Source organism: Pseudophryne corroboree, chromosome 4 (genome assembly GCF_028390025.1).
Source record: "Pseudophryne corroboree isolate aPseCor3 chromosome 4, aPseCor3.hap2, whole genome shotgun sequence".
Taxonomy (NCBI): Eukaryota; Metazoa; Chordata; class Amphibia; order Anura; family Myobatrachidae; genus Pseudophryne; species Pseudophryne corroboree.
In genome coordinates, this window is record NC_086447.1 from 279,503,663 (window position 1) to 279,792,020 (window position 288,358).

At 46.4% G+C, this 288,358-nt stretch overlaps 1 protein-coding gene and 2 pseudogenes across 5 annotated transcripts; 2 read left to right on the forward strand and 1 right to left on the reverse strand.

Annotated features, from left to right (window-relative positions):
- Nucleotides 1-2,451: 2,451 nt before the first annotated feature.
- On the reverse strand, nt 2,452-2,570 carry LOC134912077 (5S ribosomal RNA; annotated as a pseudogene).
- Nucleotides 2,571-11,762: 9,192 nt separating this feature from the next.
- On the forward strand, nt 11,763-11,881 carry LOC134912078 (5S ribosomal RNA; annotated as a pseudogene).
- Nucleotides 11,882-33,769: 21,888 nt separating this feature from the next.
- On the forward strand, nt 33,770-237,834 carry NMD3 (NMD3 ribosome export adaptor). 5 transcript variants are annotated; one of them, XM_063916173.1, is made up of 16 exons: nt 33,770-33,929; nt 39,488-39,548; nt 57,279-57,413; nt 64,091-64,187; nt 72,417-72,497; nt 72,982-73,110; nt 89,165-89,255; nt 90,923-91,001; nt 169,139-169,235; nt 192,175-192,292; nt 194,441-194,586; nt 218,005-218,117; nt 220,841-220,913; nt 229,485-229,591; nt 235,288-235,358; nt 237,518-237,834. In XM_063916173.1, exons 1-16 carry the CDS (start codon nt 33,899-33,901, stop codon nt 237,649-237,651), a joined length of 1,563 nt encoding a protein of 520 aa, XP_063772243.1. In that variant the 5' UTR covers nt 33,770-33,898; the 3' UTR covers nt 237,652-237,834. The 5 variants fall into 5 exon arrangements, with proteins under 5 accessions (XP_063772243.1, XP_063772245.1, XP_063772244.1 ...); XM_063916175.1 differs by lacking the exon at nt 33,770-33,929 and adding an exon at nt 34,042-34,239; XM_063916174.1 differs by lacking the exon at nt 33,770-33,929 and adding an exon at nt 34,042-34,234.
- Nucleotides 237,835-288,358: the final 50,524 nt, after the last annotated feature.

The following is a 288,358-nucleotide window of genomic DNA, read 5'->3' on the forward strand; positions in this document are numbered from 1 at the left end:
TGTGACCAGTGGCAGTGACCAGTGCCACCAGTTTAATGAATCCGTTCTCTGCCTGAAAAAAAACGATACACAGTGTGACACAGTCACACATACCATATCTGTGCTCAGCCCAGTGTGCTGCATCATATACTGTATATCATTATCTGACTGCTGAGTGCTCACTGCTCACACAGCTTAATTGTGGGGGAGACTGGGGAGCAGTTATAGCAGGAGTACATATTTTAAGTACAGTGCACACTTTTGCTGCCAGTGTGACTGACCAGTGACCACTGACCACCAGTATTGTGATTGTCTGCTGACCACCAGTATATTGTGATTGTCTGCCTGAAAAAGTTAAACACTCGTCGTGTGGTGTTTTTATAAACGCATTCTGCAGACAGTGTCCAGCAGGTCCGTCATTACATAATATATACCTGTCCGGCTGCAGTACTAGTGTGATATATATATATATATTTTAATTTTATCTCATTATCATCCAGTCTATATTAGCAGCAGACACAGTACGGTAGTCCACGGCTGTAGCTACCTCTGTGTCGGCAGTCGCTCGTCCATCCATAATTGTATACCACCTACCCGTGGTTAATTTTTTTTTCTATCTTCTTGATACTAGTAGCTTACTTTAGGAGTCTGCAGTGCTGAGTCTGACAGACAGTGTCCAGCAGGTCCGTCATTACATAATATATACCTGTCCGGCTGCAGTACTAGTGTGATATATATATATATATATATATTTTAATTTTATCTCATTATCATCCAGTCTATATTAGCAGCAGACACAGTACGGTAGTCCACGGCTGTAGCTACCTCTGTGTCGGCAGTCGCTCGTCCATCCATAATTGTATACCACCTACCCGTGGTTTATTTTTTTTTTTCTATCTTCTTGATACTAGTAGCTTACTTTAGGAGTCTGCAGTGCTGACAGACAGTGTCCAGCAGGTCCGTCATTACATAATATATACCTGTCCGGCTGCAGTACTAGTGTGATATATATATATATATAGGTACGGAAGGATGAGGTACTTACAAGCGACCAAAGGTGTCGAAATAATAATGTAACAGCCAGGTGTTCAATAAATACATAAAAAAATTAAATTTATTCTCAGAATACAATGCACTGAAAAAAGGGGGGGGGGGGTGTTAAAATAGGGTATATAATTATTGTAAAAATATAAACAATTTTTTAAAAAAATGCAACCTAATCAATAAAATCTGGTATAAAAGCAGCAGAGTTGAGGCTAAAAAATTATAACACATATACCAAAAGTCAATGAAAGGTCCATAAAAGCAAGAGCAATATGTATAAAAGTGAGTACAAAAAATGCAGGATGAGCATAAAAAAGGAATAAAAATAAAAAAAAAAAATAAAAATAGGTAAAAAATTGAGAGAGAGGTAGCTTAACTTCAATAGTGGAGGTATGTTCAGAGTGGTACCAAACGCGTTTCGTCCCTCATGGACTTCATCAAGGGGTAGTGAGAGGCTAGAGACAGAGCATATTTATACCTCCTGGCTATGGGAGGTGTTAGCAACATCACTTCCTGTTTGTTAATTGGTGAGTTGCTGTGGAGGTATTAAAGTACGTAAATAAGCACCTAGACATGTAATGAATGGAGTAAGGGGGCCAAATAATATATTCAATAGTGAAAACGATATTGCATGTAGTCATAATAGCGTTTATAACATAAAAGACAACAAAGTCCGTCGACTTCCGGTCCGGGCTGGGTGGAACGTCATCTCCGCCCCACTTCCGCCCCACTTCCGGTTTGGATTGTGTCCGTTGTGCGCATGCGCCGGCTCGGCACCGTGCGATGCGGATACCTGGTGTGCTTACACCGCTGTAGACGGCGGCCATCTTTTTGGTTATTCAAGCTTGGTTGTAGTGCTGCTGCGGGTATGATCTTCAGTATATTGTCCCTTTGATGGGCGGCGGCCATTTTTTTGGTTGTCAGAGAGCGGAATGAAGAACTGCTGTCAGTGAGATTAATCTGCTGCAGTTTGCATAGTTCAATATTCGTCAATTATGTTTGGATGTGAGTGCACCTTTGAGGTGGTTTTGCATATGTGATGCATCTCCCCGGGGGGTACATAGAAACGAAAAGAATATATAGATTAAAGGCATGTAAATAAATAAATAAATAAAAAAGGCGTCTGAATAGCTGAAAATGGCATTTAAAAGGGATCATAATCAGAATAGATGGGCTATGAATTACCTATAAAATATATATATACATGAATGTATACTGTAATTTAAAATTTAGAATTAACAATAGGGACGATAGGGGAGCGAGTAGAAAATATGCAGAAGGCGAGTGGAAATTGCGCAGTAGGCGGAAGCAATGCAGATAATACATGGGTCGACATTATGGAGGAAGTGCCCATGGTGATGTGAGCAGAGCATCATCCATGAGCTTGAGAGATATCCCAAAGACGAAAAAATCCCCTCAGCGCCTCCGGATTTACAACACCCGGTCTCCCAAGGGGGTCTCCCATCCTTGTACTGACCGGGCCCAACCTTGCTTAGCTTCCAAGATCGGACGGTGTTGGGCGTCCCCAAGGAGGTATGGTTGTAATGTATAGGGCTGGGTAGGAGACGGGGTCTCATATAAGCCACGGATACCATGATGAACTCACTGATGACAAGGAGAGTGGGCGAAAAGGGAGTTTATACATTAATAGTGCAAGAGAGTAAAGTTTACATATTGGTGCCAAGTTGGCTTATTGGCACTAATGCATCGTGCTTGGGATGCTACCTGGAAATAACCAGGTATGAAGTCTTGTAAAAGAGGCCTAGAAAATAGTGAACAAGTGCAATATATGTCTCAAAAGAAGGGGGTTTCTTAAGGGGGGAGGCAGGAGTGAGAAGCATAGAAAGCGGAAGGTTTATATCACAGGAACGGGGCTATTTCGTACCCTTCGTTGAAGCCGTCCGGTTGGAGCGTGTTCAGTTCGTATATCCAGAACATCTCTCTTCTTGAAAGGAGGTTCGAAAGGTCTCCGCCTCTATCTCCCAGTGCGACCAGTTCAATTCCTTTGTACGTTAATGCCTCAGGATCCGAGTTGTGGCAAAGATTGAAATGTTTGGATACTGCATGGGTGAGGACTTTGTTCTTGATATTCCTGACATGTTCCTGGATACGTATTTTAAGGGGTCTCTTAGTTTTCCCAATGTACTTTAATTTGCAGGAACATTCCAGAAGGTAGATCACCGATGGAGTGTTACAGTTGATGAATTGTTTGATCCGATATTCCTTTTTAGTTTTGTCATTGTGGAATGATTTCCTATTTGGATGGAGGTATCTGCAAACGTTACACCTACCACATTTAAAACTTCCCACACATTTAGGCATCATGCTTACGACTTCTGGGTTCCTCAGCATGCTTGGGGCTATAAGATCTTTCAAACTCCTAGATTTTCGAAAGACCATTTTAGGCTCTTTAGTGAGGTAGTCTTTAAGAACAGGGTCCATAAGCAAAATGTTCCAGTGCTTTTTAAGGACATTCTTAATTAGTTTCTCATGTCTGCTATACGTCGTAATAAACTTGACTGTGTCCTCCTTGATGTCCTTTGTTTTATACTTTAGAAGTTCCCTTCTTTCTAAACCTTTAGTCTTGGTTGTGGCTTCTTCTAGGAGTCGGGACGGGTATCCCTTTTCCTTGAATCTTCCTTTGTACACTTCAAGTTGTTGATCTCTGTCCTCTTCCTTCTTGCAATTCCTCGCTATTCTGTTAAATTGGGAAAAGGGGGTATTGTCCTTCCATTGTTGACGGTGATTGCTTCTATAGTGGACGTAACTATTCATGTCCACCTTCTTAATGAAATTACTTGTGATGATTTCCTCTCCTGAATGTGTTAGAACGAGATCTAGGAACTCGATCCGTTCTGTGTCTTCATTGGCCGTGAATTTAAGATTCATGCTGTTGTCCGAAATGTAGGTTAAAAATGCTTTAAAACTCAGCTGATCTCCCTCCCAAATTAATAAAATATCATCTATATAGCGTTTGTAAAAGATGATATTCTGTTGGTATGGGTGGTTAGTGTAAATATAGTCATTTTCCCATTTACCCATGAACAGATTCGCAAAACTAGGCGCGAAAATAGTGCCCATAGCTGTTCCACAAGTTTGAAGATAAAATCCGTCTAAAAATGTAAAATAATTATGTTTGAGTATAAAATTCATGAGCTCGCATAAAAATAGTCTATGATCTTCTGTAATTTGAGGGTCCAGAATTAGGAAGTTGTTACATGCCTCAATGCCTTTTTCATGTTCTATGCAAGTATATAAAGATTGCACATCGATTGTGGCCCACCTGTAAGTATCTTTCCATTGTAATGGTTCCAAAAGGTTCAGAACCGATGTAGTATCTTTAAGGAAGGCCGGCAGTTCCATCACGTATTTCCTCAGGAATATGTCAACGTATTCTGACAGATGTGAAGTCAGAGAATCAATGCCTGCCACAATTGGCCTACCAGGGGGGTTGTCCAAGGATTTGTGTACCTTTGGGAGAAAGTAGAAAATGGGGGTGGTGGGGTTAGAGTTTAGGAGATACTGGAATTCATCTTTCATCAGTATCTCCTTTCTGAAAGCCTTTAGAAGCATGAGTCTCAGTTCTTCCACGAAAGGTTCCTTAGGGTCGCTCGACAGTGGGGTGTAGGATGTCCGATCTCCTAGCAGTCTGAGTGCTTCTGCGACATAGGCTTCTCTGTCCATAATAACTAACCCCCCCCCTTTATCAGCCGGTTTTATAACAATATTTTTATTTTCTTGTAGATGTTTGATAGCTTCCGTCTCTCTGTTTGAGAGATTTTTTTCCTTAATAGATGAGATGTCAGCATCAAGTAGATCCTTCTTGACTAGCTCATAGAAGAGGCCCACATTATGACCCTTAGATTCCAAAGGGTAAAATTTAGATGTGGGTTTCAAACCTGATTTAGATTGTTCATAATTCTGTATCACTGCATCCTCTTTCTTTATAAAGTGACGTTTCAGTGTAATTTTTCTTATGAATTTATTCAAGTCGATGAAAACATCGAACTTATTCATGCCCTTTGTGGGTGCAAAGGAAAGACCTTTGTTAAGAAGTGTGGTTTCATGGTTCGTCAAGGTGTGGTTTGAAAGATTGAAGATACCTTTGGGTACAGGGGGTTCTACACGAGGTTTCGTCTCTTGTATAGTCTTCTCCCTCCTGCCCCCGCGACATCCTCTTCGTCTTCGAATCTTCTTTTGCGAGGTGTGATGTTTTTCATTCTTGCAGGTGTCTTTGTTGTATCTCGGGGGTGGTGGTGGTTTGTACCTGGTGATAAAAAAGACTCCTGTGTAGTGGAGTCAAGTCTCTGTAATGCTGCAAAGCGATTTGTTGTTTTGAAGTTATGTGATTCCTGGCTCTCTTTGGTAGTCGGTCTGGGACCTCTGAATTTGCTAGGGACAGTTTTCCAATACTCCCTCCTCCCTTTGGGAGCTGCCTGTCCTCCTTCAGAGAAGCGACTCCAATTCTTGACCTGGTTATTTTCATAGTCATGTCTGTCTCTAGCGAATTTCTTTTCCTTGTTTCTGATAACCTCATCTTCTATACGTTCCAGTTTTTTATTCAGTACCTTCTCATTTATCCTAAAATCCTCTTTATCCTTGTGTACTTCCATTTTTATCTCAGCCTCTTTTATTTCTAATTCTAGGTCTGAGATAATGCGTTTTTTCTCCGTAACAAGTAATTTCATGAGATTAATTGAACAATTATGCAGGGTTTTATCCCATTCTTGCATAAATTCCTGGTTCTCTTTTCCAAAAGTGGGCTGTTTCATTATCCTTAAGCCCCTCGGGACCCTATTGACACTAACATAATGTTCTAAACCCCTGATGTCCCACCATGCTTTTACTTCCTTGGTTAACAGTCTTTCAATATTCCAAAACATGTCATCCAAGTCGGTATTGGTTGGTTCAGTCTCGGGGATGGTAGTCTCATTGAAAATCTTTTGGCACACATTACTCCTTTTATTAGTGCGTTCGTTAATTCCAAACATACTGTGTTCGATACTGGTTCCCTCCAGGCAGCTGGAAGCAATAATACCAAGAGAAATAGATGTGTACAAAGGAAGCTAATAGCGCCACAGAAGTAGTATCTAAGTTTGTAAACAACAGTATTAGGAAGAGAGTATTCTGAGTTGATAGTCTAGAGATATATATATATGTGTTACCTGGAGGACACTCCCTATAGGCTATTAGGGCGTCAGCTTATGGACCTCAAAAAACATATAGGCACTGGTACATATGCCTAGAGGGTTAGAAATAGGTACGGAAGGATGAGGTACTTACAAGCGACCAAAGGTGTCGAAATAATAATGTAACAGCCAGGTGTTCAATAAATACATAAAAAAATTAAATTTATTCTCAGAATACAATGCACTGAAAAAAGGGGGAGGTGTTAAAATAGGGTATATAATTATTGTAAAAATATAAACAATTTTTTTTAAAAATGCAACCTAATCAATAAAATCTGGTATAAAAGCAGCAGAGTTGAGGCTAAAAAATTATAACACATATACCAAAAGTCAATGAAAGGTCCATAAAAGCAAGAGCAATATGTATAAAAGTGAGTACAAAAAATGCAGGATGAGCATAAAAAAGGAATAAAAAAAAAAAAAAAAAAAAAAATAGGTAAAAAATTGAGAGAGAGGTAGCTTAACTTCAATAGTGGAGGTATGTTCAGAGTGGTACCCAACGCGTTTCGTCCCTCATGGACTTCATCAAGGGGTAGTGAGAGGCTAGAGACAGAGCATATTTATACCTCCTGGCTATGGGAGGTGTTAGCAACATCACTTCCTGTTTGTTAATTGGCGAGTTGCTGTGGAGGTATTAAAGTACGTAAATAAGCACCTAGACATGTAATGAATGGAGTAAGGGGGCCAAATAATATATTCAATAGTGAAAACGATATTGCATGTAGTCATAATAGCGTTTATAACATAAAAGACAACAAAGTCCGTCGACTTCCGGTCCGGGCTGGGTGGAACGTCATCTCCGCCCCACTTCCGCCCCACTTCCGGTTTGGATTGTGTCCGTTGTGCGCATGCGCCGGCTCGGCACCGTGCGATGCGGATACCTGGTGTGCTTACACCGCTGTAGACGGCGGCCATCTTTTTGGTTATTCAAGCTTGGTTGTAGTGCTGCTGCCCGCAGCAGCACCACAACCAAGCTTGAATAACCAAAAAGATGGCCGCCGTCTACAGCGGTGTAAGCACACCAGGTATCCGCATCGCACGGTGCCGAGCCGGCGCATGCGCACAACGGACACAATCCAAACCGGAAGTGGGGCGGAAGTGGGGCGGAGATGACGTTCCACCCAGCCCGGACCGGAAGTCGACGGACTTTGTTGTCTTTTATGTTATAAACGCTATTATGACTACATGCAATATCGTTTTCACTATTGAATATATTATTTGGCCCCCTTACTCCATTCATTACATGTCTAGGTGCTTATTTACGTACTTTAATACCTCCACAGCAACTCACCAATTAACAAACAGGAAGTGATGTTGCTAACACCTCCCATAGCCAGGAGGTATAAATATGCTCTGTCTCTAGCCTCTCACTACCCCTTGATGAAGTCCATGAGGGACGAAACGCGTTGGGTACCACTCTGAACATACCTCCACTATTGAAGTTAAGCTACCTCTCTCTCAATTTTTTACCTATTTTTTTTTTTTTTTTTTTTTTTTATTCCTTTTTTATGCTCATCCTGCATTTTTTGTACTCACTTTTATACATATTGCTCTTGCTTTTATGGACCTTTCATTGACTTTTGGTATATGTGTTATAATTTTTTAGCCTCAACTCTGCTGCTTTTATACCAGATTTTATTGATTAGGTTGCATTTTTAAAAAAAATTGTTTATATTTTTACAATAATTATATACCCTATTTTAACACCCCCCCCTTTTTTCAGTGCATTGTATTCTGAGAATAAATTTAATTTTTTTATGTATTTATTGAACACCTGGCTGTTACATTATTATTTCGACACCTTTGGTCGCTTGTAAGTACCTCATCCTTCCGTACCTATTTCTAACCCTCTAGGCATATGTACCAGTGCCTATATGTTTTTTGAGGTCCATAAGCTGACGCCCTAATAGCCTATAGGGAGTGTCCTCCAGGTAACACATATATATATATCTCTAGACTATCAACTCAGAATACTCTCTTCCTAATACTGTTGTTTACAAACTTAGATACTACTTCTGTGGCGCTATTAGCTTCCTTTGTACACATCTATTTCTCTTGGTATTATTGCTTCCAGCTGCCTGGAGGGAACCAGTATCGAACACAGTATGTTTGGAATTAACGAACGCACTAATAAAAGGAGTAATGTGTGCCAAAAGATTTTCAATGAGACTACCATCCCCGAGACTGAACCAACCAATACCGACTTGGATGACATGTTTTGGAATATTGAAAGACTGTTAACCAAGGAAGTAAAAGCATGGTGGGACATCAGGGGTTTAGAACATTATGTTAGTGTCAATAGGGTCCCGAGGGGCTTAAGGATAATGAAACAGCCCACTTTTGGAAAAGAGAACCAGGAATTTATGCAAGAATGGGATAAAACCCTGCATAATTGTTCAATTAATCTCATGAAATTACTTGTTACGGAGAAAAAACGCATTATCTCAGACCTAGAATTAGAAATAAAAGAGGCTGAGATAAAAATGGAAGTACACAAGGATAAAGAGGATTTTAGGATAAATGAGAAGGTACTGAATAAAAAACTGGAACGTATAGAAGATGAGGTTATCAGAAACAAGGAAAAGAAATTCGCTAGAGACAGACATGACTATGAAAATAACCAGGTCAAGAATTGGAGTCGCTTCTCTGAAGGAGGACAGGCAGCTCCCAAAGGGAGGAGGGAGTATTGGAAAACTGTCCCTAGCAAATTCAGAGGTCCCAGACCGACTACCAAAGAGAGCCAGGAATCACATAACTTCAAAACAACAAATCGCTTTGCAGCATTACAGAGACTTGACTCCACTACACAGGAGTCTTTTTTATCACCAGGTACAAACCACCACCACCCCCGAGATACAACAAAGACACCTGCAAGAATGAAAAACATCACACCTCGCAAAAGAAGATTCGAAGACGAAGAGGATGTCGCGGGGGCAGGAGGGAGAAGACTATACAAGAGACGAAACCTCGTGTAGAACCCCCTGTACCCAAAGGTATCTTCAATCTTTCAAACCACACCTTGACGAACCATGAAACCACACTTCTTAACAAAGGTCTTTCCTTTGCACCCACAAAGGGCATGAATAAGTTCGATGTTTTCATCGACTTGAATAAATTCATAAGAAAAATTACACTGAAACGTCACTTTATAAAGAAAGAGGATGCAGTGATACAGAATTATGAACAATCTAAATCAGGTTTGAAACCCACATCTAAATTTTACCCTTTGGAATCTAAGGGTCATAATGTGGGCCTCTTCTATGAGCTAGTCAAGAAGGATCTACTTGATGCTGACATCTCATCTATTAAGGAAAAAAATCTCTCAAACAGAGAGACGGAAGCTATCAAACATCTACAAGAAAATAAAAATATTGTTATAAAACCGGCTGATAAAGGGGGGGGGGTTAGTTATTATGGACAGAGAAGCCTATGTCGCAGAAGCACTCAGACTGCTAGGAGATCGGACATCCTACACCCCACTGTCGAGCGACCCTAAGGAACCTTTCGTGGAAGAACTGAGACTCATGCTTCTAAAGGCTTTCAGAAAGGAGATACTGATGAAAGATGAATTCCAGTATCTCCTAAACTCTAACCCCACCACCCCCATTTTCTACTTTCTCCCAAAGGTACACAAATCCTTGGACAACCCCCCTGGTAGGCCAATTGTGGCAGGCATTGATTCTCTGACTTCACATCTGTCAGAATACGTTGACATATTCCTGAGGAAATACGTGATGGAACTGCCGGCCTTCCTTAAAGATACTACATCGGTTCTGAACCTTTTGGAACCATTACAATGGAAAGATACTTACAGGTGGGCCACAATCGATGTGCAATCTTTATATACTTGCATAGAACATGAAAAAGGCATTGAGGCATGTAACAACTTCCTAATTCTGGACCCTCAAATTACAGAAGATCATAGACTATTTTTATGCGAGCTCATGAATTTTATACTCAAACATAATTATTTTACATTTTTAGACGGATTTTATCTTCAAACTTGTGGAACAGCTATGGGCACTATTTTCGCGCCTAGTTTTGCGAATCTGTTCATGGGTAAATGGGAAAATGACTATATTTACACTAACCACCCATACCAACAGAATATCATCTTTTACAAACGCTATATAGATGATATTTTATTAATTTGGGAGGGAGATCAGCTGAGTTTTAAAGCATTTTTAACCTACATTTCGGACAACAGCATGAATCTTAAATTCACGGCCAATGAAGACACAGAACGGATCGAGTTCCTAGATCTCGTTCTAACACATTCAGGAGAGGAAATCATCACAAGTAATTTCATTAAGAAGGTGGACATGAATAGTTACGTCCACTATAGAAGCAATCACCGTCAACAATGGAAGGACAATACCCCCTTTTCCCAATTTAACAGAATAGCGAGGAATTGCAAGAAGGAAGAGGACAGAGATCAACAACTTGAAGTGTACAAAGGAAGATTCAAGGAAAAGGGATACCCGTCCCGACTCCTAGAAGAAGCCACAACCAAGACTAAAGGTTTAGAAAGAAGGGAACTTCTAAAGTATAAAACAAAGGACATCAAGGAGGACACAGTCAAGTTTATTACGACGTATAGCAGACATGAGAAACTAATTAAGAATGTCCTTAAAAAGCACTGGAACATTTTGCTTATGGACCCTGTTCTTAAAGACTACCTCACTAAAGAGCCTAAAATGGTCTTTCGAAAATCTAGGAGTTTGAAAGATCTTATAGCCCCAAGCATGCTGAGGAACCCAGAAGTCGTAAGCATGATGCCTAAATGTGTGGGAAGTTTTAAATGTGGTAGGTGTAACGTTTGCAGATACCTCCATCCAAATAGGAAATCATTCCACAATGACAAAACTAAAAAGGAATATCGGATCAAACAATTCATCAACTGTAACACTCCATCGGTGATCTACCTTCTGGAATGTTCCTGCAAATTAAAGTACATTGGGAAAACTAAGAGACCCCTTAAAATACGTATCCAGGAACATGTCAGGAATATCAAGAACAAAGTCCTCACCCATGCAGTATCCAAACATTTCAATCTTTGCCACAACTCGGATCCTGAGGCATTAACGTACAAAGGAATTGAACTGGTCGCACTGGGAGATAGAGGCGGAGACCTTTCGAACCTCCTTTCAAGAAGAGAGATGTTCTGGATATACGAACTGAACACGCTCCAACCGGACGGCTTCAACGAAGGGTACGAAATAGCCCCGTTCCTGTGATATAAACCTTCCGCTTTCTATGCTTCTCACTCCTGCCTCCCCCCTTAAGAAACCCCCTTCTTTTGAGACATATATTGCACTTGTTCACTATTTTCTAGGCCTCTTTTACAAGACTTCATACCTGGTTATTTCCAGGTAGCATCCCAAGCACGATGCATTAGTGCCAATAAGCCAACTTGGCACCAATATGTAAACTTTACTCTCTTGCACTATTAATGTATAAACTCCCTTTTCGCCCACTCTCCTTGTCATCAGTGAGTTCATCATGGTATCCGTGGCTTATATGAGACCCCGTCTCCTACCCAGCCCTATACATTACAACCATACCTCCTTGGGGACGCCCAACACCGTCCGATCTTGGAAGCTAAGCAAGGTTGGGCCCGGTCAGTACAAGGATGGGAGACCCCCTTGGGAGACCGGGTGTTGTAAATCCGGAGGCGCTGAGGGGATTTTTTCGTCTTTGGGATATCTCTCAAGCTCATGGATGATGCTCTGCTCACATCACCATGGGCACTTCCTCCATAATGTCGACCCATGTATTATCTGCATTGCTTCCGCCTACTGCGCAATTTCCACTCGCCTTCTGCATATTTTCTACTCGCTCCCCTATCGTCCCTATTGTTAATTCTAAATTTTAAATTACAGTATACATTCATGTATATATATATTTTATAGGTAATTCATAGCCCATCTATTCTGATTATGATCCCTTTTAAATGCCATTTTCAGCTATTCAGACGCCTTTTTTATTTATTTATTTATTTACATGCCTTTAATCTATATATTCTTTTCGTTTCTATGTACCCCCCGGGGAGATGCATCACATATGCAAAACCACCTCAAAGGTGCACTCACATCCAAACATAATTGACGAATATTGAACTATGCAAACTGCAGCAGATTAATCTCACTGACAGCAGTTCTTCATTCCGCTCTCTGACAACCAAAAAAATGGCCGCCGCCCATCAAAGGGACAATATACTGAAGATCATACCCGCAGCAGCACTACAACCAAGCTTGAATAACCAAAAAGATGGCCGCCGTCTACAGCGGTGTAAGCACACCAGGTATCCGCATCGCACGGTGCCGAGCCGGCGCATGCGCACAACGGACACAATCCAAACCGGAAGTGGGGCGGAAGTGGGGCGGAGATGACGTTCCACCCAGCCCGGACCGGAAGTCGACGGACTTTGTTGTCTTTTATGTTATAAACGCTATTATGACTACATGCAATATCGTTTTCACTATTGAATATATTATTTGGCCCCCTTACTCCATTCATTACATGTCTAGGTGCTTATTTACGTACTTTAATACCTCCACAGCAACTCACCAATTAACAAACAGGAAGTGATGTTGCTAACACCTCCCATAGCCAGGAGGTATAAATATGCTCTGTCTCTAGCCTCTCACTACCCCTTGATGAAGTCCATGAGGGACGAAACGCGTTGGGTACCACTCTGAACATACCTCCACTATTGAAATTAAGCTACCTCTCTCTCAATTTTTTACCTATTTTTTTTTTTTTTTTTTATTCCTTTTTTATGCTCATCCTGCATTTTTTGTACTCACTTTTATACATATTGCTCTTGCTTTTATGGACCTTTCATTGACTTTTGGTATATGTGTTATAATTTTTTAGCCTCAACTCTGCTGCTTTTATACCAGATTTTATTGATTAGGTTGCATTTTTTAAAAAAATTGTTTATATTTTTACAATAATTATATACGCTATTTTAACACCCCCCCTTTTTTTCAGTGCATTGTATTCTGAGAATAAATTTAATTTTTTTATGTATTTATTGAACACCTGGCTGTTACATTATTATTTCGACACCTTTGGTCGCTTGTAAGTACCTCATCCTTCCGTACCTATTTCTAACCCTCTAGGCATATGTACCAGTGCCTATATGTTTTTTGAGGTCCATAAGCTGACGCCCTAATAGCCTATAGGGAGTGTCCTCCAGGTAACATATATATATATATCTCTAGACTATCAACTCAGAATACTCTCTTCCTAATACTGTTGTTTACAAACTTAGATACTACTTCTGTGGCGCTATTAGCTTCCTTTGTACACATATATATATATATATATATATATATATATATATTTTAATTTTATCTCATTATCATCCAGTCTATATTAACAGCAGACACAGTACGGTAGTCCACGGCTGTAGCTACCTCTGTGTCGGCAGTCGCTCGTCCATCCATAATTGTATACCACCTACCCGTGGTTATTTTTTTTTTCTATCTTCTTGATACTAGTAGCTTACTTTAGGAGTCTGCAGTGCTGACAGACAGTGTCCAGCAGGTCCGTCATTACATAATATATACCTGTCCGGCTGCAGTACTAGTGTGATATATATATATATATTTTAATTTTATCTCATTATCATCCAGTCTATATTAGCAGCAGACACAGTACGGTAGTCCACGGCTGTAGCTACCTCTGTGTCGGCAGTCGCTCGTCCATCCATAATTGTATACCACCTACCCGTGGTTTATTTTTTTTTCTATCTTCTTGATACTAGTAGCTTACTTTAGGAGTCTGCAGTGCTGACAGACAGTGTCCAGCAGGTCCGTCATTACATAATATATACCTGTCCGGCTGCAGTACTAGTGTGATATATATATATATATTTTAATTTTATCTCATTATCATCCAGTCTATATTAGCAGCAGACACAGTACGGTAGTCCACGGCTGTAGCTACCTCTGTGTCGGCAGTCGCTCGTCCATCCATAATTGTATACCACCTATCCGTGGTTTATTTTTTTTTTTCTATCTTCTTGATACTAGTAGCTTACTTTAGGAGTCTGCAGTGCTGAGTCTGACAGACAGTGTCCAGCAGGTCCGTCATTACATAATATATACCTGTCCGGCTGCAGTACTAGTGTGATATATATATATATATATATAGAAATAGCAGAAATGGCGGCACTCCACAGACTTCAAGTAGATTAAAACAGCTTTTACTTTATTGCGTCCTACGCCGTTTCGGGTAACAACCCGTCTTCAGGGACAATCATATACAAATGACAGACATTTACAAACGATATATACCCCCCAAAAGACAATCAATCCATCATTTCACATCACCTGTCCACCAGTGCCGCTGACGCCCAACCCTCGTCTCCACACTATAGACGCAGGATAAAGACGTCAGGCTTAGGAGCCGAGGACAGGTGAATCAATTAAGGAGATGCTTCAATCAAGGAAAACATGAAAAACATACATATGTGTCAAACAAAAAACCTCCTACCATGTATAAAAATAAAAAATAAAAGACATATATACCTGGATTATTACAGATACCTGTATAACATTATATATCAACAATCATATTAATGAGCAGCACGGAAAAGCCCCAAAGCAATATCAAATATCTAAAAACATTCATGTAAGTTATAAGAAACACATGGTAGGAGGTTTTTTGTTTGACACATATGTATGTTTTTCATGTTTTCCTTGATTGAAGCATCTCCTTAATTGATTCACCTGTCCTCGGCTCCTAAGCCTGACGTCTTTATCCTGCGTCTATAGTGTGGAGACGAGGGTTGGGCGTCAGCGGCACTGGTGGACAGGTGATGTGAAATGATGGATTGATTGTCTTTTGGGGGGTATATATCGTTTGTAAATGTCTGTCATTTGTATATGATTGTCCCTGAAGACGGGTTGTTACCCGAAACGGCGTAGGACGCAATAAAGTAAAAGCTGTTTTAATCTACTTGAAGTCTGTGGAGTGCCGCCATTTCTGCTATTTCTACATTGGGTCTGCTCAAGGCTTATGGAAGGCACCGCAGCCCGCAATTGGAATTCCCCACAGTGAGTGCCGGGTTCTTTGGTATGCCTATATATATATATATATATATATTTTAATTTTATCTCATTATCATCCAGTCTATATTAGCAGCAGACACAGTACGGTAGTCCACGGCTGTAGCTACCTCTGTGTCGGCAGTCGCTCGTCCATCCATAATTGTATACCACCTACCCGTGGTTAATTTTTTTTTTCTATCTTCTTGATACTAGTAGCTTACTTTAGGAGTCTGCAGTGCTGACAGACAGTGTCCAGCAGGTCCGTCATTACATAATATATACCTGTCCGGCTGCAGTACTAGTGTGATATATATATATATTTTAATTTTATCTCATTATCATCCAGTCTATATTAGCAGCAGACACAGTACGGTAGTCCACGGCTGTAGCTACCTCTGTGTCGGCAGTCGCTCGTCCATCCATAATTGTATACCACCTACCCGTGGTTTATTTTTTTTTTCTATCTTCTTGATACTAGTAGCTTACTTTAGGAGTCTGCAGTGCTGACAGACAGTGTCCAGCAGGTCCGTCATTACATAATATATACCTGTCCGGCTGCAGTACTAGTGTGATATATATATATATATATTTTAATTTTATCTCATTATCATCCAGTCTATATTAGCAGCAGACACAGTACGGTAGTCCACGGCTGTAGCTACCTCTGTGTCGGCAGTCGCTCGTCCATCCATAAGTATACTAGTATCCATCCATCTCCATTGTTTACCTGAGGTGCCTTTTAGTTGTGCCTATTAAAATATGGAGAACAAAAATGTTGAGGTTCCAAAATTAGGGAAAGATCAACTTCCACCTCGTGCTGAAGCTGCTGCCACTAGTCATGGCCGAGACGATGAAATGCCAGCAACGTCGTCTGCCAAGGCCGATGCCCAATGTCATAGTACAGAGCATGTAAAATCCAAAACACCAAATATCAGTAAAAAAAAGGACTCAAAAATCTAAAATAAAATTGTCGTCGGAGAAGCGTAAACTTGCCAATATGCCATTTACCACACGGAGTGGCAAGGAACGGCTGAGGCCCTGGCCTATGCTCATGGCTAGTGGTTCAGCTTCACATGAGGATGGAAGCACTCAGCCTCTCGCTAGAAAAATGAAAAGACTCAAGCTGGCAAAAGCACCGCAAAGAACTGTGCGTTCTTCGAAATCACAAATCCACAAGGAGAGTCCAATTGTGTCGGTTGCGATGCCTGACCTTCCCAACACTGGACGTGAAGAGCATGCGCCTTCCACCATTTGCACGCCCCCTGCAAGTGCTGGAAGGAGCACCCGCAGTCCAGTTCCTGATAGTCAGATTGAAGATGTCAGTGTTGAAGTACACCAGGATGAGGAGGATATGGGTGTTGCTGGCGCTGGGGAGGAAATTGACAAGGAGGATTCTGATGGTGAGGTGGTTTGTTTAAGTCAGGCACCCGGGGAGACACCTGTTGTCCGTGGGAGGAATATGGCCGTTGACATGCCTGGTGAAAATACCAAAAAAATCAGCTCTTCGGTGTGGAAGTATTTCAACAGAAATGCGGACAACATTTGTCAAGCCGTGTGTTGCCTTTGTCAAGCTGTAATAAGTAGGGGTAAGGACGTTAACCACCTCGGAACATCCTCCCTTATACGTCACCTGCAGCGCATTCATAATAAGTCAGTGACAAGTTCAAAAACTTTGGGCGACAGCGGAAGCAGTCCACTGACCAGTAAATCCCTTCCTCTTGTAACCAAGCTCACGCAAACCACCCCACCAACTCCCTCAGTGTCAATTTCCTCCTTCCCCAGGAATGCCAATAGTCCTGCAGGCCATGTCACTGGCAATTCTGACGAGTCCTCTCCTGCCTGGGATTCCTCCGATGCATCATTGCGTGTAACGCCTACTGCTGCTGGCGCTGCTGTTGTTGCTGCTGGGAGTCGATCGTCATCCCAGAGGGGAAGTCGTAAGCCCACTTTTACTACTTCCACCAAGCAATTGACTGTCCAACAGTCCTTTGCGAGGAAGATGAAATATCACAGCAGTCATCCTGTTGCAAAGCGGATAACTGAGGCCTTGACAACTATGTTGGTGTTAGACGTGCGTCCGGTATCCGCCGTTAGTTCACAGGGAACTAGACAATTTCTTGAGGTAGTGTGCCCCCGTTACCAAATACCATCTAGGTTCCACTTCTCTAGGCAGGCGATACCGAGAATGTACACGGACGTCAGAAAAAGACTCACCAGTGTCCTAAAAAATGCAGTTGTACCCAATGTCCACTTAACCACGGACATGTGGACAAGTGGAGCAGGGCAGGGTCAGGACTATATGACTGTGACAGCCCACTGGGTAGATGTATGGACTCCCGCCGCAAGAACAGCAGCGGCGGCACCAGTAGCAGCATCTCGCAAACGCCAACTCTTTCCTAGGCAGGCTACGCTTTGTATCACCGGTTTCCAGAATACGCACACAGCTGAAAACCTCTTACGGCAACTGAGGAAGATCATCGCGGAATGGCTTACCCCAATTGGACTCTCCTGTGGATTTGTGGCATCGGACAACGCCAGCAATATTGTGTGTGCATTAAATATGGGCAAATTCCAGCACGTCCCATGTTTTGCACATACCTTGAATTTGGTGGTGCAGAATTTTTTTAAAAACGACAGGGGCGTGCAAGAGATGCTGTCGGTGGCCAGAAGAATTGCGGGACACTTTCGGCGTACAGGCACCACGTACAGAAGACTGGAGCAACACCAAAAACGCCTGAACCTGCCCTGCCATCATCTGAAGCAAGAAGTGGTAACGAGGTGGAATTCAACCCTATATATGCTTCAGAGGTTGGAGGAGCAGCAAAAGGCCATTCAAGCCTATACAATTCAGCACGATATAGGAGGTGGAATGCACCTGTCTCAAGCGCAGTGGAGAATGATTTCAACGTTGTGCGAGGTTCTGCTGCCCTTTGAACTTGCCACACGTGAAGTCAGTTCAGACACTGCCAGCCTGAGTCAGGTCATTCCCCTCATCAGGCTTTTGCAGAAGAAGCTGGAGACACTGAAGGAGGAGCTAACACGGAGCGATTCCGCTAGGCATGTGGGACTTGTGGATGGAGCCCTTAATTCGCTTAACAAGGATTCACGGGTGGTCAATCTGTTGAAATCAGATCACTACATTTTGGCCACCGTGCTCGATCCTAGATTTAAAACCTACCTTGGATCTCTCTTTCCGGCAGACACAAGTCTGCTGGGGTTCAAAGACCTGCTGGTGAGAAAATTGTCAAGTCAAGCGGAACGCGACCTGTCAACATCTCCTCCTTCACATTCTCCCGCAACTGGGGGTGCGAGGAAAAGGCTCAGAATTCCGAGCCCACCCGCTGGCGGTGATGCAGGGCAGTCTGGAGCGACTGCTGATGCTGACATCTGGTCCGGACTGAAGGACCTGACAACGAATACGGGCATGTCGTCTACTGTCACTGCATATGATTCTCTCCCCATTGAAAGAATGGTGGAGGATTATATGAGTGACCGCATCCAAGTAGGCACGTCAGACAGTCCGTACTTATACTGGCAGGAAAAAGAGGCAATTTGGAGGCCCTTGCACAAACTGGCTTTATTCTACCTAAGTTGCCCTCCCACAAGTGTGTACTCCGAAAGAGTGTTTAGTGCCGCCGCTCACCTTGTCAGCAATCGGCGTACGAGGTTACTTCCAGAAAATGTGGAGAAGATGATGTTCATTAAAATGAATTATAATCAATTCCTCCATGGAGACATTGACCAGCAGCAATTGCCTCCACAAAGTACACAGGGAGCTGTGATGGTGGATTCCAGTGGGGACGAATTGATAATCTGTGAGGAGGGGGATGTACACGGTGATATATCGGAGGATGATGATGAGGTGGACATCTTGCCTCTGTAGAGCCAGTTTGTGCAAGGAGAGATTAATTGCTTCTTTTTTGGTGGGGGTCCAAACCAACCCGTCATTTCAGTCACAGTCGTGTGGCAGACCCTGTCACTGAAATGATGGGTTGGTTAAAGTGTGCATGTCCTGTTTATACAACATAAGGGTGGGTGGGAGGGCCCAAGGACAATTCCATCTTGCACCTCTTTTTTCTTTAATTTTTCTTTGCGTCATGTGCTGTTTGGGGAGTGTTTTTTGGAAGGGCCATCCTGCGTGACACTGCAGTGCCACTCCTAGATGGGCCAGGTGTTTGTGTCGGCCACTAGGGTCGCTTATTTTACTCACACAGCTACCTCATTGCGCCTCTTTTTTTCTTTGCGTAATGTGCTGTTTGGGGAGTGTTTTTTGAAGGGCCATCCTGCGTGACACTGCAGTGCCACTCCTAGATGGGCCAGGTGTTTGTGTCGGCCACTAGGGTCGCTTAGCTTACTCACACAGCTACCTCATTGCGCCTCTTTTTTTCTTTGTGTCATGTGCTGTTTGGGGAGTGTTTTTTGGAAGGGCCATCCTGCGTGACACTGCAGTGCCACTCCTAGATGGGCCAGGTGTTTGTGTCGACCACTAGGGTCGCTTAGCTTACTCACACAGCTACCTCATTGCGCCTCTTTTTTTCTTTGCGTCATGTGCTGTTTGGGGAGTGTTTTTTGGAAGGGCCATCCTGCGTGACACTGCAGTGCCACTCCTAGATGGGCCAGGTGTTTGTGTCGGCCACTAGGGTCGCTTAGCTTACTCACACAGCTACCTCATTGCGCCTCTTTTTTTCTTTGCGTCATGTGCTGTTTGGGGAGTGTTTTTTGGAAGGGCCATCCTGCGTGACACTGCAGTGCCACTCCTAGATGGGCCAGGTGTTTGTGTCGGCCACTAGGGTCGCTTAGCTTACTCACACAGCTACCTCATTGCGCCTCTTTTTTTCTTTGCGTCATGTGCTGTTTGGGGAGTGTTTTTTGGAAGAGCCATCCTGCGTGACACTGCAGTGCCACTCCTAGATGGGCCAGGTGTTTGTGTCGGCCACTAGGGTCGCTTAGCTTACTCACACAGCTACCTCATTGCGCCTCTTTTTTTCTTTGCGTCATGTGCTGTTTGGGGAGTGTTTTTTGGAAGGGCCATCCTGCGTGACACTGCAGTGCCACTCCTAGATGGGCCAGGTGTTTGTGTCGGCCACTAGGGTCGCTTAGCTTAGTCATCCAGCGACCTCGGTGCAAATTTTAGGACTAAAAATAATATTGTGAGGTGTGAGGTATTCAGAATAGACTGAAAATGAGTGGAAATTATGGTTTTTGAGGTTAATAATACTTTGGGATCAAAATTACCCCCAAATTCTATGATTTAAGCTGTTTTTTTAGTGTTTTTTGAAAAAAACACCCGAATCCAAAACACACCCGAATCCGACAAAAAAAATTCGGTGAGGTTTTGCCAAAACGCGGTCGAACCCAAAACACGGCCGCGGAACCGAACCCAAAACCAAAACACAAAACCCGAAAAATTTCAAGTGCACATCTCTAGTATATATATGTATGGTACATTTGCATTGAGCTGTAGCTCGAGCACAGATGTGGTAGTATTTGTGGGGGCATCCTAGTGAAATTAGGTATATATTTCCCTCAGACCCTCGGGGTCACAAAAATGTTATTCTGCCCAGTTACTACTCCCTGTTGTTGACACGAATACTATGTTTTATGTCGGCCATAATGTTTCCTGATTAGATCCACAACATTGGCATTCAGTACATGCTCATACACATTCAGAACACATTAATGTCACTAGGGACCCTGCTGTTCCTGACAGATTATATATATATATATATATATATATATATATATATATGAGATGTATATATAGATATATGTGTATATATGTGTAATTAAATGTGTATATTTGTATTACAATTTATTAGGAATGCTGAAGTAGTTATTCCTTCTCATGTGCTGGTCGCTCTATTGATAAAGCTCTAGGTCAGTCGTGACGAGATGGTCTTAAATCTTCTCGAGGAGTACGGGTGTTTATTCTTTTCCCGCCGTGGATAGAATAAAGTGAAAGTCAACCCCTGGTCTGCACGGGGCCCTGTCACAAAGGATCGTATACAGGAAGCTAAGTAATATTTTAATTATATGCATTGATTATATTTGCATTACATGTGCATGGGGGAGTGCTTGTATTCAGAAATGGTCGGTTACCTTGTTATCCGATATAATTACCCTGGGGAGAGATGGGATATTCCTTGGGTCTTATCTAGAACATTGCAGCTTGCTGCCGTGCGACTACAGGAGGTATGCACTAACTCTGAGAAATACTGGTGTATTATCCCTATGAAGGAATAATCTGGTTTGGGGATGATTTGGTTAAGTTGATCTCGGCAGATACCACTGGTAAGTATACCTTCTTGTGCTATGTTCCATCACAACGGTTGGTGACGCATTTTTTGTGGGATGCAGTCATTTTGACCGGTTGGATACCATTTTTATTCCCCTTCTTTGTAGGTAGAGGGAGGTGAAAAGGTAAGAGATCTGCAGCCTTTTTAACTTCGCGGAACCAGATATCGTCCTCTGTTTCTACCACATCCACAGCAGGTCGCTGGGTCTATCTTGCTGGAGCCCACACCGGTGGGAACTCGTCTACTACTCTTCAGTCAGTCCTGGAATGGACTTGACACAGTGAGTTAAGAATAGAGTCCAAAGGGGGACATGCTCGAGTTTTCCAGATGATTCCCCTCACTGATTTTTCAAATAGATCTTACCGATTCTCCTCTGGACGGGGAGGTAGAATGCGACGCCATACAAGAGTTGGTTCAGGATCAGGACATGGTCCGGCTGTCCCTGTCAGAAAAAAAAAAGCAAAAAAGCTGTTATTCAAGCTTTTTTTGTGCTTCTGAGCCCGGACAGCTCGGTCAGAACAATCCCAAAAAGATTTCTACTTAAGAAGTTGTACTGCAAGATAGAATCTCTCAGGGCAGGGATCTCCATTCTGTAAAAGAAGAAAGAGGGTTTAAATGCGGTTTCATCCGCATTAAGCTTACCTGGTTTTGCTATTCAGGATTGTCATTGTCATTTCACCGGAGTGATGGCAGTATGATGGTTTTCCTTCAATAGTAAGAGCCATTATTATTCTGTACTGGGACGCTCTCCTGACTACGGCGAGGTCTAGAAACAAGTGGTACAAATCGTTGTTTCTCTCTGATAGTTCTTCAACACACAGAATCACTGTTGATCCCAACGACGCAGATGTCGGAGTTGGGAATAAGATTAGATACTGCACTGTTGAGAGTTTGTTTTTTCCTGTGGAAAGAGATTTGAGGATCCAGAGTCGGATCAGATTTGCAACTGTGTAAACCCATCAATACGTTCCGTTGATGAAGAAGATGGTTGCGGCCTAGGAGGCCATTCGGTGAGAAGGTAAAATGCCAGAGTGGTTTTTGCGGGACCAGTTGGACAGGTGGTCCGGGTAACACCTGCACATACACCGGAAAATAATCCTATTTTCCAGGACCAGGATATCTCCCCTGTGGTGGCTGCACAGTTCTCACCTCCTAGAGGGACGAAGGTTCGGGATCCAGGATTAGATCCTGGTGTCCATGGATACAAGTCTCCGAGGTGGGGGAGCAGTCTTTCCAGGGGAAAAGGTCAAGCCGGGAAGCTTGTCTGCAATAAGCATTCTTGAATTAAGAGCTATTTACAACGGAACATCTTCTTCGCGATCTGCCCGTCTTAATTCTGTCGGACGACTTAACAGCAGTGGCGTAAGTAAGCCGCTAGGGCGGAACGAGGAGTAAAGCGGCAATGGCAGAAGCCACAAAAGTTTTCCGCTGGGCGGAAAGGCATGTAAATGCTCTATTAGCGGGCTTCGTTCCGGTTGTAGACAACGGAGAAATAGACTTCCTCAGCAGACACGATCTCCATGCGGGAGAGTGGGGTCTTCATCAAGAAGTTTTCACAGAAGGGACAAGTCTTTGGGGAACTTCCTCAATTAGACATGATGGCGTCTCGCCTCAACAAGAAACTTCAGGGTTATTGTTCCGGGTCAAGGGACACTCAAACAATCACAGTGGACGCCCTCGTGACACCGTGGGTGTTTTCAGCCGGTCTAAGTGTTCCCTCCACTCTCACTCTTTCCGAAGGTGATAAACATAAGAAGAACAAAGGTTCAGGTGATCCTCATTGTTCCGGTCTAGCCAAGGAGGGCTTGGTATCCAGATCTTCAAGACTTACTCAAAGAAGATCCCGGGCCTCTTCCTCTATGAGAGGACCTGTTACAGTAAGGACTGGGCGTGTATCAAGACTTACCGCGGCTGCGTTTGACGGCATGGCGGTTGAACGCCATATCCTAGCTCGAAAGGGTGTTTCCGGTGAAGTAATTCCCACAGTGCTTCAGACTAGGGAAGGAGTAATGGCGAAGCTTTACCACCGAATTTGGAGGAAGTATGTGTCTTGGTGTGAATCCAAGTAGGCTCCTACGGAAGAATTTCAGCTGGGTCGTTTTCTCCATCTTTTGCAAGTAGGCCTAAAGTTAGGCTCCATTAAAGTGCAGTTTTTGGCCTTATCAATTTTCTTTTAAAAAGAATTGGCCACCTTTCCAGAAGTTCAGATTTTCGTGAAAGGAGTGCTGCACATCCAATCTCCCTTTGTGCCCCCAGTGGCACCATGGGACCTTAACGTGGTGTTGCAGTTTCTTATGTCACACTGGTTGGGACCTTTGCGAAAGGTTGACTTAAAATTTCTCACTTGGAAAGTGGTCATGCTATTGGCCTTGGCGTCCGCAAAGCGGGTGTTGGAATTAGCGACTTTGTCTCACAAGAGCCCTATTTGATCTTCAATGTGGATAGGGCGGAATTGAGAACTCTGCAACAATTTCTGCCGAAAGTGGTTTCTCCGTTTCATGTGAACCAACCTATTGTGGTGCCTGTGGCTACTAAAGCTTTGGCTGATTCGAAGTCTCTCGATGTAGTCAGAGTTTTTAATATTTATGTCGCCAGAACGTCTAAGATTGGGGAAACAGAGGCTCTGTTTATCCTGTATGCTCCCAACAAAATTGGGACTCTTGCTTCTAAGCAGACTATTGCACGTTGGATCTGTGATACGATTCGGCAGGCTCATTCTACGGCTGGATTGCCGTTACCGAAGTCGGTGAAGGCCCATTCTACCAGGAAGGTGGGCTCTTCTTGGGCGAATGCCCGTGGTGTCTCGGCGGTTCAACTTTGCCGAGCAGCTAATTGGTCGGGTTCAAACACTTTTGCTAAGTTCTACAAGTTTGATACCCTGGCTGATGAGGACCTCATGTTTGCTCAATCGGTGCTACAGAGTCGTCCGCACTCTCCCGCCCGGTCTGGAGCTTTGGTATAAACCCCATGGTCCTTTTGGTGTCCCCAGCATCCTCTAGGACGTATGAGAAAAATAAGATTTTAAACCTACCGGAAAATCTTTTTCTACTAGTCCGTAGAGGATGTTGGGGACTCCGTAAGGACCATGGGGTATAGACGGGCTCCGCAGGAGACATGGGCACTCTAAAGACTTTAGAATGGGTGTGCACTGGCTCCTCCCTCTATGCCCCTCCTCCAGACCTTAGTTAGAGAAACTGTGCCCAGAGGAGACGGACAGTACGAGGAAAGGATTTTTGTTAATCTAAGGGCAAGATTCATACCAGCCCACACCATCCACACCGTATAACCTGGAATATACGCAACCAGTTAACAGCATGAACAAAACAGCATCAGCCAAAGACTGATCTTAACTGTAACATAACCCTTATGTAAGCAACAACTATATACAAGTCTTGCAGAAATATGTCCGCACTGGGACGGGCGCCCAGCATCCTCTACGGACTAGGAGAAAAAGATTTACCGGTAGGTTTAAAATCTTATTTTCTCTTACGTCCTAGAGGATGCTGGGGACTCTGTAAGGACCATGGGGATTATACCAAAGCTCCAAACCGGGCGGGAGAGTGCGGATGACTCTGCAACACCGATTGAGCAAACATGAGGTCCTCATCAGCCAGGGTATCAAACTTATAGAATTTTGCAAAGGTGTTTGAACCCGACCAAGTAACCGCTCGGCAAAGCTGAAAAGCCGAGACGCCTCGGGCAGCCGCCCAAGAAGAGCTCACCTTCCTAGTGGAATGGGCCTTTACCGAATTTGGTAACGACAATCCAGCCGTAGAATGAGCCTGCTGAATTGTATTACAGATCCAGCGAGCAATAGTCTGCTTAGAAGCAGGAGCGCTAACCTTGTTGGCTGCATACAGGACAAACAGTTCCTCTGTTTTCCTAACCCGAGCCGTCCTGGCTACGTAAATTTTTAAGGCCCTGACTACATCAAGGGACTTGGAATCCTCCAAGTCTTCCGTAGCCACCGGCACCACCATAGGTTGGGTCATATGAAACGATGAAACCACCTTAGGCAAAAATTGAGGACGAGTCCTCAACTCTGCTCTATCCACATGGAAAATCAGATAGGGGCTTTTGTGAGACAAAGCCACCAATTCGGACACCCGCCTTGCAGATGCCAAGGCCAACAACATGACCACCTTCCAAGTGATACATTTTATTTCAACTGTTTGAAGAGGCTCAAACCAGTGAGATTTTAGGAACTGTAACACCACGTTAAGGTCCCATGGTGCCACAAAAGGAGGCTGGATGTGCAGCACTCCCTTTACAAAAGTCTGGACTTCTGGGAGAGAAGCCAATTCCTTCTGAAAGAATATAGATAGGGCCGAAATCTGTACCTTAATGGAGCCTAACTTCAGGCCCATATCCACTCCTGTCTGTAGAAAGTGGAGAAAACGTCCCAAGTGGAAATCTTCCGTAGGAGCATTCTTGGCTTCACACCAAGATACATACTTCCTCCAGATACGGTGATAATGTTTCGCCGTCACCTCCTTCCTAGCCTTTATCAGAGTAGGGATGACTTCCTCCGGAATACCTTTCCCAGCTAGGATTCGGTGTTCAACCGCCATGACGTCAAACGTAACCGCGGTAAGTCTTGGAACACGCAGGGCCCCTGCTGCAACAGGTCCTCCCTGAGAGGAAGAGGCCATGGATCTTCTATGAGCATCTCCTGAAGATCTGAATACCAGGCCCTTTCGAGGCCAATCTGGAACAATGAGTATTGTCTGCACTCTTTTTCGTCTTATGATTCTCAATATTTTTGAGATGAGAGGAAGAGGAGGGAACACATAGACCGACTGAAAACACCCATGGTGTCACCAGGGCGTCTACCGCTACTGCCTGAGGGTCCCTTGACCTGGCACAATACCTCCAAAGCTTCTTGTTGAGGCGTGACGCCATCATGTCTATTTGAGGAAGTCTCCAAAGACATCTCTGCAAAAACTTCTTGATGAAGTCCCCACTCTCCTGGATTGAGATCGTGTCTGCTGAGGAAGTCTGCTTCCCAGTTGTCCACTCCTGGAATAAAGACTGCTGACAGAGCGCTTACGTGATTTTCCGCCCAGCAAAGAATCCTGGTGGCTTCCGCCATTGCCACTCTGCTCCTTGTCCCGCCTTGGCGGTTTACATGAGCAACGGCTGTGACGTTGTCTGATTGAATCAGAACCGGTAGGTCGCGAAGAAGATTCGCCGCTTGTTGTAGGCCGTTGTTTATGGCCCTAAATTCTAGAATGTTAATGTGTAGACAAGCCTCCCGGCTTGACCATAGTCCCTGAAAATTTCTTCCTTGTGTGACTGCTCCCCATCCTCGGAGGCTCGCGTCCGTGGTCACCAGAACCCAGTCTTGAATGCCGAACCTGCGACCCTCTAGAAGGTGAGCACTCTGCAGCCACCACAGGAGAGACACCCTGGCCCTGGGGGACAGGCTTATTTTCTGATGAATTTGAAGATGGGATCCGGACCACCTGTCCAGAAGGCCCCACTGAAATGTCCTCGCAAGAAACCTGCCGAAGGGGATGGCCTCGTAGGTCGCCACCATTTTTCCCAGTACTCGAGTGCATTGATGAACTGACACTCTTTTAGGCTTTAACAGGTCTTTGATCATGTTCTGGAGTTCCTGGGCTCTTTACTACCGGGAGAAAAACCCCTGTTTTTCCGTATCCAGAATCATGCCCAAAAAAATACAACCGAGTTGTCGGAACCCACTGCGACTTTGGCAGATTTAGAATCCAGCTGTGCTGTTGTAGTACTCTCAGGGAGAGAGACACTGTTTTTAATAACTGCTCCCCTGAACTCGCTTTTATCAGGAGATCGTCCAAGTATGCGATACTTGTGACCACTTGTTTGCGCAGGAGAACCATTATTTCCGCCATTACCTAGGTGAAATTCTCGGGCCCATAGAAAGCCCAAACGGCAACGTCTGAAACTGGTAATGACAATCCTGTACAGCGAACCTTAGGTACGCCCGATGAGGAGGATATATGGGGACATGAAGGTATGCATCCTTTATGTCTAGTGACACCCTAAAATCCCCCCCTTTCCAGGCTGGATATCCTTGCCTTGAGAGATTCCATCTTGAATCTGAACCTCTTTAAATGTAGGTTTAGGAATTTTAGATTCAGAATCGGTCTGACCGAGCCATCCGGCTCTGGGACCACAAATAGGGCTGACTAAAACCCTTTTCCCTGTTGCTCTAGGGGAACCATGATAAACACTTGCTGTTGACCCAGCTTTAGTATGGCAGCCAAAATTATTTTCCTCTCCGGGGAAGTAGCTGGCAAGGCCGATTTGAAAATCGGTGTGGAAGCATCTCTTTGATGGATGTGGTAGAGGCCGGGGAGGACACTTTTCCTGTGAACTAGCCGTAGCCGCTGTTCTTTTCCATCTACCTCTACCTCAGGCGAGGAAATAAAGCCACGCCCCTTTCTGAACTTATACAACCGCAAGGACTGCATCTGTTATTAGGGTGTTTCCTATTGCTGCGGGGGAACATAAGGCAAAAAAGACGACTTACCCGCAGTAGCTGTGAAAACCAGGTCCGCGAGGCCCTCCCCAAATAAAACTTCACCCTTGCAAGGTAAAGCTCCCATATGACTCTCCGAGTCAGCATCACCTGTCCATTGACGGGTCCGCAGGGACCTACTAGCAGAACCTGCTATGGCCTTAGCCCTTGAACCCAAACACCCAATATCTCTCGCAGCCTCTCACATATATAGTGCTGCGTCCTTGATGTGACCTAAGGCCAACACCATACTATATTTTTCTAGGGTGTCAATGTTAGATGACAAGTTATCAGCCCAAGCTGTAATTGCGCTACCTACCCATGCCGACGCTACTGCAGGTCTAAATAGGGCTCTGGCAGTAGCATAAAATTTATTTTAAGGTAGATTCCTGCCTACTATCCGCAGGATCCTATAGGGCCGCCGAATCAAGGGACGGTAATGCTACCTTCTTGGACCAGAGCGTTAAGGCCTTGTCCAGCGTGGGCGAGGATTCCCACCGTAACCTGTCCCTTGAGGGTAAAGGATACACCATAATAATACTCTTGGGAACTTGCAGTCTAATGTCAGGAGTCTCCCAAGCTTTTTGAAATAAAACGGTGAGCTCATGAGATGAGTTAGGTTATTTTTCTTTAAATATGCAGACCCTCGTGTCAGGGACAGAGGAGTCCTGTGAGATATGCAAAACAACGTTTATTACAATAAACCTATATTGAATACTGTCGCGACTCATGGGTGCAACATTGCATCATCCTAGTCGACAGTGGAGTCGGAATCCGTGTCGGTATCAGTGTCTGCTAACTGGGTAAAGGGACATTTATGGGACCCTGAAGGGTCCTGGGACACAGTAAAAGCCATGGGTTAATTCCCTGCTTGTCTTTGGACTCTGCTTTGTCCAATCTTTAATAAAGCCACATTATTATTCAAAACATTCCACATGTCCACCCAATCATGTGTCGGCTGTGCCGACGGAAACACCACCACCATCTGCTCTGCTACCTCCCAAGACGAGCCTTCTGCTTCAGACACGTCGACACACACGTACTGACACCCCCCACACACACTGGGATAAATAAATATGGGGATTGACCCACAATAAGACAGAGAGAGAGAATGCCAGCACACACCCAGCGCCACAATATACTGAAACCAAGGTCCCAGCCTAAATAGCGCTTTATATATAAATATATGTACAAACTGCACCAAATAAATGTGCCCCCCCTCGTTTTTGTCCCCTGTTATTGTTCAGCAGGGGAGAGTCTGGGAGCACTTCTCTGCAGCATGCTGTGGAGAAAAATGGCGCTGGTTAGTGCTGGAGTATCAAGCCCCGCCCCCTCGACGGCGGGCTTCGGTCCCGCTCAATTTCTTTATACTGGCGGGGTTTTTATATTATATTTCCTCAGCAGTATCTAATATCTGTGCCAGTGCTGTTTTTGAGGTAAAAATTGCTGCCCAGGGCGCAGGTGCACCCGTACAGTGCCTTCTGTGTGTGTGTGTGTGTGTGTTGGGAGCAATGGTGCAGTACCTCAGTGAAGATCTGAAGTCTTCTGCCGCCTTTGAAGTCTTCTTTCTTCTCATACTCACCCGGCTTCTATCTTCTGGCTCTGTGAGGGGGACGGCGGCGTGGCTCCGGGACGAACGACGAGGATGAGACCTGTGTTCCGACCCTCTGGAGCTAATGGTGTCCAGTAGCCTAAGAAGCAGAGCCTATCATTTAAGTAGGTCTGCTTCTCTCCCCTCAGTCCCACGATGCAGGGAGTCGGTTGCCAGCAGTGCTCCCTGAAAATAAATAACCTAACAAAAAGTATTTTTCAGAGAAACTCAGGAGAGCTCCCCTGCAATGCACCCAGTCTCCTCTGTGCACAGGATCTAACTGAGGTCTGGAGGAGGGGCATAGAGGGAGGAGCCAGTGCACACCCATTCTAAAGTCTTAGTCCGTAGAGGATGCTGGGCGCCCGTCCCAGTGCGTACTGTATCTGCAGCTATTGGTGGTTACACTCAGGTGGTGTTTCTTTTCAGTCAAGGCTGTTGCTGAAGTTGTTCATACCATGGCATGTGGTATGCTATTATTGGTCATGTTTACACACAGGTTGTGTTCCATTTTCGGTCAGCATATTGCTGTATATTTTTCATGCCATCGGCTGGTGTTCTTTTGAATGCCACGTTCTGCGGCATGTTCAAGGTGTGAGCTGGTATGACACTCACCGTGTTTAAACAATAAATTCTTTCCTCGAAACGTCCGTCTCCCTGGGCACAGTTCTCTAACTGGAGTCTGGAGGAGGGGCATAGAGGGAGGAGCCAGTTCACACACATTCAAAGTCTTATAGTGTGCCCATGTCTCCTGCGGATCCCGTCTATACCCCATGGTCCTTTTGGTGTCCCCAGCATCCTCTACGGACTAAGAGAAAAGGATTTACAGGTAGGTATTAAAATCCTATTTTATATGGCGCCACAAGGGTTCCGCAGCGCCCATTTACAGAGTACATAAACAAATAATCAAACAGGAAAATAGCAACTTACAGTTGAAGTCAATATAGGACAAGTACAGGGTAAATAAACATAGCTACATCAGAGATGACACTGGAATAAGTATCAGGTGGCAGGAGACTGCTGGATTTGGTGTAGTTTTAGATTATTAAAGTAATAAAAAGGATAAGCACATGAGGGAAGAGGGCCCTACTCATGAGAGCTTACATTCTAAAGGGGAGGGGTAGACAGACAGGGGTGACACAGACGGGGTACATAGAGAGCGTGGAACAGAGGGTTAGGATGAGATTTGGCTGGGTTTGGTGAAGAAGTGGGTCTTGAGAGGCCGTTTGAAGTTTTGTAGAGGTGGAGAGTCTGAGGGGGAGAGGTAGGGAATTCCAGAGAAGTGGTGCAGCACGTGAAAAATCTTGGAGGTAGGAGTGGGAGGAAGTAATCCGTAGGCAGGAGAGTTGGCGTGCATTAGCAGAGCGAAGAGGACGGGTGGGAGTGTAAAGGGAGATAAGGTCAGAGATGTAGATGGGAGAGGAGTGGGTGAGGGCTTTGTAAGCGAGTGTGAGAAGCTTGAAATGGATTCTGAAAGGGAAGGGAAACCAGTGAAGGTCTTGTAAGAGAGGAGAGGTGGACGTAGTGCGTTTGGTGAGGAAAATGAGCCGGGCAGCAGCATTGAGGACAGATTGGAGTGGAGAGAGGTATTTGTCAGGAATGCCAGTTAGGAGGAGATTACAGTAGTCCAGTCTTGAGATGACCAGTGAGTGGATAAAAGTCTTAGTAGCATCCTGGGTCAGAAAGGGTCTGATCCTGGAAATATTTTTTGGATGAAAATGGCAGGTTTGTGAGAGGTGCTAAATGTGAATAGCGATCCATGCTGAATTAGGCACATAGGCCCTCATTCCGAGTTGTTCGCTCATTGCCGATTTTCGCTATATTGCGATTAGTCGCTTACTGCGCATGTGCAAGGTTCGCAGAGCACATGCGGTTAGTTATTTTACACAAAAGTTAGGTATTTTACTCACGGCATAACGAGGATTTTTCATTGTTCTGGTGATCGTACTGTGATTGACAGGAAGTGGGTGTTTCTGGGCGGAAACTGGCCATTTTCTGGGAGTGTGCGAAAAAACGCTGGCGTTTCTGGGAAAAACGCTGGAGTGTCTGAAGAAACGGGGGAGTGTCTGGGCGAACGCTGGGTGTGTTTGTGACGTCAAACCAGGAACGAAACTGACTGAACTGATCGCAATGGCTGAGTAAGTCTCGAGCTACTCAGAAACTGCTAAGAAATTTCTATTCGCAATTCTGCTAATCTTTCGTTTGCAATTCTGCTATGCTATGATACACTCCCAGAGGGCGGTGGCTTAGCGTGTGCAATGCTGCTAAAAGCAGCTAGCGAGCGAACAACTCGGAATGAGGGCCATAGTTTTCATTAACTACTACCACAAACCTTAATGTGTGCTTCTCAGATGGTAATACCACCCAAAGTTCAAAATAAAGTCCTAGCTAAACTACACAAAGGGGATCTGGTTACTGTTAAGATGAAGAATTTGCAATGAGCAATGTGTGGTGGCCTGGGAATCGATATAGAAACGGAAACTTTTACTATGGGGTGTTTAAGATGTCAGAAATTGCATTTGTGGGACTGGCTATAAAGTACCAGTCAATCAGCTCCTAACTGCCATGTTACAGGCTGTGGGGCTCATTTAACTCATTTGATAAAACTCGTGAACGATAAAACTTGTTGCATATGATACATTGTGCTCCAGCCAATCAGCTCCTAACTGTCATGTGTTCAGCTCCTGTCCCTTCTCCCACTCCAATATAGAACCAACCCCCTGACACTACACGGTTGATTCTATATCGGAGTGGGAGAAGGGACCTTCTGACGTACCTAGGGGAGGAGACACGTCTCCAGGGGGAGGAGCTATGGCCGAACAGGGTACCCGAAAAGTACGCTCGCCACCTAGTAGAGCAGGGGTGGGCAATTATTTCAGCTGGAGGGCCGCTTAACACTTCCAGCGAATATTCGAGGGCCACACACAAAATACTCAGAGTCCCCTTTTTACACATTACGGCAGACAGCGTCCCCTTTTTACACATTACGGCAGACAGCGTCCCCCCTTTTTACACATTACGGCAGACAGTGTGCCCTTTTTTACACATTACGGCAGACAGCGTCCCCTTTTTACACATTACGGCAGACAGCGTCCCCCTTTTTTACACATTACGGCAGACAGTGTCCCCTTTTTACACATTACGGCAGACAGCGTCCCCCTTTTTATACATTACAGCAGACAGTCCCTACCCCCCCTTTCCTCCCCTCCCCTAAACCCATATTGCAGTTTTTAACTCCCCTCCCTCCCCACCCTTAAACCTATATGGCAGCTTAAGAACTGATCCAGGGGTTGGCTGGACAGGGGGTTTACCTGTTTGTCACAGTGGCAGACGATCCCCGCTGTCCGATGATCCGCGCTGCTGCCGGCCGGAGTCACCACTGATGTGGCCTCTCCTGCTCCGGCTCGCTGCCCGCTGCTTCTCCTCACTGGCCACCGCTCAATCTCCTCCTCACAGGCCGCCGCTCCTGCTCACTGCAGTGCCCGCTCCCCGCGCCGCTCAGCTAACAGAGGAAATCCCGGTCAGCTGACCCTGTGACGTGACCGGGATTTCCTCAGCGGCGCTGCATCTGAGAGCAGTGCAATGACAAGCGGCCCGTCGGGCCGCTTGTCATTGCACTCTGGTGGGGCACAGCGGGCCAGGCAGGATCGGTCCGCGGGCCGCATCTGGCCAGCGGGCCGCCTGTTGCCCACCCCTATAGTAGAGGAACTATCCCGCTGGCATAGCTCCTCCCCCTTGTGTCGTGACTCCTCCCCCTGAGGAAAAAAGGTCCCTTAGCCCACTTGGATCTAGCTTCAACCATCACTACACGGTTGGTTCTATATCGGAGGGGCTGAAGGGACCTTGTGACGTATCTAGGGGAGGAGCTACGTCACCAGGGGGAGGAGCTACGGGCGAACATGGTACCCGAAAAGTACCCTCGCGGGCTCGCTTCGCTCGCCACGCTTCGGGCACGGTGGCTCGCTCCGCTCCGCTTCGCTCACCACCTAATTACTAAAGGTAATAGTTGGTGGCGTGGACAGTAGAGGAACTATCCCGCTGGCGTAGCTCCTCCCCCTTGTGTCGTAACTCCTCCCCCAAATGGAAAAGGTCCCTTAGCCCACTTGATTCTAGCAGCTACCATCACTACACTCCTGGTCCCACCTCGATAGATGCTAGAAGCAAGTGTGCTCACTGTGCTGCAGCTGAAGGACCACCTCTCCAGGATCACTTTAAGCCCTGACTGCACGCATGCATGAATGAAGGAACAGAGTCGTTGTATATTCAGTGGTAAACCTAGCGCAGAGAAGAATATTCCCACACAAAAGTCCAGCTGCTGTACCTACTCTCTGCGCGCTGTCTATAGCGCCGCCGTAGCGTTCTCGGTACTAGCTAGGGACAGGCAGTGATCAGGGCACCCGTACGTGTCTGAGGTCCTTCTGTGACGTGACGTTATGCGGAAGCTGCTCCTGCCACATGGTGCTGCTGTTGCTGACGGGAGGGTGCCAGTGCTGTGAGCGAGCCGCTGTGCCGGGGCGAGAGAGGCGGAGGCGCAGGGCTGAGTGCCCCTTATCCCCTGTGTGTCTCATTTGCTGGTAATGTAGTATCTGACGATGCTGATACCCCGAAGAGGGTGTAGGCCTACAGACACGGGGCCGCTGGGGCTAACGCACAGGGCAGGCTGTGTTCTCAGCCAGGGGACAGGAGTCCTATACGGTAGTACAAGCCTGTAGCTTGCCTGCAGATGGCGGAGGGGACTACAAGTCCCAGCATGTCACGGTTGCCATGAATGGAGTTTGTCCTATGTCTCAGCTTCAACACTATAGTATTGGTGCTGTTTCCCCCAGGCTATGCCTTGTAACTCATGGACCCCATAAGCTGGCCACACATCTAATAAGCCCTACACCAGTGTTTCCCAACCTCGGTCCTCAAGGCACACTAACAGTCCTGGTTTTAGTGATATCCAGGTTTGAACATAGGTGACTTAATTAGTAGCTCAGTTATTTTGATTTAACCATCTGTGCTGAAGCCTGGATATCCCTAAAACCTGCACTGTTGGTGTGCCTTGAGGATCGCGGTTGGGAATGCCTGTCCTACACACTAGCTGATTGGCTGCCGAGGTGGCTGACGGACAACACGGCGTGGGGGTGACGAGGGCTTCATTCTCTCCGTCACCCGGCCCCATAGCAATATTGTCCATATTGGCTTGCAGGCATAAATGAGCCGGAACCAATGATGAACGAGCGCGGGGCTGGGCATCGTTCATAGTTGGTGCCTACACACTGAAAGATATGAACAATATTTTGTTCATTAATGAACAAGATAATTCATATCTTTCAGTGTAATCGGCCAGTGTGTAGGACCCTTAAAGATTATCTAATACCCCTTTTCCACTAGCTCCAAAAACTCTGGTTTCTGCGCGGGGACACGCATTTACCTATGTTCTTTGGTAGAGGAAATTGCTCCCTCTGAAAAAACCCAGGTCAAGTGACCTGGCAATCCTACCCAGGTAGCTACCTGGGTTGGACACGGAAATGACCCGGGTAAGGGTGTAGTGCAGTGGTTCCCAAACTCTTTTGAATCATGGTGCCCTAGAGTATCAGAATTTTTTCACGGCACCCCTGGCCCAAAAGTTTCTTATTGAGAATTTTAGAAAACAATAACTAATTTATGTTTGTGTCATCCTTAGTTTCTTTACTGTGGTGCGGGACAATATTTGCTTCTGTTTGTCCTCATATTTTATGATTGGCAGCCACAAGCACTGGTTTTGTCTATTACTTTGACCAGAAATAGTTTGAATTGGTCCTGGACCACCAACCCAGGGCACCCCAGTGCTGCTGTCAGTCCTGCTATGCAGACAGCAGCGCTGGCCGGGACAGTGTGTGCCGAAGGTTGGGGGCAGCCCAGCAGCTTCCAGAGTGCTGGGCTTGCCCCCAGCGTGACAGTGGGCAGTATCACATTGGGGGCGTGTCCTAACGGGACCGAGGCCATGCCCCGAGGGTCTCGATCTGCTGGTTTTCCCGGCACTCAGAGATGACGTCATCTCTAATCAGTCTGATCAGTTACAAGTTACAGTTACAAGACACTGTTAATGTATCCATCCTCAACTTATATAACTTCACTTCAGCTTTCCATTTCTTCAGCTGTGATCTAAATCTTCAATCAATACTAACCTGGGCTGCACAGATGTTACCCATTCTTGAATATTTAGAGGAACATTTCTCGCCATATCCTAGTTTTGTCTGCAATTAAAAGAAAAAAAAATAGGTGCAGATTCAGTTCTGAGTAATGTAATAGCGTTTTGGGTATACGTTGCTGGCGGTTGGGATCCCGATGGCCAGCATACAGACGCCGGGATCCCGGACGCCAAAATGCTGGCAGGGGGGGCGAGCACAACGAAGCCCCTTGCGGGTTTGTGGTTTGCTGCGCTCGCTAATTGTTCTATTCCCACTCTATGGGTGTTGTGGACACCCACGAGTGGAAATGGGTGGTCTTCAGTATGCCGGCTGTCGGGATCCCGGCGCACAGTATACCGGCGCCGGGATCCCGACAGCCGGCATACCGACACTTATTCTCCCTCGTGGGGGTCCACGACCCCCCCGGAGGGAGAATAAAACCGCGCCACCGTGCCCGCAAGGGTCTCATTTGCGCTCGCCACACTGTCGGTATGCCAGCGGTCGGGCTCCCGGCGCTGGTATGCTGGTCGCCGGGAGCCCGACCGCTGGCAAACAGTACTACACCCGTGGAAATATCCCCTTTTAGCTGGGATTCCGGCTGGCAGCATTGTGGGTGTTCGGGATCCCGGCAATGGTATGCTGACCGCCGGGATCCAGGTCGCCAGCAACGTAACCGCATCCGGTAACGGCAGCACATAGCAATTGCAACATCGTTCCTTTTGCCTCACAGTGCCATCCGTTCAAAGTGACATAATTTTTTGTTGATTTGTATCAATTCTTTCTACCAAACATTAGATTGTTTATACACTAATAGGAATGTGAGCTGTACCAGTGACGCGCACACACGTAACGCCCCCCTGTACCAGTGACACATACACACGTAACGCCCCCCTGTACCAGTGACGCATACACCTGTAACGCCCCCTGTACCAGTGAGGCTTACACCTGTAACGCCCCCCTGTACCAGTGAGGCTTACACCTGTAACGCCCCCCTGTACCAGTGAGGCTTACACCTGTAACGCCCCCCTGTACCAGTGAGGCTTACACCTGTAACGCCCCCCTGTACCAGTGAGGCTTACACCTGTAACGCCCCCCTGTACCAGTGAGGCTTACACCTGTAACGCCCCCCTGTACCAGTGAGGCTTACACCTGTAACGCCCCCCTGTACCAGTGAGGCTTACACCTGTAACGCCCCCCTGTACCAGTGAGGCTTACACCTGTAACGCCCCCCTGTACCAGTGAGGCTTACACCTGTAACGCCCCCCTGTACCAGTGAGGCTTACACCTGTAACGCCCCCCTGTACCAGTGAGGCTTACACCTGTAACGCCCCCCTGTACCAGTGAGGCTTACACCTGTAACGCCCCCCTGTACCAGTGAGGCTTACACCTGTAACGCCCCCCTGTACCAGTGAGGCTTACACCTGTAACGCCCCCCTGTACCAGTGAGGCTTACACCTGTAACGCCCCCCTGTACCAGTGAGGCTTACACCTGTAACGCCCCCCTGTACCAGTGAGGCTTACACCTGTAACGCCCCCCTGTACCAGTGAGGCTTACACCTGTAACGCCCCCCTGTACCAGTGAGGCTTACACCTGTAACGCCCCCCTGTACCAGTGAGGCTTACACCTGTAACGCCCCCCTGTACCAGTGAGGCTTACACCTGTAACGCCCCCCTGTACCAGTGAGGCTTACACCTGTAACGCCCCCCTGTACCAGTGAGGCTTACACCTGTAACGCCCCCCTGTACCAGTGAGGCTTACACCTGTAACGCCCCCCTGTACCAGTGAGGCTTACACCTGTAACGCCCCCCTGTACCAGTGAGGCTTACACCTGTAACGCCCCCCTGTACCAGTGAGGCTTACACCTGTAACGCCCCCCTGTACCAGTGAGGCTTACACCTGTAACGCCCCCCTGTACCAGTGAGGCTTACACCTGTAACGCCCCCCTGTACCAGTGAGGCTTACACCTGTTACGCCCCCCTGTACCAGTGACGCTTACACCTGTAACGCCCCCCTGTACCAGTGACGCTTACACCTGTAACGCCTCCCCCTGTACCAGTGACGCTTACACACGTAACGCCCCCCTGTTCCAGTGACGCTTACACACGTAACGCCCCCCTGTACCAGTGACGCTTACACACGTAACGCCCCTGTACCAGTGATGCTTACACACGTAATGCCCTCTGTACCAATGACGTAATGCCCCCTGTAGCAGTGACGCTTACACACGCAGCGCCCCCTGTAGCAGTGACGCTTACACACGCAGCGCCCCCTGTACCAGTGATGCTTACACGCGTAACGCCCCCCTGTACCAGTGACGCTTACAGACCTAACGCCCCCCCCTTTACCAGTGACGCTTACAGGCGTAACGCCCACTTTACCAGTGACGCTTACAGGCGTAACGCCCCCGGTTCCAGTGACACTTACACACGTAACGACTCCCTGTACCAATGACGTAATGCCCCCTGTACCAGTGACACACATGTAACGCTCTCTGTAGCAGTGATGCTTACACACGTAACACCTCCCTGTACCAGTGACGCTTACACAGGTAATGCCCCCTGTACCAGTGACGCTTACACAGGTAATGCCCCCTGTACCAGTGACGCTTACACAGGTAATGCCCCCTGTACCAGTGACGCTTACACAGGTAATGCCCCCTGTACCAGTGACGCTTACACACGTAACGCCCCCCTGTACCAGTGACGCTTACACACGTAACGCCCCCCTGTACTAGTGACGCTTACCCACGTAATGCCCCCTGTACCAGTGACGCTTACCCACGTAATGCCCCCTGTAGCAGTGACGCTTACACACGTAACGCTCTCTGTACCAGTGACGTTTACACACGTAATGCCCCCTGTACCAGTGACGCCTTCACACGTAACACCCCCCTGTACCATTGACGCTTACACACATGCTTACACATTATACTGCACAATAACACACACACACACACACACACACACACACACACACACACACACACACACACACACACACACTGTACATACATTACACACATACCACAGTCACACATTCACATACATACACACATACTTTCACTCACTCTCTTTCCATCCACTTACCTAAGGAGGTCTGGCAGGCAGAGCTGGAGCAGATCATCCTCCTGTTCAGCCTGGTCCCCTGTAGCTACGCCCCCAGTCCCGTGTAGCTCCACCCCCTTTAGGTCCGCACACTGCACTGACACAGGAGAGGGGAGAGGAGGCTTCAGGCTGCCGGCGCCGCTGCCTGTCACACAGTGACAGGCGCAACAGCAGCCGGCAGCAGAGGGACATCGGCTCAGTACAGGGATGCAGCGCAGGGAGAGTGCCTCTCCATCCTGTCGCCTCCCTGCACTGTATCCCTTTGGTGAGCGGCTTGCACCGGCTCTGGTGAGACGTTACTGTTATTGCCAAAGTGATTGTATGAACACTTGGCCATTGCATAATTCTCGTCGATGTGTGCAGTTGTGCAGAGCAGATGCTTATTGTTTGGCCTTTAATCATCCCTAGGTGATAGAAATAATTTGTAAAGTAAGAAATTTTTTATGAATATGTTACTTGCCCTCATTTTTTGAAGTTACAATAAAATATATAGTTAAACTCTTAGTCTTGTGTACCTGCTCTGCATTTATATGTAAATCCTCTTTTTTTTTCTTTTTTTTTTCTCAGATTCAGATTTTAACAGGATGGAGTACATGAAGGGGCCAGCGACAAGCAGCCAAGGAAACATGTAAGAAGAGCTCTAGAGGAGACAATGGGCGATACTAAATTGTTATATTGCGTCCGACCTCCCGTATAAAGATACGGGAGATTGCAGGGCGATGTTCAATTGATCTTTTTTTCACGGCTGTCGTGACCATAGAGGTCGGGTTTAGCCGCGTAAATGGGCTAAACCCGACCAAACTAATTGGCTCAATGCGAAAAGTCCCGTTTGGGCTCCCAAACGGATCACTTTTCACACATTTCAGCTCGCCACCCCCAGGGAGGAGCGAGCTAAAATGCTGGCACCTGCAGCCATCTTGCCCCGAACAGAACAACAATTGAATTGCTCTGTTGGGCGCCATCTATTGGCTGCTGACATGAACACAATTGAATACGACCCAATGTGTCTTAAAAGAGGAGTTTGTTTTTATTGGACTTTTATTTTTGGATTAGTCTGTTAGTTTCTGTCTAGCATAATAGATGTTAATTCATTTTTGTTGTAAAATTGTTCTCTTTGTGTGAGTGGTTGTGTAGTGTGAATGCTTAGAAGCCCCCACACATCACCTGCCTACGTTAGTGGTTCTGAATTCCACAATGTGAATAGATTTACAGGTAATATTGGGTTTACTTTGCTAAAGAATGCATTTAGTAGATTAGAAGATTGTCCGACAGAGTGATATGCAAAAAGGACCCGATGGATGAAAATATTACAAAAAAACAAACTTAGGGCCTAATTTAGAGGTAGGATTGATCAGTGTTACGTTTTCTGTAGCAGCGGATCTGAGAAGGTATGTAAATGATGCAGCTGTTCTCTTTTGAAATAAGACACCCACCTGTACCTTCTCAGGTCCACTGCATGTATCCGAAAAAGCAGCATCAGGTCACCATTGGCATACACTGGCTGGATCATTGGACATTAGTAACCCTAAGGTTAGCAGGGGTTTAGAAAGGAAAAGACTCTAACTCATGGGTCTTCAACCTGTGGCCATCCAGCTGCTGCGGAACTGCACAGCCCAGCATGCCCTGCCTCAGTTTTAAGATGCCTTAATAACAAAACTGTGGCAGGGCATGCTGGGATGTGTAGTTCCACAACAGCTGGATGGCCACAGGTTGAAGACCCGTTCTCTAATTGCAGGGTATTCATAGCAGGTTTGACATAAAGCGTAACTTTTATTATGTAAAGTATATTTCAAAATGACTCGCACTGACACAAAACAAAAGTAAAAAATGATAAAGGGCCTAATTCAGTTGGGATAGTAAATTCTGCTAATTAGCAGAATTTGCTATCCTTTGGAGCGCTTGCTGGGGGCCGCCCAGCATGCTGACCGGCGCCTCCCCCAATTCATCAAGCAGAAATTGTGATCACAACGCAATTTCTGGTTGATAGCAGAAATAGAGGAAGCCTCCTGCCGGCGCAGCTTGGCTGTGCCCGCAGGAGACCTGCCGCTATCGTCCCGATGTCACACAGCCACCACGATTACGCCCCCACTTGGGCCACACCGACCCACCATTCGTCTGGCTCTGCCTCCGCAACACTCCGTCACCTCCCTGGAAATGGAGCGTTATCCTCCCCCCCGCACCGTGACCGCCTCTGCCTGATTGAGAGGTAGAGGCGATCGCATTTTCTGCACCCCCCCCCCCCCCCCCCGCAGAAAATTCGGGCACAGGATGGGCGCTGTGCATGCATCTTTTTCTCAAAAAATCCAGATGGATCGCACACTGCAATCCAACCTGAATTAGGCCCAAAGTGTAGGGTTGAGGATAAGAGTCCCTTCTTCCTATGGACGATGAAATATTAGCACAATATTACAAATAATGGCCGTAAAATACATACATCTAAAATGCACACGGTTTAAATTGAGGTAGTGTCACCGTTCGGCTGGAATTACTGTCCCATTCAGTGTTAATCACGGTTGAGGTATTGCGGTTTGTTCAATGTTGTAAAGTATAAAATAATTAGGATAAAGAAGCCTGTTTTCTAGATTCCGCTTCTCATTATTTGCTATAAAGCATTGGAGGGTGAGTGAGAGACTTGTACTCACAGTTTACCCTATGGAACAACAGGCAATATCAGCATGTCTCATCAGCTGTACTGGTCTTCTCCTGACAGTCATACCAGAAGGCATTGGACAACCTGGTGGAGAATTACTGTGCCAATGTATATTTCTGATAGGAAAAATAGATAAAGTAGGTTGTGGGGTGCATTTGTGCTACAATGGGACTAATTCCGAACCCGATCGCACGCTGCACTTCCTCGCAGCGGTGCGATCGGGTCTGGAATTCGCATGCGCGGTGTTGCCCGGCGACAGCCGTCGCCAGGCAACAATGCTGACTACGAAGACAGCGGTCGCAACGGCGACTGCAAGAAGATTGACTGCAGGCAGGCGTTCCGGGGCGGCAACTCACCGTTTGGAGCTGTTTTCGGGGAGTGGTAAGAAAAACGCAGGCGTGTCCAGGCGAACAGAGGGCGGATGTCTGACGTCAAAGCCAAGCCCATCATCGCTGGACACGTCGCACAGGGTAAGTATGTCCAGCCCTGGTCTTATTTTGTGTGAAACTTTTTTAGCATAGCAGGGCTGCACAAGTGATCGCAGCCCTGCTATGCTAAAATACACTCCCCCATAGGCGGAGATTAGTTGATCGCACCAGCAGTAAAAAGTTGCTTGGTGCTATCAACTCGGAATGAGGGCCTATATCCATTTATGTAATGGATGGATTTACTTAATTGACCAGTCACTTGTTACTGTACATAATTTCTCTAACGTCCTAAGTGGATGCTGGGGACTCCGTAAGGACCATGGGGAATAGCGGCTCCGCAGGAGACTGGGCACAAAAGTAAAGCTTTAGAACTACCTGGTGTGCACTGGCTCCTCCCCCTATGACCCTCCTCCAAGCCTCAGTTAGATTTTTGTGCCCGAACGAGAAGGGTGCACACTAGGTGGCTCTCCTGAGCTGCTTAGTGAAAAGTTTAGTTTTAGGTTTTTTATTTTCAGTGAGACCTGCTGGCAACAGGCTCACTGCATCGAGGGACTAAGGGGAGAAGAAGCGAACTCACCTGCGTGCAGAGTGGATTGGGCTTCTTAGGCTACTGGACATTAGCTCCAGAGGGACGATCACAGGCCCAGCCATGGATGGGTCCCAGAGCCGCGCCGCCGGCCCCCTTACAGAGCCAGAAGACAGAAGAGGTCCGGAAAATCGGCGGCAGAAGACGTCCTGTCTTCAACAAGGTAGCGCACAGCACTGCAGCTGTGCGCCATTGCTCTCAGCACACTTCACACTCCGGTCACTGAGGGTGCAGGGCGCTGGGGGGGGGGCGCCCTGAGACGCAATAAAAACACCTTGGATGGCAAAAAATGCATCACATATAGCTCCTGGGCTATATGGATGAATTTAACCCCTGCCAGAATACATAGAAAAACGGGAGTAAGGCCGCCGATAAGGGGGCGGAGCCTATCTCCTCAGCACACTGGCGCCATTTTCCCTCACAGCTCCGTTGGAGGGAAGCTCCCTGTCTCTCCCCTGCAGTCACTACACTACAGAAAGGGTTAAAAAAGAGAGGGGGGGCACTAATTACGCGCAGTATTAAAGATACAGTAGCTATAAGGGGAAAAACACTTATATAAGGTTATCCCTGTATATATATATATAGCGCTCTGGTGTGTGCTGGCAAACTCTCCCTCTGTCTCCCCAAAGGGCTAGTGGGGTCCTGTCCTCTATCAGAGCATTCCCTGTGTGTGTGCTGTAGGTCGGTACGTTTGTGTCGACATGTATGAGGAGAAAAATGATGTGGAGACGGAGCAGATTGCCTGTAATAGTGATGTCACCCCCTAGGGGGTCGACACCTGAGTGGATTAACTGTTGGAAGGAATTACGTAACAGTGTCAGCTCTGTATAAAAGACAGTGGTTGACATGAGACAGCCGGCTACTCAGCTTGTGCCTGTCCAGACGTCTCATAGGCCGTCGGGCTCTAAAGCGCCCGTTACCTCAGATGGCAGATATAGACGCCGACACGGATACTGACTCCAGTGTCGACGGTGAAGAGACAAATGTGACTTCCAGTAGGGCCACACGTTACATGATTGAGGCAATGAAAAATGTTTTACACATTTCTGATAATACGAGTACCACCAAAAAGGGGTATTATGTTCGGTGAGGAAAAACTACCTGTAGTTTTCCTGAATCTGAGAAATTAAATGAGGTGTGTGATGATGCGTGGTTTTCCCCCGATAACAACTGATAATTTCTAAAATGTTATTGGCATTATATCCTTTCCCGCCAGAGGTTAGGGTGCGTTGGGAAACACCCCCTAGGGTGGATAAAGCGCTCACACGCTTGTAAGAACAAGGGCTCTACCCTCTCCTGAGATGGCCGCCCTTAAGGATCCTGCTGATAGAAAGCAGGAGGGCATCCTAAAAGGTATTTACACACATACTGGTGTTATACTGCGACCAGCAATCGCCTCAGCCTGGATGTGCAGTGCTGGGTTGGCGTGGTCGGATTCCCTGACTGAAAATATTGATACCCTAGATAGGGACAGTATATTATTGCCTATAGAGCATTTAAAAGAGGCATTTCTATATATGCGTGATGCACAGCGGAATATTTGCCGACTGGCATCAAGTCTAAGTGCGTTGTCCATTTCTACCAGTAGAGGGTTATGGACACGACAGTGGTCAGGTGATGCGGATTCCAAACGGCATTTGGAAGTATTGCCTTATTAAGGGGAGGAGTTATTTGGGGTCGGTCTTTCAGACCTGGTGGCCACGGCAACAGCTGGGAAATCCACGTTTGTACCCCAGGTCGCCTCTCAACATGAGAAGACGCCGTATTATCAGGCGCAGTCTTTTCGTGGGCAAGCGGGCAAAAGGTTCCTCATTTCTGCCCCGTGACAGAGGGAGAGGAAAAAGGCTGCAGAAATCAGCCAGTTCCCAGGAACAGAAACCCTCTCCCGCCTCTGCCAAGCCCTCAGTATGACGCTGGGGCTTTACAAGCAGAATCAGGCACGGTGGGGGCCCGTCTCAATGAATTTCAGCGCGCAGTGGGCTCACTCGCAAGTAGACCCCTGGATCCTTCAGGTGATATCTCAGGGGTACAAATTGGAATTCGAGTTTCCTAAAGTCGGCTTTACCGATGTCTCCTTCTGACAGGGAGACAGTTTTGGAAGCCATTCACAAGCTGTATTCCCAGCAGGTGAAAATCAAGGTACCCCTCCTGCAACAGGGAACGGGGTATTATTCCACACTGTTGTGGTACCGAAGCCGGACGGCTCGGTGAGACCGATTCTAAATCTAAAATCTTTGAACACTTACATACAGAGGTTCAAATTCAAGATTGAGTCACTCAGAGCAGTGATTGCGAACCTGGAAGAAGAGGACTACATGATGTCTCGGGACATCAAGGATGCTTACCTTCATGTCCCAATTTACCCTTCTCACCAAGGGTACCTCAGGTTTATGGTACAGAACTGTCACTATCAGTTTCAGACGCTGCCGTATGGATGGTCCACGGCACCCCGGGTCTTTACCAAGGTAATGGCCGAAATGATGATACTCCTTCGAAGGAAGGGAATTTTAGTTATCCCTTAATTGGACGATTCCCTGATAAGGGTAAGATCCAGGGAACAGTTGGAGGTCGGTGTAGCACTATCTCAGGTAGTGTTGCGGCAGCACGATTGGATTCTCAATATTCCAAAATCGCAGCTGATTCCGACGACTCGTCTTCTGTTCTTAGGGATGATCCTGGACACAGTTCAGAAAAAGGTGTTTCTCCCGGAGGAGAAAGTCAGGGAGTTATCCGAGCTAGTCGGGAACCTCCTATAACCGAGCCAAGTCTCAGTACATCAATGAGATGGTTCTGGGAAAAATGGTGGCTTCCTATGAAGCAATCCCATGCGGCAGATTCCACGCAAGAACTTTCCAGTGGGACCTGCTGGACAAATGATCTGGGTCGCATCTTTAGATGCATCAGCGGATAACCCTGTCACCAAGCACAAGGGTGTCTCTCCTGTGGTGGTTGCAGAGTGCTCATCTTCTAGAGGGCCGCACATTCAGGACTGGGTCCTGGTGACCATGGATGCCAGCCTGCGAGGCTGGGGAGCAGTCACACAGGGAAGGAATTTCCAGAGCTTATGGTCAAGCCTGGAGACATCACTTCACATAAATATCCTGAACTAAGGGCCATTTACAATGCTCTAAGCTCAGCAAGACCTCTGCTTCAAGGTCACCCGGAGTTGATCCATTCGGACAACATCACGGCAGTCACCCACGTAAACAGACAGGGTGACACAAGAAGCAGAAGGGCAATGGCAGAAGCTGCAAGGATTCTTCGCTGGGCGGAAAATCATGTGATAGCACTGTCAGCAGTATTCATTCCGGGAGTGGACAACTGGGAAGCAGACTTCCTCAGCAGACACGACCTCCACCCGGGAGAGTGGGGACTTCACCCAGAAGTCTTCCACATGTTTATAAAACTCGACAAGTATAGCGCCAGGTCAAGGGACCCTCAGGCAATAGCTGTAGACGCTCTGGTAACACAGTGGGTGTACCAGTCAGTGTATGTGTTCCCTCCTCTGCCTCTCATAACCAAGGTACTGAGAATTATAAGATGGAGAGGAGTAAGCACTATATTCGTGGCTCCGGATTGGCCAAGAAGGACTTGGTAACCGGAACTTCAAGAGATGCTCACGGAGGATCCGTGGCCTCTACCTCTAAGAAGGGACCTGCTCCAGCAAGGACCCTGTCTGTTCCAAGACTTACCGCGGCTGCGTTTAACGGCAGGGCGGTTGAACGCCGGATCCTGAAGGAAAAAGGCATTCCGGATGAAGTCATCCCTATCCTGATCAAAGCCAGGAAAGATATAACCGCAAAACATTATCACCGCATTTGGCGAAAATATGTTGCGTGGTGCGAGGCCAGTAAGGCCCCGACGGAGGAATTTTCAACTAGGTCGATTCCTACATTTCCTGCAAACAGGAGTGTCTATGGGCCTGAAATGGGGGTCCATTAAGGTTCAAATTTCGGCCCTGTCAATTTTCTTCCAAAAAGAACTAGCTTCAGTCCCTGAAGTTCAGACGTTTGTGAAAGGGGTACTGTATATACAGCCTCCTTTTGTGCCTCCAGTGGCACCTTGGGATCTAAATGTAGTTTTTGGGTTCCAAAAGTCACATTGGTTTGAACCACTTAAATATGTGGAGTTAAAATATCTCACATGGAAAGTGGTCATGCTGTTGGTCCTGGCCTGGGCCAAGTGCGTGTCAGAATTGGCGGCTTTATCCTGTAAAAGCCCTCATCTGATTTTCCATTCGGACAGGGCGGAATTGAGGACTTGTCCTCAGTTTCTCCCTAAGGTGGTTTTCAGCGTTTCACCTGAATCAACCTATTGTGGTGCCTGCGGCTACTAGGGACTTGGAGGACTCCAAGTTGCTAGACGTTGTCAGAGCCCTGGAAATATAGGTTTCCAGGATGGCTGGAGTCAGAAAATCTGACTCGTTGTTTATTCTGTATGCACCCAACAAGCTGGGTGCTCCTGCTTCTAAGCAGACTATTGCTCGTTGGATTTGTAGTACAATTCAGCTTGCACATTCTGTGGCAGGCCTGCCACAGCCAAAATCTGTAAAAGCCCATTCCACAAGGAAGGTGGGCTCATCTTGGGCGGCTGCCCGAGGGGTCTCGGCTTTACAACTTTGCCGAGCAGCTACTTGGTCAGGAGCAAATACGTTTGTAAAATTCTACAAATTTGATACCCTGGCTGAGGAGGACCTGGAGTTCTCTCATTTGGTGCTGCAGAGTCATCCGCACTCTCCCGCCCGTTTGGTAGCTTTGGTATAATCCCCATGGTCCTTACGGAGTCCCCAGCATCCACTTAGGACGTTAGAGAAATTAAGAATTTACTTACCGATAATTCTATTTCTCGTAGTCCGTAGTGGATGCTGGGCGCCCATCCCAAGTGCGGATTGTCTGCAATACTGGTACATAGTTATTGTTACCAAAAAATCGGGTTATTGCTGTAGTGAGCCATCTTTTCTAGAGGCTCCTCTGTTATCATGCTGTTAACTGGGTTTAGATCACAAGTTATATGGTGTGATTGGTGTGGCTGGTATGAGTCTTACCCGGGATTCAAAATCCTTCCTTATTGTGTACGCTCGTCCGGGCACAGTATCCTAACTGAGGCTTGGAGGAGGGTCATAGGGGGAGGAGCCAGTGCACACCAGGTAGTTCTAAAGCTTTACTTTTGTGCCCAGTCTCCTGCGGAGCCGCTATTCCCCATGGTCCTTACGGAGTCCCCAGCATCCACTACGGACTACGAGAAATAGAATTATCGGTAAGTAAATTCTTATTTTTTTGAGAATTCGAAACAGTTGGTATTAAATAAAGCAACAATTTGCAGAACATGTATCAAATATACAGTGCACATTCAGTGCATGTGCTGACTTGGTTGCCAATCAGTTTTCTCACAGCTGCAACCATGTATGTTATGTTGTACCAAGGGAAGCAAATGATAATTCAAACAGGTGATAACATACGCTTTACTATATATCTTGGCAGGAGATTAATATACTGATAGCAGAAACTTGTAGTTAATTCTCACCTCAGGTGGCAGAGAGACCTATTTAAATGTAGCAAAGTTTGTTCAAAAAAATATGCATCCGATTTTGTCAAATCGCGGGTGCGTGCATACCCGCGAAAAGTCCGTTTTCATGGCAAAAAAAAAGTTGAAAATGGCAATTATGGTATATTGCAGCGATCTGCAAATAGTCTGTCAAACCAAAGAACAAATATAGATCATGGTTGTATAATGAATTAGAAAATGGGAAAAAAGTGAAAATTAGTGGTTCCTTTATACAGCAACCGCATACGGTATGTAACTTAGCGCCTATTTCAGACCTGATCGCAGCAGCAAAATTTTTCACTAATGGGCAAAACCATGTGCACTGCAGGGGAGGCAGATATAACACGTGCAGAGAGAGTTAGATTTGGGTGGGGTGTGTTCAAACTGAAAACTAAATTGCATTGTGAAAATAAAGCAGCCAGTATCTACCCTGCACAGAAACAAAATAACCCACCCAAATCTAAAGGTGTGTACACACGGTGAGACTTCGGCTATGCCCGATTCTCACTGTGTGATATAGACTGTGGTCGGTATAGCAAGCCTAGATGACTGTATTTGCGATACTAACTATGGGAGTAATTCTAAGTTGATCGCGGCAGGAATTTTGTTAGCAGTTGGGCAAAACCATGTGTACTGCAGGGGAGGCAGATATGACATGTGCAGAGAGAGTTAGATTTGGGTGGGGTGTGTACAATCTGCAATCTAATTTGCAGTGTAAAAATAAAGCAGGCAGTATTTACCCTGCACAGAAATAAAATAACCCACCCAAATCTAACTCTCTCTGCACATGTTATATCTGCCTCCCCTGCAGTGCACATGGTTTTGACCAACTGCTAACAAAATTCCTGCTGCGATCATCTTGGAATTACCCCCTATGTGCGATTTTGGCTAAGTGTCAATTTTGACTATACTTTCATACTAGATAGTCAAAATTGACTTGCCTGCACAGTCTCGCGGGACCGCTCATCGGGATCGCAAAGTGACTTTCACCTTGCGATCTCCACTAACTTTCCTTGCGATTTTGACTATATAGTCAAAATCGCAAGCAAAAAAATGTCACCGTGTGTACACACCTTCACTCTCTCTGCACATGTTATATCTGCTCCACCTGCAGAAACATGGTTTTGCCCATTAGAGAGAGATTCTGCTGCTGCGATCAGGTCTGAATTAGGCCCTTAGACAGCAAATGGGGCAGAAAGCATAAAGTTCCCGTGGTTTACTCAGTTCTGTTATAATAAGTCACAGTTTGTTGCTTTTAATGAAATCCTGGTAAAATAGATAAATTCTTATGTAAATAATGGACTGTTATACCCTAATGTGTGGATTAGTTTATAGAGCCATACAAACCTTTGTACAGGGTGTCCCATTCTGCGCAAAAACGGGTAGCCAGTGAGTTCCATACGTAAGTTTCGCCTTGGGCGCGGGGATTTCACTAGGGAACCCTAAGGTTACTCAGATTGTCCATCGTACAAAGGTGCTGATGTCAGGGAATCTTCATTGGAGGTGCATTCTTTTTCTTCACCACGCCCCTAAAACTAAACACCTCAGTTTTGAGCAACGGTCCCCTTCTCCCCAAAACACCTGTGGCTTGTCAATTTATCTGCACATTGCAACCGGGTGCCGGTTCATACGCAGTTCCAGAATCCATCAGCCATTTACAAGCCAATTGGGACTGCATCCAGGGCTGAATCAGGCACTTAATCCAATAAGTACAGTTCTCTAAAGTGCATTTTTTATTTCTCTGATGTCCTAGTGGATGCTGGGGACTCCGTAAGGACCATGGGGAATAGACGGGCTCCGCAGGAGACTGGGCACTCTAAAGAAAGATTTAGGACTATCTGGTGTGCACTGGCTCCTCCCCCTATGACCCTCCTCCAAGCCTCAGTTAGATTTCTGTGCCCGGCTGAGCTGGATGCACACTAGGGGCTCTCCTGAGCTCCTAGGAAGAAAGTGTTTGTTAGGTTTTTTATTTTCAGTGAGACCTGCTGGCAACAGGCTCACTGCATCGAGGGACTAAGGGGAGAAGAAGCGAACCTACCTAAGTGGTGGTAGCATGGGCTTCTTAGGCTACTGGACACCATTAGCTCCAGAGGGATCGAACACAGGACCCGACCTCGTCGTCCGTTCCCGGAGCCGCGCCGCCGTCCCCCTTACAGAGCCAGAAGCAAGAAGGTGGTCCGGAAAATCGGCGGCTGAAGACTTCTGTCTTCTCCAAGGTAGCGCACAGCACTGCAGCTGTGCGCCATTGCTCCTCATGCACACCACACACTTCGGTCACTGATGGGTGCAGGGCGCTGGGGGGGGACGCCCTGAGCAGCAATACTGACACCTTGGCTGGCAAACTGGCACCATATATAGCCCCAGAGGCTATATAGGTGCTTATTAACCCCTGCCAGAATCCATAAAAATGCGGGAGAAAGCCCGCGAAAAAGGGGCGGAGCTATCTCCTTCAGCACACTGGCGCCATTTTTCCCTCACAGCTCCGTTGGAGGGAAGCTCCCAGGCTCTCCCCTGCAGTCAATACTACAGAAAGGGTTAAAAAGAGAGGGGGGGGGCACAATTTAGGCATAGTATACAATATATATAGGCAGCTATAAGGGAAAACACTCTTATATGTGATATCCCTGTGATATATAGCGCCCTGGTGTGTGCTGGCATACTCTCCCTCTGTCTCCCCAAAGGGCTTTGTGGGGTCCTGTCCTCTGTCAGAGCATTCCCTGTGTGTGTGCTGTGTGTCGGTATGGCTGTGTCGACATGTATGAGGAGGATAATGATGTGGAGGCGGAGCGAATGCCTGTAAATGTGATGTCACCCCCTGCGGGATCGACACCGGTGTGGTTGGACTTATGGAAGGATTACGTGAAAGTGTCAACTCCTTACACAAAAGGTCGACGACACAGAACAGCCGGCTACTCAGCTTGTGCCTGTTCCAGCGTCTCAAATGTCATGGGGGGCTCTAAAAACGCCCGCTACCTCAGATGGCAGAAACAGATGTCGACACGGATACCGACTCCAGTGTCGACGACGATGAGACTAGTGTACCCTCCAAATAGGTCCACCCGTTACATGATTGAGGCAAGGAAAAATGTATTACACATTTATGATAATACCCCAGGTACCACATAAAAGGGTATTATGTTTGGTGAGAGAAAACTACCAGTAGTTTTTCCTGCATCTGAGAAATTAAATGAGGTGTGTGAGGAAGCGTGGTCTTCCCCCGGTAAGAAATTGATAATTTCTAAACGGTAATTGGCAGCGTACCCTTTCCCGCCAGAGGATAGGTCACGTTGGGAAACACCCCATAGGGTAGATACAGCGCTTACACGCTTATCAGAAAAGGTGGCACTACCGTCTCCGGATACGGCTGCCCTGAAGGAACCTGCTGATAAAAAGCAGGGGGTTACCCTGAAAGATATAGTCACACACTCGGGCATTATATTGCGACCAGCCATTGTTTCGGCATGGATGTGCAGTGCTCCCGCTGCGTGGTCAGATTCCCTGTCGGAAAATTACTATGGATAGGGACAATATTTTGCTGACAATAGAGCATATAAAAGACGTGGTCTTATACATGCGTGATGCACAGAGGGATATTTGCCGGCTGGCATCAAAAATAAGCGCTAGGTCCATTGCTGCCAGACGGGGGTTATGGACTCGGCAATGGTCAGGCGATGCCGACTCGAATCGGCACATGGAAGTTTTGCCCTATAAGGGGGTAAAACTGTTTGGGGATGGTCTTTCAGACCTCGTTTCCACAGCTACTGCTGGGAAATCGACTTTTTTGCCACAGGCTACCCCACAACAAAAGAAAGCACCGTATCATCAAGTACAGTCCTTTCGGCCCCAGAAAAGCAAGAGGGCTAGAGGCTCATCCTTTCTGCCGAGAGGCAAAGGTAGAGGAAAAAGCTGCAGCACACGGCTATTTCCCAAGAGCAGAAGTCCTCCCTGCGTCCGGTAAGTCCACAGCATGACGCTGGGGCTGCTCAGGCGGACCCGGGTACGGTGGGGGCCCGTCTCAGAAATTTCAGCGCCCAGTGTGCTCTCTCACATGGATCCCTGGGTCCTTCAAGTAGTATCTCAGGGGTACAGGCTGGAGTTCGAGACGTTCTTCCCCCCGCCGTTTCCTAAAATCTGCCTTACCGGCACCTCCCTCTGCCAGGGAGGCGGTGTTGGTGGCTATTCAACACTATAATCACAACAAGTGATTGTCAAGGTGCCCCTCCTTCAGCAAGGAAGGGGTTACTATTCCACAATGGTTGTGGTACCGAAACAGAACGGTTCGGTGAGACCCATCTTAAAATTAAAATACTTGAACTTTTATATCAGAAGATTCAAGTTCAAGATGGAATCGCTCAGGGCGGTTATTACGAGCCTGGACGAGGGGGATTACAGGGTCTCCCTGGATATCAAGGATGCGTACCTGCATGTCCCCATTTACCCTCCTCACCAGGTGTACCTCAGATGTGTGGTACAGGACTGTCACTATCAGTTCCAGACGCTGCCGTTGGAGTTGTCCACGGCACCGAAGGTCTTTACCAAGGTAATGGCCGAAATGATGATACTCCTTCGCAAGAAGGAAGTTTTTATTATCCCGTACTTGGACGATCTCCTGATAAAGGCGAGGTCCAAAGAACAGTTGGTAGTGGGGGTAGCACTCTCTCGGGAAGTGCTACAACAGCACGACTGGATTATCAATATTCCAAAGTCACAGCTGGTCCCGACGACACGTCTTCTGTTCCTGGGAATGATTCTGGACACAGACCAGAAAAGAGTGTTTCTTCCAGTGGAAGCACACGAGTCCTGAAAAAAATGGTAGCTTCGTACGAAGCATAATTCCATTCGGAAGGTTCCACGTAAGGACGTTCCAGTGGGACCTGTGGGACAAATGGTCCGGATCCCATCTACAGATACAACAGCGGATAACCCTGTCGGCAAGAAACAGGTTGTCGCTGCTGTGGTGGCTGCAGAGGGCTCATCTACTAGAGGGCCGCAGATTCGGAATACAGGACTGGGTCCTGGTGACCACGGAGGCCAGCCTTCGGGGCTGGGGTGCAGTCACACAGGGAAGAAATTTCCAAGGAGATTTCGCTTCACATAAATATTCTGGAGCTAAGGGCCAATTACAATGCCCTATGCCAAGCAAGGCCCCTGCTTCAGAACCAGCCGGTACTGATCCAATCAGACAATATCACGGCGGTCGCCCATGTAAACAGACAGGGCGGCACAAGAAGCAGGATGGCGATGGCAGAAGCCACAAGAATTCTCCGATGGGCGACCTACACCCGGGAGAATGGGGACTTCTTCCAGAAGTTTTCCAAATGCGGGTAAACCGTTGGGAATGACCACGGGTGGACATGATGGCGTCCCGCCTCAACAAAAAGTTGAAAAGATATTGCGCCAGGTCAAGGGACCCTCAGGCGATCGCTGTGGACGCTCTAGTGACACCGTGGGTGTACCAGTCGGTTTATGTGTTTCCTCCTCTACCTCTCATACCCAAGGTACTGAGAATAATAAGAATGCGAGGAGTGAAAACCATACTCGTGGTTCCGGATTGGCCAAGAAGAGCTTGGTACCCGGAACTTCCAGAGATGCTGGCAGAGGACCCTTGGCCTCTGCCGCTCAGACAAGACCTGCTGCAGCAGGGACCCTGTCTGTTCCAAGACTTACCGCGGCTGCGTTTGACGGCATGGCTGTTGAACACCGGATCCTAAAGGAAAAGGGTATTCCGGAGGAAGTCATCCCTACCCTGATCAAAGCCAGGAAGGATGTCACCGCAAGACATTATTACCGCATTTGGCGGAAATATGTTGCTTGGTGTGAGGCCATGAAGGCCCCGAAGGAGGAATTTCAACTGGGTCGATTCCTACACTTCCTGCAAGCAGGGGTGACGTTGGGCCTCAAATTGGGGTCCATCAAGGTCCAGATTTCGGCTCTGTCGATTTTCTTCCAGAAAGAACTGGCTTCACTGCCTGAAGTTCAGACTTTTGTCAAAGGAGTTCTGCATATTCAGCCTCCTTTTGTGCCCCCAGTGGCACCTTGGGATCTCAATGTGGTTTTGGCATTCCTGAAATCACATTGGTTCGAACCACTTAAGACTGTGGAATTAAAATATCTCACGTGGAAAGTGGTCGTACCGTTGGCCCTGGCTTCGGCCAGGCGGGTTTCAGAATTGGCGGCTTTGTCTTGAAAAAGCCCTTATCTGATTTTCCAGATGGATAGGGCAGAATTGAGGACTCGTCCTCAGTTTCTCCCGAAGGTGGTCTCAGCTTTTCACTTGAACCAACCTATTGTGGTGCCTGCGGCTACTAGGGACTTGGAGGATTCCAAGTTGCTGGACGTAGTCAGGGCCCTGAAAATGTATGTTTCCAGGACGGCTGGAGTCAGAAAAACTGACTCGCTGTTTATCCTGTATGCACCCAACAAGCTGGGTGCTCCTGCTTCTAAGCAGTCTATTGCGCGCTGGATTTGTAGCACTATTCAGCTTGCGCATTCTGCGGTAGGATTACCGCAGCCTAAATCAATAAAAGCCCATTCCACAAGGAAGGTGGGCTCATCTTGGGCGGCTGCCCGAGGGGTCTCGGCTTTACAACTTTGCCGAGCAAATACTTGGTCAGGGGCAAACACGTTTGCTAAATTCTACAAATTTGATTTCCTGGCTGAGGAGGACCTGGAGTTCTCTCATTCGGTGCTGCAGAGTCATCCGCACTCTCCCGCCCGTTTGGGAGCTTTGGTATAATCCCCATGGTCCTTACGGAGTCCCCAGCATCCACTAGGACGTCAGAGAAAATAAGATTTTACTCACCGGTAAATCTATTTCTCGTAGTCCGTAGTGGATGCTGGGCGCCCATCCCAAGTGCGGATTGTCTGCAATACTTGTACATAGTTATTGTTACAAAAATCGGGTTTTGTTGTGAGCCATCTCTTCAGAGGCTCCAATTGTTATCATACTGTTAACCGGGGTTCCTATCACGTGTTATATGGTGTGATTGGTGTGGCTGGTATGAGTCTTACCCGGGATTCAAAATCCTTCCTTATTGTGTCAGCTCTTCCGGGCACAGTTCCTAACCGAGGCTTGGAGGAGGGTCATAGGGGGAGGAGCCAGTGCACACCAGATAGTCCTAAATCTTTCTTTAGAGTGCCCAGTCTCCTGCGGAGCCCGTCTATTCCCCATGGTCCTTACGGAGTCCCCAGCATCCACAACGGACTACGAGAAATAGATTTACCGGTGAGTAAAATCTTATTTTCTTTGTAACCCTAAAAAATCTGTGTCTCAGTTATTTCAAGAAATGCTATATTGGACCTGACTTATGCTGGGTCACCTCAGTCTCCACTTCCTGGTCTGCCACATCCTGTCCTCCCCTCTGTCTACCCCTGCCCCCCTTAACCCACGACTCCAGTTCTTCCCCTTCCAGGTGTCTGTTTCTCCTCTCCTAGGTCTCTCCCATCTCCTTTGCAGTGGGAGATGTTGGGGTGCGCACCCAGACTTCCACTGCACGCGCATTGAATAAATGGGACAGAACTTGCACTGTTATTGTAGAGAAGGAAGACTCTCTTTTTTTGTTTTTGTGGGGGGGCGGCGGCACTCCTACTTTTTAAACAGAATACAATTTATATATGCTCTTATGTAGTTCATTTAAAACTGAATTTAAACATAAAAATTAAAAGGAAGAAGGGACACCAAACAGGGAAATTTGCATGTAGTACACATATATTGGAAGACAGCTGTCAATAAAAAATAGTTTATTTGACATTTGTCTTTCAGTATGTATGCGAGTTAATGTGTACAAATAGTACTACTTGCATTTATACTGTTTGTTTGGGGTGTCCTTTTCCTTTTTTTGAAATATTAAAAGTTATGTTTTAATTTAATGACATCATATATAATTTGTATTCAGTTTAAAAAGTAAGAGTGCCCCCCAAACAAGAGTCATCTTTCTCTCCATGTCCATATTGTCTGTCTCTGACTCTGTAGCACCACCAACCCTTGGAAAATATTTGATTATTCTTGTAACCCTTTGGTAGTTGGTTTTTGTACACATTGTGCCTACTCCTACCCTTGTATTCCCAACATTATTTATTCGTACCCATGGGAACAGTGTAGGGATCTAATGCGGACACTCAATCCATGTGTTTATTCGTAAGATTATGGTAACACCCACAAAGCTAATGAGTGCGTTTGATACCTCTGCTTGGCAACATGTGAGACGCCAGCACTACAACTAATTAATCCCATTGTGTGTACTTCAGATATATCACACACCCCAAAAACATTCATTTTGTTATTAATATAGTGTTATTTCCTTAAATCTAAGTAGAATTCCCTTACTTAATTCCTTATTTTAAAAATATATTTTTGTAAACTATTATAATGTTTAACCCCCCCCCCCCCCCCCCAAAAAAAGTACCTAGTTTGCTTGCTCTTTGTATGCGTGTATGTTGGTATATATTCATGATGTGTATACTGCTTGGTTTTAAAATGGCTGATCACAGATCTTCAGATCTATAATCTTTGCTACGTAGGGGAGTATTCACTTCCGGTGGAAGTTCTGACAGTGCAGAAAGACGGCACTTTCCGCCGATAATCTGAACTCTTCAATTGAAGTGCCGTTCTTCCGCCCTGTTGGAAACTTTGCTCATCCATGTGTTTTCGACCCCGCCCCTGTCAAAAACGGGCTGTTTTCGACCAAACATTTTCGCCCGTAAGAGAGGTTGAAAATTAATGGTCGGAGTGGGAGGGGGAACGGGCGGAAATGGCCCGCTACTGAATACTGAAGTGTGCCGGATCCTCTCTGTCGGAGAGGATCCGACTGTGATTGAATATCCCCCATAGTCTTTATTAAAAAGGTCGTAAATCCTCTGGTGCTACTTATAACAATTATTGGCAGTGGGTTTGAAAACAAAAATAAAAGATGTACTGTATATACAATTTTATTATAAAATCTCTGTGAATATGTGTCTTGTTTTTTTTCTATAATAACCCCTTTTTTTATTCATTTGATTTTTTGTAGCTTTTGCGTTGTAATGATGAAAAATGAAGAATGCTTTTATTTCTGTTTATTTAGCAAATTTAAAAATAAGATTATGTAGGTTTCTTAATATGGCCTGAATATGTGTTTGGCTAATTACTTTCTTTTGCTCCTGTATTCTTAGCCTTTGCTGTCAGTGTGGAATCCCAATCCCCCCAAACCCTGCAAACATGTGTGTGGCATGTCTACGAACACAGGTTGACATCAGCGAAGGGATTCCAAAGCAGGTGTCTGTGCATTTCTGCAAACAGTGTGAACGGTAGGTCTCAAGCTACATAACTGTTTTACATTTTGTTTTCACCTTGTTTTATCTTTGTATGAAACTATTATGTGTTGTTGGAATTATGATAGCTAGTAAATGAAAACGTATTTATATAAGCAAATTATTGTGTGTGTCTGGTAACCTTCACAAACGTGGTCTAAATAGCATCTTCTTATACGTTACAGGTTATAGTTTTTGGGTGTAAATCGGCAGACCTAGAGACTCCCACAGTTTGCGATGTGCAGTTTCTTTTTGAAACTAGTGTGGGAGAGACAGCAATGTTTTCTGTGTATTGCCTCCCCCCAAAATGCTGTCTTTGTAGTCCAGACACGGTTTTTGTTTATTGACATTGCAAGAAAGTGAACTAAAGGCAATTCTGTATAATTTTTATTTTATTTAATAAAGACAACTGACGCAGTGCTTTTTGCTGCTTTTCTCCATCTGCGTGAATTGACAGTATCCGGACTATAGATCTACACTAAAAAGGTCTACAGTCAATAAGTCTACCACTAATGGTAGACATGCATTAGGTTTACAGGGTCAAAAGGGCAACATGTAAAAAGAAGACAGGTCAAAAGGTCGACATGGCAGTGGTCAACACACATAAGGTATACACACGTTTGTTTTTTGTGTTTTTTTCTCTTTATTTTTGAAAACTTTTTCTCACTTTACCATCTACGTGGACTACAATTGGAAATAGTAACCTGCCCGAAGCATGGTGAGCGGACGTGGTACACTAGTGGGGTTTGTTTGTGGCATAAAAGTGACAAAACACCCCAAAAATGTGTCTACCTTTTTTTGTGTGTCGACCATTTACATGTCGACCTTTTGATCCCGTCGACTTTTTGACCCTGTCAACCTTTCCTACTGTCCACCTATTCTATGTTAACATTTTGACCCTGTCAGCCTAATGCATGTTTACCATTAGTGGTAGACCTATTGACTGTAGATCTATTTAGTTATGATCTAATAATCCACACCCGAATTAACTGTTTACACTTTGTAGGAATAATATGGTAGCCCATCAAGGCATACTGATTTGAATATTAGAAAACTTACCATATTTGACACAAGAAAGGGGGATTGGGGGAGGGGTTTTCTAGGCATTAGAACCCCTCTGCCTTGGGAAAGCTTAATAATTTTTGTACGGTTAGGTGCAGTTGTCTGGCAGTCACGTGGTCACCACAAAATAATAATTAAGGGCGCACATTAGGCCTAATTCTGATGTGGTGATGAGCGCAGCTGCTGCTTACTTGGAAGCAGCAGCACTGATGCACTAATATGGTAATCCAGCAGGAGGTGTCTAAGTAGTGTAAGTGTATAAGTAGACTCCTCCTGCTTGCATTAGTGATTGATCCTTGCTGTGTCATAGGACTCTACATCTGATCACCTGCGACACTATCGGCCGACTGCATGACCCATGGAGATGACTGCCTCGGTTCCTACGAAGAGGCCAGGAAATGATCCTGACCTCAGCATTGTCCCAAAATGGCGACGACACGCCTCCATTTTTGGGAAACAGTGGCCACCACTGCCCCCACTGACAGTCTGCTGCTGATCTGCTACCGACGTCGCATGACCCGTACTACACATGCGCAACATACAGAACATCTGTACTTTGCGACATGTGAAGCCTCTGCGTCAGGACCTGAATCCAACCCATTGTATGAAATGGAGACTCCTCTCTTTGAAATGAGGCTATCCATGAGTATGTACAGACATGGTCGTCTTTCTTCTCTTCCCTGAAAAAGAATCCTTATTTTTCTCTGAAATAACTTGTAAGTGACACTTAGGAATTAGCTTCCATCATTGTTTATTTCAGATTTTTAGAAACAGACTTTACATTCGATTTTTGAGTCAACCGAATATTTGAAATCATAAAGAAATATAAATAACATGGACAATAATGATAGAACCCTTAACCTAATATTTTGTTGTGCAACCTTTAGAGCAGAGGTGCCCAAACTCTGCCACTGCAGTCCAGGTTTTAAGGCTATCCATGTTTCAGCACAGATGATTAAATCAAATTGACTGAGGTAATAATTAAGTCACCTGTGCTCAAGCATGGATCACCTGGTCTGTAATGGTGAAGTTTAGGAACCTCTGCTTTAGTTGCAGTAATGAAACGATTTCTGTAGCTCTCAATGAGACTTCTACACTTGTAAGCAGGTATTATGGCCCACTCGTCCTGAGCAAACAGCTCTAGCTGTCTAATATTTGATGAGTGGTCTCAGATCTTTCCGTAGATCATACTTGCCTACCTGACCCTCTCCATAAGGGACAAAATGCTCTGTTCCTGGACTTTTTTGATAATGTATGATTGCCATCACCTGTGGTGAGCTAGTTAATTGATGATAAAGGTGTTTCACCACGTATGATTGCCATCACCTGTGGTGAAATACCTTTCTTATCAATTAACTAGCTCACCACAGGTGATGGCAATCATACATTACCAGGAAAGTCCAGGAACAGAGCATTTTCTCCCTCATGGTGAGGGTCAGGTAGGCAAGTATTGCCGTAGATGTCTGATAGGATTCATATCTGGAGTCCTAGAAGACCACTTCAGAATAGTCCTTTGTTTCGCTTCAGAATGCCTTAATAGTCTTGAGATTTCATTGAGCCCAGCACAGATTCAATGCACCTATAACCCTAATACATAACCAAGCCTCCACCATGTTTCACAGTAGGTATTATTTATTATTATTTTATTAACAGTTTCTTATATAGCGCAGCAAATTCCGTTGCGCTTTACAATTTGAAATAACAATAACAAACTGGGTGATAACAGTCATAGAGGTAGGAAGGCCCTGCTCGCAAGCTTACAATCTATAGGGAAATAGGCATATGTACACAAGGAAAGGTGCTATCTATTGCATAGAATGAGAAGACATGTGAGGATGTGTGTGGACTGTACAGAGTGGATGTAATTTGATAGGAAGGTTTATGAAAGTTATGTGGGCGGTTCAGGAATTTGATACGCTTGCCTAAAGAGGTGAGTTTTGAGGGAACGCTTGAAGGTTTGGAGACTAGAGGAGAGTCTTCTTGTGCGTGGTAGGGCATTCCACAGAGTGGGTGCAGCCCGATGAAAGTCCTGCAGTCGTGAGTACCACTTTTACACTCGCAGGAAAGTTCATTCCCGGGAATGTGTCCCGGTATATTTGCCGGGACACATTCCCGGGAATGACCCTTTCACATTAGCGGGCTGACCCGGCATATTGCCGGGTCAGTGACGTCACCGCCGAGTCTCCCAGAGGCGGTGCTTGGAGATAATCTTCTCCAAGCACCGCCTCCTCCTATGAAGAGAACGGGTGCCGGGTCGCCTTGACCCGGTATACCCGTTTACACTGGCAGCTTCCCGGGACGGTCCCGGGTTCAACCCTGCTTTTGACCTGGGATGAAATCCCGGGATGCTCGTCCCGGGAAATTGTCCCTGTACCCATTTACACTGAGAAGAATCCCGGGATGATGCGCGTTCACGTGCAATATCCCGGGATTTTTCTGCGAGTGTAAAAGGGGTATAATGAGTGTGGATGAGAGACGCAGGTCTTGTGAAGAGCGAAGAGGTCGGGTTGGGAGATATTTTGTGATAAGCGAAGTGATGTACGTTGGTGTAGTTTGGTTAATGGCCTTGTGTGTGAGTAAAAGTATTTTATATTGAATGCGGTAGAGTACAGGTAACCAATGGAGGGACTGACAGAGTGGATCTGCAGACGATGAACGTCTAGCGAGGAAGATAAGCCTCGCCGCTGCATTCAGAATGGATTGTAGTGGTGAGAGTCTCGTTTTGGGAAGACCAGTTAGGAGACTATTGCAATAATCAATGCGGGAGATAATGAGAGCGTGGATTAGAGTTTTAGCAGTCTTGTGTAAGGTATGGTCGTATTTTGGATATGTTTTTTAGATGCATGTAACATGATCTTGAGACAGATTGAATGTGGGGAACAAAGGACAGATCAGAGTCAAGGATGACACCTAGGCAGCGAGCTTGTGGGGTAGGGTAGATAGTCGAGTTTTCAACAGTGATAGAGATATCAGGTTGGTACCTACTATTGGCCGGTGGAAATATAATTAACTCTGTCTTTGAAATATTAAGTTTGAGGTGGCGAGATGTCATCCAGGATGAGATGGCAGAAAGGCGTTCAGTGACACGGTCCAGTACAGATAGGGACAAGTCAGGGGAGGATAGGTAGATTTGAGTATCATCTGCGTACAGATGATACTGAAAACCAAAAGAGCTGATTAGTTTACCAAGAGATGAGGTATAGATAGAGAAAAGCAGAGGACCCAAGACTGAGCCTTGCGGTACTCCAACTGAAAGAGGTAGCGAAGAGGAGGTAGATTCAGAGAAGCGAACACTGAAGGAGCGATTAGATAGGTACGATAGGAACCAAGAAAGGTCTGTGTCTTTAAGACCTAGGGATTGTAGTGTCTGTATGAGAAGAGAGTGGTCTACAGTGTCAAATGCAGCAGATAGGTCTAGAAGAATAAGTAGTGAGTAGTGGCCTTTAGACTTCGTAGTGACCAAATCATTAACCACTTTAGTCAGTGCCGTCTCTGTGGAATGTTGGGAACGGAAGCCTGACTGAAGTGGGTCCAACAAAGTGTATGAGTTAAGAAAGTGTGTGAGTCGAGTGTAGGCAAGTCTCTCAAGTAGCTTAGAGAGACAAGGGAGCTGAGAGATAGGGCGGTAGTTTGAGAGAGCATTAGGGTCAGAATTTTGTTTTTTTTAAAATGGGAGTAATCACTGCATGCTTGAAGAGTGAAGGAAAAATACCAGTAGAGAGAGAGAGATTACAGATGTTAGTTAAGGTAGGGATGAGCACCAGAGACAGAGCTTTACTTATTTGTGAGGGTAAAGGATCAAGAGGAGAGGTAGTAGAGAAGCAGGATGAGGAGAGTGATGATACTTCATCTTCATTTGTGGGATCAAATGAAGAAAGAGTGCCAGAGGGTTCAGGTAAAGAACGGAGCAGGTCACTGGCTGCCGAAGAGCATACCATTTCATCTCGGATCTTAGCAATCTTCTCCTTGAAGTAGGAAGCAAGATCCTGTGCCTTGATAGTGGCTGGTGGGGTAGGTGCGGGAGGATTCAGAAGTGATTTAAATGTATTAAAGAGTTGTTTGGGGTTAGAGGCTTGAGCAGAGATAAGAGTTTGGAAATATGTTTGTTTGGCAGTGTCCAGGGCATTTTTATAAGAATGGTAGACTGTCTTATATGTGAGGAAGTCACTTGAAATACGAGATTTACGCCACTGACGTTCAAGTTTTCGTGTGAGTTTTTGTAGTTGTCTTGTTAATTTGGAGTGCCATGGTTGACATCTAGGCCTACGTGGAGTGTGATGGGTAGCTGGAGCCACTTCATCAAGGGCTAGTTCTAGAGTCTCATTATGGAGCTCTTTTCTTTGTGAGCTTGCCAAATATATCCAGTTTTGATTTATCTGTGCAAAGGACATTCTCCCAGAAGCATTATGACTTGTCAATATGCATGTAAGGAAAATTCCGGACTGGCTTTTTTTATGTTTTTTTCTCAAAAGTAGAGTCCTCCTGGGACACCACTTCCATGGTGACCATTGTTTCTCAAAAAGCATCAGAAGGTGTGATCAGACATTGACATACCTTGACTTGGATTTCAGCTTATGTCTGTTTGGAAGTTTTTCATTTTTTCTGCCATCATCACCATCCTTTTGTGTAATCTGTGGTTGATTTACTCTTCCGGCTGCATCCAGGGAGATTGGTTTACAGTGCCATGGATTTTACACTTCTTTAATCATTTTAAATGGAGTCACATCAACAACAAGCTACCTAGAGATGGTGTTATATCCTTTACCTGTAACATGTTTGTCTAATTTTCTTTCTGATCTCCTCATACTTCTCTTCTTTTGTGCGTTCTCTGCTTTCCATGTCCAGTGTGAATAAATACTTTTGGAACATGCATAGCTTTATTGGACCATTCACTCTTACTTTTACCACTATTGGTCCTAACATAGGGGTAAATTTACTAAAGCTTCCAAAACAGAGAATTGGTGATATAGCCCATAGCAACCAATCAGATGCTGTCTATCATTTTCTAAAAGGCAAAAGAGAAATGATAGACAGAATCTGATTGGTTGCTGTGGGCAACATCACCAGTTTTCTGTTTTAGAAGCGTTAGTAAATTTACCACATAGAGAGACAGATATTGGGAACATTGGTGTTCAATACAGATTCAGCTAGCTAGCCTGTGACCAAGAGTTTTTTTTTCATTGTTACCCCCAAAGGGATTCTGGATTCCCCTTACAACTAACATTAGCAGCAATATTAGCTCTGCTTAGAGGAGTGGCATGAGCCTTACCTGCTACCTAGACTCCAGTCCTGCAGTAGTTCATCTATACGGACATTATTCTATGCTGAGGCATCATTTCACCCCTGTTTTTTGGCACATTTGGAGTCCTTACATTCCAACTTCTATATGGTGTTGCCCACATAGAACACAGTGCGAAGGGCATCTTCAAAGTTGAGACTTCTCTCATTAGAATGAGGGTAAGACCAATTCATTTTGGAAGGGCTGGGGTTGAATGTGTGTGAAAACCTGAGCCCTCCATCCTATTGTCTGCTTCAACCACAATGACAGAGAGAAAACTTTGAGTGTTGCACATTATAAAGGGCCAGACTAAGTAATAGATTCTTTGTTTCAGCTATCTACAGCCACCAGGGACATGGATCCAGTGTGCCTTGGAGTCCCGAGAGCTTCTCACTTTGTGCTTGAAAAAACTGAAGGCTTCTCTGAGCAAGGTGTGACTGGCGTGTATCACTTGGATACTGTGTATCATTCACTTACTAACACAGCTGACAGGTTAACGAATAGTAATCAACAACAACCAATTTGCAATCTATAGCAAGTTATACAAATTTAAAACTATTTGTTTTCTATCTGTTTATTCACAAATGTGGCTATGTCAGTAGATAACACTTAAATATATATGTTTCTCTTACATCCTAGAGGATGCTGGGGACTCCGTAAGGACCATGGGGTATAGACGGGCTCCGCAGGAGACATGGGCACTATAAAGAACTTTAGAATGGGTGTGCACTGGCTCCTTCCTCTATGTCCCTCCTCCAGACCTCAGTTAGATCCTGTGCCCAAAGGAGAATGGGTGCACTGCAGGGGAGCTCTACTGAGTTTCTCTGGAAAAAGAAGAATTTTGTTAGGTTTTTTATTTTCAGGGAGCACTGCTGGCTCCCTGCATCGTGGGACTGACGAGAGAGAAGCAGACCTACTTAAGTGATAGGCCCTGCTTCTTAGGCTACTGGACACCATTAGCTCCAGAGGGAGTCGGAACTTAGGTCTTCCCCCGCCGTTCGTCCCAGAGCCGCGCCGCCGTCCTCACAGAGCCGGAAGATTGAAGCCGGGTGAGTATAAGAAGAAAAGAAGACGTCTAAGGCGGCAGAAGACTTCTGATCTTCACTGAGGTAAGCGCGCCATTGCGCCCACACATTACACACACTACCAGGCACTGATGGGTGCAGGGCGCGGGGGGGGGGGGCACCCTGGGCAGCAATATAAACCTTTAAGTCTGGCAATATGGATATAGGCTGCGGAGGCAGTAAGTGCATAAATCCCCCGCCAGTTTTATAAAATTGAGCGGGACCGAAGCCCGCTGCTGGAGGGGGCGGAGCTTGGTCCCTCAGCACTGTCCAGCGCCATTTTCTCCACAGAGCACTGCAGAGAAGCTGGCTCCCCGGACTCTCCCCTGCTGAACACTGTGACACAGGGCTGAAAAGAGGGGGGGCACTTGTGAGGTGCAGTGAGTGTATTACACGATTTATTATATATAAAAGCGCTATTATCTGGGAATTCTGTTTCCAGTGTCAGTTGGCGCTGGGTGTGTGCTGGCATACTCGCTCTCTTTCTCTCCTAAGGGCCTTAGTCTCCTTATAGATATATCCCTGTGTGTGTTGGGGTGTCTGTACGCGTGTGTCGGCATATCTGAAGCGGAAGGCTCATCTAAGGAGGAGGTGGAGCAGATGATTGTGGTGTCTCCGTCGGCAACGCCGACTCATGATTGGGTGGACATGTGGAATGTTTTAAATGCAAATGTGAACTTATTACATAAGAGAATGGACAAAGCAGAGTCCAGGGAAAAGGCAGGGAGTCAATCCATGGATTGGACTGTGTCTCAGGGTCCTTCCGGGTCTCAAAAGCGTCCCCTATCCCAAATAGCAGACACTGATACCGACACGGATTCTGACTCCAGTGTTGACTACGATGATGCGAGGTTACACCCAAGGGTGGCCAAAAGTATTCATTATATGATTATGGCAATAAAGGACGTTTTGCATATCACAGAGGACCCCTCTGTCCCTGACACGAGGGTGCGCATGTATAAGGAAAAGAAACCTGAGGTAACCTTTACCCCGTCTCATGAGCTACATGAGTTATTTGAAAAAGCTTGGGAAACTCCAGACAAAAAACTGCAGATTCCTAAGAGGATTCTTATGGCGTATCCTTTCCCAGCACAGGACAGGGTACGCTGGGAATCCTCACCCAGGGTGGACAAGGCTTTAACGCGCCTGTCCAAGAAGGTGGCGCTACCGTCTCCAGACACGGCAGCCCTCAAGGATCCTGCTGATCGCAGACAGGAAACTACCTTAAAATCTATTTATACGCATACGGGTGCTTTACTCAGACCAGCTATAGCATCAGCATGGGTATGTAGCGCAGTTGCAGCTTGGACAGATACCTTGTCAGCTGACCTTGATACCCTAGACAGGGATACCATTTATTGACCTTAGGGCACATTAAAGACGCAGTCTTATATATGAGAGACGCTCAAAGAGACGTTGGGCTGCTAGGTTCGAGAGCCAACGTCATGGCGATTTCTGCTAGGCGAGCCCTGTGGACCCGCCAATGGACGGGTGATGCCGATTCAAAGAAGCATATGGAGGTTTTACCATACAAAAGTGAAGTTTTATTTGGGGAAGGTCTCGCGGACCTGGTTGCCACAGCTACCGCGGGTAAATCTACTTTTTTGCCTTTTGTTCCCCCACAGCAAAAGAAAACTCCACAATATCAGATGCAGTCCTTTCGGTCGCATAAGTCCAGAAGAGGTCGGGGCTCAGCCTTCCTCGCCAGAGGTAAGGGTAGAGGGAAGAGAACACCTGCTTTGGCTAGTTCCCAGGAGCAGAAGTCCTCCCCGGCTTGTACTAAATCCACCGCATGACGCTGGGGCTCCACTGAGGGAGTCCGCATCGGTGGGGGCACGTCTTCGACTCTTCAGCCAGGTCTAGGTTCTGTCAGACGTGGATCCTTGGGCGATGGATATTGTATCCCAAGGATACAAACTGGAATTCGAAGAGGTGCCCCCTCGCCGATTTTTCAAGTTGGCCTTGCCAGCTTTTTCCCCAGAGAGGGAAGTAGTGTTAGCTGCAATTCAAAAGTGGTGTTAACAGCAAGTGATTGTCAAGGTTCCCCTAGTCCAACAAGGGAAAGGGTACTATTCGACCCTGTTCGTGGTCCCGAAGCCGGATGGCTCGGTCAGACCCATTTTAAATCTAAAATCCCTAAACCTGTACTTGAAAAAGTTCAAATTCAAAATGGAATTGCTCAGGGCTGTGATCTCCAGTCTGGAAGGGGGGGGATTTTATGGTGTCACTCGACATAAAGGATGCATACCTTCATGTCCCCATATATCCTCCTCATCAGGCGTACCTGAGATTCGCTGTACAGGACTGTTATTACCAGTTTCAGACGTTGCCGTTTGGGCTTTCCACGGCCCCGAGGATTTTCACCAAGGTAATGGCGGAAATGATGGTGCTCCTGCGCAGGCAGGGAGTCACAATTATCCCGTACTTGGACGATCTCCTGATAAAAGCAAGATCGAGAGATCAATTGCAGATGAGCGTGTCGCTCTCCCTGAGAGTGCTACAACAACACGGTTGGATTCTCAATCTGCCAAAGTCACAATTTATTCCAACGACTCGACTATCATTCCTAGGCATGATTCTGGACACGGAACAGAAGAGGGTTATTCTCCCGATGGAAAAAGCCCAGGACCTCCAGAACATGGTCAGAGACTTGCTAAAACCAAAAAGAGTGTCTGTTCATCAATGCACTCGAGTTCTGGGGAAAATGGTGGCAGCCTACGAGGCCATCCCCTTTGGCAGGTTTCATGCAAGGACGTTTCAGTGGGACCTCCTGGACAAGTGGTACGGGTCCCATCTACTAATACATCAGAAGATAAGCCTGTCCCCCAGGGCCAGGGTGTCTCTCCTGTGGTGGCTGCAAAGTGCTCACCTTCTAGAGGGTCGCAGGTTCGGCATTCAAGACTGGGTTCTGGTGACCACGGACGCGAGCCTCCAAGGATGGGGAGCAGTCACACAAGGAAGAAATTTTCAAGGGCTATGGTCAAGCCAGGAGGCTTGTCTACACATCAACGTACTGGAATTGAGGGCCATATACAACGGCCTACGACAAGCGGAGAATCTTCTTCGCGACCTACCGATTCTGATTCAACAGGACAACGTCACAGCCGTGGCTCATGTAAACCGCCAAGGCGGGGCAAGGAGCAGAGTGGCAATGGCGGAAGCCACCAGGATTCTTTGCTGGGCGGAAAATCACGTAAGCGCTCTGTCAGCGGTCTTCATTCCGGGAGTGGACAACTGGGAAGCAGACTTCCTCAGCAGACACGATCTCCATCCAGGAGAGTGGGGACTTCATCAAGAAGTTTTTACAGAGATAACAAGTCTTTGGGGAATTCCTCACATAGACATGATGGCGTCACGCCTCAACAAGAAGCTTCGGAGGTATTGTGCTAGGTCAAGGGACCCTCAGGCAGTAGCGGTGGACACCCTGGTGACACCTTGGGTGTTTCAGTCGGTCTATGTGTTCCCCCCTCTTCCTCTCATCTCAAAAATATTGAGAATCATAAGACAAAAAAGAGTGAAAACAATACTCATTGTTCCAGATTGGCCTCGAAGGGCCTGGTATTCATATCTTCAGGAGATGCTCACAGAAGATCCATGGCCTCTCCCTCTCATGGAGGACCTGTCACAACAGGGGCCCTGCGTGTTCCAAGACTTACCGCGGTTACGTTTGACGGCATGGCGGTTGAACACCGTATCCTAGCTGGGAAAGGTATTCCGGAGGAAGTCATCCCTACTCTGATAAAGGCTAGGAAGGAGGTGACGGCTAAACATTATCACCGTATCTGGAGGAAGTATGTTTCTTGGTGTGAAGCCAAGAATGCTTCTACGGAAGATTTCCATCTGAGCCGTTTTCTCCACTTTCTACAGACAGGAGTGGATATGGGCCTGAAATTAGGCTCTGTTAAGGTACATATTTCGTCCCTGTCTATTTTCTTTCAGAAGGAATTGGCTTCTCTCCCAGAAGTCCAGACTTTTGTAAAGGGAGTTCTGCACATCCAGCCTCCTTTTGTGCCCCCAGTGGCTCCTTGGGACCTTAACGTGGTGTTACGGTTCCTGAAGTCTCACTGGTTTGAACCTCTTCAAACGGTTGAATTGAAATTTCTCACTTGGAAGGTGGTCATGTTGTTGGCCTTGGCATCTGCAAGGCGGGTGTCCGAATTGGCGGCCTTGTCTCACAAGAGCCCCTATTTGACTTTCCATGTGGATAGAGCAGAGTTGAGGACTCGTCCTCAATTTTTGCCTAAGGTGGTTTCTTCATTTCATATGCACCAACCTATTGTGGTGCCTGTGGCTACGGGTGACTTGGAGGATTCCAAGTCCCTGGATGTAGTCAGGGCCTTAAAAATCTATGTAGCCAGGACGGCTTGGATTAGGAAAACAGAAGCACTGTTTGTCCTGTACGCAGCCAACAAAGTTGGCCCTGCTGCTTCGAAGCAGACTATTGCTCGCTGGATCTGTAACAAGATTCAGCAGGCTCATTCTACGGCAGGATTGCCGTTACCAAATTCGGTAAAGGCCCATTCCACTAGGAAGGTGGCCTCTTCTTGGGCGGCTGCCCGAGGCGTCTCGGCTTTACAGCTTTGCCGAGCAGCTACCTGGTCAGGTTCAAACACTTTTGCAAAGTTCTATAAGTTTGATACCCTGGCTGATGAGGACCTTGCGTTTGCTCAATCGGTGCTGCAGAGTCGTCCGCGCACTCCCGCCTGGTCTGGAGCTTTGGTATAAACCCCATGGTCCTTACGGAGTCCCCAGCATCCTCTAGGACGTAAGAGAAAATAAGATTTTAAACCTACCAGTAAATCTTTTTCTCCTAGTTTGTAGAGGATGCTGGGCGCCCGTCCCAGTGCCGACAAAATCTGCAAGGCTTGTATATAGTTGTTGCTCACATAAGGGTTATGTTACAGTTGAGATCAGTCTTTAGCTGATACTGTTTTGTTCATACTGTTAACTGGTTGCATATAGTCCAGGTTATACGGTGTGGATGGTGTGGGCTGGAATGAATCTTGCCCTTAGATTAACAAAATCCTTTCTTCGTATTGTCCATGTCCTCTGGGCACAGTTTCTCTAACTGAGGTCTGGAGGAGGGACATAGAGGCTGATCACGGGGAGGGCACATTTTTAAGTTAGGTGGGCAAAATGATGTACATACTGTAATGCTTGTTGTACCCACTTCCACACGCTAAAGCATGGACAGTGCGCGCCGAAGGCGCGCAGCAAAAATTTAGGGGAGTTACTTCGTGGGGAATGTGCGTAGCCACATTATAGTGGCAATTCACATTACACCACACAGTAGTGCAGCTAATACACATTGCACCAGGTAGAACCTCCTATAAGAGCACGTTAGACACATTGCGCCAGGTAGAGCACTGAGGCACACTGCCCAGCCACAGACGCCTAGCGGGAACACTACATGATATGCCCCCCAGCAGTGCCAGCTACACATGACATGCCCCCCAGCAGTGCCAGCTACACGTGACATGCCCCCCAGCAGTGCCAGCTACATTAATGGCCACACAGTTCCAGATGGATAAATGCCCCCACAGCGCAGATATGCCCCCACAGTGCCAGATACATTAATGCCCCCACAGTGCAAGATATGCCCCCACAGTGCAAGATATGCCCCCACAGTGCAAGATATGCCCCCACAGTGCAAGATATGCCCCCACAGTGCAAGATATGCCCCCACAGTGCAAGAAATGCCCCCACAGTGCAAGAAATGCCCCCACAGTGCCAGATACATTAATGCCCTCACAGTGCAAGATATGCCCCCACAGTGCAAGAAATGCCCCCACAGTGCCAGATACATAAATGCCCCCACGGTGCCAGATACATAAATGCCCCCACGGTGCCAGATACATAAATGCCCCCACGGTGCCAGATACATAAATGCCCCCACGGTGCCAGATACCTAAATGCCCCCACGGTGCCAGATACCTAAATGCCCCCACGGTGCCGGATACCTAAATGCCCCCACGGTGCCGGATACCTAAATGCCCCCACGGTGCCGGATACCTAAATGCCCCCACGGTGCCTGATACCTAAATGCCCCCACGGAGCCAGATAAATGCCCCCACGGAGCCAGATAAATGCCCCCACGGAGCCAGATAAATGCCCCCACGGAGCCAGATAAATGCCCCCACGGAGCCAGATAAATGCCCCCACGGAGCCAGATAAATGCCCCCACGGAGCCAGATAAATGCCCCCACGGAGCCAGATAAATGCCCCCACGGAGCCAGATAAATGCCCCCACGGAGCCAGATAAATGCCCCCACGGAGCCAGATAAATGCCCCCACGGAGCCAGATATGCCCCCACGGAGCCAGATATGCCCCCACGGAGCCAGATATGCCCCCACGGAGCCAGATATGCCATGCCCCCACAGTGCCAGATATGCCCCCACGGTGCCAGATATGCCCCCCACGGAGCCAGAAATGCCCCCCACGGAGCCAGAAATGCCCCCCACTGAGCCAGAAATGCCCCCCACTGAGCCGGCGTCTGACGTTAGACACCGGCGCCGCGCAGCGCGCATAGCGCGCACACAGCGCGACGGGCAAATGCTGCACACACAGGGCCGGCTCCAGCATCGAATATGGCGGCGCCAGCGCGCGGCGCCCATTAAGGGTGGCGCCCTGCGCGGCCGCTCTATTCGAACATGCCTAGAGCCGGCCCTGCTCCATGGTCCTTACGGAATCCCCAGCATCCTCTACGGACTAGGAGAAAAAGATTTACCGGTAGGTTTAAAATCTTATTTTTTCTCAATTTTATGTTAGAAGACAATATTGCTCTTGGCAACATGATAAACCTCAACTCACCACAAATAGATTAAAGTGTGTTGTGCCTTAAACATCTCATATCCTCAGTTGTGTCTAAGAAAGGGGATTTATTGTAAATTAAACAAGATTTAGGCATCTATTTACTAAGCCTTGGAGAGAGAGAAAGTGGATGGAGATAAAGTACCAGCCATTTGGCTCCTAACTGCCATGTTACAGGCTTGCCCAAATGTTATTGCCCAAATGTATAAGCCTTAACAGGAGATAAATCTGAGACTCGTAAGGAGACATAAATGACCAGCTGACCAGCTCCTAACTGTCATTTTTCAAACACAGCCTGTGACATGAGTTAGGAGCTGATTGTCTGGTCATTTATCACTCCATATGCATCTCAGATTTATCTCCTGTTAAGGCTTAATACATTTGGGCAACAGCCTGTAACATGGCAGTTAGGAGCCAATTGGCTGGTACTTTATCTCTGTCCACTTGATCTCCATCCAAGGCTTAGTAAATAGATGCCTAAGGGGTCTATTTACTAAGCTTTGGATGGAGATAAAGTACATTTACTTTACCTAATTTATACAGTAGGTCCAAGGTTAATTTACCTGGCAGTGAGTTGGTGTGTGGTAGTTTTCAGATCCCTAAACGTTTGTAATATGGGATTGGGAATGAGCGAGTGACAGTTTGAAAACGTGATAGAAAATATGATATGTAGTAAATTGGGTATTATAGCTTTCCTTTCCCATAAACTTATTTGAGTAAAATGTGTTTTTATAGATGCATCTTGAAAAAAATAAACCTAATTATATAGGTGGTGTTTCCACCAGGTGCGTCTCATTGATGCTGGCTTTATTTGGACTGAACCTCATTCGAAGAGGCTGAAATTGAAAATGACAATACAGAAGGAGGTAAGCGACCTCTAGTACTACAGGTATAAGGCTAACCTCGGTAGTGATAGTTCCTCCTGCTTGGAAGTGACAGCAGCCTGACTCGTACCCCTTTCAGACTAACATAAATATCCCGGGTTATTGCACATAAACACGCATCAACCTGGGAGTTTGCTTAGTCTGAAAGGCTCCTGAAGGAATATCCCAGGTTGAGCGTCCCAGCAATTCATCCCAGGATGCATGCAGTGTGAACGGTAAGCCGGGTCAAAGCGCTGCCTCCTGTAGCGTCAAAGGTGACGTCACCAATATGCTGGATGAGGCTGCAAGTCTGAAAGGGGTCTCAAGCCAGGTCGCACCCGTGTACAAATTCCCAGGTGCGACCTGGATCAGCTAATCTGAAGGGGTATGTGCTTTCATTGTAGGGTATCTAATTACAGAACAGCATGTCTGTAGGAATGTAATAAGGACCATGGACAGAACCGTAACATCATTCACTCTCCAATAGGTGATAAATGGAGCAATCCTGCAGCAGGTCTTTGTTGTTGACTTTGTTGTCCAGGCGCAAATGTGTGATGATTGCCATAGAGTGGAAGCTAAAGATTTTTGGAAGGCTGTGGTCCAGGTCCGTCAAAAGGTAAGGACTGCTGTGCTTATAAATTATGTACTTAACTAAAAGAAAAAAGTTACTTGAGGACTGGAGTTGAGAACTTCTGAGATAGACGCTTACTATTCTCTTCTGATAACGTGTGCATTTGCTGGGGCATGCGGGGTGTAGAGCAATATGGCGACCATTACAATGTTGGCATGGGAATGTCAATATGGTTGTATTGTTAGCCTTGAACATGTCGACATTCAGCATTTCTCCACTCCCGCAATGTCGACAATGTTTTTCTTTTCTTTTTTTAGAACCACTCTTAAAGATATGCGGTGCTAATTGTTTAACCAAGTAAGCGATGTGCTACAATAAAATAGTCTGTGAAATCCTTTAAATTCTTTTTTATTAATCAGCTCTTGATACTGACTGTACAGTTTATTTTTATGGCCAAGCAACATAACTTTCTTACATTCAAAGTATATCACTGTAAATATATCTGAGAATAAATGTTATACATACACATGGAGTTCCTCCGCAGTGAGCGCTATCTATGGCTGTAGATCTACTCTGTAGATAAGTACATAACAAATTCTGTTTTATTCAGACACACACATACACACACACACATATATATATATATAGAATTTATGTACTTATCTACAGATGGCGCTCACTGTGGAGGGTTTTTTTCAAACTCCCTGTAGGTATGTATATATGACAATGTGACTATCCACCCTACCCCACAAGCTCGCTGCCTAGGTGTCATCCTTGACTCTGAACTGTCCTTTGTTCCACACATTCAATCTGTCTTTAAATTGTTACATGCTTCTAAAAAACATATCCAAAATACATCCTTATCTTACACAAGACACTGCAAAAACTCTAATCCATGCTCTCATCATCTCCAGCATTGATTATTGTAATAGTCTCCTTACTGGTCTTCCCAAACATAGGCTCTCACCACTACAATCCATTTTAATGCAGCTGCGAGGCTAATCTTAATCGGTAGACGTTCATAATTTGCTGATCCGCTCTGTCAGTCCTTCCATTGGTTACCGGTATTCTACAGTGTTAAATATAAAATACTTTTACTTACATACAAGGCTATTAACCAAACTGCGCCATCATACATCTCCTCACTCATCTCAAAATTCTCCCTACCAGACCTCTAAGCCCTGCACAAGATATCCGTCTCTCATCCACACGTATTATTTGTTCCCACTCAAAATTACAGGACTTTATTCGGGCTTCCCCCACTCTGTGGAATGCCCTCCCATGCGCAATAAGACTCACCTCTAGTCTCCAAACCTTTAAACGTTCCCTGAAAACTCACCTCTTCAGACAAGCCTATCAAATTCCAGACCCACCCACATAACCTTCAATGCTTCCCTATCCGGTTACATCCTCTCTGTACAGTACACATAACATCATATATTTTGTCTTTCAGCATTGCTGAGTGATCATATCATACAACCCATTAAGAACCTAGCAATCTGGTGGACCATTATGCAATAGGTAGCATCTATCCTTGTGTATCAATGCCTATTTCCCTATAGATTGTAAGCTTGCGAGCAGGGCCTTCCTACCTCTATGTCTGCCTGTCTTTACCCAGTTTCTCCTACGTCCTAGAGGATGCTGGGGACTCCAAAAGGACAATGGGGTATAGACGGGATCCTCAGGAGACATGGGCACACTATAAGACTTTGAATGGGTGTGAACTGGCTCCTCCCTCTATGCCCCTCCTCCAGACCTCAGTTAGACTTTGTGCCCAGGAGTGACTGGACACACACTAGGGGTGCTCTACTGAGTTTCTCTAGAAAGACTTGTTAGGTTTTTTATTTTCAGAGAGACCTGCTGGCTACAGGCTCCCTGCATCGTGGGACTGAGGGGAGAGAAGTCAGACCTACTTCTTCTTAGTTCAAGGGCTCTGCTTCTTAGGCTACTGGACACCATTAGCTCCAGAGAGTTCGATCACTTGGTTCGCCTAGCTGCTTGTTCCCGGAGCCGCGCCGTCACCCCCCTCACAGAAGCCAGAAGAAAGAAGCCGGGTGAGTATTAGAAGTTCAGAAGACTTCAGTGACGGCCAAAGACTTCAGTAACGGAGGTAACACGCAGCGGTCGCGCTGCGCTCCATGCTCCCACACACCAACGGCACTCACAAGGGTGCAGGGCGCTGGGGGGGGGGAGCGCCCTGGGCAGCAAGTTACTGGGGTCAGAAAAACGTTGGTATGAGATGCTTTTTCGGTGCCGGGCACCATGGCCGAACCCCCGCCAGTATACAGGGGCCGCGCTGCACGCCATTGCTCCCACGCGCCGCCGCTTTGCAAGGGTGCAGGGTGCAGGGAGGGGGCGCCCTGGGCAGCAATATAAACCTCTTGTGTGAAAAGAGGGGACATGTATACAGTGTGTGGACACTGTATACGGCCCCCGCCAGCATAACAAGTAAAAAATGCATAAAAAAGGTTATTTTAATGGAGGGGTTGAAGCGCGCTGAGAAGGGACAGGGCTTAGCCCTCACAACATTCCACGCCATTTTCTCCATGTCCCTGCCAAATCAGGTTTAACTGCAAACAGGGGGGGCACAGTGGTTTAGTGCTATATAGAAGGAAATATAGGACTAATTTTGATAATGGGCATGTAATCTTTATTGTTGTGCATATATATCTGGGTGTTCCCTGTCAGTTATACCCACTATAGCTTTTCAGTATGTCGACATGCGTGAGTGCTCTGTCACAAACAGCTGTGGGGTTCGCTGTCGGCATCGCCGACGCCTGTTGATACGTGATTAGGTAACTGTAGTATCAGCAAGTCGGTAGTTGTATGCTTGGTAAAAGTAATCACTGTATGGGAGTCACAGTAGTATGTGGGTGGTCCTGTCGGCACCATCTGTTCTTACTGGGTGTAAATTAACATGCTGTTAACTGCCTTATACCTGTTTATATATGTGTGTATAGGTATGGTACGGTTCCATGGGCCTGTAGCTCGAGCACAGACATGGTAGTATAGGTGGGGGAGTTTTATTAAAATTATTTATGTATATTTCCCTCGGATCCCTCGGGGTCGAAAATATGTTTTTGCCTGGTTACTACTCCCTGCCGTCGATGAATACTAGGTGTTCTGTCGACCATAAGGTTTCCTGTTTGATCCACAACTGGGGCTTTCTGTACATGGTCATACACATTCAGAACACATTAATGTCACTGCGGACCCTAGGGTTCCGGACAATCCACTTATATGTATGTTATATGTGTGTATATGTGTGTGTGTGTATGTATGTGTATATATATATATATATATATATATATATATATATATATATATATATATATATATATATATATATATATATATATATATATAATGTATATTGGGGATATGTGTGTAATTGTGTATTACATTATGTATATGCGTTTTATGATTAAAAAGATGAATGCTGAAGTAATAGTATTCTTTCTCATGTGCTGGTCGCTCTGTTGATAAAGCTGTAGGTCGACCGTGAAGAGCAGATCCTCACAAGGAGTCCGAATGTTGTTCTTTTCCCGCCGCGGATAGAATACTGTGAAAGTCAACTCCTGGTCGACACGGGGCCCTGTCTCAAAGGATCGTATACAGAAAGCTAAGTGATATTTTATTTCTATGCTTTGGGTTTGCATGCACATGAGGGAGTATTTATATTCGGAGAGTCATCCGATAGAATTACCCTAAAGAGAAGGGAGTTTACTTAGGTCTGTTCTTCTTCTCTATAACTTTGCGGCAGGCCGCTGTACGTATACAGGACGTGTGGCCGGGGGAATGCTGAGGCTGACTCCGAGAGATACTGGAATTTTTCCCTGGGACCGTGAACCGCTGTTTGGGTATGCCTCAGTTTCAGTCAATCTCGGCAGATACTGCTGGTAGATCTAACTTCGTGAATTAGTTTCCCTCACAACGGTTGGTGACGTATTCTTTGGTGGGATGCGGTCATTTTAACCGATTCGATACCGTTCTTTTTTCCTTTTCTGGGCAGACAGTGGAAGGTGAAAAGGTAAGAGTTTTGCGGCCTTGTTAGGTTCGCAGATGTGGATGTCGTGTCTGTTTTTACCACATCCACCACATGTCGCTGAGTCTATCTGGCTGGACCCCACTCCGGTGGGGACTCGTCTACTACTTTTCAGTTAGTCCGGGAATAGACTGGGACCTGTGAGTTAATTATAGAATCCAAAGGGGGACATTCTGGAGTTAGATGTTTTCCCTCACTGATTTTCTCATAGACCTTGCCGTTCCCCTCTGGAAGGGGAAGTAGTACGCGACGCCATACCGGAGGTGCGTCAGGTTCAGGACATTGTCCTGTTGTCCCTGTTAAAAAAACAAAAAAAGAGAACTAAAAAGTTTAAATGCGTGTTCTCCGCAATCAGATTATCTGGGTTGCCATTTCACCGGAGTGATGACCGTACGATGTTTTTATTTCAATAGTAAGAGACATTGTTATTCGGTACTGAGACGCTCTCCTGATTAAGGCGAGGTCAAGAAACAAGAGGTGCAAATCGTTGTTTCTCTATGACTGTTCTTCAACACAGGAAATGGCTGTTGTTCCCAACGACGCAGATGTCGGATGTGGGTGTCAGAATAGATACTGAACATTGAGGTTGTGTGGTTTCCTGTGGAAGGAGGTCTGAGGATCCAGGGTCGGATCAGTTTGCAGTGCTAATCCATTTATATGTTCCGTTATTGTAGCAGATGGGTGCGGCCTAAGAGGCTTTTTCGGTAAGCAGGTCAAAAGCCAGAGTGGTTGTCAAGGGACCAGTTGGAAATGTGGTCCGGGTTTCACCTGCACATGCACCGGAATATAATCTAATGACCGGGACATCGTTCCTATGGTGTCTGCTCGGTTCTCACCTTCTAGAGAGACGAAGATTCGGGATCCAGGATTAGATCCTGGTGTCCCTGCATGCGGATCTCCAAGGCTGGGGAGAAGTCCTGGCAAGGGTCGTGTTTCCAAAGGAAAAGGTCAAGCTGGGAAGCTTGTCTGCAATGAGCTTTCTTGAATTTAGAGCTAATTTTGACTAACATATTCTTCGTGATCTGACCGTGTTGGTTCTGTCGGACGACTTGGTGGCGTCGGTAAGCCGCTAGGGCGGAACAAGGAGCACAGCGGCAATGGCGGAAGATCCAAAGTTTGCCGCTAGGTGGAAAGACTGGAAAACTATATATTAGCCGTCTTCGTTCCGAAGGAAAACGACGGAGAAATAGATCTCCTCTGAAGACATGATCGCCATCAGGGAGAAATACAGTCGTCATCGTGAAGTTTTCACAGAAGTGACAACTCTTTGAGGAGTGACTCAATTGGACAGGCTGGTGTCTCGCCTCAACGGGCAGTCTCAGGGATATTGTTCCAGGTCAAGGGACACTCAAGCTACAGCAGTGGACGTCCTCGTGACACCTTGGGTGTTTTCAGTCGGTCTATGTGTCCCCTCCGCTCTCACTTTTTCTGAAGGTGATAAACGTAAGAAGAACAAAGCTTCGGACGATTCTCTTTGTTCCGTATAACCAAGGAGGGCTTGGTATCCAGTTTTTCATGATTTACTCATGGAAGATCACGGGCCTTTTCCTCTGCGTGAGGAACGGTTACAGCAAGACCCGGGAGGGTAACAAGTCTTATCGCGGCTGCGTTTGACGGCGTGGCGGTTGAATGCCATCTCCTGGCCAAAAGGGTATTTCCAGTGAAATCATTTCCACACTTATTCAGGATAGGGAAGAAGTAACGGCAAAGCCTTACCACCGTAGTTGGCGTAAATATGTGTCTTGGTGTAAATCCAAGAAGGCTCCTACGGAAGATTTTCAGCTGGGTCGTTCTTCTCCATTCTTTGCAAGCAAGTGTGGATGCAGACCTACACTTAGGCTCCATTTCAGTGCAGTTTTGGCCTTACAAAATTTTCTTTAAAAAAAAAAAAAAGATTTGGCCACCTTTCAGGAAGTTCAGATTTTCGTGAAAGGAGTACTGCACATCTGACCTCCATTGGTGCCCCCTTTGGCACTGTAGGACCTTGACGTGGTGTTGCGTTTTCTTGTATCACACTGATTGGAACCTTTATGAAAGGTCGTGTTAAAAAAATTCTCTCGAAGTATGGTCATGCTATTCGCTTTGGCATCTGCAAGGCGGGTGTCGGAAGTAGTGGCTTTGTCTCACGAGAGCCCCTGTTGGTTCTTCCATGTGGATAGAGCGGTTTTGAGAACTCTGATAATAGTTCTGCCAAAAAAGTGGTTTCTGTGTTTTCGCAGGTACCAGTCTATGTTGGTACCTGTGGTTTTTAAGCATTGGCTGATTCAAAGTTTCTCGATGTGGTCGGGGTTTTGAATTTTTATGTCGCCAATTTGGCTCGGATTGGGGAAACAGAGGCTTTGTTTGTCCGGTATCCTCCCAACATGATTGGGGCGCCTGCGTCTATGCAGTCTGTTACACGCTGGTTCTGTGATACGATTCCGCGTGCTCGTTCTACGGCTGGATTGCCGTTACCGACGTTGGTGGAGACCCATTTTACTAGGAAGATGGGCTATTCTTGGGCGGTTGCTCGAGGAGTCTCGGCGGTTCAACTTTGCCGAGCGGATACTTGGTCGGGTTCAAACACTTTTTGTTATGCTCTACAAGTTTAATACCCTGCCTGATGGGGACCTCATGTTTGCTCAATCGGTGCTGCAGAGTTGTCCGCACTCTCCCGCCCTGTCTGGAGCTTTGGTATAAACCCCATGGTCCTTTTGGAGTCCCCAGCATCCTCTAGGACGTAGGAGAAAATAGGATTTTAATACCTACCGGTAAATCCTTTTCTCTTAGTCCGTAGAGGATGCTGGGCGCCCGTCCCAGTGCGTACTGTATCTGCAGTTATTGGTTATGGTTACACTTTTGTGGTGGTTCTTTTCAGTCAGGCTGTTGCTGACGTGATTCATGCCTTGGCATGTGGTATTCTATGATTGGTTGTGTTACATATTCTCTCAGCATGTGGCTGTGTATTTTGGCTGGTGTTCTTTTGAATGCCACGTTCTGCGGTATGTTCGTGGTGTGAGCTGGTATGACACTCACCGTGTTTACACATTAAATTCTTTCCTCGAAATGTCCGTCTCCCTGGGCACAGTTTCTAACTGAGGTCTGGAGGAGGGGCAAAGAGGGAGGAGCCAGTTCACACCCATTCAAAGTCTTATAGTGTGCCCATGTCTCCTGCGGATCCCGTCTATACCCCATGGTCCTTTTGGAGTCCCCAGCATCCTCTATGGACTAAGAGAAAAGGATTTACCACTAGGTATTAAAATCCTATTTCTCTGACGTCCTAAGTGGATGCTGGGACTCCGTAAGGACCATGGGGATTAGCGGCTCCGCAGGAGACTGGGCACAACTAAAGAAAGCTTTAGGACTACCTGGTGTGCACTGGCTCCTCCCACTAAGACCCTCCTCCAGACCTCAGTTAGATTCTTGTTCCCGGCTGAGCTGGATGCACACTAGGGGCTCTCCTGAGCTCCTAGAAAGAAAGTATATTTAGGTTTTTTATTTTACAGTGAGATCTGCTGGCAACAGACTCACTGCAGCGAGGGACTAAGGGGAGAAGAAGCGAACCTACCTAACAGGTGGTAGTTTGGGCTTCTTAGGCTACTGGACACCATTAGCTCCAGAGGGATCGACCGCAGGACCCGACCTTTGTGTTCGTTCCCGGAGCCGCGCCGCCGTCCCCCATACAGAGCCAGAAGCATGAAGAGTCCGGAAAATCGGCGGCAGAAGACTTCGGTCTTCACCAAGGTAGCGCACAGCACTGCAGCTGTGCGCCATTGCTCCTCATGTACACCTCACACTCCGGTCACTGATGGGTGCAGGGCGCTGGGGGGGGGGGGGGCGCCCTGAGGGCAATATAAGACACCTTGGCTGGCAAATCATCACAATATATAGTCCCAGGGCTATATATGTGATAAATTACCCCTGCCAGAATCCATAAAAAAGCGGGAGAAAAGTCAGCCGAAAAAGGGGCGAGGCTTCTCCCTCAGCACACTGGCGCCATTTTTTCTTCACAGTGCAGCTGGAAGACAGCTCCCCAGGCTCTCCCCTGTAGTTTTCAGGCTCAAAGGGTTAAAAAGAGAGGGGGGGCATTAAATTTAGGCGCAATATATGTATACAAGCAGCTATTTGGGGAAAAATCACTCAGTTATAGTGTTAATCCCTGCATTATATAGCGCTCTGGTGTGTGCTGGCATACTCTCTCTCTGTCTCCTCAAAGGACTTTGTGGGGTCCTGTCCTCAGAGCATTCCCTGTGTGTGTGCGGTGTGTCGGTATGGCTGTGTCGACATGTTGGATGAGGAAGGTTACGTGGAGGCGGAGCAGAGGCCGATAAATGGGATGTCGCCCCCTGTGGGGCCGACACCAGAGTGGAAGGTATTAACCGACAATGTCAACTCCTTACATAAAAGGCTGGATGACGTAACAGCTATGGGACAGCCGGCTTCTCAGCCCGCGCCTGCCCAGGCGTCTCAAAGGCCATCAGGGGCTCAAAAAACGCCCGTTACCTCAGATGGCAGACACAGATGTCGACACGGAGTCTGACTCCAGTGTCGACGAGGTTGAGACATATACACAATCCACTAGGAACATCCGTTACATGATCTCGGCAATGAAAAATGTGTTACGCATTTCTGACATGAACCCAAGTACCACATAAAAGGGGTTTTATTTTTGGGGAGAAAAAGCAGCCAGTGTTTTGTTCCCCCATCAGATGAATGAATGAAGTGTGTAAAGAAGCGTGGGTTCCCCCGATAAGAAACTGGTAATTTCTAAAAAGTTACTGATGGCGTACCCTTTCCCGCCAGAGGATAGGTCACGTTGGGAGTTATCCCTTAGGGTGGATAAGGCGCTCACACGTTTGTAAAAAAAAAAAAAAGGTGGCACTGCCGTCTTAGGATACGGCCACCTTGAAGGAGCCTGCTGATAAAAATCAGGAGGCTATCCTGAAGTCTGTATATACACACTCAGGTTATATACTGAGACCTGCAATTGCCTCAGCATAAATAGTGCTGCTGCAGCGTGGTCTGATACCCTGTCAGATAATGTTAATACTCTAAGACAGGAATAATATTTTGCTAACATAGAGCATATTAAAGACGTCGTCTTATATATAAAGGATGCACAGAGGGATATTTGCCGGCTGGCATCCAGAATTAATGCAATGTCCATTCTGCCAGGAGGGTATTAGAAACCCGGCAGTGGACAGGTGATGCTGCCTGTAAAAGGCACATGGAGATTCTGCCTTATAAGGGTGAGGAATTGTTTGAGGATGGTCTCTGGGACCTCGTATCCACAGCAACAGCTGGGAAGAAATTTTTTTACCTCGGGTTTCCTCACAAAAGCCTAAGAAAGCACCGTATTTTCAGGTACAGTCCTTTCGGCTTCAGAAAAGCAAGCGGGTCAAAGGCGCTTCCTTTCTGCACAGAGACAAGGGAAGAAGGAAAAAGCTGCACCAGCAGCCAGTTCCCAGGATCAAAAATCTTCCCCCGCTTCCTCTGAGTCCACCGCATGACGCTAGGGCTCCACAGGTGGAGACAGGTGCGGTAGGGGCGCGTCTCGGGAACTTCAGGGACCAGTGGGCTTGCCCACAGGTGGATCCCTAGGTTCTGCAAATAGTATCACGGGGATACAGGCTGGAGTTCGAGGCGAGTCCCCCTCGCCGTTACCTCACATCAGCCTTGCCTGCTGCCCTCGGAGAAAGGTAGTACTGGCGGCAATTCACAAGCTGTACTTCCAGCAGGTGAAATCAAGGTACCCCTCCTTCAACAAGGCCGGGGTTACTATTCCAAAATGTTGTGGTACCGAAACCAGACGGTTCGGTGAGACCCATTCTAAAATTGAAAGCCTTGAACACTTATATACGAAGGTTCAAGTTCAAAATGGAATCGCTCAGGGCGATTATTGCAAGCCTGGAGAATTTCATGGTATCACTGGACATCAAGGATGCTTACCTGCATGTCCCTATTTACCCTCTTCACCAGGAGTACCTCAAAATTGTGGTACAGGATTGTCATTACCAATTCCAGACGTTGCCGTTGGTCTGTCCCCGGCACCGAGGTATTTACCAAGGTAATGGCCGAAATAATTATCCCGTACTTGGACGATCTCCTTATAAAGGCGAGGTCCAGGGAGCAGTTGTTCGTCGGAGTAGCACTATCTCGGGGAGTGCTACAACAGCACGGCTGGATTCTGAATATTACAAAGTCGCAGCTGGTTCCTACGACGCGTCTACTGTTCCTGGGTATGGTTCTGGACACAGAACAGGATAAAAAGGGTTTCTCCCAGAGGAGAAGTCCAAGGAGTTGTCGTCTCTAGACAGAGACCTCCTAATACGTATACAGGTGTCGGCGCATCAATGCACGCGAGCCCTGGGAAAGATGGTAGCTTCTTACGAAGAAATTCCATTCGCCAGGTCCCATGCAAGGATTTTCCAGTGGGATCTGTTGGACAAGTGGTCCGGGTCGCATCTTCAGATGCATCGGCGGATAACCCTGTCTCCAAGGGCCAGGGTGTCGCTGTTGTGGTGGCTGCAGAGTGCTCATCTTCTAGGGGGCCGCAGATTCGGCATACAGGACTGGGTCCTGGTGACCACGGATGCCAGCCTTCGAGGCTGGGGGGCAGTCACACAGGGAAGAAACTTCCAAGGCTATGGAAAAGTCAGGAGACTTCCCTACACATAAATATTCTGGAACTAAAGGCCATTTACAATGCCCTAAGTCAGGCTAGACCCCTGCTTCAACACCGGCCGGTGCTGATCCAGTCAGACAACATCACGGCGGTCGCTCATGTAAACCGACAGGGCGGCACAAGAAGCAGGATGGCGATGGCAGAAGCCACAAGGATTCTCCGATGGGCGGAAAATCATGTGTTAGCACTGTCAGCAGTGTTCATTCCCGGAGTGGACAACTGAGAAGCAGACTTTCTCAGAAGACACGACCTCCACCCGGGAGAGTGGGGACTTCATCCAGAAGTCTTCCAAATGATTGTACACCATTGGGAAAGGCCACAGGTGGACATGATGGCGTCCCGCCTCAACTAAAAGTTACAAAGATATTGCGCCAGGTCAAGGACCCTCAGGCGATAGCTGGGGACGCTCTGGTAACACCGTGGGTGTACCAGTCGGTGTATGTGTTCCCTTCTCTGCCTCTCTTACCCAGGTTAATGAGAATAATAAGAAGGAGAGGAGTAAGAGCTGTACTCATTGTTCCGGGTTGGCCAAGAAGAGCTTGATAACCAGAACTCCAAGAAATGATCTCAGAGGATCCATTGCCTCTGCCGCTCAGACAGGACCTGCTGCAGCAGGGGGCCTGTCTGTTCCAAGACGTACCGCGGCTGTGTTTGACGGCATGGCGGTTGAACGCCGGATCCTGAAGGAAAAGGGAATTCCAGAGGAAGTTATCCCTAAGCTATTTAAAGCTAGGAAAGAAGTAAACGCAAACCATTATCACCGCATATGGCGGAAATATGTTGCGTACTGTGAGGCCAGGAAGGCCCCAAAGGAGAAATTTCAGCTAGGTCGATTTCTGCACTTCCTACAGTCAGAGGTGACTATGGGCCTAAAATTGGGTTCCATTAAGGTCCAGATTTCGGCTCTATCGATTTTCTTCCAAAATTGAACTGGCTTCACTGCCTGAAGTTCAGACTTTTGTTAAGGGAGTGCTGCATAGTCAGCCCCCGTTTGTGCCTCCAGTGGCACCGTGGGATCTCAACGTGGTGTTGGATTTCCTGAAGTCGCATTGGATTAAGCCACTTAAATCCGTGGAGCTATAATACCTCACGTGGAAAGTGGTCATTCTGTGGGCCTTGGCGTCGGCCAGGCGTGTATCAGAATTGGCTGCTTTGTCATACAAAAGCCCTTATCTGTATTTTATATGGATAAGGCGGAATTGAGGACTCGTTCCCAATTCCTTCCTAAGGTGGTATCAGTTTTTCATGTGAACCAACCTATTGTGGTGCCTGCGGCTACTTGGGACTTGGAGAATTCCAAGTTACTGGACGTAGTCAGGGCCCTGAAAAGTATATGTTTTCAGGACAGCTGGAGTCAGGAAAACTGACTCGCTATTTCTCCTGTATGCACCCAACAAGCTGGGTGCTCCTGCTTCTAAGCAGACGATTGCTCGCTGGATCTGTAGCACGATTCAACTTGCACATTCTGCGGCTGGACTGCCGCACCCTAAATTTGTAAAAGCCCATTCCACGAGGAAAGTGGGCTCTTCTTGGGCGGCTGCCCGAGGGGTCTCGGCTTTACAACTTTGCCGAGCTGTTACTTGGTCGGGTTAAAACATTTTTGTAAGAGTCTACAAGTTTGATACCCTGGCTGAGGAGGACCTAGAGTTGCTCATTCGGTGCTGCAGAGTCATCCGCACTCTCCTGCCCGTTTGGGAGCTTTGGTATAATCCCCATGGTCCTTACGGAATCCCAGCATCCACTTAGGACGTCAGAGAAAATAAGATTTTACTCACCGGTAAATCTATTTCTCGTAGTCCGTAGTGGATGCTGAGCGCCCATCCCAAGTGCGGATTGTCTGCAATACTTGTTTATAGTTATTGCCTAACTAAAGGGTTATTGTTGAGCCATCTGTTGAGAGGCTCAGTTATATTTCATACTGTTAACTGGGTATAGTATCACGAGTTATACGGTGTGATTGGTGTGGCTGGTATGAGTCTTACCTGGGATTCAAAATCCTTCCTTATTGTGTCAGCTCTTGCGGGCACAGTATCCTAACTGAGGTCTGGAGGAGGGTATTAGTGGGAGGAGCCAGTGCACACCAGGTAGTCCTAAAGCTTTCTTTAGTTGTGCCCAGTCTCCTGCGGAGCCGCTAATCCCCATGGTCCTTACGGAGTCCCAGCATCCACTACGGACTACGAGAAATAGATTTACCGGTGAGTAAAATCTTATTTTTTGTTCTATAACTGTTGTTCTAATTGTAAAGCGCAATGGAATATGCTGCGCTATATAAGAAACTTTTGTTAATAATAATGTGTGTGTATATAGATATATATATAGATATATATATATATATATATATATATATATATATATATATAATGTGTGTGTGTGTATATATACACACACACACACACACACACACACACACACACACACACACACACACACACACACACACACACACTCTTATTTTACTACACACACACAAGGGGGTTGAAAAGTCCCTCTGCAGTGGCTTTGTGCTAAGCAAGTCTCCCTGCAGAGAATGTGTGCTAACTAATTTTGTTTGAAGAAAAAAAAAAAGCTGCGGCTGATGCATCATAGCAGCTCATGTACAGATTCAAAGGGGTATATTCAATTAGGGTCTGATCCATTCCGACTTGCATTTGTCGGAATGGATCCGACAACCCCTATTCAATCCCATCTTAATTCAACTTTAAAATAAGTCGAATTGAGATGAGACCTGTGAGCGGAGGAGAGGGGGGAAGCCAGCAGGGACAGCCGCGGGCAGACGGAGGAGAGCAGCGCTGCAGAAGGATTTCTCACAGCCACCAGACCTCACGGCATTGTCCACCCGGCTCCAGCAAGCGTGACCTCACTTGCTGGAGCCGGGTGGACACTGCAGTGAGCGGAGCAGCTGTGAGACATCCTGCTGCAGTGCTGTGCTGTAGCGCTGCTCTCCCCCGTCTCCCCGCAGCTCCCCCCCCCTCTCCTCCTCTAAGGTCCCTCATCTCAGTCCGACATTTTTTTATGTCGGACTGAGATGGTCGGAAACAGGGCCAAATCCTGTCTAATTTGGCCCTGTTTCCCTCAAAAGTACGTGAATCGGCAGCTATACCGCCAATTCACGTACTGTTCGACAAGTCGAACTCCCCAACTTGTCGAATAAAAATAGCGGGGACTGAATAGGTTGAATCACAATTCGATCTTAAAAAGTCGAAAACCGACGTCTTTTCGACAGACGGCAGCTTTCGACCCTAATTGAATATATCCCAAAGACTCTATCATACAGAGATACAAGTGATATAAATAAATTATTCAGAACAGTTAACTGGTGCATCCTATCCACATCGCATTGCACTTTCATTAAAAACAAAAAAAGAATGCAGAAAAGAAGCCTGACGCTAGCAGAGTCTCGCAGGACCTGGCGTGCTAAGAGGTGCTGTTTGGTGTGACTACAGCAAAAATTTCTGAGGACACATCTGTATGTTGTGTGTGTGTGTGTGTGTGTGTGTGTGTGTGTGTGTGTATATATATATATATATAAACGGTCGAGTCACAGTATTATGACTACTTCCTACATTTGACGTCTGCAGCGTGTAGCCCATGAAGTACGTCGCATGTCGAGCGCTGACTTGGTGGGTAGCTAAGGTGTGTGATAGGCCGTCTGCACACATATCACTGTCATGGGTAAAAAGGGGCGATTTATCAGCTTTCAGGCCAAGGGTGGCAGTATTTCTGAAACAGCGCAGTTAGTCAATGGTTTGCTTGCTGCTGTGGTAAAGGTCTATCAGGACTGGAAAAATGGCACCATTGCGAATAACTGACGTGGAAACTGCGGAGCACTGCTGCCATTGATGTGGGTGCTGCAAACTGCGGTTACTCTGGCTATTAACTGGTGGTCATAATAATGTGACTCGACAGTGTTTGTGTGTACTATATGTATATATAAAATATACTGTACAAACTATCCAAATTTCTGTGGCGGTTTTCCCCTATTCTTTTGTAAAATGCAATTTTACTTTGTATGATGTATTGGGTTCTGCAGAGACATAAGCTATTTCTGGCTGTGCTGCAATATGATCCACCTCATATCTGCTGTTAAACAAGTGGCTGAAATTTCTGACTAATGGAGTGCTAGTTTTTATGTTCTGACGCATCATATAAATTCCAAATACACTTCTATTATTTATGTTCTTTATTAAAGGAAATCTGGCTGCAAGGTGCATTTTTATAAATAGTATGTAATAATCCCAACAGCTTTTCACATTTGTGACTTAAGGGGCCTATGTTTTAGTAATCATGGCAGTGCCGCAAATATTAAGTCCTTTTTGTGACAGACTTTTTAGAAAAAGAAATTGTAAAAAATGTCCGCTCTAAATTGTAACTTGCAGGGATAACCGTTATGATAACCGCAGTCCCTGTGAGTTACATCCCCAGGCATTTCTGAGGAATATGACAAAGATTGCAATTGCACATTGTCTAATTCCAGAGCCGGACAGAGGCTGCACGAGAGGGATATTAAGAGCCCTCATCTACGAGAATGCCTTTGTAGGCGTGAAGCAGTTTACGCCATCTCAGGATGGATGGTATAAACCAGCGGGTCCAAATGGCAATCTGCAGTGCTAGTTAACCTTATGCAGACTCTTTCTGTTGATCGCTGACAGCTCAGGCTGTTAGTACATAGTGAGAATACATAAAATGATGCAGAAAATAGGCTTGATAAATAGGCCCCAAGTCTGGAACATAGGGATAATTGTATAATTTGTCGTTATGGTGGAGAAGCGGTATCCGCGCATGTTATGTGTGCTGTACCATTTCTCCCCCATGTATTACCGTGCCAGCTGTGGCGGGTGCCTGCTACGGACTGCTCAGGGGATCTCTTGTGAATAGCAAGATTCCGCACATGCGCAGAGGATCCGGCCAGGCAGGGGGAGAGAGTGCATCAGCACTAAGCTGTTGCGCTGTGTGCTCAGACAGGGATCGCCGGAGGGGGAGTTTTCACTCCCTCGCTACATCAGAAGATGTTAGCACATCTTGTCGATGTCCCTTCCTGCTTCGCCTCGGTAATGAGGCAAAGCAGGAAGTATCGTGCCGCTATGATACAATTACCCCATTGTGTTATATTTGGAGAATGAGAACATTCAGAATTTCTGCCTATAAGAACTCTTTGATTTGACTGCTCATTTCCACAAAATTCCAACTTGTTGTTTTTAGGATGCTCAGTATAGATTAATATATTACTCCAGCACGCTATTCCTATTTGGACACGCATTGTAGCTTATATATCTTGGCAGAGTTAATTTAGAAGGGTTTTTGGGGATTTGTGGATTGATGGTTCTGGCACAGTGTGCAGTTCTTGTTTAACTCCTGTGTTTAAACTATTTTCACTTTGTGTTCCTGGACAGGTTCTTCATAAGAAGACATTCTACTACTTAGAACAAATTATTTTAAAACACAGACTTCATCAGAATACCCTCCGTGTCAAAGAAATCAATGGTATGCAACATGTACACATCCAATAATGTATGCACATCATATAAAGGACAACTATGCTCCTAAGGGAACAGTGTAGGCATGTGTGAAGTAAGATTTATAATACTGTATATGCGAGCACACGAATGATCCAAGTTGTGGTTGGTTTGTTAAACAAATCATTGTCACCTTGTTGCAGGCAGAAGGGGGAGAGCAGCGATCAGACCATTGTTGGGGATGTACCTGTTGCGAAGCAACCACAGCAGCTTTAAATAACTATAGGGCGGCATTCTTTGGCCAGTGTCTATTCAGCGCTGTAGCATTGTGGTTGTCATAGCAATATGCTAGGTTGCCTATAAGAATAGATAATACAGAAGTGGCTACAGGGGTTGTAGACATCCACCACCACGATTGCTATAACTGCACTGTTGTTAACCCCAACCCTTAATAGAACGGGATCCGGTCTCTAGGTCGACCTCTATTGGTCGACAGGGTCTCTAGTTCTAGGTCGACATGAGTTTTTCCCAATTGATTTTCTTTTTTTGAACTTTTTCATACTTAACGATCCTCGCGGACTACGAGTGGGAATAGTAACCTGCTCTTGCCCGAAGCAAGGCGAGCGAAGCGAGCCATGTGAGGGGACACGGTGCACTAATTTGGGTTCCCGGTCACTCTACGGAGAAAACGACACCCAAAAAAATTAAAAACTCATGTCGACCTAGAGACCCTGTCGACCAATAGTGGTCGACCTAGACACTACCACACCCAATAGAACTTGATGTCCATCATTTAAATACAAATATGAAAAATGCTATGACATGTAACTTGGCTACGATGGATAGGTGGTCCCTTACAGTTGCAGGGTGCCATGGGGTAATGGTCCAGCGCTAAATCAAATTGTTTATAGTCAGTGTTATAGGCAGAACAACTGCTGGTGGCTATCAATCATAAAATATGTGGCCAAACAGAAGCACAGCCCCTATCCACCACCACCACCACCACATAACTGAGGATGACTGGTTGGCACAATGTACTTAGTTGAATCATTTGTGCTGAATTCCTGAATTAAAACCTTAGTCCTAGGGGTGCAATGAAATAAAGAATTCTGATACTGTAGGGTTTTGTGATTTAAGAAAATTTGGGAACCACTGGTGCAAGCATTTATTGATGTGCAAAATCAAAAGACTTCATTGAATACTCCAAAAGTATGTCAATGGAAAACATGAGATGTATAGTAGACACTCCCTGAATGTGGCATTTTAATTTTCATTTAGCAGACAAATAAGAATACGTTACATGACAAGATTAGTTATCATGTGCAGCATCCAAAAATTGACATCTAAAATAAAGTTTGCTAAAGAAATCTAATAATTTTGTACTCTTATATTGGGAAGAGGAAAACGTACGTAAAAGGTTAATAGTCATACAATATATAATCTGTGAATCCATTCTAGTGCAATATTTTCCAACGTACAATAAGTAGAGTGCAAGATGGAAGTCCTCAGTTAGGCCTTGTGGGGCCAGGATATTAAGTCTACAAATCAAACACACTTCCCTGCTTTATAGAAATTCATCCATTTATGTCTAGACCATTGCGATAACATTCACCGTTAATATGATCTGTTATGTTTTTGGTATATTTGTATAAAGGCGATGGAGTTGAAGATCATTTACAAACTCTTGCTTTATAGATGGTCTGGACTTTTATTATGCATCCAAGCAGCATGCACACAAGATGGTTGAGTTTCTCCAGTGTACAGTGCCCTGCAGGTACATTTTGTGTAATAATACCTTTTACTACTATGAATCAGCATTGTAGCAGCATATATACGTTTGACCAGTGAATGTTAGGATTTTGTTTCCAGATTAATATGCCTTAAGGAAAGGTGGTGGTTTTATTACATTAGGGTGACCATATTATCCCTTTTACCTGGGACGCTCATGGATTACACAGGTTCTGCGGCTGGCTGACTTCAAGCCTACATTTCAGCTGGTTTGAATCAGCCACAGAACCTGTGTGATCCATGAGCATCCCAGGTAAAAGGGATAATATGGTCACCCTAATGTAATCAATAAATCTAATTAAAATGTCAGTTTGCGTGCATGTGTATGTGTGTTGTGGAGAGAGTAATTGCCAGTGGTATGATAAAAAGCAGGCAAAGAACAATCGCATGGAAAGCTATTAACACAAGCATAGATAAAAATAAGGTAACATCCAAGTTTAATTTGTGGAGTGAGAGAAGGGGTCTGGTTTCTCATTAAGACTAAACCGTAACATTGAATCAGTAAAGCCATGGGGTCCAGAATAACTGGTCCTGTTTCCAGCAGTCACATACTCATGCATTGAGAACCGCTTGACCATTGGAAAAGCAGGAGTAAGACAGGATGGAAGTCTACCATCTCATATATAAATATTTCTCTTTCATCCACTAGGGGACACTGGAGCATTCTTATACATTAGGGGTGTGAAGCTTGCAACCGGAGGTGTGGCACAATCTTAAATTAGCATTGTCTGCACAGCCAGCTCCTCCCCCTTCACATCCCTCCTCCCTCAGTTTGAAAAATTGTGCCTAGGAGGTAACAGGCACTGAAGGGAGCTCCTGCTCCGTGAATAATTTTTTATTTTATTTTCTCTAACGTCCTAAGTGGATGCTGGGGACTCCGTAAGGACCATGGGGAATAGCAGCTCCGCAGGAGACTGGGCACAAAAGTAAAGCTTTAGATCTACCTGGTGTGCACTGGCTCCTCCCCCTATGACCCTCCTCCAAGCCTCAGTTAGATTTTTGTGCCCGAACGAGAAGGGTGCACACTAGGTGGCTCTCCTGAGCTGCTTAGTGAAAAGTTTAGTTTTAGGTTTTTTATTTTCAGTGAGACCTGCTGGCAACAGGCTCACTGCATCGAGGGACTAAGGGGAGAAGAAGCGAACTCGCCTGCGTGCAGAGTGGATTGGGCTTCTTAGGCTACTGGACATTAGCTCCAGAGGGACGATCACAGGCCCAGCCATGGATGGGTCCCAGAGCCGCGCCGCCGGCCCCCTTACAGAGCCAGAAGACAGAAGAGGTCCGGAAAATCGGCGGCAGAAGACGTCCTGTCTTCAACAAGGTAGCGCACAGCACTGCAGCTGTGCGCCATTGCTCTCAGCACACTTCACACTCCGGTCACTGAGGGTGCAGGGCGCTGGGGGGGGGCGCCCTGAGACGCAATAAAAACACCTTGGATGGCAAAAAATGCATCACATATAGCTCCTGGGCTATATGGATGAATTTAACCCCTGCCAGAATACATAGAAAAACGGGAGATAAGGCTGCCGATAAGGGGGCGGAGCCTATCTCAGCACACTGGCGCCATTTTCCCTCACAGCTCCGTTGGAGGGAAGCTCCCTGGCTCTCCCCTGCAGTCACTACACTACAGAAAGGGTTAAAAAAGAGAAGGGGGGCACTAATTATGCGCAGTATTAAAGATACAGCAGCTATAAGGGGAAAAACACTTATATAAGGTTATCCCTGTATATATATAGCGCTCTGGTGTGTGCTGGCAAACTCTCCCTCTGTCTCCCCAAAGGGCTAGTGGGGTCCTGTCCTCTATCAGAGCATTCCCTGTGTGTGTGCTGTATGTCGGTACGTTTGTGTCGACATGTATGAGGAGAAAAATTATGTGGAGACGGAGCAGATTGCCTGTAATAGTGATGTCACCCCCTAGGGGGTCGACACCTGAGTGGATGAACTGTTGGAAGGAATTACGTAACAGTGTCAGCTCTGTATAAAAGACAGTGGTTGACATGAGACAGCCGGCTACTCAGCTTGTGCCTGTCCAGACGTCTCATAGGCCGTCAGGGGCTCTAAAGCGCCCGTTACCTCAGATGGCAGATATAGACGCCGACACGGATACTGACTCCAGTGTCGACGGTGAAGAGACAAATGTGACTTCCAGTAGGGCCACACGTTACATGATTGAGGCAATGAAAAATGTTTTACACATTTCTGATAATACGAGTACCACCAAAAAGGGGTATTATGTTCGGTGAGGAAAAACTACCTGTAGTTTTCCTGAATCTGAGAAATTAAATGAGGTGTGTGATGATGCGTGGTTTTCCCCCGATAACAACTGATAATTTCTAAAATGTTATTGGCATTATATCCTTTCCCGCCAGAGGTTAGGGTGCGTTGGGAAACACCCCCTAGGGTGGATAAAGCGCTCACACGCTTGTAAGAACAAGGGCTCTACCCTCTCCTGAGATGGCCGCCCTTAAGGATCCTGCTGATAGAAAGCAGGAGGGCATCCTAAAAGGTATTTACACACATACTGGTGTTATACTGCGACCAGCAATCGCCTCAGCCTGGATGTGCAGTGCTGGGTTGGCGTGGTCGGATTCCCTGACTGAAAATATTGATACCCTAGATAGGGACAGTATATTATTGCCTATAGAGCATTTAAAAGATGCATTTCTATATATGCGTGATGCACAGCGGAATATTTGCCGACTGGCATCAAGTCTAAGTGCGTTGTCCATTTCTACCAGTAGAGGGTTATGGACACGACAGTGGTCAGGTGATGCGGATTCCAAACGGCATTTGGAAGTATTGCCTTATTAAGGGGAGGAGTTATTTGGGGTCGGTCTTTCAGACCTGGTGGCCACGGCAACAGCTGGGAAATCCACGTTTGTACCCCAGGTCGCCTCTCAACATGAGAAGACGCCGTATTATCAGGCGCAGTCTTTTCGTGGGCAAGCGGGCAAAAGGTTCCTCATTTCTGCCCCGTGACAGAGGGAGAGGAAAAAGACTGCAGAAATCAGCCAGTTCCCAGGAACAGAAACCCTCTCCCGCCTCTGCCAAGCCCTCAGTATGACGCTGGGGCTTTACAAGCAGAATCAGGCACGGTGGGGGCCCGTCTCAATGAATTTCAGCGCGCAGTGGGCTCACTCGCAAGTAGACCCCTGGATCCTTCAGGTGATATCTCAGGGGTACAAATTGGAATTCGAGACGTCTCCCCCTCGCCGTTTCCTAAAGTCGGCTTTACCGATGTCTCCTTCTGACAGGGAGACAGTTTTGGAAGCCATTCACAAGCTGTATTCCCAGCAGGTGATAATCAAGGTACCCCTCCTGCAACAGGGAACGGGGTATTATTCCACACTGTTGTGGTACCGAAGCCGGACGGCTCGGTGAGACCGATTCTAAATCTAAAATCTTAGAACACTTACATACAGAGGTTCAAATTCAAGATTGAGTCACTCAGAGCAGTGATTGCGAACCTGGAAGAAGAGGACTACATGATGTCTCGGTACATCAAGGATGCTTACCTTCATGTCCCAATTTACCCTTCTCACCAAGGGTACCTCAGGTTTATGGTACAGAACTGTCACTATCCGTTTCAGACGCTGCCGTATGGATGGTCCACGGCACCCCGGGTCTTTACCAAGGTAATGGCCGAAATGATGATACTCCTTCGAAGGAAGGGAATTTTAGTTATCCCTTACTTGGACGATTCCCTGATAAGGGTAAGATCCAGGGAACAGTTGGAGGTCGGTGTAGCACTATCTCAGGTAGTGTTGTGGCAGCACGATTGGATTCTCAATATTCCAAAATCGCAGCTGATTCCGACGACTCGTCTTCTGTTCTTAGGGATGATCCTGAACACAGTTCAGAAAAAGGTGTTTCTCCCGGAGGAGAAAGTCAGGGAGTTATCCGAGCTAGTCGGGAACCTCCTATAACCGAGCCAAGTCTCAGTACATCAATGAGATGGTTCTGGAAAAAATGGTGGCTTCCTATGAAGCAATCCCATGCGGCAGATTCCACGCAAGAACTTTCCAGTGGGACCTGCTGGACAAATGGTCTGGGTCGCATCTTCAGATGCATCAGCGGATAACCCTGTCACCAAGCACAAGGGTGTCTCTCCTGTGGTGGTTGCAGAGTGCTCATCTTCTAGAGGGCCGCACATTCAGGACTGGGTCCTGGTGACCACGGATGCCAGCCTGCGAGGCTGGGGAGCAGTCACACAGGGAAGGAATTTCCAGAGCTTATGGTCAAGCCTGGAGACATCACTTCACATAAATATCCGGAAGCTAAGGGCCATTTACAATGCTCTAAGCTCAGCAAGACCTCTGCTTCAAGGTCACCCGGAGTTGATCCATTCGGACAACATCACGGCAGTCACCCACGTAAACAGACAGGGTGACGCAAGAAGCAGAAGGGCAATGGCAGAAGCTGCAAGGATTCTTCGCTGGGCGGAAAATCATGTGATAGCACTGTCAGCAGTATTCATTCCGGGAGTGGACAACTGGGAAGCAGACTTCCTCAGCAGACACGACCTCCACCCGGGAGAGTGGGGACTTCACCCAGAAGTCTTCCACATGTTTATAAAACTCGACAAGTATTGTGCCAGGTCAAGGGACCCTCAGGCAATAGCTGTAGACGCTCTGGTAACACAGTGGGTGTACCAGTCAGTGTATGTGTTCCCTCCTCTGCCTCTCATAACCAAGGTACTGAGAATTATAAGATGGAGAGGAGTAAGCACTATATTCGTGGCTCCGGATTGGCCAAGAAGGACTTGGTAACCGGAACTTCAAGAGATGCTCACGGAGGATCTGTGGCCTCTACCTCTAAGAAGGGACCTGCTCCAGCAAGGACCCTGTCTGTTCCAAGACTTACCGCGGCTGCGTTTAACGGCAGGGCGGTTGAACGCCGGATCCTGAAGGAAAAAGGCATTCCGGATGAAGTCATCCCTATCCTGATCAAAGCCAGGAAAGATATAACCGCAAAACATTATCACCGCATTTGGCGAAAATATGTTGCGTGGTGCGAGGCCAGTAAGGCCCCGACGGAGGAATTTTCAACTAGGTCGATTCCTACATTTCCTGCAAACAGGAGTGTCTATGGGCCTGAAATGGGGGTCCATTAAGGTTCAAATTTCGGCCCTGTCAATTTTCTTCCAAAAAGAACTAGCTTCAGTCCCTGAAGTTCAGACGTTTGTGAAAGGGGTACTGTATATACAGCCTCCTTTTGTGCCTCCAGTGGCACCTTGGGATCTAAATGTAGTTTTTGGGTTCCAAAAGTCACATTGGTTTGAACCACTTAAATATGTGGAGTTAAAATATCTCACATGGAAAGTGGTCATGCTGTTGGCCCTGGCCTGGGCCAGGTGCGTGTCAGAATTGGCGGCTTTATCCTGTAAAAGCCCTCATCTGATTTTCCATTCGGACAGGGCGGAATTGAGGACTTGTCCTCAGTTTCTCCCTAAGGTGGTTTTCAGCGTTTCACCTGAATCAACCTATTGTGGTGCCTGCGGCTACTAGGGACTTGGAGGACTCCAAGTTGCTAGACGTTGTCAGAGCCCTGGAAATATAGGTTTCCAGGACGGCTGGAGTCAGAAAATCTGACTCGTTGTTTATTCTGTATGCACCCAACAAGCTGGGTGCTCCTGCTTCTAAGCAGACTATTGCTTGTTGGATTTGTAGTACAATTCAGCTTGCACATTCTGTGGCAGGCCTGCCACAGCCAAAATCTGTAAAAGCCCATTCCACAAGGAAGGTGGGCTCATCTTGGGCGGCTGCCCGAGGGGTCTCGGCTTTACAACTTTGCCGAGCAGCTACTTGGTCAGGAGCAAATACGTTTGTAAAATTCTACAAATTTGATACCCTGGCTGAGGAGGACCGGGAGTTCTCTCATTTGGTGCTGCAGAGTCATCCGCACTCTCCCGCCCGTTTGGGAGCTTTGGTATAATCCCCATGGTCCTTACGGAGTCCCCAGCATCCACTTAGGACGTCAGAGAAAATAAGAATTTACTTACCGATAATTCTATTTCTCGTAGTCCGTAGTGGATGCTGGGCGCCCATCCCAAGTGCGGATTGTCTGCAATACTGGTACATAGTTATTGTTACCAAAAAATCGGGTTATTGCTGTTGTGAGCCATCTTTTCTAGAGGCTCCTCTGTTATCATGCTGTTAACTGGGTTTAGATCACAAGTTATATGGTGTGATTGGTGTGGCTGGTATGAGTCTTACCCGGGATTCAAAATCCTTCCTTATTGTGTACGCTCGTCCGGGCATAGTATCCTAACTGAGGTTTGGAGGAGGGTCATAGGGGGAGGAGCCAGTGCACACCAGGTAGTTCTAAAGCTTTACTTTTGTGCCCAGTCTCCTGCGGAGCCGCTATTCCCCATGGTCCTTACGGAGTCCCCAGCATCCACTACGGACTACGAGAAATAGAATTATCGGTAAGTAAATTCTTATTTATTTTTTGTTTTGTCATTCCTTACTGGCCCAATCCCTCCTAGCTAAAAGGAGGGTGCAGGCTTTACAAGAGGTAAAGCAGTGCCCAATCCCACCTACATCAAAGGAGGGTGCAGGCTTTACCTAAATACATTAGGCTATGTCAACCTAATAAAAGGGGGACAAAGGTCTTCAGAATAGAGAGACAAGGATCCCAACTAAAGGGATCTGCATCTCCCTATAGGAAAATCCGAAGCACAGAGTACAGGATTACTGTGAGTACTGGGATATCTGTGGGAATATAGCCCTCACAAAACGCTGCTGCCTTCTGACTGCTGGCCGAACAGACAGCGCGGCGTCCCCCGTTCCCCTCCTCCCTTCAACAGCACAGTAACACTGCAGGTGTCCCCCGCTGCTGGCAGCAGCATCCCAGCTGCTCTTGCAGCAGACACGGCATCCCAGCGCCGCTCTTAAAGCAGACGACCGGAGGGCGCCAAAATGCCATGGCCAGCTCTCCCACACGCTCCCTCCACAGGCGCTGTAACAACAAAGGGCGGAAAGGACTGCACGCGGCTGGCAGCCGCAGCATCCCAGCTCCCAGCGCCGCTCTTGCTAGAGTTGAGGTCTCCCACACGCCCCCCTCTTCCACGTATGCATGCGGTCAGTGCACGTTAGGCGGCGAGGGCAGGATAGTGGGAGACGCGTTAGAAACGTAGCTGCTGTGGAGCAGGGCACTAACAGCAGAGACGGTGAGACATCCGCGCTGGGGGAGGGCAGGAACCCAGAGGCGGACGCTGATGATGAGACGCGGGCGGCTCAATGCAGTCTAAGTCTGGAATACAGTGGGACCCAGGTTCAGAGTGTAGACAGTGCTGGGGGGGTCGTGGTCGAGGTGTACATAACTTTTCAGTGGCGGCCATATTTTAATATCTAAAGGGCGCCAGGATGCTGAAAGGAAAAAGGTTTACGCCCCCATCAGTGTAGCCAGGTTTCCTGGCCAGTCAGATCAGGGGGAAAGGTTTTTAGAATAGAGTAATTGCTTCCTCTGCTGGTGGCTCGTAGGTTAGGACTCTGATGCAGAGGATTTTCCATGTGATTTTAAAGAGACTATATTATACTTAATAATTTTCAAGGGATTTCTAAGGCAAAGATCCTGTGAAAATGAAGGGGAACAACTGGATATCGACCCCGACCTCAGAACTGAACCACAGTTGAGTGTACAAGGCTGTTAAGAAAAAAAAAAAAAAGGATTTATAATTTTATTTAATTTTCTTTCCTTTATCTCTCAATGAATCCAGCCAAGTCAATCCAGTGTAAATTTGTTACCATCATCCGCTACGGTATTCCGTTGCCTATGATAGAAAGGCACTGCAATGTATTCTGTGTGGGTGCGTTTTCAACGTCCGATGCACAGACCAAAATTGCTAAGACCTATTACCAACACGGTAACTCCAGTTACCTTTTCTGACATCCACCTATTTATTTAGTTATACATACATAATGCCTCCAACGGATGCTGCTGACAGGTCTGACGGAGAAGGGAGCATCAGATATGATCACCCAATTCATCTCTACCTGTATCAACAGTGGGGGTTTTGGGGGTGATGGTTGAATGAGTATTTATATTAATTGTTATTTTTTTTACTAGAAAGAAGAATTGAAAATACTCTTCAGAGCTCCCAATAATTCTAGGGCTTTTCTCCTATTCTCATAGGTGAAGGTCCAGCGGAGTGGTATGTATATGTTTTATCTAAGATACATGGGACCGCAAGGCTCAGTTTGGTTGCTCAAAGCGATGAGCACTACGGTTCATAGCCCTGGGGTGCGCAACAGTTTAGTATGTGCACACAACCATGGAGCCGTGGTCCGTTAAAGTTACGAAACATAACCGTGCATATATGTCAACAGTGCGTATGGGCTGCGAGCCCATCCGAAACCAGGGAGGACTTCTTAGTTGGGATTACTCCATCCGCACGGGTGTAACGAGATGGCCGAAAAACAGAAATGGGGACCCTTCCTACCCTAGAGTAAGAGTGAGAAGAGGCTCGTGCTCTCGTAACGGAAGGCGAACCGTTACAGGCGTAAAGATTGAGGTGACAATAGGCGGCCACTGAAGGCTTCCAGAATTTCCAAATACAAGGTTGACTGAAGGAGCATATCTGAGAGTTAGCCACATATGCTTATCAGGCTACTAAAAAGATTGGCATCCTGATCAGCTCGCTCAAGGGTTTCTGTGACTAACAGAATTTTGAATTCAACAAACGGGGATAGGATCCCATAACGATGGTAGGCTCACCTCTGCCTAGTTTGTCGACGGGACATTCTTACTTATCATGGTCCCACTGAAAAACAAGGGTCTTAGGTTGGTTGGATTTACAATGGGAATCCAACATCTAAGTGCAAGATAATCTCAAACGGACCTAGGGGGTTCGTGTTTCGAATAGGAGGTTATAGTTACCAGTTTGGAAGGCGATTCCCTGGGAGAGGAACGTTTTTCCTTGGTCCAAAGGACTTCAGACAATTGGATGAGAGTCGTGTCTTCTCTCTACAGGGTATCATAGATCTATGCCAATTGGCGGTAGAGGCGACTCTGGTTCATTATTCGGCTAAGTTAGTTCTCACTCTGGGGCTGGAAAAGTCTCGGACAACAGAGACATTTCCAAGTAGCTAGTATTCAGGTCTCGTCACAACTCGCCTTGGACCCCCTGTGGGGGGTAGGGGTTGGAAAGGTTTACGGAGACCGAGTCCGAGACTTGAAAAGAGAAATTTGGATTCATGGGGGTTTGTCTCCCTAGATTAAAGATAGATCTCTACAACACCCATTTTGTCATTCCGCTCAAAAGCGAGGGCATCACTGACGACAATTCAGAAATTGCTACACAATGCCAGAGGGTCAAACTGTTACTAAATTTGAAGGTTTTTTAACCATTTCTAACTACCTACAGTCTCAGGATGGAATCAACCCAATTGGTCATTGCAGGTCTAGAACAGGGGAAGTTCATGGTATACATACCTTTGTATCCTGATTTGGACTTCTCACCAAGAATACTTTCGTTTCGTACGGGTACAGCTGATCAGATATTCAGACGATTCATCCATTTCTCACTCGTCATGGGTGGAGTGTGGATTTCCTGAAATCCAACCTAATGCCAGCTCATACAATTCAATTTCTAGCTCTCACAGAGAGCAAGATCCAGAACATTCAGAGACTGGTGGCTCAGGTACTACAATCACAGACGGTTTCCATACACCTCTGTGTACAATTTCTCATGAAAAGGGTGGTTTCGTAGGAGGCTCTACAGTACGACAGACTCTCGACTATTGTCGATGGACCCTATTGCTCAGGAAACAGGTTTGCACTGGCTTTTGCACAGGTCCAGACTTCCCAAATTTGGGGGTAGTTACATGGGGATCTCGCTGTAGACAAGAGCTTCGGCATTTTGGTTTGGAGGTTCCTCACAACGGATGTTAGTCTCAGAAGTTGGGGTGCCGTCCTAGAAGGACCATCAGTTTCAGAACTGGAGGATGTCACGAAACGGCAGTCTACCCATAAACAGTTTCGAGCTGAATGCAGTTACAAGGTATTTTCTCTTAGCCGAAGACCTAGTCATGGGTCACCACGTGAAGATACGGTCGGACAATGTCATGACGACGGCTTACATAGACCGTCGAGGAGGTATGAAGAACAGGATGGCGTTAAAGGTAGCTACAAAGATCTTGTTGTGGGCAGAAAGGTGAACCATCATCCTCTCGGCAGTGTTCATTCCAGGTGTGGATAACTGGGAAGCTGATTATATCAGTCGCCAGGACATGCATCCGGGAGAGTGGTGCCTGCGTCCACGGATTTTCGACATGGTAGTGAGGAGATGGGGTATACCTCAAGTGGGCCTAATGGCATCTTGGCAAAACCATCAGCTGCCCAGATATGTGTTAAGGACAAGAGATCCAGCAGCAGGAGTAGACGCATTAACACTTCCTTGGTGTTGCAGAAAGGTTTACATTTTGCCAACTTTCCCACTCGTACCCAGGTTTCTGAAAAGGGTGAAACGAGAACGAGTGTGAGCAATTCTTATCACACCAGTGTGGCCCCGCAGGAGTTTGTACTCAGACCTGCGGGGGTTCTAGTAAAAGATTCTTAGCGGTTATCTCAGAGAGAGGACCGGCTGTCTCGGGGTCCGTTCCTACACCCAGACCTGAACAGGTTGCGTTTAACAGCGTGGATATTGAAACCCGGATCTTAAGTAACAGAGGGATACCAAGAACGGCCATTCCTACGAGGATTGCCGCTAGAAAGTCGGTCACAGCCATGCCCTACTACAGGAGTTGGTAGACGTACATGGCCTGGTGTCGGGAATTTCCTTCAGGCCGGTCTAGATGTAAGACTAAGGCTCGGCTCTCTGAAGGTTCAAATTTCGGCTCTCTCCATCCTATTTCATCATCGGTTAGCATCCTTGCAAGAGGTTCAAACCTTTTTTTACAGGGGGTTCTGAGGATACAACCCCCTTTCTCTAACGTCCTAGTGGATGCTGGGGACTCCGTCAGGACCATGGGGATTAGCGGCTCCGCAGGAGACGGGGCACAAAAATAAAGCTTTAGGATCAGGTGGTGTGCACTGGCTCCTCCCCCTATGACCCTCCTCCAAGCCTCAGTTAGGTTTTTGTGCCCGTCCGAGCAGGGTGCAATCTAGGTGGCTCTCCTAAAGAGCTGCTTAGAAAAAGTTTTTAGGTTTTTTATTTTCAGTGAGTCCTGCTGGCAACAGGCTCACTGCATCGAGGGACTTAGGGGAGAGAAGTGAACTCACCTGCGTGCAGGATGGATTGGCTTCTTAGGCTACTGGACACCATTAGCTCCAGAGGGAGTCGGAACACAGGTCTCACCCTGGGGTTCGTCCCGGAGCCGCGCCGCCGACCCCCCTTGCAGATGCCGAAGATGGAAGAGGTCCAGAAGCAGGCGGCAGAAGACTTTTCAGTCTTCCTGAGGTAGCGCACAGCACTGCAGCTGTGCGCCATTGTTGTCAGCACACTTCACACAGCGGTCACGGAGGGTGCAGGGCGCTGGGGGGACGCCCTGGGCAGCAATGTATAATACCTTTTTATGGCTAAAAATACATCACATATAGCCCTTGAGGCTATATGGATGTATTTAACCCCTGCCAGATCTCACAAACTCCGGAGAAGAGCCCGCCGAAATAGGGGGCGGGGCTTATTCTCCTCAGCACACAGCGCCATTTTCCTGCTCAGCTCCGCTGTGAGGAAGGCTCCCAGGACTCTGCCCTGCACTGCACTACAGAAACAGGGTAAAACAGAGAGGGGGGGCACTTTTTTTGGCGATATTACTATATTTAAGCTGCTATAAGGATACAACACTTATATAGGGTTGTTCCCATATATATTATAGCGCTTGGGTGTGTGCTGGCAAACTCTCCCTCTGTCTCCCCAAAGGGCTAGTGGGGTCCTGTCTTCAATAGAGCATTCCCTGTGTGTCTGCTGTGTGTCGGTACGTGTGCGTCGACATGTATGAGGACGCTGTTGGTGTGGAGGCAGAGCAATTGCCGGTAATGGTGATGTCACCCCCTAGGGAGTCGACACCGGAATGGATGGCTTTGTTTATGGAATTACGTGATAATGTCAGCACATTACAAAAATCAGTTGACGACATGAGACGGCCGTCAAACCAGTTAGTACCTGCCCAGGCGTCTCAGACACCGTCAGGGGCTGTAAAACGCCCTTTACCTCAGTCGGTCGATACAGACCCAGACACGGACACTGAATCTAGTGTCGACGGTGAAGAAACAAACGTATTTTCCAGTAGGGCCACACGTTATATGATCACGGCAATGAAGGAGGCTTTGCATATCTCTGATACTACAAGTACCACAAAAAGGGGTATTATGTGGGGGGTGAAAAAACTACCTGTAGTTTTTCCTGAATCAGAGGAATTGAATGATGTATGTGATGAAGCGTGGGTTAACCCAGATAGAAAAGGGCTAATTTCAAAAAAGTTATTGGCATTATACCCTTTCCCGCCAGAGGTTAGGGCGCGCTGGGAAACACCCCCTAAGGTGGATAAGGCGCTCACACGCTTATCAAAACAAGTGGCGTTACCGTCTCCTGATACGGCCGCCCTCAAGGATCCAGCTGATAGGAGGCTGGAAACTACCCTAAAAAGTATATACACACATACTGGTGTTATACTGCGACCAGCCATCGCCTCAGCCTGGATGTGCAGTGCTGGGGTGATCTGGTCGGATTCCCTGACTGAAAATATTGATACCCTGGATAGGGACAGTATTTTACAGACTTTAGAGCAATTAAAGGATGCTTTTCTTTATATGTGAGATGCTCAGAGGGATATTTGCACTCTGGCATCGAGAGTAAGTGCGATGTCCATATCTGCCAGAAGAAGTTTATGGACACGACAGTGGTCAGGTGATGCGGATTCCAAACGGCATATGGAAGTATTGCCGTATAAAGGGGAGGAATTATTTGGCGTCGGTCTATCGGATTTGGTGGCCACGGCAACTGCCGGGAAATCCACCTTTTTACTTCAGACCCCCTCCCAACAGAAAAAGACACCGTCTTTTCAGCCGCAGTCCTTTCGGTCCTATAAGAAGCGGGCAAAAGGACAGTCATATCTGCCCCGAGGCAGAGGAAAGGGTAAGAGAGGGCAGCAAGCAGCTCCTTCCCAGGAACAGAAGCCCTCCGCGGGTTCTGCAAAGCCCTCAGCATGACGCTGGGGCTTTACAAGCGGACTCAGGAACGGTGGGGGGTCGACTCAAGAATTTCAGCGCGCAGTGGGCTTGCTCACAGGTGGACCCCTGGATCCTGCAGGTAGTATCTCAGGGTTACAGGTTGGAATTCGAGAAGTCTCCCCCTCGCCGGTTCCTAAAGTCTGCTTTGCCAACGTCTCCCTCAGACAGGGCGACGGTATTGGAAGCCATTCACAAGCTGTTTTCTCAGCAGGTGATAGTCAAGGTACCCCTCCTACAACAGGAAAAGGGGTATTACTCCACGCTATTTGTGGTACCGAAGCCGGACGGCTCGGTAAGACCTATTCTAAATCTGAAATCTTTGAACCTGTACATACAAAAATTCAAGTTCAAGATGGAATCACTCAGAGCAGTGATAGCGAATCTGGAAGAAGGGGAATTTATGGTGTCCCTGGACATAAAAGATGCTTACCTGCATGTCCCAATTTGCCCTTCACATCAAGGGTACCTCAGGTTCGTGGTGCAAAACTGTCATTATCAGTTTCAGACGCTGCCGTTTGGATTGTCCACGGCACCTCGGGTCTTTACCAAGGTAATGGCCGAAATGATGATTCTTCTGCGAAGAAGAGGCGTATTAATTATCCCTTACTTGGACGATCTCCTGATAAGGGCAAGGTCCAGAGAACAGCTGGAGGACGGAGTAGCACTAACCCAAGTAGTGCTGCAACAACACGGGTGGATTCTGAATTTTCCAAAATCTCAGTTGACCCCGACAACACGTCTGCTGTTCCTGGGAATGATTCTGGACACGGTTCAGAAAAAGGTGTTTCTTCCGGAGGAGAAAGCCAAGGAGTTATCCGAACTTGTCAGGAACCTCCTAAAACCAGGAAAAGTGTCTGTGCATCAATGCACAAGAGTCCTGGGAAAGATGGTGGCTTCTTACGAAGCAATCCCATTCGGCAGATTCCACGCACGAACTTTTCAGTGGGATCTGCTGGACAAATGGTCCGGATCGCATCTGCAGATGCATCAGCGGATAACCTTATCGCCACGGACAAGGGTGTCTCTTCTGTGGTGGTTGCAGAGTGCTCATCTGTTAGAAGGCCGCAGATTCGGCATACAGGACTGGGTCCTGGTGACCACGGATGCCAGTCTGAGAGGCTGGGGAGCGGTCACACAGGGAAGAAACTTCCAGGGAGTATGGTCAAGCCTGGAGATGTCTCTTCACATAAATATACTGGAGCTAAGAGCGATTTACAATGCTCTAAGCCTGGCAAAACCCCTGCTTCAGGGTCAGCCGGTGTTGATCCAGTCGGACAACATCACGGCAGTCGCCCACGTAAACAGACAGGGCGGCACAAGAAGCAGGAGAGCAATGGCAGAAGCTGCAAGGATTCTTCGCTGGGCGGAAGATCATGTGATAGCACTGTCAGCAGTATTCATTCCGGGAGTGGACAACTGGGAAGCAGACTTCCTCAGCAGACACGATCTACACCCGGGAGAGTGGGGACTTCATCCAGAAGTCTTCCACATGATTGTGAACCGTTGGGAAAAACCAAAGGTGGATATGATGGCGTCTCGCCTCAACAAAAAACTGGACAGGTATTGCGCCAGGTCAAGAGACCCTCAGGCAATAGCTGTGGACGCTCTGGTAACACCGTGGGTGTTCCAGTCAGTGTATGTGTTTCCTCCTCTGCCTCTCATACCCAAAGTACTGAGAATTATACGGCAAAGGGGAGTAAGAACGATACTCGTGGCTCCGGATTGGCCAAGAAGAACTTGGTACCCGGAACTTCAGGAGATGCTCACGGAAAATCCGTGGCCTCTACCTCTAAGACGGGACCTGATTCAACAGGGACCGTGTCTATTTCAAGACTTACCGCGGCTGCGTTTGACGGCGTGGCGGTTGAACGCCGAATTCTAAGGGAAAAAGGCATTCCAGAAGAGGTCATTCCTACACTGGTTAAAGCCAGGAAGGAGGTGACTGCACAACATTATCACCGCATTTGGAGAAAATATGTTGCGTGGTGTGAGGCCAGGAAGGCCCCCACGGAGGAATTTCAATTGGGTCGATTCCTGCATTTCCTGCAAACAGGATTGTCTATGGGCCTCAAGTTGGGGTCCATTTAAGGTTCAAATTTCGGCCCTGTCGATTTTCTTCCAGAAAGAATTGGCTTCAGTTCCTGAAGTCCAGACTTTTGTAAAAGGAGTACTACATATACAGCCCCCGGTTGTGGCCCCAGTGGCTCCGTGGGACCTTAATGTAGTTTTGGATTTTCTCAAATCCCATTGGTTTGAGCCACTCAAATCGGCGGATTTGAAATATCTTACATGGAAAGTAACCATGCTACTGGCCCTGGCTTCAGCCAGGAGAGTGTCAGAATTGGCGGCTTTATCGTATAAAAGCCCATATCTGATTTTCCATTCGGACAGGGCAGAACTGCGGACGCGTCCTCATTTTCTGCCTAAGGTGGTGTCAGCGTTTCACCTGAACCAGCCTATTGTGGTGCCTGCGGCTACTAGCGATTTGGAGGATTCCAAGTTGCTGGACGTTGTCAGGGCATTGAAAATATATATTTCAAGGACGGCTGGAGTCAGAAAATCTGACTCGCTGTTTATACTGTATGCACCCAACAAGCTGGGTGCTCCTGCTTCTAAGCAGACGATTGCTCGTTGGATTTGTAGCACAATTCAACTTGCACATTCTGTGGCAGGCCTGCCACAGCCTAAATCTGTCAAGGCCCATTCCACAAGGAAGGTGGGCTCATCCTGGGCGGCTGCCCGAGGGGTCTCGGCATTACAACTCTGCCGAGCAGCTACGTGGTCGGGGGAGAACACGTTTGTAAAATTCTACAAATTTGATACCCTGGCTAAAGAGGACCTGGAGTTCTCTCATTCGGTGCTGCAGAGTCATCCGCACTCTCCCGCCCGTTTGGGAGCTTTGGTATAATCCCCATGGTCCTGACGGAGTCCCCAGCATCCACTAGGACGTTAGAGAAAATAAGATTTTACTTACCGATAAATCTATTTCTCGTAGTCCGTAGTGGATGCTGGGCGCCCATCCCAAGTGCGGATTGTCTGCAATACTTGTACATAGTTATTGTTACAAAAAAATCGGGTTGTTCTTGTTGTGAGCCGTCTGTTCAGAGGCTCCTACGTTGTCATACTGTTAACTGGGTTCAGATCACAAGTTGTACGGTGTGATTGGTGTGGCTGGTATGAGTCTTACCCGGGATTCAAAATCCTTCCTTATTGTGTACGCTCGTCCGGGCACAGTATCCTAACTGAGGCTTGGAGGAGGGTCATAGGGGGAGGAGCCAGTGCACACCACCTGATCCTAAAGCTTTATTTTTGTGCCCTGTCTCCTGCGGAGCCGCTAATCCCCATGGTCCTGACGGAGTCCCCAGCATCCACTACGGACTACGAGAAATAGATTTATCGGTAAGTAAAATCTTATTTTTTCATCCTCCCACTGCGCAGTGGGGCTTAACTTTGGTGTTGGAATTTTTGAGATCACCAACTTTTGAGCAGCTGGCAAGAACAAACCTGAAATATCTCTCTTTGAAGGTCACGTTATTGCTTGCCCTGGCTTCGGCCAGGAGGGTTTCTGAGTTGGGAGCCTTTTCGTGTAAGAGTCCCTTTTTTAATTTTTCATGAGGATGGGGTAGAACTCTGTACAAGAGCAGATTTCCTTCCTACGGTTGTTTTGGGGTTTCACGTAAACCAGCCAATTGTGGTCCCTTCTTTCCGGGGTCTCGCAGAGGCTGTGTCTTTGGATGTGGTCCGAGCTTTACGGGTATACGTACAGGTTACGTCGTCCTTCAGAAAGTCGGACCATTTGTTTGTTCTTAATGATGGGCCAAAGAAGGGTTGGCCAGCATCTCAGCTGTCTTTGGCTAGATGGATTAGACTTGCCATTCGGCAAGCTTATATTTCCTGTAGAAAACAGGTTTCGGTTCAGACGGGTGCTCATATCACCCGATCAGTGGGTGCCTCATGGGCGGCTGCCAGAGGTGCTTCCACTACTCAACTTTGCAGAGCGGCGACGTGGTCTTCAGCCCACACGTTCGCAAAATTTTATAAGTTTGACATCTTCGCGTCCGAAGACTTGAAGTTCGGACGTTTAGTTTTTGCAGGTCACCGACAGCACTCCCTCCCTGGGGGATAACTTTGGGACGTCCCCTAATGTATAAGAATGCTCCAGTGTCCCCTAGTGGATGAAAGAGAAAAGAGGATTTTGGTACTTACCGATAAATCCATTTCTCTGAATCCTCTAGGGGACACTGGACGCCCGCCTCGGTGCTGTCAACCTGCTGCGTTCAAAATTCTTGGTTCAAACAGTTCGTACAAACAGCATTCGTTTTTCTGTTAAGAGTTTCTTTGATTCTGTTTGATATGTTGTACGGTTCGGTTCCTCGCCATGTGCTATAGTATCATGTCCTATTCTCTCAGTCAAATTTTCCAAACTGAGGGAGGAGGGATGTGAAGGGGGAGGAGCTGGCTGTGCAGACAATGCTAATTTAAGATTGTGCCACACCTCCGGTTGCAAGCTTCACACCCCTAATGTATAAGAATGCTCCAGTGTCCCCTAGAGGATTCAGAGAAATGGATTTATCGGTAAGTACCAAAATCCTCTTATTTCTTTTCGACCACTAGGGGGCACCGGATCAAAGGCTTAACGCTGGGTATAGGCTGGCTGAGAGCAGATGGGCACCAAAGGGGTTACTTTTAAGTACCCAGCAGGCCTTGCCTCCCTGTACCCTGCCCCCGCCGATAGGCCCGCCAGTTTTTCTTTTGGTGCCGCAGGAGCAGCACCAGTTTTAGAGATGGCTGTTAAAACAGCCATGGTTAATTTATCTTTACAGAATTAGTCTTCAGCGCTGCAGCACAGTGAACCAGAGCGGCATGCTGGCGCACTTAGAGCCCAGCATGCCCGCTCCAGCACCCGGACTCCGCGGTGGCAACATCAGTAATGGGGCCGGGGTCTTCCACCGGGGGAGGCTACCAGCATGCTCATTAGCCTTCCCCACAGCGGTTTCTGGAGGGTGAGTTGACCGGCAGGAAGCCGCGACATGTGGTGATCCCCTCCCGCATGTCGCGAGGAACCAGTGCGCAGGGGGGGGCAGATTAGTGGGGGCCCAGTGCGCCTAGCCTGTTTTCCATTATACCGCCAGGGCATCAGCCAGCAGGGTAGGTGGGCATAGTCCCTGGGGTATAACATCTGAGGGGGTAGGGTGCCAGTCTGCAGCCTCGACCCAGGACAGACCAGTAGCTTGCTCAAGGTCTGCCCCTGGGCTATATCTCCTCCCTCCTCTCCCAGTCCCTCCCCTTCAATGCTTTACAACCATTTTAGAGCACATGCTGCCTGGGAGTTGATGAGAGAGGAGGGTCTGGCCACTGTCTCCCCTGTACCCCGCTTCTGCAGCCGGGTTCAGTCATTTTCTCCTTCCTGCTGATATCACAGGACAATTGAGTAGCTTGGCCTCTCTTGTTCTATTGCATTTAAGTGGCTGAGTAACTGTGTAGCACGGTTCTTGTGCAAGGACTTAGTTTGGCATAGGTTCCTCAGGGACAGGCCGCTGGTAAATTAAGGGGCATTTTTGGGACATACAGTGCTGTTTTACAGTATATTGTACAATGTCATCCAGGAGCAAAAAGGTGGTCACACACGAGCCTCCCACTTGTGCAGCATGTTATGCTATTCTGTCCCCTCAGGATCCACAGGACACGGTCAGATGCAGAGCCTGCGTGGCCGTACCACCGCAACAGGATACCCCACCTCCACCGGTTTCTCAGGATCCAGCGTGGGCAACCACACTGACGCAGGTTATGACGCAACTAGTGGACCGTTTGAATACGCAGCAGGTGGCTCCGCAAATGGCACCGCCGTCAACTTCAGCACAATGTCAGACATATATATGTCTGCCCCCACAGGTGGATCCCCCATGGGTTAACACACTAGCACAGTCAGCCCAGGGATTATCTCAGGCCTTTTCTTCCATGCAACAACTGTTAGATAGAGGTAAGCGTCCCTGGCTGACACACACTTCTAGTGGAACTGCTACCCCACGCTCAGATGAGTGTTCGGATTCAGACACCCCAAATTCTGTCCAAGAAAGTAGATCAGGGGAATCTGATCCAGACGCAGCTTCAGGTCTAGAGGATTCTCTTTCTATAGCAGACGTAGGGCCCTTGTCAGACAAGTGAGGTTGGTTCTAGATATTGAGCAAGTAGATCCTGCTCCAACCTCTAAGACTCCAGTTTTTAAGAAACCTAAAAAGGATTCAACAGTTTCCCTCCTCTGTGCAGTTGGAAGATTTACTGGCGGCAGCATGGGCTAAACCGGATAAACGGTTTCTGCTCTCTAAAAGGTATCAACCATTCTATCCGTTACCGGCTAAGGAGAGGTCCAAGTGGGAAACTCCCCTACTAGTGGACGCGCATGTAGTGTGGATAGAGCGTTCCTCGGTTCTCCCAATCCCAGATACTTCATCTCTTAAAGATTCAGCAGATCGCAAATTAGATACCTTTCTTAAGACAGCGTATTCTCATGTGGGAGCTATTACCAGAACGGCATTAGCTTCAACATGGGTGACCAAAGCAGTTTGCTATTGGGCTGACCAGCTTAAACAGGGCCTATCCTCCTCATTTAGTAGGAAACAACTACTGGCACTCTGAAGCAGCACTAGACATGGCCATACTTACATCTAAAGTCTCTGCTTCTACAGTGGCAGCAAGCTGATCCTTATGGTTGCGTTCCTGGAGAGCAGGCGCTTCCTCCAAAAAAGCTTTGGAGGCTCTTCCATATGCAGCAGATACCCTATTCGGAAAAAAACTGAACGATATTGTCACTCAACTGGCTACTGCTAAGACGGCTTTTCTCCCATCTGCAGCAGCCCCCAAACATAAAACTACCTTTCGTCCCTTTCATGTCCAGGGACGAGTTAAGGGCCAAGCCTCCTCCGTTACCAAGCCCAAACAAAGACCACCGAGCCTCGCACGAAACAACCTTGGGCTAAAAGACACTCAGCTGCCAAACAGGCCGACAAATCTGCAGCGTGACGGGGTGGGCCAAAAGGATGCTCCTTGACATTTTGGCGCAGTCCCCTAAAGAGGTTCTTCACCACGGGGATTCCGAGGGATCTCGGCGAGGCAGAGGCTCTACACAAATCAGTAGTCTCTCTTCTCGCCTATTCTCAACCTCAAGAAGTTGAACCTGTATCTGCGAGTCCCCATGTTCCGCAGGGAATCCCTCAGAACGATCATCCTGGTGCTGGAACCAGGCGACTATATGGCATCCCTGGACATACAGGATGCATATTTGCATATCCCAATTCATCCAAGTCTTCAAAAGTTTCTAAGGTTTGCAGTCAAGGATAAACCTTTCCAATTCAGAGCCTTACCATTTGATCTATCCACGGCTCCAAGAGTCTTCACGAAAGTCATGGCAGTCATCACAGCACGCCTCAGACGCAGCGGAATCTGAATCCTGCCCTACCTGGACAATCTCCTACTCCTATGACAATCGCAACAGACGCTTACGCCTCACATTCAGTCAATAATAGAGATGTTACACACTCATGGCTGGAGGATAAATTGGATTACCGATGTGAACAAGCTTCAGTGAAACGTACGTCATCGGCATACCAGACGTACATGGTTTCCGGGGGCGTGGAATCCTCAGCCCGACCCGGCGTCTGGTCACGTGAGCGGTTCCCTGCATCTGTTCGTACACACAGGAATGGTGATCCACACACGCTAAATTTCAGAGCGGCTCTCTCATCCAACTTAGTTCCCCTACGGTCTCTGCACTGTGGCGGCACAACAGGGAAGTAGGGGTTCTTTGCGGGACAGCAGAAGCGACTCGCACTTCTTTCTTCCATCCCGGTATCAGATGTTACCTGAACTCTCAACGGCCTCATTCACTGCACTTAGTTGCACATGAGACGATAGCAGATAGGGGAACCAGTCTGGTATTGCCGGGAAGTGCTTATTCTTTCTCCTACTCATTCCCAACATTATTTAGCAGCCTAACGCTTTATAACAGAGCATACGATCTTTAGATACATTGTTGTCATTGTTAGCTACAATACACAGAATTTCTTTATTGCTTCATGCTAAATATTACTATGTGTGGGGTCTGATTATGAGACAGCTATGGACCTGATGGTTCTTTCCCTTATACCATGCCATGAAGGTAGATAAAAATAAGTGTATATCTCCATGGGAAATTACTGTACTATATGAACCTCATGTCTTTTGGTTTTCTGCTATACCAATCATCGATTCCCTGGAAAGGAACAGATTTATTAATATAAGCTGCTAGTTCATCCAAAAGAGAGAGACCAATGGTGTATTTTTTCTATTTATGAATTTCTGATACATTGGGTGTAATGCATCAGACCTCTCAATTGAAAGAGGTCATTGAACATTGATTACTCCTTGATGTACTAAATTTTGACTCCAAATGTAATCAAATTTAGAAACGTGTAGCTACTCCATTCCTGCCCTTTTAGAGGACTACTATTTCTTCCTATTTAAGGGATCACATTGTAATAGATTCAACAGGCACCGCTTATCGGGTATATGCTTTCAGTAAGAGATTTCTTAATCTAGTGAGATAAATCTCCAGATACTTTTCTAGCTACCCGTATTGTTCATTTAACTTATATTTTCACTTATTGTTTCACATATTTTCTTTAACTATTGTATACTAGAAGTGGCGTTTGATGGGCTGCTCTTGCAACATTGTTAACAGCGCACTACCCACATTATTTAATTATCTATTTTAATAAAAAGGATTTTTCTTGATTTCATATCTACAATAGTAGCAGATACGTGGCCATATATGGATCCACCTACTGTGAGATCATATTCATTCATATAATAGAATGAACAGGCACCACGTAAAAATTATGCTATGGCTCAGGATCATCTTAGGTCAATTTTGACTGACCTCTTTTGTCTTGTTTTGTTTGTAGATTTATTTGACCCTCTATTTTTAATGATCTTAATAAATGTTAAGTTTTAATTTTATAACAATTTCGATTTAAAAAAGAGTGCACCACCAAGTAAGCCTTCTCTGGGTGACAACCTCCTTATGGTTGTTCTCCCGTTTGTGTCCTTCAATATTGTATTTTGCTTATTGGTGCACCTCCAGCCCCCCCTTTATGCCTCACAGGGTATTGTACTTGTTTAATGATCTTTTGAAAAATAGGCTGGTTCAAATTTGTGGTTAATTTAGCCTGTGCGTGGCCCTCAGAGACTATATGCCTCTTTCTCCTCTATGGCCATACTTACATCTAAAGTCTCTGCTTCTACAGTGGCAGCAAGCTGATCCTTATGGTTGCGTTCCTGGAGAGCAGGCGCTTCCTCCAAAAAAGCTTTGGAGGCTCTTCCATATGCAGCAGATACCCTATTCGGAAAAAAACTGAACGATATTGTCACTCAACTGGCTACTGCTAAGACGGCTTTTCTCCCATCTGCAGCAGCCCCCAAACATAAAACTACCTTTCGTCCCTTTCATGTCCAGGGACGAGTTAAGGGCCAAGCCTCCTCCGTTACCAAGCCCAAACAAAGACCACCGAGCCTCGCACGAAACAACCTTGGGCTAAAAGACACTCAGCTGCCAAACAGGCCGACAAATCTGCAGCGTGACGGGGTGGGCCAAAAGGATGCTCCTTGACATTTTGGCGCAGTCCCCTAAAGAGGTTCTTCACCACGGGGATTCCGAGGGATCTCGGCGAGGCAGAGGCTCTACACAAATCAGTAGTCTCTCTTCTCGCCTATTCTCAACCTCAAGAAGTTGAACCTGTATCTGCGAGTCCCCATGTTCCGCAGGGAATCCCTCAGAACGATCATCCTGGTGCTGGAACCAGGCGACTATATGGCATCCCTGGACATACAGGATGCATATTTGCATATCCCAATTCATCCAAGTCTTCAAAAGTTTCTAAGGTTTGCAGTCAAGGATAAACCTTTCCAATTCAGAGCCTTACCATTTGATCTATCCACGGCTCCAAGAGTCTTCACGAAAGTCATGGCAGTCATCACAGCACGCCTCAGACGCAGCGGAATCTGAATCCTGCCCTACCTGGACAATCTCCTACTCCTATGACAATCGCAACAGACGCTTACGCCTCACATTCAGTCAATAATAGAGATGTTACACACTCATGGCTGGAGGATAAATTGGAAAAAAAATCATCGTTGACACTTTCTCAGACACTCCTTCACTTATGGGCGCTCCTGAATTCCACAGTACAACGAATATTTCTGCCACTGGAAAAACTCATGGTCATTCAATCCAGAATTCGGATGCTCCTCCATCAGCGCACGGTTTCAGTCCATGCTTGCATGAGAGTACTGGGCTCGATGGGGGCAGTATTCGATATGGTGGAGTATGCACAGTTCCATTCTTGTCCTCTACAATTGGAAGTTCTTCGCAAGTGGAACGGTTCTCATCTCCACATCCGATAACAGACCCTAACACTCTCTCCAGAGGTTCGACTGTCCTTAACATGGTGGCTCATTCGGGACAACTTAGACAAGTGTCGCCCCTTTTGGATTCAGCACTGGACAGTGGTCACCACAGATGTCAGTCTTGGAGGCTGGGGAGCGGTATCGGAGTGTATGCTACATCCAGAGGTGTTTGAAAAATTGGTGTCCAAGTGTGGGATGCCGGACATAGACCTCATGGCATCCCGACACAACAACTAAATAAGCAAGTTCGGCTCCCGGACGAGATCCAAAGGCATTTCTAGTGGATGTCCTCACGGCTCATTGGTCGGTTCACCTGATAAACGTCTTTACACCGATCTCTCCGTGATTCTCAGACTAATCAGGAAATTTTAAACAAGAAGGAGGCAAGATGATGCTGGTAGTTCCGGACTGGCTGCGTCGCCCATGGTACGTGGACCTACTAAGTCTGTCCATAGACAAACCATGGCGCCTCCCTCTACGCCCGGACCTTCTGTCTCAAGGTCCCTGTGTACACCCAGATCCACAACGCCTTGCATTGACGGCCTGGCTGTTGAGACATCCGTCTTAAAGACTAATGGATTTTCCAAACGGGTCATCAAGACTATGCTTAATCCCAGGAAACCTTCATCGGCTAGGATCTACCAACGGGTTTGGAGAACATACTTCTCCTGGTGTGCCAATCATGGTGTCAATCCGCGCTCTTTCAGACTGACTCGCTTGTTGCCGTTTCTTAAATCAGGCCTGGGCTTAGGCCTCGGGTTATCGTCACTTAAAGTTCAGGTGTCAGTGCTGTTCCAGAAACAACTGCCACTGATACCGATGTCAATACATTTCTCCAAAGTGTTCTATACGTTCAACCACTGTTTGTGGCTCCAGTGGCCCCTTAGGATCTGTCACTAGTCCTTAAGGCTCTACAGAAGCCGCCTTTTGAACCTATGGAAACGACGGACCTTAAGTGGATCACTTGGAAGACCTTGTTTCTATTGGCTGTATCTTCAGCTTGCAGAGTATCAGATCTCAGTGCTTTATCCTGGCGATCACCTTTTCTTTTGTTTCACTCAGAGCAGTTCTTCGTACTCTGGCAGGGTTTCTGCCTAAACTGGTTTCCAAATTTCACCTCAATCAGGAAATTGTGGTACCAGCATTATTAGCGGCTTCTCCAGAGGAGTCCTCTTTGGACGTGGTCCGTGCGCTTCACATCTACGTGGACAAGACCAGGGATCTCAGACGTTCGGACTCCCTGTATCATCTTGTTGGATGCTTGCAGAAGAGGTTTTCCAGCATCCAAACAAACCTTAGCCAGATGGTTGCGGTTGACTATTCACCATGTCTATTCCATGGCGAAACTTCCTACCCCTTCAGGGGTCACGGCTCATTCCACAAGGGCTGTAGGAGCCTCCTGGGCAGCTTCACAGGGGTCTCCACTGAACAGCTATGTAAGGCTGCCACGTGGTCCTCTGTCCAGACATTCATAACATTTTATGCGTTCGACACCTTTGCGTCAGAAGACGCAGCCTTCGGGCGAAGGGTCCTGATTGCAGTTCAGGAGCGTTCCCGTCCAGGTAGGGACAGCTGTAGGACGTCCCAGTGTTAAGCCTTTGGTCCGTTGCCCCCTAGTGGACGAAAAAGAAAAGAGGATTTATGTCTTGCCTTGTTAAATCCTTTTCTTTGAGTCCATAAGGGGCACCGGATGCCCTCCCTGTCGCACCTGTCCTGCAGGATTGGGTTCTTGTGTAGGTTGTGTGCTATCCTCCTTCTTCTCAGTGTCCTTCTGTGTGAGGTGTTCTTCCTTCCTCTTTTTGCCGCTCCAGCTTAGGCCTGCCAGCTTATTATAGCAAACCATATCGGCGGGTGCGGGGTATAGGGAGGCAAGGCCTGCTGGGTACTTAAAAGTGACCCTTTTGGTGCCTGTCTGCTCCCAGCCTGCCTATACTCAGCGATAAGCCTTTGGTCCGGTGCCCCCTATGGACTTAAAGAAAAGGATTTAACAAGGTAAGACATAAATCCTCTTTTATTATTGGTTGCGTACAATATCATGGTAGCTAAAACCCAGGCGGAATGCTGGCCCCAAGAAATACCAATGCAGCCTAACCCTTAACCTCTTGGCCTGGTGCTAGAGGAATAACTACTGCTGCCATGCCGCTGAATGGTGCAGGCAGAAAGGGGCCTACATGTGTGCTGCTCTAACAGCTGTCAGTGCAGTCAGGTGCACTGCAGGGTTTGTACCTTGTCTGTCACAAATAAGTCTGTTAAGGATATTAGGTAGGTATTACAGTCTCACAGAGGGTATGTAGTTATGTCCGCCGGTCACATTACCGATGGCTAAATCCCACACCCCTTTAAATCCCGACAGTCTGCATGCCGACTAGCAGGGACTATTCCAACACGTGGGTGTCCACAACACCCATAGAGTGAGAATAGAACCTGTGGCGAGCGCAGCGGCCTTGTTGCACTTCCCCTCCCCCCCTGCTCGTTTTCCGCTGCCGGGATCCCGCGGTCAGTATGCTCCTCACAGAGAATTAATCAATGGTTGCATATAACTTGTATTTGGGAGTCAACAGCAGCCAGTTCTTCATCCACGTTCATAATTTCTCTGTGATGTGGAAGTGCCAGTGCTCGAAAGACACCGGTACGGTTCCTTGGTCACACAAGCACCTCCAAAATTACGGTCGGTGTCTCACTGGGCAGATATTTACCGTGGCAGTAAGCGATGGCCATGGCACTTAACAGCAAGTTAGGTTTCAAACCATAAAGGGGTTCAAGAGGCAGCTTAGGCATAATCAAAGTGCGTAGGGCAAAGCAGGACTCAAGCACAGGCTTCAGACAGATTGACAGCATATATGGTGATGATAATGTCCCTGAACTCTTTAGGTGAAAAGTAGTGTCAGGTAGACCCAGAGAAAGCAAATCACTGTTTTTAAAACCAGGGAGAACTGATGTTATATACCTCTGCTTAGCTCTGTGGGTAGGCCATGCCCCCAGAGGTGCTGCTCTTTAATCAAGTAATCGCTGTGTTAATGTCTCATCATCGACATCTGGAATTTATTATAATTATTTTCAGTGTAATAGAATAAAAATGTAATTGCAAGCATAAATACAGCAGTCAGGTATACATACAGCAAATCACAAGGTCAGAATGAGTGAGAGAACACAGGACATATCTTCCATTCTATTAATCTCCATTACAGAAAACCAGCATATGTGCAAATGTGTCAAAACACGCTTTATAGAAAGATATATTGAAAACTATATAGGGGTATATGCAATTGCGGTCGAATTCCGGCTGGAATTCGACCGTTTTTTAATTCGACACAATTCGACAGTCAGACACCCTGCCGCCGGGACCCGAATTCGACATATTCAATTAAAAAAAGGATTCGACAGTCCCGCTGTCGAAAAACGGACCATTTGACGGATATGTGCGTCCTGGATTCAACTTTTTGGACGGCACAAAAGTGTATAAAAAACCCAGAAAAAAATTGCGTGGGGTCCCCCCTCCTAAGCATAACCAGCCTCAGGCTCTTTGAGCCGGTCCTGGTTGTAAAAATACCGGGAAAAAATTGACAGGGGATCCCCCGTATTTTTACAACCAGCACCGGGCTCTGCGTCCGGTCCTGGTGCAAAAAATATGTCGGACAAAAAGCGTAGGGGGTCCCCCGTATTTTTCACACCAGCACCGGGCTCCACTAGTCAGAGAGATAATGCCACAGCCGGGGGACACTTTTATATCGGTCCCTGGGGCCCTGGCATTAAATCACTAACTAGTCACCCCTGGCCAGGGTACCCTGGAGGAGTGGGGACCCCTTAAATCAAGGGGTCCCCCCCTCCAGCCACCCAAGGGCCAGGGGTGAAGCCTGAGGCTGCCCTCCGCCCCCCCCCCCCCCATCCAAGGGCTGCGGATGGGGGCTGATAGCCTTGTGTCAAATAAAAGAATATTGTTTTTTGTAGCAGAACTAAAAGTCCCAGCAAGCCTCTCCCGCAAGCTGGTACTTGGAGAACCACAAGTACCAGCATGCGGGGGGAAACGGGCCCGCTGGTACCTGTAGTTCTACTGCAAAAATATACCCAAATAAAAACAGTACACAGACACCGTCCGGGTAATGCGGTTTGTTTTTTTGCCAAGTACGTGGATTATAAAGAGAAGAGGACAGATGCTACACAGGATTTTTGTGAGTATAATTTTATTTTCAGGTACCCCATGGATTCTACTTGGAGAAGTGGACCGAGCCTCGTGTCAACATAGGTAAGTATGTGTGTGTCGGTAGGCATGTATGTAATAAAGTCTTACTTTCACGGTGTCTGTGTACTGTTTTTATTTGGGTATTTTTTTTGCAGTAGAACTACAGGTACCAGCGGGCCCGTTTCCCCCCCCGCATGTTGGTACTTGTGGTTCTCCAAGTACCAGCTTGCGGGGGAGGCTTGCTGGGACTTGTAGTTCTGCTACAAAAAACAATATTCTTTTATTTGACACAAGGCTATCAGCCCCCCATCCGCAGCCCTTGGATGGGGGGGGGGGGGAGACACAGCCTCAGGCTTCACCCCTGGCTCTTGGGTGGCTAGAGGGGGGGGGGGGGGGCCACTCCTTGATTTAAGGGGTCCCCACTCCTCCAGGGTACCCCGGCCAGGGGTGACTAGTTGGGGATTTAATGCCACGGCCGCAGGGACCAGTATGAAAGTGTCCCCCGGCTGTGGCATTATCTCTCCAGCTAGTGGAGCCCGGTGCTGGTGTTAAAAATACAGGGGACCCCTATGCTTTTTGTCCCCCGTATTTTTTGCACCAGGACCGGACGCAGAGCCCGGTGCTGGTTGTAAAAATACGGGGGATCCCCTGTCAATTTCCCCCCCGTATTTTTACAACCAGGACCGGCTCAAAGAGCCCGAGGCTGGTTATGCTTAGGAGGGGGGACCCCACGCATTTTTTTTCAAGATTTTTAACCCATTCCCACCCCTTCCCACTGAAAAACATGCTCTGATCTCTTCATATTATTTTAGTCAGTAAAAAATAAATAAATATTCTTTAAAAAAATATATAAATAATACTTGTGGCTCCTAATAGACAAACCAAGTAGATAATCCCTTCTAATATAAATAGATATGCTATTAGCAACAAAAAAAAACACAAAAAAAAACATGTTTTTAAATTTTTTTATTAGATTCCGCCACCAAAATGAGGCGGACTGAAATTGACGAAATGACTGTCGAAAAGCACTGTTGTCGAATCGACATTCTTCAATTGAATATACTATTGTCGAAAAGCCGCATTTTTACCATTGCAGACATGTCGAATTTGACAACTGTCGAATTTCAAAAAGTGGAATCTGAAACGGCCGTTTATTTGTCGAAAAGTACTGTATTGCATTGTCGAAATTTTTTTTTTGTGTCGAAAATGCCCCGTTTTTCGACATTTGCGGCAATTCGACCGCAATTGCATATACCCCAATAAGATAAAATACACAAATCTAAGTTCGGTTGAGTTCATCGAACTGTTAAGGTCTTGTTGTGGACCTTTTGGATCCAAAGTGGATACCTAGGGACCATCCTGAAACCTGTCACCTTATGGATGTTAAAACCTGTCACCAGCAGACATAGTGCTTGTGATCTATTGGATTCCTATTAATTGTACCACCCATGGATTGTCCGCTGGAACCTGGAAGACGTGCCTTGGTACACTGTGTTTTTTTAGATGATTGAAACTTTTGCATATTTATTTGGGAAATCTTTTTAAACTTTTTTTTTTTTTTCTAGTCCTCACAACTCATTGTTACATATTTGTCAAGTTGACAACATACTTTTAATGGCAATGACCTAGATTGACGAGTAGATTAGCATTTTCTAAAATCCTGTATGGAAACCTGTTAGAACTACTGATCTTCTGACTGCACCTCCAATACTTTGTTAGTATCCAGACTACATAGACGTCCTCATACATCTACCCTACATTTAGCCTCAATATGTCGTGAAGCGAGAGATGCCTGGTGTGAGTGAGCCGCCAGGTCCTGTGCAACTCTGCTAACGTTGCGCATCTTTTTCTCTTACGTCCTTGGGGATACTGGGAATCGATTTAGTACCATCGGGTATAGGCGGGTCCACTGGGAGCCTTGGGCACTTTAAGAATTTGATAGTGTGCGCTGGCTCCTCCCTCTATGCCCCCTCCTACCAGACTCGGTTTAGAAAATGTGCCCAGAGGAGCCAGTCATGTCGCTGGAAGCTCCTGAAGAGTTTTCTGCATTTATTTTATATGTTTGTAATTTTTAGGCAGGACTGGATAGCACCAGCCTGCCTGCTTCGTGGGACTTAGGGGGGATGGCCCAACCTCTTGAAGGGTTAATGGTCCCGTTCCCCACTGACAGGACACCAGCTCCTGAGGGAACTATTCGCAAGCCCCACCACGGTGAGCGTACATTCCCGCAGCACACCGCCACCTCTAAGAGAGCCAGAAGATTAAAGAGTGGTGAGTACTAAGCCGGCGTCCCGGTTAGTGGGTCGCCGGCTATTATGGCAGCATGAGGGTACGGAGACGCACGGCTTCGACATGGGGCGGCTGGGTCTTCAGACTCAGTACACAGTGCAGATGCACCGCTTCTGACGGAGCGGACTGAGTCTAAGTACACTATATGTGTACACAGTACCCAGACTGGTATTACAGACTTAAAAGGGGGCTGACTCCATTTTAGGCACTAAAATGACCTCAGCCAGTATAAAAAAAGTGCGGGATGAAAGCATGCCATTGAAGGGCGGGGCTTCACTATGAACGGATCCAGCAGCTCACCTGTGCCATTTTCCCTCTGCAGTGGACACAGACGCTGGCTGACAGGGATGCGCAGCTCCTCCCGGAGAGACTCCAGATTACCTCAGTGGTACCAGGGAGTCATAGCAGGGGGGAGCGATTACTAGTGTACTAAATCCCCAATCTGGGTACTTAGTCTGTGACCCGGCTAACGCCCTTACTGCATTAGCAGTAAGGGTGCCGTATGCTTGCTCCATACTATCTCATTGTCTCCCTGGAAGGGCTCCTTGTGGGTTAATTGTGCATTTAACCTGTTCCCGTGTGTGTGCTGTCACTGTCACAGTATGTCCGACAAAGAGTGTGGTTCATGTAAGGTACAGTGTTCCTCTTCTCCAGCGGGTTCACTGCAGTGTACTCAGTGCAGTGTACCCTCCCAGGCTAGCGGGCAGAGCCAGCTTGGCTGGACTCCATTAGGGGAATGATTTCCAATATTTCTACTAAATTGTCCTGCAGTGAGAAAGGGACGCAATACTTAAGACAATCAATGACTGAGTTTATGAAAAGAGACTCAGTCCCCAAACCAGCGTCTCAGTCCCCTGCCATTTGTCCGCAAAAATGTCCTTTGGCCCATATCCTGACTCTGATGATGGAGGGTCAGACATGGAGGAGGGGTAGGTGGACTCAGAGGTGGGGGAGGCTACTCTGTCACAGGGAATAGAGGCTCTCATAGAAGCTATCAGAGAAGCTCTGCATATCCCTGATAAGGTAACAGAGGAGACTGAGGAATCTTATTTTAATATAAAAAAAAAATCATCAGCCACCTTTCCTGTGTCAAAGGAACTAAATACACTGTTTGAAGAACCATTGGTTAATCATTTTAGGAAACTTCAAATTCCTAAAAGGTTGATATCTTTTCCTTTTCCTCCTGAGGATAAGAAAAAAAATGGGAAAATCCACCGATAGTGGATGCATCAGTATCCAGGCTTTCACGGAAAATTGTATTGCCTGTCCCGCCAAATGTACGGGTAACATACTTGAGGGCTTAGGTACCTTGCCTCACGGGGAGATTATTTTACTCCTGCAACATATACCGGACTCTGCGAACTTTATGGTGGAAGCCATAAAAGAAATAGGCTTGCTTAATGCACGCACCACTGCTATGGCAGTGTCAGCACGCAGAAGCTTATGGCTACGCCAGTGGACTGCTGACGCGGACCCCAGGAAAGGTGTGGAAGGCCTATCCTTCACAGGAGAGGCCTTATTTGGAGATGAACTAGACAAATGGATCTCCAAAGCTACTTCGGGTAAGTTCACATGTCTTACTTCTGCAGCTCCCCCAGCCAGGAAGGCCTACTCAGGACCTAATCTAAAGTCCTTTCGGACTGCCAAGTTTAAGGGCAAAACCAGAGGTTCTTCTACAGCCACCAGAGGCGCTAGAGGTGAACCACGCAAACCAGCAACTGCCGGTTCACAGGAACAGAGCTCAAGCTCTGCTTCCTCAAAGCCTTCAGCATGACTGTGGACCGCAATCCCTGGAAGACTGGCAGGTGGGAGCCCAACTAAAATGTTTCATTCACATCTGGACAGGTTCGTGCCAGGATCCCTGGGTCATAGATCTTATTTCCCAGGGCTACAGACTGGAGTTTCAGGAGCTCCCACCTCACAGATTCTTCAAATCAGGCTTACCAGTTTCACAAGAAGCAAGTATAACCTTTCAGGACGGCATTCAAAAACTGGTACAGACTCAGGTCATTGTTCCTGTTCCACCTCATCTGCAAAATAAGGGATATTATTCCAACTTGTTTGTAGTACCGAAATTGGACGGTTCGGTAAGACCGATTTCTTTTTCATCCACTAGGGGTCACTGGAGTACTCTTGGGGATATGGACTGGGTGTAGCCGGAAATGGCACATATTTAAATATTTAAATTAGTAACTGGCCATCCCCTCCATAATCCCATAGAGCCTTCAGTATTTTTCTGTGCCTCTAGCGGAAGGTACTGTGGACTGAATGTCCTTCGATTCTTCAAGCAAGATTATATATATTTTGGTTTTTTCTACCTGATCCCTTCCCAATTTATCAGAGAAGTTCGGGTTAAGGATCATTGGTGCTGCATTAGTCAGCAGATGGTCTGCCGGTTCTCATACAGAGAAGTCCCGTCATGGCCTCCGCAGGTGGTGCAGGTACTGAGCGGTAGGCAGCTCTCACTGCCGCCGCTCACTTACTTACTTTTTCTGTCTATTGCGGCCGGTCAGCTCACGCTGCCGCCCATTATGTGGGGACTGTGTGTATTTATAGACTTTAATGGTGTTCCCCTGCTGCCTGCCACTAGTAAAATCCCTTGCTAATTCTCCACTTGCACAGGGAGCCAGCGAGCGAACCCTGGCACTGCGCAGGCCGCTCGACGCTTCCTGGGTCACCCGGCGCCGCTGGCCGCTTGCAGGGGTAGCTAGCGAGCAGCTCCCGCCACTACCGCCGGAACGCTCGCCGCTCCCCGTCTCTCCGGATCCATCCTCCTCCCTACCCCGGTACGGCTCTCGTGGGCTGAGCGGCCGACCTGACCGCGGACAGCTGCTGCCGCGGCCCGCTCACCAATCTCCGACGTACTGTCCTTCACACGGCCGCGGTAAGACGTGCACTCCCTGTCTCCTGTCTGCTGAACAACGGGGGGGGGGGGGGGGGGAGCAGTGTGGGGGAAGTCGGCAGCCAGAATAAAGGCTGCACTTGCATATAATACTCTTCTGCAGGAGAGAGAGGGGGGGAGGAAGCCCGCAGGGAGGCCCCAATAAATAAGCTGCGTTTCGGCAGCAAAATCATCAGGATTTTAAGCCTGTGGACAATATCAGAGTCTCTGTTACATATACAATATAACTGTTGTGTGTGTATATATATACATATATATATATATATATGTATATTTATATATATATGTGTATGTATGTGTGTATATGTGTTTGTGTGTTTACACACTGATGGTATACAGATAGGTGTGTCTGTGTATATACATATGCATGTATTAATGTATATCTATATGTTTATATATATATATATATATATATATATATATATATATATATATATATATATATATATATATATATATATGGAACTGGGTGTATCAGCAATCTTGCACTAAGCAAGCACATGGCCGGACACCATTTTAACATTACTTCCTGCTTCTTCCCAGGAAGTTGCTGCCCTACACCACTCGGCCTCTAGAGGAGCCGGGGTGTTAGGAATTTTATTTTCTTGGTTTTGTACATGAACACGTGTGCTGTAATGTACATTTATACACACTTTATTTACGTGGTACTAAGTCACGGTACTGGTCTATCCTTCTGTACTTGCTTGTCCGTGTACATAAGGAGTAAGTATAAGACATAGCAGCTTCGCTGCAAAGTCCGTCGAACAAATACAACTGCACATACGCACTGTTGCCGTTCCTCGTTGGGGGAGGCTGGCGTATATACTGACTGGGGATAATTGTTATTATTGTTTTATAATTTGACAGTTTCAGGGATACCCGTCGCAGTGTGTCCTACAGTATACAGCAGTAGGGGTGTTGTTTAACCTGGTTTGGGCCGGGTTTTGAGGGCAGTGGTTGCATGGCAATACAGTTCACGTTTGCCCTACAAGAAGAACACCTTACGCTTCTCGCTGATCACACTTGTGATTCTGCTCAATATCTAGGTACAGTTTCTGTGGACGTCAGCCAGTTTAGTTTTTGCTTTTCAGCTTCACTAGTGCGGCACAACGTGCTTTTTCGCTACGTTCTTAACAGAACGGCGTCCGTTTCTAAACGAGAATAGAAACATTACCTTACGCTGGCTACAGGTTTCGTCCTGTCTTGGACAAATTCCAGAATAAATATACTCAGGAGATAGTCTTTACATCTCAGTCCTTTCGGGGCCGTGCTACAGAAACAGTCACAGACGGGTCAGGTGGTAGTGAACGTGGTTTTCGATAACCTCTAATTGTCTGATTGTCCTCAATATACGGTTAAAGTGCTGCCACCTACTTCCAGGCATCTTTAACCAGGGTTTCAGTGGCGTTTACAGCTAAGCCACTGAAAAACCAGGGCCATAATGAGATTCCAGCCCATCGCCTATCGTCAGTTGTGGGCATCCACAGTTGGGGAATCCGCAATTTTGGGTTCGCAGTTTACAAGAGAACGGTTGATTGTTTTCCACCATTGCAATTTGCAAGATGGGTCTGCCTGGGTCAGAAGATAAAATCGCGGTTCTGCACACCGCCATAGAAGCTCTAGTAGATTGAGCAGTTTGACTGCGGTCAACAACAGAGTCACGGTCATTATTCCAGTTTGGGGTAGTTCCAAGGCTGGCTGACTCTGTCAGTCCGATACTGACCCTTCAGGTCAATCAGTGCGTCGCTTACTACAGATTCAACAGAGGAATACCTGCAGTTGGTGACTACAGGTTGACATCCACAGTGATTCTGGATTTCAACAAGAATAAGTACTTAGACGCATCAGGCCTACTTAAGCTGCAGTAAAAACCATTCTAGCTTTCAAGCGCTACCGTTTTGGCTTCGTATGGCGCCTAGGGTTGTCACAAGTAATGGCTATCGTGATAGCTCATCCCTGGAAGTGATAACAGTTCCGTGTTTTGCAGATCTGCTCATTAAAGCTCCGTTCAAAATTTCGTCATGCAACGGCCTTACTAACGTACAATGGCGTCGTTCAGCACGGTTAGATTGTTAACCTCGAGATATCAAGCCTCATTCCGTAACATCGGACTCATGCATAGGGATAATTCCGTGATTAAACGGATTTCTCTGCCTGAACACAACACACAAACTGTTCGTCAAAACGTACAGTTCCTACGCAAGCCACGGACAGTCTTGATCCGTTTGGCTTTTCGCCTATTGGAAAGGAGAGTGACGTCTTTCAACGCACTCCAGTTCGCAAGGAGTCACTCGGGTCACTTTCACCTGGATGTTCTTGCACGCTCCTACAAGTTCATCAGATAGTACGGTTGTCTCTAAGGGCCAGAGTTTCACTACTCTAGTGGCTCCAAGTACATAATTTTACGCAGGGACAATGTTCGGCGTCTGGAATTGGATAATTCTAGAAATGGACGCAAGTCTCAGAGGTTGGGGACCTGAGGTCCCAAATGATCAACTTCACAAATCAACGGAAGTTTTCGGTCAAACGCGCTGCGGCAAGCGGCCCACATGCTCCGGTCTCAGACTGCCCAGGTGCGGTCAGACAACACAACGGCGATCGCATACATCACCGATCAAGGAGGGATTCGAAGTCGCATGACCATGCGGCAAGTTGCTCGATGTTCATTCTGGGAGTGAACAGCTGCAAGGCAGCTTATTCCAGGACACTGAGCATTGAATTCTTAAGTGTTCCAGATGTTGGTCCAGCGGTGGAGTTACCCACAGGGGTATCTATTGGCATCTCGCAAAAAAATAAAATAAAAATAAAATTCAAACATCCCAGTATGTGTACATCCCAGTATGTGTCCAGTACAAGAGCTCCGAAGGCAGCAGCTGGGGATGCTCTCACGATCGCGTGGCTGTACAGCGTTGTGAATCTGTTACAACGTTTACGCTGCTTCCTCAGGTACTAAAATTGATCATACAAGAATCCATGACAGTCATACTAGTGGCGCCACATTGGCCTCGGAAGGCATGGTTCTTGGATCTCCGCGAACTACTTGCAGCCGATCCTTCACCGCTCTCGCCACGTCCGGACCTGTTCCACCAGGGTCCGTTCTTTTACCCCAATTTAGCGCGGCAGCGTTTGACGGGGTGGCTGTTCAAAGCGCTCTTTTAAGAACGGATGGCATTCCAGAATCTGGTATACAAACCATGTTAGGGGCTGGGAAGCCAGTACGGCAGCTCATTATCACAAGATTTAGCGTGCCTCTATAGGTTGGTGTGACGCTCACAGGTTTCCAACATCATTTTCAAGTTATCCCGTCTTTTAATATTTTTACAGACTGGGTTTGGTGAAGGACTATATTCTACACCAGGGGTGGGCAATTATTTCAGCTGAGGGGCCACTTGACATTTCCTGTCAGTATCCGAGGGCCACATACAAAATAGCTCCCCCCACTTGCCAAAAATATAGGGACGTGCTTCATGTGGAAAGGGTGTGGGCAAAAAAATAATACAGATTCATATTAGGCTGCACAATAGTCTCCATTATTCAAATTGCGCCACACAGCGCCACTTACACACATTACACCAGATAGAGCCCCTTTTACACAGTATGGAAGGTAGAGCCCCTTTTACACATTACAGCAGGTAGAGCCCCCTTTTACACATTAACATTTTATTTAGGATAATTATTGTGCAGCAAGCAAATTATCCAGTGTCTTATGGCCCCTGGGGAAAGGTGTGACACAGTGACTGAACACGGGGAGGGGGGGTGACAGTGACAGAATACGGGGTATGTGACACGGTGACAGAACACGGTGGGGGTGATACGGTGACAGAACACGGGGGGGGGGGGTGACACGGTGACAGAACACGGGGGGGGGGGGGGTGACACGGTGACAGAACACGGGGGTGTGACACGGTGACAGAACACGGGGGTGTGACATGGTGACAGAACACGGTGGGGGTGACACGGTGACAGAACACGGTGGGGGGTGACACGGTGACAGAACACGGGGCGTGTGACACGGTGACAGAACACGGGGCGTGTGACACGGTGACAGAACACGGGGGTGTGATACGGTGACAGAACACGGGGGTGTGATACGGTGACAGAACACGGTGGGTGTGACACAGTGACAGAACACGGTGGGTGTGACACGGTGACAGAACACGGTGGGTGTGACACGGTGACAGAACACGGTGGGGGTGACACGGTGACAGAACACGGGGGGGGGTGACAGTGAAAGAACAAGGGGGGGTGACAGTGACAGAACATGGGGGGGGGTTATACGTGACAGAACACGGGGGTGACACGGTGACAGAACACGGGAGGGGTTGGTACAGCGAGAGCTAAAGATCTCTTCCCCAAACCTAAAAATAGACTGACGCCACTGCCCGCACACGCAAATATACGCACACTATCACCCCCCGCCCCCGCCCCCCCCCTTTCTTTCTCTCACTCACTTTTCCCATTAACTTTACTGATCTGGCTGGCTGGCAGTGGCAGGAAGGATGGATCTATTCTGTACAAGTCTGGCTCTTGTCCCGTGTAGCTCCGCCCCCTGAGGTCCCGTGTAGCCCCGCCCCCTCCTCTGCACGTAGCTCCGCCCCTTTTCGGCTGAACCCAGCTGTTGTCACTGGGGACTCTGGAGGAGGAGGAGGCTGCTACAACGCAGCAGCAGGGGAGAGAGGCGCCGCCGGCAGCTTGGAGGTACTGCAGCTCAGAGCAATGACAAGCAGCTCAGCCGTTCGGGACGCTTGTCATTGCTCGCTGGTGGGAGGCAGTGGGCCGGACAGGATCGGTTTGCGGGCCGCATCCGGCACGCGGGCCGTATTTTGCCCACCCCTATTCTACACTCAAGGTGCAGGTCTCTGCCATGTCAATTCACCTGCAAAGGTGTTTGGCTCCTTTGCCGATTGTACACACCTTCCTGCAAGGTCTCCTCAGACGACCTCCATTTATACCACCTACAACGCCATGGGACTTGATCTGGTTTTAGGTTTTTTGTTTACAGTCTTCATTTGTTGAATTCTTACAACAGGTGGATGTTAAGTTTCTCAATTGGTAAACGATTTTCTCTTAGCCTTAGCCTCTCAGCAAGGCGTGTTTTAACATTGGGAGCCTTGTCATGCAAGCCACCCTATCTGGTGTTTTATGGTCATAGGGCGGAACTTCGCACAAAGTCCGTGTTCCAGTCAAAGATCGTATAATGTCACGCATCAATTAATTAATGTAGTTCCTCGGTTATCAATATGTTCGAGAACTTAAGTTACTTTGAATGTGGTACGCACACTACGCGTTTATGTAACCCAAACAATTGTACGTAGAACAGACACATTGTTCTCTATAATGTAGTGAAGATGGCTTTACAACAGGGGTGGGGAACCTCCGGCCCGCGAAGCCGTTTGGTCCGGCCCACCAGGTTGTGTCAGTGAGACACGCTGCCGCTCAGTCGGGCGGCAGCGTGTCTCAGCTGTCAGAGCAGGGAGTCGGAGGAGAGCGCGGCTGTAGAATGGGACCAGCGGCGTGTAGTACTTCAAACCAGCCGCCGGTCCGTGAGCCAATCAGAGCTCGCGGACCGGCAGCCAATCAGGAGCCGCGGATGCCGGTCCGCAAGCTCTGATTGGCTCTCGTACCGGCGGCTGATTTGAAGTACTACACGCCGCCGCTTTCACCCGACAGCCTCGCTCTCCTCCATCGCGTCCACGGTAAGCAGCACGGAGGGGAGAGGGGAGGGCATTTGTATACCTGGCACTGTGGGGGCTGTATACCTGGCACTGTGGGGGGTATTTGTATACCTGGCATTGTGGGGGGTATTTGTATACCTGGCACTGTGGGGGAATCTGTATACCTGGCACTGTGGGGGCTGTATACCTGGCACTGTGGGGGGCATTTGTATACCTGGCACTGTGGGGGGCATTTGTATACCTGGCACTGTGGGGGGCATTTGTATACCTGGCACTGTGGGGGAATCTGTATACCTGGCACTGTGAGGGCTGTATACCTGGCACTGTGGGGGGTATTTGTATACCTGGCACTGTGGGGGGCATTTGTATACCTGGCACTGTGGGGGGCATTTGTATACCTGGCACTGTGAGGGTCATTTGTATACTTGGCACTGTGGGGGGTATTTGTATACCTGACACTGTGAGGGGCATTTGTATACCTGACACTGTGAGGGGCATTTGTATACCTGGCACTGTGGGGGCATCTGTATACCTGGCACTGTGGGGGCATCTGTATACCTGGCACTGTGGGGGCATCTGTATACCTGGCACTGTGGGGGGCATTTGTATACCTGGCACTGTGAGGGGCATTTGTATACCTGGCACTGTGAGGGGCATTTGTATACCTGGCACTGTGAGGGGCATTTGTATACCTGGCACTGTGAGGGGCATTTGTATACCTGGCACTGTGAGGGGCATTTGTATACCTGGCACTGTGGGGGGTATTTGTATACCTGGCACTGTGAGGGGCATTTGTATACCTGGCACTGTGGGGGCATCTGTATACCTGGCACTGTGGGGGCATCTGTATACCTGGCACTGTGAGGGGCATCTGTATACCTGGCACTGTGAGGGGCAATTGTATACCTGGCACTGTGGGGGCAATTGTGGATCTGGCACCGCACTATTGGGGGCATATGTGTATCACGTCCCATTTTAACTGGCCACACCCATTTTTTGGCGCGTGCGCGCCTCCGGCGCGCACACACAGTAACTTTAAGGGGCAGACCTACTGGGGGGCAGGGTCATTTTTTAAGTTGAAAATTTTTGTATGGCCCCCGAAGGATTTTATAAATATCCAAATGGCCCTCGGTAGAAAAAAGGTTCCCCACCCCTGCTTTACAAGCTTCCAAGCAGTCCTTATGTCATACGTCAGGCTTAGCTTCATAATAGGCTACAACGCCTACATCAGGGTCAGACCATTCCAAACGTTCTAGTGAACGTCATAAGCGGGCTTCAACTGCCTACATCAGTGTCAGACCATTTCATACGTTCTTTGGGAACGTCAGAAGCAGCAGGTCGTGGAGTTTCTACGAAACGGCGTAGACGAGCTGCTACATGGTCATCAGTACATGACCATCAGTGCGCATGTTGGTGCGCTTTTACAGGTTGGCCACGTTTGCGGCATCAGCATTTAGCTTTGGCCGTGTAGTGTTACAGGTGCCAAACAGCTCTCCCACCCAACGGGAAACTTTGGTACGTCCCAAGAGTACTCCAGTGACCCCTAGTGGATGAAAAAGAAAGTAGGATTTTGGTACTTACCAGGTAAATCCTTTTCTTTGAATCCATAGGGGGCACTGGACGCCCACCCAGAGCAGTTTACCTGTCTTGTGGTAAGGTCTGTGGCTCTTATGGTAACACTTTATCACCAATGCATTCGATGTTATGGTATCAACTGATTGTTATCAGTTCCGTTATGTGTCAACTTTAGGGTTGACCATTATATATTATAATGTTAGAGGTTCATATAATGTTATATGTAATTCTCTATGGTTCATCCTCTCTATCACTCCTGTTCGGCCCAGTAAAAATACTGAAGGCTCTATGGGATTATGGAGGGGATGGCCAGTTACTAATTTAAATATTTAAATATGTGCAATTTCCGGCTACGCCCAGTCCATATCCCCAAGAGTACTCCAGTGCCCCCTATGGATTCAAAGAAAAGGATTTACCTGGTAAGTACCAAAATCCTACTTTCTCTTTCATCCACTAGGGGACACTGGAGTCCTATACAGTAGGGGTGTGAAGCTTGCAACCGGAGGTGTGGCACAATCTAAAATTAGCATTGTCTGTACAGCCGGCTCCTCCCCCTTCACATCCCTCCTCCCTCAGTTTGAAAAATTGTGCTGGAAGTACAGCACGTGGGAGCACTGACCTCCTGACTAAAGAAATCAAATCTGTAATAAGGGCTGCGTCAACCTAACAAAAGGGGGACAAGGCTGCTTAATATTGGAGAGACAAAGATCGCTTTTGAAGGGACCTGCATCTCTCCACAGGAGATCCTCCAGAGTCCTCTAATAGTGAGTACTGGTTAACATAGAGGTAGCTTAGGCTAGGGTCTTTTCTGTATATAATTTTTTTTCCCTCTCCTCTCTAAAAAAAACTCTTTACTTATTGATGGCTCTCACTCTCTCTACCTCGTAATAAACTGTATACAGCGGCCGGCGCGCGGGAGCCAAGTGCGGCGCGGGACTCAGCGTGTCTTACCTGTGAGCAGAGAGAGACGGCTGAGCGGCGCGCTGCACAGCGGAGACGAAGCGGTGCACAGGTGCCGCTTCGGGAAACAGCCCAGGCGCGCACCGGACAGCGGGTTCGGTGCGCGTCAGCCAGGGGAAACGGCGTGCGCCAGCCAGCGGGAGGGGGTGGGAGCCTCACATAAAACGACGCAGCGCTTCGTTATAACATAATATAACTGCTGCAGGGAGCAGGAAGACTAGCATTTTGTGGGGGCCATGCTTAGTTGCAAGATGGCGGTAAAATTTATGGTGCCAGTCTGTGGTAAAGAAGGGTCCTCCCCCCCACCCCCCCCAGTAAAGAGAAGGAAAGTTTGTTTTATTACAGAACCAGCTCCCCCTGCTGCACTGTTTGGATAGTGCATATAATAATATGAGTAGAGACATTCTGCTAAACAGCTCCCTCTGCTGGTGAAAATAAATATATGAGGATCTCCTGAAAAGTAATCATACTTTATCCTTTATATTTTCAAGGGACTTCTGTTTCAAAGATGTTGAAGAAAATACACGGAAGCAAGCGGGTACCAACTCTAACATCGTAGCTGCTCTACAGTTGGGGTGTGGGGGTTGCGAGTCGGCTGGTGTTTTTATTTTTTTTAATGTTTTTATGTAAAAATATTTTGACCTGCTCCTTCTCTATAAGAGAGGACTGGTAATTCCAGCCGGATCCAATACCTTCGCTTCCGTCATCTCCCAGTCTTTCTCTTCCTAGTTTAAAGGGTGAAAGCGCTGCGTAGTACCCCGGTAAGGGGTTTAAAAACAGCATGTCTAAGGCAACCAAGACCTCAAAGACCTGTTATGTTTGTACGAAATGTGACAAGAAGAGCACGCGGGTTGGCAGCTCCGGGGTGTGCGACTCCTGCTTAGACAAGGACGCTCCACCTGGGAGCAGTGCTCTGGCTAATGCATGGGGAGACAGCCTTGGTAATAGAATCTCCAAGGAGATGGCAGAATCGCGCAAGCAGCAATCTGAATGGGCTGCGGGATTTTCAAAGACGATAGAGGAATTTCTCATCAAGTTAACGCCGCCCGCACTCGCAGAAGTTTCAGGTAACTTATCCCCTACTTAAGGGTGTAATGGACAAGTGGGAGAATCCGCTGATAGTGGATGCTTCCCTAGGAAGGTTGTCAAAGAAGACAATCTTACCAATTCCTAACGTAACTACTTTAAAGGATGCGTCAGACCGTAAGGTTGACACAGCGTTAAAGTAAATTTTTGTAGCAGCTGGTGCAGCGCAGAGACCTGCGATCGTCTGTGCTTGGGTCAACAAGGCCATGGGTGCATGGTCTGGACGTATTGTACAAGCTATTGATGAGGAAAATAGCTTAGAAGAGATTACCCAACTGGCGGAACACATTCGAGAATCTGCTTTATACTTGTGTCAAGCTTCTAAGGATATTAGCAGAATAGCATCGCACATATCTGCATCGGCCATATCCGCTAGAAGGATTTTATGGCTCAGAGAATGGCAAGGAGACTCTGACACCAAGAAGGCAGTACAATCCATCCCCTTTGGGGGTGAAATGCTGTTCGGACCAGAGTTGGACAAGTGGATTTCGCAGGCTACAGCGGGGAAGTCCACTTTTCTGCCTACTCCTTATACGAGAACCGCTCCACAAACTAGGAGAGGTTATTCGGGACCAGCATTTACTTCATTTAGATCACAGTCCTTTCGAGCCCGAGGAAGGGGTTTCGGTACACAAGCACGTGGGGGCAGAAGTATGGGCCGCTCACAAGCAGCAACCAGAAAGCAGGATAAACCTGCTGACAAGACCGTGGCATGACGGCCTCCCAGCTCACCTGGGGTCTCCCTTGGTGGGTGGCCGTCTGGAAGGTTTTCAGGACATCTGGGCCAAGACCTCACCAGAACTTTGGGTGAACAACTTAATCTCTTAGGGATACAAACTGGAATTTCAGCAGAGGCCTCACAGTAGTTTTTTTACAACAGGATTGTCTCAGTGCCCTCAAAAAGCAAGGGCACTACGGGCAGCAATTCTAAAATTGCTACAGTCAGAGGTCATTATTCCGGTTCCCGCTTCTCAGTGAGAGACGGGGTTCTATTCCAATCTTTTTGTCGTGCCAAAGCCAGATGGGACGGTCAGACCAATACTCAATTTAAAAGTTTTCAACCAGTTTTTAAGGGTCTACAAATTCAAGATGGAATCAATCCAATCGGTCATTGCAGGCTTAGAACAGGGCAAGTTCATGGTATCAATGGACATAAAGGATGCATATCTGCATATTCCAATCTGGACTCCTCACCAGGCTTACTTAAGGTTCGCACTGGTGGCGGATCACTACCAATTCAAGGCCTTGCCATTTGGCCATTCGGTCTATCACCAGCCGGCTGGTAAATATAACTCTGCTATCCCGTATATGTGGGAGACAAAACAGACGCGTTTCCCCGCCTCTTTAGACCTCTGCGGCTTCCTCAGTGTGAGAGAGAATCACACTGAGGTTAATAAGATACCCCTGTGCAAAGAAGGGGCACAAGGCGGAGAAGTGACCATTACCCCCGAGAAAGCTGATGGTGAGCAAGCAGCCGGGAGGAACATCGCTGCTATAGAGGTGATATACGGACTCCAGATAAGGCTGAATAAAAGAGCTGCAGCCGGGAGGGTAATCATCCAACTGCGGTGAAAGAGGTTTGCTGACTGACCCATAAAAAATATGCTAAGACATCTTATCTGCTAATAACAGCTTTGGATTTAGCACAGATATATTCTTTGCATGGCCATGCATGACTGCTTTTTATCAAACAAATACTGCAGTCAAAATTAACAAAAAGTGACTAATTGCATTATTAAAGTAACTGGCATTCATGAACTGCAAAGAAAAAAACTATCAGGTGCATGCATATATTGCTACATTTGATATGTGGACTGAACAGTAAACTTGTAGCCAAAATAGAAAGTATCAACTAAGGACTTTCAAATAGAGATTTGGTGCACGTTTATAATACAGCTTTTTGCAGGTCACTGTTTATATGTATTGGTATAATGTACATGTATTTTACTGAAATATGAGTCAATTTTATTGATACTGGCCGGTATTATTTTTAGTTTTAAAAATTAATCATTTAATAATAAAATCTACTGCAGATTAAATTAGCGCTCTCCCATTGTTTTTCTTGTTCTATTGATGATAGGGGTTTTTAAACCAATTACCCCTGGGAAAGCAGCAATTTCTTCTGTGGAATAAAGGCGACTGAGGTTTTTTGGTTTTGTTTGCCGAGTGATAAGTATCGGCCGGCGGGGGCTATTTAATTGGCCCCGATAAGCCGGCGCGTGCCGCGGCTTATCGGGGGGGTTTTGCTTCGCCTGCCTCCGGCAGGCGAAGCAAAATGCCCGATAACAGCCCCGTTTTCAACCGAAAACTGGGCCATTTCACCCAAAAACACACAGGTTTCACTTAACCTGTGTGTTTTTGGGTGTAAGAAGACTTGTTACCGGCCGAGCAAATTAAATAGCCCGACCGCAGCACCTGAAGAAACATCGGGGGGTTTTACTCCCGATGTCTCTTTGGGCCAAATTGAATATCCCCCGGAGTCTCTGAGAGCGGTGATCTCAGGTCTGGAGGAGGGGGAATTCCTAGTGTCTCTGAATATCAAGGATGCGTACCTTCACATTCCTATCTGGCTGCCTCATCAGGCTTATCTACGGTTTGCACTGCAAGACTGCCATTACCATTTCCAGGCCCTGCCATTTGGTCTCTCCACTGCACAGAGAGTGTTCACCAAGGTGATGGCAGAGATGATGTTTTTACTCCGCAAGCAAGGAGTGAACATAATTCCGTACCTGGATAATCTTCTGATAAAGGCACCGTCCAGGCAGTGGTTGTTGGACAGCATTGGCCTCTCATCCAGGCTATTGCTGGAACACAGGTGGATTCTGAACTTACCAAAATCTCACCTGGGACCGACGCAGAGGCTTCCTTTCCTGGGAATGATACTGGACACAGTCTAACAAGAGTGTTCCTTCCCTTGGAGAAGGCTATGGTAATCCAGTCAAGGTGGTTTGGGCTGTCCGGAAGCCAAAATGGATCTCTGTGCATCTGTCGCCTTCTTGGAAAAATGGTGGCCTCTTACGAGGCACTTTAATACGTAAGGTTTCATGTGAGGCCCTTCCAGCTCTATCTGTTGGACAAATGGTCCGGATCGCATCTTCACATGCACCAGAGGATTTGCCTGTCGCCAAGAGCCAGGATCTCCCTTCTGTGGTGGCTACAGACTTCTCACCTCGTCGAGGGTCTGAGGTTCGGAATTCGGAATTGGGTTCTGCTAACCACAGATGCAAGCCTCAGAGGTTGGGGAGCAGTCACCCAGGGGATGCAGTTTCAAGGAAGATGGTCAAGTCAGGAAGTTGTCCTTCCAATAAACATCTTGGAACTCAGGGCAATCTACAACACGCTTCTGCAGGCCTCATCTGTACTTCGGAATCAGAACATTCAAGTCCAGTCGGACAATGTAACGGCGGTAACGTACATAAACTGACGGGGAAAAAAAGCAGAGAAGCAATGTCAGAGGTGTCAAGAATTCTCCTCTGGGCGGAAAAATACGCTGTGGCGTTGTCGGCGGTTTTCGTTCCGGGAGTAGACAACTTAGAAGCAGACTTCCTCAGCAGACACGACCTGCACCCGGGGGAGCGAGTTCTCCGCCTGGAGGTGTTCCGGTGGTTGACACGTCGGTGGGGATATCCACAGATCGACATGATGGCCTCTCGACTCAACAAGAAGCTCAAGCGATATTGTTCCAGGGCGAGAGACACACAAGCAGTGGCGGTAGACGCTCTGACAACTCAGTGGGTCTAACAGCTGATGTACGTGTTTCCTCCACTTTCTCTTATCCCAAGAGTTCTAAAGAGAATAAAAAGGCAAAAGGTTCAAGCAATCCTCATTGCTCCTTACTGGCCTCGAAGGGCCTGGTACGCGGATATTCTCGGGATGCTGATCGAAGATCCGTGTCCTCCACCTCTTCGCAAGGATCTTCTTCAACAGGGCCCGTTCGTCTATCAAGACTTACTGCGGCTACATTTAACGGCTTGGAAGTTGAACGGCTGATTCTATCCAGGAGAGGGATTCCTGACAAGGTCATCCCGACTATGATCCAAGCCAGGAAGAGTGTAACGTCTAAACATTACCACCGTATATGGAAGAAGTATGGGGGTAATTCCAAGTTGATCGCAGCAGGAAATTTTTTAGCAGTTGGGCAAAACCATGTGCACTGCAGGGGAGGCAGATATAACATGTGCAGAGAGAGTTAGATTTGGGTGGGTTATTTTGTTTCTGTGCAGGGTAAATACTGGCTGCTTTATTTGTACACTGCAAATTAGGTTGCAGATTGAACTCACCACACCCAAATCTAACTCTCTCTGCAAATGTTATATCTGCCCCCCCTGCAGTACACATGGTTTTGCCCAACTGCTAAAAAATTTCCTGCTGCGATCAACTTGGAATTACCCCCTATGTCTCTTGTTGTGAGGGCAGACAATATTCTGTGATGGAATTTCATCTGGGACGTCTCCTGCTTTTACTGCAGTCGGGAGTGGATGTGGGCCTACGCTAGGTTCAGTTAAAGTCCAGATTTCGGCCTTGTATATTTACTTTCAGAAACAATTGGCTTCTCTCCCTTAGGTCCAGACGTTCTTGAAAGGTGTTCTGCACATCCAGCCTCCCTTTGTGCCTCCCACGGCACCTTGGGATCTCAATTTGGTCCTGCAGTTCCTCCAATTGGATTGGTTTGAACCGTTACAGGAGGTTGACGTAAAGTATTTTACTATGTGGAAGATAGTCACACTGTTGGCCTTGGCTTCAGCAAGACGTGTGTCGGAGCTGGGGGCGTTGTCTCACAAGAGCTCCTACTTAATTTTCCATGAGGACAGAGCTGATCTCAGAATTTGTCAGCAATTCTTTTCTAAGGTGGTGTCCGCGTTTCACATCAACCAACCTATTGTGGTTCCGGCTGTTACTTCAAAGTCTTTGGATTTTGTGAGGGCTTTGAAGGTGTACGTAAAGAGGACAGCTAGTCACAGGAAATCCAACTCGCTGTTCGTTCTCTATGATCACAATAAAATTGGGTGTCCTGCTTCAAAGCAGTCTGTTGCACGCTGGATCAGGCTCACTACCCAGCATTCTTATTCCACGGCAGGATTGCTGGTTCCAAAATCTGTACAGGACCACTCTACTAGGTCGGTGGTTTCTTCTTGGGTGGCTGCCCGGGGTGTCTCGGTTTTACAGCTCTGCCGAGCAGCTACTTGGTCAGGTTCGAACACGTTTGCAAAGTTTTACAAGTTCGATACTTAGACCTCTGAGGACCTTCAGTTTGGTCAATCTGTTCTACAGGAATCTCAGCACTCTCCCACCTGGTTTGGGAGCTTTGGTACTTCCCCATGGTACTAAATGGATTCCCAGTATCCCCAAGGATGTAAGAGAAAATAGGATTTTAATTACGTACCGGTAAATTCTTTTCTCCTAGTCTGTAGGGTATACTGGGCGCCCGCCCGGTGCTTCGTTCTTCCTGCACGGTTACTTAGTTAAGTATTCTAGTTTGTTCAGCTGTTGCTGTTCATGTTTCAAGTTTGGTTAGCTTGGCTTTCCTATTGTTCTGTTTGTGCTGGTTCGTTATCTCACCGCTTTCCTTATCTATCCTTCTCTCAAAGTATGTCCGTCTCCTCGGGCACAGTTGCCTAGACTGAGTCTGGTAGGAGAGGCATAGAGGGAGGAGCCAGCGCACACTATCAAATTCTTAGTGCCCAAGGCTCCTAGTGAACCCGTCTATACCCCATGGTACTAAATGGATTCCCAGTATCCCTTACCGACTACAAGAAAAGGACTTACCGATAGGTAATTAAAATCCTATTTTGCTGACAATGCGTCTTAGTCGCAACGCAATGTGAGTAGACTGTGATGTTTAGTTTGCAACATGACCCTTGTATATTGTGTGTGACTGAGTCTGTATACGGAACAGAACTTGTATTGTGGAAAAAAAACGGTGGCTTCTACATCGTAGCATTTCATATACAGATTAGAGACTCAACCACACACAGATATACAAGTGTCATATATCAAATCAATCCGCACAGTCTCCAGGTGCGTCCTAGTTGTATTTTTGGTTAAAAAAATGCCTGACGCTAGCAGATTCTCATGTGACTTGACGTGCCAAGAGGGGCTGTTTGGCGTGACTGCAGCAAATATGTATAAGGACACATTAGTACATTAGTTCAAAGTCTCTGAAATGGAACTAAATAAAAATATGAAAAATCAACTTTTTCTCCGTCACATAGTTTATAAGCAGGCATTGTCTATCTAACTTATCACCTAATTCACTATGGATCGCTATTGAGGCTAAAATAGCAATTTTATCAAATCTGCTAATACTAAAATACGTATGTGAAGAGCTGATCCCGAATACATAAGAGACGTCCACCGATGTGTTCGCGAATCTATGTATGCATTTGCAGAATAGAAATGCATGCGCATAAAAATGAGCACAATCGACCGTAGCGGCTGACCTATGCCTACTCAAAATAATGTGAATGCAGTCACACCGTGCGCCATGTTTTTCATTGCACTGTGCACAGATGACGTCCGATACATTACCCAAAAATGGCCATGACACGCCTTTTTCCCAAACACTCCCCACAAACGCCATGTTACTACCCACAGTCATTTCCTGTCAATCAAATTGCAATCTCTTTACACTTAAGCTGCATACGCAGAGCGATTGAATTTTGACCTTTGTGCGTGCGCAGCGCATGCGTAGTCTGCCAATAATTGATCACCGCACAGTCTCGCATTTGCAAACGGTAGTGAATCGGGCCCTTTGATGTGTACATAAAGAGGATTCCTGCAAGAGAGAGTCAGGGTAATCTCTGTGTGCCATGATTAATAAATGTATTGTTCTCCAGTGGTTTAAAGTCTTTGTCTATGGAAGAGTTTTGTCTACTGTACGTTGTCATAGTTGACTTTCAGAAATATGTTTATTTTGTAGTATATTTTTATACAAGTTCCAGCAATCCCCTTAAAACAGTTCAACAAGTGCCAGCATTATTTTGGTGCCATGGGTATGCTGGTACTTTTAGCTCAATTTCTAGCATGTTCAGTTTAGGCCTGCCATAGCTTGCTGTGTACAGTAGTGTACAAGCCTACAAAATGCTAGCATCTAACTCAGTGGTTTCCAAACTTTTTTGAATCACGGCGCCCTAGAATAGCAGAATTTTTTTTCACGGCACCCCTAGGCCAAAAATTTCTTATTGAGAAATTTAAAAAGAAATATTACATTAAGTAGATCGCGTTTATATATCATCCTTAGGGTCAGTTGTGTGGTGAGGGACAAGATTTGCTTCTGTTTGACCACATATTTTATGACTGGCAGCCACCAGCACTGATTTTGCCTATTTTATATTGACCATGAATAATTTGAATTGGTCCTGGACCACCAACTCGGGGCACCCCTGCAAGTGTCCCGAGGCACCCCAGGGAGCCACGGCACACAGTTTGGGGAACCTCTGATCTAACTGTTAAAAGTACATTACCCCAAAAGGCACCACCAAGGGGATTTACAAGGATTTTACTAGTGGAACATATTAGCCCAGAGTTCCATGTTTTTAAAGTTGCCAGCTCAGCCTATCCTCGTATGACATTTTTGGGCTGACCTCGGCTGTGAGCACTGGTGGTACTGTAAAATACATTTCCTTGTCCACTAGGGGTCACAGGAGAGACTACACTGGGTTATAGGTGGTGAAAAATAAATTTTTGCTCCCGTGAGGTCTGTGCTTATCACAATAGATACGTTTCCTGATGCGGCTGCTTTTAAATATACACACCTTTGCGGTACACTGCCTACACTTGCCCTGTGCCACCTTGGATGTAAGAAGCACCCGAATCTGCTTATGGATGCATGTGTGTGTACGCATTGCTTTGCACTCATGTGCAGTGCACATTCAGGTGCTGTACGCGAAGCAGTAAGGTGTACATCCAGCTTTGCATCAACCTCTGCCTTTTTTATTGAAAACAAGCAGCAGTTTCTGTGCTCTGAAACATTTGTTTCTATAGATGTTACAAATAGGCACAGTACATTGTAATCTTTATCCTTCAATAGCAGGCCATTTGTGTATTAGACTGTAAGCAGGGCCCATCTCATACTGTAAACATTCGGTAATGGTGCATCAAAGTGCTCAGGTGGATATTGGAAGTAGGTTAGGTCATTTTAGAAATAAAATGTTGCTTAAAGACAGGGTTATTTCTCTAACGTCCTAGTGGATGCTGGGGACTCCGTAAGGACCATGGGGAATAGACGGGCTCCGCAGGAGACTGGGCACTCTAAGAAAGATTTAGTACTACTGGTGTGCACTGGCTCCTCCCTCTATGCCCCTCCTCCAGACCTCAGTTAGAATCTGTGCCCGGATAGAGCTGGGTGCATTTTAGTGAGCTCTCCTGAGCTTGCTAATAAGAAAGTTTTTTAGTTAGGTTTTTTATTTTCAGAGAGCTTCTGCTGGCAACAGACTCTCTGCTACGTGGGACTGAGGGGAGAGAAGCAAACCTACTAACTGCGGCTAGGTTGCGCTTCTTAGGCTACTGGACACCATTAGCTCCAGAGGGATCGAACACAGGAACCTAACCTTGGTCGTCCGTTCCCGGAGCCGCGCCGCCGTCCCCCTCGCAGAGCTAGAAGACAGAAGCCGGCGGGTTGAAGCAAGAAGACGTCAAAATCGGCGGCAGAAGACTCCTGTCTTCATATGAGGTAGCGCACAGCACTGCAGCTGTGCGCCATTGCGCCCACACTAACCCACACACTCCGGTCACTGTAAGGTGAGGGGGGGGGGGGGCGCCCTGGGCAGCAATTGATTACCTCCTGGCAAAAAAGCAGCATATATACAGCTGGGCACTGTAATATACATGAGCCCCCGCCATTAATTTTACACAAAATCGCGGGACAGAAGCAGGGGCGGGGCCTTCTTCCTCAGCACTCACCAGCGCCATTTTCTCTCCACAGCTCCGCTGAGAGGAAGCTCCCCAGGCTCTCCCCTGCAGACTCACGGTAGAAAGAGGGTAAAAAGAGAGGGGGGCACATAAATTTAGCGCATTAATCATATATACAGCAGCTACTGGGTAAACACTAAGTTACTGTGTGATTCCTGGGTCATATAGCGCTGGGGTGTGTGCTGGCATACTCTCTCTCTGTCTCTCCAAAAGGCCTTGTGGGGGTCCTGTCCTCATATAGAGCATCCCCTGTGTGTGTGGTGTGTCGGTACGCGTGTGTCGACATGTTTGACGAGGAGGGCTATGTGGAGGCAGAGCAGGTGCAGATGAATGACGTGTCTCCGCCGACGGCGTCGACACCTGATTGGATGGATATGTGGAAGGTGTTAAATGATAATGTAAACTCCTTGCATAAAAGGTTGGATAAAGCTGATGCCTTGGGACAGTCGGGGTCTCAGCCCATGCCTGATCCTACAGCGCAGAGGCCGTCGGGGTCTCAGAAGCGCCCACTATCCAAAATTGTTGACACAGATATCGACACGGATTCTGACTCCAGTGTCGATGACGATGATGCAAAATTGCAGCCTAAAATGGCTAAAGCCATCCGCTACATGATTATAGCAATGAAGGATGTATTGCACATATCAGAGGTAAACCCTGTCCCTGACAAGAGGGTTTATATGTATGGGGAGAAAAAGCAAGAGGTGACTTTTCCCCCTTCACATGAGTTAAATGAGTTATGTGAAAAAGCGTGGGATTCCCCCGATAGGAAAGTGCTGATTTCCAAAAGGTTACTTATGGCGTACCCTTTCCCGCCAACGGACAGGATGCGCTGGGAATCCTCCCCTAGGGTAGATAAAGCTCTGACACGCTTATCTAAGAAGGTGGCCCTGCCGTCACAGGATACGGCCTCCCTAAAGGATCCTGCCGACAGGAAGCAGGAAAGTATCCTTAAGTCTGTTTATACACATTCAGGTACTCTACTGAGGCCAGCAATTGCGTCGGCCTGGATGTGTAGTGCTGTAGCAGCATGGACAGATAATCTGGAACTGGATACCTTAGACAAGGATACCATTTTACTGACCCTGGGGCATGTGAAAGACGCTGTCCTATATATGAGGGATGCCCAGAGGGACATTTGCCTACTGGGCTCTAGAATAAATGCAATGTCAATTTCTGCCAGAAGGGTCCTGTGGACTCTGCAATGGACAGGTGATGCCGACTCCAAAAAGCACATGGAGGTTTTACCTTACAAGGGTGAGGAATTGTTTGGGGACGGTCTCTCGGACCTAGTTTCCACAGCTACGGCTGGGAAGTCAAATTTTTTGCCATATATTCCCTCACAGCCAAAGAAAGCACCGTATTACCAAATGCAGTCCTTTCGATCACAAAGAAGCAAGAAAGTCAGAGGTGCATCCTTTCTTGCCAGAGGCAGGGGTAGAGGAAAGAAGCTGCACCATACAGCTAGTTCCCAGGAACAGAAGTCCTTCCCGGCTTCCACTAAATCCACCGCATGACGCTGGGGCTCCACAGGTGGAGCCAGGAGCGGTGGGGGCGCGTCTCCGAAATTTCAGCCACCAGTGGGTTTGCTCACAGGTGGATCCCTGGGCTATACCGATTGTGTCTCAGGGATACAAGCTGGAATTCGAAGTGATGCCCCCTCACCGTTACCTCAAATCGGCCCTGCCAGCTTCCCCCATGGAAAGGGAAGTAGTGTTATCGGCAATTCACAAGTTATATCTCCAGCAGGTGGTGGTAAAGGTTCCTCTCCTTCAACAGGGAAGGGGAATACTGTTCCACAATGTTTGTGGTACCGAAACCGGACGGTTCGGTCAGGCCCATATTGAATTTAAAGTCCCTGAACATTTATCTGAAAAGATTCAAGTTCAAAATGGAATCGCTCAGAGCGGTCATTGCAAGCCTGGAAGAGGGGGATTTTATGGTGTCTCTGGACATCAAGGATGCTTACTTGCATGTCCCCATTTCTCTATCGTCCTAAGTGGATGCTGGGGTTCCTGAAAGGACCATGGGGAATAGTGGCTCCGCAGGAGACAGGGCACAAAAAAGTAAAGCTTTTACCAGATCAGGTGGTGTGCACTGGCTCCTCCCCCCATGACCCTCCTCCAGACTCCAGTTAGATTTTGTGCCCGAACGAGAAGGGTGCAATCTAGGTGGCTCTCCTAAAGAGCTGCTTAGAGAAAGTTTAGCTTAGGTTTTTTACTTTACAGTGAGTCCTGCTGGCAACAGGATCACTGCAACGAGGGACTTAGGGGAGAAGTAGTGAACTCACCTGCGTGCAGAGTGGATTTGCTGCTTGGCTACTGGACACTAGCTCCAGAGGGACGATCACAGGTACAGCCTGGATGGTCACCGGAGCCGCGCCGCCGGCCCCCTTGCAGACGCTGAAGAGAGAAGAGGTCCAAAATCGGCGGCTGAAGACTCCTGAGTCTTCATAAAGGTAGCGCACAGCACTGCAGCTGTGCGCCATTTTCCTCTCAGCACACTTCACACAACAGTCACTGAGGGTGCAGAGCGCTGGGGGGGGCGCTCTGAGAGGCAAATAAAAACCTTATTAGAGGCAAAAAATACCTCACATATAGCCCACAGAGGCTATATGGAGATATTTAACCCCTGCCTAACTTCAAAAATAGCGGGAGACGAGCCCGCCGTAAAAGGGGCGGGGCCTATCTCCTCAGCACACAGCGCCATTTTCTCTCACAGAAAAGCTGGAGAGAAGGCTCCCAGGCTCTCCCCTGCACTGCACTACAGAAACAGGGTTAAAACAGAGAGGGGGGGCACTGATTTTGGCGATATTGTATATATATAAAAGATGCTATAAGGGAGAAACACTTATATAAGGTTGTCCCTATATAATTATAGCGTTTTTGGTGTGTGCTGGCAGACTCTCCCTCTGTCTCCCCAAAGGGCTAGTGGGTCCTGTCCTCTGTCAGAGCATTCCCGGTGTGTGTGCTGTGTGTCGGTACGTGTGTGTCGACATGTATGAGGACGATGATGGTGAGGAGGCGGAGAAATTGCCTGTAATGGTGATGTCACTCTCTAGGGAGTCGACACCGGAATGGATGGCTTATTTAGAGAATTACGTGAGAATGTCAACACGCTGCAAGGTCGGTTGACGACATGAGACGGCCGACAATCTATTAGGACCGGTCCAGGCGTCTCAGAAACACCGTCAGGGGTTTTAAAAACGCCCATTTACCTCAGTCGGTCGACACAGACACAGACACGGACACTGAATACAGTGTCGACGGTGAATAAACAAACGTATTTCTCATTAGGGCCACACGTTAAGGGCAATGAAGGAGGTGTTACGTGTTTCTGATACTACAAGTACCACAAGAAAGGGTATTATGTGGGAGTGGAAAAAACTACCTGTAGTTTTTCCTGAATCAGATAAAATAAAATGAAGTGTGTGATGATGCGTAGGGTTACCCCGATAGCAAATATTGGCGTTATACCCTTTCCCGCCAGAAATTAGGGTACGTTGGGAAACACCCCTTAGGGTGATAAGGCGCTCACACGCTTATCAAGTGGCGTTACCGTCTCCAGATACGGCCGCCCTCAAGGAGCCAGCTGATAGGAAGCTGGAAAAATATCCTAAAAAGTATATACACACATACGGTGGTTATACTGCGACCAGCGATCGCCATCAGCCTGGAGATGCAGTGCTGGGTTGGCTTGGTCGGATTCCCTGACTGAAAATATTTTATTCATGTAGAGCATTTAATAGGATGCATTCTATATATATGTATGTGAGATGCACAGAGGGATATTTGCTCTCTGGCATCAAGATAAGTGCGTTGTCCATATCTCCCAGAAGATGTCAGGGACACGACAGTGGTCAGGTGATACAGATCCCATACGGCAGATGGAAGTATTGCTGTATAAAGGGAAGGAGTTATTTGGGGGTCGGTCCATCGGACCTGGGGACCACAGCAACAGCTGGGAAATCCAACCTTTTTTACCCCAAGTTACATCTCAGCTAAAAAAGACACCGTCTTTTCAGCCTCAATCTTTCCTTTCCCATGAGGGCATGCAGGCAAAAGGCCAGTCATATCTGCCCAGACATAGAGGTAAGGGAAGTAGACTGCAGCAGGCAGCCCTTTCCCAGGAAAAGAAGCCCTCCACCGCGTCTGCCAAGTCCTCAGCATGACGCTGGGGCCGTGCAAGCGGACTCAAGGTGGGGGGGTAGTCTCAAGAGTCTCAGGGCGCAGTGGGATCACTCGCAAGTTGACCCCTAGATCGTACGAGTATTATCCCAGGGGTAAAGATTGGAGAGTCGAGACATCTTCTCCTCGCAGGTTCCTGAAGTCTGCTTTACCAACGGCTCCCTCCGACAGGGAGGCAGCATTGGAAACAATTCACAAGCTGTATATCCAGCAGGTGATAATCAAAGTACCCCTCCTACGACAAGGAAAAGGGTATTATTTTTCCACACTATATTGTGGTACTGAAGCCAGACGGCTTGGTGACACATAGTCTAAATCTAAAATGTTTTGAACACTTACATAAAAGGTTCAAATCGAGATAAAGTCACTCAGAGCAGTGATAGCGAACCGGAAAAAAGGGGACTATATGGTGTCCCTGGACATCAAGGATTACCTCCATGTCCAAATTTTGTCCTTCTCATCAAGGGTACCTCTGGTTCGTGGTACAGAACTGTCAATATCAGTTTCAAGACGATGCCGTTTGAATTATCCACGGCACCCCGGGCCTTTTTACCAAGGTAATGGCCGAAAAGATGTTTCTTCAAAGAAAAAAGGCATCTAAATTATCCCTTACTTGCACGACCTAAAAAGGGCAAGTTCCAGAGAACAGTTGGAGGTCGGAAGAGCACTATCTAAAGTAGTTCTTCGACGGCACGACTGGATTCTAAATATTCCAAGAATCGCAGCTGTTTTCCGACGATACGTCTGCTGTTCCTAGGGATGATTCTGGACACGGTTCAGAAAAAGGTTTTTCTTCCCGAGGAAAAAGCCAAGGAGTTATCCGACCTGTCAGGAACCTCCTAAAACCAGGAAAGGTGTCTGTACATCAATGCACAAGAGTCCTGGGAAAAATGGTGGCTTTTTACGAAGCAATTCCATTCGGCAGATTCCATGCAAGAATTTTCCAAAGGGATCTGTTGGACAAATGGTCAGGGTCGCATCCTCAGATGCACCTGCGAATAACCCTGTCGCCAAGGACAAGGGTATATCTTCTGTGGTGGTTGCAAAAGGCTCATCTATTGGAGGGCCGCAGATTCGGCATACAGGATTTGATCCTGGTGACCACGGACGCCAGCCTGAGAGGTTGGGGAGCAGTCACACAAGGAAGAAACTTCCAGGGGGTATGGACGAACCTGGAAAAGTCTCTTCACATAAACATTCTGGTACTAAGAGCAATCTAAAATGCTCTAAGCCAGGCGGAACCACTCCTGCAAGGAAAACCGGTGTTGATTCAGTCGGACAACATCACGGCGGTCGCCCATGTAAACAGACAGGGCGGCACAAGAAGCAGGAGTGCAATGGCAGAAGCTGCCAAGATTCTTCGCTGGGCGGAGAATCACGTAATAGCACTGTCAGCAGTGTTCTTCCCGGGCGTGGACAACTGGGAAGCAGACTTCCTCAGCAGACACGATATTCACCCGGGAGAGGGGGGTCTTCATCCAGAAGTCTTCCACATGCTAATAAACTGTTGGGAAAGACCAATGGTAGACATGATGGCGTCTCGCCTCAACAAGAAACTGGACAAGTATTGCGCCAGGTCAAGAGATCCACAGGCAATAGCTGTGGACGCACTGGTAACACCTTGGGTGTACAAATCAGTATATGTGTTTCCTCCTCTGCCTCTCATACCAAAGGTATTGAAGATTATACGGTGAGGAGGAGTAAGAACAATACTAGTGGCTCCGGATTGGCCAAGAAGGACTTGGTACCCGGAACTTCAAGAGTTGGTCACGGACGACCCGTGCCCTCTACTTCTGAGAAGGGACCTGCTACAACAGGGTCCCTGTCTCTTTCAAGACTTACCGCGGCTGCGTTTGACGGCATGGCGGTTGAACGCCAGATCCTAAAAGGGAAAGGCATTCCAGAAGAAGTCATTCCTACCTTGATTAAGGCAAGGAAGGAAGTCACCGCGAAACATTATCACCGCATTTGGCGAAAATATGTCGCGTGGTGCGAGGATCGGAGTGTTCCGACGGAGGAATTTCAACTGGGTCGTTTCCTACATTTCCTACAATCAGGATTGTCTATGGGTCTCAAATTGAGATCTATTAAGGTTCAAATTTCGGCCCTGTCAATATTCTTCCAAAAAGAATTGGCCTCAGTTCCTGAGGTACAGACTTTTGTTAAAGGAGTACTGCATATACAGCCTCCTGTGGTGCCTCCGGTGGCACCGTGGGATCTAAATGTAGTTTTAGATTTCCTCAAATCCCATTGGTTTGAACCATTGAAAAAGGTGGATTTTAAATATCTCACATGGAAAGTGACTATGTTACTGGCCCTGGCTTCCGCCAGGAGAGTATCTGAATTGGCGGCTTTATCTTATAAAAGCCCTTATCTAATCTTCCATTCGGATAGGGCAGAACTGAGGACTCGTCCGCATTTTCTCCCTAAGGTGGTATCAGCGTTTCACCTGAACCAACCTATTGTGGTGCCTGCGGCCACTGGCGACTTGGAGGACTCCAAGTTGTTGGACGTTGTCAGAGCCTTAAAAATATACATTTCAAGGACGGCTGAAGTCAGAAAATCTGACTCGCTGTTGATACTATATGCACCCAACAAGTTGGGTGCCCCTGCTTCTAAGCAGACGATTGCTCGTTGGATTTGTAACACAATTCAACTTGCTCATTCTGTGGCAGGCCTGCCACAGCCTAAATCTGTTAAGGCCCATTCCACAAGGAAGGTGGGCTCATCTTGGGCGGCTGCCCGAGGGGTCTCGGCATTACAATTCTGTCGAGCAGCTACGTGGTCGGGGGAAAACACGTTTGTAAAATTCTACAAATTTGATACCCTGGCAAAAGAGGACTTGGAATTCTCTCATTCGGTGCTGCAGAGTCATCCGCACTCTCCCGCCCGTTTGGGAGCTTTGGTATAATCCCCATGGTCCTTTCAGGAACCCCAGCATCCACTTAGGACGATAGAGAAAATAAGAATTTACTTACCGATAATTCTATTTCTCGGAGTCCGTAGTGGATGCTGGGCGCCCATCCCAAGTGCGGATTATCTGCAATACTGTACATAGTTATTGTTAACAAATTCGGGTTATATTGTTAAGGAGCCATCTTTAAGAGGCTCTTTCTGTTATCATACTGTTAACTGGGTTTAGATCACAAGTTGTACGGTGTGATTGGTGTGGCTGGTATGAGTCTTACCCGGGATTCAAATTGCCTCCCTTATTGTGTACGCTCGTCCGGGCACAGTACCTAACTGGAGTCTGGAGGAGGGTCATGGGGGGAGGAGCCAGTGCACACCACCTGATCTGGTAAAAGCTTTACTTTTTTGTGCCCTGTCTCCTGCGGAGCCGCTATTCCCCATGGTCCTTTCAGGAACCCCAGCATCCACTACGGACTCCGAGAAATAGAATTATCGGTAAGTAAATTCTTATTTTATCCACCTCATCAGGAGTACCTCAGATTTGTGGTACAGGACTGTCATTACCAATTCCAGACGTTGCCGTTTGGGCTCTCCACGGCACCGAGAATATTTACCAAGGTAATGGCGTAAATGATGGTGATCCTGAGAAAGCAAGGAGTCACAGTTATCCCATACTTGGACGATCTCCTCATAAAGGCGAGGTCCAGAGAGCAGTTGCTGATCAGCGTAGCACACTCTCAAGAAGTGTTGCAGCAGCATGGCTGGATTCTGAATATCCCAAAGTCGCAGCTGATTCCTACGACGCGTCTGCCCTTTCTGGGCATGATTCTGGACACAGACCAGAAGAAAGTGTTTCTCCCGGCGGAGAAGGCTCAGGAGCTTGTGACTCTAGTCAGAGACCTCTTAAAACCGAAACAGGTGTCGGTGCATCACTGCACGCGAGTCCTGGGAAAGATGGTGGCATCGTACGAAGCCATTCCCTTCGGCAGGTTCCATGCGAGGATCTTTCAGTGGGATCTGTTGGACAAGTGGTCCGGATCGCATCTTCAGATGCATCGGCTGATCACCCTGTCCCCGAGGGCCAGGGTGTCTCTTCTGTGGTGGCTGCAGAGTGCTCACCTTCTCGAGGGCCGCAGGTTCGGCATACAGGACTGGGTCCTGGTGACCACGGATGCGAGCCTCCGAGGATGGGGGGCAGTCACTCAGGGAAGAAACTTCCAAGGGTTGTGGTCAAGTCAGGAGGCTTGTCTGCACATAAATATCCTGGAACTAAGGGCCATATACAACGCCCTGAGTCAAGCGGAGCCTCTGCTTCGCAACCAAACGGTGCTGATTCAGTCAGACAACATCACCGCAGTGGCTCATGTAAACCGCCAGGGCGGCACAAGAAGCAGAGTGGCGATGGCGGAAGCCACCAGGATACTTCGTTGGGCGGAGAATCACGTGCAAGCATTGTCAGCAGTGTTCATTCCGGGAGTGGACAACTGGGAAGCAGACTTCCTCAGCAGGCACGACCTCCACCCAGGAGAGTGGGGACTTCATCACGAAGTCTTCACTCAGATTACAAATCGATGGGAACTGCCACAGGTGGACATGATGGCATCCTGTCTCAACAAAAAGCTACAAAGGTATTGCGCCAGGTCAAGAGACCCTCAGGCGATAGCTGTGGACGCATTAGTAACACCGTGGGTGTTCCAGTCGGTCTATGTGTTTCCTCCTCTTCCTCTCATACCCAAGGTGCTGAGAATCGTAAGAAAAAGAGGAGTGAGAACAATACTCATTGTTCCGGATTGGCCAAGAAGGACTTGGTACCCGGAACTGCAAGAAATGCTCAGAGGACCCATGGCCTCTGCCTCTCAGACAGGACCTGTTGCAACAGGGGCCCTGTCTGTTCCAAGACTTACCGCGGCTGCGTTTGACGGCATGGCGGTTGAACGCATGATCCTAGCGGAAAAAGGCATTCCGGATGAAGTTATTCCTACGCTGATAAAGGCTAGGAAAGACGTGACGGCAAAACACTATCACCGTATATGGCGAAAATATGTTGCCTGGTGTGAGGCCAGGAAGGCCCCTACAGAGGAATTCCAGCTGGGCCGGTTCCTGCACTTCCTACAGTCTGGAGTGACTATGGGCTTGAAGTTGGGGTCCATAAAGGTCCAGATTTCGGCCCTATCCATTTTCTTTCAAAAGGAACTGGCTTCTCTTCCTGAAGTTCAGACGTTTGTTAAGGGAGTGCTGCATATTCAGCCCCCTTTTGTGCCACCAGTGGCACCTTGGGATCTCAACGTGGTGTTGGGTTTCCTGAAATCCCACTGGTTTGAGCCACTTAAGACCGTGGAGCTAAAGTATCTCACGTGGAAGGTGGTCATGCTATTGGCCTTAGCTTCGGCTAGGCGTGTGTCAGAATTGGCGGCTTTGTCATGTAAAAGCCCCTATCTGGTTTTCCATATGGACAGGGCAGAATTACGGACTCGTCCGCAATTTCTGCCGAAGGTGGTGTCATCTTTTCATTTGAACCAACCTATTGTGGTGCCTGCGGCTACTCGTGACTTGGAGGATTCTAAGTTGCTTGATGTAGTCAGGGCTTTGAAGATCTATGTAGCCAGGACGGCTGGAGTCAGGAAGACTGACTCGCTGTTTATCCTGTATGCATCCAACAAGCTGGGTGCTCCTGCTTCAAAGCAAACCATTGCTCGCTGGATCTGTAACACGATTCAGCAGGCTCATTCTGCGGCTGGATTGCCGCATCCAAAATCAGTGAAAGCCCATTCCACTAGGAAAGTGGGCTCTTCTTTGGCGGCTGCCCGAGGGGTCTCGGCATTACAGCTTTGCCGAGCAGCTACTTGGTCGGGTTCAAACACATTTGCTAAGTTCTACAAGTTTGATACCCTGGCTGAGGGGAGGACCTTGTGTTTGCCCATTCGGTGCTGCAGAGTCATCCGCACTCTCCCGCCCGTTTGGGAGCTTTGGTATAATCCCCATGGTCCTTACGGAGTCCCCAGCATCCACTAGGACGTTAGAGAAAATAAGATTTTACTCACCAGTAAATCTATTTCTCGTAGTCCATAGTGGATGCTGGGCGCCCGTCCCAAGTGCGGACTTTCTGCAATACGTGTATATAGTTATTGCTTAATAAAGGGTTATGTTATGTTGGCATCCATTGTTTGATGCTCTGTTGTTAATACTGTTGACTGGGTAAGTTTATCACAAGTTATACGGTGTGATTGGTACCCTGGATTCCAAAATCCTTTCCTTGTAATGTCAGCTCTTCCGGGCACAGTTTCCTTAACTGAGGTCTGGAGGAGGGGCATAGAGGGAGGAGCCAGTGCACACCAGTAGTACTAAATCTTTCTTAGAGTGGCCAGTCTCCTGCGGAGCCCGTCTATTCCCCATGGTCCTTACGGAGTCCCCAGCATCCATTACGGACTACGAGAAATAGATTTACCAGTGAATAAAATCTTATTTTTTCTCTCTCACTTCTATGACACACTAATAATTTTTTTCTTTTCTTTATTATGATCTTTATGAATGCCTTCTAAAACTGTCATACTTTTCTGTTTATTTTTTCCCCTTTGTAATTTGTTAGCACCTGAAATATTTTGTTTGTTTCTGGCATTAGTCTGATGGCTTGCCGGGATCTTCTCTGTAGTTCAGTTAGGCATCCACAGTGAAAGGCATCATGTAAATGGTAGATGGTGCCACCTGTCTGATGGCACGTGTTTTGTTTTTTTAAATTTTGAGCATTGCAATAGCAAAAATATCAAAGAAGCATCTGCCACTTCACTTCTTAGGAGCCGTCACTTGTAAGAACACTAATTACATGACATCATGGTTTTATTCTGTGCTTTACACACTGGCCTGCGCGACTAGGGCTGCTTCACTCTTTTGTACTTATAGTGTTCTCTGTTCTACCCTGATGTACCACACATTTCTGAAGGCTCATGTTGCTGTATAAATAAATGAGAACAACAATAGTCCCTAAGGGGGTTATTCAGGTTGCATCACTCAGCGATGCGACTGTAATAATCCCAGCGATGCTGGCAGTGCGCACACGCAGGTACCATCCTGCGCAAGCACAGCCGCTGAATGCTTTCAGGACGCAGTGGGTGCGAACGCCTCTGCCTGATTGACAGGCCGAGGCAGTGACCGAGCGTTGTGGGGACAGCGTGGAAAAATGATGGTGGGTCGGCGGTATTTTTGGGATGGCTGCGTGACGTTACATGCAGCCGCTCCAATCTTAAAAATGGCGGCAGACCTCCCGCATGCGCAGACTAGCTGCAGGGGGTGGTCCACAGTTGCTGTGACCACAATGAAATTGCAGTTGCATCTGCTGGGCAGGCCATTCTACATGCTGGGCGGCCCCCAGCATGCCAAAGAACGGGTTGCAGATTCTACTTTTTAGAAAAATGTGCAATCCGTACTGAATAACCCCCTAAGGGAGTATTCAGTTAGCCACAGTCAATTACTGCAGCTAATTGTCTCGCCAGGGGCTATACTTTTAGCCCTGATAAGCTGGTGCGAGCTGCGGCTTATTAGGGATTTTGTTTCACCTGCTGCAGGCTGACTAAACCAAATCTCCGGAGACAGCCCTGTTTTCATCCGAAAATGGGTCTGTTTCTACCGAAAACACACAAGTTTTACTGAACCTGTGTATTGTTCGGTGAGGGTTTTTAAATTATTTTTTTTTTTTTTTACAGGCGACAAAATTGGATAAACTGTAAAAAAAAAAAAAAATACGGCTAAAAGCGCCTGATGTTCCTTCTCAGGTAATTGGATACCCGCCTAAGAAGGATAACTTCAGTTTGTAGTAATCTAATAAAGACCATTATTTCTATATTAATTTTTAGTTTTACTTATAAATAACCAAGTAAGTGAAAGTACCTTATATTGCAAAATCACTGTCTCCAGTAAAAATCAAGGGAAATATTTTTAGGATTTAGTAATTTACTGTGGAAAGTGCTAAAAATGTTCTCACTGAAGGTTGCTTTAAAAACCAGTACCAGTAAAACTAACACAACTGTCTATGCTCATTCAGAGCTTTTTTCATTTGTTCCATTGGACAGTCGTTCCCAAACTTTCTTAAATCAGGGCACCTTATAGTGTCAGCATTATTTTCACAGCACCCCGAGGCCCACAGTTTTGTACTGAGAAAATCAGCAAACATTATTAAATTAAGTTTAATGGAATTAAATAGTTTTACAAAATAAAGCCTTAGGGCTTGGTGGTGTTAGCCAAGCATGTGTTTAAAAACTAGTATGAAGTCGCCTTTATTGCAGATGAAGTCTTGAAAGGCTATGTGATGCAGCTCTAAAGGTTGTGCCAATCTTACTGTTTTCAATTAATTGAAGCCTACGGCTGAGATTTACACATGTCTAAATACGGCCACATATTGGTCTGCACGCACGGTATGGAAATCCTAATTTCTCTTTCATCCACTAGGGGACACTGGAGCGTTCCTTAGACAGTAGGGGGTTGTGAAGCTTGCAACCGGAGGTGTGGCACAATCTAAAATTAGCATTTTCTGCACAGCCGGTTCCTCCCCCTTCACATCCCTCCTCCCTCAGTTTGGAAAATTGTGCCTAGGAGGTACAAACACAGAGGCGCCGCTACGGGACCCGATGAGAACGTCCCGGCGCGCGCCGGCCAGCGGGAGATTGTATACCGCGCGCCTGAGCACGCCGGAGGCGGGGAGCGAGAGAGAGACGCTGCAGTGAGAAGCGGCTGAGGTGATTCCCTCAGCCGCGGGACGGGGCTCTATAGCGCACAGACAGGGCGGCCACTACGGCAAGTAAGGCTCCTTTCAGCATTAAGGTAAAACAAGAGTGTAGACAAGGGGGCTCACCGGAGGTAGTTCCCCTCATAAATGAAGTGTCCTGAATTTTTAATTTGCGGCCATCTTAAAATTCATATGCAGGCGCCAGAAAAACTGAGGAGCATGGAGTGAACCTCTCCCCTGTTATAGATTACTAGTAAGACAACGCCCTCTGCTGGTGAAATGTCATAATGCGGATCTCCTGAAATATAATATAATTATGATTTATTTTAAAGGTACTCTATTACAAAGAACCTACAGAAAATATTAAAAAGCAAGTGAAGCCAACTCTAACACCGTAGCTGACTTACAGTTGGGTGTGTGGCGGTTACAAGTCGGCTGGTGTAAAGACAAAAGAAATAAATCTTTTGTTTCCGTCATCTATCACAGTCTTTCTCTGCCTAGTTTAAAGGGTGAAAGCGCTTCGACACAGTCTGGTAAGGGGTTTTAGTCAACATGTCTAAAACACCAACCAAGACCTCCAAAACCCATTATGTTTGCATGTAACGAAAAGAGCACGCGAATGGCAGCTCCAGGGTGTGCGATTCCTGCTTCGACAAGGACGCTCCACCTGGGAGCAGTGCTCCGTCTAGGTCAGGGAAGGATAATAGTTAAAGAGCAAAAAATAAAAATGTGTAGCCAAGCGCTCAGTCACTCCAAACCCATGTGCTGCCAGCAAATTAAGGCTACTCAACCTTAAAAAATCAGATAGAAAAAACAAAAAATATTGCAGCGCACATAAGTTGGGCAAAGATTTTTTATTATTTACTTTTATTCATTAAAAATAATAATAATAATAATTAAAATTGCATTCAAAAATCCATAACCACCGGCCGGTGAATTTTAATGGCTAACATATTAGATTTTTAAAAAAACATATATAACACAGCCTGTTCTCCTATACTTATTCAGTAAAATCACTTAAATGTGAATAAACACACTATATCTTGGTTAACGCAGCCACAAAGAATCACTCCCACCTAAAATATCTGTCTGGATAAACAAGAGTGTGTAGAGGCTCATTCAGGAATTGGTGTCGCTATATCACTGAAAGAATGTAACAATATGGCACTCTAAACAACTTTTCTTGTAGCTAATAAGTAGCAGTCACACCTCTCGTGTGTAACTTAACAGACACACTATATTGATCAGTCCGTTTTAGCACTGGCAATCCATTCAGTGCTTAGTAATACTGTGTCACTATAACAACGTGACATAAAGCACACTGATTCATGCGGCTGGTTAGCGTCACTGATGGCCGTAGTTATATTTCTCTGACGTCCTAGTGGATGCTGGGAACTCCGTAAGGACCATGGGGAATAGCGGCTCCGCAGGAGACAGGGCACAAGAATAAAAGCTTTAGGATCAGGTGGTGTGCACTGGCTCCTCCCCCTATGACCCTCCTCCAAGCCTCAGTTAGATTTTTGTGCCCGAACGAGAAGGGTGCAGGCTAGGTGGCTCTCCTGAGCTGCTTAGAATAAAAGTATATTTTAGTTTTTTTATTTTCAGTGAGTCCTGCTGGCAACAGGCTCACTGCATCGTGGGACTAAGGGGAGAAGAAACGGACTCACCTGCGTGCAGAGTGGATCGGGTTTCTTAGGCTACTGGACATTAGCTCCAGAGGGACGATCACAGGTTCAGCCTGGATGGGTCCCGGAGCCGCGCCGCCGGCCCCCTTACAGAGCCAGAAGAGCGAAGAGGTCCGGTGAAATCGGCGGCAGAAGACGATCCTGTCTTCAGACTAAGGTAGCGCACAGCACCGCAGCTGTGCGCCATTGCTCTCAGCACACTTCACACTCCAGTCACTGAGGGTGCAGGGCGCTGGGGGGGAGCGCCCTGAGACGCAATATAACATGATATACCTTAGATTGGCTAAAGAATACAACACATATAGCTCTGGGGCTATATGGATGTATTTTAACCCCTGCCATTTTTTACAGAAAAAGCGGGAGATAAGGACGTCGTGAAGGGGCGGAGCCTATCTCCTCAGCACACAAGCGCCATTTTCCCTCACAGCTCCGCTGGAAGGACGGCTCCCTGACTCTCCCCTGCAGACTTGCTACTGAATCAGGGTAAAAAAGAGAAGGGGGGCACTATTGGCAGCTAAAAACTATATAAACAGCAGCTATAAGGGAATAACACTTATATAAGGTTATCCCTGTATATATATATATATATATATATATAGCGCTTGGTGTGTGCTGGCAGACTCTCCCTCTGTCTCTCCAAAGGGCTTGTGGGGTCCTGTCCTCTATCAGAGCATTCCCGGTGTGTGTGCTGTGTGTCGGTACGTGTGTGTCGACATGTATGAGGAGGAAAATGATGTGGAGGCGGAGCAATTGCCTGGGTTAGTGATGTCACCCCCTAGGGAGTCGACACCTGACTGGATGATCGTATTTAAAGAATTAAGTGATAATGTCAGCACTTTGCAAAGAACGGTTGATGACATGAGACAGCCGGCAAATCAATTAGTGCCTGTCCAGGCGTCTCAGACACCGTCAGGGGCCCTAAAACGCCCGTTACCTCAGTGGGTCGACACAGATCCAGACACAGATGCTGAGTCTAGTGTCGACGGTGAGGAGACAAACGTAATGTCCAGTAGGGCCACACGTTACATGATCACGGCAATGAAGGAAGCATTGAACATTTCTGACACTACAAGTACCAGAAAGAAGGGTATTATGTGGGGTGTGAAAAAACTACCAATAGTTTTCCCTGAGTCAGATGAGTTAAATGAGGTGTGTGATAAAGCGTGGGTTTCCCCCGACAAAAAATTATTGGCACTATATCCTTTCCCGTTAGAGGTTAGGACACGTTGGGAAACACCCCCTAGGGTAGATAAGGCGCTCACACGTTTATCTAAACAAGTAGCGTTACCATCTCCTGATACGGCCACCCTCAAAGAACCAGCAGATAGAAGGCTGGAAAATATTCTTAAAAGTATATACACACATACTGGTGTTATACTGCGACCAGCAATCGCTTCAGCCTGGATGTGCAGTGCTGGCGTCGCGTGGTCGGATTCCCTGACTGAAAATATTGATACCCTGGATAGGGACAATATACTGTTAACTATAGAGCATTTGAAGGATGCATTACTATATATGCGTGATGCACAGAGGGATATTTGCACCCTGGCATCAAGAGTAAGTGCTATGTCCATTTCTGCCAGAAGAGCGTTATGGACGCGACAGTGGTCAGGCGATGCGGATTCCAAACGACATATGGAAGTATTGCCGTATAAAGGGGAGGAGTTATTTGGGGCTGGTCTATCGGACCTGGTGGCCACGGCAACGGCTGGAAAATCCACCTTTTTACCCCAGGTCACTTCACATCAGCAGAAAAAGACACCGTCTTTTCAAACTCAGTCCTTTCGTTCCCATAAGTACAAGCGAGCTAAAGGCCATTCCTTCCTGCCCCGGGGCAGAGGAAGGGGAAAAAGACTGCACCATGCAGCCGCTTCCCAGGAGCAGAAGCCCTCCCCTGCTTCTGTCAAGTCTTCAGCATGACGCTGGGGCTTTACAAGCATACTCAGACATGGTGGGGGCCCGTCTCAAGAATTTCAACGCGCAGTGGGCTCACTCGCAAGTGGACCCCTGGATTCTACAGGTGGTATCGCAGGGGTACAAACTGGAATTCGAGGCGTTTCCCCCTCGCCGGTTCCTGAAGTCTGCTCTACCAAAGTCTCCCTCCGACAGGGAGGCAGTTTTGGAAGCCATTCACAAGCTGTATTCCCAGCAGGTGATAATCAAGGTACCCCTCCTACAACAGGGAAAGGGGTATTATTCCACGCTGTTTGTGGTACCGAAGCCGGACGGCTCGGTGAGACCAATTTTAAATCTAAAATCCCTGAACACTTACATAAAGAGGTTCAAATTCAAGATGGAATCACTCAGAGCGGTGATAGCAAACCTGGAAGAAGGGGACTATATGGTGTCTCTGGACATCAAGGATGCTTATCTCCACGTCCCAATCTACCCGTCTCACCAAGGGTACCTCAGGTTTGTAGTACAAAACTGTCATTATCAGTTTCAGACGCTGCCGTTTGGGTTGTCCACGGCACCTCGAGTCTTTACCAAGGTAATGGCCGAAATGATGATTCCTCTTCGAAGAAAAGGCATCTTAATTATCCCTTACTTGGACGATCTCCTGATAAGGGCAAGGTCCAGGGAACAGTTAGAAGTCGGAGTAGCACTATCTCAGGTAGTGTTACGTCAGCACGGGTGGATCCTAAATATTCCAAAATCGCAGCTGATTCCAACGACACGTCTACTGTTCCTAGGAATGATTCTGGACACAGTCCAGAAAAAGGTGTTTCTCCCGGAGGAGAAGGCCAGGGAGTTATCCGAGCTAGTCAGGAACCTCCTAAAACCAGGCCAGGTGTCAGTGGATCAGTGCACGAGGGTCCTGGGAAAAATGGTGGCTTCTTACGAAGCGATTCCATTCGGAAGATTCCATGCAAGAACGTTTTCAGTGGGATCTACTGGACAAATGGTCCGGATCGCATCTTCAGATGCATCAGCGGATAACCCTGTCGACAAGAACAAGGGTGTCTCTTCTGTGGTGGCTGCAGAGTGCTCATCTACTAGAGGGCCGCAGATTTGGCATTCAGGATTGGGTCCTGGTGACCACGGACGCCAGCCTGAGAGGCTGGGGGGCAGTCACACAGGGAAAAAATTTCCAGGGCTTGTGGTCAAGCATGGAAACATCTCTTCATATAAACATTCTGGAACTAAGGGCCATTTACAATGCCCTAAGTCAAGCGAAACCCCTGCTTCAGGGTCAGGCGGTATTGATCCAATCGGACAACATCACGTCAGTCGCCCACGTAAACAGACAGGGCGGCACGAGAAGCAGGAGGGCAATGGCAGAAGCTGCAAGGATTCTTCGCTGGGCGGAAAATCATGTGATAGCTCTGTCAGCAGTGTTCATTCCGGGAGTGGACAACTGGGAAGCAGACTTCCTCAGCAGACACGACCTTCACCCGGGAGAGTGGGGACTTCACCCAGAAGTCTTCCACCTGATTGTAAACCGTTGGGAAAAACCAAAGGTGGACATGATGGCGTCACGTCTAAACAAAAAACTAGACAGATATTGCGCCAGGTCAAGGGACCCTCAGGCAATAGCGGTGGACGCTCTGGTGACACCGTGGGTGTACCAGTCAGTGTATGTGTTCCCTCCTCTGCCTCTCATACCAAAAGTACTGAGAATCATAAGAAGGAGAGGAGTAAGAACGATACTCGTGGTTCCGGATTGGCCAAGAAGGACTTGGTACCCGGAACTTCAAGAGATGCTCACGGAAGACCCGTGGCCTCTACCTCTAAGAAAGGACCTGCTCCAACAGGGGCCTTGTCTGTTCCAAGACTTACCGCGGCTGCGTTTGACGGCATGGCGGTTGAACGCCGGATCCTGAAGGAAAAAGGCATTCCAGATGAAGTCATCCCTACCCTGGTCAAAGCCAGGAAGGATGTAACCGCAAAACATTATCACCGCATTTGGCGAAAATATGTTGCGTGGTGTGAGGCCAAGAAGGCCCCTACAGAGGAATTTCAACTGGGTCGTTTCCTCCATTTCCTGCAAACAGGACGGTCTATGGGCCTAAAATTAGGGTCCATTAAGGTTCAAATTTCGGCCCTGTCGATTTTCTTCCAGAAAGAACTGGCTTCAGTACCTGAAGTTCAGACATTTGTAAAAGGGGTACTGCATATACAACCTCCTTTTGTGCCTCCAGTGGCACCTTGGGATCTCAATGTTGTTTTGAGATTCCTTAAGTCACATTGGTTTGAACCACTCACCACTGTGGACTTAAAATATCTCACATGGAAGGTGACGATGCTGTTAGCCCTGGCTTCAGCCAGGCGTGTGTCAGAATTGGCGGCTTTATCATATAAAAGCCCTTACTTAATTTTTCATTCTGACAGGGCAGAATTGAGGACTCGTCCTCAATTTCTCCCTAAGGTGGTTTCTGCCTTTCACATGAACCAACCTATTGTGGTGCCTGCGGCTACTAGGGACTTGGAGGACTCCAAGTTACTTGACGTTGTCAGGGCCCTGAAAATATATGTTTCCAGGACGGCGGGAGTCAGAAAGTCTGACTCGCTGTTTATCCTGTATGCACCCAACAAGCTGGGTGCTCCTGCTTCTAAGCAGACTATTGCTCGTTGGATTTGTAGTACAATTCAGCTTGCACATTCTGTGGCAGGCCTGCCACAGCCAAAATCTGTGAAAGCCCATTCCACAAGGAAAGTGGGCTCATCTTGGGCGGCTGCCCGAGGGGTCTCGGCTTTACAACTTTGCCGAGCAGCTACTTGGTCAGGGGCAAACACGTTTGCTAAATTCTACAAATTTGATACCCTGGCTGAGGAGGACCTGGAGTTCTCTCATTCGGTGCTGCAGAGTCATCCGCACTCTCCCGCCCGTTTGGGAGCTTTGGTATAATCCCCATGGTCCTTACGGAGTTCCCAGCATCCACTAGGACGTCAGAGAAAATAAGATTTTACTTACCGATAAATCTATTTCTCGTAGTCCGTAGTGGATGCTGGGCGCCCATCCCAAGTGCGGATTGTCTGCAATACTTGTACATAGTTATTGTTAACTAAATCGGGTTATTGTTGTTGTGAGCCATCTTTTCAGAGGCTCCTTCGTTGTTATCATACTGTTAACTGGGTTCAGATCACAAGTTGTACGGTGTGATTGGTGTGGCTGGTATGAGTCTTACCCGGGATTCAATATCCTTCCTTATTATGTACGCTCGTCCGGGCACAGTATCCTAACTGAGGCTTGGAGGAGGGTCATAGGGGGAGGAGCCAGTGCACACCACCTGATCCTAAAGCTTTTATTCTTGTGCCCTGTCTCCTGCGGAGCCGCTATTCCCCATGGTCCTTACGGAGTTCCCAGCATCCACTACGGACTACGAGAAATAGATTTATCGGTAAGTAAAATCTTATTTCAATAACCGCAAGATATAGAACAGGCCGTTCAGCAATTAAAATCCATTTATATTGAGTAAAAATAGATTTATTTGAATCGTCTGGCCAGACAAAATTGTTATTCTCACCGCACCTTCCCTGCCTCTACACACTCTTGTTTATCCAGACAGATATTTTAGGTGGGAGTGATTCTTTGTGGCTGCGTTAACCAAGATATAGTGTGTTTATTCACATTTAAGTGATTTTACTGAATAAGTATAGGAGAACAGGCTGTGTTATATATGTTTTTTTTTAAATTTAATATGTTAGCCATTAATATTCACCGGCCGGTGGTTATGGATTTTTTTAATGCAATTTTAATTATTATTACTATTTTTAATGAATAAAAGTAAATAATAAAAAATCTTTGCCCAACTTATGTGCGCTGGAATATTTTTTGTTTTTTCAGGGAAGGATAACCCTGCAGATAGAATCTCCAATGAGATGGCGGAATCCCACACGCAAGAATTAGGGCTGTGGGATTCTCAAAAACGATGGAATAATTTCTCATCAGGTTAACGCCTCCCGCACAAGCAGTAACAAAGGTGTGCAAGGCGGTTAAAAGGCCTCTTCCTCTTGTACCGTAAGCAGAGAAGGAAGAGGGTCTTCTCATTGATACAAAGGAAGGTGAGTTAATTGAATTTAACCTAGACGCCGATTTTCCAGAAGAGGACATGGCAATCTCAGGTCTTGATTCTTTAATCGAAACGGTGACGGAGATCCTACATTGTAAGGTAGAATAAGTAAAAGAGCCAGAAGAATCGAATGGTTTGAATCCCAAAAACCGCGTTCAGCAGTGTTTTCCATTCCTAAATCCCTCCAATCTCAAATGGAGGAGGCTTGGAAGGAACCTGACAAACTCTTTAAATTTTCACAACAGGGTTTCCAGTAACTTATCCCCTACCTAAGGGTGTAATGGATAAGTGGGAGACTCCGCCGGTAGTGGATGTTTTCCTAGGAAGGTTGCCGAAAAGGACAATCTTACCATTACCTAATGTAACGACTTTAAGAGGTTGACACAGCTTTAAAGTAAATTTTTGTAGCAGGTGCAGCACGGAGACCTACGGTTGTCTGCGCTTGGGTTAACAAGACCATGGGAGCATGGTCTGGACGTATAGTACAGGCTATTGAAGGGGAAAATGGCTTGGAAGAAATTACCCAACTGGCAGAGCATATTCAAGATATTCGCAGGATAGCATCGCGCATCTCTGCATCAGCCATATCGGCTAGGCGGACAGAGAATGGCGTGGAGACTCTGACACCAAGGGGCGGTAGAATCCTTTCCCTTGGAGGGCGAGATGCTTTTCGGTCCAAAGTTGGACAAGTGGACTTCGCAAGCTACAGCAGGGACGTCCACTTTTCTGCCTACTCCTTATACAAGGGCCACTCCACAAGTTAGAAGAGGTTATTTGGGACCAGCGTGTAATTCCTTTAGATCGCTGTCCTTGCGAGCCCGATGAAGAAGTTTCGGTACACAAGTACGTGGGGGCAGAGATAGAGGCCACTCACAGGCAGCAGCCAGAAAGCGGGATAAAACTGCTGATAAGACCGTGGCAGGATGGTCTCCCGGCTCACGAAAGTCTGGGAGGTTTTCGGGACATCTGGGCCTACACAGAATTTTGGATAAACGACCTAATCTCTCTAGGGTACAAACTAGATTTTCCACAGAGACTCAGTCAGTTTTTTTTTACAAGGGGATTGCCTCGGTGCCCTCAGAAAGCAAAGGCGTTACTGCCAGCAATTGAAATATTGCTACGGTTAGAGGTCATTATTCCGGTTCCCGCCTCCTAGAGAGGAACGGCTTTCTAATCCAGTCTTTTTGTCATGCCAAAGCCAGTCGGGACGGTCAGGCCGATACTTTAAAAGTTTTAAACCGGTTTATAAGGGTCTACAAATTCTAGCTGGATTCAATCCAGTCGATCATTGCAGGCTTACAACATGCATAGCTGCATATCCCAATCTGGGCCCCTCACCAGACTTACTTATGGTTCGCACTGCTGACGGATCACTCCCAATTCAGGGCTATTGCCGTTCGGTCTCTCATCGGCCCCAAGAATCTTTACCGAAGATCATGGCAGTCATGGTTGCAGAATCGGGACTGTTGAGGGTCACGATTAGACCTTATCTAGACGACATGCTAATCAAGGCATCCTCTCGAGAACAGTTGATCAGGGATGTTCAGACATCTCATCCATTTCTCATTCAACATGGGTGGATTGTGAATTTCCAAAGAGCCAACCTCATACCAACTCAACGGATTCAGTTCCTCGGTCTCATCTTGGACACGAAACAACTGAGAGTATTCCTACCAGAGAACAAGGTGCAGAACCTACAGAGATTAGTGGCTCAGGTACTGAGCTCACAAACCGTTTTTCTACACCTCTGTGTGGAATTTCTCGGGAAGATGGTGGCGTCTTTCGAAGCTCTCCAGTACGGCAGACTTCATTCCCGACCATTACAGATGAACCTCATTGCTCAGTGAGCAGGGTCACACTGGTTTCTACTTCAAAGAATCCGCCTTCCACCACGCATACTTCCACCATTCTTACTTTGGTGTTCGTTGCAGAAGAATCTCGCAACAGGCAAGGGATTCGGCATTTGGGATTGGAGGATCCTGACAACAGATGCCAGTCTCAGAGGTTGGGGTACCGTCTCAGAGGAGCATCAGTTTCAGAGCAGATGGACGCTACTGGAGAGCAGCCTACCCATAAACATTTGCCAACTAAGAGCAGTTTACAATGCGCTTTTCTTAACCAAAGACCAAGTCATGGGTCAACACATAAGAATGCAGTCGGACAAGGTCACGACGGCGGCATACATAAACCGTCAAAGAGGAACAAGGAGTGGGATGGCGTTAAAGGAAGCCACAAAGATCTTCTGGGCAGAAAGGCGAAACATCATCCTCTCGGCAGTGTTCATTCCAGGTGTGGAGAACTGGGAAGCAGATTATCTCAATCACCAGGACATGCATCCGGGAGAGTGGTGCCTCCATCCACGGATTTTCGACATGGTGGTGAGGAGATGGGGTCTACCTCAAGTCGACCTAATAGCGTCTCGGCAATAACATCAGTTGTCCAGATGTGTGTCCAGGATAAGAGATCCAGCAGCAGAAGGAGTGGACACATTAACACTTCCTTGGTGTTACAGGAAGGTTTACATTTTTCCACTTTTCCAACTCATACCCAGGATTCCGGAAAGGGGTTGAAACGAGAACGAGTGTGGGCGATTCTAATCGCACCAGATTGGCCCCGCAGGAGTTGGTACTCAGACCTGCGAGAGTTACTAGCGGAAGATCCTTGACGGTTACCTCAGAGAGAGGACCTGCTATCTCAGGGACCGTTCCAACACCCAGACCTGGACGGGCTGCGTTTAACGGCGTGGCTATTGAAACCCGGATCTTAAGAAACAGAGGGACACCAAGAACGGCCATTCCTACGATGATTGCCGCTAGGAAACCGGTCACAGCCATACACTACTACAGGATTTGGAAGAGGTACTTGGACTGGTGTCAAGAACGTGGGTGGAATTCGACGAACTTCCACTTATCCAGACTTTTACTTTTCCTTCAGGCCGGCCTAGAGTTAGGTCTGCGGCTGGGATCTCTGAAGGTTCAAGTGTTGACTCTTTCCATCCTTTTTCAACAGCGGTTGGCATTCTTGCCAGAGGTTCAAACCTTTTTACAGGTGATTCTGAGGCTAAAGCCCCCTTTTCGTCCTCCCACTGCACCATGGGATCTAAATTTGGTGTTAGTTTTTTTTAAAATCGCCACTGTTTGAGCCGTTAGCGAGAACAGACCTGAAATATCTCTCTTGGAAGGTAACGTTGTTGCTGGCCTTGGCTTCGGCTGGGCGGGTTTCTGAGTTAGGAGCCTTCTCGTGTAAGAGTCCTTTTTATTTAATTATTTTTCATAAGGATCGGGCGGAACTCCATACAAGAGCGGATTTCCTTCCAAAGGTTGTTTCAGGGTTTCATGTAAACCAGCAAATCGTGGTCCCATCTTTCCATTGTCTCGCAGATGGGGACGTGTCCTTGGTTGTTGTTCGAGCTTTGCGGGTGTATGTACACGTTACGTCATCCTTCAGGAAGTCGGACCATTTGTTTGTCCTTTATGATGGGCCAAAGAAGGTTTGGCCAGCTTCTAAGCAGTCTCTGTCTCGATGGATTAGACTTGCCATTCGGCAAACTTATATTTCCTGTGGTAAACAGCTTCCGGTACAGATGGGTGCTCATACCACCCGATCGGTGGGTGCCTCCGGGGCGGCTGCCAGAGGTATTTCCACTACTTAACTTTGCAGAGTGGCGACGTGGTCCTCAGCCCACACGTTCGCGAAATTTTACAAGTTTGATACCTTTGCGTCCGAAGATTCTAAGTTCGGACGTTTGGTTTTGCAGGCCACATACAGCACTCCCTCCCTGGGGGATATCTTTGGGACGTCCCCTACTGTCTAAGGAACGCTCCAGTGTCCCCCAGTTGATGAAAGAGGAGGATTTTGGTACTTACCGATAAATCCATTTCTCTGAATCCTCTAGGGGACACTGGACGCCCGCCTCGGTACTGTCAACCTGCTGCGTTCAAACTTCCTGTTCACAAAGTTTGTACAAACCCCGTTAGTTTTTCAGTTCAGAGTTTCTTGGGGGCTGTTTGATAGGTTGTACGGTACGGTTCCTCGCCATGTACTATAGTGTCATGTCCTATTCTCTCAGTCAAATTTTCCAAACTGAGGGAGGAGGGATGTGAAGGGGGAGGAACCGGCTGTGCAGACAATGCTAATTTTAGATTGTGCCACACCTCCGGTTGCAAGCTTCACAACACCCCACTGTCTAAGGAACGCTCCAGTGTCCCCTAGGGGACAGGTTCTCAAACTCGGTCCTCAGGACCCCACACAGTGCATGTTTTGCAGGTCTCCTCACAGAATCGCAAGTGAAATAATTTGCTCCACCTGTGGACCTTTTAAAATGTGTCAGTGAGTAATTAATACACCTCTGCTCCTGCTGGGCTACCTGCAAAACATGCACTGTGTGGGGTCCTGAGGACCGAGTTTGAGAACCCCTGCCCTAGAGGATTAAGAGAAATGGATTTATCGGTAAGTACCAAAATCCTCTTTTTACTCGCAGCAAATACACTTGTCCAGTTCTAGTTTGGGTCCCTAGTTACAGACCTATTCATTAAAATGTAAATACTGTGTGTATATTCTCTGTATAAGTGTTTTATGTATTTCTCCTAGTTTTTAATCTATTTATAAGGCATCAAATACCTCTAGTGTAGTGATAATAGTTCATTTAACGTACAGTAGAACCAAAGCGAAGTGTGAGGACATGGTGTTGGGTGATTGATCTGTAGTTGATTGAATCAGCAAATGCACCTGTAGAAATATATATATATATATATATATATATATATATATATACACACACAAACAGAAAGTTCAGCACTCACCATAGCAAGCTCACCACTCACCATAGCAAGCTCACTTATCCTCACAACATCAATAAATAAATGATGGGGGTTTAGATAGTGAATTGGCCAGTGCACGGAAGCCTGCAAACCGATCGCCAAGGTACCCCACCTTCATGCAGGTCCTACACTATCACAGAGTCTCAAAAATTAAAACCTGGCAACTGTTTCACACATAATATAACTGCACACATGCCCACTAGGTTTAATGTGCATCTGCCATGCATCTTATGGCTTTTAAAGGTACACTAGTCACCTGACACTGGCTGATAAATTACTAAGGAGCAGCTAACACAGGTTTAGAACAAGTGAGATTACACAGGGGTGCATGAAAAGGCCTGTGACCACGGTTAATAAGAGTTAACCAAAGATTAACCCCGTAATATACAAACAAGTCTAGAAAAGCACAGCACGCGCCACCCCAGAAGCGGGGTGCAATATGCACTCACCACTCATAGGGTGGGGTGCATGCAGCCCATGGCCACCAACCCAAATATATACAAACAGAAAGTTCAGCACTAACCGTGGTCACATGCCTTTTCATGCACCCCTGTGTAATCTCACTTGTTCTAAACCTGTGTCAGCTGCTCCTTAGTAATTTATCAGCCAGTGTCAGGTGACTAGTGTACCTTTAAAAGCCATAAGATGCATGGCAGATACACATTAAACCTAGTGGGCATGTGTGCAGTATATTATGTGTGATACAGTTGCCAGGTTTTCATTTTTGAGACTTTGTGATGGTGTAGGACCTGCATGAAGGTGGGGTACCTTGGCGAGCGGTATGCAGGCTTCCGCGCATTGGCCAATTCACTAACTAAACCCCCATCATTTATTTATTGATGTTGTGAGGATAAGTGAGCTTGCTATGGTAAGTGCTGAACTTTCTGTTTGTATATATTTGGGTTGGTGGCCATGGGCTGCATGCACCCCACCCTATGAGTGGTGAGTGCAGATATTGCACCCCGCTTCTGGGGTGGCGAGTGCTGTGGTTTTCTAGGTTTGTTTGTATATTACGGGGTTAATCTTTGGTCAACTCTTATTAACCGTGGTCACAGGCCTTTTCATGCACCCCTGTGTAATCTCACTTGTTCTAAACCTGTGTCAGCTGCTCCTTAGTAATTTATCAGCCAGTGTCAGGTGACTAGTGTACCTTTAAAAGCCATAAGATGCATGGCAGATACACATTAAACCTAGTGGGCATGTGTGCAGTATATTATGTGTGATACAGTTAGCAGGTTTTAATTTTTGAGACTTTGTGATAGTGTAGGACCTGCATGAAGGTGGGGTACCTTGGCGAGCGGTATGCAGGCTTCCGTGCAGTGAGCTTGCTATGGTGAGTGCTGAACTTTCTGTTTGAATATATTTGGGTTGGTGGCCATGGGCTGCATGCACTCCACCCTATGAGTGGTGAGTGCAGATATTGCACCCCGCTTCTGGGGTGGCGAGTGCTGTGGTTTTCTAGATTTGTTTGTGTGTATGTATGTGTGTGTGTATATATATATATATATATATATATATATATATATATATATAATTTGTGGTCTTATGAAATATCAGAATTCGATGTACTGTAACAATTGAAAAATAACATTCTTTCCTTGTAGGTCCAAAGCTTCCCAGCGTCTCATCTCTCACGATGTCCATACTAATGCCTACAATTACAAAAGCACCTTTTCTATGGAAATTGTCCCAATATGCAAGGTTAGTTGTAAGAACGTTAATTTATGGTAGTAAAGGCCCATACACACTAGACAAGAAAATAAGATATTGCTCAGTAGGGCCATTCTGGGCGAGATCTTTAACAGTCTTGTCTACTGTGTACACTCAATGCTGTTAACGATGCGCGCTCCCGTGCATCGTTAACGACCCCTTCCCTCGTCTGAACATGTACAGACGAGGGAGGTCTTTGTTAACGACATCCATGCTGCAGCATGGGCGTCATTCCCCCCCACCGCCCCGTGCCGTCACTCTCTTTTTTTTCCCGCTGGCATTGGCAAGTGTGTATGCACTTGCCGATGCCGGCACTCCGCTAGGTCCCCACCGCTGCCAATCTCTGCGTCGGTGGGAGCTCGTTTGGTGTCTATGGGCCTTAAGAACTTTTTTTCATTTGTTTTCACTTACCGTATATATTCGAGTGTAAGCCGACTTTTTCAGCACTTTTTTTTGTGCTGAAAAAGCCCCTTCGGCTTATACTCGAGTCAGTATTTAGGAGGGACACGGAGGGCACAGCGCGCGGCTCTTCTGTGTCCCTCCCACGTCTCCGGCAGCAGCGACGTGTGTGTGTTAAAGGAAGTGCACGAACCGGCACTTCCTTTAATGCACACACGCCGCTGCCGCCAGAGACGCAGGAGGGACACAGGAGAGCCGCGCGCTGTGCCCTCCGTGTCCCTCCTTCAGAAGACTGCCGCTGGAGACGCAGGAGGGACACAGGAGAGCCGCGCACTGTGCCCTCTGTGTCCCTCCTTCAGAAGACAGCGCGGGAGCGATGGAGGGTAAGTAACTCGCACCGTGGGGCATATCTGGCAGCATGAGGGCATATCTGGCACATCTGGCACTGTGGGGCATATCTGGCAGCATGAGGGCATATCTGGCACTGTGGGGCAAATCTGGCACATCTGGCAGCATGAGGGCATATCTGGCAGCATGAGGGCATATCTGGCAGCATGAGGGCATATCTGGCACTGTGGGGCATATCTGGCAGCATGAGGGCATATCTGGCACTGTGGGGCATATTTGGCACATCTGGCACTGTGGGGCATATCTGGCAGCATGAGGGCATATCTGGCACTGTGGGGCATATCTGGCAGCATGAGGGCATATCTGGCACTGTGGGGCATATCTGGCAGCATGAGGGCATATCTGGCACTGTGGGGCATATCTGGCACATCTGGCAGCATGAGGGCATATCTGGCACTGTGGGGCATGTCTGGCAGCATGAGGGCACATCTGGCACTGTGCGGGTATATCTGGAAGCATGAGGGCATATCTAGCACATCTGGCATTGTGGGGCATATCTGGAAGCATGAGGGCATATCTGGCACTGTGGGGCATATCTGGCAGCATGAGGGCATATCTGGCACTGTGGGGCATATCTGGCACATCTGGCATTGTGGGGCATATCTGGCAGCATGAGGGCAAATCTGGCACTGTGCGGGCATATCTGGAAGCATGAGGGCATATCTGGCACATCTGGCATTGTGGGGCATATCTGGAAGCATGAGGGCATATCTGGCACTGTGGGGCATATCTGGCACATCTGGCATTGTGTGGCATATCTGGAAGCATGAGGGCATATCTGGCACTGTGGGGCATATCTGGCACATCTGGCACTGTGGGGGCATATCTGGCACTATGAAGGCTGTGTGTGGCTAGAGCTGCATTTCCCACCCTAGGCTTATACTCGAGTCAATAAGTTTTCCCAGGTTTTTGTGGTAAAATTAGGTGCCTCGGCTTATATTCGGGTCGACTTATACTCAAGTATATACGGAAATTGCTGTTCTTTTTTGTCTGCTTAATTTGTGTTACATCAGAGTTTCCCAAACTCTGCCATTACAGTCCAGGTTTTAATGATATCCATGCTTGAGCACAGATGGTTAATCACATTAACTGAAGTGCTAATTGTCACCTGTGCTCAAGCATGAATATCTTTAAAACCTGGACTGGTAATGGTGGTGTTTGGGAAACTCTGTTATAGAATGATTGTTACAGTGCTTAAAGTGCCCCATCACATATGGCTGCTCCATTGTGGTTAGACTTTGCATTTAAAACATCTGTAAATAGAATATGCTTTGGGAACATTCCTCCCCATGCAGCTCATACTATTCTCATGCACTGGTATGCAGATTACAGTGCTAAATTCCCAGTGTAACTTCTTGTCAAACACTGCCTCTTTATGTTGGCTACCAATGGCTAGTAAAAGACTAAAGGCGGGTATACACTATAAGATTATCTGTCCAATCTTTCTGGTTGGAGCGAAAATCTGGTAATGTATGGGAGCTGGAAAATGGACAAAAATGATTGTTCTGATAAGTTTGTTAAATCAAATGGATTTAATCAATTTGTCTGAACGTCCATTTTTGTCTGTTTTCCAGTGTTTGGGAGCATTTGTTATTTGCTTACAATACATTACCAGATTTTCGTTCCAACCAGAAAGATTAGACAGATCATTTTATAGTCTGTATCCAGTTTTACTTCACCGGTTAGCCAGATGTTCTTTTTTTTAAAAACGACTTCCCTTACATACTGTACCTTAGCACCTTACCTTAGCTATGACAATTTCATAATTTGCACTGTTGCAGTCCGTGGGGTAAATTTACTAAAATGGGAGTTTTATTTAAGATGGGATGTTGCCCATAGCAACCAATCAGATTCTACATCTCATTTATCTAGCACCATCTAGACGATAATACCTGGAATCTGATTGGTTGCTATTGGCAACATCCCATCTTAAATAGAATTCACATCTTAGTAAATTTACCCCCATGAGTCAATTAGAGAAGAGCAGTCGGTTATTATGGGAATTGTAGACCCATAGAGCCTGATGGGCACAGGAGGTCTGATTTATAGAGCAATGTTGGCAGTACAAATATATGTAGACATTGCTGAAATACTGTATACAAATGTCTTTGCTTCTGCAGCAAATACTGTATACTAAAATTGGAATGCTACAGATACTATTTACAATGCCCATGTAACAGGAGGACCAGTGACGTGCGGTGAGATCAGTGGCTGGGGAGGCACTTGCTGCTACCCAACCACCCCCCAGACCAAAAAAAAAAAAGCGCAGTCTCCCTTGCATCACTAAAACCAGCACCAGGCTGAACCAGCCAGGGGGATAATGCCATAATATGGGGTCCCCCTGCCATAACATTAACACCCCCCAAACCAGTCAGCCCAGGGTTGGCATTCCTTAGAAAGTGGGGACCCCAAAAAATTGAGAGGTCCCCCCCTCCTGAGCAACAACCAGCACTGGGCTGATAGCTCAGTGCTATGCCCCGCACCCCTGGTGGCGGTGGATGCGGGGTTCATGCTATAATATTGTTCTTTACAGGCGGCCTACAGGTCCCAGCAAGCCCGCCCCAGCATGCCAGCACTTGGAGAACCACAAGTGCCAGCATGCCCGGACATTAAGGGGCCCGCTGGCACCTGTTGTCCACCTGTAAAGAATAGTAATATTCTTTACAGGTGGCCTACAGGTCCCAGCGAGCCTGCCCCAGCATGCTGGCACTTGGAGAATCACAAGTGCCAGCATGCCCGGACATTAAGGGGCCCGCAGGAACCTGTAGTCCACCTGTAAAGAAAATACTAAAATAAATACAAGACACAGTTTTAAAATAACATTTATTATTCAGGGTCTTCACTTGGAGGCGGCGGCCTTTAAGCTCTTTTGCATAGCCGCCGCCTGCCCAAGGCTTCCGGCGTCTTCACCTGAGAGACTGCGGCCTATAAGCTCTTTTGTATGGCCGCCGCCCATCCAGGACTTCCACAGCGTCTTCTATCTTCAGGAGCTCTTCACTGCTCCTCCTCCGCCGTCGGACTGACAGCCGCTGCCTCTTGCCTCGCGCTGACTTATATAAGTCAGCCTGAGGGGACGGGGCGATGAAGCGGCGAGCAGTGATTGGCTCGTGGCGGCCGTCTTTAATTTAAAAAATGACGCTGTGGCGCCATTTTTGAAATGGGTACCACTCCGCTGCCAAATTCTGCAGAATGGCAGGCAGGGATCTCGGATCCATGCCTGCCGCCACTGACACCCGCATCAAGCCGCGTCCTGCCGCCTGCATCTCCACCGCATTCGCCTGCACCTAGTGAGTGATGTCAGCGGAACCAGTGATTGATCCGCTGGCCAATCACATCTGGTATCACTGACAGGGGCGTGCTTTCATGGGTGTAAAGCACGTCCCTGTATGAAAGCAGCACTTTAGTAGGTGCCGCTTTCCATTATATTTTCTCTAACGTCCTAGTGGATGCTGGGGACTCCGTAAGGACCATGGGGTATAGACGGGCTCCGCAGGAGACAGGGCACTTTAAGAAGGAATTTGGATTCTGGTGTGCTCTGGCTCCTCCCTCTATGTCCCTCCTCCAGACCTCAGTTTGAATCTGTGCCCGGACGAGCTGGGTGCTGTTTAGTGAGCTCTCCTGAGCTTGCTATAAGAAAGTATTTTGTTAGGTTTTTTATTTTCAGGGAGATCTGCTGGCAACAGGTTCCCTGCATCGTGGGACTGAGGGGAGAGAAGCAGCCCTACTCTCTGCAGATAGGTCCTGCTTCTTAGGCTACTGGACACCATTAGCTCCAGAGAGATCGTACACAGGACCTCTTGGCAAAAGTTAGACATATATACAGTTGGGCACTGTATATATGTATGAGCCCCCGCCATAATATTATACAGAAACACGGGACAGAAGCCCGCCGCTGAGGGGGCGGGGCTTCTTCCTCAGCACTCACCAGCGCCATTTTTTCTCCACAGCTCCGCTAAGAGGAAGCTCCCCAGGCTCTCCCCTGCAGATTCATGGTAGAAGAGGGTAAAAAGAGAGGGGGGGCACATAAATTAGGCGCAAAAACATTATATACAGCAGCTACTGGGTTAACACTAAGTTACTGTGTGATTCCTGGGACATATAGCGCTGGGGTGTGTTGGCATACTCTCTCTCTGTCTCTGCAAAGGGCCTTGTGGGGGAACTGTCTTCAAAAAAGGGCATCCCCTGTGTGTGTGGTGTGTCGGTACGCTTGTGTCGACATGTTTGACGAGGAAGGTTATGTGGAAGCAGAGCGGGAGCAAATGAATGTGGTGTCTCCGCCGACACCTGATTGGATGGATATGTGGAAGGTTTTAAATGATAATGTTAATTCCTTGCATAAAAGGTTGGATAAAGTTGAAACCTTAGGACAGTCGGGGTCTCAGCCCATGCCTGATCCTATGTCGCAGAGGCCGTCAGGGTCTCAGAAGCGCCCACTATCCCAAATTGTTGACACTATCCCAAATTGTTGACACAGATACCGACATGGATTCTGACTCCAGTGTCGATTGCGATGATGCAAAGTTACAGCCTAAATTGGCAAAAGCCATCCGTTATATGATTATAGCAATGAAGGATGTGTTGCACATCACAGAGGAAACCCCAGTCCCTGACCAGAGGGTTCATATGTATGGGGAAAAAAGGCCGGAGGTGACCTTTCCCCCCTTCACATGAGCTAAATGAGTTATGTGAAAAGGCTTGGGAATCTCCAGATAAGAAACTGCAGATTTCCAAACGGATGCTTATGGCGTATCCTTTCCCGCCAACGGACAGGTTACGCTGGGAATCCTCCCCTAGGGTGGACAAAGCTCTAACACGCTTATCCAAGAGGGTAGCCCTGCCGTCACAGGATACGGCCACCCTAAAAGATGCTGCGGATAGAAAGCAAGAGGGTACCCTGAAGTCCATTTATACACATTCAGGTACCTTACTAAGGCCGGCAATTGCGTCGGCCTGGGTGTAAAGTGCTGTAGCAGCATGGACGGATACCTTATCTGAGGAACTTGACACCTTAGACAAGGATACTATATTAATGACCTGGGCCATATAAAAGACACTGTCCTATATATGAGAGATGCTCAAAGAGACATTAGCCTACTGGGCTCTAGAATAAATGCAATGTCGATTTCTGCCAGAAGGGTCCTGTGGACTCGGCAATGGACAGGCGATGCCGACTCAAAAGGCATATGGAGGTTTTACCTTACAAGGGGGAGGAATTGTTTGGGGAGGGTCTCTCGGACCTGGTCTCCACAGCTACTGCTGGAAAGTCAAATTTTTTGCCATATGTTCCCTCACAACCTAAGAAAGCACCGTATTACCAAATGCAGTCCTTTCGATCACAAAAAGGCAAGAAAGTCCGAGGTGCGTCCTTTCTTGCCAGAGGCAGGGGTAGAGGAAGGAAGCTGCACAACACAGCTAGTTCCCAGGAACAGAAGTCCTCCCCGGCTTCCACTAAATCCACCGCATGACGCTGGGGCTCCACAGGCAGAGCTAGGCCCGGTGAGGGCGCGTCTCCGAAATTTCAGCCACAAGTGGGTTCACTCCCAGGTGGATCCCTGGGCAATTGAGATTGTGTCTCAGGGATACAAGCTGGAATTCGAAGAGATGCCCCCTCACCGATACCTCAAATCGGCCCTGCCAGTTTCCCCTTAGAGAGGGAAATAGTGTTAGCTGCAATTCACAAATTGTATCTTCAGCAGGTGGTGGTCAAGGTTCACCTCCTTCAACAAGGGAAGGGTTATTATTCGACCATGTTTGTGGTACCGAAACCGGACAGTTCGGTCAGACCCATATTGAATTTAAAATCCCTGAACATATACCTGAAAAGGTTCAAGTTCAAGATGGAATCGTTCAGAGCGGTCATCGCAAGCCTGGAAAGGGGGGATTTTATGGTGTCTCTGGACATAAAGGATGCATACCTTCATGTCCCCATTTATCCACCTCACCAGGCGTACCTCAGATTTGTGGTACAGGATTGTCATTACCAATTCCAGACGTTGCCGTTTGGGCTCTCCACGGCACCGAGAATATTTACCAAGGTAATGGCGGAAATGATGGTGCTCCTGCGAAAGCAAGGGGTCACAATTATCCCATACTTGGACGATCTCCTCATCTCCTCATAAAGGCGAGGTCCAGAGAGCAGTTGCTGATCAGCGTAGCACGCTCTCGGGAAGTGTTACAACAGCACGGCTGGATTCTAAATATTCTAAAGTCGCAGTTGATGCCTACGACGCGTCTGCCCTTCCTGGGCATTATTCTGGACACAGACCAGAAGAGGGTTTATCTCCCGGTGGAGAAGGCTCAGGAGCTCATGACACTGGTCAGAGACCTATTAAAACCAAAACAGGTGTCGGTGCATCACTGCACGCGAGTCCTGGGAAAGATGGTGGCATCATACGAGGCCATTCCCTTCGGCAGGTTCCATGCGAGGACCTTTCAATGGGACCTGTTGGACAAGTGGTCCGGATCACATCTTCAGATGCATCGGCTGATCACCCTATCCCCCAGGGCAAGGGTGTCTCTCCTGTGGTGGCTGCAGAGTGCTCACTTCCTTGAGGGGCGCAGATTCGGCATTCAGGACTGGGTCCTGGTGACCACGGGGGCAAGCCTCCGAGGGTGAGGGGCAGTCACACAGGGAAGAAGTTTCCAAGGTCTGTGGTCAAGTCAGGAGACTTGCCTTCACATCAACATCCTGGAACTAAGGGCCATATACAACGCCCTACGTCAAGCAGAGACCCTGCTTCGCGACCGATCGGTTCTGATTCAGTCAGACAACATCACCGCTGTGGCTCATATAAACCGCCAAGGCGGCACAAGGAGCAGGGTGGCGATGGCGGAAGCCACCAGAATTCTTCGCTGGGCGGAGAATCACGTAAGCGCACTGTCATCAGTGTTCATTCCGGGAGTGGACAACTGGGAAGCAGACTTCCTCAGCAGGCACGACCTCCACCCGGGAGAGTGGGGACTTCATCAAGAAGTCTTCACGCAGATTGCAAGTCGGTGGGAACTGCCACAGGTGGACATGATGGCATCCCGCCTCAACAAAAAGCTACAGAGGTATTGCGCCAGGTCAAGAGACCCTCAGGCGATAGCTGTAGACGCACTAGGGACACCGTGGGTGTTCCAGTCGGTTTATGTATTTCCTCCTCTTCCTCTCATACCCAAGGTGCTAAGAATCATAAGAAAAAGAGGAGTGAGAACAATACTCATTGTTCCGGATTGGCCAAGAAAGACTTGGTATCCAGATCTGCAAGAAATGCTCACAGAGGATCCATGGCCTCTGCCTCTAAGACAGGACTTGTTGCAACAGGGGCCCTGTCTGTTCCAAGACTTACCGCGGCTGCGTTTGACGGCATGGCGGTTGAACGCCGGATCCTAGCAGAAAAAGGCATTCCGGATGAGGTTATTCCTACGCTGATAACGGCTAGGAAGGACGTGACGGCTAAACATTATCACCGTATATGGCGAAAATATGTTGCTTGGTGTGAGGCCAGGAATGCCCCCACGGAGGTATTCCAGCTTGGCCGTTTCCTTCACTTCCTACAGTCGGGAGTGGCTTTGGGCCTAAAATTGGGTTCCATTAAGGTCCAGATTTCGGCCCTATCAATTTTCTTTCAAAAAGAACTGGCTTCTCTGCCTGAAGTTCAGACGTTTGTAAAGGGAGTGCTGCATATTCAGCCCCCTTTTGTGCCTCCAGTGGCACCTTGGGATCTTAACGTGGTGTTGAGTTTCCTGAAGTCACACTGGTTTGAGCCACTTCAAACCGTGGAGTTAAAATATCTCACGTGGAAGGTGGTCATGCTGTTAGCCTTGGCTTCGGCTAGGCGTGTGTCAGAATTAGCGGCTTTGTCACATAAAAGCCCCTATCTGGTTTTCCATATGGATAGGGCAGACTTGCGGACCCGTCTACAATATCTGCCAAAAGTGGTATCATCTTTTCATATGAACCAACCTATTGTGGTGCCTGTGGCTACTCGTGACTTGGAGGATTCCGAGTATCTGGATGTAGTCAGGGCTTTGAAAATTTACGTGGCCAGGACGGCCAAAGTCAGAAAAACTGAAGCGCTGTTTATCCTGTATGCAGCCAACAAGGTTGACGCTCCTGCTTCAAAGCAGACTATTGCTCGCTGGATCTGTACCATGATTCAGCAGACGCATACGACGGCTAGATTGCCGTTACCTAAATCAGTCAAGGCCCATTCCACTAGGAAAGTGGGCTCTTCTTGGGCGGCTGCCTGAGGGGTCTCGGCACTACAGCTGTGCCGAGTGGCAACTTGGTCAGGGGCAAACATCCTCTACGGACTACGAGAAAAAGATTTACCGGTAGGTTTAAAATCTTATTTTCAATGGCCAAGGCTTGGCCCGCCCCCACCCCTGCCCGCCCCCCATTCCCATGAACAACAGGAGGCACCACTGTCAGGGCCTCCCAAATCCATTCCAGAAGTGAAAATGATTAGGATAATATAAATGAGATACTTATGATACAAAATATGTGTCATAAGTATCTTCTTTGTATTATTTTAATCATTAATGACAGGGGAGGCACTGCCTCCCCTGACTGCACGTCCCTGAGGAGGACGTGGAGATTGGTGAAGCTTTGCAGATTTCATTTTCACCTCTCTGCATAAATTACTATTATAGTGCCAGACTATAAATGAGAGTCCCATTCTCTCTGGTCTCTGCTTAATGGATAGCTTCCATTAGGACCTTTCTTGCCTGCACAGATGTGAGCATTAAGGTGGCAACCACTTCACCCCCATACCAGACCCCCAACCTCTTCCTTCCAGGCCTACTCCCTAACTTTTCTGGTTTTATTTCTTTGTAGCAATTATGACCTGTAGAAGTGTGTTTAGCAATCCTTTTGTCCTTCCTCTCCTACGTTGCAGACAGATGGAAGAATATAGAAAGGGAAGCATTTAACAAAGCCAGAGCAGATGGCTGATGGGGGAGAAAAGAAAAACCCCTGTAAAGCTGTAGGCTAATAACCTGCACCGATGCTTCTATGACCCACTAGTAAGTTGCACTATCTGTGACCTCTGCACACATGCCTTTGCTGCAGTGTGTAGTCCATGTACTAGTGGGGCACATATGCTAAGCTGTGGAGAAAGATAAAGTATGACCAACTAGCTCCTGTCATTTTTCAAACACCTCTTGTAACTTGGAGTTAGGAGCAGATTGGCTGGTACTTTACCTCCATCCACTTTATCTGTGGTCCAAGGCTTACTACAGTACATAGTGCTGCTGGCAGTTTAGAAATTGTAGCTGCTAGCATTATTGCTTCCCATCGACGGCCCAATTCAGAATGAAGGAAAACATAGACAGTGGAAACAAGAACACAGGGGGGTGGATTTATCAAACCTTGGAGAGAGATGAAGTGGAGCAGTTGCCCAAGTCAACCCATTACCACCTAACAGTGTTTTCAAAGACGGTGCTAGATAAATGACAGAAGCAGATCAGGTTCTGAGCAACTTCCCCACTTTCTTTCTCCAAGGTTGATACATCTCCCCCCACAGTGAGGAAAGGGATGTTTATAATTTGGCAATGCAGAATCAACTTGTTATTTTTTGTTAAGTCTGCCTCAGACCACTGAGGTTGTAGATTTCATTCCCACCATGGCCCTAACTGTGTGGAGTTTGTATATTCTCCCCGTACTTGCGTGGGTTTCCTGCAGGCCCTCCAGTTTCCTCCCACAATCCAAAAATATACTGGTAGGTTAATTGGCCCTCAACAGAAATGAACCCTAGCATGAATGTACATGTGTATGCCTGTACATGTGGTAGGAAAATAGATTGTAAGCTCAACTGGGTCAGGGACTGATGTGAATGGTGAAATATTCTCTGTAAAGTGCTACGACATATGTGTGCACTATATAAATGACTGGTAATAAGTCAAATATACAGGTACATGGACGACAACCTTTAAATCACAGTGCTTTTAATAGAAGATATCTGAAAAAGTTATTGTGAAAAATATCGCGTTCAGTGATGCAGTCCAGTGTTGTGAAACCTCAATGCTGCATGCTGTGTGGCTTGTCAATAAAAATAATAATTATTATTATCATTATTATTATTATTATTATTATCATTATCATCTTATATGGCATCAAAACGGTTCCGCAGTGCCTTACAAAGTGCATAAACAATGAACAAAATGAGAAAAACAATTTAGAGTTCAGACAATATAAGACAAGTACAGGGTATATAAACATTTCTGCATCAGCTGACATGACACTGAAATAATCATCAGGGTGGCAGAACCTAGGGTTAGGTGCTGTTTAAGGGAGTATGGAGTTGAAGATAGGCTAAGATACTGGAGATTCCTGCTTGTGAAAGCTTACATTGTAAAGGGGAGGGTCAGACTGACAGGAGTGACAGATGGGGAAGACAGTGAGCATGAAGCAAAGGGTTAGTATGATTTGATGTAGTGGGTCTTGAGAGGCTTGTTTGAAGTTTTGTAACGAGGTGGAGAGCCTGAAAGGGACAGATAGAGAATTCCAGAGGTTGGGAGGAGCACAGCCAAAATCTTGGTAGTGGGAGGAGGTAAGCAGTAGGCAAGAGAGGCGGCATGCATTTGTGGAGTGAAGATGATGGGTGGGAGTGTAAAGCCCAGTACACACGGATGTGTGTTGAGTGAGGGGGCGGACGGGGGGTGTTAAATCGCCCGGCGGTGAAATGATCGATGTCCTAGATTGTGCCAATCTAGCAACGGCGATAGCGGCTGTGCTCAACTTCTAAGCAATCTAGTCAGATTGTTTAGATTTTAAGCATGGATCTCTCCGTGTTGTCAAAGTCGAAAAATATTGTAATGCATTTGCCTTGTACTAACCCCATGCACATGCCCGCTGCTCGTGCACTCAGTCCGCCGTGCGTGCACATATCCGCAATTTGCGTAGGATCGCTCCGGCGATCATGCGTGAGATATGGGTATTTACGGCGGAGTTTGTGAGCGCGTAGAGGGTTATTAGAACATTACATATTTAACCCATATAGTGCATTTTGTACCCATAGTTCCCTTGCACCACGTCAGCGAGTATTAATAGTTTAAACAGTTCCTGGACTAAGATATTCGCCTTTGCATGATAGGAAGGGTCAGTTAAAGGTTGGAAGGTGATGTCTAGTATCCAGCTGTAGGGTATTTTGAGGGTAACATTCCGGTGTTGGTTAGAGAAAGATCGCATGTTCCAGCGTATAGTTATGTGCAGAAGCAGAATATGAACATTAACTGTATTTACTGTATATTATGTATGCGGCGGGAATCCAGAGGATACCACCCACAAGAGCAGTTGGGGAAAGACATCGCCCATCTATTCAAACCCACCTATGACCTTTTCTGTAATGTAAAGACATATCCCTGTGTCCAATGGACAATGCGATTACAGTGACCATTGTATTGTGTATGCATGTTGTGTATAAAAAGCCCATTGTTGCCTGGCCGGTCAGAAGACTCTGAACGCTATCTGTATGACCAGCGGAGGACCGGCCGGGTTGCGCTTGCGAACATTCTCACGTATGTACATTCACTGTAGCCATTATTCTGTTTGGATTTATCTTGTTAGCCTGTAGTGTATGATTTGTACTGTTTACCTTTTGGAATTAATCCACTGTGGCCTTAGAACCCTGTGGTTTCAACTACAAATCGGTGTGGTGTCTTCACTTTCCTGCAAGGGGTTTAAAGTGTATTTATCTGTATAAGGTGTATAAGTATTGATAAGGTGTACGCACTGCGGGTACTTTATACCGTCAACGCTACTTAAGGTTTAAGGTATAACATCGTTGCAGTACTTTGCTGTTAAGGGTTTAAAGTGTGATCATATCATTACATTGTATCATTAACAAGGTTTAAAGGTTATCAATTGTGTGTGCGCTCGCTGTGTGTACTCTGTACACTCAGCGCGGCGTGTGTACGCCAAGTACGTACCACGTGCGGGACTCTACGCAAATAGCGTACAAAGTGCGTAGCACGTGTATTCAGTCTAGCGGCCATAGCGGCTCCACGGTAGTAATGTATTTAGAGGTATAGCTTTGCGGTCTAAGGTAATATCGACATTATCAGTGTGTATCCCCCTTAAAGGGAGATAAGATCAGAGATGTTGGAGAGTAATGGGTGAGGGCTTTAGAAGTGAGTGAAAGAAGCTTGAATTTGATTCTTATTTGGAAGGAGAGCCAGTGTAGGGCCTTGTAAGAGGGAAGGCAGATGTAGTACATTTGGAAAAGGAAGATGAGCTGGGCAGCAGCATTGAGGATAGACAGGATTGGAAAGAGGTGGTTGTCAGGGAGGCCAGTTTGGAGGAGATTACAGTAGTACAATCTGGAGATGAGCAGTGAGTGGATGAGGGACTTAGTAGCATTCAGGGTGAGAGCGGGTCTGCTCCTGGAAATATTGTTGAAATGGAAATGGAAGGACTGCGAGAGGTACTGAATGTGTGGTTTGAAGGAGAGGGAGGAGTCCAGGATATCTCCAAGACAGCGCACTTGGGGGCTAGAGGAGATTGTTGTGCCATCGATAGTGAAATTGTGAGCAGTGCCAGATTAAGGTCCACATGGGCCTGGAGCTGAAATGTATGAAGGACCTATTGTGTGCGGAGGCGTGACGCACGCTGTGGTGGGGGTGGGCTAAATAGGGGGTGTGGCCTGTGCCATGGGTGTAGGTATCTCCATGGAGGTCATAGCTAATGCCTACCTTCAACCATTTAATAGAGGAGCAGAACAACAGACCCCCATATATACACACACACATACAGTGGTCGTCGAAGTGGGAATTTAAAATGGGGGTATGGGAAATGAGACGGTATTACTGTTGCGCGTACCTAAAAAGGGGGCGTGGCCACTGAAATGGAGTGTGTCCTTATAGTATATGCATCAGTGTGCCCCCTCTTAGTCTCTATATGCGTCAGTGTGCCCCCTCCTAGTCTCTATATGCGTCAGTGTGCCCACTCCTAGTCTCTGTATGCGGCAGTGTGCCCCCCTCTCCTCCTAGTCTGTATGTGTATTAGTCTGCCACCCTCCCCTCCTAGTCTGTATATGCGTCAGTGTGCCCCCCTTCCCTCATAGTCTGTATATGCTGAAGTCAGGGCTGGTTCTAGACCTGCTTGCTTTGGCACCCTGCCTCTCCCCATTGAAAGCAGGGACAGTGCGCACCGAAGGCGTGTGTCAAATATATAGGGGCGTGGCCACATAATAGTACCTATTCACATTACACCACACAGTAGTGTCCGTCAGTCACACTACACCACACAGTAGAGCAGACGTTCTCTGCTCCAAAGGAGAGCTCCCAGAAAATAATACATATATATCTGCCCATATTCCGAGTAGCATGCATCCAGAGATGTCTGCACCTGCATGCTTAACGTCTCTGCTGCCTGGTTTACTAGTAATCATCCCCACCAGTGTGGACTTGCAGGATTGTAGAAAGCAATGGCCAGCCAAGTGATGGGACATTGAAAAGAAAAACAACTATGTGCAGTGACATACATTGCATGCCAAGGAGGGGGAATTCTCCTCCTCCCCTACACAGCTGGCCTGGGCCCATTACAACCCCCCTTCCACCTTGCACCTGCCCTATAATAGGTGCAAATGCTTTGCCCAGCTCTGCATAGCCTGCATTTGCAACATCGCTGCACTTTGCCTAACGTCCAGTAATAAATCATTGCCACAGTATTGGGTGCTGACAGGGGTAGGGGGCTGGTACTATTTTCCAGGGAATGATGGGGGCATGGCAAGCTTTGTAGGAGGAGATTTACTCCCCTCCAAGACACGCGTCGCTGCTTCAAGGCTGCACAAATTGAAGTTCCATATTCCCATTATTACCCAGACCCTCGGTGTGTCTAGATGGCCCTGTCGCTCCAAAGTATAGTTGAAATCAAATTGTGCATGTGTCTGCATTGACGGTACTTAGGAGCACCCATTACCGAAGCATGCACAGAGCAAATTCAGGCAAGATATGCGCTACAGATGCGTATCTTCATCTCTGGCCATATTGTGTGAATAGTAGTGACTTGCTGCTCTGGCTTAGAACAGAAAAATTATAGGACGTGTGCTCCTCAAGAGTGTGTGAAACGGGGAAATATGCAACTCTCATGGAGACTGATATAGGTTTTGCAGTGGTACATGCAAATGCGCAGTCATAAAGGTCCAATTTTGCATCACATTCCAGAATTTAGTTGTAAAATATAAATACAGCTAGAAGAGTCCCCCAGGAAGCAGGACACTGTCAAATGTGACGTGGACACATTATAGTCCCTGCGGGCAACAGCCGCCGGAGAGTGGCCAGAGTGGTGTAGGGAGCGTGCAGCAGGAGACGGCTGAAGGGGCCAGCACGGTGCGGGAGGTGGCCAGGGGGGTGCTGGCTAGCGCAGTGTGGATGCGGCCGTTACTTTGTGGTGCCCCTCCTCCCCGTCTGCGGCCGTCCTCATCATTCAGCAGCACTGGAGTCTGGGGGGAGGAGCTGAGAGTAGAGAGCAGAGCGACTCCTCCTCCACTCCGCCCAGGCAATTCAATAACCTGCAGGGAGGAGACGCTCGAAAGGAGAGCTGCCCCTCCTCCTGCTCTGGCCGGGATTTACAGACTGGGAACCGCAGCGGCGGCACTATCCGGCGCCGGCATATAATGAGTCAGTGTGACTCATTGTTATGCCGGCTGTTATGGGCCTCTTGACTGCTGTGGGCCTATTTTCAAAGGGGGGCCTGGAGCTGCATTTCCATCCGCTTCATTGTTAATCCGGCCCTGGCGGTGAGGTTATGTGGGAGGGTGGGAAAATAATCAACCCAGTCTGACATGCTAAGTTTTTAAGAAAGCAATGGGACATCCAGGAAGAGATAGCAGAGAGACAGTTGGATATATGAGTGAGGAGAGAGGGGGAGGAAAGGTTAATTAGAATATCATCAGCATAGAGATGATATTGAAAGTCAATAGAGCTAATGATCTTACCTGAAGAGGGAGTATAGGGTGACCGAATAGGATCAAGGATTATTAACAATCTCACACTGGTAGTTTTACAGCAATTGTTTTTGTCTGTAACAACAAAAAAAATTGAATAGCTTTAAGGATTTAGTAAATAAGTTGCTCAGTGATTCATGCTGGTAGCATCTTTTGCTAAAAATACAAAAACCTTACCACACACCCCTTCCCCTTTTCATATAGTTTGGTTGTTGCAGTCCCTTTCACACTCTGATCACTTCATGAAATAGTCACCAACATACACATGTACTAATCGGTTCTGATACAGAAGATAGACATTAAAAAGCTAGACTGCCTTTAGGTCGATGGGGCCGAAAGGTCAACACACAAAAATAAAATTTTGGGTGGTTGTGTTTTTAGACGTTTTTTCCTCTTACGTACTAGAGGATACTGGGGTCCATTTAGTACCATGGTATAGACAGGTCCACTAGGAGCCATGGGCACTTTAAGAATTTGATAGTGTGGGCTGGCTCCTCCCTCTATGCCGCTCCTACCAGACTCAGTTTAGAAAATGTGCCCGGAGGAGCCGGTCATGCTGAAGGAAGCTCCTGAAGAGTTTTCTGCATTTATTTTCTCTGTTGTTTTCAGGCAGGGCTGGTTGGCACCAGCCTACCTGCTTCGTGGGACTTAGGGGGGGAACGGCCCAACCTCTTGAAGGGTTAATGGTCCCGTTCCCCGCTGACAGGACAATGAGCTCCTACATTCCCGCAGCACGCCGCCACCCCTAACAGTGCCAGAAGAATGAAGAGTGGTGAGTACTGAGCCGGCATCTTGGTTAGCAGGGCGCCGGCCATTATGGCTGCACGAGGGTACGGAGGCGCACGGCTTCTATGCATCTCCAGACACAGTACACAACTGCGTCTCAGTACACTGTACACAGTACCCAAACTGGCAACACAGCCTTAAAAGGTTTCTCTCCATTTTAAGTAACATTCCTCAGCCAGTATAAAAAAAATGCGCGCCATTGAAGGGGCCGGGTTTCACTATGAGAGGATCCAGCAGCTCACCAGCGCCATTTTTTCTCTGCAGTGGACACAGACGCTGACAGGACAGGGACGCGCAGCTCTTTCAGTGTAACTCCAGATTACTTCAGTGGTACCAGGGGGTCTTAACAGGGGGGGAGCGACTATTAATGTACTAAGTCCCCTATCAGGGTACTTAGTCTGCAACCTGGCTAAGCTTGGCATTAGCAATAAGGGCGCGTGGGGGTTGGCTCCAAACAACTCTGTCTCCCTGAAGGGCTCTTTGTGAGTTAATTGTGCTTAACCTTTTCCTGTGTGTGTGTGGTTTCTGTCACATTTACATTATGTCAGTTAAAGAGTGTGTTTCTTGTACAGCGGAGTGTTCCTCTTCACCAGGGGGCTCACTACTGGGTACTCAGGGTTCACAAGCTAGCGGGGCTGAACCGGAGTGGGTTAAATCTCTCAAAGGAATGATTTCCACTCTTTCTACAAAATTGTCCCGCAATGAGAAAGAGACGCAATACTTAAAACAAACTGTGGATGAGTTTATGAACAGAGACTCCGTCCTCAAAACAGCATCTCAGTTCCCTCCCATTTGTCCGCAAAAGCAATCTCTGGTCCTGCAATCTGACTCTGACGCTGATGGGTCAGACTTGGAGTATGGTGAGGTAGACTTGGAGGAGGGGGATGTCGCTCTGTCACAGGGATTAGAGGCTCTTATAGAGGCTAACAGAGATGTTCTACATATTCCTGATAAGGTGTCAGAGGAGAGTGAGGAATCTTATTTTAATGTAAAGAAGTCGTCCTCAGTTACTTTTCCTATGTCAAAGGAATTGAATACCCTGTTTGAAGAACCATGGGTTAATCCTGAAAAGAAGTTTCAGATCCCTAAAAGGTTGCTCTCATCTTTTCCTTTTCCTCTGGAGGATAGGGAAAAAAATTGGAAAATCCACCGATGGTGGACCCATCAGTCTCTAGGCTGTCACGTAAAATTGTATTGCCTGTTCCTGGTGCAGCCTCCCTAAAAGACACGGCTGATCGTAAAATTGAGACTACACTCAAATCATTGTATACAGCTGCTGGGGTGGCCCAAAGACCCACTGTTGCATGTGCTTGGATCACTAAAGCCATTGCGAAATAGTCAGGTAACCTAATTGAGAGGTTAGACTCCTTATCTAGGGGGGATGTTGTCTTACTCCTGCAACATATACAGGACTTTGCGAACTTCATGGTGGAAGCCATAAAGGAAATAGGCATGCTTAATGCACGCACCACCGCTATGGCAGTGTCAGCACTAAGGGGCTTGTGGCTATGCCAGTGGACTGCTCACGCAGACTCCAGGAAAGGGGTGGAAGGCCTACCATTCACAGGAGAGGCCTTGTTTGTAGATGAACTAGACAAATGGATCTCCACAGTTACTGCGGGTAAGTCTACGTATCTTCCTTCCGCAGCCCCCCCAACCAAGAAGACTTATTCAGCTTCTAAGTTACAGTCCTTTCGAACGGCCAAGTTCAAGGGCAAATCCAGAGGCGCTTCTACGTCCTCCAGCGGCGCAAGAGGTAAACCACGCAAACCAGCAACTGCATGTGCTCAGGAACAGAGCTCAGGCTTTGCTTCCTCAAAGACTTCAGCATGAAACCTTCCGTATTGAAGTGCCTCGTAAGGGGCCACCATTTTCCCCAGAAGGCGAATGCACAGATGCACCGACACCCGGGTTGGCTTCGGGACATCCCGAAACATCGACTGGAATGCCTGGAAGGCTGTCAGGTGGGAATCTGACTACAATTCTTCAGTCAGATCTGGTCAAATGCGTGCCAGGATCCCTAGGTCATAGATCTTATTTCCCAGGGCTACAGACTGGAGTTCCAAGATCTCCCACCTCACAGATTCTTCAAATCAGGCTTGCCAGTTTCACAAGAGGCAAGTACGACTTTATGGCATGCCATCCAAAAACTGGTACAGATTCAGGTCATTGTTCCAGTTCCACCTCATCTACTTAAACAAGGGGTACTATTCCAACTTGTTCGTAGCACCAAAGCCGGACTGATTCTGAACCTCAAGTCTTTGAACCCGTACTTACGAGTGTTCAAGTTCAAGATGGAGTCTCTGAGAGCGGTGATCTCCGGTCTGGAGGAGGGGGATTCCTAGTGTCTCTGGATATCAAGGATGCGTACCTTCATATTCTGAACTGGCCGCCTCATCAGGCTTCTCTATGGTTTGCACTGCAGGACTGTCACTACGAGTTCCAGGCCCTGCCATTTGGTCTCTCCATGGCACCGGGGGTGTTCACCAAGGTGATGGCAGAGATGATGTTTCTACTCCACAAAGAGGGAGTGAACATAATTCCGCACCTGGACGATCTCCTGAAAAAACACCGTCCAGGGAGAGGTTGCTGGACAGCATTGGTCTCTCAACCAAACTCCTCCAGGATCACGGGTGGATTCTGAACCTTCCGAAAGCTCACCTAGAGCCAACACGGAGGCTCCCATTCCTAGGAATGATACTGGGCACTGATTCACAAAAGGTGTTCCTTCTGTTGGAAAAGGCATTGGTATTCCAGTCGATGTTTCGGGATGTCCTGAAGCCAACCCGGGTGTCGGTGCATCTGTGCATTCGCCTTCTGGGGAAAATGGTGGCCTCTTACGAGGCACTTCAATACGGAAGGTTTCATGCAAGACCCTTCTAGCTCGATCTGTTGGACAAATGGTCCGGATCGCATCTTCACATGCACCGTCTGTTGCCAAAGGCCAGGATCTCCCTTCTGTAGTAGCTACAGTCTTCTCACCTTGTTGCAGGACGGAGGTTCGGAATTCAGAACTGGATTCTGTTAACCACAGACGCAAGCCTCAGAGGTTGGGGAGCAGTCACTCAGGGGGCGCAGTTTCAGGGAAGATGGTCAAGTCAGGATGACATCCTTCCAATCAACATTCTGGAACTCAGGGCCATATACAACGCCCTTCTGCAGGCCTCGCATCTTCTTCAAGATCGGGCAATTCAGGTACAGTCGGACAATGTGACGGCAGTAACGTACATAAACCGACAGGGTGGACCGCAAAGCAGAGCAGCAATGTCAGAGGTGTCAAGAATTCTCCTCTGGGCAGAAAGATCCGCTGTGGCATTGTCAGCAGTCTTCATTCCGGGAGTAGACAACTGGGAAGCAGACTTCCTCAGCAGACACGACCTGCACCCGGGGGAGTGGGGCCTTCACCCGGTAGTGTTCAGGTGCTTGACAAGTCGATGGGGATATCCACAGATCGACATGATGGCCTCTCGTCTCAACAAGTAGCCCAGGTGGTGTTCCAGGTCGAGAGACCCACAGACGGTGGGGATAGATGCCCTGACGACTCCATGGGTCTATCAGATGGTGTACGTGTTTCTCCACTTCCTCTGATCCCAAGAATTCTAAAGCAAATAAAAAGGAAAAAGGTCAAAGCAATGCTTATTGCTCCGAACTGGCCAAGAAGGGCCTGGTATGTGGACTTTCTGGAGATGCTCCTTGAAGATCCTCTACCTCTTCGCAAGGATCTTTTGCAACAGGGCCCAGTCGTCTATCAGAACTTACCACGGCTAGGTTTGACGGCATGGAAGTTGAACGGCTGATTCTAGCCCAGGAGTGAGATCCCTAAAAAGATTATCCAGACTATGATCCAAGCCTGGAAGGGGGTAACGTCTAAGCATTACCATTGTATTTGGAAGAAATAAGTTTCTTGGTGTGAGAACAGAATTTATTCTGCGGTGGAATTTCATCTGGGACGTTTCCTGCTTTTTCTGCAGGCAGGCGTGGATGTGGGCCTATATCTTGGCTACATAAAAGTCCAGATTTCGGCCTTGTCCATTTTCTTTCAGAAACAATTGGCTTCTCTACCTGAGGTCCAGACGTTCTTGAAAGGTGTTCTGCACATCCAACCTCCCTTTGTGCCTCCAACGGCACCTTGGGATCTCAATGTGGTGCTGCAGTTCCTCCAATTGGACTGGTTTGAACCGTTACAGGAGGTGGACGTAAAAGATCTTACGTGGAAGACCATCACACTGTTGGCCTTGGCTTCAGCAAGACGTGTGTCAGAGCTGGGGGCTTTGTCTGACAAAAGTCCCCTATTTCATTTTCCATGAGGACAGAGCTGAACTTGGAACTCGTCAGCAATTTCTTCCTAAAGTGGTGTCCGCATTTCATATCAACCAAACTATTGTGGTTTCAGCTGTCACCGACACCTCTGCTACTTCAAAGTCTTTTGGATGTTGTGAGGTCTTTGAAGGTGTATGTGAAAAGAATAGCTTGTCACAGAAAAACGGACTTGCTGTTTGTTCTTTATGATCCCAATAAGATTGTGTGTCCTGCTTCAAAGTAGACAATTGCACGCTGGATCATACTTACTATCCAGCATGCTTATTCCACGTCAGGTTTGCCATGTCCAAAATCTGTACAGGCCCACTCTACTAGGTCGGTGGGTTCTTCCTGGACGGCTGCCCGGGGTGTCTCGGCTTTGCAGCTACTTGGTCAGGTTCGAACACGTTTGCTAAGTTCTACAAGTTCGATACATTGGCCATTGCTGTTCCTGTTTCTTGGTTCAGCCGTTGCTGTTCCTGTTTTAAGTTTGGTTAGCTTTGTTTTCTTCTTGTTGTGTGTGCTGGTTCGGAATTTCACCACTATCCTTATCTATCCTTATCTCAAAGTAAGTCCGTCTCCTCGGGCACAGTTTCCTAGAGTGAGTCTGGTAGGAGAGGCATAGAGGGAGGAGCCAGCCCACACGATCAAATTCTTAAAGTGCCTATGGCTGCTAGTGGACCCGTCTATACCCATGGTACTAAATGGACCACAGTATCCTCTATGGACTACGAGAAAAGGATTACCAGTATGTAATTAAAATCCTATTTTACCCCAATTTGTTGAAATGTGGCCCCTCCTGGGCTCGCTTCGCTCACCACAAGATTACTAATGTTGATTGTTTGTGACATGGATAGTAAATGCAGCAAAAGTAAAAATGTATAAAAACCTTAGACCTTAAAGATCGCAATCTCTTGGACAGCTATGGACGTTAATGAGTGTTAATGAGGGGTGAGCGCAGCCAGTCTACTGGCAGGAGCATGCTCGCTGAGCTGGGAGGTTTGCTGTCGCATCAGACTGTGTATTGGCTTTGAATGATCATATGAGATTAGGGTCACAGGAATGTCTGTTCTATAAAACTGAGCATTTAAATACTACCCAAGGCATTCACCACGGAACAGTTTTCTTTTATTTTAAAACTGCATTTTTCTGAAGTATGTGCTGTAAAGTAGTAACTTTACCCTGCAATTGGACCTTTACTCATTCTGTATTATTGTTTGTATTGTTATAATAAGCACACTGCTTATATTATTAGTGTCAGTGATCGCCTTCGTTTTTTGTTTTTTTTAATAGCTGCCTAACATCCCTGTTGAAAAATGCAAAAAAAATCAAAATACAAACAACCAGCGATCTCAGTAGCTGCTGCTAAATCATCAGCAGAACTTACCTTAACATTTAAACAAATGCATGAGAAATGCATCTGATGTGTTAAGCGCAAAGTTACCAAAGTTAGCACAGTGCCTTGGGAGCATGACTCAGATCTGTGTGTGTGATGCCTGCTTGACCCCCAGCACTGTGCAGGGGGGGGGGCGCCTGAGCTGGGTCATTACTGCCGGGCATGTGAAACATGTTTATTGGCTTTAAAATTAAAATACAAAACATCTGAAGTTCATTATTTGTTTTCCTATATAGAGCAGTTTGTCTGTAAACAGTTACACACCCTGCTGTAATGTAACATCAGAAACGTATTGCTACTCAATGTACACTGAATTAACGTGCTGCATATTGAGGCTGCCTTGGGAAATGCTGCAGAAGATGTTACATAGTGAAGGGTTGCAACAATAAATATGAAAGCCAATGAAAAGCAGCATCTTACAAACCTAAACATTGCTTAACGCAGTGATTCAATTACCCTAATTATCCTGTAAAATAGCTGTTATGTAAACGTATATAAACTTGCATGTACAGTCTATAGATGGGAATTGTAGCCACCTGTGATACAAGTACGGTGTCCAAATAAAATATTTAGAATTCCTATTAAAGAAAATACAAGTGAATCATCCTCTTCCACAGAATTTGTTTGTGTCTCTTATGTGAAACCGCTGCTTTGTCAACAACCTATGCCAATTATATCTTTCATCTTTCTTTTCTTTTTATATTGTGCACAGGACAATCTGGTGTGTCTCTCCCCAAAGCTAGCACAGAGCCTTGGGAACATGAATCAGCTGTGCGTGTGTGTGCGGGTGACCAGCACTATTCACCTGATTGACCCCAGCACTCTGCAGAGTAAGTCTGAGCGGCTGAATTCTTGATTCATTATAACAATGTTCCTGACGTCTGTCTTCATGAAGATTCAGACTCTGTATTCTCAGTTGAATCAGCTTTTGCGTAAGACCAAAAATAGCAGAAAGAAAAAAAAATACTGTTCAGTATAAAAATAAATAAAAAAATGCATCTTCTTTTCTAAATGGAATTATAAAGAATCATTGGCAGCAGTTTCTTGCTGTTACAGGATGCCTTCTCATTGTGTATATGTTATTTTGTGAATGTGTCCTTAAGTCTCCCTTGCATGTACAGTCTGTGGAAGAGAATTGTTGCCACCTGTGATACAAGTACGGTTTGCAGCTAAATATACTGTATATAGACATACGTACATACATACAATGCCTGATGGCCTGGCCAGTGAGTCATCGCTGTATGTAGGAGTCCGCATGGACCATTTGTTACAGCTTCAGTTACTGCAGTGGAGGTCTATTGGGATTGTTTGTGTACACAGCGTTGTCTAGACTTTGTGGCAAATATCTGTAGGCTATGATTTAATATGGTAGGAATATTCTCTGGATGATTGGACTGCTTGATGTAAGGCAGAAAAAGACTGAAACTTTTACTGTCACAGTGGTGGATGTTACATTTCAATGAAGATACTGTTGACCTCTTAGGGCTTTTGACCCTTTAGGAGTTGCATTGCATAGATTATATAGACGTGAGATCTATGACCCCTGCTGAAATAGAATGAATGATGCTAGGAAAACAGTCTAATGTCCAAAAGGTCTCTGAACGTTTTACAGCAACAGAAACATGCTGGAAGTTTCTAAACCTCCGCTAAAGTTTTGGTGTCCTCTTGTAGGGAGCAATTTTGATGTTTATTTAAGTCCTTATAAATGCTATTGTCTGCTAATTGTAGTGCAAAGCATTAATATAGTCTGCAGTTCCCATGGGTATATTTCAAAGAACAATGGTCAGAATACATTTGAAATATGTTTTATATGTTTTAAAGATAAAGATTTGTAAAATCAAATGTCAATAGTACAGTTTGCACCTGATGTAGTTAAAACAACGGTTGTCGGGATCCCGGCATTCATGGAGACAGACGCCCGAATCCCGTCAGCCAGTGAACTACCGCCAGACGGAATCCTGACCACCGCCAGGTATTCCCACTTGGTAGGTTGGTCCATGCCACCAACTGAATGGCAATTTAACCTGTGATGAGCATCTCACTGTCTCGCTGCCGGGATTCCGACAAATGGGATGCCGCTGTCTGCATACTGAAAGCTTGCATCCCATCTGGTGGTAACACATACCGGTTCCGTCTACATCAGTCCTGAATACATTACTGTGTTATTGACACTTATATCGTTCTTGCTAGACTGAGCTATCATTATGTACCTCTTCCGGTCTGCTTTCTAATACTTGCAATAATAGTGTATAAATTATGTAAAGTAGCCATTGGATTGGCCAGACTACTTACTACAATTAATGCCACAGCATTTATCAGTAGGTCAGTGAGCATGCACTTGTGTTTGGAATGAGCTTCTTATTAATTCTCAACGGATCTCTAGAACTGCCTAGAACAGTGCTTCTCAGATGTAGTCCTCAGGACACACGGTTCATGTTTTCCAGGTCTCCTCACAGAATTATAAGTGAAATAATTAGAAGCACCTACATATCTTTTACAGTGTCAGTCAGTAGTGTTCATTGTAGCACCCTGCACCTGCCACAATCCTGTGCAGTTCCTCTTTCCTTCTAGCACACTCTGGTCTGTATCTCAGTGCTGAGATACAGACCAAAGTGTGCTAGAACCACCATAGAGAGCGACACTCCAAACAGGAAAGAGGAACTGCACGGGTTGTGACAGGTGCATGATGCTAGAATGAACATTAAGTCTGCATTGAATACATTCTCATTTTAGATAGAAAGATGAAAATGAATAAAGAAAGTAGTAAAGAAAAGGAAAAAAGAAAAGAGAAAAAGGGGGGGGGGGGAGGGACACACCTAAGGGAAAACATAGAAGGAGTATTATGCACAAAGACACAGTACCAAAAAGTACGTCGAATACATCTTTACTTCTCAAAAAATATTAAACATACTTATATATGGTCTGTTACTTATTTATGTGAGACTGTAAGTTTGTTGTTCTCTTCTTTCCCCTTACAGTTGCAGAGGTGGATGGGAACACATATTGGCGTCAACCTTTTCACAGCTTGTTTCACCCTAAACAGCTGGAGGAGTTTATTGTGATAGATACAGACGTGGTTACAGACCTGAAGCTAGGGGCAGGAGCTGGTATAAGATCAAACAAGGTCAGGACGATGTTTCTCTTCCCTGTCACCTTATTACTCTGTAAGAGTTGTTTCTCCCACTATTTGATTTTTCTGCTGCGGGGTACACTGGGCTCCACAAGGATTGGACAATGGGGTGTAGAGTAGGATCTTGATCCGAGGCACCAACAGGCTCAAAGCTTTGACTGTTCCCAGAATGCATAGCGCCTATATCACCCCGCCTCCCTGCACAGGAGCTCAGTTTTGTAAGTTGGTGCTGCAGTAAGCAGGCACTTAACAGAGGGGCTGCTCCAGGCAGCCCTAAAAAGAGCTTTTTTGTGAAGAAAAAGTGAAGACTTCAAGGGCAGCAGCGGTGGTAAATGTCAGGAGACATTCACTGCTGCTGCTCCAGCGGCGCTGTAAACTCCCGAGACCTGGTTGCCGGGTACCTACAGCGGAGGCTCCGGTTTTCTTCACATTAGACACACACGGCTGGGGCTCTCCAGGATCGCGTGGCCGCGCTTTGGGAGGTGGTAAGTGGGTCCCGCTTGCGGGACCTGGTCTTTATCGCGATCCGGCGCGGTCAGTGGGAGGCGGGCCGCGCGCGCTGGCGGTGGACACTGGCAGTACAGGCGATCCCACTAGATCACCATGGCATGGGGGCAGGTCAGGTTTTCTCTCTAAACCGATTTTATATCGCCCACAGTACCCGGTGGTTTTGCCAGCAGGGGGATAATGCTTAGACCTGAAGCCCCTCCCCCAGCCCCAGGGCGCCATTTCTAGCAAGTGTTCCCACCCTGGAGCTGCATCTCTGTCTTTTCCTCACTCCCTGTCAGTGTCTGCGGCGCCATTATCCCTCCGCTCATTGTTCCTGGGACTGCTTGGGCAAATCCTCCTATGTAAAGCCGTCTGGTTGTCAGTGCCGTGGCTTTACATGACACTTATTCTACCTGCCTTTTTAGACAGTGATAGTTAAGAAAGAGTGCATTTAGTCAGGGGTATAGTGTAAGGGGTATAGTGTAGATGATGGTAAAAGTAAGGGAAGGCGCAAAGCACATGAGGGAAGAGGGTCTTGCTCATGAGAGCCTACATTCTAAAGGGGAGGGACAGACAGATAGACCGTTGTGACACAGATGGGGTATACTGTGAGCATGGAGCAAAGGGTTAGGATTAGAGATGGCTGGTTTTAATGAAGAAGTGGGTCTTTATATCCCGTTTTAAAGTTTTGTAGAGAGGTGGAGAGTGTGATGGGGAGAGAATTCCAGAGGTAGGAAGCAGCATGGGCAAAATCTTGGAGGTGGGATTGGGAGGAAGTGATCAGTAGGCACATCCCGCATCATGGTTCTAGCAGTGTCTGTTTAGTTGAGTCTTAAAGATCTGATGTTTATATACAGATTACTTTCTCCGGCAGGGTCCACAGGTTATCCACAGGATATCATCGGGCTATGAGGTAGCGACAACGAATTGGCACCAAAAGATCAAAGCTTTTGGCCTCCCAGCATGCAAGGGGCCGTCCCTATATTCTCGGCTCAGGCAAATCAGTTTTTTGTTTGGTGCGGCAGGAGCCGGACCATGGTCAATGGGCTGCTGGTTTTTAGCAGCCATAAGCTTTTCTATTTAATTTTTATAGTGTCACTATGCTTTTTGAACGATCTTTCTAAAAAGCGTCCTATACGCACCTTGGAAAGATTCGCTCCAACAACTCCCCGCGACAACGCTTACCCACGTGTACAGTGCTGTTTTGGCGGGCATCTGTGTAGGATGTACTAGCAAGTCCAGCAGACGTTACCAGGCTGTGGCCGGAGCACAGGGAGAAGGTAAGGCATCTGTTCCGCTTAGCAGGGGAAATGCGAGACACAGCACTGTTTCGGTATGGAGACTACCGAACAGTCGATGACGCGGCTGCCACCTTGGGTGCACCAGCGCTAGGCCTCAGCGATCATAGGTAGTATGAGGCCACGATCCCTAATGTTGATGTCAGCAGTGGGGAGTAAGACACTCCCTTGATCGCCCTTCCCCTGACCAGTTTCCCGCCATGAACTGATTTCCGCTTCCGTATCTAAAAGGACCCAGTCGCAGCATAGGCGGCTGTGTGGCTAGTGCATCAGTGTTCACTTGGGCATCTGTGTTCACTGTAGGTTCACGGGGAGATTGTGTACACTAATAGCATCTGGATCCACTCAGCGTACCCTAACGTATTGATCGATCCTCGAAGCGGGCTGAAGTCTCCCTGTATCCCACTCTCCTGAGCTGGGTGATACAGCACTAACGCCAATATTCAATTTGTCCCGTCGCTGGCGGGTGATAAGTCTCGCTGCCGGCGGCTATCTAATTGGCCCCGATAAGCCGGCGCGTGCGCGGCGCGGCAAAATGCCCGATAACGGCACCATTTTCATCCGAAAACGGGGCTATTTCACGCGAAAACACACAGGTTCACTGAACCTGTGTGTTTACGGGTGTAAAAGGTCTTGATACCGTCCGAGCTAATTAAATAGCCCGACCGCAGCACCCGAAGAAACATCGGGGGTTTTTACTCCCAATGTATCTTCGTGCCAAATTGAATATCCCGGTAAGTCTCTATCTACCTTTGAGTACGAATAGTTGGATAAGTGCCTGATGCATATGAGTCTGTAAACTATTTATTTCGCTGTGCAACTGAATACGTTTAAACTCCTATATAAGGTAATGCAGTAATATGTTTCTCCTACATACCTGAAATGCATCTGTAGTTGATTATGTGCTCATATTGGTTATTATACTAATGTATAACCTGTGACTGATTGCTTACTTTACTAATAATTCTGTCAGTCTTCTTTGTATTGCGATCCTCAATGCTGCTGCAAAGCAGGGAAGGAGCGGATTGTATGTCACTTTAACAAATTTAAAGTGATTGCAGTCACAAATTGTGTAGTAACACTGTAAAGGTGCGTGATTCATTTATCATGTCCAAGATAGGCAAGGGTGAGGAGGATACACTCTCCATAGCAACACCAACACTCATTTCATGTTTGTCTTGTAAAGCTGGGTTAACCTCTCAGGGTCTGGTTAAAAATGGATTATGTGCAAATTGTTTTAGCTTTCACCAAAGCCTTTTAAATAATCCAAAGCAGTCACAGGTTCAAGTTGAACCCCCATGGGCTACCTTTGCGCAGACATTATCTAGTATAGCTGAGCGTATAATGCCAACTCCTATACCAGGGATAGGTTACCATATTAACCCTTACATGCAACATTCCACCTGGGGTTTATCACATCCAGCACAGGGATTGGCAGCCTCTCAACAAAAGCAGGCTGAAAGGCCGGTGGTAAGTAAATCACATGGACATAAAACATCTTCACAGTCTACACATGTTTCAGATGAGGACTCGTCGGAGGATGAGGACTCATCGTACTCCGGGTCTATATACAGAGACGAGGAGGAAGGCCTCAGCTCAGTGGACATACCTGCGCTAATTAGTGCTATGAAAGCCATTCTATCCTTAGAGGAGGCAGCAGAGCCTTTGTTAATATCTAAGGCACCTGTGTTTAAACGTCCCTAAACAGTTAGGACTGAGTTTGCTGGGCCAGATCAGATCTGACGGAAATTATGCAAGAGGCTTGGGTTACGCCCAGTAAAAAGTGTAGGATTCCAGAGAAATGGAATTCCCATTATCCTTTTCTGGGTGGGGACTGTTTAAAAAGGGAGGTGGCTCCTAAAGTAGATATGCATGTCATTCGATTGGTGCGAAAAATCTACATTACCTTTACCTTCAACATCATTAAATGATGTCACGGATAGGAAAAGAGATGGTTTTCTCAAAACCATTTTCTCTTTGTCTGGGGCAATCATAAGACCAGACTTGGCTTCAGCCTGGATGGCAAAAGCAGTGGCAGCCTGGGCTGATACATTAGAGGATGATCTTTCAGTGACATCGAGAGAGCAAAAATCCCATAATGCACATATCAAACAGTCGGCTATTATTATGGAAGAAACCGTTTTGGATATGGGTATAATTGCCTCTCAGGCTTCAGCCTCAGCAGTAGCAGCTCGCAGAGCGGTTTGGCTACGTACATGGAAAGCTGACTCAGAATCCAAGAAGGTTCTGGCGGTCTTTGCCTTTTACAGGAGATATTCTTTTTGGTAAAGAATTAAACAGTATTTTGTAGTCAGAAGCAGATTCCAAGAAAGTGAAGTTTACTTCCACACACAAATCCAAGCCTAGATTTCCAGCTTTTTGGCCTTTTCGGCCTCAAGGAAAAGCAAAAGGAAAGTGTTATGGCAAACAGTCTCAATCTGACAAGTCTGGTAAGACTAAAAAGCATTGGGCTACCAGAGGACCGGCTTCCAAATCAGAAGATAAGCCATCAAGCCTGATGGTGCGGGCCTCCACCTGGGGGACCCCAGGGTGGGATACTGACTACAGTTTGCACAGATCTGGCAGCAATCTACCACAGATGCCTGGGTGCAAGAAGCAGTATCTCACGGTTATGCGTTTGCTTTCAAGAAACACCCTCATCAAAGGTTTTTAGTACCAGCCCGTCTTCAGTGGAAATGAAGGCCAGGGCTTTGCAAGAGGCAGTTCAGAAGATGCTTCAGTCAGGAGTGATAATTCCAGTTCCTCTTGCACAATGAGGACAAGGTTTTTATTCCAAACTGTTTCTAGTCCAGAAGCCATATGGGTCGTTGCGGCCCATACTCAATCTCAAAGTGCTGAACAATTACATTTGGGTGCCTCGGTTTCATATGGAGACTTTACTTTCCATTATTTTGCCATGGAGCCGGAGGATTTTATGGTATCCCTGGATATCTAGGACGCTTACCTACATGTTCCTAAAGCATTGTCCCATCCGTGCTACAGTATCTCAGGTTTGCTATCCTCCAGCATAGTTTTCCGTTTCAGGCCCTACCATTTGGACTGGCCACAGCTCCCAGAGTATTCACCAAAATTATGGTTGTAATGGCGTCTTATCTCCGTCAGCAGGGGATAAGGATTTTTCCATACGACTTATTAATGCTGGCACAGTCTCAGGAATTGCTTCTGTGTCATCTGCAACAGACAATAGCTTGTTTACAGAGACACGGTTGGCTCATAAATTGTGCAAAGTCGTCCCTGGTTCTGTCACAACGGATGACTCATTTGGGGACTGTGCTGGATTCAGGTCTTCAGAGAGTAATTCTACCTCTGAACAAAATATCCAAAATTCAGTCAAGGATTCAGGAGCTGCTACACAGTCAAAAGGGTATCCATTCACACCACAATGCGTGTGATGAGGTTGATTGTGTCGACATTCGACATGGTGGAGTATGCTCTGTTTCATTCGAGGCCTCTGCAACGTCAGATCCTTTCCAAGTGGGCAATAAAAATGTAGGCTATGGTCCTTCCTCTGGAAGTAAGGAGGTCATTAGCCTGGTGGCTACAGACATCCCATCTGGACAAAGGGAGACCCTTTTGGATATCAGGTTGGGAAATTCTGACAACGGATGCCAGTCTTCAGGGCTGGAGAGCGGTGTCAGGAAGGAGTTGCTTCCAGGGGCAGTGGACCAAGGAAGACAGTTGCCTGCCAATAAATAAATATATTGGAACTTCGGGCCATATATGTGGCACTTATTCAGGCAAAGGACATCCTTCAGGGGAAACCAGTCCAAATCCGTTTTGTAAATGCTGATTAACATACAGGACAGAAAAAGCAATACCTTTTAGACTGAATTTCGAGCAGCTGTGGCTGCTGGATGTAATCTTTAACCTACTTACTTTTTACACAGCGTACAAAGGTCCGTACCGTGTACGCACTTTGCGTACACACGCCGCGACGGACGTACAAAGTACACGCAGTGCATACACACACACGACACACTGAGAGCACAATGTAGCTACACATGTGTCTGTAATACACTTTAAACCTTAGCAGGAAGGAGACACAACACCAATTGTATTTAAGATGTTGGTATCCTACCCACCAACATATAATTGCTGAAAGGGGGTTACAACAGATATACAATTACAATAAGAGAAAAGAGGCTGCAATACAATGGTACATACGTTTTGGTTTCTCCAGCGCCACACGGTCCGGTGCTCAGATCATTGTAGCAAGATGACCTTTAGAGAGAGAGAGTGACTGGCTAGGCAGCTTTAGCTTTTATACAGTTGGTAAAAACACAATACAATGGAAACTGTAACCTCTTCATCCATAGGTCAAAGGGCTGGTCATTTACAGTACAGGAGCGGTCATAGGTTGGTTTGAATAGGTGTCCGATGTCTGTTCCAGGTGTGCTTGCAGTTGGTCTCCACTTGGTTCCCGCCGAATATCAGAGTACAGTATAATAGTAATATTCTGTTCCTGCGCATAATTATGCGCAGGAGCGTGCTATCTTCTGCAAACTGCTACCGGAATGTTGCCCTTAAAGCAGCTGGATACCAAACACCCAAAAGCAAGAATAGCAGCGCTAGTAGAAATGTTTGTAAACGATAAAAAATTAACAAGAAGGATTGAGTGATAATTAATATGACAATTTAATATATAATTAATGAATAAAAATGTCGGCCTTTTAGAATAAAAGTGGATAGGAATCCACACGCTTTTACAAACAGTTAAGATCAATACATATGGGTCAAAACATAATGACTGTCTATCACATTAGCATCCGTTCCTAATTTGTAACCTGGACATTTTTAGCAGATGGAGACAGACTGACGGCGCAGTCACACCAATGCACTTTACCCGAGTACCGTTAGAGGTGCAGTCCCTTTGAGAATGTCTCTGATGTTTTTTGCTCAGAAATCAACCAGATTGGGAATCCTCATTTAGCACGGTGTCCTCTTTGTCAGGATAGGGTAGATGGTGCTCCTTAGTAGTGGAAAGATTGCCTCAATCGAACTGTAGGTGGCAAAGTCCAGTGTTTGGTCCGGATGTGATGCGGCAGTCAAACTGGCGTGATGAATGACCCAAGTAGCCTCCTCCTTACGCGTTTCACTGCTAGGCACTGCAGCTTTATCAAAGGTGACTTAGGTCGGCCACTGGCAGGATATTTATACCATGGGTAATTGGCAAACAATGAACAGCTGTTTCACTCAATCCTTCTAATAAATCAAATTATACAAAAAAACGTTTATACTAACCCTTCTATGGGTTTCTTGTGTAATCTAAGGACAGACTCAATTATAAAAACTTTGTTTTTTGGAAGGGATTTGATCAAAAAACGAATCTTAATAATTAATAATGAACCCCTGTGGTAATACTTCCGGGTCACGGAGGTTTATCATCTGGGTACGGATATTTATTTCCCCCTTATATTTTATCAAATTGATATCAGTGGTTACTCTTGGTGCATAAGCAAAACACCTTTGTTCACAGCTAATACAGAAAGTCTCTTTTGACGTGTTTCTGCTCAATGGAGCGCATTTGCGTTCCATTAGACGGAGCTTATCTCCGTGTCTTCCGGTCACGTGATCTCCGCCGCCGCCGCTGCCTCTGGGAATCGTAGTAAACTGTTGTGTGGCGGGGTCCACGTGACCGGGCAGCGTAATCGTTGGCATGGTAGCTCCCAGAACACAGGAGGAACATCTTAAACAAGATTCAGACACACAGTGTTCCCAAACATTATTGCGATGTACATGGTGGAGATCCGAAATGTTTAAGACTTATGGGTCTAGAACACATACCCCACAGCACACGGGGGGGTGATAGGTATAAAAGACTTTGCAGACAGGAGGTCTTCTGGATGTACCAGATGAATAGCATATTCCCAGAGGGCCTCAATGAGGCAGTGGAATTAAACACTGTGATTTGACTGGTGCTGTATATATATCGTAATAATAAGTCATTATAGGAGTGTATTGTTACACATAATATCTCAATATTGAGAAACTATAAGCTATATATATTCCTCCTAGATGTGTGAGGGCTAATTACACAAAATAAAGACAGTAAGTTCTTTCTAAACCCCCCCCCCCCCCCCCCCTGTAAAAAACTTGAAAATTTAAAAATGAAAAAATTTACCATTATCATTTTTTGGGGGGGCTATATGTAGTCAACATGTATGAGTTTGTCTCCCCTTTTCCCCTCCCTCCCTCCCCTCTTCTTTTCCCTTCTCCCCACTACCTCTCATTGGTGAGGTGGGAGGTATCTGACATTCTCCGCAAAGTAACATTGATAAGATATTAGGAAACATTAGGAATATGTATCTAATAGGAATAATGTAATTCCCTGAAAACATATGTTAAAGTTGATAAAAGTTTTTAGAATAATAAAATAGTCTCTAAAAAAGTATACACCCTCTGGTCTCCTTGATTGTCTATGCTTAATGTGCAAATTGGTTACAGATACAATACCAATGGACATATTAGTGCGGGAGACGATCAGAGAATCTGTCCAAAATCCTTATCCAAAATCCTTCTAAACAACAACTGAAGGATTACACTTTTGAATGAGTAAAGATTAAATGACACTGTCAGAACTTCCCTATATGTTTTTACAGTATCTACTCTCCTGAATCAAGCCAATTCATGTTAGAATTATATACCTATAACCAGGGTAACGGATGAGAAGGTCCCGTTATGTAGGTTAATTAAAAGTTTTATTTTGTTACCCTATATAGTCTTAACTTTCGATATTCACCACTGGATTGTGAGGAAGAGATGTTTTGAAGTCTCAAGTGTTTCTAAACGGTGTATTTAGAAGGAGAGTTCAGTGTTTGGGAGCTACCATGCCAACGATTACGCTGCCCGGTCACGTGGACCCCGCCACACAACAGTTTACTACGATTCCCAGAGGCAGCGGCGGCGGCGGAGATCACGTGACCGGAAGACACGGAGATAAGCTCCGTCTAATGGAACGCAAATGCGCTCCATTGAGCAGAAACACGTCAAAAGAGACTTTCTGTATTAGCTGTGAACAAAGGTGTTTTGCTTATGCACCAAGAGTAACCACTGATATCAATTTGATAAAATATAAGGGGGAAATAAATATCCGTACCCAGATGATAAACCTCCGTGACCCGGAAGTATTACCACAGGGGTTCATTATTAATTATTAAGATTCGTTTTTTGATCAAATCCCTTCCAAAAAACAAAGTTTTTATAATTGAGTCTGTCCTTAGATTACACAAGAAACCCATAGAAGGGTTAGTATAAACGTTTTTTTGTATAATTTGATTTATTAGAAGGATTGAGTGAAACAGCTGTTCATTGTTTGCCAATTACCCATGGTATAAATATCCTGCCAGTGGCCTACCTAAGTCACCTTTGATAAAGCTGCAGTGCCTAGCAGTGAAACGCGTAAGGAGGAGGCTACTTGGGTCATTCATCGCGCCAGTTTGACTGCCGCATCACATCCGGACCAAACACTGGACTTTGCCACCTGCAGTTCGATTGAGGCAATCTTTCCACTACTAAGGAGCACCATCTACCCTATCCTGACAAAGAGGACACCGTGCTAAATGAGGATTCCCAATCTGGTTGATTTCTGAGCAAAAAACATCAGAGACATTCTCAAAGGGACTGCACCTCTAACGGTACTCGGGTAAAGTGCATTGGTGTGACTGCGCCGTCAGTCTGTCTCCATCTGCTAAAAATGTCCAGGTTACAAATTAGGAACGGATGCTAATGTGATAGACAGTCATTATGTTTTGACCCATATGTATTGATCTTAACTGTTTGTAAAAGCGTGTGGATTCCTATCCACTTTTATTCTAAAAGGCCGACATTTTTATTCATTAATTATATATTAAATTGTCATATTAATTATCACTCAATCCTTCTTGTTAATTTTTTATCGTTTACAAACATTTCTACTAGCGCTGCTATTCTTGCTTTTGTGTGTTTTCAACTTTATGGTTGGGGTGTAACTTCCCCCATACGTTATAGCAGCAGCATTAGAAACACAGCACCTGGAAGCGCCCGATCCTCCATTTATTTGGTACACAATTTTTTTTGGATACCAAACACCACCTCATAACCTAATGCTGTCCCCTCATATCCTGTAAAGGTGAATCCCTTTGTTGTTGTACCATTTAAACAAGTATAAATTGCTGGTGTGGTGCATGTGGGCTATGTGTTCATTGTGCACTATGTGGATTAAATATGTGATATGTCTTTGTGGCTTTTCCATGCGAGTACAAATGCTACCGTAATTACTCATACCACGCGCTAATACGCGTGACCGGTCATACGCAACTTGCGGATATGTGCACGCACGGCAGAACAAGTACTCGCACGGAGGCCATCTGTGTGGAGTTTGTACGTGATGTTTGTACTGTAATATTTTCCGACTTCGACAGCTTTAGACAATGCAACGGCAGTAGGGTACCTCAACCATCAGGGAGGAACTCGCAGCCAGAATGCAATGAAGGAGGTAAGTCACATGTTAAAGTGGGCCGAACTTCATCATCCAGCCTTGTCCGCATTGTTCATTTTGGGAGTCCTAAACTGGAAGCGGATTCACGCCATTCATGCAAATGAATGGGCTTTACACTCAGAGGTTTTCCAAATTCTGATAGACAATTGGGGGTTACCGTAGATAGATCTCATGGCATCCCGTCAGAACAACAAGGTTCCTGCATACGGGTCAAGAACAAAGGATCCCAAAGCGATCTTTGTGGATGCCCTGTCAGTGAGATGGGACTTTCATCTGGCCTATGTGTTTCCACCAATCGTCCTGTTACCCAGGGCAATGTGAAAGGTAAACCAAGGAAAGGGCGCCGTGATACTAATAGCTCCGGCTTAGCCCAGAAGACATTGGTACACATATTTGCAGAGGATGTCGATGGATGCTCCATTCCGACGGCGTGGCTCTTGAGACTTCCACCCTGAAAGCAAGAGGGTTCTCACAACAGGTAATTCAGAACTATGTTCAGAGCAAAGAAACCTTCCTCAGCTCGCAATTATCACCGAATATGGCAAGCCTATATTCAATGGTGCAATGACTGGAAATTTGACCCTAGGTCGTTCAGAGTTTCCAGAGTCTTAGCATTCCTTCAGGCAGGAATGGACAAAGGTCTATGGGTGGCTTCCTTGAGAGTGCAAGTGTCAGCATTGACTGTATGGTTCCAAAAGAAAATTGCTAACATACAGGATGTGTGCACTGTTTTCCAGGGAATGCTGCACATTCAATCTCCTTTTGTTCCTCCTACAGTGACTTGGGACTTAAGTTTAGTCCTAAAGGCCCTTCAAGTTGCCCCATTTGAACCACTAAAACAAGTGGATCTTAAATAGTTGACAGCTAAAGTTCTCTTTCTACTGGCTATTGCTTTAGCTAGAAGAGTTTCAGATTTAGGGGCTTCGTTATGTCTCCCTCCTTTTCTGATTTTTTTTTTTTATATCCAGATAGAGCGGTTCTCAGAACCAAAGCTGGGTATCTTCCTAACGTGGTGTCTAAATTCCACCTTAACGAAGACATTGTAGTCCCGGCCTTCCAGGGGCCAGACCTTTCTGCGGAAGATGCATCGTTAGACGTAGTCCGTGCCAGGTAGAGCACGTTCTACACATTGCGTCAGGTAGAGCACGTTACGCACATTCCACCAGGTACAGCACGTTATACACATTGCGCCAGGCAGAGCACGTTATACGTATTGCGCCTGGTAGAGCACGTTACACACATTGCGCCAGGTAGAGCACGTTACACACATTGCGTCAGGTAGAGCACGTTACACACATTGCGCCAGGCAGAGCACGTTATACACATTGCGTCAGGTAGAGCACGTTACACACATTCCACCAGGTACAGCACGTTATACAGACTGCGCCAGTTAGAACACATTGTACACATTGCGCCAGGCAGAGCACGTTATACACATTGCGCCAGATAGAGCACGTTATACACATTGCGCCAGGCAGAGTATGTTATACACTATGCGCCAGGCAGACCACCTTATACACAATGCAGCAAGTAGAGCACGTTATACACTTACTTTGCGCCAGGCAGAGCACGTTACACACATTGCAACAGATAGAGCACGTTATACACATTGCGCCAGGTAGAGCAGTATATAATGGCCACTGTGGGTGTGCATGTGATGGTCACTGTGTGGGTATGTGTGGGGGGTGTATGTTGGCCACTGTGGGAGTATTTGGTGTGTTTATAATGGACACTGAGGAGGTATGTGCAGAGTGTATGATGGGCACTGCCCCATCCTCCATATTTGCATCATTAGCTGCCAACACTCTCCACCCTCCCACACACATACGCTCCCTCTTTTAGTTGATAACTTACTTAATCCCCCAGGGAGTGCAGTCGTATGCAGCCAGAGAGACACAGGCTTCTTCAGTGATCGCGTTGCGCTGGCTAGTGAGCAGCCACTGTGTGTGTCATAACACAGCCCGCCCCGGCGCCTGCTCGCAGCTGCTTCTTACTGTAGTTTGGAGCAGCACGGCGAGCACGCTGGCGGACAGGGAGGAGGGACGTCACTTCTCAGCCGCACTTGAATGGGGAGACATTGCCGGCAGCGCGATTGGACGGGAAGAAGCTGCGGGCAGCGCGATTGGACAGGGAGAAGCTGCGGGCAGCGCGATTGGACAGGGAGAAGCTGCCGGCGGCGATTTGATGGCGAGAGAGGCACTGAAGAATGGTATTGGCAGAGACGCACTGGTCATTTAGAGACAGCGCGTCCCACGGGACCCGATCATTAGAAAAAAGAGAGTCCCCGCCTGCTAGTAGCGCGTAAAATTTTTTGCAATCACTGTCACAAAGAGAGGATGGCCTCCTGACGCACGTGATTTGAGGATCCTTTCACTCACTTATCTCTTCCTTCTTGTACGGAAGGGTGTGCATGTGTGTTCTTCTCACCTGATTAGGACACTCTATGATGCTCCTGCCTAAGCTTTGGAAAAACAACTGATTTGCCTGAGCCAGGAGGCGGGGATATAGGGACTGGCCCATTGCACGTTGGGAGGCCAAAAGTTTTGATTGTTTGGTGCCAATCCGCTGTCGCTATCTCGTATCCCAATGTTATCCTGTGGACTTAGGAGAAATAGCATTATCAACGGTAAGTCTATCATAATGATTATTTTGTCATTGACAGGGACACTTATCTTTTGTCAGAGCTGAGTTGATCCCATGCTACCGTGGGGGACTTCCACATTTCTCTAACGTCCTAAGTGGATGCTGGGGACTCCGTCAGGACCATGGGGGATAGCGGCTCCGCAGGAGACAGGGCACAAAAATAAAGCTTTAGGATTAGGTGGTGTGTACTGGCTCCTCCCCCTATGACCCTCCTCCAAGCCTCAGTTAGGTTTTTGTGCCCGTCCGAGCAGGGTGCAATCTAGGTGGCTCTCCTAAAGAGCTGCTTAGAAAAAGTTTTTAGGTTTTTTATTTTCAGTGAGTCCTGCTGGCAACAGGCTCACTGCATCGAGGGACTTAGGGGAGAGAATTTCAACTCACCTGCGTGCAGGATGGATTGGATTCTTAGGCTACTGGACACCATTAGCTCCAGAGGGAGTCGGAACACAGGTCTCACCCTGGGGTTCGTCCCGGAGCCGCGCCGCCGACCCCTCTTACAGATGCTGAAGATTGAAGGTCCGGAAACAGGCGGCAGAAGGCTCTTCAGTCTTCATGAAGGTAGCGCACAGCACTGCAGCTGTGCGCCATTGTTGTCACACACTTCACACCAAGCGGTCACGGAGGGTGCAGGGCGCTGCTGGGGGCGCCCTGGGCAGCAATATTTAATACCTTTATGGCAAAAGAATACATCACATATAGCCATTGAGGCTATATGTATGTATTTAACCCATGCCAGTTATCTAAAACTACGGGAGAAAAGCCCGCCGAAATAGGGGGCGGAGCTTATTCTCCTCAGCACACAGCGCCATTTTCCTGCTCAGCTCCGCTGTGAGGAAGGCTCCCAGGACTCTCCCCTGCACTGCACTACAGAAACAGGGTAAAACAGAGAGGGGGGGCATTTTTTTGGCGATATTTTGATATATTTAAGCTGCTATAAAGAACAACACTTATATAAGGTTGTTCCCATATATATTATAGCACTTGGGTGTGTGCTGGCAAACTCTCCCTCTGTCTCCCCAAAGGGCTAGTGGGGTCCTGTCTTCGATAAGAGCATTCCCTGTGTGTCTGCTGTGTGTCGGTACGTGTGTGTCGACATGTATGAGGACGATGTTGGTGTGGAGGCAGAGCAATTGCCGATAATGGTGATGTCACCCCCCAGGGAGTCGACACCGGAATGGATGGCTTTGTTTATGGAATTACGTGATAATGTCAGCACATTACAAAAATCAGTTGACGACATGAGACGGCCGGCAAACCAGTTAGTACCTGCCCAGGCGTCTCAGACACCGTCAGGGGCTGTAAAGCGCCCTTTACCTCAGTCGGTCGACACAGACCCAGACACAGACACTGAATCTAGTGTCGACGGTGATGAAACAAACGTATTTTCAAGTAGGGCCACACGTTATATGATCACGGCAATGAAGGAGGCTTTGCATATCTCTGATACTGCAAGTACCACAAAAAGGGGTATTATGTGGGGGGTGAAAAAACTACCTGTAGTTTTTCCTGAATCAGAGGAATTAAATGATGTATGTGATGAAGCGTGGGTTAACCCAGATAGAAAAATGCTAATTTCAAAAAAGTTATTAGCATTATACCCTTTCCCGCCAGAGGTTAGGGCGCGCTGGGAAACACCCCCTAGGGTGGATAAGGCGCTCACACGCTTATCAAAACAAGTGGCGTTACCGTCTCCTGATACGGCCGCCCTCAGGGATCCAGCTGATAGGAGAATGGAAACTACCCTAAAAAGTATATACACACATACTGGTGTTATACTGCGACCAGCCATCGCCTCAGCCTGGATGTGCAGTGCTGGGGTCGTCTGGTTGGATTCCCTGACTGAAAATATTGATACCCTGGATAGGGACAGTATTTTATTGACTATAGAGCAATTAAAGGATGCTTTCCTTTATATGCGAGATGCTCAGAGAGATATTTGCACTCTGGCATCGAGAGTAAATGCGATGTCCATATCTGCCAGAAGGAGTTTATGGACGCGACAGTGGTCAGGTGATGCGGATTCCAAACGACATATGGAAGTATTGCCGTATAAAGGGGAGGAATTATTTGGCGTCGGTCTATCGGATCTGGTGGCCACGGCAACTGCCGGAAAATCCACCTTTTTACCTCAGACCCCCTCCCAACAGAAAAAGACACCGTCTTTTCAGCCGCAGTCCTTTCGGTCCTATAAGAACAAGCGGACAAAAGGACAGTCATATCTGCCTCGGGGCAGAGGAAGGGGTAAGAGAGGGCAGCAAGCAGCCCCTGCCCAGGAACAGAAGCCCTCCCAGGGTTCTGCAAAGCCCTCAGCATGACGCTGGGGCCTTACAAGCGGACTCAGGAGCGGTGGGGGGTCGACTCAAGAATTTCAGCGCACAGTGGGCTTGCTCACAGGTGGACCCCTGGATTCTGCAGGTAGTATCTCAGGGTTACAGGTTGGAATTCGAGAAGTCTCCCCCTCGCCGGTTCCTAAAGTCTGCTTTGCCAACGTCTCCCTCAGACAGGGCGACGGTATTGGAAGCCATTCACAAGCTGTTTTCTCAGCAGGTGATAGTCAAGGTACCCCTCCTACAACAGGGAAAGGGGTATTACTCCACGCTATTTGTGGTACCGAAGCCGGACGGCTCGGTAAGACCTATTCTAAATCTGAAATCTTTGAACCTGTACATACAAAAATTCAAGTTCAAGATGGAGTCACTCAGAGCAGTGATAGCGAATCTGGAAGAAGGGGACTTTATGGTGTCCCTGGACATAAAGGATGCTTACCTACAGAGGCGGATTGGCCATAGGGTTTACAGGGAAGATTCCCGGTGGGCCGGCGCACCTGTGGGGCCTGTTTTGTTTGAGGACATGTGGTCTTATTTATAGACATAATGAATAAGATGCCAAACAATTTGCATATATGAAAATGACTTTGCCACTTAGCCTGTGATTGCAGATGATCAAGTGTATGCTCTGTCTGCCTGCTTGGCTGACATATAAGATTGAGTGAATAGTGATTGGGATACGGTTGGTGTAATAAGCAAGAAAATATATCTTTCTAAAGAATGATATAGTTTCCTAAATTCTGAAGGTGTATCATATAATGTGCTCATAATATTTAATTTTATTTCTTTTTAACTTCCCCTTGATGCTGGACATGCCTACTATCTGGAAAGTCTTGGGGGGAGGGTGCTGCTGCCATGGCCCATGGCTAGACCTTACACCTCTGGTGCTGCCCATGTGGGGCCACTAGTACAAATTTTTCCAGGGCCGCTTTTTGTTCCCAATCCGCCCCTGCTTACCTACATGTCCCAATTTGCCCTTCACATCAAGGGTACCTCAGGTTCGTGGTGCAAAACTGTCATTATCAGTTTCAGACGCTGCCGTTTGGATTGTCCACGGCACCTCGGGTCTTTACCAAGGTAATGGCCGAAATGATGATTCTTCTGCGAAGAAGAGGCGTATTAATTATCCCTTACTTGGACGATCTCCTGATAAGGGCAAGGTCCAGAGAACAGCTGGAGGACGGAGTAGCACTAACCCAACTAGTGCTGCAACAACACGGGTGGATTCTGAATTTTCCAAAATCTCAGTTGACCCCGACGACACGTCTGCTGTTCCTGGGAATGATTCTGGACACGGTTCAGAAAAAGGTGTTTCTTCCGGAGGAGAAAGCCAGGGAGTTATCCGAACTTGTCAGGAACCTCCTAAAACCAGGGAAAGTGTCTGTGCATCAATGCACAAGAGTCCTGGGAAAGATGGTGGCTTCTTACGAAGCGATTCCATTCGGCAGATTCCACGCACGAACTTTTCAGTGGGATCTGCTGGACAAATGGTCCGGATCGCATCTGCAGATGCATCAGCGGATAACCTTATCGCCACGGACAAGGGTGTCTCTTCTGTGGTGGTTGCAGAGTGCTCATCTGTTAGAGGGCCGCAGATTCGGCATACAGGACTGGGTCCTGGTGACCACGGATGCCAGTCTGAGAGGCTGGGGAGCGGTCACACAGGGAAGAAACTTCCAGGGAGTATGGTCAAGCCTGGAGATGTCTCTTCACATAAATATACTGGAGCTAAGAGCGATTTACAATGCTCTAAGCCTGGCAAAACCCCTGCTTCAGGGTCAGCCGGTGTTGATCCAGTCGGACAACATCACGGCAGTCGCCCACGTAAACAGACAGGGCGGCACAAGAAGCAGGACAGCAATGGCAGAAGCTGCAAGGATTCTTCGCTGGGCGGAAGATCATGTGATAGCACTGTCAGCAGTATTCATTCCGGGAGTGGACAACTGGGAAGCAGACTTCCTCAGCAGACACGATCTACACCCGGGAGAGTGGGGACTTCATCCAGAAGTCTTCCACATGATTGTGAACCGTTGGGAAAAACCAATGGTGGATATGATGGCATCCCGCCTCAACAAAAAACTGGACAGGTATTGCGCCAGGTCAAGAGACCCTCAGGCAATAGCTGTGGACGCTCTGGTAACACCGTGGGTGTTCCAGTCAGTGTATGTGTTCCCTCCTCTGCCTCTCATACCAAAGGTACTGAGAATTATACGGCAAAAGGGAGTAAGAACGATACTAGTGGCTCCGGATTGGCCAAGAAGAACTTGGTACCCGGAACTTCAAGAGATGCTCACGGAGGATCCGTGGCCTCTACCTCTAAGACCGGACCTGCTTCAGCAGGGACCGTGTCTATTCCAAGACTTACCGCGGCTGCATTTGACGGCATGGCGGTTGAACGCCGAATTCTAAGGGAAAAAGGCATTCCGGAAGAGGTCATTCCTACACTGGTAAAAGCCAGGAAGGAGGTGACTGCACAACATTATCACCGCATTTGGAGAAAATATGTTGCGTGGTGTGAGGCCAGGAAGGCCCCCAAGGAGGAATTTCAACTGGGTCGATTCCTACATTTCCTGCAAACAGGATTGTCTATGGGCCTCAAATTGGGGTCCATTAAGGTTCAAATTTCGGCCCTGTCGATTTTCTTCCAGAAAGAATTGGCTTCAGTTCCTGAAGTCCAGACTTTTGTAAAAGGAGTACTACATATACAGCCCCCGGTTGTGCCCCCAGTGGCACCGTGGGATCTTAATGTAGTCTTGGATTTTCTCAAATCCCATTGGTTTGAGCCGCTCAAATCGGTGGAGTTGAAGTATCTTACATGGAAAGTAACCATGCTACTGGCCCTGGCTTCAGCCAGGAGAGTATCAGAATTGGCGGCTTTATCATATAAGAGCCCATATCTGATTTTCCATACGGACAGGGCAGAACTGCGGACACGTCCTCATTTTCTGCCAGCGTTTCACCTGAACCAGCCTATTGTGGTGCCTGCGGCTACTAACGATTTGGAGGATTCCAAGTTGTTGGACGTGGTCCGGGCATTGAAAATATATATTTCAAGAACGGCGGGAGTCAGAAAGTCTGACTCACTGTTTATATTGTATGCACCCAACAAGATGGGTGCTCCTGCTTCTAAGCAGACGATTGCTCGTTGGATTTGTAGCACAATTCAACTTGCACATTCTGTGGCAGGCTTGCCACAACCTAAATCTGTCAAGGCCCATTCCACAAGGAAAGTGGGCTCATCCTGGGCGGCTGCCCGGGGGGTCTCGGCATTACAACTCTGCCGAGCTGCTACTTTGTCAGGGGCAAACACATTTGCAAAATTCTACAAATTTGATACCCTGGCTGAGGAGGACCTTGAGTTCTCTCATTCGGTGCTGCAGAGTCATCCGCACTCTCCCGCCCGTTTGGGAGCTTTGGTATAATCCCCATGGTCCTGACGGAGTCCCCAGCATCCACTTAGGACGTTAGAGAAAATAAGAATTTACTTACCGATAATTCTATTTCTCGTAGTCCGTAGTGGATGCTGGGCGCCCATCCCAAGTGCGGATTGTCTGCAATACTTGTACATAGTTATTGTTACAAACAAATTCGGGTTGTTATTGTTGTGAGCCGTCTGTTCAGAGGCTCCTACGTTGTCATACTGTTAACTGGGTTCAGATCACAAGTTATACGGTGTGATTGGTGTGGCTGGTATGAGTCTTACCCGGGATTCAATATCCTTCCTTATTGTGTACGCTCCCCGGGCACCGTATCCTAACTGAGGCTTGGAGGAGGGTCATAGGGGGAGGAGCCAGTACACACCACCTAATCCTAAAGCTTTATTTTTGTGCCCTGTCTCCTGCGGAGCCGCTATCCCCCATGGTCCTGACGGAGTCCCCAGCATCCACTACGGACTACGAGAAATAGAATTATCGGTAAGTAAATTCTTATTTTTAGTTTGCTTAATGGTTAAATGTGAAGTGTCAAAACTCCCACTATACAACCATTTCAGGTTCCACAATGCAGTTTAAGTTTATTTTTATCTTTAGGAAAGAATATCTTATTTTCCCAATGCACATTCTTCTACTAGCATGAAATCTGTACATCAACTACATTAGTATAGCGACATTGCAAAACTGTTTTTCTTCTGTCCCCTAGGGGGCATAGAGAACACCGGGCATAGCCTGGAGGGGAAAGAGTCTGGGCACCAAATAGTTTTTAATTTTTTCTTGGTAGCCTCAGACTCCCTCTCAACTATATGCCACCCCCCCCCAGCCAGCCAGTTTTAGTTTGGTGCTGGCAGGAGGTGGTGCCATTTTGTTGGGGCTGCTATTAAGTGGTGCACCCAGTTAATTAATTTTACCTGAATTACTCTCAGTTTTGTTTTACCTTCAGTATTATTTTTGATGAGCAGTCTGTACAGATGTCTAGCTGCTCCAACGCTGGTGGCGGCAGCACTGGCGACCGGGTAGGTGACTTCTGCCGCGGGACTCCAGGCTCTGACTGTACACCACCACACCTGCAGCTGAACGTCCTCGGCAGGTAAGAGAAACGGCCTGGCAGCAACATCATCGCTGCTATTCACTGCTGCTGTTGGAGCTGCAGCGTGGGTGAGTGTCGGCCTAGCACGCTGGTCTACACACTAGACTACCAGGGCAGCATGAAACAGGACACCACTGCAGCTGTAAGCACTCCTTCCCTAGGGGTTTTTCACCTGAAAGGAAAACAGAGGAGTCCTGTTTTCGCCTCCACCACCCTTAAGCGTGCTTGCAACCTGGTAGACTGCCCGCTGCCTTTTCTTCTCTCTCCCTTCCACAGAGACATGCTGGGCAACCATTTTACAGGCCTGCCTGATACCTAGTTTGGGTCTGTCTCCCTGTATACCTCGCTCTAGTCAGTCAGTTTATACATTGAGCTCCTTCCTACTATATCAGGGCTGGTTTGTTGAGCACTATTTGCCCACTGGTTTAAAAAATAAAATAAAGTACATTAAATGTTCTGTGTGCTTGTTTTAGGTGTTAATTGCCTTATCGGCCTCCAGGATCTTCACCCAGGTTCCCCGTCTCAAAAGAGGTACGGATTTTTATGACAAATTCTCCCTGATTTAGGAACCAGATGGCTCGTCCCTGCCATCCTTGTTCTGAAGAAGCTTGACGTGTGCCTGTGGATTCCCAGATTCTGCAGAGAGTCTCTTCGCTCCTTTGTTCTGCCTCTGGAACTGGGGGAATTTTAGGGCAGCCTTAGACAGATATGTTCCCATCATAGTCTGTCACTAGTGCTTGCTCAGGTTGAAGTTGCATGAGCATCACTACCTTTTTCTGGCATTGTCACTGGGACAGTCACGGCTACGTGTGTTTTCATGTGTCTTTGGCGCAGGGGTCTTAGATTCTAAACTATCTGAATGTCCTCGGGGAACACTTTCTTGGGCTGTCTAGTTCCATCTCCGACATGGTGGCATATGCTGTTTCACTCCCAATCTCTTCAAATGGAAGTTTTGGCTCTATGGAACAGATCCCTTCTGCAAACAAAGACATTCCTCCTCTACCCTGAGGTGGCTCCAAGAGGTTCCACTTAGATAGGGAAATGCCTCTTTTGAATCAGGTCTGAAGTGCTCACCATTGACGCAGGTCTTCACAAGTGGCGGAGCAGTAACCCTTTCAGGGTCGATTGTAGGGTCAAAAAGGCTGGTTACCACTCCATGTTCTGGTTCCACTACTCTACCGGTGTCGTCTGGTCCAGCTACAGTCTGACATTGTGACTGACTTCTCATTCATGATCCATCTGGATGGTACTCGCAGTCACAAAGCCATGAGGGAGGTCGGTTGCATCCTCTGTGGCGTAGAGCATCATCTTCCGGCGCTCGCCATCGGCTGCTGAGACACTGTTTCTGTGTCTGAGAGCTTCAAGCTGTCCTGGTGGACGCATTACCTGCTCACTTACATCTTCCTCCGATTCAGGGGTCCCGCAGGTCCAACGCATGTTGACATTGGAGTAATGCAGGGTGTTCCTTGTGGCTTCAATCTAGCCATGGTACGCAGGTCTTCTAACCCCCCCCCCAATGCTCCGCTTTGACTCTGCGGCTGGTTCTTCTGTCTTCATGCCGGTTCTGTATCTGTTCTACCACGCTTTGACGGTGGCTTTTGAGGCATCCGTCTTGAGAGCAAAGGGTTTCTCCAGTAGGGTCATTCATACCAAGCTCTATGCCCAAAAGCTGTATTCGGCGAGTCTTAATCTCTGTGTTTGCTTGACATTCTTCGCCAGGGTTCTGACCCCAGGTTATTCTGGCTCTTTCAAATCCTCCCCTTTTTACAGGTGAGTTTGGATTTGGGCCTCTGCTCTCGTCTTTGAAGGTACAATTCTCTGTCCTCTTTCAGTGCTAAATTGCTCTCTAACCGGATGTACAAGTCTATTTTTAGGGTGTCCTACATATCCATCCACTGTTTGTCCCTTCAGTTGCTCCATGGGACATGTTTTTGGTTCTTAGGGCTCTTCAGTCCACTTCTTTTGAGCCCCTGCATACGGTGGACATTTGTTGGCTTGCATGGATGTCCATTTTCTTACTCGCCATTAAGTTGGCCAAGAAGGTGTCGACTTGCACACCTTCTCTTTGCGCTCACCGTTTTTTGGCTTTTCCATGCCGATCAGGCGGTCCTTAGGAATCACTTAGGTTACCTACCCTAGGTGGTCTCTGTTTCATATCAGCCTACAGATAGTGGTTCCATCGTCTATGCTTTGAACACTTCGCCGGATATAGCCTCTTTGATGTGGGGAGGGATCTCAGAACTTGTGTGGACAGGACCAGGGAAGTCCGCAGGTCAGATTCTCTTTTGTCTTGTATGATGTTCACAAGCGAGGCTGGCCAACTTCAAAACAGACTTTGGCCAGGTGACTCTGCTTGACTATTGGCCACACTTACTCAGTGGTGGCTCTTCCTGCCCCTGCCGTGGTAAATGCTCATTCCACTTTGTCAGTGGGTAGCTCAGTGTTGTGCTTCTGCAGAGTAAAGCGGTCAAGTGGTCCTCTGTCCACACGTCTTAGTTTTTATGCCTTTGACACCTTTGTGCCAGACGCAGCTTTCTGATGTACAGAACTCAGCACAGCTCCAGGGTGGCCCTACCCATTAGTAGACCGCTTTAGTGTGTTCCCTGTACCCCTTAGTGGACAGAAGAAGAAAAGAGGATTTATGTTCTTACCTTGTTAAATCATTTTCTTCAAGTCCGTAGGGGGCACAAGGTGCCCACCCTGACACTCCTGGCTTGTGGTTGATCGCTCCTATAGTACCGGTTCTTTGAATGCCTTTCCTGCAAATGTGTTTGCATGTATGCTGGTATGCTTCCTTCTCCATCCTTTCGCACCTGCCATGGGCTTGCTAACTTAACTGGGTGGTTGGGGGTGCTGTATAGTGGAGAGGGAGTCTGGGTCAGCTGGGAAAATAAATTAATAACTATTTGGTGCCCAGACTTTCTCCTCTCCAGGCTATACCTTGTGTTCCCTGTGCCCCTATGTACTCAAAGAAAAGGATTTAACAAGATAAGAACTTAAATTCTGTTATTGTGGTTCTAAAGGCCCATACACACTAGAAGATTTTTTTTCCAGCGACTTGAGCGATAATGACAGTTTCGAACGATCTGTTGTTCAAATTATGTAGTGTGTACACAGTGAACGATGCACGCACCCTTGCTCGTTTGAAGCTGGTTATCAGTCGTACATGCATGCAGCTCAATCTTCACTATGTCGCTGGTGAAATTGTTCATATTGGCATGTGTGTATGCATGAACAATGTCCAATATGAGCAATTTGACCAGTTTAAAAGATATGGAATTGATGTGTGCACTGGCCACCATAAATAAGGCGCCAAAACCAGCATCACAAATGATTCCAAGCAGATCGTTTGTCGTTCAGATCGTTTGTAAAAACGCTTAGTATGTACACTCAATATCGTTTGTCAGGGACTCTGGGAAGTTCAAGGGAAATCGTTCATCTTCTAAATTGTTTCTTTCACATCTTTCAAGTCCTCTAGTGTGTATGGGCCGTAAGGCTTCTAGCTGCAGGCCTGTTTTCAGCAGACCATTGTACCGCTTGAAAATACACAAGCGATTTTCTAGTGGGGCATGCCAATATTTAATCTTTTGGGCATGCTGGCTCCCAGAGTGATTTATCAGAGGTTCATTCTCTTTCGCAGCACACCCTTGCTGAAGTGTGGGTTCAGAAAACATCTGAGATGAACACAAACCAGCAGTACCACTGCCGCACTCACCTTGGACATCTGCTGAATCCTGGCGATCTGGTGCAGGGGTAGGTTCTGTGTAGTATTGCATCCCCCCCCCCCCCACCAGAATGATGCATTGGTCAGAGATGGATAGTTATCTATTCTGATATTCGATGTAGGCTGTGTTGTGATGACATTATGACTCTAGTGTTTGAATTGCGGCATTCATCAGCCATATGTTCCCTGGCCAGCTCTACTAAATGAAGGATTTGGGGGCAGATGTATTAAGCCTGGACTAGTGATAAAGCAATGATAAGTGCACTAGCCAATCAGCACCAATATGTAAATTGACAGTTAGTAGATGATTGGCTGGTGTGTTATCACCTTGCATTTATCACTGCTTTATCACTTCTTTTTCCCTTCTCAAGGTTAATACATCTGCCCCTTAGTTACTTTTTTTTCTTTGTTTTTTAAAAAAAAGTGGGGTTTATGGCTTGTGCCAAAGAAACATGTTAAGACGTCAGCCAAGGACTATAAGGCGTTTTCCCACAATCCTCACTGTTTTGGTGATAATGGAAATAAATCCTTCTATAAGGAGATTTTTCAAACCAATGTGAACCCACGGGTCATCTCATTTACTCACAGTTGGTGAGCTGAAGGTCCAAAAAGAATGTCCACTTAGGGGTATATTCAGTAAGAGTCTGATCCATTCCGACATGCAGTTGTCGGAATGGATCCGACAATCCCTATTCAATGGACGGCCAAATCCGTCTGTCAGATTTGGCCGTACACAGGGTCCTGTCCTGCCTCTGCGGTCAGTGGATGTGCTGACAGCAGCGGCCAGGATTGCAGATGGCGGCCATGAGCGGGATGCCGGCGGGAGTAAGCTGGGCAGCGGGGGGGAGCAGAAATCGGTGGCCCAGAGCTGGCTGTGGGGGGGACATGTCTGGGGCGGCGGGTGGAAGCTCTGCAGGGGAACATGTCTGTGGCGGTGGGGGGAGGCGCTGCAGACGTGCCCCCGCCAGCCACCGATCTCAGCTCCTTCAGCCGCCCACAGCACCGTTTGTCTCCTCACCTCAATCCGACTTGTTTTCAAGTCGGATTGAGTTTGTCGGAAAGGGTGCCAAAACCTGTCGGATTTGGCCCCATTTCCGAAAGAAGCACGTGGGTCGCCGGCTATTCCGCCTATCCACGTGTTTTCCGACAAGGTTTCAAAATAAAATGCGTTTTATTATAATACAACAGTCAGGTAAGCAGGACTTCAACAACTTAAACCCAAAGAATATGTGCTGAAGTGTTTGATGCCCCTATTACAGATACATTAGTTGGAAAGACCAGAAGGGTTCTATCAAATGTCTAAAGCAGTGAAAAGAAATGGTAACTGCAAGAACAAATGGCTGAATAAAAAAAAAACAAAAAAAATTCCAAAAAAGGAAGTCAACAATTCCTACAGTGTGTGGTACGCAGCACGTTGCATGTACTCCTGCTTCATCAGGCTTAATATAAGGCTGACCTACAAACCACTTACATGTCTGATATTTTACGTTTACCCCCCCCCCCCCCCCCAAAAAAAAAAAAAAAAAAAGAAAAAGGAAAAAAAAAAACACTCAACATCTTTTTTTCCATTATCATAGCATTGTTATCCCTGTCTTACGAGTTATCTAGCATAATATATTGGGGAGAACATCATTGTCGCAGTCTGTAATAGCTGAGCCTTCAGAGCTGGTGTAAATCCATTTATCCTAAGACTTTTAATTTTCATATAGCTAGTAATTTCTTGCATGGGGATTTACAATGTCTTCAGTTTGCAGGTTTAGATCCAAGTTAAACATATTTCTATGTATTTAATCAAATTTCCTTAGAATATTACTGGTTTAAAGGTAATGCAAATACTGAAAATATGCTGGTAGATTAATTACATACAAAGACAACAGCACTTACCAACCATCATAATAAAATGAAATTAAAACCTGCAAAGGGGACTAGCAAATGTTAGACAAAATCTGTTGTTGTTTTGTTTGCTTTTTTTTTGGCCTATATCCAAAAAGATCAGGCTCTCCATCCTTTATTAATTTACTGAAAGGCTGGAGGAAAATGGTGCAGTCTAGTGATGATTATGTAGAGGCCAAATCCAGGTGGGAGACTGTAGAAATGCATGGCATCAGAACCTGTAGTGTGTGAGGGTAAAGATAGATGTGCCGGTGGGGGGGGAATGAAATATTGTGACAGGAGGCATGCATCTCGACGGAGGCTGAGGGAACTGGTGATTCTGTTTGGTGGAGGACACCTGGACTTTATTCTGAATTATCCATTATAACCATTTTGTAGGTTATCACAATAAAACTTTAGGATTATTTTAATTTCCTACCAAGTTTTAGAGTTCATAAATCAATCATATGTGTGTACTTATGAAAGTGTTCAGTGATCTGCTTTGTTAAATTACTGATTACCTACAGTAAGCTCCATAGGGTATATCCTGTATTTTATTTTAGAACATTTGTTATGCCCTGTGGTGCAGTCTGTCACTTCTGTTCCTGAGCAGTTTGCTGTTTGGAGTGCTCAGAGACTCTGCTCCCTTTGGAGAGTGTGTGGGAGTACTGCTAAATTACACACACACCTCCCAGGCTTCCCAGTGCTGCTTGTCCCTAATGATCTGCTTTGTTCAGGTACTTCTGAATCTCACCAAGCTTAGAAAGAAATGTTTTGATAGAGATAGTGAGACTTGTCATTGTCAGCCTCGCTAATGCGTCTCATTTGTAATTTCCTCTCCTTCTCCCCCCCCCCCCTTCTCTTTAAATTTAATTTTCAGGTTTGATTTGGCAAATTGTAATTTGAATGATGAATTTATTAACAAGATGAAGCCTCATCACATTCCTGACGTGGTAAGGCGAATGATTTCCCCTAGGTGGCGCCCTATGGTTGGGATATGTGATGTGTAATGTTGTTGAATGCAATATAAATATGATATTACTGCTAGTGTCAGGGTTATGGATGCTGCTTTATGTACTCTCCTGTCACTTCTGAGATCCACTAAGTTACTAAGCTCCTGTGAAATCTCCTGAAAATGTCTTGATCTTAATATAAACTATACATTATGGGCCCAACACCTTTTTTGCAAGCTATGTACAGTATGTTTTACATTATAGAGTAATTTAACCCCTTCAGCTTGAAGGACAAATGCAACTCTAGAAAAGTTGGCAAATAAGAGGTAAATTAAGGTTTAGCAGTGCATTTCCTATCATTTGAAACCTATTTATTTTCGAATTTGGCATAACCTATATCTCATGCTTTCACTTGCGCTACCCCTACTATAGATTGGATTGGTGATAAAGAATGTGTAAAGCAGGGGTGGGCAACCAGTCAGAGGCAAAGAGCCAGAAAAGATCTGTAGTCAAGACCAAGAGCCACTATCATGCGCGCGCCGAAGGCTAGTTTTCACAAAGCCACACCCCATTTTTGTGTGCGCACCTTTCGGTATGACGTTTGTAGAAGTATGACCTCATATCATAACCCCGTTTTCTCTAACGTCCTAAGTGGATGCTGGGGACTCCGTAAGGACCATGGGGAATAGCGGCTCCGCAGGAGACTGGGCACATCTAAAGAAAGCTTTAGGACTATCTGGTGTGCACTGGCTCCTCCCCCTATGACCCTCCTCCAAGCCTCAGTTAGATCTCTGTGCCCGAACGAGAAGGGTGCACACTAGGGGCTCTCCTGAGCTTCTTAGTGAAAGTTTTAGATTAGGTTTTTTATTTTCAGTGAGACCTGCTGGCAACAGGCTCACTGCATCGAGGGACTAAGGGGAGAAGAAGCGAACTCACCTGCGTGCAGAGTGGATTGGGCTTCTTAGGCTACTGGACATTAGCTCCAGAGGGACGATCACAGGCCCAGCTTGGATGGGTCCCAGAGCCGCGCCGCCGCCCCCCTTACAGAGCCAGAAGGCAGAAGAGGTCCGGAAAATCGGCGGCAGAAGACGTCCTGTCTTCAACAAGGTAGCGCACAGCACTGCAGCTGTGCGCCATTGCTCTCAGCACACTTCACACTTCGGTCACTGAGGGTGCAGGGCGCTGGGGGGGGGGCGCCCTGAGACGCAATAAAAACACCTTGGATGGCAAAAAAATGCATCACATATAGCTCCTGGGCTATATGGATGCATTTAACCCCTGCCAGAATCCATAAAAAAGCAGGAGAAAAGTCAGCGAAAAAGGGGCGGAGCCTATCTCCTCAGCACACTGGCGCCATTTTCCCTCACAGCTCCGTTGGAGGGAAGCTCCCTGTCTCTCCCCTGCAGTCACTACACTACAGAAAGGGTTAAAAAAAGAGAGGGGGGCACTAATTAGGGGCAGTATTAACTATACAGCAGCTATAAGGGGAAAAACACTTATATAAGGTTATCCCTGTATATATATAGCGCTCTGGTGTGTGCTGGCAAACTCTCCCTCTGTCTCCCCAAAGGGCTAGTGGGGTCCTGTCCTCTATCAGAGCATTCCCTGTGTGTGTGCTGTGTGTCGGTACGTTTGTGTCGACATGTATGAGGAGAAAAATGATGTGGAGACGGAGCAGATTGCCTGTAATAGTGATGTCACCCCCTAGGGGGTCGACACCTGAGTGGATGAACTGTTGGAAGGAATTACGTGACAGTGTCAGCTCTGTATAAAAGACAGTGGTTGACATGAGACAGCCGGCTACTCAGCTTGTGCCTGTCCAGACGTCTCATAGGCCGTCAGGGGCTCTAAAGCGCCCGTTACCTCAGATGGCAGATATAGACGCCGACACGGATACTGACTCCAGTGTCGACGGTGAAGAGACGAATGTGACTTCCAGTAGGGCCACACGTTACATGATTGAGGCAATGAAAAATGTTTTACACATTTCTGATAATACGAGTACCACCAAAAAAGGGGTATTATGTTCGGTGAGGAAAAACTACCTGTAGTTTTCCTGAATCTGAGAAATTAAATGAGGTGTGTGATGATGCGTGGTTTTCCCCCGATAACAACTGATAATTTCTAAAATGTTATTGGCATTATATCCTTTCCCGCCAGAGGTTAGGGTGCGTTGGGAAACACCCCCTAGGGTGGATAAAGCGCTCACACGCTTGTAAGAACAAGGGCTCTACCCTCTCCTGAGATGGCCGCCCTTAAGGATCCTGCTGATAGAAAGCAGGAGGGCATCCTAAAAGGTATTTACACACATACTGGTGTTATACTGCGACCAGCAATCGCCTCAGCCTGGATGTGCAGTGCTGGGTTGGCGTGGTCGGATTCCCTGACTGAAAATATTGATACCCTAGATAGGGACAGTATATTTTTGCCTATAGAGCATTTAAAAGATGCATTTTTATATATGCGTGATGCACAGCGGAATATTTGCCGACTGGCATCAAGTCTAAGCGCGTTGTCCATTTCTACCAGTAGAGGGTTATGGACACGTCAGTGGTCAGGTGATGCGTATTCCAAACGGCATTTGGAAGTATTGCTTTATTAAGGGAGGAGTTATTTGGCGTCGGTCTTTCAGACCTGGTGGCCACGGCAACAGCTGGGAATTCCACGTTTGTACCCCAGGTCGCCTCTCAACATGAGAAGACGCCGTATTATCAGGCGCAGTCTTTTCGTGGACAAGCGGGCAAAAGGTTCCTCATTTCTGCCCCGTGACAGAGGGAGAGGAAAAAGGCTGCAGAAATCAGCCAGTTCCCAGGAACAGAAACCCTCTCCCGCCTCTGCCAAGCCCTCAGTATACGCTGGGGCTTTACAAGCAGAATCAGGCACGGTGGGGGGCCCGTCTCAATGAATTTCAGCGCGCAGTGGGCTCACTCGCAAGTAGACCCCTGGATCCTTCAGGTGATATCTCAGGGGTACAAATTAGAATTCGAGACGTCTCCCCCTCGCCGTTTCCTAAAGTCGGCTTTACCGATGTCTCCTTCTGACAGGGAGACAGTTTTGGAAGCCATTCACAAGCTGTATTCCCAGCAGGTGATAATCAAGATACCCCTCCTGCAACAGGGAACGGGGTATTATTCCACACTGTTGTGGTACCGAAGCCGGACGGCTCGGTGAGACCGATTCTAAATCTAAAATCTTTGAACACTTACGTACAGAGGTTCAAATTCAAGATTGAGTCACTCAGAGCAGTGATTGCGAACCTGGAAGAAGGGGACTACATGATGTCTCGGGACATCAAGGATGCTTACCTTCATGTCAAAATTTACCCTTCTCACCAAGGGTACCTCAGGTTTATGGTACAGAACTGTCACTATCAGTTCAGACGCTGCCGTATGGATGGTACACGGCACCCCGGGTCTTTACCAAGCTAATGGCCGAAATGATGATATTCCTTCGAAGGAAGTGAATTTTAGTTATCCCTTCCTTGGACAATTCCCTGATAAGGGTAAGATCCAGGGAACAGTTGGAGGTCGGTGTAGCACTATCTCAGGTAGTGTTGCGGCAGCACGATTGGATTCTCAATATTCCAAAATCGCACCTGGTTCCGACGACGTGTCTTCTGTTCCTAGGGATGATCCTGGACACAGTCCAGAAAAAGGTGTTTCTCCCGGAGGAGAAAGCCAGGGAGTTATCTGAGCTAGTCAGGAACCTCCTAAAACCGAGCCAAGTCTCAGTGCATCAATGCACAAGGGTTCTGGGTAAAATGGTGGCTTCCTACGAAGCAATCCCATTCGGCAGATTCCACGCAAGAACTTTCCAGTGGGACCTGCTGGACAAATGGTCCGGATCGCATCTTCAGATGCATCAGCGGATAACCCTGTCACCAAGGACAAGGGTGTCCCTCCTGTGGTGGTTGCAGAGTGCTCATCTTCTAGAGGGCCGCAGATTAGGCATTCAGGACTGGGTCCTGGTGACCACGGATGCCAGCCTGCGAGGCTGGGGAGCAGTCACACAGGGAAGGAATATCCAGGGCTTATGGTCAAGCCTGGAGACATCACTTCACATAAATATCCTGAAGCTAAGGGACATTTACAATGCTCTAAGCTTAGCAAGACCTCTGCTTCAAGGTCAGCCGGTGTTGATCCAGTCGGACAACATCACGGCAGTCACCCACGTAAACAGACAGGGTGGCACAAGAAGCAGGAGGGCAATGGCAGAAGCTGCAAGGATTCTTCGCTGGGCGGAAAATCATGTGATAGCACTGTCAGCAGTATTCATTCCGGGAGTGGACAACTGGGAAGCAGACTTCCTCAGCACGACCTCCACCCGGGAGAGTGGGGACTTCACCCAGAAGTCTTCCACATGATTAAAAACTCGACCGGTATTGCGCCAGGTCCAGGGACCCTCAGGCAATAAGCTGTAGACGCTCTGGTAACACCGTGGGTGTACCAGTCAGGGTATGTGTTCCCTCCTCTGCCTCTCATACCCAAGGTACTGAGATTGATAAGATGGAGAGGAGTAAGCACTATATTCGTGGTTCCGGATTGGCCAAGAAGGACTTGGTAACCGGAACTTCAAGAGATGCTCACGGAGGATCCGTGGCCTCTACCTCTAAGAAGGGACCTGCTCCAGCAAGGACCCTGTCTGTTCCAAGACTTACCGCGGCTGCGTTTGACGGCATGGCGGTTGAACGCCGGATCCTGAAGGAAAAAAGGCATTCCGGATGAAGTCATCCCTATCCTGATCAAAGCCAGGAAGGATGTAACCGCAAAAACATTATCACCGCAATTGGCGAAAATATGTTGCGTGGTGCGAGGCCAGTAAGGCCCGACGGAGGAAATTCAACTGTGTCGATTCCTACATTTCCTGCAAACAGGAGTGTCTATGGGCCTGAAATTGGGGTCCATTAAGGTTCAAATTTCGGCCCTGTCAATTTTCTTCCAAAAAGAACTAGCTTCAGTCCCTGAAGTTCAGACGTTTGTAAAAGGGGTACTGCATATACAGCCTCCTTTTGTGCCTCCAGTGGCACTTTGGGATCTCAATGTAGTTTTGGGTTCCAAAAGTCACATTGGTTTGAACCACTTAAATCTGTGGAGTTAAAATATCTCACATGGAAAGTGGTCATGCTGTTGGCCCTGGCCTGGGCCAGGCGCGTGTCAGAATTGGCTGCTTTATCCTGAAAAAGCCCTTATCTGATTTTCCATTCGGACAGGGCGGAATTGAGGACTCGTCCTCAGTTTCTCCCCAAGGTGGTTTCAGCGTCTCACCTGAACCAACCTATTGGTGGTGCCTGCGGCTACTAGGGACTTGGAGGCCTCCAAGTTGCTAGACGTTGTCAGTGCCCTGAAAATATATGTTTCCAGGACGGCTGGAGTCAGGAAATCTGACTCGCTGTTTATCCTGTGTGCACCCAACAAGCTGGGTGCTCCTGCTTCTAAGCAGACTATTGCTCGTTGGATTTGTAGTACAATTCAGCTTGCACATTCTGTGGCAGGCCTGCCACAGCCAAAAATCTGTAAATGCCCACTCCACAAGGAAGGTGGGCTCATCTTGGGCGGCTGCCCGAGGGGTCTCGGCTTTACAACTTTGCCGAGCAGCTACTTGGTCAGGAGCAAATACGTTTGTAAAATTCTACAAAATTGATATCCTGGCTGAGGAGGACCTGGAGTTCTCTCATTTGGTGCTGCAGAGTCATCCGCACTCTCCCGCCCGTTTGGGAGCTTTGGTATAATCCCCATGGTCCTTACGGAGTCCCCAGCATCCACTTAGGACGTTAGAGAAAATAAGAATTTACTTACCGATAATTCTATTTCTCATAGTCCGTAGTGGATGCTGGGCGCCCATCCCAAGTGCGGATTGTCTGCAATACTTGTACATAGTTATTGTTACAAAAATCGGGTTATTATTGTTGTGAGCCATCTTTCAGAGGCTCCTCTGTTATCATGCTGTTAACTGGGTTCAGATCACAGGTTATACGGTGTGATTGGTGTGGCTGGTATGAGTCTTACCCGGGATTCAAAATCCTTCCTTATTGTGTACGCTCGTCCGGGCACAGTATCCTAACTGAGGCTTGGAGGAGGGTCATAGGGGGAGGAGCCAGTGCACACCAGATAGTCCTAAAGCTTTCTTTAGATGTGCCCAGTCTCCTGCGGAGCCGCTATTCCCCATGGTCCTTACGGAGTCCCCAGCATCCACTACGGACTATGAGAAATAGAATTATCGGTAAGTAAATTCTTATTTTTCGTCATGTTGTACAGTGCCAGATACATATAATGCCCCAGTACAGTGCCACATACATATAAAAACGCCCAAAAATGGGTGCCTCCACAGTGCCAGATACATATATCCCCCCAATGCCAGATACACGTCCCCAGTGCCAAATACATATGCCCCCACAGTACTGTGTATAGAAAAAGAAAGTATAATACCACTAAAAGAACAGCATGGGTAATTGGAGAATCTAGAGAAAAGCAGATTTATCTGACGTGTTAATTTAATCTGTTTTTAGAAAGGATGAAGCAATCATAGGAAAGACTGAGTTTGGAGAGAAAAAGATGAGGTTCCATGTAGAGAAATGTATGGTAATACTTGTGAGAAGTGCGTTCAAAAAGATGTCGAGTGTACTAGTAGCCAGTGATTGGAGTGGCAGCAGACAGTGTACGCCTCTGCAACAAGAGCTAATTCAATTAAAGTATTTCTATAGGGGACATAGCAAATGTGTCTGCTTTATGTAATTATCTTATTAGACCATATCATAAATATGGGATATAGCTTAGAAATCTGGAAATTTTAATATAATGGCAGGGGGTCTTGGGGCTGCCCCAGGCCTCCAAAAGCCTTAGGTATTGTTAAAATATGCAATTCATTTTAGATGCTTTTCAGCGCTGTATAATATATATTATATGATATAAGGCTATTCACCATATTTTCATTTGACCTCAAAGTCTCAAATGTTCCTATATTATACACGGACAGAGACAACATTCCCATAGACCTCTAGTTTTTTTTTTTTTTTTTATATGTAATTAACACTATGGTCACATTGAAAGTGAACTGAACTTTGGATGAACTCTTTCGTCTGAGCCTGCACAACGCATGTGTGAGGTTCTAGCATGTGCCCTGGTTGGTCAGCAATAGCTTAGCCCGCAAATTCCTACCCCCCATCTGATGGTGTTCAAGGTGCAGGGCAGATTACTCCAGGGGCTGGCTGTCTTTATAGAGGGTCCGTGGTATATAAGAAGAACTGGCGTTGGCGAGAGGAAGGCTGCTGAAAGATTCTAACCTACTGAGGAAAGATGACCTAGCCGGCGGGACTCCTGGCACATTAAAAAATCCCAGTTACCAGGACGAAGTACTGAGGATCAGAGCAGGATCCTGAGATACTGTAGTGGACGGATCCCATTCACAGCCCCAGGAAAGAATCCAGGAGATTGGCCTTGAAGACCCGGTGCTGAGGACGTGACGAAGACCCCTTTCAACACTCGGTCATCCTTGGAGTAGGCCGACTTAAGAGGAGTCATCGGAGCGGATACCGGGGACTGTGGAGAAGACCAAGGAGCGCAGAGGAAGTGGCTTAAGTTGGCACTTTAGCGGAGTATCCCCTGATGTTCCCTTCAAGTAACGACCTTTAGTGAGAGAGCAGGCACTGTGGACGACACCCCTGTCCTGGCGAATGCACCTGTCTCTGGGGGACCCTGTTGGCCGGTCTACCTTCTCTCAGCAGGTCAGAGTTTTCAGCAGTGCTTTCTCCTCGCATATTGCCCCACTTCGACCTCTGATTTTAGTTAAGTAAGAGATGTGACCTAACCTTTTACACTCAGAACTGTACAGGTGTCAGCACCTTAGAAAGTAGAGCATATGAAAAGGACGTAGAGCAGGTAGTGGACATAGAAGAAGCTGAACACTGTGCATAATACAGAATAGGAAAATTATATAACAGGTGTTATATGGAGCATAGATGAGGCAAGATACAACAATGCTAAGGTGGATGAGGTTGGAGTAGACGAGAAGATGAGGAAGGAGGCCCCTGCTCATGATAGGTTATAGTTTGTCATGATTATAATGAGCAAAAATAGCAGTTAAGGTGTTCAATCCAAGGAATTACTCATATTACCATGTGTTGGGACAGGAAGGAATTATTTCTAAACTTTCAGATGCTTCTGGGGATTTGTGTTGCCTTCCTCTAGAGCAACGCACCTACAATTTCTAAAGGGTTGAACTTGATGGATACTTTGTCGGAAGCAAAGCAGGCAGTGCAGAGAATGCTAGTCCACCCGCCCTTATCCCTTCCAGGGGATGGTGCATCTAATGGAGAACCCAACCCTTTTTGCTTTGTGTGCAGGTTACATAAGATACCCAAGGATAGCTTGTAAGTGTACTGCTTTAAGATTCAGCCCATACATGATTGTGCATTTATGTATCCATCTTTGGCTTGTGTGGTGACAGGACCAAAACTTTTGATTTTACTCTATTCTCAGTGACCTCTGCCATGAATCAAAACAAATCTGTTGCAGTGTGAGCAGAACTTGTTTATAGTTTGCCTTCAATGGCTGTTTGTTCTGATCTGTCGTGCAGGTTCTAATCAAGAAGAGTTATGATCGGACAAGGCGGCAGCGACGGAGAAACTGGAAACTGAAGGAGTTGGAAAGAGATAGGGAAGGCATGGACACAGATGACGAAAGGTCTGTACATTTAATAATCATCCACCGAAGATCCTAATTGTGCGGTCAATATGCTTATTGTATGTATCTTGGCATACATAGAGTAGTAACCGTACGCAATGTGTTCCCAATTTGAAATTGATACATAAGCAGAGGTTCTTTTGGGAAAATAGATTGGGCCCTAGCTTTCAGTAGCTGTCTATCATCTTTACTGCACATTAAAGCCTGTATCAGAATCTCTCCTATAAACAAAGAGTAATTAATACATTAATAGATCACACAGTCAGTTTGGGCTGGATCTGCTCCTATGTCCTGTGAACATAGGAAAGGAATAGGCTATTTTTTTTCTTTATTTTTTACTTATAACTTAGTAGCAGTGTTTGGAAGGTAAAAATATATATTCAGATAAAAATATCAAGAAAACTAACACATGGTTGTGATTCTAAGCTTACATCCCAGTAATTGTGCATTAATAGTTGGATGTGCTTTAGACTGTAAATTGAATACATACGCTCAATAAAGTGGCAGTCATCATCATTCTTCTTTTGCAATATCTGACATTAATAAATCCGTGTTGAAGGGGATTTTGTCTACTCCGGTGACCTTTTATAATCTGAAGGTTAGTTTTGCAGGCTCTTCAGTGCATTCCGTATCTTGTGTAGTATCAATGTTTAGATAACAGAACAAATGAAAACAAATGGCTTTGAAGTGGCTTGTTCACATGAAATATAGCACTTTCTGTTGACCTAAATGTGTGTTTTTTTAGCCATTATTTATATTTTATTCTTTTTGTTTTTGCAGATTGTAGAAAAAAACCGATTACGGTTGTCACTGTATCATTATTATTTGTCGTGCATTCTAATGATCTGCGCTGTGGCTTAGTGCGTTCCTCACTGTCTAAGCTGCAATAAAGGGATATTAATTAACTGTAGTTGTGTCTACTGGGGTGGTTGGAACTTGTAAAAGATCCTGCTAGCTATAGTCTAGAGCAGTGGTTTTAGACCGTTGTGCTGCGGCACACTAGGGTGCCGCAAGCGGTCTCTAGGTGTGCCGCCGCCCGCCAGGGAGATCCGCTGCCGCTAGCCAAAGAGACCAGCCACCGCCACCCGCTGCACTCAATGGCCGGCTCGGGCAGTGCTGTGCACTTCCGTGAGCGGCCTGTGACCTAATAGTGACTAATAGGTCACGCAGGCCACGTTGCATTCCTGCCTGGAGTGCCCGCCCTTCCACTGGCCAGTGCTGCTCCTCCATCCGTGCTGCCTTCTCAGCACTCATCACAGCTGCAGGTGTGTGTGTGTGTATGTATATATATATATATATATATATATATATATATATATATTGAGTTACTGTAGGTGTTTGGAATCAAGTGCAAGCAATGCTTGAAAATACTGGGGGGGGGGGGTTGCAGTGAGTGGAATTATGATGCGAGTGGAATTATTATTGGGGCAGTGAGTGGAATTATTATGGGGGGCAGTGAGTGGAATTATTATGGGGGGCAGTGAGTGGAATTATTATTGGGGGCAGGGAGTGGAATTGTTATGGGGGCAGGGAATGGAATTACTATGTTAGGCAGTGAGTGGAATTACTATGTGGGGCAGTGAGTGGAATTTTGGGAGGCAGTGAGTGGAATTACTATGGGGGCAATGTGTGGAATTACTGGGGGGACAGTGGGGCAGATGTGTTAACCTGGAGAAGGCATAAGGAATTGATAAACCAGTGATAAGTGCAAGGTGATAAACGCACCAGCCAATCAGCTCCAATATGTAAATTAACAGTTAGGAGCTGATTGGCTGGTGCGTTTATCAGCTTGCATTTATCACTGGTCTATCACTTACTTATTCCATCTCCAGGCTTAATACATCTGCCCCAGTGTGTGGTGGAATTACTGGGGGAAAAGTGTGTGGCATTATTATAAAATTGATATGTTTTACCGACAAACGGGATGCTGGCTGTCAGTATACCGACAGTGGCGTCCCGACTGTCGGAATCTCGGCAGCGAGTACCCTCGCGGGCTCGCTGCGCTCACCACACTTCAAGCCCGGTAGCTCGCCACAGGTTTTATTCCCACTCAGTTTGTGGTGTGGACCCACCAACGGAGTGGGAGACCCACCAACGGAGTGGGAATACCCTGCAGAGGTTGGGATTCCACTTTTTCCACTTTCACTGGCTGTCGGGATTCCGGCGTCAGTCTCCTGAATGCCGGAATCCCGACAGCCGGTCTTTTAACTGCATCCCATTATTAGAAATCTGTGGGGGTGAAAGCATTTTTTTTTTATTACCGCAGAGCCCAATGAGTTTGAATTACTTTGGGGCCAATGTGTTTGTGCTACTGTGGTGGCAAGTGTGTTTGTTTAATTACTATGGGGACAAATGTTTTTTTTCCCCCTGGGGCACTGGTGGTATGCCTTGGCAATTTTAAAGTCTTGCCGGTGTGCCGCGAGTTGAAAAAGGTTGAAAATCACTGGTCTAGAAATTTCATCTCTCTTGGTCTCCCATTTAAGACTTTTTTGTTTTCCAGGAGTTCCAGGCATAATGGCCTTAATTTTAGAAGATGGGCTAAACCCACTTCAAAAGTTTAATACCCCGTTCACACTGCACCAAAAACCCGGTATCGACTCTGTATTTTGCCGGGTCGACACGGGTCACAGTGCAGTGTGAATGGGTCACTGCTGAATTCCCGGGTCGCCTGACTCGGTAATTCAATCTGGGTATAAAGAAGGGTTATTCCCGGGTAATTACCGACCGGGCACCCGTTCACAGTATAGGGAGAGGTGGCACTGGAGATGTCATCTCCAGCGCCGCCTCCGCCAACGATGCCGCCTCTGGCCCCGCCCCCGGTTGGCAACCCGACAAGGCATATTGTCGGGCCGGGAAGCTCACCCCGTCCACATTGCACAGGTCCAATGCCGGGTCACACCCGGAAAGCACCCGTATCCAATTCCCAGGTGTGACCCGGCAATGGCAGTGTGAACGGGGTATAATTAAACTGATCAGATAAGATTTAAGGTATCATAATTACAGAGGGCTCTTGTGTTAACTATCCAGCTACATTTTGTTTTGTTTTGCTCCTAGAAATGTTTGTTACCATGTATAGTTAGTTTTTTTTTTTTTTTTTTTCCTTTCTCTCCTTCCTTGTTCCTTATTATCGATACAAGTCCACTGCCACTGTTTTAAATGCTAGGGTTGTATTCTATCTATTTGCGTACAGATGTGTCTTACATCCTTGCTGCAGTCACACTAAACAGCTCTTGAAGTCACGCCATGCAGAGTAATGAATTAGGACGCACAAGCAGCTTCTGGTGATTACATTGATATGTAGCATGCCTATATTGTGTGTGTAATTGCGTCTCTATCTGCATCCCAAATGCCACTGTAGCAGAGCAATAGTTGCAGTCACACACACAATATACGCATGCTGCAGGAGCTGCTTGTGCTTCTTATTACATTACTTTGCATCTAAGATGCATTTTCGCGGTAAAAACACAAAAAAGACGCTTGGCATTACTGAGTCACACGGCACTTGCGCGTTCTATGTAACGCGACTTGTAGCGCACGGAGCAAAGATGTATTAGGACACATCTGTATATCATTTTATTTAAGGCAATGGTTCCCAAACATTGCATATGAGGTACATTCTGATGCTTGATATCTACAGACTGATTCTGGGTTGGAGACAAAGGTACATACTGTATGTGTCCTCATACATCCAGCCTTAATACACCATGCAGCGCCAGATGCCTGGCGTGAGTGAGGCATCCTGTGCAACTCTGCTAACGTCAGGTGTTTTTTTTCCTGAAAACGTGTCTTAGTCGCAGCGCAATGTGACTAGGGCGCATGAGGAGACTGTGCTGATTAATGTGATATGACGCTTGTGCATTGTGTGTGACTGAGACTGTATACAGAGCAGAGCAGAACTTGTATTGGAAAAAAGCTTCTGCTGCTACATTGTAGCACTTTGTGTACAGATTCAGAGACTCAGTTGCACACATGTACAAGTGGCATATATCAAATTAATCAGCACGTCCTCATGCGACCTGGCATGTCAAGAGGGGCTGTTTGGCGTGACTGCAGCACAGCTTTGGGCAGCTGTGGCAGCCTGATTTACTACCTTCTGCTAATGTGGGGTTCCGCAGGACTAATGGTAGGGGTTTGTGTGTCTGCATAGAAACGTGCTGCCATCTGGCATAAATGTCATCATTCGTATCTGCACTAGCCCCATGCTAGGCGCCAGAGTTCCGTCAGAAACGGGCTTCCTTCCCCTGCATGCGCTATTTAGAATCGCGCAGCACTTTTGATACATGCCCGTGACACTCACAGAAGACAATTCCGTGCGCTTGAATTGTTGCTGTCCGATTTTATGGAAAGACCGATCTGGCCAAGTTTACGGAGATGCGCAAAAAGGCCCTGTCATTTTATGTTCATGGTTTTATCTTTACCCACGTTGTACAGCCAAACAAGAATAATTTTATCCTTTCTAGGCTTCTCCTTTTTTATGTATTTTCAAGTCCCCAGAGATGATGAATACATTTTATTTCACTTACTGGAAAATCCTCTTTCGTCTAGCCAATTCAAGTCAGAGCTTTAAACCCTCCCTTCTTGTCACCATGGCCACTGGCATCGTTGTTTTGCTGTGTGCAGTTAGCTGAAACAAGTTCTGCTGACTGTCTCCGGAGTAGAGGAATCCCGCACTGGAGTGAGCATAGTGCTGTCTGATAGCTGCTGTACTTGAAAGGCAAACTTGTTTTTCAAACTATAGCTTATTCCAGGGCCCTCTTTTTCTACACATAAATGTAGGGAGCTGATGTGTGCTGGGCGGCAGAGCCATTTGTACAGGACAGAACCTAATTTTTGGCTAAAGCATTTCATTTTCTCCTGCCCCTTCTGGAAGGAAGAATCTATGTCTCGCTTGTATTGACATTACAATAAGTAGAATGGAATTTACAGATAATGCTGATAATGGTCAGATAAAGTACTTTACAGACATTTTATCTGACAACCGGTAGCCCAGCGGCTATCAGGGGCATAGAGTCTGAGAGATCTCGCAATGGTTACCAACAGGGGAAATGTCAGTTGGGCCACCGTGGCAGGGCATACAGTGGACATGCAACTCCAATAGTACTGCATCAGACAGACGTGCTGGCCAATTGATATTTTGAGATTTGGTCATGCAAATAAACAGTACTCTGGGCTTTCCGCCGACACCAGGCCAATCGCCGGGATAACTGTATAATTATCCCAGTGTAAGTTAAACAAAGTTATATGTGTTCATGGCAGGTGTAGCATGTTGTGCCGGCGGTCGGGATCCCAGCGCCCAGCATACCGGCACCGGGATCCCGGCGCCCAGCATACCGGTACCGGGATCCCGGCGCCCAGCATACCGGCACCGGGATCCCGACCACCGGCAGCTGGTCAAGCGCAAATGAGCCCCTTGCGGGCTCGCTGCGCTCGCCGTGCTGCAGGCATGGTGGCGCGCTATGTGGACACGGTGGCGCGCTATTTATTCTCCCTCCAGGGGGGTTGTGGACCACCAAGAGGGAGAATAGTTGTCGGTATGCCAGGTCTCGGGATCCCGGCGCTGGTATACTGAGCGCCAGGAACCCAACAGCCGGCATACTGAATACCACCCGCTCATGGCAATGCAGGTATTACAGAGGAAATAAATTCATGTGTTTCTGTAAACTTGGCTTAATTATGTCTTCTGATATATTTTCCAGACAATACCAAGATTTCCTTGAAGATCTCGAGGAAGATGAACTTATACGGAAAAATGTGAACATCTACAAAAGTAAGGATGTGTAAAGTACCTAGAATGTTGTTTTCCAATGTAACGGCAGTAGATGTAACTGCGTCCTTTACAAACTAACGAATATTAACTATTTATAGTGTTGTATTCATGTTTTCCCAGTGTATATTTTACAGTATACACCTAATGCAGTAACAGTAACCACTTCAGCATTAGAATGGGAAGTATCTTTCTGATGTGTGATGTCACATTAAAGATTTGCCATTTGCAGGACAGGGGATTGCAGAGTTGACTTGGATCACATCTCAGCTGCCATGTATTTTTCTTAAATACAAAGCTGACTGCATATAGCTGGTCTGCCCGTGTCACTATGATCATCATAAGCTCTGCACACTCACAAGCAGACTTAGAAAACAATGCATCAATTTCAAACCATTGTCTCCAGTTACTTAAAATGTACTTGTCTTGCAGTTCTGAAAAATCAAACAGGAGTAGCACAGTGTACAGTTGTTGGCACGCGGAGAGAAAACTGAAAGTTAAAAGCTGTTAAAAATGACATGATGCGAAAACTTTTTTTACATTCCCGAAAACCATTTATTAATATTATTTATTACCAGTTATCTATATAGCGCACACATATTCCGCAGCGCTTTACAGAGAACATTTTGGCCATTCACATCAGTCCCTGTCCCATTGGAGCGTAGTCTATGGGGGTCATTCAGATCTGATCGCTAGGCAGCAATTTTTGCTGTCCTGCGATCAGATAGTTTCCTCCTACAAGGGGAGTGTATTTTCGCTGCGCGATTGTGCGATCGCATGTGTAGCAGAGGTGCACAAACTGATTTTGTGCAGTCCCTGCGCAACCCAGGACTTACGATCACAGCCTGTTCGGGACCGGATTTTACATCAGACAACCTCCCTAAAAACGCTTGATCCCGCCTGCGTTTTCCCAGACACACCCTGAAAACGGTCAGTTGCCACCCACAAACGGACTCTTCCTGTCAATCTCCTTGCGAACGCCCGTGCGAATGGATCCTTCGCACAATCCCATCGCTGACCGGTGATCCCCGTTGCAGCCGTCCATTGCGCCTGCGCATTGTGGTGTATACGCACTTTGGATCTGACCGCTCGCTATGCGAAAACGTACAGCAGCAATCAGATCTGAATGACCCGTTATATTCCCTATCACACGCACACACATTCGCGCTAGGGTTAATTTTGTTAGGAGCCAATAAACCTACCAGTATATTTTTGGATTGTGGGAGGAAACTGGAGTACCCAGAGGAAACCCAAGCTAGCATGGGGTGAATATACAAACTCCACACAGTTAGGGCCATGGTGTGAATTAGACCCATGACTTCAGTGCTGTGAGGCAGTAATGCTAACCAACCATTACACCATTACACCATTCGTGCTGCTCAATAGATTACTGTGGTCACTTTGATGAGGATATACTATGTGCTACAGTGGTTGTGCTCGTGTAATCCCTTAACAGATCCTGGGAGACTCTTCGATATATACAGCCATTAATGACAGCTCAGCTCCCCCTTATATTTTCGGAGGCCCAGTTATAATGCAGCCAGCCAGTGGCCACACCCTCTGTCAGATCTTAGTCCTGTATACTCATGTTTTTAAGTCAGTTTAGTCATCATTTAGCCACCCACGCTGATGCATTCATACTGATCAGCTCCAACAACTGGATCAAGGTCCAGATCTTTAATAATTAGGTGAATAGGTTGGACACGAGCTGTGTGGAACACTTCGGACGTAACCTACATCTGTTAATGTGCTTGGAAGATGACTGGACACTGGCCAACACTAACTAGAGTTACCAACATGCCGATAATGATCTGACCTATATTGCTCAGTCCATTATCTACATGCTGCTATTTCAGACTCGTTGCCTCATGTATTTGACCTCAACGCATAGTATGTGTGGCCAGTGTGCAAAGTGCATGCTGCACTGATTTATTTTTTTGACATCATGGTAAGTAAACAAGTAAATTATCTCTAACATCACAAGCATTTGAATTCTATTGAAAGTGGGAAGTAATTCTTGTGTATCTGTTAAATCCTCATTCCTTTTTTTAGAGCAGACAGAAGCTTAGAAATACTGCACAATCTGCTTTATGCTCTGTGTGGTGTTTGTTCTTTTTTGGTCTCGTCCAATGTAGACCTCATGCTGGCTTTTTCTCTTCCAGAGGCTGACATTGCGGTGGAGAGTGACACTGATGAGGAGGGTGCACCTAGAATCAGCCTGGCAGAGATGTTAGAAGATCTGCACATTTCTCATGATGCCACAGGTGGGGAGGGGACAGAAATGCTGACAGAATAAATTTGCTTCAAAGCGTCCTGCTGGTGTGTTCTAGTGAAGAGGATTTAAAATGTGTCCAATTTAATTTTGAACTATCTAAAACGTGCGCTCATACATATTTCTCTCTGAACTTGGATTACCATACACTAAGCTCTTGTGTGTTTTGCCTTCCAACTGCCAGATATTAAAATAACAAATGTTTAAGCTGTTTGGATTTTTCTTTTCTTGTTATGTTGACATCTTTTAAAGAGCTGGTGAATACAGAACACATTGCAGGTGTCGCAGGGCAGATCACTGGAAAAGAGAGAAAAAAAAAATCTGTATTGTAAAGAAGCACATCACATAAACTCATAAGCACAATGTTGGGGGAATGTGGAAGCTGTGTTTAGCGCACTCACCACTTTGATCAGCACATAGTCAGATTTTTTATTACACATTGCCATGTGTATTTCACAGGAATAAAAACACAAGAAAGGAATCCCAGCTGTTAGTGAAAACTGAAAGATATACCATACTATGCCTGTAAACTGGGAGGCGCATGGATTATCCAGGTTCTGTGGCTTATTAAAACCAGGTGAAATGCAGGCTTGAAGCTAGCCAGCCATAGAACCTGTGTAATTTGTGAGTGTCCCGGTTTAAAGGAACAGTATGGTACGTCTATCTCCACACGCGCGCGCACACACACACACGCTTATATACAGTGTATATACCATGTGTAATATGATATACAGATGTGTCCTCTTACATCTTTGCTCCGTGTGCTACAAGTCACGTTACACAGTGAGTGTTGTATGACTCTTTAGTGTCGAGCATAATTTTTTAAATTTTTAGATGCAAAGTAGTGTAATAGGATACACAAGCAGCTTCTGCTGATTACATTGATATGCAGCATGCCTATAATCTGTGTGTGACTGCCACTGCATTTGTTTACAAAATGCTATGCTACAGTGTTTTCATGGAAAACACTGAAACATGCAGTTTTTGGATGCAGGTAGAGCTGCAATTACACACACAATATAGGCATGCTGGATATCATTATAATCAGCAGAAGCTGCGTGTGCGTCTGTTTAAATTACTCTGCACATTTTTGCGAAAAACCTGCAAAAAAGATGCTCGTCGCTACAGAATCCCACCACGGCATAGCGCGACTTCAAGGGCTGTTTAGTGTGACTGCAACAAGGTTGTAAGAGGACATATCTGGAGTTTAGCTGAACAGAGCAGAATTCTCCCATTTACTGTGTAAGTAATTACAGGTTGCGGACACGCACATAACCCAACAGTTCACACATAGCTGAAAATTTCCAGTGGGATTTGGAGTAAACATTTACTGACAGATAAAATTACATCCTGGGTCAGTAAGGCTCCACTTATTAACTGTCCGCTGCCAAATATCACTGATTTGGGAAACTGTGTCGTAGATTTATATGAGGATAATACATTTTTTTGTGGTATGATTTTGTGCCCACCATTTCAGCTTCCTTTTTCCTTGATTCAGTACAGTGTAATTATTGGGAAAAATGAGTTTGCAGTCATTTGGATTTGATCAGAAACTAACACTTCTCTTTCTCTACGGCAAACTCCTCTGTAGTTATTGAGGTGATCTATTTGTTGTAATGTTCTCATCTGAAAGGCGCTGTTTCAGCTTTAAACCACTGACAGTTTAACCTGCTTTGCAAAAGACAGATGTGATTTAAGGTTATGGATCTATCAATCGATGAACTTAGGGTTTCATGACCCATAACGCTGCTTCTCAGCACTTATTAAATCTCTCACTGACAGTCAATGGGTTCAAGAGCAGGAAATTTCATGGTCAGACATCTCACGTGCCACAAGATGGCAGTAGCGCTTAGTATTTGACATATTCAAGTGAATCTTACTCTGTTGCATCCCTTTTTAATTATAGATAGGTCTCTGTTCTGCCACTATCAACTTCTTCGCAAACTCCCAAATGCTTCCCTTTGTGAATTATAATAAATGTCATGATTGCTTATTTACTTATTTTACATTGCAATGTATTTTTTCAATGCCACAAAACAAAGTTTGCTTCTACATCATACTATAGATAAGAGATTGCTTAGGGATAAAAATGAAGCTAATTATTGCATATATTCCAGTGCAGTCAAGTAAGGTAGACTATGAAAAATTACACCTGGCGTCTGCACAAATCCTCCTTTCCTTCTTGGCAGGAGCTATGACGGCATTATGGGAAATCAGTGATATTTGGCAGCGGACAGTTAATAAGTGGAGCCTTTCGGACCCAGGATGTAATTTTATCTGTCAGTAAATGTTTACTCCAAATCCCACTGGAAATCTTCAGCTATGTGTGAACTGTTGGGTTATGTGTTTGTGTCCGCAACCTGTAATTACTTACAGTAAATGGGAAAATTCTGCTCTGTTCAGCTAAATTGCAATTCACAGTATATTACATTATCCAAAAGATGTTTTGACTCTAGAAGTAGGAGCAGAGTGAGTTGGACCTGCAATTTGTTATCCCAGCAGATGGCGCCAACACCATATATATGCTGGGAGACTGGACTCTAAACATGATCATTTCTGGTTTTCTCAACCTCTCTACATATATATGTGTGTATGTGTGTATATATGTATATATATATATATATATATATATATATATATATATATATATATATATATATATATATATATATAGTTTTTAATCTTTGTTCTATATCCGGAGGTAGCGAGCTGAAATGCGCGTAAAGAGACTTTTTACGATCGCTCCCATTAGTTTAGTTGGGTTTAGGTGCTTTGCGCGCCTAAACCTGACTATACTGGGTGCAATCAGTGCGATAACGGGGACATTTGAATATCACCCCTCTATCTCCCATCACTTTAGACGGTAGATAGGGGGTGCGTGAAGATTTGAATTTCCCCCTTTATCTTCTGTTGGGAAAATAATTTGGTTTTAGGTACAATGACTACTTGCATTTACACATATACTATTATATAGTTATGTGGATCCCTTTGAGTGTACTTTTAATATACCATTGGTATGTATGGGCAGATTTTGCTTTTGCCTGTAAATGATCACCTGAGATTGGAAGCTGGATCTTTTGTTTTCCATGAAGTTTTTGGGGTTCATACTGAGAGCATGTCGATAGTCAGTATGCCGACATATTAGTAATGTTAGTTAAAACATTTTAACGGTTTATAATGCTGACACGGAATGCTTTAAATAGCATTACAACTGTTTTAGCATTCTACCGTCTGCATATTCACTGTCAGCATTTTAAATGTTAATGAAAAGTGTGTATATCCTACTTAGCATATTCCTGCCAATACTGGTGCTGTGGCTGCTCTCATTACCTATTGAGTAGGTATACAATCCCAACGGAAGGCTCTATGAATGTATGGAAACATATACCTATAGAAGACTCTATTGCGAAACACCGTAAATGTGTGTTGTCTGCTATTGTGTAGTTTCTGTGTTAAGTGACAGGTACTCTGGAAATGGCACATTCATGTTCTTCATACTGGATTGCATTGTAGACTGAAACATTAGGTTAAAATAGTTTCAGGCTGAAAACATTAGTTTCGAGTGTTTAAATATTTTCCCAATAAAAAAAAAATGGATTTATCCTGTTCATTAACAGCCAGGCAAATGATATTAATTATGGGATGATATGGTGTGCACATTAGCGAATACTTATGTCTAGAAATGATTATACCTCTGAGCGATGACTGCCGTGCACATGGCTCCAACTCCATGTGAAGGCTTTTCTACATGGGCTGCTTATGCAGATTCTTTTTCACTGCCTGTGAAAGTGAAGTTGTTTAAGGACCAGCTGTCATTGCTGAGAAGTGTCACCGTTACTATAGAAAAGGAATATGCAGTAACAATGATAGACTTTCCTCAACAGTCAATTAAAGTCTCTCAATATGAATGGAGAATCGCTCTGCATGCAAATGAGATCATAACAAGCAGCCATCTTCCATGGGAGTTGGATACTGGCACATGCAGCATTGGGTAATTGTGTGTAGCAAGTGCTGTTGGGGCTGAAATCTGACAGGGTGAACCTGAAGGAGTGGGTGGGGGCATTCCTGAATTCTGCATAAGTTTAAAGAATTGTTCTGCTGTCTGACAGAGCATTGAAGAATAGTACGCGTTCTCCTGAAAATAGCAGTGGTGACTATGCAGCAAAATGGCAATTGTAGTCTTTAATTATCAGTATCTTTACAAGCTTTGTTTTGTAAATGTCGACCATGAAGAATAGCTTATCAACACTTCTACAGTGGTTAAATAATGTTACTGATCACGTAGCCATTCTGCAGTCTGTTCCTCGTCCTATAGACTCGCATTCATAATGATAGCATGGTAATGCATAGTACTTTTAAAGTGAATCTGTAAGGCCATTTTTTACTTTTTAAGTTAACTGGATGTTTTAAATGCTAAATCTTTACAGGGAAGAAAGTTCCACTAGCGTTCCCTACTTGTTTGTGTGTCCCTAAGTTTTGCCTGACACTGTTCAGGTAAAACCGGCATGACCAACCTGTGACTCTCTAGCTGTTGTGAAACTACAAGTCCCAGCATGCCCTGCCACAGTTTTGCTATTTAGGAAAGCTAAAACTATGGCAGGGCATGCTGGAATGTGTAGTGTCTCACCAGCTGGAGAGCCGCAGTTTAGCCAGGCCTCAAATAAAATATCCTCATCAGTATAGAATTCACATCACCTTTAACTATGGAAATAGTAGTGTTTAATTAACATATAATAAGCATATCATCTGTCTAAAAGAGATGATGAGTTGCATCACTCCTTGAAAATACATACATGTATGGCTTATTAAATCAGGAGCTTTCAGTGTGTGTGTTATAATAAAAGTGGGATTTGTGCCATTGTACTGCTCACCTAAGGAAGCGATACCTTTATTTTGCAGCCTTTGTCTAGAACGGGTGGGGAACCTTTGGCCCTCCAGCTGTTGTTGAACTACACATACCAGCATGCCTTGCTTGCTATTTGACCATGCTAAATCTGTTTCAGGGCATGCTGGGATGTGTAATTTAACAACAACTGGAGAGCCGCAGGTTTCCCACCCCTGGTCTAGAACATCCTCATTAAACTGGTAACTGTTGCCTATTGTAGAATGCTTTTATCTTAAATTATTTTTATACCAAGTTGTCTATTTTCTTTTCTTTATGTAAGGGCATTACAAGATTTCTTTGTAGTTCAGAAATGTCACCACATCTGACACCGCAACCATGTAATCAGCATAATTCTATGTTTTTGGATGACACTGAATTTCTACATAGAAGTAATCTAAAATCTTGTATTTTGTAATCACCGTAATCCTTTGTTACACAGTCAATATGAGTTGTCTCACAGTACTCCTAAATCACGTCTATTTTAAATCTTCATGTGTTCATATATTCAATCCTAAGTGTAAGACAATGTAAGTCTAAAACATGCTTTTTGTTTCTAGCCTATTAATCTCCAATTTATCAGGAAAAAAAACTTTAGTATATTCTATAGTCCATTCTTTCAAATTATATGCTCCTTTGATAGTCATTGTTTGGTGAACGCATGTCATCTAATGGCCAAATGTCCACGATCTTTGTTATTTAAAAAACAGCACTTCTATTTTGGTATGTTTTTTTTTTTTTTTTTTTTTAAATAATGCTATGCCTTGTTGGGCTACCACATTATCCCTACACATTGGGGGGAAATTCAAATGTTTGAAAAGTCAGTTGGGTGTCATTTTCTTCCCCTATCTAATAGTCAGGAAAAAACAGACACCTAACCGACTTGAAACATTTGAATTCCCCCCATTGTATGTATGTAGTTGATGATAGTGAAAACTAGGTATCATTGACTTTCTTATTGCAAGAGTGGAGCTGTGAAGGTGGAGTACTGAGAGCCTGTGTACTTGTAAGCTATCACATGAGAAGCATGCCTGAGTGACCGTAAGGAAATGCAACCCCAAAGGGCTGACCTATACCTTGCTAGTCTCAACGTGAGAAGGGGACAAAGAGTTGCAACATGTGTTGTGAGTCCCGGGTCTGTGACCCTGCTTGCTAGCAGTATTTCTCTTACGTCCTAGAGGATGCTGGGGACTCCGTAAGGACCATGGGGAATAGACGGGCTCTGCAGGAGACATGGGCACTATAAAGAACTTTAGAATGGGTGTGCACTGGCTCCTCCCTCTATGCCCCTCCTCCAGACCTCAGTTAGATCCTGTGCCCAGAGGAGACTGGGTGCATTACAGGGGAGCTCTCCTGAGTTTCTCTGTAAAAAGAATTTTGTTAGGTTTTTTATTTTCAGGGAGCACTGCTGGCAACAGGCTCCCTGCATCGTGGGACTGAGGAGAGAGAAGCAGACCTACTTCAGTGATAGGCTCTGCTTCTTAGGCTACTGGACACCATTCGCTCCAGAGGGATCGGAACGCAGGTCTCACCCTTGCCGTTCGTCCCAGAGCCGCGCCGCCGTCCTCCTTGCAGAGCCGGAAGATTGAAGCCGGGTGAGTATACGAAGAAAGAAGACTTCACAGGCGGCAGAAGACTTCGGAGCTTCACTGATGTAACGCGCAGCGGTAACGCTGCACGCCATTGCTCCCGCACACACACACACACACAGGCACAGACGGGTGCAGGGCGCAGGGGGGGCGCCCTGGGCAGCAATAATCCTCTTGGCTGGCATTACAAGTATATTCAGCTATGGCAGTATAATATACAATCCCCCACCAGGTTATTTTGTATTTTGAGTGGGACCAAAGCTCGCCGCTGAGGGGGCGGAGCTTGATCCCACAGCACTAACCAGCGCCATTTTCTCCACAGCACGCTGCTGAGAAGCTGGCTCCCCGGACTCTCCCCTGCTGAACACGGTGACAGAGGGCTTTGAAGGAGGAAGGGGGGCACATAATTTGAGCGCAGTCAATAAATATATATATATATATATATATATATATATATATATATATATATATAAAACAAAAAAGCGCTGTATATAGCTGGGACTTGTGTTTCCAGGGTCATTGGCCCTGGGTGTGTACTGGCATACTCTCTCTCTGTCTCTCCAAAGGGCCTGATTGGGGGAACTGTCTCCAGATTAGAGATTTCCCTGGGTGTGTGGGGTGTCGGTACGCGTGTGTCGGCATGTCTGAAGCGGAAGGCTCTTCTAGGGAGGAGGTGGAGCAAATGAGTGTGGTGTCTCCATCGGCAACGCCGACACCTGATTGGTTGGATATGTGGAATGTTTTAAATGCAAATGTGAATTTATTACACAAAAGGTTGGACAAAGCGGAGTCCAGGGGAAATACAGGGAGTCAATCCCTGCCTTTCACTATGTCACAGGGCCCTTCTGGGTCTCAAAAGCGCCCACTATCCCAAGTAGCAGACACTGATACCGACACGGATTCTGACTCCAGTGTCGACTATGATGATGCGAGGTTGCAGCCGAGATTGGCAAAAAGTATTCATTATATGATTATTGCTATAAAAGATGTGTTGCATATCACAGATGACCCCTCAGTCCCGGACACGAGGGTGCGCATGTATAAGGAAAAGAAACCTGAGGTTACTTTCCCCCCTTCACATGAGCTAAATGAGTTGTTTGAAAGGGCTTGGGAAACTCCTGACAAGAAACTGCAGATTCCCAAAAGGATTCTTATGGCGTATCCTTTCCCGACTAAGGACAGGATACGGTGGAAATCCTCTCCCAGAGTGGACAAAGCGTTGACGCGCTTATCCAAAAAGGTGGCGCTGCCGTCTCAAGATACCGCAACCCTCAAGGATCCTGCTGATCACAGGCAAGAGACTACGTTGAAGTCAATTTACACACATACTGGTACATTACTCAGACCGGCGATCGCGTCGGCTTGGGTTTGTAGCGCTGTACCAGCTTGGACAGATACCTTGTCTGCTGAAATTGATACACTGGATAAGGATACCGTTTTATTGACCTTGGGTCATATTAAGGATGCTGTCCTATATATGAGAGATGCTCAGAGAGACGTTGACCTACTGGGTTCCAGAGCCAACGCCATGGCGATTTCTGCTAGACGAGCCCTGTGGACCCGACAATGGACGGGTGATGCCGACTCAAAGAAGCATATGGAGGTTTTGCCTTACAAGGGTGAGGAGTTATTGGGGGAAGGGCTCACGGACTTGGTTTCCACAGCTACTGCAGGTAAATCCACTTTTTACCTTATGTTTCCTCACAGCCAAAGAAAACGCCACATTATCAGATGCAGTCCTTTCGGTCGCATAAATCCAAGAGAGTACGGGGATCTTCCTTTCTCGCCAGAGGTAAGGGCAGAGGGAAAAAGCTGCCAACTACAGCTAGTTCCCAGGAACAGAAGTCCTCCCCGGCTTCTACAAAATCCACCGCATGACGCTGGGGCTCCGCTGAGGGAGTCCGCCCCAGTGGGGGCACGTCTTCGACTTTTCAGCCACGTCTGGATTCAATTACAGGTGGATCCCTGCGCAATAGACATTGTTTCCCAGGGTTACAAGCTGGAATTCTCCTCGACGGTTTTTCGAATCGGCCCTACCAGCTTCTTCCCCGGAGAGGGAAGTAGTTTTAAATGTAATTCAAAAGCTGTGTCTTCAACAAGTGGTGGTCAACGTTCCCCTGCTTCAACAGGGGACGGGGTACTACTTAACCCTGTTTGTGGTACCGAAACCGGACGGTTCGGTCAGACCCATTCTGAATTTAAAATCCTTAAACCTATACTTGAAAAGGTTCAAATTCAAGATGGAATCGCTCAGAGCGGTCATCGCCAGCCTGGAGGGGGGGGGGGGGGGGATTATATGGTGTCCCTGGACCTAAAGGATGCATACCTTCATGTCCCCATATATCCTCCTTATCAGGCGTTCCTGAGATTTGCTGTACAGGATTGTCATTACCAATTTCAGACGTTGCCGTTTGGGCTTTCCACGGCCCCGAGGATTTTCACCAAGGTAATGGCGGAAATGATGGTACTCCTGCGCAAGCAGGGTGTCACAATTATCCCGTACTTGGACGATCTCCTAATAAAAGTGAGATCGAGAGAACAGTTGCTGAACAGCGTATCACTCTCCATGAGGGTGTTGCAACAGCATGGCTGGATTCTCAATCTACCAAAGTCACAGTTGGTTCCAATGACCGGTTTGCCTTTCTTAGGCATGATTCTGGATACGGAACGAAAAAGGAGTTTTCTCCCGATGGAAAAGGCCCAGGAACTCCAGAACGTGGTCAGGGACCTGTTAAAGCCAAAAAGGGTGTCGGTCCATCAATGCACTCGAGTTCTGGGAAAGATGGTGGCGTCTTACGAGGCCATTCCAATCGGCAGGTTCCATGCGAGGACCTTTCAGTGGGACCTTCTGGACAAGTGGTCCGGGTCACATCTACATATTCATCAGATGATCAGCCTGTCCCCCAGGGCCATGGTATCTCTCTTGTGGTGGCTGCAGAGTGCTCACCTTCTAGAGGGTCGCAGGTGTGGCATTCAGGACTGGGTTCTGGTGACCACGGACGCGAGCCTCCGAGGCTGGGGAGCAGTCACACAGGGAAGAAACTTCCAGGGTCTGTGGTCAAGCCAGGAGGCTTGTCTACACATCAACGTACTGGAATTGAGGGCCATATACAACGGCCTACGTCAAGCGGAGAATTTGCTTCGCGACCTACCGGTTCTGATTCAGTCAGACAACGTCACGGCTGTGGCTCATGTAAACCGCCAAGGCGGAACAAGGAGCAGAGTGGCAATGGCAGAAGCCACCAGAATTCTTCGCTGGGCGGAAAATCATGTAAGCGCTCTGACAGCAGTCTTCTTTCCGGGAGTGGACAACTGGGAAGCAGACTTCCTCAGCAGACACGATCTCCATCCAGGAGAGTGGGGACTTCATCAAGAAGTCTTTGCAGAGATTGCAAGTAAGTGGGGACTGCCTCAAATAGACATGATGGTGTCACGCCTCAACAAAAAGCTCCCGAGGTATTGTGCCAGGTCAAGGGACCCTCAGGCGGTAGCTGTGGACGCCCTGGTGACTCCGTGGGTGTTCCAGTCGGTCTATGTGTTCCCTCCTCTTCCTCTCATCTCAAAAATATTGAGAATCATAAGACGAAAAAGAGTACAGGCAATTCTCATTGTTCCAGATTGGCCTCGAAGGGCCTGGTATCCGGAGCTGCAGGAAATGCTCACAGAAGATCCGTGGCCTCTTCCTCTCAGAGAGGACCTGTTGCAACAGGGGCCCTGTCTGTTCCAAGACTTACCGCGGCTGCGTTTGACGGCATGGCGGTTGAACGCCGGATCCTAGCTGAAAAGGGCATTCCGGGTGAGGTCATTCCGACTCTGATAAGGGCTAGGAAGGAGGTGACAGCGAAACATTATCACCGTATCTGGAGGAAGTATGTGTCTTGGTGTGAGACCAAGAATGCTCCTTCGGAGGAATTCCATCTGGGCCGTTTTCTCCACTTCCTACAGACTGGAGTAAATTTGGGCCTAAAATTAGGTTCCCTTAAGGTACAGATTTCGCGCCCTGTCTATTTTCTTTCAGAAGGAATTGGCTTCTCTACCAGAAGTCCAGACTTTTGTGAAGAGTGCTGCATATTCAGCCTCCTTTTGTGCCCCCAGTGGCACCATGGGACCTTAACGTGGTGTTACAGTTCCTTAAGTCTCATTGGTTTGAGCCTCTTCAAACCGTGGAATTAAAATATCTCACTTGGAAAGTGGTTATGTTGTTGGCGTCTGCAAGTTGGCGGCTTTATCTCACAAAAGCCCCTATCTGATTTTCCATGTGGACAGAGCTGAGTTGCGAACTCGTCCTCAATTTTTGCCTAAGGTGGTTTCCTCTTTTCATATAAACCAACCTATTGTGGTGCCTGTGGCTACGGGAGATTTGGAGGATTTTACAAATCCCTTGATGTAGTCAGGACCTTAAAAGTTTATATAGCCAGGACGGCTCGAATTAGGAAAACAGAAGCTCTGTTTGTCCTGTATGCAGCCAACAAGGTTGGCGCTCCTGCTTCTAAGCAGACTATTGCTCGCTGGATCTGTAACACGATTCAGCAGGCTCATTCTACGGCTGGATTGCGGTTACCTAATTCGGTAAAGGCCCATTCCACTAGGAATGTGGGATCTTCTTGGGCGGCTGCCCGAGGCGTCTCAGCATTACAGCTTTGCCAAGCGGCGACTTGGTCGGGTTCAAACACTTTTGCTAAATTCTACAAGTTTGATACCCTAGCTGAGGAGGACCTCATGTTTGCTCAATCGGTGCTGCAGAGTCATCCGCACTCTCCCGCCCGTTTGGGAGCTTTGGTATAATCCCCATGGTCCTTACGGAGTCCCCAGCATCCTCTAGGACGTAACAGAAAATAAGATTTTAAACCTACCGGTAAATCTTTTTCTCCTAGTCCGTAGAGGATGCTGGGCGCCCGTCCCAGTGCGGACAACATTCTGCAAGACTTGTATATAGTTATTTGCTTGCATAAGGGTTATGTTACAGTTTTGTTCAGTCTTTGACTGATGCTGTTCTGTTTCATACTGTTGACTGGTTCGTATATTCCAGGTTATACGGTGTGGGCTGGTGTGAATCTTGCCCTTGGATTAACAAAATCCTTTCCTCGTACTGTCCGTCTCCTCTGGGCACAGTTTCTCTTACTGAGGTCTGGAGGAGGGGAATAGAGGGAGGAGCCAGTGCACACCCATTCTAAAGTTTCTTTATAGTGCCCATGTCTCCTGCGGAGCCCGTCTATTCCCCATGGTCCTTACGGAGTCCCCAGCATCCTCTACGGACTAGGAGAAAAAGATTTACCGGTAGGTTTAAAATCTTATTTTTTCCTGGGACTTGCATCCCAGGTAGGTGATCCAGCTTAGGTCTGAAAAGTGTGACCCTGGTTTGATGACCTGGGTAACGCAGAAAGTAGCGATTGGAAATGAGATCAATTCCAGGCACACACTGAATGTCAGAAGACTCGGGTCCAGTGTGAAAGGGGATGACCAGGGAATAACCTGGGTTGTCACTCAGGTGTGAAAAGGGTAACACCAGCCAGGTTGAAGCTGGGTGATTATATCTGAAAGTGGCTTAAGTAGGATTTGGGACTGACTTATATATAATATAGTTTCCACAATATCGTTGAACTGCCAGAACCTTTCACTGCTGGATAAAAACCCTCTGGACTGTAGAGTTGGTGCTACATAGGCACTCATTTGTTTATCAAGAAAATGGCGAATGATAATTTCTCTGAGCATATCAACCTGTGTCATTGCTCAGTAAGCCATTGTCTGTGGCCTTTGTACAATCATTTCTAGGTGTGACGGTGTATGCACTGCACCAGACTGCATGTCTTGCTCTTTGGAAATTTCGTTAGACTAATTTTGTTGGAACTATCAGCTTGTGCTTTTTCTGGCCTAGTTTGCCTGGCATCTTAATGCATCATCCCTGCCTATGCACTTCTACACACTTAGTTGATGATGATTTCCATTCTGTACCATGCTGACACCCCATTAGACACTTTTGCTCATTAAAAGTCTGCAAGCTCGGCTGCTATGGCCATCAAAACCTCTGCCATATGGGCCACAGCACTCACCCTGTTTTCAGGCACTGCTATGCTATCTGTAATTTGTAGTAGGTTCAGAATAAAGTGTTCTAGATAAGGAATAGAGAAGACCTCTGCAACATTTTTCATGAAATCAATTCATGCTACAAACATTCGAAAAAAATAATAAAGCATATATAAAAATATGTATAAACATATAACAAAAAAATAGCAATTTAACTTTTCTGCAGCGGGGTACACTAGAGTTCCAGAGGGAATAACATCGGGGTGTAGAGTTGGATCTTGATCCGAGGCACCAACAGGCTAAAAGCTTTGACTGTTCCCAAGATGCACAGCGCCGCCTCCTCTATAACCCAGCCTCCGAGCACAGGAGCTGAGTTTGTAAGTTGGTGCCTGCAGTGCAGGCAGCTAACGGAGGTCTGCACTAGGCAGCCCTGAAAAGAGCTTTTTTTAGAAAAAAGAAGACTTCAAGGGCCGCAGCACAGGCACTAGATGCTATATGTCAGTTTAACATATCGTGCTGCGGCTACCTTACCTCCCCCAGCGGCGCTGTATACTCCCGCGCCCTGGTTGCCGCTTACTTAGAGCGGAGGGCTCCGGTTTCTCTTCAGGGACACACACACCTACCGCTGCTCACCAGGATCGCGTGGCCACATTACTGGGAGGAGGTAAGAGGGTCCCCCAGGCGGGACCCGGTGCGAACTGCGTTACGCCGCGGTCTCTAGGAGACGGGCCGTGTGCGCTGTCGTGGACACTGTGGCCGTACAGGGACCCCACTAGACCACCAGGGCAAGGAGCACAGGTCGGATTACCTCATAATCCAGTTTAATAGGCCCCGCAGTACCCAGTGGTGAAGTCCAGCAAGGGGATAAGGCTCTGACCTGTAGCCCCTCACCCAGCCCCAGGCGCCATTTACTGTTCCCGCCCTGGAGCTGCATCTCTCTGTCTCCCTCACTCCCTGTCAGCGTTTTGGCGCCATCACACACATGCTGAGCTGATTCTGGGACTGCTGGGCAATGTCTCCTCTGTAAAGCCGCCTTCATCATCAGTGCTGTGCATTTACAGGACACTTAAGTATTCTACATGTCATTTAGACAGTGTTCGTTAAGAACAAGTGCATTACTACAGGGATAGTTAGTACAAGTACCCTGTGATATACATCCAGTCTTTACTGTGCATTGTTATATCTATATACCTATATAGCTGTACTTAGTGGTACAGTTTGTACTTAGTATTGCTAGTCCAGTGCAGTTTTATTGTTGGTAGTAATTTCTGCATTGTACATGTGACTGAGTGTGGGCCAATAGCTGCTGTGTGGTCTCTATTCCGTGTATCCCACACATATTGCTATCCCTATATTTTATACCCTGAGGGGGACTAAGTGCGTCAGGGTCCTCATAAATATAGTGTTTGACAGGATATACTACATTGGTATTTTGCTATGTGTTTTACAGTCACCACATACCTCTTAAATCCTCTGTTCTCTGCTTTACAGTCACACTATACAGGGGGTTTTTGTCAGGTAATTTGTCTGCTTATATTGTACTGTTACGCCCTAAGGTTACGCTTACATATAATGTCTGCTAAACAGGGTGGTCGATCTATGGCTGATCCTGCTCCATGCAGTGCTGACGCCACGGATTACTTGGAGGAAAACATTGCAGCTGAGGGTTCTATAACCCATGGTCAGTCTGCAGTAACGGGGGCAAATCAAGACCACCTTGGGCTGCTTTCTCTAATTTACGGACTACGCTAGTAACTAGACTTGTGCCCCCTATTGGACCTCCTGTGCCATTACAGCCACATATTGTCCCTGCAGTTAATCCATCATGGGCAGATAATCTGTCCTCTCAGTTACAGCAATTAAATTATTCTCTGGCTAAGCAAAATCCTGACTCTCGCCTGTTTAAGACCAAGGAGTCATCTAAACGGGCCATTACTTCCTCACAATCCACACATGTTTCGGATACCTCATCCGATGAAGATGGCGCTTACACTGACCCTTCAGACACTGATGCAGATGCTTCTTATGGGGAATCTCTGACACAAGTGGATGTTCCTGACCTCTTGGAGGCTATCAGGCTGATTCTTCAAATCGATGATGACGAAGAGCCTCCAACTACCTCTAAGAAACCAGATAAGTTTAAACGTCAGAAGGTTACTAATTTAGTTTCTCAAATGTCCTAGAGGATGCTGGGGACTCCGTAAGGACCATGGGGTATAGACAGGATCCGCAGGAGACATGGGCACACTATAAGACTTTCAATGGGTGTGAACTGGCTCTTCCCTCTATGCCCCTCCTCCAGACCTCAGTAAGACTTTGTGCCCAGGAGAGAATGGACACACACTAGGGGAGCTCTACTGAGTTTCTCTAAAAGTCTTTATTGTTAGGTTTTTTATTTTCAGGCAGACCTGCTGGCTACAGGCTCCCTGCATCGTGGGACTGAGGGGAGAGAAGTCAGACCTACTTCTTAGTTCAAGGGCTCTGCTTCTTAGGCTACTGGACACCATTAGCTCCAGAGGGTTCGATCACTTGGTTCGCCTAGCTGCTTGTTCCCGGAGCCGCGCCATCAACCCCCTCACAGAAGCCAGAAGAAAGAAGCCAGGTGAGTATTAGAAGAAAAGAAGACTTCAGTGATGGCAGAAGACTTCAGTAACGGAGGTAACATGCAGCGGTCGCGCTGCACTCCATGCTCCCACACACCAACGGCACTCACAGGGTGCAGGGCCCTTGGGTGTGTGGGGGGGGGGGGGGGGCTGCGCCCTGGGCAGCAAGTTACTGTAAGTTAAAAGGATTTACCGGTAGGTATTAAAATCCTATTTTTACCTCATTCTAACCACTTGATTGACATTCGTCAGGAATCCTGGGAAAATCCAGGAAAGAAATTTGCTGTGTCTAAAAAGATGCTAGACTGTTATCCCCTCGCTGCAGCGTTAAGTAAAAATTGGGAAACTCCTCCGCTGGTGGATTCACAAGTCGCACGTCTGGTGGTGTCCTCTGCTCTGCCTGTCACTACCATCACCTCGCTGAAGGAACCGATGGATAAGCGTGTGGAGGGTTGCTTGATGTCCATTTACACTCTTGCTGGAGCTGTACATAGGCCCACTATTGCGGCCTCCTGGGCTGCTAAGGCTATAGCAGCCTGGGTTCAGGAAGTTGAAGCGGAACTACGGTCTGATTTTCCTGATAATGCTTGACAGTGTCTTTCATACATTATTACAGCCTCTCATTATATTCAGGAGGCGGCATCTGATGCAGGTATCCTGGCGGCCAAAGCGTCTACTACGTCTATTCTGGTTCGCCGGATCCTCTTGTTGCGGTCCTGGTCCATAGATCTGGACTCTAAAAAGACCTTGGAGGTGATCCCTTTTAAGAGAAACATTCTTTTTGGGGAAGATCTCGACAAGATTGTTGCTAACTTAGCTTCAGCTAAGACTGCATGTCTGCCTAGTACTTCTCCTTTGGCTCCGAAGGCTAAGAGTACTTCTTTTCGTTCCTTTCGACTTCCAGGTAAAGCATATGGTCAGGCGTACCCGAAACAGGCTCGCACTTCCAAAACCTCTCAGCCCAAACCTAAACGTGCCTGGGCTGCCCGTCAGCCTGCTTCTAAAACAAACAAGCCTGCTTCATGATGGGGCAGGCCTCCCCCTGGGGGATCCCAGGGTGGGAGCCCGACTTCTACGGTTTGCTCAGGCGTGGTTACAGACCACATCGGACGCCTGGGTAAGGGAAGTCGTCACTCACGGATACGCCATCTCTTTCAAGAAACATCCCCCTCGTCAGTTTTGCTCAACAAACATCCCTTTGGATCAGGTAAAAGCAAAAACTCTCCATTTGGTGGCACAATCTCTCCTGGATACAGGAGTAATAGTACCGGTGCCTCTGGCTCAGAGAGGCAGGGGGTACTATTCCACGCTGTTCCTAGTCCCAAAACCAAATGGGTGCTCTTGGCCTATTCTCAACCTCAAGTCTTTGAACAAATATGTGAAAGTTTCCAAATTCCGTATGGAAACGCTTTGCTCTATTGTTCTGGCTTTGGAGCCCAAGGACTATATGGTATCCCTGGACATACAGGATGCTTACCTGCATACTCCTATTGCAGTGTCGCATCAGCAATACCTGGGGTTTGCTATTGGCAATCTGCATTTTCAATTCCAGGCCTTACCTTTCGGTCTGACCACATATCCAAGAATTTTTACCAAGGTCATGACGTCTCTACTCCGCCGTCAGGGTATCAGGATCCTGCTGTATCTGGACGACTTGTTGATCCTGGCGAACTCTCCAGAGGTTCTCCTCTGTCATCTGGAACTGACTGTCCAATTCCTGGAAGCCCATGGGTGGCTCATCAACTGGAAGAAATCTTCCTTGGTCCCTGCTCAAATCATGGTGTACCTGGGAGCACTATTGGACACCCACAACCAGCGGTCGTTTTTGTCTTCCGAAAAGATCCTGAAACTTCAGGAGAAGATAAGATGCCTCCTCTCTTGCCCACGTGTGTCGATACACTCAGCGATGCAAGTACTAGGCCTCATGGTGTCCGCTTTCGACATGGTAGAGTACACTCAATTTCATTCCCGCCCACTGCAGAGGTTGATGTGGGACAGCCTGCCTCACCGGTTCAGGACCCACATGATCTCCTTGACTCCAGAGGTCTGCTTGTCACTGTGCTGGAGGCCACAGAACCAGCAACTGAGCAGGGGTCGTCCCTTCTGGATTTCCGACTGGGTCCTTCTGACGACGGATGCCGGTCTGCAGGGCTGGGGAGTAGATAAAGTCAACCTTTCTGTCAAACTTGACAGTTGTTAACGCCCCCTTGCCCTAGGACCCGCCCCCTTTTAATATTAAATGATAGTGTTTTATATCGCTTAATATAAAATTAATATAAATTTATAGTGTTCGATATTAAAACGTATTAAAAATTGTCGCGTAACACCAGTCGCAGAGTGTCAAGCAGCACCAGTCGCAGAATGTCACATATGACACACACTTTAAAATACATCTTTTTTTTTTTTTTTTTTTTTTTTTTGTAACACAAAATGTTCTTACATTCCAGCAGCTGAAACTTCATGAGTCACACATGTTACAGTTTTAAAAAGGATAATCACTAATGACCGTGTCACAAAGGTCATTTTAAATGCTCAGAAACCCCTCAGAAGCCACGATGTACAATTTAACCATGAACATTCTTAGAAGCAAGGGTTCATCACACATGGCACTAATTTAAAAGGTCATTTTAAAATGTCACAAAGGTCATTTTAAATGCTCAGAAACCCTCAGAAGCCACGATGTACAATTTAACCATGAACATTCTTAGAAGCAAGGGTTCATCACACATGGTACTAATTTAAAAGGTCATTTTAAATGTCACAGAAACCCCTCAGAAGCACGATGTGCAAATTTGACCATGACCATTGCTTATAATTTGACCATGACCATTTTCGATTGTTATCTCTGTAGAGGAACATTAGCACCACCTACAGGTTTATGTGTTGACTCAAATCGGATTTTTCCATCTTTTGGATTAATTACATACCATAATGAGATATCATGGTGATGGTTCCTAATCAAAACCATTTTCGATTGTTATCTCTGTAGAGGAACATTAGCACCACCTACAGGTTTATGTGTTGACTCAAATCGGATTTTTCCATCTTTTGGATTAATTACATACCATAATGAGATATCATGGTGATGGGTCCTAATCAAATCAGTAAGCCCGTGTATATTTATGGAATCATAAAATAATTTTGTATTCATGTACAAAGACAATATTTTTTGTAATTTTAGCTACAAATCAGTAAGCCAGTGTATATTTATGGAATCATAAAATAATTTTGTATTCATGTACATTAGTTCATAAGAACTTCTGTATAATGCTTTTTATAAATTCATTTTATTATTAAATAATTTATGCGCTTTTTATGAGCCTCATATTCTACAGTATAAGATATACCCATTTGGAATGACTTCCATTCAATCTATACAAGTAGTTTAGACCACTCAGGATTTTTATTTTTTATTTATTTATTTATTTTTTTTCTTCTGTATATATAATATAAATGTATTTGGTATGCGTTTGATGCACTGTGTATGACATTTAAGAAACAGCTAAAAGATTATATCTTTATTGTAACTGAAAATAATTATCACATTTACTAATGTATAAATCAAAGATTATATGTTTAAAAGTCCCGCCCCAAGCATCAGATATCAAAGCGTTTCTTGGTGCCCGATATTACTGCGTCCGTTGTCATAGCGCTTACCATCATAGAAATAATCACGATTGTCTTTTCTTTTGTAAGGCTTGTCACAGGCCGGCTTGTATTGACGACGGTGTGACGGCTTTAAGGTGTTCGGTGTGTAGGGTATTTTGTCGATCAAACGAGTGTTTAGAGCTACACAAAGCTTTAGCTCTTGATCACAAAATATCCTGTCTTGAACATGTATATTGTGACAAGTGTTGTCTCTACAGGCGAACAGATCATAACTGCAGAGGCCTAAAGTGCCCCATTTGTAAGGTGTTCGTTGATGGGTTTTCGAACCATTTGTGCTATATACAAACCATCAAGCCGGAAGAGCCCACAAAGAAATACATCTTTTATGATTTTGAGTGTATGCAGGAGACGGGTGTGCACATACCAAACTACTGTTACGCTTTAACATTAACGGGTGAGAAAGACTGGGAGTTTAAGGGTGTTGCGTGTATCGAAGACTTTGTAAAGACGTTCATGAAACCAAAATTTGAGCATTACACATTCATAGCCCATAATGCAGGTCGCTATGATGCATATTTTGTGCTGCGCCAGCTGATTAAGGAGAAATTAAAGATTGAATTATTATCTAGAGGCGGCAACATAATGTGCATCACGGTAAAAGATTTGAAGATAAGATTTATCGACTCTTTAAATTTTTTACCCATGCGGCTTAGCAAGTTACCAAAGGCGATGGGGTTTGACGGTACCAAAGGTTATTTCCCACATTTTTTTAACACAGCTGATAACCAAAATTACATAGGAACTATGCCGTCAATAGAGTATTTTGGTCCACAATACATGATGCCTGATGAATTATCTGAGTTTACAGCTTGGTATAAACAGTGTGTACACAAACCGTTTAACTTTCAAAAAGAGCTCGTGCGATATTGTAAAGACGATGTGAAAATATTACAAAAAGCTTGTGATGCTTTCAGATCTGCTGTTATAGCCATGACAGAACAGGAGTTTCTAATAACAAAGAAAAAAAAAAAGGTTGTGGTTAAACGTCACATCGAGGCTTTTCAATTAGTCACGTTGGCGAGCGTATGCATGGCCATGTACCGGTGTAAATTTTTACAGGAAAAGACACTGGCGCTTGTACCGGGTGATAACTATCACAAGACGCAGAAGCGTTACTCAACGCCCGCCATACAGTGGTTAATGTACATAGAACACAAAGAAGGGGTGAGTATAAGACACGCTTTACAAGGGGGTGAGAAGAAAGTTGGTAAATACAGCCTGGATGGTTATGCCGTGATTAACGGCACACCAACTGCATTTGAATTCCAAGGTTGTTTTTACCACGGCTGTGGTGCTTGTTACAACGCCGATGATAAAAACAAACTGACTAAAACGACCTACGGTCAATTACACCACAAGACGCAGGTAAAGTTGCACTACCTTAAACGTTGTGGATTTCAGATACGTGAAATCTGGGGTTGTGAATGGAAGTCTATGCTAGATTCTGATGCGGATCTACAGGCTTTTCTGAAGGGTAAAGATTTACCCGAACCCTTGGAGCCACGTGATGCTCTTTATGGCGGGCGCACAAACGCCATAAAGCTGTATCACAAAACAGGCTGTGATGAAAAAATACACTATTTTGATTTCACCAGTCTCTATCCGTATGTTAATAAAACCAAAACGTATCCTATACAGCACCCACGCATTATTTATAAGGACTTTGGTGATGTCACAAAGTATTTCGGTTTTGCCAGGGTTAAAGTTTATCCACCTCGTGGCCTATTCTTTCCGGTTCTGCCAGTTAAAATGGGCGGCAAGTTAATGTTTCCATTATGTCGCACATGCGCTGAGTCTGGACAGACTGAGCCGTGCGTTCATGATTCAGAAAAACGTGCGCTCATCGGTACATGGTGTACCGTGGAACTAAACTTGGCTGTAGAAATGGGGTACAAGGTATGTAAAATCTATGAGGTGTGGCATTTTGATGAGAGATCTGACAAATTGTTTTCAGGCTACATTAAAACGCACCTCAGGGATAAACAAGAGGCCTCTGGTTATCCCGAATGGTGTACAGACGCCGAGAAACGCCAAGAGTATATAGACGCCTATCAAAAGAATGAAGGCTTGTCTTTACGACCCGAACACATAGAAATCAACCCCGCTAAAAGACAAATTTCAAAATTGTTTTTAAATTCCTTATGGGGTAAATTTGGTCAACGTAGCAACATGCCCAATACGTGTCTAGTGACCGACCCCGACAAACTTTTTGAATACGCGTTCTTACCGTACTATGACGTGTCCGCTTTGGATTTTATTGACGATGATACAGTTATGGTAAATTGGAAGTATGCCAAAGACCATTACACCAGGGGTGCAATTTCAAATGTAACTATAGCCATCTTTACAACGGCTTATGCCCGTGTTGAACTGTACAAACTACTGTATAGATTACAAGATAGATGTCTTTATCACGACACCGATTCTGTAATTTTTGTCAGTAGACCCGGTGACTGGAGCCCGCCATTGGGTGATTATTTAGGTGAGTTGACCAGCGAACTGCCCACAGGCACCCATATAACAGAATTTGTCTCAGCCGGTCCCAAGTCATACGGCTATCGACTAAACAACGGAAAGACCTGTTTAAAAGTTAAAGGTATAACGCTCAATGTTGATAATGCGCAGCACGTTAACTTTGACAGCCTGAAAGAACTGGTCTTAGATTATCCTTTAAACCCCGAAGGCGATGACCAGAAAAAGGTTGTGATCCGTCAACCCGGTATAGTACGTGTGAAAAAGTGCTGGCAGATAGAGACGCGTACTTTGCAGAAGACGCAAAGGTGTGTTTATACTAAACGGTCTCTTACGGACAACTTCACAACACTGCCGTTCGGCTATTAAGATGGACACCAGATTTCAACACCCTTTCTCATGTATTTTAGCGGGGCCGTCCAATTCGGGTAAAAGTTATTTTGTCAAAACGCTGTTGCAACACGCTGCAACACATATGACTCATGTACCTGATAATGTTGTTTGGTTTTACACCTGTTGGCAACCTATATACGACCAACTTCTGCGTGATTACCCCTGTACGCGCTTTATAGAGGGGTTACCAGAGTCTTTTAGCGATGATCAACTTTTTCCCCCTGATAAGGTTAATTTAACAGTGATTGATGATTTGATGGACGCGGCAAGTAATAATTCTGAGGTTGAGAAGGCTTTCACAAAGTATGTACATCATCGTAATCTCAGTATCCTGTACCTTGTCCAAAACATATTTTGTCAAGGTAAAAAGAGCAGAACTATACATTTAAACACAAAATATATGGTCCTGTTCAAAAACCCCAGGGATAAAATGCAGGTGGGCATTCTGGCTAGACAAATGTACCCATCGAAACATCGTTTTTTTCTCGAATCCTATGAATCCGCGACGGCTGCCCCTTATGGGTATTTGCTGGTTGATTTAAGAAACAACGCTCTTGACGATTATCGTTTACGAAGCGGCTTATTCCCACCAGACAAGCCTGTCGCTTTTGTCATTAAGAAGCGTGGTTCTATAAAGCTATAACAGTACAACCTTTAGTCATTTGTTGCCATTCTAACAACGGTGAACATGTCGGGGCGGATAAGACGTAATTGGGTGCTTTTAAAAACGTTAATTAAAGCCACACCAATCCAAAGAAATGCTATTTTATCCAACGCTTCAAACGATTTAGTCACGGCCATTTGTGAGATAGCGCTCAACACGCTTAAAGGCAAAATACCGCTGTCTCAACGGCAGCTGAACTACCTTAAAAAGAAGCGTGCGCTTATAAAATCACTTTGTAATAAGAAATGTGCCATTGGAAAAAAGAAGATTCTGGTTAAACAGTCGGGTGGTTTTATCGGCTCGCTGCTTGGTTTTGCTATACCGCTAATTACAGGACTATTGTCTAATCGCTGATGGAGTACGCTGAGAAAATGTATCTGGTGCCTCAGAATCAGATAGAACGTTTACATAATAAAACGAACAGCGACGACATACGTAAAACAGCAACGCACGGTCTAGATGTAGAGATCGTGAAAATACTACAGAATAATGATTTATCAGAATATGAAAAAGCAAAGCGATATACAATGTTGTTGCAGAGATACCTGGTGTTGAGTAAGCAGGCTGATAGTGAAATGTCAACTTTAGCTCTTTTATCACCCGTTGCAAAATCTGTTGATGAATCAAATAATACGACACAGCCTATTGCCCCCGATGCTGTTTATCATGAGCTTTTGAGCGGTGTTAATGACCGGTATAAGAAAAACTGTGAAATACTATTGAGTAAAATGACACGCTCTAAACACATCACAGACTGGAACAGTAAAGGGGAGTTTCTGTACAAAGGCGTCACTGTGCCTGGTTCCAACATGTTAGATTTAATAAGAAGCATCACGCAAAGTAACGGTGTGTCGATCCGTAATATACCGAATGGTTGGCCTGAATTTATGCGGGCTATGTCTGAATTGAATATTCCCTCAACCGTCATAGCCAATGCGGGGAATAGAATGTGTTTAGAACGATTAAAAGCTGAGATGGATGACTCTGATGGCGCTGTGACATCGCCCATGTCGTTACAAACCCTTAACAAAGGGCGAATAAATGTTTTAAGTCCCCCAGGTTTAACAACACCGCATGGTTACTTACTGCCTAGGAAAAGATCCGTAAATCTATTTCAGGATTCACAGTGGCTGAAACTATAACATATAACTAATTTATATTATTTTTATACACTGTATTTTGTGTTGGTATTTTGCGCCACAATGTTTAACTTATGTCAATAATATTTTATGTAATGTTTTAAACTCATCTTTACCGTGTTATATATATATATATATATATATACATATATCAATAAAATATGCTTATGCTTTATAAAACAACGTTTTGTTCTTTGTTTCTATTGCTGTAAACGGAAGAAATTTCAAGCACACGATATAAAGTTTAATAAACAACGTTGTTTATTAGAAAAACATCATAGGTATGATGCGTTGTACATAAAACGTATCAAACAGAATGTTGATTACAAGTTACACAAACAATACAACGTTGTGCGTAACACGCTTCACACACAGCGTTGTGCGTGAAACGTTTTATGTACAACGCTGGTTACAAGTTACGCAATTCTGTATATATCTATATGCATAATGATTCAGACAATGGCTTCTTGGTAGTCGTCTTACAAAATTTGAAACAAAACAATCATTACGTTTTGTGTCATCACTAAAACGGGCCAGTACATCCACATATTTGTATTTTTTACACATGTAAAATATAAAGTATATGCAATATTGACCGCAAACGGTACTGTTAAAATTTTGCAACTGCATATTTTGGTGATAAACACTTTTTGAATTCAAGTTTAAAAAATGTATTATTGCCTTTGGGAATAGGGGGCTGTCAGGGGCTAACCCGTAAGAATCAAAAAAGTAACATTCACGTTGTTCGTTAAAATAAGCGGCCAACCAGTGCTCACCCGGCTGCCCGCTGCTATGCGTATTGATTACAAACGCGCAGGGATATTGCAACAGTTTACTGACCGGTAACATATCGCACGGATACGTTCCTTTAAAAACATGCCTTGTGCTTTGCACGGCGTACAGAATACAGTTTATCTGTAATGTGTTCATTTTTTCAGCAGCGTAGTGTTAGTTTATTTCATTTATAGATAATCGTACAGCACATCGCGCCTTTGATTAATCTCGATGATGTTATCAAATAGTGCGTATATTATCACATTGACTGTCCGGTCCAACGCTTCTGCAAAGCGGAATTCGGCACGTAGATTGCCTGTTCTTATCAGGGAAAGGTGTTCTCCACACTCCTGTTCTGGTGAAAGGTCAAAAGCGAATAGCGTGTAGCCCCTGAGGTACTCTTCGCGGTCAATCAGTATACCATTGTCAGATTTCTGCTTATTTGTGATTTGTATGAGTGACATATACTCTCTTACAGCATTACCGCTTTCAAAGTCGGGTTGAAATGGCTTGGCGGGGTGCGGCGTTCCATCCAGATAAAGGGACGCAAAACTTACATTTTTATGTTCAAAGCACAGGGGGGTTCCGGTTATGGATTCCTGAAAATGATTCGTTATCCACGAAACCTGCTATAACTGTTTTCGGTACTTGTCCTAAAAATAAATTTTCTAGATTAAATACTCTACTGCCTGTTGGTACGCTGTAGATTTTCATCCCAACGCGGTCAATCGCGTATTTCGCGTTACCGTTTAACAGAGCCTGCGCGTGCCCAATCCGCACGGCCGGTGAGACCTGAACTCTTTTCACGAACAGGGATGCAGCTGTGATCTGTATTTTAAAGGCATCCGCCTCAGACGTCATTAAGCAGAATGCATCTTTGTTTCTGGTTAGTTTAATCTTCAGATCAACGGCGTTTAAAATTAGTTTATGTTGATGGAAGAGGTCGCAGTGAAGCGGGCCTAGCAGTTCAACAGTGCGACTCTGCGCTGTTGCGCCTGCTCGTTTTTTGAATCCCGTATTCGGGCCGTCCAGCGCCGTGTTGTTAAATTCACCATCCACATCTTTGTAAAATAGTCCTGTTGTGTGTTTTGTTGACAATGCGTCCGAGCTGTAATTTAATATAGTCTCAATGTACGCGCGGTATGCGTAAAGATTGTTGGATTGTGATATGAGCCTGTCGCCCAGAGTTACATCCACTTGGTTGAATAAGGTCGCTATTGGGTAATTAATAAGCGCGACCCGCGCACCTTGCGGTATCGGCGTGTTATCGGTTCGTACGATCTTGCATGTCACGTACAACAGCGTATTGTTCAGATCGTAGTAGTGTTCACCGCTGGCTGCTATATAAAATTCAAGCGGAGCTGTGTCGGATAACGCCGCTAAAGGTTGAACTTCGACGTATAGACTTTTCTCTATGCTAGTTTGTGTCGGGGGCACGTCAAAAAGATCCAGCTCTGTTTTTGCACATTCAACGGATTCGTGGTGTATGAAAGACATGTTTAAAAAATATCACCAACGGCACTCTTCGGCTTTCTCTTCTTCTTTGAGTTGCGTCGTCTCTGTTTTTTATTTAAAAAGGGTATGTCCCAAGGCGGAAGCGCTATCATACGCTTCCGTTTTCTTTTAGACACGCCTTTTCTTGTATATATTAGTCCTGAACCGTCTTGCTTTGCTTGGTTCGCCTCGTGTATCTTATTCACAACGGCCGTTGTGGCTTGCCCGATAACATCTTTCGCTATATTACGAACCGCTGTCTTCATATGCGGTTTAGCCAACTCTAAACCTCTCCGGAAAAGAGGAACAGCTTTTCTGAAAAGACTTCGAAAAATACCGCCTAAACCGCAGCCGTACATGTATGCGCTGCCGTGAAAACCTGGTAATCCATTACCGGCTTGAGATTTATAATATTGCGCATAGAGCCCCGGATCGCCATAATTTTTAACAGCGACCATTCTGCTTAGTTAATAAAATTCAGTTTTGCGGCGTCTGAAGTGTAGCTTCACGATCGCTTTCCCAAACTTAAATGCCATGTTCTCGTTTTGGTCGTTCTTTATCTCTATGGCTATCGTGTCAAAATGTGTTTTGTACAATGGTACGTAATCGGGTTTCTCGTATCGTATTGTGACAACCTCATTGTTATAACCCTTCATTTCAACAGTGCGAAGTAGCGGTACATAACTATCCCCGACCCGTTGGTGTTCGATAATGTCTGTGTACACGTACATCGTATATTGGCCGCCTTTGATGTCGGCGCATGGTTTAGAAATATTAGTTTTAGGCTGTAAACCCAGTATCCATGTCAGCTTAGAACCGGCGTGGATTTGATACAACAGTTTGCTGTCACATGTTACAACGCGTGCAAATGGATCATACGTTAGTCTTAATCCAACGTCCAGTTTCAGTTGTACAATTTCAGCGTTGATTACGTTCAGTAACGCCTCGATTGTTTCATAAAAACCGGGTTTAATGCACAAACTCGCGACTCTCGCCACCGGCTGGTCCGCCGTTCCATCCCATGATAATTGCAGTCTACAATCTTGTAAATCCAATGTATTCCACGTATGCGGGTATTGTATCTCAGTAAGTGCCACTTCCCATTCGCCATTTAAGTCTATCGGTTTAGCCAACTTTGTCGTATAGTTAGAAATCTTATTTTGCGGGAAGGTAACAGCCGATGCGTTGCTGGGTAAGGTTATGTAGAACGATTTGTCATCCATCGCTCGTCTTGTTAGATACTGATGATCTTTATATGTCTTTTATCACCGATGCTGCGACCCAACTGTTAAATTTTGCGGGGTAACCGCGCCACTTGACTAACGCGTATTTACGGCCTCTGACCGTCTTATTTTTTAAAATCTTTTCCACTTTGTAAACTCTGTTATAGTTTTTTGGTATGCTTTGAAGCTCTTCGGGGTAAAAACTACCTGTTATAACTTCACCGTACAGATCTGCCAACTTATAAAGCGGTTTAATCCCTTTAGTGTTCACACTATGTACAACAAAAATCTCCTCAGAAAAGCTCTGTTCGTAACCTTTCTGAAATATGTCCTTATATTTAGAAATACGGACGTGGTCACCGATTCCTAAACAAACTGGGGCTTTCTTACTTCTAAAGTAATCACCGTAGGTCGTTTTGAAGACACTCAACGCGTTAGAGTCATTCACATCGTTTGGAGCGCACTTAATCGTTCTATGGTATGTGTTATTATAGCTGCGTATGAAGTCTTGTAAAACGTCTATATATCTGTAGGTATTCTTTGCCGTGAAATAGCGCCACATGCGTGTTTTTAAAGTCCTATTGAAGCGCTCTATAACAGCCGCTTTCACATCGTTATTGGTCGTGAAATGTTTTATACCGTATTTTTCTAACACCTTTTTTAGGCTTCTGTTTAGAAACTCTTTACCATTATCGGTTTGTAGCTTCATCGGCACATCACAGCGCTGGAATATTTTTTCAAAAGCATTAGCGACTGTTGCTGCATTCTTAGCGGTCAGACTTTCACCCCACACCCTCTTACTGAATATATCGATGATTGTTAATATGTATTTAACGCCATCGTTGTATTTTGACAAATCTATCAGCGAGACCAAATCGCATTGCCACTGTTGGTTTATACCCGATACACAAATCATGTTCCTTTTATAGTTTTTTCTTGCTGGCTTGTGCAGCGTGTAGGCGTCTTGTTCTTGTAACCACTTTCTTACGTCGGATCTTTTAAATTTATTTTTAACCGACTCATAATATTTATCAATACCGCTAAAACTACCTGGTTTTAACACTGTGTAATATGCATCTTTCATCCGCCTGATTTGACGCGCCGCGTTGCGTGACATACTGCGACGGGGTGTTGCGCGACACTCTGCGACTGGTGTTACGCGACAATTTTTAATACGTTTTAATATCGAACACTATAAATTTATATTAATTTTATATTAAGCGATATAAAACACTATCATTTAATATTAAAAGGGGGCGGGTCCTAGGGCAAGGGGGCGTTAACAACTGTCAAGTTTGACAGAAAGGTTGACTTTATCTACTCTGGGGCACTTTGTTGGAGCAACACTCTCTTCTGGGTCAGTGGACCAGGGAGGAATCTTTCCTCCCGATAAACATTCTGGAATTGCGGGCAGTGTTCAATGCGTTGACACTAGCCCTGCCTCTAGTACAGAACAGGCCTGTTCAAGTACAGTCAGACAACACCACAACGGTGGCGTACATAAATCATCAAGGCGGCACTCGAAGCCGAATGGCAACGAAGGAACTATCAAAAATCCTTTGTTGAGCGGAACGCCATCTGCCAGCCATATCGGCAGTGTTCATTCCGGGAGTCCTCAACTGGGAAGCGGGACTTCCTCAGTCTTCAGGACGTACACGCCGGAGAGTAGAGTCTTGATCCGGAAGTCTTTCAACTCCTAGTGGACAAGTCGGGCCTACCAGATGCAGACGAGATGGTGTTTCGACACAATCACAAGGTTCCGGTCTTCGGAACAAGGACAAGGGACCCTCAAGCAGCGTTTTTGGACGCACTGGCAATTCCATGGAAATTTCGGCTGCCATACGTGTTCCCTCCAGTGTCACTTCTGCCCAGGGTGATAAGGAAGTTCAAGCAAGAAGGAGGAATACTAGTTCTAATCGCTCCAGCGTGACCCAGACGGCATTGGGTTTCAGACCTGCAGCATCCTCTTCTACTTCCGCAACGCCCAGACCTCCTTGTTCAGGGCCCTGTCTACCAGGATTTGGCCCAGCTGGCTTTGACGGCGTGGCTCTTGAAGCTTCAGTTCTGAGGGCCAAAGGATTTCTGAGGCGGTCATTGAAACTATGTTGAAGGCCCGTAAACCGGCTTCGGCTCGGTTTTATTATAGGGTGTGTTATTCTTACTTCGCCTGGTGTGCGACTAACCATTATGACGCATGTAAGTTCAGTACTGCCAAGATTTTGGCTTTCCTGCAACAGGGCCTGGACTTAGGCCTTCGTCTGGCCTCACTCAAGCTTCATATTTCTGCCTTGTCGATATGGTTTCAGAAAAAAATTGCGACTCTGCCTGATGTTCATACATTCATTCCGGGTGTTTTACGGATTCAACTATGGCTCCTTGGGGTTTGTCGGTTGTTCTGGACGCCTTACAAGAGTCTCTGTTTGAACCTCTTGAGTCTGTGGACCTTAAGTGGCTTACTCTTAAGGTCCTGTTCTTGCTGGCTATTGCCTCTGCTAGAAGGGTTTCAGACTTGGGTGCCTTGTCCTGTCTGTCCCCCTTTCTGATTTTTCACCGTGACTGGGCGGTTCTTTAACTGCTTAAGGTGGTGTCCTCTTTCCACCTTAACCAAGAGATTGTGGTTCCGGCCTTTATCTCTCCTGGTTTATCCTCCAAAGTGCTGTCTTTGGATGTGGTATGGGCTCTCCGTATTTATATGAAGAGAACAGCTTGTCTTCCAGCTCCTGCTACCATCAAAGCCCATTCTACTCGGTTTGTTGGACCTTCATGTACGGCCCGACGTGGTGCGACCCTTGAACAATTGTGCAAGGCGGCTGCGTGGTCCTCTGTGAACACGTTCATCAGGTTCTATGCCTTCGATACTTCCGCCTCCCAGGATGCCTACTTTGGACGCCGTGTTCTTGTGCCCGCTACAGTGCGTCCCCTCCCATGAGGAACTGCTTTAGGACATCCCCGATGTTATTCCCTGTGGCCCTAGTGTACTCCGCTGCAGAAAAGGAGATTTATGGTAAGAACTTACCTTTGTTAAATCTCATTCTGCTATGAACACTGGGTTCCACAGGGCGCCCACCATGACGCACTTAGCTTCTTTGGGTTTGTATGGCATTAGCCGTGGTACCTTCTCCTGTCGCGAGAATGTGGTATATGTGGCTACTAACGATTGTCCTCTCTTTTACCTGCTACTGCATTGGACTGGTTAAGAAAAACTGAGCTACTGTGCACGGAGGCGGAGTTATAGAGGAGGCGGCGCTGTACATCTTGGGAACAGTCAAAGCTTTAGCCTGTTCTTGCCTCAGATCAAGGTCCAACTCTACACCCCAATGTTATTCCCTGTGGAACCCAGTATACCTCGCAGGAAGAGATTTAACAAAGGTAAGTTCTTACCATAAATCTCCTTTAGTAGATATCTTTTTCAATGTCATAAGAGTATATTAGCTATAAAACAAGATAGGAAAATAAATAATCTACTAAACCATATTTCAAATTATAATGAAGTCTTGAGAATAATCCTACCTAGCATGGACAAAGAACTTTTATTTAATTTTTCTTAAATACATTATAATCCACGGAATCATTGATGAGTATAATCAGTGTGAAAAGCAAGTAAGCGTTTTAATTTCTGAGGATAGCTAATTTCCCCCTTTGCTGTCAGAACCAATAGGGTCAATATCCTATAAGTAGAAGGGACAGGAAAGTTTCTCGCTGGTCTGAAAAATGATATCACAAAATTATAAAATATCCCATATCATGTGCACCAAATTTCCTCGTACTATACGTACGTGTGTGTGTGACTGACAGATTACCAACACGTTGTCAGTAGGATTTGCAGATAGAGAATATTACAACTTATTTTTATTTTTTAGCCTTAGTATAAGTGAAAATGGAGCTGTCAGTAAGTACTGAGAATCCATCTCTGTAACATTTTCAGCCTATTGCAGAGTTGTAAAGTATCGGATGTACAAACAGTGTGTATATTTGTCACACGCTGAGCTGTACGCATCCGTGTGTGCATCATATGTGCTCATGTATATATCTGAGTCAGAGGTGGCACAGACTAACCTTTGTAAGATGCCCTTTTAGGGCAATTAATGATACGTAATAAATTGGTGGTCTCATATAGATTACTTTTTGCCTTACCATATAGCCTTGATGCAGGATACTCCTTTTTTTCCTTGACCATTTAACTGACCATTTTCTTTCAAAACCGTTAATCTTATTTAATATAGTTTAAAATGCCTTTTTTAAAAATATTTAAGTAATATATTATGCACATTTGCAGACAGGATCTCATCAAAAACTGGGGGACATAGTGGGACGATGCGGTCGCATGTGATCTGACCATGCCAGTGGTTAATGTGCAGCATATGTGCCTGGTTTGCTATTAGGTATGAACGTAAAATGCGCACTTGCATCGCCACTATATTCTGGCTTGCCCCTTTTTTCGGTATGGGCGCTATGAAAATCCAAGTAAGATATGCTCCACTACTGAGCATATGTTCAACTCTCATTCAGTCCCTTTAAGAATAAGATTCTCTACTTTTATTGTGATCTTTGCTAAAGCCAGAAATACAGTTATACCCATCTTTTCACAGAAAGTGGGCTGTTCAATGATCTGTTAAAGAATGAAGGCCATGTATGACGAATTCTATGAAGCTAAGATATAATCCTCTCAGTGGTGCAAGCCATAGTCTTTGTTACAATCCTGACTTTACTCCGCTTATTCTAGTACCGGGGCTTATGACTTGCATCAGCAAACAGTCCAGCATTCCAAGTGCATCCTGCTTTGTTGAGTTCATTATCTTAGACAGGGGTGGGGAACCTTTGGTCCTCCAGCTGTTGTTGAACTACACATACCAGCATGCCTTGCTACAGTTTTGCTAATTGGCCATGCTAAAACTGTTGCAGAGCATGCTGGGATGTGTAGTTCAACATCAGATGGATGGCCCCATCCCTGATCTAAGAGGTCTGCTCAGCATACAAGCTGCAACCTGTTACTAGTAAGCTGCTGAATGTCCTGATTAGCGACCTGAGAGAGGATCTCCTGTGTGAGTAACTTGCAGAATACTGAGCTCAGCAGTGTTATCCCTGACCAACTGGCCTCTCTGCACTTCGCTTCCAGCTGGCAGTGAAGTCTGTCCATACTGTCCCTGCACAGCACTCTCACCATTCAGTGGTGATTAATCCAAAGTGTGTTCGGATTCCACTGAGTGTCCTGAACAGCAGAGTTCCCTCCAAAACACAGACATGGGTGCAGTAATGTTGGATTCAGTCAGCTGACTGTCTGCAGCCAATACAGATGCTGCTCTAATACCTGCAGATTGTCCGCAGCCAGTACCTGCTTCCCAGCAGGTATAAAAGGGTCAGTCCATGAAGTCTCAAGCAGCCAGTGCAATAGTGTCCACAGCCTAGCTGTGTGTCTCTTGTGAAGGTCCTGTGGATTATCATCCTTCTCAGTGAGTTCACTGCAGATCTCCATCCTGCTGTTCCACCTGGCCAATCTGTGCTAGTCCTGTACTCTGCCACTGTTTCCAGTCCGACATCTGCCTGATCATATTTCTCCAGTTCCCAGATCAATACTGCTTCATCAGTTTCAGTCTGTTACTCAACCCACAGTCCTGAACCTACACCAGTGTCTAAAGGGGGGTACTCACGGAGGGATCGCTGCTTAAAATCTAAGCAATCTGACTAGATTGCTTAGATTTTAAGCAGCGATCACTCTGTGCCTTTCACAGCGATAGCGATGCGCAGCCCCGCGCATCGTTATTGCTGGTGCTACATTGGCCTGCATGCAGGCCAATCTAGCAGGTCGCTCACTTCACCCGCTGGGTGAAATGAGCGGCCCCCCCGTCTTCCCCCGCACGCTCAGCACACATCGCACTGTGCTGAGCGGGGGGAAGAGATGTGTGCTGAGCGGTTCCCTCAGCACACATCTCTCCCCATATCGTGCTGTGAATACGGCCCTTTACATTAGTCCTGCATCTTGGATTTCCACATCTTGTATTTCCACATCTTGTCTGCTAGTCTCCTGCCTCTCCGTTCTATCAAAGTCCTCTAGTGACCTAGGTAGGGAGTCAACTGTCCCCAGCACGTCGGGAGCAGTGAAGACCAAACTCCTTTTCGGGGGTCACTGGTGAATAACTACATGCTTGATTAGACTGCGCACCCTAGCTCTGGGTCTACCAGCTGCACAGTAATAGTATAAGTTCACCCATAGCTTATGAGCAGGAACTATATCAAACCAGCTATCTCTCAAGAGCTACATCTGTCAAGGATCTGATGTCGGAATCACAAAACACTCAGTGTACCAGTCTTTGTCTAAGAATCTTAGTATTGGAAAGAGTGATTCTCCCAGTTATTTCTCTTACTGTGGTGTAGCTGACTGGGATAATGTTTAACTTTCTTTTTGAGACTGCTATTATCATGGGGATATTTATATATCCCCTTTTCTCTTACGTCCTAGAGGATGCTGGGGACTCCGTAAGGACCATGGGGTATAGACGGGCTCCGCAGGAGACATGGGCACCTATAAAGAACTTTTAGTATGGGTGTGCACTGGCTCCTCCCTCTATGCCCCTCCTCCAGACCTCAGTTAGATCATGTGCCCAGAGGAGAAGGGTGCACTGCAGAGAGCTCTCCTGAGTTTTCTGTGGAAAAAAGAATTTTGTTAGGTTTTTTATTTTCAGGGAGCACTGCTGGCAACAGGCTCCCTGCATCGTGGGACTGAGGGGAGAGGAGCAGACCTACCTAAATGATAGGCTCTGCTTCTTAGGCTACTGGAGTCGGAAAACAGGTCTCACCCTGGGGTTCGTCCCGGAGCCGCGCCGCCGTCCTTCTCACAAAGCCGGAAGATAGAAGCCGGGTGAGTTTGAGAAGCAAGAAGACGTCAAAGGCGGCAGAAGACTTCAGATCTTCATGAGGTAAAGCGCGCAGCGGTAAGCTGCGCGCCATTGCTCCCACACACAGACACACAGAAAGCACTGATGGGTTCAGGGCGCAGGGGGTGGGCGCCTTGGGCAGCAATAAACCTCGTTTTTGGGCAAAAAAGGTCACAGGCTGCGGAGGCAGCAAATAGATGATCCCCCGCCATTTTATTAAAATTGAAGAGGGACCGAAGCCCGCCGCTGGAGGGGGCGGAGCTTGATCCCTCAGCACTAACCAGCGCCATTTTCTCCACAGAGGCTGCAGAGAATGCTGGCTCCTCGGACTCTCCCCTGCTGAACACTTCAGAGGGCTGAAAAAGAGGAGGGGGGCACATTGGAGCGCAGTGAGTGGGAAGATTGGCATTATATAATAATATAAAAGCGCTGTCTGGATTTTCCAGTGTCAGTTTGGCGCTGGGTGTGTGCTGGCATACTCTGTCTGTCTCTCCTAAGGGACTGGTTGGGGATTTGTCACCTTATAGGTATATCCCTGTGTGTGTGGGGTGTCGGTACGTGCGTGTCGGCATGTCTGAAGCGGAAGGCTTCTCCAAGGAGGAGGTGGAGCAGATGAGTGGTGTGTCCCCGTCGGTAGTGCCGACTCAGGAATGGATAGACATGTGGCATATGTTGAATGCAAGTGTGGCATCTTTACATGAAAGGCTAGATAAAGCTGAATCCAGGGAGGCATCAGGGGGTCAATCCTCAGATTGGACCGACTCACAGGGCCCGTCGGGGGCTCAAAAGCGTCCCTTGCCACTAATTGTGGACACAGATACTGACACGGACTCTGATTCCAGTGTCGACTATGATGAAGCTAGATTGCACCCTAAGGTGACAAAGAGTATTCAGTGTATGAGTATTGCAATAAGAGATGTGTTGCATATTGCTGATGAACCCTCTGTTCCAGACACGAGGGTACACATGTTTAAGGGAAAGAAACAGATAATAAACTTTCCCCCATCTCATGAACTTAACGAGTTATTTGAAAAAGCTTGGGAGACTCCAGATAAGAGGCTGCAGATTCCCAAAAGAATTAATATGGCATACCCTTTCCCTACACAGGACAGGGTACGTTGGGAATCCTCTCCCACTGTGGACAAGGCTTTAACACGCCTGTCCAAGAAAGTGGCGCTGCCGTCTCCAGACACAGCGGCCCTCAAGGACCCTGCGGACCGCAGGCAGTAGACTACATTAAAGTCTATTTATTCACATACAGGTGCTTTGCTCAGACCGGCAATTGCGTCGGCATGGGTATGTAGCGCAGTTGCAGCTTGGACAGATACCCTGTCGGCTGACCTTGATACCCTAGATAGGGATGCTATTTTGTTAACTCTAGCCCATATTAAAGACGCAGTCTTGTATATGAGAGACGCTCAAAGGGACATTGGGTTGCTGGGTTCCAGAGCCAATGCCATGGCTATTTCAGCGAGACGATCCTTATGGACCCGCCAATGGACGGGTGATGCGGATTCGAAAAAGCATATGGAGGTATTACCCTATAAGAGTGACGTGTTGTTTGGGGATGGGCTCGCGGACCTGGTTTCCACAGCTACCGCTGGTAAATCTACCTTTTTACCTTTTATTCCCCAACGGCAAAAGAAAACTCCACAATATCATATGCAGTCCTTTCGGTCGCAAAAGTCCAGAAGTGGTCGGGGATCCTACTTCCTTGCCAGAGGTAAGGGTAGAGGAAAGAGAACACCTGCTTCGGCTGGTGCCCAGGAACAGAAGTCCTCCCTGGCTTCTACAAAACCCACTACATGACGCTGGGGCTCCCCTGCGGGAGTCCGCACCAGTGGGGGCACGCCTTCGACACTTCAGCCAGGTCTGGGTCAGGTCAGACGTGAATCCTTGGGCGTTGGAAATAGTTTCCCAAGGCTACAAACTGGAATTCAAAGAGGTGCCCCCACGCCGATTTTTCAAGTCGGCCTTACCAGCTTCTACCCCAGAGCGGGATGTAGTGTTAGCTGCAATTCAAACGCTGTGTCAACAGCAAGTAATTATCAGGGTTCCCCTGAACCAACAGGGAAAAGGGTACTATTCGACCCTCTTAGTGGTCCCGAAACCGGATGGTTCGGTCAGATCAATTTTAAATCTAAAATCCCTAAACCTGTACTTGAAAAGAGTCAAATTCAAGATGGAATCGCTCCGAGCGGTAATAGCCAGCCTGGAGGGGGGGGGGGGGGGGATTTTATGGTGTCGCTGGACGTAAAGGATGCTTACCTTCATGTCCCCATATATCCCTCTCATCAGGAGTACCTGAGATTCGCTGTACAGGATTCTCATTACCAGTTTCAGACGTTGCTGTTTGGGCTTTCCACGGCCCCGAGGATTTTCACCAACATAATGGCGGAAATGATGGTGGTCCTGCGCAAGCAAGGAGTCACAATTATCCCATACTTGGACGATCTCCTGATAAAGGCGAGATCAAAAGAGCAATTTCTGAGAAACGTGTCACTCTCTCTGAGAGTACTCCAGCAACACGGTTGGATTCTCAATCTACCGAAGTCACAGTTGGTTCCTAGGTATGATACTGGACACGGAACAAAAGAAGGTTTTTCTCCCGTTGGGAAAAGCCCAGGACCTCCAGAACATTGTCAGAGACCTGCTAAAGCCAAAAAGAGTGTCAGTTCATCAATGCACTCGTGTTCTGGGGAAAATGGTGGCAGCCTACGAGGCCATCCCCTTCGGCAGGTTCCATGCAAGGACGTTTCAATGGGACCTTCTGGACAAATAGTCCGGGTCCCATCTACAATTACATCAAAAGATAACACTGTCCCCCAGGGCCAGGGTGTCTCTTCTATGGTGACTGCAAAGTGCTTACCTCCTAGAGGGTCGCAGATTCGGCATTCAGGACTGGGTTCTGGTAACCACGGACGCGAGCCTCCGAGGATGGGAAGCAGTCACCCAAGGAAGAAATTTTCAAGGACTATGGACAAGCCAGGAGTCCTGCCTGCACATCAACGTGTTGGAATTAAGGGCCATATACAACGGCCTTCGACAGGCGGAGAGTCTTCTTCGCAACCTACCGGTGCTGATTCAATCGGACAATGTCACAGCAGTGGCTCATGTGAACCGCCAAGGCGGGACAAGGAGCAGAGTTGCGATGGCAGAAGCCACCAGGATTCTTCACTGGGCGGAAAATCACGTAAGCGCTCTGTCAGCTGTCTTCAATCCGGGTGGGGACAACTGGGAAGCAGACTTCCTCAGCAGACACGATCTCCATCCAGGAGAGTGGGGACTTCATCAAGAAGTCTTTGCAGAGATTGCAAGTCAGTGGGGACTGCCTCAAATAGACATGATGGCGTCACGCCTAAACAAGAAGCTTGATTGTGCCAGGTCCCGGGACCCTCAGGCAATAGCATCGAAAGAGGGGTAGCAATGTATGTAAAAAATGCCATAAATACTACATTAATACAAAGTATTGAAGAAAAAACTGAGGCCCTTTGGGTGACCATAGAAACAGGGGAAAAGTTGATTATTCGTATTGGCGTGATATACAGGCCACCAGGTCAGGAAGAGGAACTTGACAAGAACCTATTGCAGGACATAACTAAAATAGCATTAAAAGGAGAGGTAATAATCATTCCACTAAAAGTAGGAACATTTTAAATTCCCTTCAGGGAGCATCCCTCCACCAATTGGTGAGGGAGCCCACTCGGAAAGACGCAATATTAGACTTAATACTTACAAATGGAAACAGATTATCGGACGTAAAAGTGGGTGAAAACCTGGGATCCAGTGATCATCAAGCAGTATGGTTCAGCATTAAGACGGAGACTGACTCGTCCCATACAAAAACAAAGGTGTTGGATTTTAGGAAGGCTGATTTTGTAGGGATGGTAAAATGTGTAAGCGATTCTTTGGCAGAGTGGAGGAACTTGGAAACAGTGCAGGAGAGGTGGGAAACATTAAAATTTGCAATATTGAAGGCAACAGACCTTTGTATCAAAACTGTTAGGAAAAACACAAGGAAAAGGAAGCCAGTGTGGTTTGCAAAAGAAGTAGCAAATATTGTGAGAGCAAAAAAGATGGCTTTTAGGAAATATAAGCAGACACAAAATAATGAAGACAAAAATATATATCTTGTTAGACAGAAGGAGACAAAGAAGGTAATCAGATGTGCAAAGGCACAAGCTGAGGAGAAAATGGCCCAGTCAGTGGGTAAAGGAGGCAATTTTTTTTTAGGTATATAAGCGAAAGGAGAAAAACAAAAGGCGGAATTATAAAACTAAAGACGGACACTGGGAGTCTTGTTGAAGGAGACAATTTAATAGCAGATCCTCTTAATGATTATTTTTGCTCAGTATTTACTACTGAAAGAGAGGGGAAGGGGCCACAGTTAAGTTGCAGGGATATTCAGGAAAATGAAACAAGTACATTTACAGAGGAGAAGGTCCTAACAGAACTCTCAAAGCTGAAAGTGGACAAATCTATGGGGCCAGATGGGATACATCCAAGGATACTAAAAGAACTTAAAGAGGTGCTGGTAGCACCATTGACAGAATTATTCAACCAGTCATTGGCTACAGGAGTAATTCCAGGGGACTGGAAAAGAGCAAACGTAGTCCCACTGCACAAAAGTGGAAGCAAGGAAGAGGCAAACAACTACAGACCAGTGAGTCTTACATCAGTAGTAGGGAAATTGATGGAAACACTCTTAAAAGAAAGAGTTGTAGATTATCTCAAATCCGGCAATTTACTGGATCCCAAACAGCATGGATTCACTGGGGGGAGATCATGTCAAACAAATCTTATTGACTTTTTTGATTGTGTGACTAAAGTGATGGATAAAGGTGGAGCCATGGATATAGCTTATCTAGACTTTAGTAAGGCTTTTGACACAGTTCCACATCGCAGACTGCTAAATAAACTTGAAAGTTTGGGATTGGATATTAGGATTATTGAATGGATAAGATCTTGGTTGAAGGATAGAAAACAGAGAGTTGTGGTAAAATGGAGTGCATTCACAGGAGGGAAATGTTACCAGTGGAGTACCCCAGGGATCTGTACTTGGACCAGTGCTTTTTAATATCTTTATTGGTGACATTGCAAATGGCATTAAAGGGAAAGTATGCCTTTTTGCAAATGACACAAAGGTATGCAACAGGGTAGACACACCAGGTGGGGTAAAACAAATGATTGAGGATCTAGGTAGACTAGAGGAATGGTCAAGAGTCTGGCAATTACAGTTTATGCCAAAAAATGCAAAATCATGGACTTGGGTCTCAAAAATCCTAAAGCTAAATACAGTATTAATGGCACTATAGTGGAAACTACTGAGGAGGAAAGGGTCCTAGGAGTCACTATTTCAGATGACTTAAAGGCAGATAAGCAATGTAACAAGGCAATGAGGAAGGCTAGTCAGATGCTTGGCTGCATTGGGAGAGGAATCAGCAGCAGAAAGAAAGAAGTAATAATGCCACTGTATAGGTCATTGGTACGGCCTCATCTAGAATACTGTATTCAGTTCTGGAGGCCATATCTTCAAAAGGATATTAATACATTAGAAACTGTACAAAGGAGGGCAACTAAAATGGTGCATGGCCTACATCACAAAACATACCCAGAAAGACTGAGAAATCTCAATATGTATAGTTTGGAGCAGAGAAGGGAAAGGGGGGACATGATAGAAACTTTCAAATATATCCAGGGTTTTAACAAAGTCCAGGAGGGAAACATTCTCCAAATGAAGAGAAGCAAAAGGACACGAGGACATGCACTAAGACTGGAGGGGGGGAGGTTCAGGGGAAATTTGCGGAAAAATTATTTCACAGAAAGGGTAGTGGACAAGTGGAATAGCCTCCCATCAGAGGTGGTAGAGGCTAAGACAGTAGAGCAATTTAAACATGCATGGGATAGACATAAGGATATCCTTACAAAGAAATAAGGATCAAATAAAGTTAGAGATAAAAATAATATAAAAAAAAAAAAAAGGGGCAGACTAGATGGGCCAAGTGGTTCTTATCTGCCGACAAATTCTATGTTTCTATGTTTAGCAGTAGACGCTCTGGTAACGCCATGGGTGTTCCAATCGGTCTACGTGTTTCCTCCTCTTCCTCTCATCACAAAGGTGTTGAGGATCATAAGGCGAAAAAGAGTACAGACAATACTCATTGTTCCAGACTGGCCTCGAAGGGCCTGGTACTCAGATCTTCAGGAGATGCTCACAGAAGATCCTTGGCCTCTTCCTCTAAGGGAGGACCTGTTGCAGCAGGGACCCTGCATGTTCCAAGACTTACCGCGGTTACGTTTGACGGCATGGCGGTTGAACGCCGGATCCTAGCTGAGAAGGGTGTTCCGGAAGAGGCCATACCTACTCTAATAAAGGCTAGGAAGGAGGTGACGGCAAAACATTATCACCATATCTGGCGGAAATATGTCTCTTGGTGTGAAACCAAGAATGCTACTACGGGAGAATTCCATTTGGGTCGTTTTCTCCACTTCCTATTGACAGGAGTGGATATGGGCCTGAAATTAGGCTCTGTTAAGCTACAGATTTCGGCTCTGTCGGTATTCTTTCAGAAGGAATTGGCTTCTCTTCCAGAAGTCCAGACGTTTGTAAAGGGAGTGCTACACATCCAGCCTCCTTTTCTGCCCCCAGTGGCACCATGGGACCTGAACGTGGTATTGCAGTTCCTAAAATCACACTGGTTTGAACCCCTTAACACGGTTGAGTTGTAATTTCTCACCTGGAAGGTGGTCATATTATTGGCCTTGGCATCTGCAAGGCGGGTGTCAGAATTGGCGGCCTTGTCTCACAAGAACCCCTACTTGATTTTTCATGTTGATAGAGCGAAATGGAGGACTCGTCCTCAATTTTTACCTAAGGTGGTTTCTTCATTCCATATAAACCAACCTATTGTGGTGCCTGTGGCTACGAGTGACTTGGAGGATTCCAGGTCCCTGGATGTATTCAGGGCCTTAAAGATTTATGTAGCCAGGACGGCTAGAATTAGGAAAACAGAGGCTCTGTTTGTTCTGTATGCAGCCAACAAGATTGGCGCGCCTGCTTCAAAGCAGACTATTGCTCGCTGGATCTGTAACACGATTCAGCAGGCGTATGTTGCGGCTGGATTGCCGTTACCACATTCAGTAAAGGCCCATTCCGCTCTTCTTGGGCGGCTACCCGGGGCGTCTCGGCATTACAGCTTTGCCGAGCAGCGACTTGGTCGGGGTCAAACACTTTGCTAAATTCTACAAGTTTGATACCCTGGCTGATGAGGACCTAGCATTTGCTCAGTCGGTGTTGCAGAGTCATCCGCACTCTCCCGCCCGATTGGGAGCTTTGGCATGAACCCTATGGTCCTTACGGAGTCCCCAGCATCCTCGAGGACGTAAGAGAAAATAAGATTTTAAACCTACCGGTAAATCTATTTCTCCTAGTCCGTAGAGGATGCTGGGCGCCCGTCCCAGTGCGGAAAATCTGCAAGACTTGTATATAGTTATTGCTTACATAAGGGTTATGTTACAGTTGGAATCGGTCTTGGACTGTTGATGTTGTTTGTTCATACTGTTAACTGGTTATGTGTATTCCAGGTTATATGGTATGATTGGTGTGGGCTGGTATGAATCTTGCCCTTAGATTTACAAAATCCTTTCCTCGTATTGTCCATCTCCTCTGGGCACAGTTCTCTAGCTGAGGTCTGGAGGAGGGGCATAGAGGGAGGAGCCAGTGCACACCCATACTAAAAGTTCTTTATAGGTGCCCATGTCTCCTGCGGAGCCCGTCTATACCCCATGGTCCTTACGGAGTCCCCAGCATCCTCTACGGACTAGGAGAAATGGATTTACCGGTAGGTTTAAAATCTTATTAATAGAAGTGCAAATATTTACTGCATGCCTGCTGTTTTTATTATGAGGTTTGAAAAACAAAAACAGGAACTTGGCACTGACTAGCGCTGAGAGTAAAATTAAATGTATTTGTGTTTTTTTAAGAATATATTGTCAGTTAAAAGCTTTAAAATTACTTTTCCAAACCAAGCGATGTAAGTGCAATTTTATTTTTTCCCTAATTATTAAAGTCCTCTGCTTTTATTTATCTAGCACACTCTATTCTTAGCTACTAAACTTATTCAGCCGTTATAGCATTACAGGTCTGGGTTCATCTTCGATTCATTTAAAGCAGAGGTTCTCAAACTCGGTCCTCAGGACCCCACACAGTGCATGTTTTGCAGGTCTCCTCACAGAATCGCAAGTGAAATAATTAGCTCCACCTGTGGACCTTTTAAAATGTGTCAGTGAGTAATTAATACACCTGTGCACCTGCTGGGTTACCTGCAAAACATGCACTATGTGTGCCCCCGAGGACCGAGTTTGAGAACCTCTGATCTAAAGAAAGGCAGCTCTGCTCTGCGTCACCAATTGGCTGTTGGCCATTGTGAACTCTTATTGTACAGTGGCCATCATTCCGAGTTGATCGCTCACTGATGTTTTTCACAGCGATCAGGTCACTACTGCGCATGCGTATGCACCGCAATGCGCACACGCATTGTACGGGTACAAACAGCATCGTTGCTGTGCAATGCTTCTAGCGACGAATCTATTTGTACAACCGATCACAAGGAGATTGACAGGAAGAAGGTGTTTATGGGTGTCAACTGACTGTTTTCTGGGAGTGGTAGGGAAAACGCAGGCGTGTCCAGGCGTTTGCAGGGCGAGTGTCTGACGTCAATTCCGGATCTGGACAGGCTGAAGTGATCACTAGGGCTGATTAAGTTCAGACCTACTGCAAAAAACGTTTTCGTCCCGCTCGGCTGCATATGCGACCTGGCAGAGAGTTGTTGGAGCGACTCTTTCCAATATGCGTATAAGATGCTATTAAGAAAGATCGCTCAGAAACATAGTAAGACTATAAATAAAAAAATAAGAAAGCTTAGGGCTGCCAAGAACAGCAGCCCCCTGACCATGGTCCGGCTCCTGCCGCACCAAACAAAAAACTGATTTGCCTGAGCCAGTGAGCGGGGATATATGGCTGGGCACGTTGCATCCTGGGGGGACTGAAAGCTTGTGATCATTTTGGTGCCAATCCGCTGTCGCTCCATCATATCCCATTGTTATCCTGTGGATAACCTGTGGACCCTGCCGGAGAAAAACTTTTTCGGTCCGCTCGGCTGCACATGCAATCGCACACTTGCAAAGCGAAAATACACTCCCCCGTGGGCGGTGACTATACGTTTGCACGGCTGCAAAAAGTAGCTAGCGAGCGATCAACTCGGAATGAGGGCCAGTGAGTGAGTATTCTCATCTAATCCTCCTGCTCATTTGACTGACTGATAACTATACACACATTTGTAGGCAACTACAGCAAGCCAGCATTTTTATACATAACCCCATACCAGGCTGGGATGTGATTTGCTTAACTAACAATTTGAGCCATACTTGTGTGGAAAACCATCATCAACATTTATTTGTAAGGCTCCACAAATTCTGATGCAAAGGACAGCTGGCATACAAATACATGAATACAATAAGTACAGTAGCAAATGTCTAATACGGTACAAATGCATGTGAGTTCTGCCCAAATAATTACGGGTACCACAAAAACTATTAGTATGAATTCTGCGCCTACAAGTTGAACAAGCCCTTTCTATATGATCATTTATGTAGAGCACATATCTTATGCAGCGCTTTACTGAAATTATTTGGTCTTTCACATCAGTCCCTGCCCAAGGGGAGCTTTACAATCTAGATTCCCTACCACATGTTCCGTACCCACAACTACAGTTAATCTTTTATTAGAATCCAATTAAACCAATGCATACAAACGGTGGACATACAAACTCCACACAGACCAGTTTCTCATTATGTTTTTCTGTGGCAACTGGGATTTTATGCAAATGAGAAGAAAGATGGATTTTACCGGAATGCTAGTTGTTTAATACAATTTAAATGGTTGGTGTTTTTTTTTATTTTTTATTAAATCAGCAGTGTAAATTTATAGACAGTGTCAATGTGGTATGTTATATAAAAGGGTTAAATAACCACTTCTCCTCCCCCTCTACAATTTTCTTATCACCTTACTTAGCAACACTCTGCCCTTCACCCCTGTATTGTTCACCTACTCCTGCTTTTCTCACTAATTATGTCCTTTATCATCTTATTTCTGTTTCATCTTTTTGCTTGATATTTACTCATTTTTATTTCCATGTTTAAAACTAACTGCATTTTTCTGTGCTACATGGTTTCCTTTCTTGCTCTTTGATGATATTAATAGCTTTGATAAGTGTTGCTTGGCAATATTAAATTGAGTATCTTTGACAAAAAAAATAATAATAATAATTTAATGTGGGTCCAGCTGTGTTGTGATCAAGTATATTCTTGTTTTTAAAATCCAGTATAAAATTCTACTTGGGGCCAGGGCTCCTAGTTCATAACCATCCAAATCATCTACATTCTGAGGTTCACTCTCATTAACGGCTTTGTTCTCTCCTTTGCTGCTATCATATGTGAACTTCATCAGCTTCACTGTCTTGTGTGCCACAAGCACATCAAAGGCGGGGTGTAACGGCATCTGAGTTTGCAGGAAGTGCGGGATGCCGGCCGAACTCGGACGTTTTTTTAAAGGGGCAGTCGTTTACAAGGCGTGGTTTTGCTTTGTAAATGATTGGCACTTTAAAATAAATGTCCGAGTTCAGCCGGCATCCTGCACTGCCCGTAAACTCGGATGTCGTTACTTCCTGCCGATAGGGTTTGAAAATATACGCATTTGTAAAAGTTGTTTTTGAGCTGGTGGTAGCTCACCCTCATTTCGCAGCTTCTTTTGCTGTAGTTTAAGACTAGTGACAGTAATCCTTCCTGACAAACTTGGCCGTTAGCTATTACATATGTCCTCTGTCCTTAGCCGTTACCTTGGATGGAAAATAAATATTTACAAACAATTATGGGATTTAGTATTATTTAATCACTGTTAGCTTTTATTTACTTATCAGCATAAACCAGGTAAAATTCCATCAAGTTGGAATATCAAATATCAAGGTAAACGCTGTGGAAAAATGTTAGGGCTTTGTAAGGTCATAAGAAAGTTTCTTGCACGAGATGATACGCAAGGACCATTTCATTAGGTTAAGTACATGAGCACGTGGGACATAGATTTCTCTATTATGAGTGATGAACATTGTTTGGACCATTGTCCGATCCATTGTCCAATGTCATCTCTCTTATATTTGAAAGCCTGCAGGATACGCTTTGTGCTCTCAGCGTGAAGTCATTGAAAGCAATTGCTTCTGTTAATTTAGCCAAATTACTGAATTGTTAGTTTTAGACAGGCATATATCCTTGCCAAAGAACAGTTTAACATTTAAGCCTTTAATAATGATAATAATAATAATAATAATACGGACGGTGTAATAGCATTACTGCCCCACAGCAATAGGGTCATGGGTTTGATTGCTACCATGGCCCTAACTGTGTGGCGTGTGTATTTTTCCTGTACTTGCGTGTATTTCCTCCGGGTACTCCAGTTTCCTCCCACAATCAAAAATAAAAAATTAACCCTAGCCTGAATGTGTGTGGTGTAGATGTGGCAGGGAATATAGACCCAACTGTATTCAACCTTAAAGAGTGAAAAAGTACCAGCCAATGAGCTTCTTAACTGCTGTGTTACAGTATGTGTTTGAAAAAATTCAGTAAGGAGCTGGTTGGTTGGTACTTTGGGGTCTATTCATGTAGCAGTTAAAAGCCCTGTTTTGCGTTAAACGGGGCTTTTCTCTGCCTTGTGCAATTCACAGAGCGGGTTACCGTGGAGAAACCTGACTTCTCCAGCGGCACCCCCGCTCTGTACCTGAATCGCATCACCATACCTTTGTATGGTGAGTGCAATTCATGAAGCTGCGGAAAGCTCTGCTTTCCACTTCTCCATGGGGTTCAGGTTCGCCATCTCTCTTTTTTTACTTAAGTAAATGTGTAAGTAGCAGTAAGGGAGTGTGATATACTGCTTACGGGTTCTGGATGATAGGTCGATCCCATATGGTCGACATGCATTAGGTTGACAGGTACAAAAGGTCGACATGGTCCCCTTTTTCCCCCCAACTTTATCATCATTTACCATCCTCGCAAACTATGATCTGGAATTGTAACCTGTGTCGAGCGCATCAGTAGTGGACCGGCGCACCTTGCCCAAAGAGTGGCGAGCGAGCCGGTACGCTAATTGTGGTCACGTGATTAACATATAAAATAACACCCCAAAAAACTTGTTAACCTTTTTTGTCTTGACAATTTCCATGTCAACCTATTCACTGTGGGGACCTTTTTGTACCTGTCGACTTTTCAAATGTCTACCTTTTACATGTTAACCTATTGACCCGGTCAACCTATTGCATGTTGACCATATGGGGTCAACCTATTGACCTATTTCTGGTCGACGCAATTATCCACACCCATGCTTGCAGCTGTGATGTTCTGCTGAAAAGTTGTGCTTTATAACGCATGCCTTTATTTAGTGTATGATGTTTTTGTGTCAGGAAAAGATATCTCTTCTCCGAGACTTGTAAAGCTGCAATAATGCATTACCCTCATGCAGTCATTTGCTTGTTACTAGTCCAGCAATCAAAATGTCGACAAGCAGTATGGACCCCAGAAGGCAGACACAGAGATGTTGGCAAGTTTAAAATGGTACTTTAAGTATTTTCCACGTGCCAGCAATACAACTGTAAGCATGGTGGTAATTCATCATGTTTACAGTTCTGCCGGAGAGTGTAATGGTGCTGTGAGTAACATTTTACGCTTGCTGACATTGAGGTGCCTTCAGGGATCCACATACTGCTTGTCGACGGTTTAATTGTCGGCACGCACACTACACCACAATTCAAAATGTGCTGTGTAAACTATGTATTTTTTGATAAATGAAAGCTTTCTTGATTTGTGTAAGTGAATATTTTTCTATTATAAAATCTGCCCTACAATTGTGCCTGCGTGTCTTTGGATTTTCACCACCTGACTGTGTCCCTGTCTTAATTCATCCAAAATGTCTTTGTCTGCTTTGCTGTAGCCAGATACAAGCTAATTGCTGAGTGATTTGTAATGGTTAACTGCAAGTTTTGCTCCTAATTGCACTGTTAGTAAATGAGCCCTAATAAAAGCAAAGGTCTCATTGGATGCTTTGATTCCAGTGCAGATTTCAGCAATATTAGTAAATGACCTTCATTGTCTAGTAATTAGTGGCATATTGGGAATTGTACTAGCGTAAATGAGCTATTCTCTGTGCAGTTGTCAGGCAACATTTCACTTCTCTCTCCAGTAGCTTTTCATCCCAAATATGATGTTGCATGAGTGAATGCTTTTTGTTAGCTATTGATTTGGGTGGTCAGTGTTCTTCGGATGAGTTGATAATTTATTTTTACACATCCTTCTCCAAGCTTCCTTTTGCTATTTATAACAACACTATAATTTCTCCATTCTGCCACAAATTATCCAAAAGGAAGAAAAACCCAGAGACTCAGCAACAAATGATTACCCCTTAGGAGGAAAGGTAGATGATAGCCGGATCATGGGCAGAGGTAGCAGAGCTAATGTAAGAGGTACATTTTGATAAATAGGATTAATATGAAAGCATTTGACAAGTAGAAGGTCATATGATTTTCAAATCAATTGTTCATTCTTTGTGAGAATGTGTTGCTGTGGCTCTATGGGGGTAAGTTCATTCAGCAGTGATGGATGTGAGTTGCAGATGTTCCGATCATTTCTCTAGCACCTTGCAACCACCGACATTGCACATTTTCCATCACATTTTCCGTATGCTTTGTTATGTGTGTAGTCACACATCATGTTTGCACTTAGTCACTAACTGAATTGTCCCCTATTAGCTCAAATGCACTCCAGAAACACAATTCATGATCAAAAAATGTACACCATAACACTGCTTCCATAGGCTGTTGACATTGTTTATGTGAATATGCTTTTATGTATTTTTGGAAAGGTTCTAAACATGCTCAAATGTTAATTTTTGTTCTGCAGGGTCGATAGATTATCCACAGGATAACATTGGGCTATGACGTAGCGACAGCAGATTGGCACCAACGATCAAAGCTTTCGGCCTCCCAGAATGCATGGGGCCAGTCCCCTACATCCATGCTTCCTGGTTCAGGCAAATCAGTGTTTTTTTTTGGTGCGGCAGGAGCCGGACCATGGTCAATCGGCTACTTGTTTTTAGCAGCCATAAGCTTTTTATTTTATTTTTATAGTCTTACAGTTTTTTTTGTGATTTTTCTAAAAAGCGTCTTATACGTACCTTAGAAAGAGTCGCTCCATCAACTCCCCGCCGGGTCAATGCAATGCGTGTACAGTGCTGTTTCGACGGGCGTCTGTGTAGGATGTACTAGCAAGTCCAGCAGACGTTACTAGGCTGTGGCCGGAGCACGGGGAGAAGGTAAGGCATCGGTTCCATTTAGTAGGGGAAAGGCGACACAAAGCCGCACTGTTTCAGAATGGAGACTACCTAACAGTTTCTGATGCGGCTGCCACCTCAGGTGGGCCAGCACTAGGCTTCAGGTGATCATGGCTCCAGGGGGTAGTATGAGGCCGCAATCCCTAGGGTTGATGTCAGCAGTGGGGAGTTAGACGCTCCCTTGGTCGCCCCTGCCCCTGGTTCATGACCAGTTTTCTCCTAGTTTCCCACCATGAACTGAGTTCCCACTTCCGTCTGCGACGCTCTGAATCTAAAAGGACCCAGTCGCAGCATAGGTGGTTGTGTGACTGGTGCGTCTGTGTTCACTGTGGGTTCACGGGGCGGTTGTGTACACTAATAGCGTCTGGATCCACTCAGCGGTCACTAACGTATTGATCGATCCTGGAAGCGGGGTGAAGTCTCCCTGTATCCCACTCTCCTGAGCCGGGTGATACAGCACTAAGTCTCAATCTACCTTTGAGTACGAATAGTTGGATAAGTGCCTGATGCATAGGAGTCTGTAAACTATTGCTGCTGTTTCTTTCGCTGTGCCACTGAATACAATAAACTCCTATATAAGGTAATGCAGTAATATATTTCTCCTACATACTTGAAATGTATCTGCAGTTGATTATATGCTCATATTGCTTATTATACTTATGTATAACCTGTGACTGATTGCTAGTGTAATTGCTGACTTTACTATAATTCTGTCAGTTTCTGTGTATTCTGATCAATGCTGGTGCAAAGCAGGGAGGGATCGGATTGTATGTCACTTTTGATCAAATTTGACAGTGATTACAGTCACAAATTGTGTAATTAACACTGTACAGGTGTGTGATTAATTTATCATGTCTAAGGGAGGCAAGGATGAGGAGGATACACTCTCCACAGCAGTACCAACATTTATTTCATGTTTGTCTTGCAAAGCTGGGTTAACCTCTCAGGATCTGGTTCAAAATTGATTATGTGCAAATTGTTTTAGCTTTCACCAAAGCCTCTTGAATAATCTGATGCAGGCACAGGTTCAAGTTGAACCCCCATGGGCTACCTTTGCACGGACATTATCCAGTATAGCTGAGCGGATAATGCCAGCTCCTATACCAGGGAATAGTAACCTATTATTATTATCCTATTAACCCTTTCATGCAACATTCCACCTGGGGGTTATCACATCCAGTACAGGAATCGTCAGTCTCTCAACAAAAACGGGCAGAAAGGCCGATGGTAAATAAATCACATAGACATAAAACAATATCTTCACAGACTACACATGTTTCAGATGAGGACTCGTTGCACTCCGGGTCTGCATATAGAGATGAGGATGAAGGCCTCAGCTCAGTGGACATTCCTGAGCTAATTAGTGCTATGAAAGCCATTCTGTCCTTAGATGAGGCAGCAGAGCCTTTGTTACAATCTAAGGCACCTGTGTTTAAACGTCCCAAAACAGTTAGGGACTGAGTTTCCTGGGTCAGAACAGCTGATGGAACTTATGCAAGAGACTTGGGTTACATCCAGTAAGAAGTTTATAGTTCCAAAGAAATGGAATTCCAATTATCCTTTTCTGGGTGGGGACTGTTTAAAAAGGGAGGTGGCTCCCAAAGTAGATACGCATGTCATTTGATTGATGCATAAATCTACATTACCTTTACCTTCAACATCATTAAATGATGTCACGAATAGGAAAATAGCTTTTTAAAAAACAGTTTTTCCTTGTCTGGAGCAATCGTAAGACCAGCCATGGCTTCAGCCTGGATGGCAAAAGCAGTGGCAGCCTGGGCTGACGCATTGGAGGATGATCTTTCTTTGGCATCTAGAGAGCAAAAATCCCATATTGCAAATATTAAACAGGCGGCTATTTTTATGGAAGAAACAGCCTTGGATATGGGTACAACTGCCTCTCAAGCATCAGCTTCAGCAGTAGCAGCTCGCAGAGCATTTTGGCTACGTACATGGAAAGCTGACTCAGAATCTAAGAAGGTTCTAGAGTCTTAGACCTTTACTGGAGAGATTATTTTTGGTAAAGAATTAAACAGTATTTTGGAATCGGAGGCTGACTCCAAAAAGATGGAGCTTCCTTCCGCATACAAAGCCAAGCCTAGATTTCCAGCTTTTCGTCCCTATCGGACACAAGGAAAAGAAAAAGGAAAGAGTTATGGCAAATAGTCTCAATCTGACATGTCTGGTAAGACTAAAAAGCATTGGGCTATCAGAGGGCTGGCTTCTAAGTCAGAAGATAAGCCATCAGCTTGATGGTGCGGGCCTCCACCTGGAGGGACCCCAGGGTGGGAGGCCGACTTCTTCATTTTGCACAGATCTGATGGCCGTCCACCACGGATGCGTGGGTGCAAGAAGCGGTATTTCACGGATATGCGTCTGCTTTCAGGAAACACCCTCCTCAGGTTTTTTTGTACCGGCCCATCTTCAGTGGAAATGAAGGCCAAGGCTTTGCAAGAAGCAGTTCAGAAGTTGCTACAGTCAGGATTGATAATTCCAGTTCCTTCT

Coding starts and splice junctions, on each gene's coding strand:
- NMD3 (XM_063916173.1), top strand. CDS start 33,899: ATGAAGGAACAGAGTCGTTGTATATTCAGTG. Junction 89,256..90,922: donor CCGTGTCAAAGAAATCAATG/GTATGCAACATG, acceptor CTTGCTTTATAG/ATGGTCTGGACTTTTATTAT. Junction 192,293..194,440: donor TGACCCCAGCACTCTGCAGA/GTAAGTCTGAGC, acceptor TTCCCCTTACAG/TTGCAGAGGTGGATGGGAAC.